Raw genomic sequence first — 220,697 nt, forward strand, 5'->3', positions numbered from 1 at the left:
AGGGATGGACGGAGACGGGCAATGTTTTTGAGGTGGAAGAAGGCTGTCTTTGTGATGTGTTTGATGTGTTTGTCGAAGGAGAGGGTTTGATCAAGGATGATTCCAAGATTCCGGATGTGAGGTGAGGTGGATACTGGGAGACCATCAATGTTGAGGATGAAGTTTTGGGTGGATTTGGTGAGCGTTTTTGGACCAATGATGATGATTTCAGATTTGTTGCAATTGAGTTTGAGGAAGTTTGATTGAAGCCAAGATTTTATTTCAGTAATGCAGTTTGTCAGTGTAGAGTGTGTGGTGGGGGAGATTGACTTGGTGGAGATGAGGAGCTGGATATCATCGGCGAAGCAGTGGAAGTTGAGACCATGATGGCGGATTAATTGACCGAGGGGGAACAGGTAGAGGATGAAGAGGAGGGGGCCAAGGACTGAGCCTTGGGGGACACCTTGGGGGAGGGGAGCGGTGGGGGATTTACAGTTGTTAATGGAGATGAACTGGTGTCTGTCAGAGCGGTAAGATTTGAACCAGGATAGGGCTGTGCCGGTGATGTTAAGGGAGGTTTCAAGTCGGGTGAGGAGAATGGAGTGATTTATGGTGTCAAAGGCGGCGCTGAGGTCAAGTAGGATGAGGATGTTGAGGTTGCCAGCGTCGGAGGAGAGGAGAATGTCATTTGTGATTTTGAGGAGCGCAGTTTCAGTACAGTGGTTTGAGCGGAATCCGGATTGGAAAGTTTCATACAGGTTATTGGTAGAGAGGTGGTATTTGAGTTGGGAAGCTACAGCACGTTCCAAAACTTTGGACAGAAAGGGTAGGTTGGAGATTGGTCTGAAGTTGTGCGGGGATGTGCGGAGATCGCTGGGCGGCGCGGACTCGGTGGGCCGAAGGGCCTGTTTCCGCGCTGTATCTCTAAATCTAAAATCTAAAATCAGAACACTTTTGGGTTTGCCCTGATTATTGCAATACCATTGACAAAAACTGAAAACGGACATTCTGTTGGAATTGATCATTGTCACAGAGTCATAGAGAATCATAAGAGCATTACAGCATGGAAACAGGCCCTTCAGCCCAACTTGCCCACCGGCCAACATGCCCCATCTACACTAAATCCACCTGCCTGCGTTTGGCCCATATCCCTCTAAACCTGTCATATCCATGTACCTGTCTAAATGTTTCTTAAATATTGCGATGGTACCTGTCTCAACTACCGCCTCCGACAGGCAGCTTGTTCCATAAACTCACCACCATTTCTGTGAAAAAGTTACTCCTCAGTTTCCTATCACTGTAAATCTTTCTCCCCGCAGAATTACACACTGCTTTTCGGGAACAGGTGAGGTGCCTTTCCATTTATTATGGTGAAATAAAAGAGAGAAAAAAAACTGGAAGTCATGAAGAGAAATAACATGCTGCAAACACTCTCTTGGTCAGGTTAAATTTGTCAAAGACATGCATTTACGCTTTAGGTAAAGATACTGTAAAATTAAATCAGGACAGGTTCTGCAAAGTACATCTGATTGGTGTACAATTCTATCTTCCATGTGATTAGGGTGAAATAATCTGTTCCATTGAATAGTACAGAACACAAAATCTGATCTAATTTTGAATAAGCACATCAAACTAAGCTTCTTGTAAATGAGTTTCCTACTGATGTTGTTTCAGATAGAATGAACATGTCCTTTGGGAAAGACATTTTTTTAAATTTCTCCTGCAGCTCACCATATGTTAACATAGACTGAGAAAGCCAGGAGAATCTCCACACAGGAGGCTCAAGAGAGAATCAAGAGAAAGAGCCATATGCTGCAAATACACAGCTCCTTCCATTAACTCTATTATAAATATATTTATTTGGATAAGGCAGACATTATAATCAATTTGCTAATAGATGAGACACAACACTATTTTACACAGCTGAATGTAATGATTTGGAAATTCACACTCCCATGAACGCACTGTACTGGTGACATATGGTAAGTCTCTTCTCAGTTTGATATGGTTTCACCAAGGAATGACCCTTTATGCATGCACAGTACAAGGTATCATGCACATAAGTACACAAATCTTAGTCCTTTGCATGACTGCACACATTAGCAAAGCAGAGTTTCAGGAATCAAGTGTAAACCAGAAGTCAATTTGCATTTTGCTCCATTAGGATTGGAGCTCTTAAAGTGACTGCACCTCATTGAAAGTGTTGTTGGAATTGTCAGATGATTTGAGGTGAATTAGTGCTTCCCTGTTGCCGTTTGCAAATCAGAATGGAGAGGTGGTAACCAAAAGGAAATTTAACTGCACTCTCCCTTAATTTAGACAGTCTCATCCAAATAGGGATCAGTCCTGTGGGTTCGTTCTTTCATCAGAAGTTCTTAAGTCTATAACAATGTTCTGAACAGAAATAAAGGTAAGTCTATACTATTAAGTAACATAACTGCAGATTCTCATTTGCATGTTTGTGACCTACATTATTCTTGTTCACTGAACACCTTCGCTCAATCCGCCTAAACCTACCTGTGCCGGTTGCTAAACAATTGAACTCCCCCTCCCATTCTCACACCAGTCTTTCAGTCCTGGGCCTCCTTCATTGTCAGAGTGAGGCCCACCGCAAATTGGAGGAACAGCACCTCATATTTCGCTTGGGCAGCTTACACCCCAATGGTATGACTATTGACTTCTCTAACTTCAAGTAACCCTTGCTTTCCCTCTCTCTCCATCCCTCCCCCTTCCCAGTTCTCCGACCAGTCTGACTGTCCCAGATTACATTTTATCACTGTTTGCTTTGTTATCACTTTTTCCTAACTAACAACAATCTATTCTACATTTTCCTTGAACCTCATCTTTTTTGATGTCTTGTTTTCACACACTTTACATTTCCTTATCTCTGTATCTCCCTGACTCTCAGTCTGAAGAAGGGTCTCGACCCGAAACATCACCCATTCCTTCTATCCAGAGATGCTGCCTGTCCCGCTGAGTTACTCCAGCATTGTGTGTCTATCTACATTATTTCTTTGCCATGTTCTCCATGTGGGACATGTAACATGAACGGACGCATGCAAACCAATATTCAACCTGCATCATGTATGTTAAAGGTACTGATCAGATTCAGCAGCTTATTTTACTCTACAAGCAACCATACAGGACCAAACATGGAACTGAATTCTTATTTGGCTTCTTCAATATCTAACAATTCCTTAAGACCTTATTTTTCATATTTTGGAAAACAAGGGAATAAATTTGCTTTCCTAAACCAAGGTGAAAATTGTATTATTAAAAGCAATTGGCATTTGACAGCATTAATTCCACAGCATCATAGCAGTCTTGTTGTTATTTAACTTAAAATCATATTAAACCAATTATTTGAAATAATCTTTCAAATTCGGTAACCTTTAAGCTTCCTATTTTGCTCCACATTTGTTTGTTCATATGTAATTAACATTTAATAAATGTCTTGATATTTATATTATAAGCTGCAATTTGTTTTTATAAAACATGACAGATTTACTGATGTACTTGCTGGTGTATTTACTGGTGTACTTAAGATACAAGAAACGCCAGGCCTAGGAAAATGACATTTAACAATTGAAATGCAACCCTCTAGCATTTTAATTCACTCATTCAGCCATATGCAGATTTATATAATTTTTGAGCTCTTATTGAAAACTTGAAAAAAAAGAATAAATAGGAAATTCCGGGCATGTCTCCATGTATGTTAAAGGTACTGATCAGAAATATTCAAGAAACTTGACACTTCATGTAAATCATATCTGTAAATTATCTGGTAGACACAAAATGTTGGAGTAACTCAGCGGGACAGGCAGCATCTCTGGAGAGAAATATAAGAAAATAACTGCAGATGCTGGTACAAATCGATTTATTCACAAAATGCTGGAGTAACTCAGCAGGTCAGGCAGCATCTCTGGAGAGAAGGAATGGGTGACGTTTCGGGTCGAGACCCTTCTTCATTCTGTAAATAATCTGTTTATTCTGTTCTTGGAATAAGCAGAACGTTTAAAAATTACATTAAAAATTAATATTTCAACTCACCAGTCAAAAGTTAGATGATTTAATTATTTCAGATTGCTATTTGGCGATATCTGTTAAAAGACAGAGGATGATGGAAATGAACAATTGGATTAAACTGTGTTGCTCACTGTGTTAAATTACTCGCACAAACTATCTGTCAGGTGTAAAACAAGAACAGAATTTTCCAAGCAAGAAGAGGGTTTATGGTACCTGAGGAACTGTGACCTAATAAACGATCAACAAGAAAGAGGAAAAAACGGAAGAAATAAATAAATATTTTCAAACAAATCAAGAACATTTTTCAGAAATCTCTCCCAATTTAAATCTTAACAGAGCTATTTTTATGTATGCTTGTGGGCAGTGATACATTCCTTTTCATTAAAATTCATATGTGCACAAGGAGGTTTAGTTTGTGATGCCAACAATCAAACAATTATTGAACTGATGTACTTATATTGTTTTTCATCTGGGTGCTCTGGTTTCCTCCCACATTCCCAAAACACGCAGATTTGTAAGTTGTAGGACTGTAGATGCTGGTTAATACGCAAAAGGACACAAAGTGCTGGAGTAACTCAGCAGGTCAGCCAGCATCTCTGGAGAATATGGATAGGTGACTTTTCAGGTTGAGACCCTTCTTCAGACTGATTGTAGATGGGTGGAGGGGGGGGAGAAGAAAGCTGGAAGGGGGGACTCAGCATGGCAGGTGAAGGTGTGAAGGTGTTTTTTTTGACAGGCGGATGGTTGGAACAAAGGCCAGAGGTAAGAACGGTAGGTGTGGCAAAGGTTTGAAGAGTTGTGGATTGTGAAGCCAGGGGGAGCAAAGTAGCATGGTGGGTGGGGAGTGTGGGGGCGGGAGGGTTGACGTAGAAATAGGTGGGCCACAGAGGAGGGAAGTGGGAGAGTGTGTGCTTATATGGAAGGAAGGGGGTTAGCTACAGGTTACAAATTGGAAAATTCAAACCTTAATAACCTCTTGGTTGCAAGTTATCCAAGCGGAGTATGAGGTGATGTTCCTCTAGTTTGCTTATGGCCTCACTCTGGCAATGGAGAAGGCCCAGGCCAGAAAGGTCAGCGTGGGAATGTGAAGGGGAATTAAAATGGTTAGCAACCGAGATATCCAGTGAGAATCCAGTAGGCCTAGGCAGGCCAAACACAAGTGTGCAGTGAAAGTCGGTTAATTGGCTTCGGTACAATTGCCCCTATTGTGCAGAATGCAAAACTGGGGTAACATAGAACCAGTGTATGGGTGATCGATGGTCAATGTGGACTCAGTGGGCCAAAGGGCTGTTTCCACACTGTATCTCTAATCTCTAAACACATCCAGCAAGGTCACATCCAAAACTTTGCACCAGGCCACAGCTATAACTTATAGAAGACAAAACTGAAAATAAAGGGAAGACTGAGAATCTTTAAATTAGAGCATTTGAGAATAAAAAAAGGTGTCTAATATGTTAGGGCTGCAATAAGATTAGCTTGTTTCAAGACTAGTTTTTTTCAAGTCTTTATAAATCTACATTGCTGTCCATCTTTTACACATGCTAATTTGCCAGCTGTCCACCCACAAGCCTTAATATGTTAGTATGTTCAGTACAATGATGACACCAAACGATGTAATTAGTAGATTAATTCAGATTCTCATTGGAGCTGTACTTACATTTACTCAACAATATTTGAATATCTCCTCTGGGACAAAGTCGTTCCTTCAGCATGCAAAGGCTTGAAATGGAATATAATTGTTGGCAAAAGGAATTAAAACAGTTTTTGCTTAATTTCAATTCCTTAAAACATAACTCAAAACTTCCATTATACATATGCTCAGCATATGAACAGACATTCTTTAAATCAAGTATTTTGATTTATGACAATATTATGAGGAGCTTTTCCCTTTCACAAAGTTCAGCATTTAAAGTCTTGTGACAGTTTAAGTGTCAGATTATGCAATAGCAGGCCTGTTGGTCTTCTGAAAGCCTTTCTCATCTCTAATTCATTAACTGGTCATGTCACCAGTTATTCCAATTATACTTACTATTTTAGGAATTATTAGACAATCATCTGTATTTCTAGAGATGGAGCGGATGTGATCATCACCGCACATCAAGCCCCAGAGATATCAAGGTGCATCAACAGCCATTGCAGGTAATCTTTTTTGAACTCACAAAAACCTAGGACACTGTCAACTGTGAGGGACCCAGAAACATCATTTGGTGTGATTATGAGAGATCAAAGGGGACAAAGATCAAGGAAAATGTGGAATAAACTTCCCAAGCTAACAATGATCTATTCTACATTTTCATTGAACTTCGTCCCCTTTGATCTCTCTTTTTTTCACACCTTACCCTTCCATATCTCACATTTCCCTCTTCCCTGACTCGCAGTTTGAAGAAGGGTCTCGACCCAAAACGTCACCCATTCCTTCTATTCGGAGATGGTGCCTGTCCCACTGAGTTACTCCCGCATTTTGAGTCTTTCTTGAGGATATTCAATGATAATTGCAAAATGATCTATATCATTCACAACTGTTTAGCAAATGGAACATTCTAGCCTTAGAGGGAGTACAGAAAAGGTTCACCAGATTGATCCCTGGGATGGCAGGACTTTCATATGAAGAAAGACTGGATAGACTAGGCTTATACTCGCTGGAATTTAGAAGATTGAGGGGGGATCTTATTGAAACATATAAAATTCTTAAGGGGTTGGAGAGGCTAGATGCGGGAAGATTGTTCCCGATGTTGGGGAAGTCCAGAACCAGGGGTCACAGCTTAAGGATAAGGGGGAAGTCTTTTAGGACCGAGATGAGAAAACATTTCTTCACACAGAGAGTGGTGAGTCTGTGGAATTCTCTGCCACAGAAGGTAGTTGAGGCCAGTTCATTGGCTATATTTAAGAGGGAGTTAGATGTGGCCCTTGTGGCTAAAGGGATCAGGGGGTATGGAGAGAAGGCAGGTACAGGTTACTGAGCTGGATGATCAGCCATGATCATATTGAATGGCGGTGCAGGCTCGAAGGGCCGAATGGCCTACTCCTGCACCTATTTTCTATGTTTCTATGTTTCTATGGAACAGTCACTACCTTCAGGCAGCAGGATCCAGGCAATATTCCAACATAGGCTGATAAGTAGCAAGTATCGCTCGCACCAGAGAATTACAATATAGTGGCCATTATGAAAATAGGGTCTAGTCACATAGAACTGGAGTAATTCAGCGGGACAGGCAGCATCTCTGGAGAGAAGGAATGGGTGATGTTTCGGGTTGAGACCCTTCTTCGGTCTGAAGAAGGGTCTCAATCCGAAAGGTCATCCATTCCTTCTCTCCAGAGATGCTGCCTGTCCCGCTGAGTTACTCCAGCATTTTGTGTCAATCTTTGTTGCCATTGATACAGGCTGATTTGTCCTGGATAATATTGAGCTCCCCAGGAGTTGTTGTTGCTGCATTCATCAAGTGGAGAGTAGTCCATCGGGTTCTTGATGTGCACTTTCATGATAGAAAGGGTTTGGAGTGTCTGGAAGTGAATCATTCACTGCAGATTACCTAACCCCTGACCTGCTGATGTAAGCATGGTCCAAATGATATTCTGGTCAATGGTGAAATCTAGGATGCTGATAATGGGGCTTTGATGATTGTGGTGCCACAGTACATCCAGGATATGTGACTAGACGTGTAGAAAGGAACTGCAGCTGCTGGTTTAAACCAAAGATAGACACAAAAAGCTGGAGTAACTCAACGGGACAGACAGCATATCTGGAGACCCTTCTTCAGACCTTCTCTCCAGAAATGCTGCCTGTCCTGCTGAGTTACCTCAGCATTTTGTGTCTATCTTCAGTGTAAACCAGCATCTGCAGTTCCTTCCTACATACTGTATCATTGGCAACCCTGCATATTCATTCCCTCCAACATCGATGCACTGACTTCAGTGAGTACCATCCACTACAACCATATCATCGTCTGAAGAAGGGTCTCGACCCGAAATGTTACCCATTCCTCTCCAGAAATGTTGCCTGAGTTACTCCAGCATTCCTGAGTTACTCCAGTATTTTGTGTCATCACTTGCACCAAATCTAAATCCCTTCCCAACTGTTTTTTGTGGGAATGTTCACCAGAGGACTGCCGCAAATCAAGAAGGTAATGATTCATCACCACTTTTTCTATTTAGTCCTTAGGGATTGGGAAGAAACATTGGTTTTGCTAGTGACACTCGCATCCTGAAAAATGAAGTAAAAATATTAAGTCAATGTTCAGAATGAATAAACCGTGTTATATTTTTGGGATGAATACAAAATGCCGGAGTAACTCAGTGGGTCAGTCAGCATCTCTGGATAAAATGGATAGGTGATGCTTCTGGTTGGGACCATTCTTCTGGTCTGAAGAAGGCTCCCGATCTGAAATGTTACCTATCCATTTTCTCCAGAGATGCTACCTGACCCGTTGAGTTACTCGAGCATTTGGTGTCTATCTTTCATATGTACCAGCATTCGAGGTTCCTTTTTATGATATTATATTTTGGGTTTTTTTTTGCCTATGTTAAAATTCATATTCTTATGACCTAAGCATCTGAGTAACTTGGAAAACAAATTCTGAACATTTCCAGGGTTATATTTCATCAACATTAATCACAAGCTATGTTTGATCTTATTCCATATGCTTTAGTGCACTAAGGGTGTCATTTTATCCACGTGTGCACTAAGACGTGTATCAATGCACAGCAGATACAGGTTTACCTTGACTTGAACCAACCATGGTTCTGTACTGTACTAAGTAAGTAAATGTTGTATCACCTTGGATGGCTTAGCAAAGCAACTGCTCTATGCACCGTTGTGTTTACAAGTCATCAGTGTTATAGGTTTATTGATATGCGATCTACATTGTTACTTCATTGAAAATATCCATGTTGAAGGATTTTATAATTTCCGTTTCTAAAATTGCTCTCTTCTGGTGTAATTTTTGTTGTAATTTTGACAAGACAATAGGATAAATCTGAATCAATAGGTTGGCCAGTCTTTAAATACATGCTCACCATCTTTGTTGCCATGGAAGCAATACAAATCTGTCAGCAACTTGCAGTGATTCATATTCACGGACTATTGATCCTCACCATATGCTGCTGAATGTTAGACATCTCGGCAATAACAAGCACTATTAAACTTGCCATTTGTTGATGGTGATGTTCCACAATTTAGAATTCTTTTTGAGATTCACTGGTCCAATTTTTGTATATTTTCTCAAAATAATAATCATATAAAAATGAGAAAGGCTAATTTGTCCTGGAATAATGGCTGCAGAAGATCTGCCATTCATTTAATGCTCATACATGAGATGGATATCCTTATCAATGCAGTCACCAACAAATAACAAGTGACTACCTAATATGTCCTCCAATGCAATCATCAAAATGGAGACATTTCTACCAAGAAAACTAAGCCATGATTATACAGTTTAATAAAGAGCTGCTGGGAAAATGTTCGCTCAAGCTGTGAAACACTGACACCTGGTGGTAAACGCATATTGTTCCATCATTTTATTTGACAGCTTCTTTAGAGTGAATGCCAAATGGAAAATCTATGGTTCATGTGACAGATCCCAAACTGGAGCTGTCCACGTCCTAAATATGGATTTGGGACTCTTTTATCCTGGCAACTATTGGAAAATATGATCATAAACCTGGATCAAGAAGTGCCAAAATCCATGCGCAAACAGGATTTAAGCTTTTGGAGATGTATCATTCTAATGATTTATTCACAAAATGCTGGAGTAACTCAGCAGGTCAGGCAGCATCTCGGAAGGGAAGGAATGGGTGACGTTTCGGGTCGAGACCAGGTACCTTTAAATATTTGATGCTTGTTTTTGAAAATGTACTAGAAAGCTGTGAAGAAAGATTTGATTCTAGATTAACATTACATTCCTTGTCTATTTCCAAGACATTTCTCTTTATTTAACCTTTAAACATGAAATAGTTTGTTAATAGTCAACATTTCACAGCCATGCCATCAAATCAGTTATGATTTCCCATTGGACTCTGCAGCGTTACTTGCTGCAAGTGTGCCTCAACTCCAGTGTCATCTAGCTATTAAAGCATTTGCAGCTAGCATTCCGTTCACAGTCAAATAAAAAATATTTAAAACTTTGTTGCGACAACTTCTGAAAGTTACATTAGCAAAAGGGAGATCAGATAGTGAATTCACAAAGATAAGGACAGAAGAGACACACTTTTCCACCCAATTCATCATAAAGTTCCTGAATCATGCTTCACGCTGCAAACAAAAATGATAGATATTACCAAGAAAATACTTTCCATAGGTCAATCTTGCCTAATGTAATGGAATGATTTTGGGCATTGACTGAATTTCGAGGACAATAATTGAATGGGAATTTTTTTTTAAATTTCCTGCTCTCACCAAGAACATAGTATATAGAACTGTACAGCTCACAATGTGCTAAACATGATGTCAAGCTAATCTCCTGTGCACACATGTGATCCATATCCCTCCATTCTCTGCATCAATGTGCTGGGCTCAGGAAAGAACTTCAGAGGTAAGTATGCCCAGGAACTTGAAGCTGTTGACTCTCATCACTGCCATCCCTTCGATGAAGACATGATCATGGATTTCCGGCTCTTCCTTTCTGAGGTTAACAATTGGCAGCTTGGTCTTGCCAATGTTGAGAACAAGATTGTTGTTCTGGCACCATGCAAGCAGACTATCAATCAAGCTCCTGAACTCTGACTTATTGTTACCCGTTATTCATCCAACAATGGTTGTATCATTGGTGAATTTAAAGATGGCATTGGTGCTGTGCCCTGCTTCATAGTCATGGGTATAAAGGCAATAGTGCATGGGACTCAACACACAGCCTTGAGGTGCCCCTGTGCTGATGTCATTGAGGAAGAAGTATTATTGCTAATTTGTTCTGATTGAGGTCTGTTGATGAGTAAGTCGAGGATCTAACTACATTGAGACGAGCAGAAACCTAGTCCTCTGATTATGACAGTAAGTTTAGAGTAGATGATTGTGTTCAATCACAAGCTGCAGTCGATGAACAGCCTGACCTATGTGTTCTTTTTGTCCAAGTGTTCCAGTACAGAATGGAGAACCAGAGAGATTGTCTACGCTGTTGAACTGTTGTGGCAAATTGTAGTGAGTCCAAGTCCTTACTAAGGCAGGAGTTGATATGCGTTATAACCAAACTCTCAAAGCACTCCATCACAATGGACTACCACTGATCGATAGTAATTGAGGCATGTTATCTTGTTCTTCTTAGGCACCAATAACATGGATGTTATATTAAAGCAGGTGTGGACCTCAGACTCTAGATGGGGATTAAAGATGTCCACAAATACACCAGCCAGTTGTCCATGCGGATTTTAAGAACGCAGCCAGATACACCATCAGGCCCGGACACCTTTTGAGAATTCTAGATTGTGAAGGATCTTCTGACATCGGCCTTGATGACTAAGATCACAATGTCAGGAAGATTTTGTTAAACTTTGCAGCTGTAAATGGAATCATTTCTGTACTCTTAGCAGATATCGGAGTCCCTATCGTGTCTTTATCCAAGCTTATTAACTGTGGATTCAGAAAATCTTATAAGTAGGTACAAATCTCTTCTGTTACAGGTTAAACTCTAACATATACCTAACCGAGTCTCATTTTCCCAAGTCATAGTTTGGAGATATAGACCTGTGATAAATGTCAAGAGGCTTGCAATGTCGGCTCTTACAGGGCTAATTAAATTACATTTTATTTGAATTACTCGACAAAGTATGGTATATCATATATCTACAGCCGGAAACAGGCCTTTTCGGCCCTCCAAGTCCGTGCCGCCCAGTGATCCCCGTACATTAACACTATCCTACACCCACTAGGGACAATTTTTACATTTACCCAGCCAATTAACCTACATGACTATGTCAATGAAAATATCTTAATCAAATATGCTGGAAAAGGATAGACATAAAGTGCTGGAGTAAGAGTCTGAAGAAGGGCCCTGACCCGAAACATCACCCACTCTTTTCCTCCAGAGATGCTGCCTGGCATCAGTTACTCCAGCATTTTATGTCTATCTTCTGCACATACCAGCATCTGCAGTTCCGATCTATACATGCTAGAAAAGGAGGCAACTGACTGTGTTTACTTTTTACACACTCACACCTTATCACTGGTTAAGCACAAATACTTTTCCTTGGCCTTCCTCTGCTTATTATTATGTTCTGTGTCTCATTCATGCCACCTGAACACATAACCTCAAATTCCTTACGCACAGTATCAAAGTCCGGTCTCGTACAGCGCCTCCTCAGAATGTCTGAGTTGGATGATAAAGAGGAGGTGGACATGGACGGATCCTTGGGGATACAAAAAGTAAATTGTGCAGAAACTGGAATATAACCATTGAAGTATTTTTTTTGGCTATGACTGGATAGATAAGAATGCAATTGCAGTCCCATCAACCAGACAATGGTGGAGTGGAACTGTGCTGAAGCCTGCAGTCAGGTTGCAAAGGGCACGGGTAAACAACATTTGTCATAATCACAGAGGATGTCATTAATAGCTTGGATAAGATATCTCTTATTAACACATTGTGAGACAGTTGATTACATCAGCAGTCTACCACTGTGGGACTACATGGACTTCAGTTTAGTTCTGTGGGTGAATTGAAATGTGTGGAGGTCATAGCAGATATTAGGTAGTTCCACATTTAGTGAATTTATTATTTTGGTGAATATATCCCCCTTAAACAATCATGCTTAATGCGTCTGTAATTTTATTCATGGTAATACTGTATAATTACGTATTATTCCACCTTCAAATTATTTCAAATTATATTCCACCAAAGCAATCAATTTGATCTACAATTTAAAAAAAATACATACAGTCTTGGAGATAGTTGAATCTCAGTCCGCACCTTCTCTTTTTTTGGGAGGGGATGAGACTTTGTGAGCCTTGAAATTGCAGTCTCACACAAGGGTCACAGCAGGACCACTGACAGAAGCCCAGCTGAATAAATCTGTGATTAATGTCTTGGGACATTGAAAACAATATTGTAAATCCATTTTTAAATGACTTCTCAATGTATGGGTTCAAGCGCACTTGTCCCAATACAAGTTTATTACATAAGTTTTCATTGGTTTTTCACTATGGCAATCCTAGATTGATTTTATATAATCTGGCTTCCCCCACTGCGGCCACTTCAAAGGTGGACAATCACTGAGGAAGGCTCAGTGTGCAGTCTTTCACAATGCAAGGCCAGGGCTCACCAGTTCCTCTTTAGCAACAGGCTTGGTCAAATGGTGATCCATCCCCTCGCTCTCAGGCTCATACTACAGTGGAGGCAGATTCACACCCTCACGTTACCTCAATACATAGAACACAGAATAGTTCATCATAGGAACAGGCCCTTTGGCCCACAATTCTACTCGTTCTACTCAAAAATCAAAGTCTGTGGTTTCTTTTATGCTCTGGTTTATTTTCACCCACATGTTTAGACCGTAATGTTGTATCCTTATTGTTTTGATGTGGTTATGCATCTCTGAGGATATAGATCATTTCTGTTTACTGGAAGAGTAAACATAGAAGTGTGTTTCATCAGTAATCTTCTTTACTGCTGTAAAATCTGGGCCATGTAAACCAAGCAGGAGGAGAAGATAAGCAGCTTTCATCTTCAGTGTCTGAGATGGATCACTAGTGGGTCAAGAGGTCATCTGTAATGAGAATCATGAGCAGGCTGAGCTACAATCTGTGCGGACGTTGCTGTACACACTGTCTCGTGATCTTCTTCTAAAGGTCTGATCAATGGCTAAATCATGAAGTGCCCACCGTGCTGAGAAAGCCAAGACTCCATCAAAATGCATTAGCTACTGTAAAACTAAAAGGCAATCATATAAAGACTTAATGAAACTTCCAGTTTGAATAGTGCGTGCAGTGTTTGTGATGTGTGGCCATATGCATATATTCCTTACTTCAAACGTGAACAGACTAAAATATATAAAACCACACAAAGAGTGTGTAGGAAGAATCAGAGGGCCTTGAGACCTTCCTGGTGGGGATGGAGGTGTAAAGGGACTGGACGTCCATGCTAAAGATGAGGCAATGGGAGCCTAGAAATTGAAAGTGATTGAAGAGCTGAAGGGCATGCGATGTGTCTCGGATGTAGAAATTTACAAATTGGCAGGTTTAATCAGTAAACTACGTTTCAAAACTTCTTTGATCTTCTGAATATATTGTGGTTCTACATCAGCAGAGTTGATGTAGGATTTATCTTTGGCCTCATTGAAGAAATGATTTCATGTTTTTTAATTAACTCATCTTCAACAAAACCAGGACTCACTTCAGTTACATAACCAAACTCACAACCTCCTCAGGATGGTGTTGGGCACATTGTGTTCAGAATTTCAAGACCTTACAATTCATTAATCCCTCCAAAGGTCAATCTTCTCAACATGAATCTCCTTGATAGTTGTCAATACCTGAACCTAGTCATGTAACCTAAACATTCTCCATTCGCAGGATATGTTGTGATCATTTTGGTTCAACTACTTTGCTGGAACCAACATTTGCAGCTCAAGATGTAACATTTCTGCAACTCAGAAATCCAGACATTTCTGTGATGCAGAATTCTGCATATTCTGCAGAAATATTGCATTGTTTTGCACCAAATCTCAAAGCATTTTTGCAGGACTATATCCCATCATGGAATTCAGCGTCAATCTGTAGCTCAGATGAAAATTAGCAGGTCAATACTTCACAGTGAAACAGGATCAGCCCTGCATGATTTTGTTCCATGTACCAATTTGTCAGCTTCTCCATTTGAGACTGGATTATAAAGTGATATGAAGTGATGCTTGATCACAGTTCATTTCACAAACTGTTCAAATTGAAATGATCATAATTACGAACCATTATCAAATGCAATTCCCTCAGGAAAACAACAGCTCACAAAACTCATTCCTTGCTAATTGGGTCTGGGCATGTCTCCCCCCTATTCTCCTGTTCTACCTCAAACAATATTGAATAACTGTAAACACCACCAGGAGGTTGTCCACACCTTTCCCGGTTCATGTGGTATCTCTGGAATAATTCAATTGGTGACCTCCACATTGTCTTTGCAATCAAACTAATGAACAGGAAACCTTTGTTTTAATAGACCATTGTGGGGGGATAGTGTCTGCTATTTCCAATTGTCTGCTATAACCTAGTGAGGGGGGGGGGGGTAAATATTAACTAGTTTGACCCAAGGCCAGGAGAGAAGCAAGCAGTGTCGGGGAGGAGCTGGGGGTTAAACCAGTGGGAATTCACAAGCCGGTGATCCACAGTGACCCCTCATTCGGTGCACTGGGGACGGGCCCGGTACTCATGCCACCTTCATGCTGCTCGCTCTCTCTGCTCCCACAACCATGCCACATGACAACAGCCCATTGGGTTACCGGGCAGAAATGGGGGACTGTGCAATTGGAGCCTCAGTCCACTATTACAGAAATCTGTTATACAGAGGTCCGTTATCATAAGGATTTACTGCACTAGTAGACACAAATACTAATGAAGAAAATTGACCAATGTTAGGAGTAGTGTTCATGTGGCTACACAAGCACAGTAGAAGAAAGTACACAAAGAAGTCAAATAAGTAGAAACAACCAGTCAAACAAAAGCTAAAGCATTGTGAAAAAAAGCCCACACTGGAAACTTTGCAGAGCGAAGGATATTCCCGGGCACAATTCAACACAATGTTGGGTTTTACCAGATCATGCAACAATAACAATGCAACTTCATCAATTATGGAAAAAAGAAGAAAAATAGAATTGGACAAGAACAACAAAATCTGTAAGACCCACGTGAGAAAAGTCAGGCAAAGAATTCTTCATTGGTTCATGTTGAAATTTAGCTGTGAAGTTCTGTTTTATGGTTTAAAAACTGTAGACAGTCACGTAATGGTACTTGGATAATAAAAATACAACAATTACATTGGCATTATGAAGACTGATGAAAAGTGAGGCATTCTGGTCAAATCGAGAAGGAGGCATTGGGGGTTGTTTATTGAGTTAAACAGTTTAGTCAATACCAATTGAGCAGACTTCTTGGGCATTTATTGGTCATTGTCTATAATCTTTTGTTAGTAATTCTCAGTCCTAAGGTGACAATATGACTGTATTGAGAATGCAAAGGGAGATCATTTATTTGTCTCAACACGATGAGACGATCAAATGTAGAAGTTCAAAATAATGTGCTATTATAGTAACTCTGATGAAGTTACCATCTGAGAATTCATATATGGGGAATAAACACTTAATCTTCATATTGAAAGAAGTGTTAGGGTTTTTTTTATTGCACCAATGAGGATAATTCAGCAGGCAAAAAAGGATATCTTTCTAAAAAAACAATAAGCAACTGGCATTGGATTGAGGTTTGCCTATTGGACAGGATTAGAAAAAAAATTAACAGAACTAGTCAGTAAGTGTATAATCTGCCAAAATTGCAAAGCCGCACCAGCTGAGAGAGCTTTACAGATCTGGAAAAGCCAACAAAACCTTTCCAAAGAGGAATAAATTAATCACTATGAGGAACTGGTATGCAGAGACAGTGACTTTAAATAGACTGAAGTAAAACATGTTAAGTCCAGTACAACATGAGAGCAGGTCCTCCAGGTCATGTTGAGGCTCGTTTACATTGAGAAGAGTTATATGAATAACTTGTGCTTTCCTCGCGGTCTTGGGCTGAGCTATTGCCAAACCGATAGGATGTTTTCTATGGTGCATATGTAGAAGTTGGTAAGAGTCCTTGGAGACATGACAAACCTCTTTCTGTCTTCTGAGGAAGTAGAAGTATGGGTGTGCTTTGTTGGCCCTAGCTTCAACAGGAATCCAGGACAGATTGTTGGTGATACTTTCGCCGAGAGACTTGAAGCTCTCAACCATTTTCATTTTAGCGCCATTGATGCTGACTGTTTTGTGGACACCACCAAGTATCCTGGTCAATAACTAGCTCCTCCATCTTGCTGACATTGAGTGAGAGATTGGTGCTTTCTCACCATGCTCTCCATCCCCTTGCGGGGACTGTGCGGGTCGGTCGGGGACGAGCTGTCTGTCCGTGGGCGTGGGGAAGAGAGTGGAAGTTTTGTTGCCTCCATCACAGTGAGGGGGTGTTTGGAGTCACTGTGATGGACGTTTGTGTTGGGGTTATGTGTCTTGTGTTCTTTTTTTGTATGACTGCTATGTAGTTTCGTTCGGTACCTCAGTACCGAATGACAAATAAAGCTCTGTTATACTGTTATACTGTTATACTGTTATATATGTGCTCCCTGTACTCCCCTTAATCATTATTCGAGATCTGGACCATTACGCAGGTGTCATCTGCAAACTTGTAAATAGATTTGGTACAGAATTTGACCACAGTCATGAGTGGATAGCCAGTACTGTAAAGGACTGAGATCACACAACATGCAGAGCACTGGTTATGAGAAATATTGTGGAGAATGTTTTGTCGCCTATCACTGATTACGGTCTCTGGGTCAGGAGGTCAAGATCCTGTGACAGAGAGGGTTGCCGACTCCTATTGATTTATTCACAAAATGCTGGAGTAACTCAGCAGGTCAGGCAGCATCTCGGGAGAGAAGGAATGGGTGACGTTTCGGGTCGAGACCCTTCTTCAGACTGATCACTCCTGATCACTTGCTGACTCCTATGTCCAGTAGTTTGGAGATATTATATTACAGTAGAATATTATGAAGTTATGGGAGCGCTGAATCCCAGCATGTAAGGAACGGGCATTCATTAGACAATAATTCTTGTATTGGCTGCAAAAAAAAAAGAAAAAGAAAAACTAAAATAACTGTTTGGAAATACTGGTTGTCAATATGATGTGGATGCAGATAACCGCTGTTCCACTAGGTGGCAAAGCCTTCCTGCATGGTACATTGTAAACCTTCCAGAGCCAACAGGCATTTTAAGCAATTGTCTTCATGATATCATTAATTATAGCATAGGTAATGGGCAATAATTGATACACATACACATACACAGACACATACACACATACATACTCCTTTAGCAGAATGTTTTGAAATCAAATATATGTGAACAATGTATTATTGTTAAAACAATGTGTTATTGTTAAAAATTAACTATGATCCAGTGTTGGAAAAAAATATTTAAAGAGATGCACTATATTGGTTTCAGAATTTAATGTGAACGTTTGAAAGAGAAAACTATATTTCAAAAATCAATCTGGCGAGGAAATAGTGCACTTTCTAACATTATAAATCCCTTATTGCAGGAAACTTATTATGTTTGGAAATTGAGAAGAAGAACACTGGGCCTGTGCTCGCTGGAGTTTAGAAGAATAACAGAGGGGACCTCATTGAAATGTACAGAGTAGTGAAAGGCTTGGATAGAGTGGATGTGAAGAGGATGTTTCAACTAGTGGAAGAGTCTAGGACTGGAGGTCATAGCCTCAGAATTAAAGGACGTTCTTTTAGGAAGATGAGGAGGAATTTCTTTAGTCAGAGGGTGGTGAATCTGTGGAATTATTTGCTAGAGATGGCTGTGGAGGCTGTCAGTGGATATATTTAAGGCAGAGATAGATATATTCCTGATTAGTACAGGTGTCAGAGGTTATGGGGAGAAGGCAGGGGAATGGAGTTAGCAGGGAGAGATAGATCAGGCATGATTGAATGGCGGAGTAGACTTGATGGGCCAAAAGGCCTAATTCGGCTCCTATCACATGATTTTATGATCTTATGAACCCAGAGAAAGGATGTTGAGAATAAGCAATCAGTTGCATTGGGCTTCATTCTCTGGCTCAACAAACAGGTAGCAAGTTTCTCAGATCAGTATTCTTAAGTCCTGAAATCAGACACGAGAACGTACGGGAAAGAAGAATGCAAAAGATGGAATGAGAGGGATGGAGTGCACCCCTTTGGCAACTACAGCAAAACTCCAGTAATCCAGCATGCTGTGGACAAGCCCAATGCAACTGATACCAGATTATTAGATCTTCCATCGGATGTTGTTTCCATTAATACTTCACCACTCTTTTAATTTGCCATTTTAAAGATGTTACACGGTATGAAATAAATTCTCCATGAACATGGTAAATTGAAAAGCTGCATGGGAAATGGGGCCCTGGTGTGTTAGAGGGTGTGCTGGAACCAGAACGCTGGTTAATGGAAAGGGTTTGCAGTAAACTTGACCTGGTGTGCCAGATGCCAATCCATTGCGATTTCCCCATAGTGAGATCGCAGATTATCAAAGCTTTAAGGTAAAAGGAAGTTTTGAGGAGATATTGAGGGTAAGCTTCCTAACTCTCAGAAAACGTCTTCATTCCAAGACAAGATTTATGAGCTCACTCGGTTAAAGCATATATTATCCACTGCCCCAAAAGCACTGGTTGCCTTCCTCTGAGTAATGCAGTTGTTCCAGAATGGCTCAGGTGGAGTGTTCCACTGGAGCCCATCTCCCAGCACTCCAACATAGCTGGTAGCATGATGGTAAATGGTGAAGTCCCAGATCCAGGCTCACTAGGCGTAAAAGCCACCAGCGTTGTAAAGGCTATTGGATGTTTGTGAGCATCTTTGACGTTTGGGACACGCTGAAATGTAAAACTAAAAAACTTTAAACACTTAACACAATAGAACACATTTTAATTTTTTTTTTAACACAATAACAACAAATTCACACACTAAAAAATCAATTTAAAATATTGAGATTAATTTAAAATAAATAACTTCAGAATGCTTCCAACATTTACTCAGCATCTAATGTCTCTCATTCACTTGTATGCAATTCTTGTGCTTGTGCCAAGGTTAGATCAGCGCAGGCTCAGTGTACGCAAGCTTCCCAGCATGAGTGCTTGGAGATCTGTCGAAACTTGTGTTGTTATGTTGGATCCTATTAAGAGTCCACTGCTACAGTTGCTAGTGTTGATACAATGCTGGAACCTGGATATCTCCAAGGAAATGTGGGGAAAATGCTGAGAACTGTATTCTGCACTCTGTATCTTCCCCTTCACTTTATCTATTGTATTTGTTTGAACTGGTTGTATTTATATATTGTATTATCTGATCTGATTGGATAGCATGCATAACAAAGTTTTTCACTATCCCTCAGTACACGTGACAATAATAAACCTAATCCTAGAACTCCCGTCACCAATGCAAGAAGATCTGTGCCAGAGTGTTTTATGGTTAAACATTTCCAATAAAAACAATATTTAGGGAGACCTTAATATCCCAAAATGTATATACATGAGGAATTTAATTTACACAAATCAGTTCATCCATCAGCACATTGTTGAGATGTGGGGAGAAACTGGAGCACCCTGGAAAACCCAAATGGTTACACATATCACACAGACCAGACTTCCCATCATTTACTCCATCTACACTTCATGCTGCCTTGGAAAAGCAGCCAACATAATCAAAGACTTGTCCCACTCCACTCACGCATTCATCTCCCTGCTCCTGGCCTGCAGAACGTACAAAAGATTGAAACCAAACTCAGGAACAACTTCTTCACCTCTGTTAGCAGGCTTCTGAATGATCGGTCCATAAGGTAGGTTTGATTCACCTCAATCCCAATGAGGAAATTGGACTTTGTCTGCGGAACTGATGTGCTACAATGTGCTAATCTCCTGAGAACTAAATGCTGCACTCTTTATCTTCCCTTTTGTTCTGTCCATTGTACTTGAGTTCGAACAGATTGTATCTATGTATTGTATATCTGATCTGTTTGGATAGCATGCAAAACAAAGCTTTTCACTGTACCTCGGTACATGTAACAACAATAAACCTAAACCTAATGATTATATAGGCGGCACGGTAGCGCAGCGGTAGAGTTGCTGCTTTACAGCGAATGCAGCGCCGGAGACTCAGGTTCGATCCTGACTACGGGTGCTGCACTGTAAGGAGTTTGTACGTTCTCCCCGTGACCTGCGTGGGTTTTCTCCGAGATCTTCAGTTTCCTCCCACACTCCAAAGACGTACAGGTATGTAGGTCAATTGGCTGGGTAAATGTAAAAATTGTCCCTAGTGGGTGTAGGATAGTGTTAATGTACGGGGATCGCTGGGCAGCACGGACTTGGTGGGCCGAAAAGGCCTGTTTCCGGCTGTATATATATGATATGATATGATAAGTCAGGATCAAACCCAGGTAGTTGGAACGGTGAGCTAGCAGAGCAAACTGCAACTCCACCATGATGCCTTAAGACTGTGATCTGACATTGCAGGACAACTGTTTGCAATTTTAATGTTAATGGAAATAAGATGAGTTAATGTCTTTGTTAAACGAGATGAAAAAGGCATGAGATGGAAATGTGTTAAACACTTGGACAATGCTACCATCTAATCCTGTATTTTACATTGTAAAGATTTAATTTTGTCGGCATTATTTATAACAAATGATCAGTGTTCCATTTAACATTTATATAAGCACTTTGGGCTTTGTATATTTCCATCCATTTTCCAAGGGAAAAAAGCGAACTACTTACAATTGTAATCACTTTTCCATCAGAGAACAATGAGTCAATCCCCACAGCATACTGCAAGCACTTTCACAGCCCAACGTCTCTGATGCACATCTGCCGTTGGTGTTATCATTCTGACAACCGACTACAATTCATCCTTTCAAGGTCAAAAATATAAAAGGATTCGGCTTTCATCCCCCTGACTGGAGTAATCCGGCAAATGAATCTGTGACCAAAAATGAATTGCGATTAAATGAACCAAGCAGTCCCATTTCTGAAAAGAAAGTTGGTCTAAGTAGATAAAGATGGGAGTATAGTGTTTGGTCATCTTTAAAGTAGAATCTATAATTCTTACATCATGACTTTTAAGTCTGTAAATGATCTGGAGTTCAGAGATCTTTTACTGATAAAGGAATCAGCTTGGATTAACTAAAGCAATGTTACAGCTTCCATTGGTATCTGATTTTCAAAGTTATAATATCATTAAATGCTCAAAATGTTAAAAAAAAACAAAATCATGTCAATGTATTGGAATAATACAGGTCATTCAACAATAGTTCCTCAAATATTTAAGGATTTAACTAGAAATCTAAAGGTGTAGAACTAGTTTTAATCTAATTTGGGCCCCTATTTTTTAAACACCATTGTAACATTCTGCTCACTATAATTTCACTGACCTTGAAAGCACCCATGATTTTTTAAAACATCAAGAAATAAAGATGTTGCTTCTTTTACATGCCTTGGAAAACCCTCCTATGCAATTCAACAGGATCGCCATTTGGAACAGGGGCATTCAGATGGATTGTCGCACTTTACTCTGCTTGCCTCAAAAGTAACAACGGAAAATCTGACACATGCATCATTTCTGTCAGTCAGTCTCCTGCTGCAGCCTCTGGAGTATTTGTACTCTGGCTCACCACTGGAGCTGCTGAGTAGACTGAATACTTGAGCTGAAATCTCACTGGATCTAGTAATACCATCCCAATTGCAACACCAAATTTCCCCCTCAACCACAGATATTGACAAATATGGTGAAAACCTGTGGCCTCTGTACAGGTCCATAATAAATCTTACACATCTCAATAATCAGAATATGTACTTTCCCTCCATTCTCTGTCTCCTGCTTCACAACAAATGGTAAAGTTACCCCCAATTCCATGCACGTTCAGCTCTTTGGTTAATCTCAGGTAGATGCAAGGAAAAAAACAATAATTTTTTTGCAAGGCACCCTTAAGAATAAATACATGGAGCCCTTCAGTGTGGTGAATTTAAGTTAAAGCGTTCAAAATATTAAGCTTTCCCTTTGCTCTTCTGAGGTACTGACAAAACTTTTCATAGGTTTACAACATTTTTTTTCTATTGGGATCAGAATTTGTGGCTTTCTTGCCTGTTACAGGAAAAGTAGGTTTACAGAGGAGGTACAAGGAGTACAGCAAAGGACCAAGCACACAACCCTAAAGGGAACTGGTGTTGAAGTTTAAGAGGGCACCATCGCCCTTGCATTACATTCAGCTGTGGATCACCTTGATAATAAGAACACCAAGTCAGGATGCTTTACAATGACTCCAACTCAGCTTTTAATAGCATGATACTGAATTAGCTCATCCCTAAATTCTTGTACCTTGGCCTTGGGACTTCCAACTGCAATTGACTCCTGGACTTACTGATCAGTAGATCTCAGTCGGTTAGATTTAGTCATAACATTTCCTCAACACCAGTTCCGCTTCTAGTTGTGTGCTTGGTCCCTTGCTGTACTCCTTAGACATCAATGACAGTGCGGCCCAGTACGATGCCTACTTGAACTTTAGGTTTGCCAATGTTGTTCACTGTTGTCAGCTAGATCTGCAACAACAATGGGATGAAGTGTAGGTAAAAAATCAAGAACCCTGCATCACGGTGTTGGGATAACAAGCCAGCCCTTAAAGTTGTCAAGACGAACGAGTTGGTTATTGACCTAAGGAAGTGAAAATGTGAACACAACCTTATTCTATCTCTCTCTATCCGCATTCCCTTTCTCTCTATCCCTATTCAAGTCGCACCAGCTTCTCGTTTTCACCCAACAAACAGCTAACAATCGCCTGTTTCCTTTACCATCGTTACTTTTTTCATTCATTGTTCTTTACCTCTTTACATCATCGTCTATGTCTCTCGTTTTCCTTCCCATGACTTTCAGTCCGAAGAAGGGTCTCGACCCGAAACGTCACCCATTCCTTCTCTCCCAATATGCTGCCTGTCCCGCTGAGTTACTCCAGCTTTTTGTGTCTACCTTATTCTCATCAATGGATCTGCTGTAGGAATGCTCGACAGCTCAGATTCCCAGGAATCCATATCACCAGCAATCCAACTTGATCCCTTCACAAAGATGCGGTGATCAAGAAAGTGCATCAGCGTATTTACTTTCTTAGGCATCCGAAGAGATTCGGCATGTCCATGAGGATTTTCTCGAACTTCTACAAATGCCCCATGGAAAATATTTTGATGAGATGCATCTTAGCCTTGTGTGTCAACTGTTTTGACTGCCTGAACCTGCAGAGAATGGTGAATACAGTCCTGTCCATCCAGGCTTGTCATTGCCCTGCATCCAGTCCATTTTCACAGTGCATTGTTTCAGGAATGCTTGAAGTGTTGTCAAAGATGCCTGCCTTCCTGGCCATTGCCTTCTTATGATTTCCTTTACCTTCATATCAACATTTCGTCTTTTAAATATTGGGCAACATGTAAAACAAAACAGAATATAGTGATTTGACGGGAAATAAGGGGGGGAAAAAAAGAAAAAAAACAATCTACTTTTTTCCTTATAGTATAAGAAAATAACTGCAGATGCTGGTACAAATCGATTTATTCACAAAATGCTGGAGTAACTCAGCAGGTCAGGCAGCATCTCGGGAGAGAAGGAATGGGTGACGTTTCGGGTCGAGACCCTTCTTCAGACTGAAGAAGGGTCTCGACCCGAAATGTCACCCATTCCTTCTCTCCCGAGATGCTGCCTGACCTGCTGAGTTACTCCAGCATTTTGTGAATAAATCTACTTTTTCCTTTGATGTTATAAACCAATCAAAAGAGAACCAACAGGAGCATTTCACAGACTATGACTAATTTAGTCCTTCAAATTTTGCTTCAGAATATGTGTCTCACTAGAAAGAAATAGAGCTATTTCAAAGGGAAATCAATAGCAAGATGTGGAAAACAGTAGGGATCCAGTTCTGCTTGGGTCTCACATCCAGGGGAATACCGAGACTTCTCGTAAAACGGTGCCCATAAAATATACATGTTTGAAAATGCCGAGAGCAGGTACTGGGCACTCACTGAATCTACTAACCTGAGTCAGGACTGCCTTCTGTGTAACAGTATGAATATTTGTTAGGGTGGATCCACTGTCACTTTCCGGAACAACAGATTAGTAATCCTTGCAATCAGTTAAAGATGATGCAACCTCCTTGACACCTCTTCCTACTTATCCTTGGACCATCACCCCACAGATGAGCACCAGGCCTTAATCTCTAACACCGTTACTGATCTCATCACTTCCGGCTCTCTGCCCTCTAAAGCCTCCAACCTTATCGTTCCACAGCCCCGCACGGCCTGATTTTACATTCTCCCCAAAATCCACAAAAAGAACTGTCCTGGCAGACCCATTGGTTAGATTTTTTTTAGATTTAGAGATACAGCGCAGAAACAGGCCCTTCGGCCCACCGGGTCCGCGCCGCCCAGCAATCCACGCACACTAACACTATCCTACACCCACTAGGGACAATTATTTTTTACATTTGCCCAGCCAATTAACCTACATACCTGTACGTCTTTGGAGTGTGGGAGGAAAGCGAAGATCTCGGAGAAAACCCACGCAGGTCACGGGGAGAACGTACAAACTCCGTTCAGACGGCGCCCATAGTCAGGATCGAACCTGAGTCTCCGGCGCTGCATTCGCTGTAGGGCAGCAACTCTACTGCTGCGCCATCGTGCTGCCCGCCCCTTCAACTCCATCCAAGGACCCAAACAGTCTTTCCAGGTGAGGCTGAGGTTCTACCTGTACATGTCCCACCGAATTATTTTCCTTCTACCTCAACTCCATCCTATCCCCCCCTGGTCCAATTCCTCCCTACCTATGTCCAAGACACCTCACATATTCTCCGTCTCCTCAATAACTTCAGTTTTCCAGGCCCCCACTACCTCATCTTTACTATTGATGTCCAGTAACTCTACACCTCCATCCCCCACAAAGATGGTCTTGAAGCCCTCCGTTTCTTCCTCGGCCACAGAACCAGCCAATCTCCATCTACTAACACTCTCCTCCGCCTAGCAGAGCTGGTTCTTACCCTCAACAACTTCTCCTTTGACTCCTCCCACCTCCTCCACATTCAAGGCGTAGCTATGGGCACTCGCATGGGCCCTAGCTATGCCTGCCTCTTTGTAGGGTCCGTCGAACAATCCCTGTTCCAGGCGTACACTGGCCCTATCCCCAAATTCTACCTCTGCTACATTGACGATTGCATTGGTGCTACCTCTTGTACACATGCAGACCTCACTGACTTCATACACTTCACCACTAATTTCCATCCTGCTCTTAAATATACTTGGACCATTTCTGACATCTCCCTGCCATTTCTGGAACTCACCCATCTCCTTCATAGGAGACAGACTAATGACCGACATCTACTACATCTGAAGAAGGGTCTCGACCCGAAACGTCACCCATTCCTTCTCTCCCGAGATGCTGCCTGACCTGCTGAGTTACTCCAGCATTTTGTGAATAAATCGATTTGTACCAGCATCTGCAGTTATTTTCTTATACTACAAACCTACTGACTCTCATAGCTATCTTGACTACACTTCTTCCCACCCTGTTTCCTGTAAAAACTCTATCCCCCACTCCCTCTGTCTACGCCGCATCTGCACCCACGATGAGGTGTTCCATACTAGGGCATCGGAGATATCTTTATTCTTTAGGAAATGGGGGTTTCCCTCTTCTATTAATTAATGAGGTTCTCACTAGGGTCTCCTCAATATCCCGCAGCTCTGCTCTTGCTTCCCCTCCCCCTATTCATGACAAGGATAGAGTCCCCTTTGTCCTCACCTTCCACCCTATCAGCCGTCACATACAATAAATTATCCTCCAACATTTCCACCACCTCCAACGGGATCCCACTACTGGCCATATCTTCCCTTTCTGCTTTCCGCAGAGACCTCCGCAACTCCCTGGTCCACTCGTCCCTTCCCACCCAAACCACCCCCTCCCCAGGTACTTTCCCCAGCAACCGCAGGAGATGCAACACCTGTCCCTTTACCTCCCCCTTCAACTCCATCCAAGGACCCAAACAGTCTTTCCATGTGAGGCAGAGGTTCACCTGCACCTCCTCCAACCTCATCTACTGTATCCGCTGTTCTAGATGTCAACTTCTCTACATCAGCAAGACCAAGCGCAGGCTCGGCGATCGTTTCGCTCAACACCTCCGCTTAGTACGTCTTAACCAACCTGATCTCCCGGTGGCTCAGCACTTCAACTCCCCCTCCCATTCCCAATCTGACCTTTCTGTCCTGGGCCTCTCCATTGTCAGAGTGAGGCCCAGCGCAAATTGGAGGAATGCCACCTCATATTTCGCTTGGGTAGTTTACACCCCAGCAGTATGAACATTAACTTCTCTAACTTCAGATAGTCCCTGCTTTCCCTTTCTATCCCCTCCCCCTTCCCAGTTCTCCCACTAGTTTTCCTGTCTCCGACTACATTCTATCTTTTTTCCCGCCCCCTCCCCTGACATCAGTCTGAAAAGGGTCTCGACCCGAAACGTCACCTATTCCTTCTCTCCAGAGATGCTGCCTGACCAGCTGTGTAACTCCAGCATTTTGTGTCTATCTTCAACCTCTTTGAAAGCTCTCTTGCTGCCCTGGCCTGCACTTGCATGGCAACATGCTAATCATAAATGGCTCTCTGGTAAACATTCACCCTCTCTTTCCTCTAAACTAATGATGTTGTAACATATTCACATTAAACTGTTTCAGAAGTTAGCTTTCACTGAACTTGATGAAACTGAACTTCAGAAGCAGAATTCAATGCAAATCCATCACATCGAGGATTGAGTATTTATATCAAGTGACTCATTTTTACCCATCAGTACCTTATGGTAGAGGCTGCTTGTGCTGCAATGGAACTGGAAAAATGAACAATCAGAAACCTGCATGAATGTCAAGTCCACAACGTGTTAATGGGACATGTCACTGCAGTCAGCCATCTGTTCTCCAAACTTGTCTGAGAAGGTTTACATCATCTGCAGCATAAATCAGAAGAGATTCTGTATTGGGGGAGATGTGAGGAGGAGGAATAGATAAGAAGATAACAGCATCCTCACTACACAGGATATTTATGGCTGAAGTTATTGACTCAGCCTCACTGCTGGTCAGAGGGAGAGCATACAAACTCTGCACAAATATGTCACAATTGAACCTTTAGTTGTGAGGCACTCTCAATATCTGATGCCCCATTGTGATCACTTTGCAATTTAAGAGAGTGTTTATTATTCTTAAATATTCCAGCACTAACAAGGTCAAAGGAACTTAACGATTGAGACCCTTTTTTCATACTGGGAGTCAGGGAAAGGGGAACAAGAGATGGTACTTAGGACAAATGAATGGAGGTTTAGAAAAAAACAGTGATAATCAAGGGGGGGTAGAGCCCACAGTGATCCATTGTTGGCTGTGGGATAGGTGATAACGAGTTATACAGACAGTAAAACTCAACAGGAAGACTGTGAAACCAGTACACCAACTAGGGTGGGGGAGATACGGAGTTACTCCAGCTTTTTGTGCCTGTCTTTGGTTTAAACCAGCATCTGCAGTTCCTCCCTAACATATTTCCAGGTCAGGATGATGTGTGACATGTAGGGGAATCTAAAGGTGGCAGCGTCCCTATGCACTGCCACTTGTTGATAAAGTTGATGGGTTGGAGAAGTGTCATTGGTGTAGCCTGTGAAATAATTGCAGTGCATTTGGCAACTAACACACACTGCAGACACGACAGGCAAGGGCCTGAATTAATTCCTGACATTAGTTGCTGTCCACGTAGAAATTGCATCTTCTCCCTTTGATCAGCAGTGAGGCCGAGTCGATACCATCAGTATTAGATACACTATCTGAATGAAGATGATGACATGCTTTTATCTATCCTGGGTAGTTGATGAGGTGTCAGTGAAATAACTTGTCTCACCAAGATGGTGTTGAGCTTCTTGTGAGTTGTTGTTTCTGCAGCCATCTGGGAAAGAGGTGAATATATCATGCTCCTAAATTGACCCTAGTGAACGATGGACAGACCTTGGCGTGTCAGGATATGAGTTGCTTTTGACAGAATACCCATCCTCTGACCTTTTTTGTAGCCACAGTCTTAATGGGGTTGGTCCAGTTGAGTTTGTGTGTCAATAGCTCCTCCCAAACTGCTGGGGCTTGGTGGTGGTAATGTCAATTGTATACCAAAGGTAGGTGGTTGGACTCTCTCTTGTTGAAGATGTTAATTGCCTTACACTGACTTGACATGAATGTTACTAACCATTTATCAGCTCATGCCTGCCTGTTGTCTGGGTCTTGTTGCACGCAGGCATGGGATGCTTCATTTGTTGAGGTGCTGCAAGTGGAATTGAACATTATGCAATCATGAGTAAATATCTGAACTTCTGACCTTATGATGGGAGGAAGATCTTTGATGAAGCAGCTGAGAATGGTTGGCTCCGGAGAACACTGCCCTGAGAATCTCCTGCAGTGACGTCCGAGGCCTGGGATGATTGACATCTTATAACCAGAACTATCGTCCTTTATACACCTTGTGACTCTGACCGCCAGAATGTTTCTCCTTTGATACGTATTGATCTCTGTCTTACCACAGTGCTTTGATATCACACTGGGTCAAATGCTCCTTTGACGTCAAGGATAGTCACTGTCAGCTCACTTTGAGAACTCAACTCTTTGGTCAAGGCTTGATTAAGTCTAAAAGTCCTGGCATTAGTGAGGTGATTATGAGTAAGGACAATTTGGGAGCATTGTCAACAACACAATCCACCTCGAAAGATCCAGCAACATGCAGCATTGATCTACTGTGATACTGTGAGCACTTTCCAAATGTGCTGTCAGTGTTCTTTGCTGTTTAAACTATGATTGATTATTCTAGATTCAAGCATTCCAGGAATTCAACTAATGCTACATAATCTTATTTTTCATGCTGATAAAGTGAGCAAAGTATTGCTATTATCTGTGCTAAGATTTGAAACAAGAAGTGACCAATGTTTGTAATTCTAGAATACACATGGAAATATGCCATCAGCCATATCTGAAACTTATGGCTCAATGTATTTGTAATTAATTCCTTGCAAGAGCTTGTTATGGCAAAGTTCTCCATACTTCATGACTTTAGACTTTAGAGATAAAGCGTGGAAACAGGCCCTTTGGCCCATCGAGTCTGCTCCGACCAGCGATCACACTGTACACGCTACACTATCCTACACTCTAGGGACAATTTACAATTTTATCGAAGCCAATTAACCTACGTCATTGGAGTGTGGGAGGAAAGCAGAGCACCTAGAGAAAACCCATGTGTGCACAGGGGGAACTTGCAAAGTCCGTACAGACAACAACCCTCGTTAGGATCGAATGTGGGTCTCTGGCACTGCCAGGTTGCAGCTCTACCGCTACACAGCTGGGCAGTCATAATGCATGCAGAATCAAAACAGAGGAAAAGCAGTGAACGCCTAGAATAATGGGGCTTAGACTCGGTATGTGGGATCAGGTTTATCATCTAATATGGGTTGGTCAAAATACCATCTGTTCTTGTTGTGACAGCCATGTGATGCCATGAATATACATTTTGTTTCAGGAACACTTTGAATGCAAGTAGTCAAAGAACCAGATTTGTTTCTGAAGTACTGAAAATAAAAGACAATTTAAAATGATATCTTCATTTCATGCTGCTATCCAACAGATTCCAACGGCAGTCATACGAAGAAAAAGTAGAAGCAAAATGTCAGTTAAATGAAATAAAGCAGTAAAAATGTCAAAAACATGCAACCGAACCAAAAGAGATTAAAATTCCAAGAACATTTAAATAAAAGCTAGGAGTGAATATAAAGAATAAAAGCAAAGATTTTATGAGCACATTAAAACCAAGCAGTCAGTCAAAGGAATAGGAGGCTATATGGATGAAAAAGCAACGTTGTGGAACAGATTAAAGGAACAACAGCAATGCTTCACATTATCTAGAAAGGAAAATGAGTGAAAACATTCAGAAAACAAGCACATAATGTTAAAATATATATGTTAGGATTCATGTTATTTAATGGTGATATATCAATGGGTCTAAACTTCAGGATACAGAAGCACATTTGATGAAAAGATAGTGGTAATCCAAAATCTTTAAAATACATCAGAAACAAGAATTGTGGTATTGCAAATGCCGCATACTTTTTTTAAAGACAGGCGAAAGAATTCTGATTTCTCCACCGCCATCCAAGATGCACCTTAATTAAGGAAGACCGAGTCAAGTGAGCAGCTCATGTACCCACGATATGATTATACTCATATAAACTTCGCATATTGCACAAAAATTGGTGTAACCCACAATAGTATTGGCACCCAGCAGCATCATCCTATTTACTTTTTCAACACTGTTACTGCATAACCATACCTTAACCACATAATATCACGTTATGCTTTTGCTCAAAGAGTGCCTTCAGCTTTTAGCTTTCTTTGTTTGAATCTCCCAGTAGCAGAGGCAGTAGCTTGTCATTCACCACCTACTTTCTAAATGCAAATTCTCTGCTTAACATCACTGACTCCTTACTCTCTTAGTAATTGGTTTATTTTCCCCCGCTGTAGGTAGAATGCACATTATAACGGCAAAAAGCTATCAATTATATTGAACTGATGGGTTATGAGCAAAAGACAACAGGTAGGTTTCCTTTCCAGGTGGAGGGAATGTATGTCTTCTCCTTGATTCATATTTCATAGCATTCACAATTAATAATTAATGCGCTGGAATAACTGGGGGGTGGAATTGGATTGTGCCGGAAAACGAGCAGAGAAAACATAATGCCTACCATATATACTTCCAACTTAAACCATGGAATCCATCCTGACAGGTAATGCATGGAGCACAATTATGCAAACACAATTTAAGATTGAAATTCACAGTAAATCGACACACAGGGCGCTGAAGAAAACATTGCCACTCAATCCAGTTTCTAGATCCTTGGCTTACTTGTTCCAATTATGTCTAATAATGAGAAGACAGATATTTGGAATTAATAGAACATGAAGGCAAAAATGGTTCAACCGGATGCAAAATTTGAAAGATTTCCCATGTAAATGTGAAAACAAGCCACAAAGTGGTATTACGTCTATGCATTCTTTAAAGAGCTTATTGATCTTATTCCACATCCCCATGCTTGTTGCTGTAGGATTAATGACTTCAGTCAATGAATAGTAGAGAGTGCATTCAGAAAGTATTCAGACCCCTTCACTTTTTCCACATTTTGCCACGTTACAGCCTTATTTTAAAATGGATTAAATTCTTTTTTTATCATCAATCCACACACAATAACCCATAATAAAAAAGCAAAAACAGTTGTTTAGAAATTTTTGCAAAGTAATTAAAAAGAAATAACTGAAATCTCACATTTACAAAGTATTCAGATCCTTTGCTTTGACACTCAAAATTGAGCTTATGTTCATCCTGTTTCCTTTGATTATCCTTGAGATGTTTCTACAACTTGATTGGAATCCACCAGTGGTAAATTAGATTGATTGGATATGATTTTAAAAGGCACACACCTGTCTATATAAGATCTCACAGTTGACAGTGCATGTCAAAGCAAAAACCAAGCCATGAAGACGAAGGAATTGTCCATAGACCTCCGAGGCAGGATTGTGTCGAGACACAGATCTGGGGAAGGGTATAAAACAATTTCTGCAGCATTGCAGGTCCCGAAGAGTACAGTGGACTCCGTCATTCTTAAATGGAAGAACTTTGGAACCACCAGGACTCTTCATAGAGCTGGCCGTCCAGCCAACCTGAGCAATCGGGGGAGAAGGGCCTTGGTCAGGGAGGTGACCAAAAACCCGATGGTCACTCTGACAGAGCTCCAGAGTTCCTCTGTGAAGATGGGATAACCTTCCAGAAGGACAACTACATCTGCAGCACTCCACCAATCAGGCTTTTATGGTAGTGTGGCCAGACGAAAGCCACTCCTCAGTAAAAGGCACATGACAGCCCGCTTGGAGTTTGCTAAAAGGCACCTAAAGGACTCTCAGACCATGGGAAACAAGATTCTCTGGTCTGATGAAACCAAGATTGAACTCTTTGGCCTGAATGCCAAGCGACACCGCTCATCACCTGGCCAATATCATACCTACGGTGAAGCATGGTGGTGGCAGCATCATGCTGTGGGGATGTTTTTCAGTGGCAGGAACTGGGAGACTAGTCAGGATCGAGGGAAGATGAACGGAGCAAAATACAGAGGGATCCTTGATGAAAACCTGCTCCAGAGTGTTCTGGACCTCAGACTGGGGCGGAGGTTCACCTTCTAACAGGACAACGACCCTAACCACACAGCCAAGACAATGCAGGAGCGGCTTTGTGACAAGTCTGTGAATGTTCTTGAGTGGCCCAGCCAGAGCCTGGACTTGAACCCGATCGAACATCTCTGGAGGGACCTGAAAATAGCTGTGCATCGATGCTCCCCATCCAACCTGACAGAGCTTGAGTGGATCTGCAGAGAAGAGTGGGAGAAATTACCCAAATACAGGTGTGCCAAGCTTGTAGTGTCATACCCAAGAAGACTTGAGGCTGTAATCGCTGCCAAAGGTGCTTCAACAAATTACTGAGTAAAGGGTCTGAATACTTGTGTAAATGTGATATTTCAGTTATTTCTTTTTAATTACTTTGCAAAAATTTCTAAACACCTGTTTTCGCTTTTTTATTATAGGGTATTGTGTGTAGATTGACGATTAAAAAAAAGAATTTAATCCATTTTTAAATAAGGCTGTAACATAGTAAAATGTGGAAAAAGTGAAGGGGTCTGAATACTTTCTGAATGCACTGTATAATCCTAAATCACTGTATTTTTTGTTCACAAAAACTCTCAGTTTATAGACTCAGAGTCAAGACAACAGACCTTGTTTCGTTTTGTTTAGAGAAACAGCGCGGAAACAGGCCCTTCGGCCCACCAGGTCCGCGCCAACCAGCGATTCCCGGACACTAGCATTATCCCACACATTAGGGACAATTTACAATCTTTACCAAAGCCAATTAACCTACAAAACTGTACATCCTTGGAGTGTGGGAGGAAACCGGAGCACCCGGGGAAAACCCACGCAGTCACGGGGGGACACCGTACAAACTCCATACAGACAGCACCGGTCGTCAGGATCTAACCCGGGTCTCTGGCGCTGTAAGGTGACAACGCTACTGTTGGGCCACCCTTCCTCAACTGGAAATTTAGGTTTGATTTATATCTGGAGGAAAAAACATTTGCTGGTGTCAGTTCACACTATGGAACTAGTTGTAGACTGCTGGATTGACCAACATCAGCAGGATATACATCCAGTGGGGATGCTTCCTAATCCCACCTTCCTTTGTGAACGCTGCCTGCCCCAGCTTTTTGTGTCTATCTTTGGTTTAAACCAGCATCTGCAGTTCCATTCCTACACATTTCCTTTGTGAAATCTACCTTTATATTTTAGGAAATTTAAGTCATTTCCAATTACGTAGTTATGATCTGTAACTGTTGACATTTAATACACATTGGCTCAGTTAATCCTGTCAATGCCAATAACAGCTGCCCTACATTAGACATTTAATGGCTATAATATTTTGTGACACTTTGCAGGAAATTCAACAATTTAATGATATGACATCCACTCCAAGGTATTTAAGATCTGAGAGGACAAGGAGGTTTCTCCTTCCCATCATAAAGTAATCAGTGCATTCTCTGAACAAGGAGAGGATCAATTCAATATCAATTCAATATCAATTCAATATCAATTCAATATTAATTCAATATCAATTCAATATCAATTCAAGTGCAGTAAAAGAAGACACAAGGAAAATCAAGATTTGATCAAGATAGAGAAGAAAAAGAAAAATAAGTTTAAAAAAAGTTATTTAGCAGTCTGTCAGCTGCTCAGAAAAGGACAGGAAGGCCCTTCAGAGGGTCATCACGACGGCCCAGAAGATCGTCTGCTCACTGCCCTCCCTGGAGCACCTGTTCAGCCTACGCTGCCTCAGTAGAGCAGGCAAAATAATAAAAGATCCATCCCATCCCGGCCACCGTCTGTTTGTTCATCTGCCCTCTGGTCGACGTTTCAGGTCGATCAAATCCCGAACAAACAGACTTAAGAACAGTTTTTACCCCAGGGCCATACGAGAACTGAACACTACCTTCTGCACTAGGCAACACTGTTAAAAAATCTTTTGTACTTAATATAATTGTATTTATTTGTTTTTGCATTTATTGCATATATGTTTTTACGCACCGTCAGGATTGGCTATTTTTTAATTTCGTTGTACTCGTTGCAATGACAATAAATGAATATTATTATTATTATTATTATTATTATTAAGAAGGGTCCCGATTGAAAACGTCACCTATCCACTTCCTCTAGAGATGCTGCCTGGTCCATTCAGTTACTCCGGCACTTTGTGTTCTACCCAATATTCCAGCACCTGCAGTTCCTTGTGTCTCTAATTTTTTTAAGTTATTTCTTTGATGTCCAGTGATGAATAATGGAATAAACTTCAGTGTGGGAATGGGTGGTTGGCAGAAATGAACACATTAGATCATTTAAAAGGTCTGTAAACTTAAAATAACAAGAGTGCAACTGGAAGGGAGACACAAAGATCTAATGAGAGATTGACATAGAAGGTCTCTGTTTTTAATTTTCCACATAGTTTATGAGGGCATCTGATTTACATTTGCGCAGACCATACTTTGGAAAATTGGAACATTATAACTCCTCAGTGTGCCACAATGGTGATTCTACTTCCAGCAGCCGGTTTCTGCTAAAATAGACACAAAGCGCTGGAGTAACTCAGTGGGTCAGGCAGCATCTCTGGAGAAAAGAAGTAGGTGAAGTTTCGGGTCGGAACCCACCTTCAGCTGGTTTCTCCTGTTTATTGGAATGGGACTGCAGCACACGTCAGGTTTAAGCAGGCACGGGTTCTACAAACAGAGTATCTGACCTGAGAGCAGAAAAACATGCCTACGTTCACTTGCTGCATTTGAGGAGTTCACCAGTGCAATAGAGTGGGAGCTGGTAGCTTAGACAACAGGTCAGAGGATGCCTCGGCTGTCTTAAACCTATGCCATTGAGAGAAACTGGAACCACTGTGGAGAAATATGGGTACAGTGATAACATTGCTTTTGGATCTGGGACATTACAACTGTTCCTAACAAATTTAATTTCAATGATGCAATGGTTCTTTATTATCACCTGTACAGACATACAATGAAATAATTTTTTGCATACAGTTCAGTAAAGTATTGCCGTACCTAAGCACAATCCCCTATTAGTACAAAGAGCATAGTAATAGTCCACTGAGAGCGCATGCAAGACTCACCGGGTTGTGGCGCCATTTTCAAAGTCCAGTCCGCGGGCTGGATTTTCTGGAGCCACGCCCGATCCAGGCGATCCCCAGGCTGCTGCAGGACCTCCAGCCATCACCTCCATTCGGATCGTCCAGCAAACTGTCGTCCCTCTCCTCTCGCAGCCACCTTCAGCCTTTGTGCCCCGGGTGTGTGTCTCGCAGCTGACCTTGAGGGCGCAGAAGGTCAGACCCCAGTTCACTCTCTTGCCGGCCCTTAATCTTGCGTTCGCCACCACCGATTCCCTCCATCCTCCTCTCTGGGTCTCCAGTGCTCAGGGGACAAGCGGGGCTGGCTCAGCGGCTCCCTATACAGGCCGAGGGCCGCTGGTTGTGACTTCTGGCCACATCAGAATGCCATATGTAAAAGAATTTATGAATCTGCAAAATACCAGAAACCTTTCGGACGGAGTAATAATTTTATACTATTGCATTAGGGGTAGGGTTAGGGTTACATTACAGTCAGTTCTGTGACGAAGCCATAATTAAATTAGACAGAACAAAAAAAACACACAGTTCACAATCACATGAAAATAGATGTAGCTTCTGTGAAACCAGCACTACATGAAGATAAACCTTATCCACAATGGTGATGACAATTCTAGGAACTTGGCACAATTTTAAAGAGTTAACAAGTAGCCAAAGCCTTCATGAAATATTTTCCGAAATGAACTATTTGGGAAGACTGTGAACTAAATAAGTCTGATTGGTTGTAGAAACAAGGAACTGCAGATGCAGGTTTACGCAAAAGAATGCAAAGTGCTGGAGTAACTCAGCAGATTAGGCAACATCTCTGGTGAACATGGATAAGTGGCGTTTCGGGTCGGGACCCTTCCCGGATCGACACGTTACCTATCCATGTTCTCCAGAGATGCTGCCTGACCCGCTGAGTTACTCCAGCACGTTGTGTCCGTAAGTCTAACTGGTTCTACTGCTCTTGGGTAGTGTATCAAGGAAAGCGTATCAAGGGAAAATAGCCTCGAGCATGTTTATTGCAGCCCTGAGTGAAAAAAATATTTTTGATTTCCTGCAAAAGTCAAATACACGGAATTAAAGCTCGCTTCAATGTATCACTTTGCACTTTCATAGAGTGAATATTGTTTTCAATCCAGTTACAAAAATTTGGAAAAGATCAGCGGAAGAAGATTGAAGAAATGCAAACATAATTTTTTTTACCTTACATGAAATCTTCCAAAAGTGGCTGAGACTGATATTGTTCCTGGCAGCTAAATTTTAGACATAAATTGATACGAAACTCCAGGCCGACATGCAAAATCAATTTTTTTCTTCTAAATAATTAAACTCCTCTAATGAACTATATATATATATATAGTATATATATATATATATATATAGTATATATACTATAGTAGTATTTTTTTTCTATTTTTAAACCAAACCCTATTGTATTCTTTAATCTGAAAGGTTTGAAGCATTCTATTCACTGTAACATTTTCGGGGATCTGTTATCATTAAGATTAATCAGATCTTTCAGGGTAATGATGGCAAAAATGTATTGAAATGCTTAAAGTTTTCAATTTTATTATATGTTTTTTAAAGTACTTAAATGTTTCTGATTTGTGTATTGGCACATTTTAATGAGTAGTGAAATCTCAATGGATGTTGAACAATTTTGGCAGCCAAGCCTCATTTTTATGCATCTATTTTTAGAAATAGAAGCAGGGGTAAGCTATTTGGCCGTTTGCATCTATTCCGTGAGTTAATTACTTTTTACTTCAAATACACTTTCCCTGCATAAAATTAAAAAATCAATCAGTCTTTATCCTGAAGAAACTCAGAAACCCAGCCGACACAGCCATCTTGAGTAAAACATTTCAAAAAGTTAAAACTCTCTGCATGATATAATGCCTTTTCATCTCATGCCAGAAAGGCTAATATCTTATTCTGGGATTGGGACTCCTTCTTATGAAATTAGGATTTTGTTGAAGAAACATTAAGGGCAGTTCAAAGAGTACAAATGTGAGAGTCTAAAGCAGAAAATCATTGCTAATGTACACAGGATTGATTATATATTTCTTCGGATGAGGAGAACAAGGCCATAGGATTTGGGGCAGTCATTTAAAACTGAGGTGTGATCATATTAAACTGCATGGCATGCTTTGGGGACTCTAGTGGCTTGCTCGTGCTGCTATATTCGTATGGTTGCCATGGACCCCAAACCTATTGCCAAAGAACAGGGAGAAATCTGTCACCACTCTGCACAGGCTTTGGAGGGAGATGTTGCCCATTGATTCCAGTGATGGCCAACTCCAATTACTGTCCATGATGATGCAGCATTTGAATGCAAAGGTTGCAATTTTCATTGCTGCGTAAGCAGAGACACCATCATCAGGGTTACTGCACGTAAAGGAAAGTAAGCTGCCGTTCGATTAGAGCAGCATGACAATGCAACAGATTATTGGGACCGTGAGTAGGACGTCCAGTATCAGTAAGGGCGTCAAAGGTTACGGGGAGAAGGCAGGAGATTAGGGTTGAGAGGGCAAAATAGACTTGCCAAGATTGAACAGAGGTGTAGATAATGGGCTGAAAGGCCAAATTCTGCTCCTACGTCTAATGGACTTAGTTTAGTTTTTAGTTTGAGATAAAGCGCGCTCCAGCCCACTGAGTCCGCACTGACCAGTGATCCCCGCACATTAACGCTATCCTACACTAGGGACAATTTTTACATTTATACCAAGCCAATTAACCTACAAACCTGTACGTCTTTGGAGTGTGGGAGGAAACCGAAGCTCTCAGAGAAAACCCACGCAGGTCATGGGGAGAATGTGCAAACTCCATATAGACAAGCACCCATAGCCAGGATCAAACCCAGGTCTCTGGCGCTGTAAACAGTGTAAGGCAGCAACTCTACCATTGCTCCACCGTGTTGCCCTCTCCCCTCGTACACCATTTAGCGACACACCTCTCACTGCAGTCAGGATAAACTGTGCTTTGGAGTTAAGTGCCATATTATCAGCACCTGTGTTCATGCCTAAGATCAATACTGTTTCTTTTACATTTGCTCTCCTTGAAACTGCTCCAAAGCCTCTGATTTACTGTCCTTTTCTATGCCATTTTTTAAATGTATATCTCTTTGGACATGCTTTGCTTTTCTGAGTTCTTCGTTTTGCCTCTATGAAGTAAGTGCATGGATAAATTCATTTAAATTTCTCCCAAATAATAGAATCAGGGCAAGCAATCCAGGCATCCCTGGAACGCCTTCATCAAAGGTACAGCCAGAGAAGATCAGGCATTCTACAATGTAATCTCAGGACATTATAGAATAACAATGTTCCACAAAACCTTGAAAACTAAATAAATTTGATGGACATGAAAAACAGTGAAACATGAAAAACATTTGCGATTTAGCAATGAAATTGCATTGTAACATTATCTTCAGTTGTTTTTTCAAATTTGTCAGTACATTAATTTTAGCCGACAACAATCAAAGGAATAATGCTTAGAGATACAAACCTCTTTCAGATCAGAGATAATATTGTGGCATGTAAAGACTGCCATAAACAAAAACTCAATTGTTTCATAATCATCTTTTGTCATTTATGAAAGGCAAAATGCATAGAAAACAAATTCCACCCAGACTTAAAGAGATACTTTAATAGAGGGGTTTTTTTTCTAACCTTTGCATTAAAGATTATTTCAGCTCAAGCATTTTAGATTGCTTTCATATGTGAATCCTAACATTCCACTGCAAAAGTGTCATGTGCATATTTGTCCTGAATTTAATATTTAAGTTGACATTCAGAAACATTCCTGTGTTGATGTGCATGACAATCAGTTTGGTAACTGCTCATTTTATTTAGGATTTTAATCATTTTTTCTACAAAGATCTGGGATTGAATTCTGCTTAAGTGGTGAGTTTTAAAATAAAGTGAACTTGGCACGAACTTTTAAGGAAGATTGAAATCCTTTCAGATATGTAGTAAAGTCAAGCAGCTAATTTGAGAATGAAACAGCTCATAGAGTATTTTAAGCCGTTTCAATGATGATAAGTTGTTTACCAAAACTTTAAGTCAGAACCATCCAATACATTCTGAGAATGCACATCCCACGAGAGGAAGTGAAATACTTGATGTTATTGACGGAATTAATGAGTGGGGAAAAAATTATCATCATATAGAAAGTCAGTCAAATTTGTAAACAAGAATCTGAGCTCCATGCTCACAGTTTATAAAAGAAACACAGCATGATGCTTATTATTTCCATCACAAAATGCTGGAGTAACTCAGCAGGTCAGTAACTCATGCTTATTATTTCCTTAAAAGATGCATGTGAGATTATGGAAATGTATTTACATGGAGGCACAAGGAATCACAGGTGCTGAAATCCTGATCAAAAACAAACTGCTGGAGGAACTCTGCAATCCAGGCAACATTTGTCGAGGGAAACAGATAGTTTACATTTGGGGTCAAGGTGCCGAAGGAATTTGATCTGATTTCAAAGCTTCTGCTCAAACCATTTGCTTTCAGCCAAGGTGTCCGCAATTAGTAGCCACACCATAACATGTTAGTCTGTTTCTGTTTCTATGGCTACAACGGAGCAAATGTCAAAGTGCTCATTCCGATTGAAGTGCTGATGTCTCACATTCTTCCTCGTGGAGTTCAGCCTTTCTCGCTGCTCACCTTGTCGGATGTGGCCTCCTGCTACAGACCCTTCCCACCTCCTCCTTTCTTCGGAGGTTTCTTTTGTTCTCTGTGCCTACTGCTCATTCTTTCAATCACGCTAAAATGCAAGGAGAATGCTTGCTGACGAACTCATGTTTGTTGTGATATAGAACATATAACAGAACAGCTCAGGATCAGGCCCTTTGGCCCACCATGTCTACAGTAACAATGATACCAATCTAAACTAATCCCATTTGTCGGCACATGGTAAATATTCCTTTATTCAATGCCCGTTCGAGTGTATCTGTTTAAATGCCTTTTAAACAAAGCTGCCACTCCTCTGGCGGTACCTCCCAGCTTGTTGAAAAAAACGTGCCCCGCAGATAACATGAGCTATAAGGAGAAGGTAGACACAAATTGCTGGGGTAACTTGGAGGGACAGGCAGCATCTCTGGAGAGAATGAATGGGTGATGTTTTGGGTCGAGACCCTTCTCTCCAGAGATGCTGCCTGTCCCGCTGAGTTACTATAGCAGTTTGCATCTACCTTCGATTTACCTTCTCTCTAGAGATGCTGCAAGTCCCACTGAATTACTCCAGCAGTTTGTGTCTACCTTTGATTTAAACCAGCATCTACAATTTTTTCCTACACAGCTATAGGAGAGGTTGGGCAGGCTAGGACTTTATTCCTTGGAGCGCAGGAAAGATCTTTTAAAGAGATCTTAAAGAGATCCCATGAGGATCTTGGAAGAATAATGGGTAATAATGAGTCAAAGTACAAGAGGGAGATCAATAATATGGTTGAGTGGTGCCAGAAGAACATTTTTACTCTCAATGTCAGCAAGACAAAGGAGTGAATGATGGGAAAAGCTGAGGGTTCCATGAACCTGTCTTCGTTAATAGGTTGGCAGTGGAGAGAATCAACAGCTAGATACAAAGCTGGGTGGTAGTGTGAACTGTGAGGAAGATGCTATGAGGTTGCAGGGTGACTTGGACAGGTTGTGTGAGTGGGCGGATGCATGGCAGATGCAGTTTAATGTGGATAAGTGTGAGGTTATCCACTTTGGTGGTAAGAATAGGAAGGCAGAGTATTATCTGAATGGTGTCAAGTTAGGAAAAGGGGACGTACAACGAGATCTGGGTGTCCTAGTGCATCAGTCACTGAAAGGAAGCATGCAGGTACAGCAGGCAGTGAAGAAAGCCAATGGATTCTTGGCCTTCATAACAAGAGGAGTTGAGTATAGGAGCAAAGAGGTCCTTCTGCAGTTGTACAGGGCCCTAGTGAGACCGCACCTGGAGTACTGTGCAGTTTTGGTCTCCAAATTTGAGGAAGGATATTCTTGCTATTGAGGGCGTGCAGCGTAGGTTTACTAGGTTAATTCCCGGAATGGCGGGACTGTCAAATGTTGAAAGACTGGAGCGACTAGGCTTGTATACACTGGAATTTAGAAGGATGAGAGGAGATCTTATCGAAACGTATAAGATTATTAAGGGGTTGGACATGTTAGAGGCAGGAAACATGTTCCCGATGTTGGGGGAGTCCAGAACAAGGGGCCACAGTTTAAGAATAAGGGGTAGGCCATTTAGAACTGAGATGAGGAAAAACTTTTTCAGTCAGAGAGTTGTAAATCTGTGGAATTCTCTGCCTCAGAAGGCAGTGGAGGCCAATTCTCTGAATGCATTCAAGAGAGAGCTAGATAGAGCTCTTAAGGATAGCGGAGTCAGGGTGTATGGGGAGAAGGCAGGAATAGGGTACTGATTGAGAATGATCAGCCATGATCACATTGAATGGCGGTGCTGGCTCGAAGGGCCGAATGGCCTCCTCCTGCACCTATTGTCTATTGTCTAACAGCTTCAAATTCCTGGGCATTCACATATCTGATGATCTATCCCGACCCCAGCTCATTGATGCAATCTAAAACAAAGCCCATCAATGCCTCAACTTCCTCAGAGGAGATTTGACAGGTTGCCAAATACTCTTACGAACTTCTGCAGGTTGGCACGAAGGAGAGTGTACCAACTGGTTGCATCACCACTTGGTGTGGTTTGCTCAAGGACATAGGAGGCTGCAGAAAGTGGTGGACATTGCTCGGTCCATCATGAATATTAACCTCCCCACCATTGAAGCAAACCACAGGAAGTGCTTCCTGAAGAAGATAGCTAATGTCATCAAAGACCCACACCATACTGTCTTCTCACTGAAACCATCAGGAAGAAGGGAGAGGAGCCTGAGAACCATTTACCATGAAGCTTTGAAATCCAGTCAATCTCAGCATCCTGACATGCCATTCCCTGCAAATCTTAGCAAATTTATCAATCTCCTGAGCTTGCACATTAATGGGTATCATGATATACCTATGTGGCAAACTTTGGAAGAACATAATGACCTCCACTAAAATGCTACCCAATTCACACTTCACATATGCATGGATCCATTACTTGTAATCCAGGGACTAAAATGACACCACTAAGCCAAAAAGGCACACACTGCAGAAGCTGGACTAATTTATTTGAAATAGTGACGATCCATCAAATAACCCAAGGTTATAAATTACTTTGTCCTGCAGCAACATCATTTAAAATTATTCATCAGTCTTTAACTGGAACAAATGTGTAAACTATAGTTCTTTTCCTGAGATGGAGTGGAGCTGGACAAGTAAAAGCGCATGTCCCATTATTGTGTAAAAAGCAGTTCTACATCTGAAGTGTTGCTTCAATGAGGAGTGAAGAGTTAAATGAAAGAAATCCTTCATATTCTGAAACATCAAATCCCGCTTGTCAGTGAACCTAATTACTGTGCTCTGACAGGTGTGTGTGTTTTTTTTAAAGCTTTCAAATTGTCACGATTGGTTTTGTTCTTGTCTTAGTGTCTGGATGTTTTACATTTATTCTCCAGGCAAGCTCTTCATATCAATATGATAGGGAGGACAGTTCACAGGCCCCAGTGTCTTCTTCCTATCATATCCAATCAATTACTTGCAGCCCTACATTGTGAGAGATATTCTGTTATTCACCATAAATGGAGTGATTGTTGATTCAGCAGAGTAACATTACTGGAATGACCCTGACAACTTCACTTCATTAATTTTACTTAGAGCTTGTTCATGCCCAAATATAGCTCCCCCAGCTATTCTTTATTTCATGCTGAAAAATGTGTGCTTCTGCAGATTTTATACCATTGAATTTTCATCTCCTTCTGTAGAATTATGTTTTTGAATGGCAATAATGGAGGACATTTTTAACTACAATGTTTGGATAGGAAACAGAGAGGCACATGATTTGTCCAATAAAGAACTGACATAATTATTATTTCCATGATAATTATTTCCATGATAATATTCACGCAGCAATATACACCAGTAGCTCGGGCACTGAATGTGAAAAAGAAATATCGTCACTAAACAGGGCAAATAATTCACACATGACTTAAGTAGAGCTATTGGAGGCCTGTAAGCTCTGGAGTGTCGCAGGAGTTTGCTGCTGCTTGTTTTGTTGAGAGTCACCACATGGAAACAGGCCCATGCCGACCATCGATCACCATTCACACCAGTTCTATGTTATCCCACTTTATCATGCACACAGTTTACAGTGGCCATTTAGCCTACAAACCAGCATGTCGTTAAGATGTGGGAGAACCCGGAGGAAACACACCCGGTCACAGGGAGAACGTGCAAACTCCACACAGACGGCTCCCAAGGTAAGGGTTGAACCCGGGTCTCTGATGATGTGAGGCAGCAGCTCTACACAGCTGTGCCACAGTAACATTATATGCATTAATAATCTGGATGACAATGTAGATTTTTAAATTTGCAGACAACACTAAAATTGGTGGCATAATGGACAGTGAGAAATTATATCTAAGCTTATGGGATATGCTACAAACTGGAGTATTCTGCACAATTTTACTCTTTATCATATCATATCATATATATACAGCCGGAAACAGGCCTTTTCGGCCCTCCAAGTCCGTGCCGCCCAGCGATCCCCGCACATTAACACTATCCTACACCCACTAGGGACAATTTTTACATTTACATTTACCCAGCCAATTAACCTACATACCTGTACGTCTTTGGAGTGTGGGAGGAAACCGAAGATCTCGGAGAAAACCCACGCAGGTCACGGGGAGAACGTACAAACTCCTTACAGTGCAGCACCCGTAGTCAGGATCGAACCTGAGTCTCCGGCGCTGCATTCGCTGTAAAGCAGCAACTCTACCGCTGCGCTACAGTGAATATATTTGTAATGGAGGTGGTTCCAAGAAGGTGCATGACGTTGATTGCCATGGTGTATGTGTAGCTTTATAAAGGATAATTGAGCAGTTTGGTACAGCTCTCATACTCATCGGAATTCACAAGAACAAAAGGTGATTTGAATGAAATAGGTTAGATTCAGAACGGGATTGTAGTCGTTGTGCGGAAGATCTTTCACAATGTGGAAGAGTCTAGAACTAGGGGATACCAATGTTTCCATGATAAGGAGCTGTTCATTTCAAATGGGAAGATGAGGAAGAATCAAGGATTAACGGGGAATAGGCAAGAAAGTAATTCTGAGGACAGGATAAACTCAGTCATTATTGTATTGAAAGGTGGAACAGGGTCAAGAGGCCATTGTAGTAAGTTATCTTTACCTTTGCACTCCAATCCTCCAGAAAAAAAGACTAATGAATCATTTCTTCTTAACTGCCTGCTTCACCTGTGTGTGAGCTGTCAGTGAGTCATGAGGGGTCTTTATCTTTTTCCCAATTTAATCAGCAAGTAGAGTTCAAAGATAATGAGGGTTCGATACACCATCTCTTCTTTAATGGAATACAGACAAGTTTTACATCTATCACAAATTAAAATCAATGCACCTGGTGTAAATTTCCTGCAACACATTTGAAGTATAAGAATAAACCATCTGTTGCACACTTTGAAGGGAATAAGGATATTATTTACAGTATACAAAAAAAACACTCCGGGAACAGGGAAATAGAGAGGCAGTGTAGTCATTATCAAGCAGCCTGCCCTGACTTTATTGGAGTGGTGCTGTGTTCAAGGAGCACAGAGTGGCAACCAGGGTGCTGGTGGCATTAAAATCAACCAATTCACTTCACTCTTTAAATCTCACTATTAGAAACATAGAAACATAGAAACATAGAAAATAGGTGCAGGAGTATGCCATTCGGCCCTTCGAGCCTGCACCGCCATTCAATATGATCATGGCTGATCATCCAGCTCAGTAGCCTGTACCTGCCTTCTCTCCATACCCCCTGATCCCTTTAGCAAAAAGGGCCACATCTAACTCCCTCTTAAATATAGCCAATGAACTGGCCTCAACTACCTTCTGTGGCAGAGAATTCCACAGACTCACCACTCTCTGTGTGAAGAAATGTTTTCTCATCTTGGTCCTAAAAGACTTCCCCCTTATCCTTAAGCTGTGACCCCTGGTTCTGGACTCCCCCAACATCGGGAACAATCTTCCCGCATCTAGCCTCTCCAACCCCTTAAGAATTTTATATGTTTCTATAAGATCCCCCCTCAGTCTTCTAAATTCCAGCGAGTACAAGCCCAGTCTATCCAGTCTTTCCTCATATGCAAGTCCCGCCATCCCAAGGATTAATCTGGTGAACCTTCTCTGTACTCCCTCTAAGGCAAGAATGTCTTTCCTCAGGTTAGGAGACCAAAACTGCACACAATACTCCAGGTGCGGTCTCACCAAGGCCCTGTACAACTGCAGCAAAACCTCCCTGCTCCTAAACTCAAATCCTCTTGCTATGAATGCCAACATACCATTCGCTTTCTTCACTGCCTGCCTACATGTTCTTCAGGGTGGCACAATGGTGTAGCGGTAAAGTTGCTACCTTCCAGCGTCAGAGACCCAGGTTCGATCCTGACTATGGGTGCTGTCTGGATGGAGTTTGTACTTTCTCCCCGTGACCACGTGGGTTTTCCCTGGGTGCTCAGGTTTCCTCCCACACTCCAAAGACATACAGGTTTGTAGGTTAATTTGGCTTCAGTAAATTGTGTCTAGTGTGTAGGATAGCATTCATGTACGGGAATTACTGGTCTGCATGGACTCAGCGGGCTGAAGAGCCTGTATCCATGTTGTATTTCTAAACTAACCTAAAACTAAATCATTTTGCTGGCAGATTTTACATAAATAGCATATTTAGGATACTGGTGTGGGAATTGTTAAATTTTCAATTCCCTTCTTTAAGATTAAGAATATGCAAACAAATAAGAAAGAGCAACATAAGCATTATACATTGTACAAAAATTGCTATTGTCTAACTAATCTGATATTTTTGTAATTTGGCTTTTGTTTTTAAAAAGAGGGAATATTCAAATTCAAGGAAGAATAAGTTTGCCATTGCATCCCTTAAACAATTATACCCTCCATGATTAAGTGAACTGTTAGCTGCATTTGCAGATGGTAAAAAGATGTTTGTAAGCAATCAATTAAACTTCCTTGCCATTTAATTAAAAAGTAGATCAGTTTTAATTAATTTGCAAATCTGTTGTTTTACTCCTTTTGGATTAATCTGTTCAACTATGCATTTGTTTATTTTTTAGCAGTTGGAAATAGATGCACAAGGTTCAATCTCCTCATTAGCTTAATTATATTAGAAAGGTGAGCTAATAATTGTTCAAAGAAATTATGTTAAACAATGTTATCTCATCAAGCACCAGGTGTAATCTGTCTTCAATGGTAATGGCTAAAGCAAATTAACAGTTTGATTTACCACTGGCCCAATATTTTTCTATTGAAGTTTATTCCCCTGGTGCACAAAGGCTTCTGTGTCAATTTATTTGACGAACCAATGCCTAATATTCAGAAGATTGCAGCTTGATTATTTAAGAAACAGTTGAATTATTCCAGCTGCTGTTATTTTGCAACCTCAATCTCTTACCTTGCCGGAGATGCGATTTTAGGCAAACACACTCGGCCCCGCTCCCCGATCACACTCCGTTAGCCTACACTGTCCGGGCCTACAGCACCCTCCGGGCCTAATATGGGACAAGGGCCTGGGGACACTATAGGCCCCGCTGCTGCAGGCCCTGCCGCTGTAGGCCCTGCCAGTTTAGGTCCCGACAGTTTAGGTTTCCGACCTTTTGCCAGTCTAGGTCCAGAGGCCCGGTCGCCGCCTAATGGAGGTTGCATAGCAACCTGCCTCCCAGCCCGGGCGGCCACCATTGGTGCACATGGCCGCTGGCTGGGTGCACATGGCCGCTGGCTGGGTGAGGTCACGTGGGGCATGGGGCGGTGACATCACCTTTGTCCCTTATTTGGAAGTGAGGAAGTTGGCAACCCTACTAGTATGGGGCAAGGGTGGTCCCATACGGGACAAACTAATTTAGCCCAAAATATGGGATGTCCCGGCTTATACGGGACAGTTGGCAACCCTACAGTCACACAACCTCTGAAGTTCTTATATAGAAAACAGAAGACAGTTAAAAGGCTGGCATTATGATGATATGAGACCATGAGACATAATGAAAAGATCACATCAACCATATAAAAGGGGGTGGGTGGAGATGGTCATGTGAAAGAGATACACTGACACATTGAATTCAATTGGGTTTGATTCAAATTTCACCCCACCCTGACCTTTAAAGGGCCATCTGCCTATCCCCATGATCAGATGGATTATTCTTTTCCTCTACCCTTTCTGAATGTATTTCATTTATAACAACCTTCAGCATTGACAGTGGTTTCAGACTAAACCATTTAAATCAAATTTGTACACTTCAGGAAGGATGCCTGTCCTGAATGACCTAACATGGCAGATGCTTACAGCATTTGCTATCATTGCCTTTATTGTACAGTATTTTTCTTAACATACAATTCAACAAAAGAGTTTTGTTGCTAAAATGACAGCTGCTAAATGAAAATATGTGTTCATAAATCACAATTTAAAAAAACTTTATTAGCCAAGTATGTTTTGCAACATATGAGGAACTTCATTTGTAGATTAATGTAGATTAAAGTAAAACAGTAGTCTTATTATTAGGTTGGAACAACAATATTCATAAATTATTCATAATCAACTAAATAATAAAGAGCAGGGATTCGGTAATATTTACATTTATGATCAAATGTTGGTCAATATTTCTAATCCAACAACCAGTGTTTGGCAGAAAACTAACTGTTTCTTGAACCATGAAATGTTGTAAAATTCATGAGGCCAAGTCAAAAAAGGATTCAGATAAAGCTGTGGTATTTTGGCTCTTCCACTGAAGGCACTGATACCATGCGAGTGCACATCTATTCCGAGGATTTCTAAATGTAAATGGTATCAAGGAGTATAGGAAAAGTGGGGGAATGTAGGATTGAGATAGAAGATCAGCCACAATAGTATCGGATGGTGGAGCAGACTCGAAGGGATGCCTGGCCTATTCCTGCTATTTTGCAGTGATTCTGTGGATCCAGTCCACAGGGGTAAGGACTATATTTGGAACAATGAAACCATCTTACATCACACTATGCATCATACTGAACTATGCATCATACTGAACTATTCCAGAAACTCCCATCCACACAGATGTTTGAGTTCAGACTCATACTGACAATTGTGTTACATTTTAGTTGTTACACACTCAGCGTTGCAATTGTTTTGGCAACAACTCTCCATTCTCTATCCTACCCCTAAAATAATACATTTCCTGGTGTCATGTTATGTTGGTATCTTCAATCTTATTCCAGCAAAGAAAACAACTGATCGCTCCATGTGCATGTCATTTTTATTCTACCTTTGGCAAATGGCATGGGATAAGTTGGTTAGTGTGAGTGAGTTGCAGAATTTTTCTATTGATGAAATGATTATTTGCCAGCTGATAAAGCAGATAGTTCCAAACATCGAGAAGATTTCCTGCATTCTAATAACTAATCCATATTGAAGCTGTGGGACAGACATGTTCCACTGTACTTCAATGCCAGGACTCTAACTTTGACCTACCAGGATTTACCGGAATGGGGAAAACAGTGAACTGTAGCTGCTATGGACACAAAATACTGGAGTAACTTGGCAGATCAAGCAGCATCCCTGGAGAACACAGATAGGTGACATTTCAGGTCAGTACCCTTCTTCAACTCTTTTGACTCTTGCTGGAATAGGATTTGAAACCACCATTTTCTGCTGAAGAATTGAGGAATCCACCTCAATCAAAGACTCGCCCTTTCTGTAGAAACTCAATTTTCCTATCAATGCTACCTGATGTGTGTAAAGGTCAAACATTTGGTTCTGTTATTCTATTCCTAAAGTAAGAAAGTGAAAATGTCCAATAAATAAAGTCTTTGTGCTTTCAATCATAAAAATGCTTCATAATTATCTTTGCTTTCAGTTTCTTATGGAAGATTTTACCGCATTTTATTTACTGGATCATTCCCTTTGCCATCTGATAGAGACAGGAGCTAGCCAAGTCAGTTTGTTGCTAGGTAACCAACTGCATAGTGTATCCTGATTGGATTTGAGTGCCATGCATCCAGTGAAAAGCAGAACAATTGGGGCAGATGCTATTGCTGCAGCAATCAGTCTGACTCATCTAACACCAGCATCCTGACACCCATCACAATGAAATGCAGAGACAACATGAATAATCAGATAATCCAGATTCTACATTACATGCTCTTCACAATTTACACTATGCTATTTTCAAAAGGAATTTTTCTTTCTCTTTGGACTGTATATTAGTACTGAGCATATTATTTGAAATTGGCCCATTTACATCCACGCTACAAACTATGGATGAGGCGTTTAAGAAGAGTTTATGTTATACTGTGAAATTTGTGTGACTCAAATTCCATGGCAACTCAATTTAAAATGTTTCTTTCCTGTCAAATAAACATGTACAAAACTAGGCCGTGCTTTCACTTCAGATGATTCACTGCCAGTACATCAAAGTTATTGTACTAAGTCATTCTGTCTGAGAAATTACTGAAAAATATTTTATGGTTTGAATAATTACATTGCAATTAAATTAAAATATATTCAAGAAATCATTTAGATTTTTTTTTGAATAGACAGAAATCCAAATTCATCATGTTGAAATAGTCTTTAATCCAGGTTCTCAGGAATAACTATCACCAAAATTTGTCCTTGTTCAACCATAGTGGTGCTCTGGCCAAGAAAGCATACCAACCCTTCTACTTCCTCAGAAAAGTGAGGAAATTTGGCATGTCTGCAATGATTCTTACAAATTTCTACAGATGCACCATAAAAATATCCAATGCAGCTGCATCGCAAATTGGTATGGCACTGCTCTGCCCAAGACCGTAAGAAATCAAAGAGAGTTGTGAATGCAACCTGGTCCATCACACAAACTATCTCCCCACCACTCACCATTTGACTGCATCCACACTTCATGCTGCCTCTGGAAAGCAGCTACTGTAATCAAGGACCACTCACACCTTGGTCATTTTCTCTTCTCCCCAGATGCAAAAGCGTGAAAGCACATACCACCAGATTCAAGAACAGCTTCTTCTCTTCTGTAATCAGGTTCTTGAACAGACTTTTCATATGATAAAGGATGAATTTCTTCATCTTCCAATCTACGTTATTGTAGCCCTTGCACTTTTCTTTATCTGCACTTTTGCTGTAGCTGTAGCACTACATTCTGCACTCTGCATATTCTCTCTTTTGCGTGACTTGATGCACTCATGTACGGTATGATTTGCCGGAATAGTATCATGGTGTACATAACAATAATAAACCAATACAAACTCCAAGTTGAAATATCAATAATTAATTATATTAAATGGATTTTTGTATGACAAATATTTATGAAGACACATTAGCATAAAATCATGACTGAACTAATGTTTTTTAAAGTTGTTATTCTTGCGTCTAAATCACCTCCCTGTATTTTGAAAAAAAAGATCCTTAGCACACATAAGCATCATTAACCATTTTCCAAGCCTAGTCAAACGTCAGGAAATGAATATTTCATTCTGTAAATATCATTATCCTCCACCAGTTTTTACAATTTGTAATTGAATGTAGAACATAAACATTTCTAATTCATTCCCTTTGAACACCAGGCTTAATAATATATTGTACTGCAATGCAATTCCACTGTAGAATGCCATATGTAATTTGAAAGCCAGTGCACAAGAAGTATTTTAGTGGGAGCTAAAGCTTCATCAGCTATGTCCAAATATAAACAACTCAACTAAACTGCAGTTTGCTTCAGGCTTGAACAACAGCTTTCTATTTATGTGTCAAAATGGGACCATATTATTTGGCAAATTTTCACATTGCAGCTGAACTGGATGGAGGCATAGACTCATACAGTGCAGAAACAGATCACTGGGCTTAACTCATCCATGCCTGCCAAGGTGCTCATCTAAGCCAGTCCTTGTTAGGCCCAAATGCCTCTCAACCTTTCATGTCCATATACATGTCCAAATGCCTGTCAAATGCTTTCATTGTACCTGGCTCAACCACTTCATCTGGCACCTTGCACCATATACACATCACCCTCTGTGTGAAGAAGTTGTTCCTCAGATCCTTTTGAATCTTTGCCCTATTATCTTAAACCAGTGACCTCTGTTTTTTTATTCTCCTTCTTGAGAAAAAGACTGTGCATTAATATTATCTAAAAAATCTCGAGAATCACATTAAACTTGAACTGTTTTAAGAGTTGCTGAACATTATTTAAAATATATTTTTGCTTTGATTAATAAAAGAATCTTTTGATTCCATATTAAAACATACTGGTATTCTTTCCAGCTCGAGATATCACGTGCATAAATATTTCACACAATGACACAGTACAATAATTTCTTTTCAAGAATAAAAAAGCTGCAAATTTGGTTCCCATTTCTCCTTTCTTTCTCCCGTTATTTCTTTTTATATAAGTGCTTAACTTCTCTATATAAGTTCTCTTTATATAAGTGCCGAGGATAAAGCAAGCCATTTTTGTCAAATTCAAATTATTTACATATTTTGCTGTTGCAAAACAAATCAACACTGACTTAGAGAGTGGTGGGCAATAATGTTGAAAATAACCAAATTGTCCAAAACACAGTTTTGTGCTTCTGATTCCTTGTAGCAAAGGAATTATCTTGCCTTTCATGTAATAAAACAATTCCATAATGTATCTGATTATACTTGCTTATGTTGACGTTGTTACACAACCATTGTGCAGTATAAAAACATTTAATTTTGTATATCGGCTTTGAATCAGTGGATGGTTTTGCTAAATAATTTATATCGCAACCAAAGTCATTTTACTTTCTAATAAGCAAGAGACTATGCTTTTAAAACCAGTTACAAAACCTTTTGTTCATTTACAGGACACGCTTTACCAACAAACAATATAATTATGTTCATATAGTGATCCCTCAACACTATGTAAAGAATTTTAGAAATGAAAATCTAAAAAATGAGGATGTTGCCAGGGCTTGAGACCAAGACCCAGAGGGAGAAGTTGGTCAGACTAGGGCTTTATTCCTTGGAGCGCAGGAGGCTGAGGGGTGATCCAAATCATATGAATGCACAAAGTCCATTACCCAGAATGGGGGAAGCAAGAAATGGGGGACATAGGTTTAAGTTGAGTGGGTAAAGACAATAGGAACCTGAGGGGCAACTCATAAAACGTTATATACAACGAGCTGCCAGAGGAAGTAGTTGAGGCAGGTACTATCGCAACATTTAAAAGACATTTGGAAAAGTACATTGACAGGAAAGGTTTTGAGGGATATGGGCCAAATGCAGTCAAGTGGGACCAGGTTAGATATGGCATCTTGGGTGGCATGGGCAAGTTGGGCTGAAGGTCCTGCTTCCACGCTGTATGACCCAATAACCTAGAACAAGAAGGTCGTAATTGCTTTCCAGAAACATTTATATTACCTGGTATTGGGGGGGGGGGGGGGGGTTTAAGAGTTTGTTGTGTAATCATAGAGTTTGTTGTGTAATCAATGTACTGGTCAAAGACAGAACAAGAGTTTGTGCCATATACTTAGATCTCTTTAACACTGTGTACTTTGTAGGAATTTCCACTTCCATTAAAAGAACTTGCTGCTCTTTGATTCATAGTTCGATAAACTTAAGGCTCCTACTAAAATGCTACAACAAAGCCTTATTTATTTCGTGCGTGAACTAATTTTCTTGTTATTCTGCTGAACATTTTAAATTTTTTGCAATAAAATCTAAACATTTTATGGCTTATATTCTTCTTTGCCATGGCTTTAGAAATGTAGTCCTGTATGGATTTCAGCTGGGTTTAGTTTAGTTTAGTCTTGTTTTGTTTTGTTTAGAGATACAGCATGGAAACAGGCCCTTCAGCCCACCGAGTCCACACCGACCAGTGATCCCCGCACATTAACACTACCCTACACACACTAGGGACAATTTGCACACACCAAGCCAATTAACTACATACCTGTACGTCTTTGGAGTGTGGGAGGAAACAGAAGATCTCACGGTCACGGGGAGAATGTACAAATTCCGTACAGACAGCACCCGTAATCGGGATTGAACCCGGGTCTCCAGCGCTGCAAGTGCTGTAAAGCAGCAACTCTACTGCTGCGCCACCGTGCCACCCAACCGGTGCTACAGTTTCCTTCCACATCCCAAAGATGTGGTTTATTAGGTTAATTGGCCTATGCATATTGACACTAGAGTGTAGGTGAGTGGTGAAATCCGGGAGGAGTTGATGCGAATGTGGGGGAAATAAAATGGCCTGGAAAATAGGTTAGTGTGAATGAGCCCTTGATCGTTGATGCAGTCTCAGTGAGTCAAAGTTCCTGTTTCTGTGCTGTATCTCTCTCTCTATGACTGATTCTTTCTATTAAATGAACCACTGAGCCATTGCTATTTGCCCCAGAAATTTTCAACACATATTTCCACAGTTGGAAACATGGCAGATTTTTTTCATGCACAAGAGGTTGTGAATAACACTGGGAGAAATGCTGTGAAAAAGAAAATCTGGCTCAGACCCTAAAGCCAGACCATATCACTTTAGTCCTAATTGATGTCCTACATGAAGGAGCCTTAGGGATATCAAATGTGGTCTCAACAAAATGCAGCCTTTGTTTTATTTTACATATTTAGCTGTTTTCCATTTACTCAATGTTTTTAGTTTTAGTTCTAGTTTTAGAGATACAGCAGAGTCAAATGTCCAATTTCAAGTATCTCTCTATGACTCTGATTCTTTCTATCAAATGAACCACTGAACCTTCAGCTCACCGAGTCCACACTGACCATTGTTCACCCGTTCACATTAGTTCTATGTTATCCCACTTTCTCATCCACTTCCCACAAGGAATAATTTTTACAGCTGACAATTAACCTACAACCCCACATGATTTTGGGATGTGGGAAGAAAAGGAAGCACCCAGAGGAAACCCATGCATTCACAAGTAGAACGTGCAAACTCCACATAGCCTGCACCCAAGATCAGGATTGAATCCAGGTAGGTCTCTAATGCTGCGAGGCAGCAACTCTACCATGGAATGTGTTCTGTTGTGTGGGATTGAGTTACATTCTTCTTTTCCCTGCTGGTCAGATTCTCAAGAGAATTGACTGTATAATTTGAAAGATAATTCAAGGGTTGCATCCTTCTTAAATTTGTTTTATCCCTATTTTTTGTTTCAATGGTAGTATAGGAATAATCTAAATTATCAGCAAAATACAATTATTATACAATTATTATACATACGTCCATTTGGTCAGTGCATCCTTCCTTCATTTTTTTCATTGACTACAAGTCATTTAGATAGAATACCTCTGTAATTTCCAGGATTACTTTCACTTATGGCCTTGCTTATTGTAACCACAAGCATTGTAATTATGTTCAAGTAATGTGTCAAGAGTCAGTTATTCAGCAAAATGTTCTGACTAGCATAAGGAATTATCCTGTGCTCCATTGTTACCATAGCAATGTTTTTGCTTTATTTTAGAAACAAAATAACGTTCCTAGTTTTCAGTTTATTCAAGGTGTAACATGTATATTGCACTTCAATTCTTTTCATTTTAGCCATTTTTAAAGGTACGACAAGAACCAGTTATAACTTGACTAGACCCAGTCTAATGAATATTTCTTTATCTGCAAAATTGAATAATAGTCTTCTTGAAGATAAATATTAATAATGTTTGGGGGTATTCTGACTTTGCCTCATTCGTTTCCAGTTTTCAGTAAACTATATTAATACCTCTGCAAATATGAGAGTTGGCATTTATAGATTGCTGCTCCATACACTATATTGAGAATTCTCTTGTGAATCTGTAAATGTTCCAAATTAATGATTGTTTCAGTTAATGTTAAACCAGATAGAGAACAGGCTGTAAAAAAAATGCATTTAAGGAAATTATATTTTTGATTCTAAACCTTGCATTGAAATAATATTGAATCCAGTGTAATGTGCAGGTGCAATTATTCCAAACCAACAATATTTATTTGGCAGGCAAATTGATTCCTTGCATGTATTATGTAGAGCTGAAGTGCAAAGCACCTCTATTATTTGGATGGGAAGATTTTTTCAATCTGTGAGTTTTTTTGTATTCTAGTTTTCATATAATCCTGTTACACAGAGAAGAACTCACATGGGCTGTGTCAGGGCTGGATTATTGCAGCATTTTCTTAGATGAGTATGTTTGTATAAAAATTCTGATAAATTACTGAGCATTCATTTGCAATGATGTAACATGTTTCCTGAAAAACTATTTGCAATAGAATTTTTCCGGTAATGCTTGACCTCAATGGGAAAATATGGTGGTTACAAAATATTGAGAGCAACTATTTTATAAATATTGTCATCAGACTAGTGTGGAAAATATCCTTGCTGATTTGATAACACCTTGATCTAACAGATGTTCTCTGCACATGCATAGCTCTACTATATAGTGCCACTTTAATAAACAAAACAAGATTTAGCAAATTTACTGTTTACATATTTAGAGACGTCTATTTGCTAAAAGCCAACCATATAATCTGAAGTAAAAAGATTAATAGTCAACTATAAGAAACAGAGAAAAAAATTGCTAAATATGTACTGTGTATTCATCAGAACTACTTAATATGCAAATAAAGGATGTATTTGTTTTAAGGCTTGAGTGCTTTACAAATAACAGAAAAATTCCTTTCATTTGAAGTGAAATTGAGTTCAGATTCTGAACTGAATTTTCACTCCGTTCTCCAAATGTCAATCAATACAAAAGCCAAATATTATCCTTGGATGTGAAAATGTGATATAGAGTTAAGTGTTCAACAAAATATATTCTTAATTCCAGAATAATTAAAAGGTAAATAAGAAAGTCTTCTAGCAATTATAAATTTTACTTTAATGTTAGTATTTTATTCAAGTTTATGTAATAGTAATGTTCATTACAATCTGAGGCACTGCATCCTCAACACGTACATTGGAAGCAAAAGAAAAGAAATGTTTAGGAAAGAACTGCAGATGCTGGTTTAAGCCAAAGATAGACACAAAATGCTGGAGCAACTCACGGGACAGGCAGCATCTCTGGAGTGACGCTTCAGTCTGAAGAAGGGTCTCAACCAAAAGCGTCACCCATCCCTTCTCTCCAGAGATGCTGCATGTGCCGCTGTTACTCCAGCATTTTGTGTCTTTAAGGAAAAAAAATGTTTATCTTCTGACAAACTTACTCTGAAGCAATATTTCACCACTGGGTCTTATCTATGGGGATGACATTATCTATTCAGATTCATACTGATTGATTTATTGTCATATGCACCTGGGTGCAATGAAATGTCTTGTTTACATGAAACTCACAGAGTTACTAGTACAATATGAGTAATGATTAATACCATAAATACACCAAAAGAGTGCAAAACAGCAGAATGGTGGAAGATTGCAGTGTAAAGCGCAATAACCGAAAAGACTGAATGAGATGGAGTTAAGAGTACGTAGCAGCATCTCCAGGAAGGGGTTGTGAAAGAAGTGTTTAGTTCACGGGTCTAAGAACAGTGGGGGAAAAAAACTGTTTTTAAGTCTGGACATCTGAACATCCGAACTTCCTGTGTCTTCTCCCAGATGTCAGAAAAGAAGCTGGCCAGGGCAATAGACATCCTCAACAATACATCAGCGTTCCTGAAGATGAAATGGATGGAGCGAAGTAATGAGTGTAGAATCAATTGGGCTGTATTCACCACCCTCTACAGGTTCAGATGGTCAAGGGAATAGCAGTTGCCATTCAGCTGGGGATGCAGCCCATCAGAATCCTTTCTATAGCTCATCTGAAGAGGTTCAAGAGAATCTGCATGGACATGCCAACTCTTCTCAGATGCCTAAGAAAGTAACTATTCAGTCCGCTTTATTATCACTACATTAATGTGAAGGGACCAGGTGATATGAAGCCACTGACCATCTCTACTGATGCTGCTTTGTTGATAGCGCCAAAGCAGTGTTCACCCTGTCATTTGGTCAACAACCAACTCTGAAGAAGTCACCTATTCCTTTTCTCCAGAGATGCTGTCTGAGCCGCTGAGTTACTCCAATATATCGTGTCTATCTTTTAAACCAGCTTCTGCCGTTCCTTCCTAAGCAACCAACAATTTCAAATTGCTGCTATTAAGGGATAGGTTGTTGTCCTTGACCATTATGCAAGTTTCTTAATCTGTTTCCTATACTCTGTCTCATCACTGTTGTTAATCCAGCTGACAACAGTGAAACAACACTGGCAAACTCAAAGGTTGAGTTAATGTCGTACTTTGGGTGTACTGGGAGTAGAGTAAGTGACTGAGCACATAACACCGAGGGGCATCAATGTTGCGGGTCAGGATGGAGGAAATGTTATAACCAATTCTAACAGACTGAGGTCTGCCAGTCAGGAAGTCCAGAAACAAGTTGCAGGTTGATGCCCCACGATCCAAAGGTTCAGGGATCAGTTTACTTGGTATTATGGTGTTGAAGGCTGAGCAGATACACCTCCTGCAGTGGGTGCTTTTATTGTCAAGGTAATCCAGAGCTGAATGTAACATAGCAGAGATGATGTCCTCTGTGACCTATGTTTTCCCTTATACAAATTGCAAGGGTTCGCAACCAAACATTTATTTTAGCCTAATCTAAGTAAAGACTCAACCTTTCTTCAAGGATCATTATAAACTTAGGTCATCAATCCAGAGAGAAATGTAATGTTCTGTCCACTGGATTATCCCACTGTATTTTATCAACTTAAAATTTGTTTTCCACCACTGCTCCATTTGAAAATGTATTGATTCCTGCGTAAAGAAAACTTTACTGATACTGGTTATAATTTATTTTACTTTTTTGCTAATTCTCCTGGCTGATATATTCCCAAATTCAATTTTCCACAGTGTGATTTAAAGGAATATAAGACATAGTTTTTTTAAATAATCATTCAACGTCTCAACCCTGGATGCTTCGGTATCATCACCTATTTTCTACCTTGGAAAAGATCCAAATTTCTCCTACTCTTCATAATAGCAGTGTCCAGTGTTCTCTGGACTGCCTTCACAGCTTTCCTGCCTTGATATTAGTTGTAGGATTCAAGATGTGTATTCAACCCATTCACATGCTATCAAATCACTGGAACATTCAAAAGTGGTTTGAATGTTCACTTTTGAATTGAGTTCAGTTTTGAATTATCTCTTTTGAGATAAATTCTCTTTGGTTTAGATTTTAAGGGATACAGTGCGGGAACAGGCCTTTCGGCCTACTGAGTCCGCGCTGCCCAGTGATCATCCCATACACCAGGAACAATTTTACAACTTACCATAACCAATTAACCTACACACCTGTGCGTCTTTAGACCAGAGCACTCGGCAAAAACCCATGCAGTCACAGGAAGAACGTGCAAACTCAGTACAGACACCACCCATAGTCAGGATCAAACTGGGGCCTCTGGCGCTGTAAGGCAGCAACTCTACCGCTCAGCCACTGTGCCTCCCCAAATTGGCCTATTTTGTTCAAGCATCTGTTAACTGTTATTCTACATTGATTGAATATGTTTGGCATCTAATTTACTACTATTTTGAAGTATCGTTTGGTTTATCCTCAGCTATTTCTAAACAGATTATGCAGGGGCAGAAAATTGTCCTCGATGGCTTATGCTTAAAATAATCAATACATGATTTACTCCACTCCATGAAGTCATTAAAACCAAAGATTTCTTAAGTGGAATACAACTACAACATCAAACAGCAAGGACAGGTTCCACATGTTTTGGAACACCCTTCTGAAGGCTTTCATTCATTAAAAAAAGATGCAAACCAAAAGCTATAGCTCAGGGTCTGACCAGCAAGACACATGTTTCCATTGGATATTTTCTCTCTAGCTGATACTCTAGTTATCCTGCCAAGAAGAGAGCTCTGCAAATGAACTCATAGACACGCAGACAAAGCTCTTTTTCAAAAGTTTGAAAATATAAATATTTACAAAGCAGGAACGAAAGACTCCGGCCATTAAAAGTAAAATCACGTGTATGTGTTTTCTGTGGAAAAAAGCTCTGATATTGCAGTTGATTCACCTTCCATCCTCTTCCAACAATCTCACTCTACTTTCTTCTGATCCCAAATTAGACCTTGACATCATAGTTAAGGGCCTGTTCCCACTTAGGTGTTTTTTTTGGCGAATGCCGGCGACTGTCAAAGTCGTAGCAGATCGCCGAAATTTTCTTTTACTCAACGACAATGACCACGACAATGCCGAGTCAAGTCGAGATTACACCGTCTTCGGAAACATCGCAAAATTCCCATGCTGTCAATGCTTCTCTGGCGTCCTAATTTTCATTGAAATCACTGACAAGTCAGTAAGTACTTGAAAGTTTTGAACTATAACATCTTGTATGGGTTACTTAAAAACCAAGCATCACTGTAGCAAGGCATAAACTGGATTTACTTCTAGTTTACTAATAGCTGTATTAAAAAAATAATTTTAAAAGTGGTTAAGTGGATTTTTGTGAAAAGTGTGTGGGCATTCTTTGAAAATGTATGGGATATGCATCTGGTTTCTGGGTTGCAGATCTGGGTTGGGAGCCCACTTTAAATGTAATGGCTGATGGCCATAAACATCGCAAAAATTCCCACGCTTATCTGACCGTCAAACTGCCGCCTCCAATCTACCTGTCAAATGCCCTGACGGTAAATAAATTGGTTAAACACAAGCATTTTATGGTATTTTGAAATTACTTCACTTATTTTAATATTATGTGCTTCTAAATGCATGTAAGAGAACCTATCAAACCTGGGGACAGCATGCGACAGCGCCCGCAATAAGCAACGATACCTGCCGACAAGCCAGCTGTCGCCGAGAAATTTCAAACTGGATGATTTCTCAGTGACGCGCTGAGATCCACTACGATTTTAGGAAGAATCCTCACAATCATGCCCGTGACATCCCGGTGAACTGTCGACGACAGCCTAATCGCCGGCAGTCGCCTTAAAATCGCCTAAGTGGGGCAGGCCCTGAAAACATTACTTTTAGTATTGAGGTAATGTAGAAAATACTTTTCTGCAATCAAGTTAAAATAAAAGATCTATATTTATTTGCAATTCCCTTGGTTAAAAACCTTTTTACCCATCATGTCATTGCACTGATCAGTGTTTAGTAATGAGTTGGCTTGCAAGTCCATATTGACTTTGTTAAATCTTACCTGGTAAGCATATCAATCATGAATGTTTTATTTATCTGCTTCTTAAAACTGGGTAATGGCATCTTATCAGAAAATAAACAGTTCAAAATATTGTATAGGCCAAAGTCACTATGGCTTTGTGATGGGGAGGTCTTGCTTGTCAAATTTGCTGGAATTCTTTGAAATAGAAAATAGCAGGATAGATAAAGGAGAGTTAGTAGATCTAGTTTACTTAGATTTTCAGAAAGCCTTTGATAAGATGCCACACGTGAGGCTACTAAGGAAGATTAGAGCCCACAGTATCAAAGGGGGATACTAGCATGAATAGTAGTTTGGCTGGATGGCAGAAGACAAAAAGTGGCAATAAAGGGGGCTTTTTCTGGTTGGCTGCCAGTGACCAGCGGAGCTCCGCAGGGGTCGGTGCTAGGGCCGCTCTTCACGTTGTATATTAATGATTTCGACGAGGGTGTTCAAGATTTAAATTTAACAATTTACATACACATGAGAAAATGCACCTTTTATGTTCCCCATGGATTTGGGGATTTTTTAAATAAACCTCGCTCCCCCTTCACCACAAGTCTAACTTGAAATGAACATTCGCTATATTTTAAAGTTACATTCTGATCCATAAAAAAATCAAACTTGGAGAAAATTTACATACATCACTGCCACCTACAAACAATTCTAAACAATTCACCCTGTACATAATAACAAACATAAAATGCACAAAATACACAGACTTTCACATCCATTATGAAAGTGTTGTTCACCAGTATTTAGGGTAATCCTTTGGATAAAGCTCATATGCCACAATTGGTTTTGAGAGTATTTTGCAAGAATATGAAAGGTTTAGACGGATATGGGTCAATCATAAGCTGGTTGGGATAGTGTAATAGGACATTTTGGTTGGTAGGGGCAAGTTGGCCGAAGGGCCTGCTTCCATGTTGTACGACTCCTTAACTCTGATTCATTTATCCATGGAAAACTTGACACAATGACACGACTTTTTACTCTTTCTGGAAAATGTAGTTTTCATGACAATTCTCAGCAGTGAAGAACAACTGTAAATTATTTAGTGCTTTTCGTAAACTTCATAAATAGACTTGCTAATAATCAAATATGCCATTAACGTGAAAAAATATTGCCTACTGCGTGGTTTCCTATGGTTTTAAAGGTTTAAGGGACAGACATGGTGGTATTTAAGATTTCACAAGTATAGACATTTCTAAATAGGGTTGAATGGTATTGTTAAAGTTCATTTTCTCTGTTTTGAAAGTTTTGAATCATTCTCCTACAACCAGGCCTAATTCATTAATTAACAATTAGTCTTAAGGCAGATGTTGCCCCTTCAATCTCCCATTGGCTTGTCCCCAGGGCAGAGGCAAACATATGGAGTTGGCAAAGATCAGTCATGATCTAATTGAATAATTGAAGGCTCAAGGGGCTAAATGGTCTACTGTTGCTAAATTCTCTATAAATAGGGCATACCGATCTTTGCCCACACTGGGCCTAAAAATAGCCTGAGCACTTTGTAAAAGCACCCTTTAATCCCTCAGACTTTTCACTACTAAACAGAATTAAACCACCATATTTATTTACAAATTAAACAAATAGACCCAACAAACCACAATCATATTCAAATATATCACTTTGAGAGGCCTGTAAGGGTTAACTTTATTTTTGCCAGCCCTTTGTTTAATCAAAATGGACTTTGGTCTTCCTTCAGCTTTCATACTCTGAAACCTCTTTCTCCCTTTTGTAATGCATTGCTTAATTGATAAACTTTGCCCTGAACAATGTATTTTCTGTCCAAGTTGAAATTGTGGGTATTATTTTTTTTGAGTAGCCAAAATATTCTGCCTTTAGGCTTAGATTTTCTTTGACACTAGAAATGGATACCGAATGAACAATACTACTTTGATACGAAACAATAGTGCAGTCTTTCTTAATAGAATTGTGGGAGCCTTGGGGTGTTTTTACTGTTAAAGGCACTCTATAAATACACATTGTTACTGTAAAATAGACCTGCTATTAACAGGGAGACACAAAATATGGTACAGAATACTTATGTGAAGTTTCAACAGAGACCTTTTGTTGTTGGTTGTCTACTATGATAACCTATAAACTAATATACCAAGAATTTTTTTCTGACCCTTTGTTAACTTTAAACCATCTCATATCCACTTCATTTTCCTAATTAGACATTATGAATGCAAGATATTTTAAAGGCACCAAACAGATTTCAAATCCAGTTATACTAATCTACAAAAGCATATACTTAAAAGATTTTTCTTATACTAAATACAATAAAAGCCTTAAGGCCTTCATGATTCTATTCAATAATCAGGTAATGAATCAAGTCAACATTTTTTTTATAGTAGATTTTATGGCAGTGTGAAACTAATTGAGGATGTGATGAAAAAACTACTTTTCCCCCTTGAGTAGAAGTGTTAATATTATTTTTCTATATTCATATCAAATTATATATGTTCCATTATGACTATTTTAAATAGGCTTGGTTCCAAGTGTTTTAAATCTTGTAGAAGTAATGTACTATAATTGGTAATTTTGTAAAATTTGGCATTATAGATAAGAATATACTACAAGGCCGTACATTGCCAATCGAACATCTTAGCCAATCAAGAACAGCATTTTTGACAATGTTCTTGAAGGTGGACCTTCCTCTGTCAGCAATTGCTACATCTGTTTTTCTCAACTTTTGTTCGCGCAGTCGTATTGTAAACCTGGTGTTCAATGGGAACTGCAGTTTCCCCTCGGAACAGAAAGTGTTTGCTGCCGAGGAGCGAAGTTTACCAGGGTTCCATAGTTATTAGCAGTAGGTTTCCTCATGTGCTTTGTGGTAAGTGATGCACAAACAGGGTTTAGAAATCACAAATGCATTCAAACCTCCTCTTAACACTGTGTCCACATTTGCACAGTGATAAAATATGTTTGTGTTGTTTTCTGAAGTCCACTGAGGACATGCAGCTTGCATAATTCTTTTTTCACAGCCGCAGTAATAGTTAATCCCGTTAATATTCAGTGATTCCTATGCAAATAAGACAAATAAATCATAGGGCTAAAAGCATCCGGGCTTTTTTTTGGTATGTTTATGTAAAAGTCAGACCATATAAACAATTAATGAAATGCAAAATTATGAAAAGTGGACAGACAGTTGCTGAGAACTGCGCTGTGTACTAAAGTCAAATGTGAATTAATTTTCCATAGATGGAAGCAGAATTAATTGCCAGCAAAGGAATAACATTTTTAATGACTGACGTTTAGATTATGGCTTTCCTATTCTGAACAAACCCATATCATTAATAGTTTGCTGTTTAGAGACTGGTGTATGACTGAAATCTTTCGCTCAGAAGCACTTGGAGATGATGAACCAATTTCACTTCCTTTATGTCAGTAGGAAGAAGCATGTGGCCTAATTTCTTTGGACAACTTCTATTTCCAGTTCCTCTTTTTTGGTAGAGATGATATGACGGTCATTTGTGAACTTTATGTAACAGTTTGTGTGGAAGTGATTGCAAATCAACTGATCACAGACCCTGGGAATCTGAAGAAAAAGCATAATGTGCCGTTAGTTGAAAGATGTGAAACGTTGGCGCTGTTTCTCTTTCCACAGATGCTGCCAGACTTATTGAATGTTTCCAGCATCTTCCGTTTCTTTTCGTCTGTAGTCAGAACGTTGAAGGGGGTATTCCTATTTCGTTCAATGATTTCATGGATTCAATTCAGTTATTTTCTAAATTGATGTAGATTAGATCACACTCAACCACTCTAGATTTAACAATTTTCACGCGCGGCTTCCAGGTTCAAAAATGAAAAAAATACAAATAAAGCCGGAGTCAATAACTAATTATTTTGCAAGATGACAACATTACTCCATGACCACGTCTAATCTGGAATTTAAGACGCGACATGAAACCCAGTACAACTCTTCAATTTCAGGGGGTGTAACCAGTTGCCGGGATCCACCCCTGGAAATTAACTACAATTTCAGGGAGTGTAACCAGTTGCCGGGATCCACCCCTGGAAATTAACTACATGGTGGATCTTGCACAGGAAGTGTTGCCGTTCTGGGTTCTCAACTTCATTCTTCCAGTTCTGTAATTCTTCAAAGTCTGTAAAGTTCCAATCTCTAAGAGTGAGCGGGCATTTTTACACCAGATCTGTGTCATGTCTGAAATTATTTCCAAGTGGCACTTCCTAATATCCAGGTAACTTATAACACGAATAAAATATCCCATGTCTTTCGCGAGACCCACCTTCACGGAGGATATCCACCGCAAATCTGTCCAGAAAATGAGGATTTTAAATTAAGATGTGTTGCATACAACGTTACAGGCATCCAATGGGGCCAGGTAGATACCATCTGCGACTTCCTTCCAAATGTTTCTTTGGTTTGATATTCCCATGGGCCACGCTATTCACGGGCGGCTGCTGGACACGGATTCACATTTCCTCTACAATTGCTGTTTACAATTTGGGTTCATGGTTAAAATCAAGCATGCGGCCGTTGTTTAATTTACTGGCTTCGGAGTTGATAATATATTACCACCTACCCACTGATAGTTTCAAATTAATCTCTAAAATGTACGAAGAGTGGGCATTACTGGGCCGCCGTTGAACGAGCAATCAGTTAAAAACGAAGTACTGAAGTAGACCCACAGTTCCAAATAAATATTTGTCGCGTGTCTAAAAACACAAGGAATTAGAGTTGCACATAGCAAGTACTGATTGCCAATGAATGATAGAACTGTTTTCTCTCATAAGCAAAATCCAATTAATTTCGATGATTTTTCATCGTCCCACTTATACAACATCAATGAAATGGATGTCATCTGAAGTAGGCAATGTTTCATTTTACTAATTAACATCATGTGGCTCCGATCAGTCCAACTTCTTTGCAGGCATTGAATTGATCACCGGATTCCAACACTCCGCCCCCACATCCACTCTACATTGACTAGACACCACGCCCAACACAAGTAGAAACTTTTCATCCGTAAGATTTGTTTTTTAATGTTTCAATCAATGTGAACGTACAATAAATAGACCTTGAGTTTACAGGAGAGACAGCTCGCTGTTTAGTTAATCGGCTTCATTTCCTTTGAAGCGTTCCTGTCCCCACATTGTGTGTTGGTTTGAACACGTCGGAAAGTCGGCCCTGCCCCAAGTCATTCACCTCAGACAAAGTAAAATATTGTTAAGGAGGGGGGTGACAGAAGGGTAGTGTCACTGTTCCCACTCGGCGATAGACTCCCATGCACACTTTTGTTAGCACGCATGCTCGTGTCTAGTGTATTGAATGCAACCCCAATCAGCGTTTATTCACATCTGCTCTTGGGTTTCATCTCAAAAGGTGCAACTTCTGAACGCATTTCCCGGGATTGGAACGCAGCCCCGAATGTCGGTGCAATGCTGATAAAAGATCTAGGTGTCAATAGGGAGACACAAAAAACACGGAGGACGTTTCCAGGGAGACTGAAGGGCGCCTCCTCCTCCTACTCCTACTACTCCTCCTTCGATACGACTCCAGTCTTTCTGTAGGGATAGCGGGAAGCCCGGAGAAACCAGAAGCCGGGTGGAAATCCTTTAAGGAAAGTCCCTCTTTGCATTCCTGCAACCGGTCGGCAGCCTTGTGTTGTGCCTCCCTTGTGCATTCCCCAGAAGAGACGAAGACTGTCTTGTGTCCAGCGCAGGAGGGGGTGGGTGGGGGGGAATCGACCAGGAGGGGCCTCCTCCGACTGCGACACGCCAGACCCAGGTGAGGGGGCTGAATTCGTCCATTGGTTCGATCCCGGGTCTCTCCGACCTCGCCATTAATCAAACAAGTGAGGTGGGGGTGGGAGATCTTGCCGGGTAGAAGGTGGGGGGGGGGGGGGGGGGTGGAGAAGGAGGATTGCCGAGAGCCCGGCGTGTGGGAAGGGATCGAGATAGTATTCGGTTCGGACTGTAAAAAAAAATCAACCAGTTGTACTGGATGGGTGGGGGGTGGGGAATGAAAGGGCGCTGCTCGGTCAAGGCGGGACGGGACGGGGCTGTGCCTGGAGAGTTGTCGATTTCAGGGGGAGTTGTTGATTTCAGGGTCAGGAGCTGCGGTCAGACCTGGACCTGGGGAAGGGGAGGAATGCTGCCCTAGAAACTCCCCACATTGCAATCATTCCTCACCCCCGGTGTACTGTAATAGCCCGCTTCAAACAGCGCGATGAGCCATTAGAGTAATTCAACAATTAGTTGGCTCAATTTTAATTTTCGCCCGTAGTAGACACAAATGTTAATCTTCGCTCCTTCGTTAGCTTTAGGCGACCCGGGTCTTTTCAAAGAACGTTTTTTCCTTTTTCGATCTACATTTTCATTTTATGCACGATTTTTTTCCTCTCTCTCTCTTTCTCTTTCAGACTTGAATGCTTCCGTTTTCCGATGGAAATCTCCTGGGGATCTGAGCAAAACACAAACAGCCCATTGTAAGAACAGAGAGAGAGAGAGAGAGAGAGCGCAGCCAGTTCAGCGAAAGCGCCACGTTACTTCTATGAAACAAGATGGGGACCATTAAAGATCTCAACAGTTTGCAGTTTTCAGTATCAGATCCGGTTGAGATGGAGGGGAAGGGCACGCTGGCGGCTGGCATTGTCGCTGCCCTCTGCAATAACCAAGAGGGGGACCCTGTGATTGAGTCCAACAGCCCGACTCTTTGTTCCAACACTTGCCCGAACGATACGAGCACCAGCCACCCGCTGGAGATCAGCGCTGGTGTGGGTGAACTTGCCAGGGCAGAAATACACAATCCCGGCGAAATCTCAGAGCAGGCGATGGATGTAAGCAAGGAACACGGGCAGGAAGAATCTAGCGGCAACTTCGGCAGTAAAGCTGCCGAGATTAACACGGAGATAGACCAAAATAGAAAAGAAACCATAAGGTTAGATATGGACAGCACTGACCCCAGTGCCGATGTTGTGCCCTTTGCGGGATTGGGCCAGGAGACCAGGAGAACAGAGACAGACCACAACATTAATGTCCAGCACCTCGCTAATCTGGCAGAGGTAAAGAAAACTAAGGTTAATTTGTGTGTTCAGCCGGTTAGGAATATCGCAGAAAATGGTCGGCAAAGCGAGAGAGAGAACGAGGACTTGGGGACAGTTGTATGCTGTTCACATACATCTATGTCCACGTCGACAAGCCAAGACGCTGAGGTGCAGGTAGCAATCCAAGTGCAGAGCAGGTCAATTGCTACCAGCCCCATGGCTCCTCTGGATAACTGCCCAGTGTTTAGAATTCCTGAGGTCATCTTAAGAGATCCACCTGTTGAAAAGCCAACTGCTTGTCCACCAGATATACCATCTGTAACTGCGCCACCGAAGAAAGATGTTCAGATGCAAGTGGATATAACTGTGCAATGCAGATCAGTTGCCACCGGCCCAATGACTCCGTTGGAGAAGACTCCGTTGCCTACTCTCCCTGAGGTGTGTGTGGAGGCCATGGAAGAGGATGAGCCAGTGCGCGAAGTCCAGTGGGATGAGAAAGGTATGACATGGGAAGTCTATGGAGCATCCGTGGATGTCGAAGTCCTTGGAATAGCTATCCAGAAACATTTGGAAAAGCAAATAGAGGAACATGGCAAGCAAAATATTGAGGTGTGCCAAAATGATAAACCTAATTCACTGAAAGGATCTTTGAGAAAGGAAGACAATAAGAGAAGACAAAGCAATGTTTTTCAGGCAGTTCTACACAACATTAGAAGTCCACAATGTTGTATTCGTGGGAGCACTGCAGCGGAATGATATGTCTTTGATCAAGATTGTTGACAAATGATTACAAAACCTGGAAAAGTTTGTCTCATTAGTACATTTCCTATTGTTTCTAACCTTTTTCACGTTTTGCCTGGGCAAATTAATAAAGCAGCAAAATTAACCTGCATCGTAGACAAATAAAAGATTATAAATACTTAGGCAAGTGAAACATAAAAGAGGCTAAAAGCTGAACTGTTTTACTTGTTCTTGTATCTTTACCGTAACTAACTTTAAACAACAGTGTTTTGCATTTCATAATATTTAAGTAATATGCATGTAAAGGCAAACATGTACATAGATTTATTGATTTAACAAAAAATCGATATTAAGTGCTATTTTATCCCCACCACTTGGAATTGCCAGTTGCTATCTAGCTAACGGCAAAAGGCTAAGTTGGCAGCTCTGGCATCATCCACCACGTGTCCTGAAAGAGTCCTCTTTGAAGTGCTTGGCAGTGCCCCAGGAACAATGCAGTATTCCTTCTAACCTCTGTCGTACACTTTATCTGCAAGACACCACTTGCCTTGTTTCCCTCTCACTGGTAATAGACAATCAAATCCAGTTTCATATAACTTGTGACATTATTAGTTAATATTTATTGGGCTGCACAACCACATCATCAAAATAAATTTACTTGAAAGTAGGACTGATTACTAAAAGTTTCTCTCTTAATTTTGTTTTTGTATTGCCAGAAAAAAACATAGGACTTTTTAAAAAAAGATATGGGAATGTATAATTTACTAAACCCTCCAGTGAAAAGACAACTTAATTCTAATATATACTAAATGGGGACTTCCCAAAAATGCTTTTAAATACTTTTACGGGAAATAGTTGGTTTGCAGCAATGAAACAATAAGGAAAATGAACATAAAATCATTCAACATTTGAAGTTATTTTGAGATTAGTTACACAGAATCTGAAGAGAATCCTGTTGCCCTTTAATGATTTATGTTTCTATTTTTCTCACTATTTCTAGCTTTCATTTTGGCTGTCAACCTAACTGAATATAACTTGTCAGTTGAACTCGTATAAAAATCACCTAGGAACCCATTTGCCTCCGTTTAATTGATGTATGAAGCCATTTTCTGTATGTAATAATCTGCTAGTTTTTAAGAGTTAAGTAGTATATATGGTGGTATAATTATAGACTCAAGGTTTTGTATTTTGTCACTTCAAATGATATATTGTTGTTATTAATATTTCAGATTCCCAAAAACTGAAAATGGAAGGAAGTAGCTGCTGAATGTTATGATGTGTGTTTGAATTGATCCTTTGGGTACTATTTGTTGAATTGATAGAAATAACAGTCAAGTGTTATGGTTTACTTCATCCTCTTATTGGAGAAATCTAGTATTTCCTCATTAGTTTATTTTCCTTTGTGGAAAATGCTCCCTGGATTCACTTAAAATAATCTTTCTGTAAAATCTTGCTGTTTTGTGACTAATCTCAATGCCAGAAGTTGTTTCTTTAACAAAATCTCACTGTCTAGTTTCTGTTCTATTGTTATCAACATTTTCTGAGTGGGTTGGTAAAGTAATGTCATCTCGATTGTTGTGATACACAATAAAGATGGGATAGATTGAAATATCAGTCGCACTCTCCAATTGGAATATTTTTCTTTCATTTTAATAACAGGAATACTAATACATTTGTTGTTGTAATTTGTTTATATTGCTTCAACAGCAAAAAATTGAAGAATATTAAAATATGAAAACATTTATGATCCTTGCTTGAAATCACATTTAAGAACTGTTTTATATAGCAATTTGTGGCATTGTGATAATGTACGGTATTAATATTTACAGCATATTTTATTTTTACATGAACCATCTTTGAATGTAACACAGACCTTGCCTCTTCCCTTGGTTTATTCTCTCTCTTGGGCCCGATAAAGTATTATCTCAAGCTCATTAGACATTCTGGCTGTTATAAACCCATCACTTGGTACTCTAATAGTCATTTTGCCCTGCTTCTTATTTCTCTCTTCATTACTAAAATGTATTGATTGATTTCTAGTTTTATATTCTTTCACAGCTAAGGATGCTCAGAATATTTTTTGAGACGTCTTTGCAAAACCTTTATTACCATCCTTAATATACTCAGCCATGCAATGGGGATTTATCGTTAAATTATAATATCTACCCTATGTAACTCATTTTCGTAGGTAATTCGTAAATGCTTGTATGGAAATTGTTTCAAATTTAATTTGAAATTTAGAAATGAACACTTTATCACAAAATTACCCACTTTATGTGTTTGCTTAGGTGAGACTTACATACAACATTGAAGGCTCTGAATCCAATGGAAATAGTTTTATTTAGTTTATTGTCATATGTACCGAGGTACAGTGAAAGCTGTTGTGTGCTAACCAGTTAGCGGAAAGACAACACATGATCACAGTCGAGCCATCCATAGTATACAGATACATGATAAATGGAATAACGTTTAGTGCAAGGTAAAGTCCGATTAAAGATAGTCCGAGGGTCTCCAATGAGATAGATAGTAGCTCAGGACTGCTCTCCAGTTGTTGGTATGACTATTCAGTTGCCTGACAGCAGCAAATATAAAGAATTTTCAAATAGTTGCCTTCAAATGTATCATTATAATTATTCTGCTCCAGCAAAATTAAATGAAAATAATTGACACAACTTTTTACTGAAGGGGAAAAAGCCTTGTATTGAATATGTGCAACAATATTAAAGTGTGATACAAATACAATGGACTAACACTAATTACAAGTAATCTACCTGAAGATAAGCTTGATAGAACTGCATGGCTCAATCAACCTTTGAGCTTTTTGTATATGGTTGACGTCATTTGGGTGGCCTGTGTGGGTAAATAGCCATCTCTGTGTGTATCACCTGTGTTACTTCTACACCAATGTGTTTTCAACTAATTTTAATAGCTGATATTTGTACTGCTTGGATGTTAAACAATGACTTATTAACACTAATGTAACTGCGTGACAATGATCCACATACTTAAAACTGGCAAAGAAAAATGAGATCCATTGATATTCATTTAATAAGGCTGTTCGAAGTCACCACAAACAAACTGATTTATTCTGTCTGAACTAAATATGAATATGCTTTTGTTCAAATCTTTCCCACTAGCAAGATCCCTCATTGCAATTTCACTATGTAGACATAAATAATTTATTGAATCTCTCCCGATACCTCTTGTGTCCAGGCTTTTTTGGTTTCGTGTCTTAATGTTAGGTGTTTTACTCAACTGTTTTTCCTATAATTGATTCCTTCTGTTGTTTCTAAGTTGTATTGTCTGAGTCTGTTGTTAAAGTTGAAGAAACGACTATCTCATGTTAGCAAAAAGGAACACCATCGTAGCGTGTTATCTACAGTATATTGTTTAGGAACGAATGCAGATGCTGGTTTACACCGAAGATAGACACAAAATGCTGGAGTAACTCAGCGAGATAGGCAACATCTCTGGAGAGAAGGAATGGGTGATGTTTCGGGTCAAGACCCTTCTTCAGTCTGAAGGGTGTTCCTCCAGCATTTTATGTTATCTATCTATACTGTTCATTCTTCAAATGTGTAACAACGTAGTTTGCTTTAATAGTATTAAGGATGTGTTGGGGAATCGAAGCAACTGGTTGATGTGCTTTTGAACCCTACATAATATACAGTGCCCTCCATAATGTTTGGGACAAAGACCCATCATTTATTTATTTGCCTCTGTACACAATTTGAGATTTGTAATAGCAAAAAATCACATGTGGTTAAAGTACATATTGTCAGATTTTAATAAAGACCATTTTTATACATTTTGGTTTCACCATGTAGAAATTACAGCAGTGTTTATACATAGTCCCCCCCATTTCAGGGCACCATAATGTTTGGGGCACAGCAATGTCTTGTAAATGAAAGTAGTCATGTTTAGTATTTTGTTGCCTATCCTTTGCATGCACTGACTGCTTGAAGTCTGCGATTCATGGACATCACCAGTTGCTGGATGTCTTTGGTGATGCTCTGCCAGGCCTGTATTGCAGCCATCTTTAGCTTCTGCTGGTTTTGGGGGCTAGTCCTCTTCAGCATATAAAAGGCATGCGCAATTGGGTTCAAATTGGGTGATTGACTTGGTCACTCAAGAATTGACCATTTTTTAGTTTTGAAAAACTTATTTGTTGTTTTAGCAGTATGTTTGGGATCATTGTCTTCCTGTAGAATGAACCACTGGCCGATGAGTTTTGAGGCATTTGTTTGAACTTGAGCAGATAGGATGTGTCTATGCACTTCAGAATTCATTATGTTACTACCAGCAGCAGTTGTACATCAATGAAGATAAGTGAGCCAGTACCGTCAGCAGCCATACATGCCCAGGTCATAACACCCCACCACCGTGTTTCATAGATGAGGTGGTATGCTTTGGATCTTGGGCAGTTCCTTCTCTCCTCCATACTTTACTCTTGTCATTCTTCATCCCATCTGTCCACAAGACCTATTTTCCAGAACTGTGGTTGGTCTTTTAAGTACTTCTTGGCAAAATGTAACTTGGCCATCCTATTTTTGCGGCTAACCAGTGGTTTGCATCTTTCAGTGTAGCCTCTGTATTTCTGTTCATGAAGTCATCTGCGGACAGTGGTCATTGACAAATCCACACCTGACTCCTGAAGAGTGTTTCTGATCTGTCAGACAGGTGTTTGGGGATTTTGCTTTATTATAGAGAGAATTCTTCTGTCATTAGCTGTGGAGGTCTTCCTTGGCCGGCCTGCCTTTGTGATTAGTAAGCTCACCAGTGCTCTCTTTCTTCTTAATGATGTTCCAAACAGTTGATTTTGGTAAGCCTAAGGTTTGGCTGTTGTCTCTAACTGTTTTATTCTTGTTTCTCAGTCTCATAATGGCTTCTTTGACTTTCATTGGCACAACTTTGGTCCTCATGTTGATAAACAGCAATAAAAGTTTCCAAAGGTGATGGAAAGACTTGAGGAAAGACTAGGTGCCGAGAGCACTCTTACACCTGCCTTAAGGAGGCAATTAAACACACCTGAGCAATTACAAACACCTGTGAAGCCATGTGTCCCAAACATTATGGTGCCCTGAAATGGGAGGACTATGGTACAAACACAGCTGTAATTTCTACATGGTGAAACCAAAATGTATAAAAATGGCCTTTAATAAAATCTGACAATGTGCACTTTAACCACATGTGATTTTTTTTTTCTATTACAAATCCCATTGTGGAGTACAGAGGCAAATAAATAAATGATGGGTCTTTATCCCAAACATTATGGAGGGCACTGTGGTTGGGTGGGATAATGAAGTTACTCTTTATATATTACTTGTATCTCAGCATGAATATCAAAGACAAAAGTGCAGCTAATGTTGTAGTCTGATTATGTTTGTTTTCTTACTTGGTTTGAGCTGCCATCCATGCTGAGAGGTGAGAAGGCATTTTGGAATTGTATATAAAGCAACTTCTCAAGGTTTTTATTCAAAATGCAGGGATGATTAATAGTTTCAGGGTTTCACTCTTTTGAAAGAGTGTTATTAGATTAAATGAACTGATTTCAATATTGAATCTTTTAAGTTCACATGTGTAGAATGAACAGTTTGATTCAGAATATTCAGTATAAAATTCCTACCATTTGTGTTACCATCAGTCATAACAATCAGAAATATAGTGTCAGTAATTCATTATTTTGAGTGCTTAAATTAACAGTAAAAGGCACAGAATGTGGATTGTGTAAAATGAGGTCTTCTCACATAAGATCCCATTTCTTTCACAATGATTAAGATCGTGGCTTTGGAAATGGACATTATGCGCAAGGAAATAATATCTCATGAAGTGTTACTTTAGTATTGTCGAAGCTTAAATGAGTTTAAATTGGTAACTATTCACACCGTAGCTTACACTGCCTTCAGGGATCACAAGAAAGTTTTCATAATTTGTGTTATGCTTTAAATAAGTCTCATTTTTTTGCCGCTCTGGATGGTGTGTGTTAGAATGGGTTAGATGCATTAGGGTTAGGGTTAACCCTATAGCTATTCTGTCTAACACGATAAATGGAACAGGTGTTCTTTTTAATTTTTATTCTATTTTGATTGTCTTTTTTTTAAAGTACATTCCAATGTTATACTGTTGACTCGGCCACATTCTTTCAACAAATGTTCACTTTCACTTTAACATTTATACACTAATGGAAATTTTCATCAATTCCAGCCAGCTGGAATGAGATAAAAGCTGCTTCTGAAATGCAGCTCTACTGTCCTGGCTGTCAGGACCACAGTCATCTGGTTGTACCTCCGTCTTTCAGGGTACTGAGTGGGAAGCATCAATAACATGATTGTATTGTTGCCTCTGTGTAGGAAGGAACTGCAGATGCTGGTTTAAACTGAAGATAGACACGAAATGGTGGAGTAAATCAGCGTTACAGGCAGCATCTCTGGAGAGAAGGAGCGGGTGACCTTTTGGGTCATTAGTCTGAAGAAGGGTCTCGACCCGAAATGCCACCCATTCCTTCTCCAGAGATGCTGCCTGTCCTGTACTGTTCCCTCTGATGTACGACATAGATCTATACCGGTTTCTTCCGATTCCCCATTGACATGCTAACCGTCAACAACGTCATTCAAAAATAGTGAACTCCATATGAACACAGATAACATCACCTTTCTTGATGACTTCACTGCAGTAATTAACGTTAATGTAATATGATGTACATTCGTTTTACTGATGACTTTTAATAATAATAATAATACATTTATTTTATATAGCGCTTTTCAAGATACTCAAAGACGCTTTACAAAGCGAACAAGACATAAAAACAAACAAACAAACAAACAAAAGATTTGTCCTGACGGAGAAGCGGCGAACAGACAGCGCCAGCGTCCTCTCACGTCAGGGTCCGGCAGTAAACAATAAAGAACACAAGACACACAATTACAATTTTAACACAAACAGCCATCACAGTGATTGTTCCAGGCACACCCTCACTGTGATGGAAGGCAAAGAAAAGTCTTATCTCCTCCTCATTCTTCTCCCGCAGTCAGGCACGCGGTCAAACTGCTGCCTGGAGGCGATCGAGGCTCCCGACCTTAGAAGCCCCCGCCGGGGGATGGAAAGTCCCAGGCCGAGCTGAGCAGGCCGATGAAGGTCCTGAGCCCCCACCGGGTGAAGGAAAGTGCCGCGGCCGAGCCACGCAGGGCGATGAAGGTCCTGCGAGCGGGTCGATCGGACTTCGGGGCGGTCGAAGCTGCTACGGCTGGAGCTCCCAAAAGCCGGTCGCCAGCCAGGGACCTGCGAACTCCCGATGTTGCGGTGTGCAGGGCCCACGGCCGAAGCCTCCGAGATGGTAAGTCCAGGCCCTGCGACCGGAGTCTTCAAGGTCGATCCCAGCTGGAGGCCGCCAACTCCTCAGTGTTAGGCCGTAGCGCGAACGGAGATACGACATGATAAAGGTCGCATCTCCGTTGAGGAGGAGATTAGAAAAAAAGGTCTCCCCCACCACCCCCCACATATACAGAGCTAAAAATAAATCAAAACATACATTTAAACGATAACAATAGACAAAAACAAAAAAGACAGAGAGACTGCCGGTGAGCCGCAGCTGCAGAGTAATGTAAGTAATGTAATTACTTAAGAAAAACACTTATCTATTCAGACTGCTGTATCATTGGAGAGGTGGAGACTTCAGCATACGGCCTGGCATTTCCATGTCGACTGGCCTTTTCTGCTGGACTCTATGTTAAGCCCAGCATCTGAACACGGTGACCAATGCTTTGTAGAAACAAGGAACAGCAGATGCTACTTTACCAAAAGAAAAGACACAAAGTGCTGGTGTAACTCAAGCAGTATCCCTGGAGAACATGGATAGGTGACATTTCGGGTTGCCACCCTTCTTCACGCTGCCTGATGCTAAAATTTCTGTTTCACCAAGACTCGGGAAACACATTTTACAGTACCGGCTGAAAGAGTTCTACAAACACATTTTACATTTATGTGCTTTCAACCAAACAAAAACAAAGATTATCTCTTTTTTTTTTAAGACTGCACTTGCACCTAGTCAAGCGATGTGCACTTGTGCTAACATTCACCAGCTGCAGACCACAAGAAAATAAGCTAATGCCAGCATGGACATCGTACTTGGCGACATGTATAAACGACCACGTATTGATAAAAAGAATAGACGGTTTGTTGTTATTGCAGTCATCAGACAGTTAAAATACAGTTGTAATCCACTGCAAAATGCTGAAGTACACAGCATAATTATCTCAACTGCGGCAAACTGGGAAGAATGGTTTTATTTAAAGTATCGTAACTGAGATGTCCTGTCTATTTCCTGGCTAGTGCCTATAGCAGCAAAGTTGCAAGAAATTATATTGGAATTTACAATTAAATATTATATTAACTGAGAGAAACATAAAAATCTAACGCTTATTTTGTATACTCTGATTATATTGTTGCTGTTCGCCTGACTAAATTACAGAAAAGCAACAATATGAAACCAGAAGATGTTGATCTCAGTCACTTTGTAGTACCCTGTTTCCTCAACCTCCCACTCCAATTTCATAATGATGTAAAACATGTTAAAAATCTTTATTACAAAAAAATGTAGGTGCTGTTTAACAGAAATAAAAGATAATGATGTAATTAAAATATTGCCAATATTTTTAATATGAAACTAGACCAAGTGGACCCATTTGGCCCAAACCACTCCTGCATTGGTGCAGCTCCCTCTCCTCCCCACTCCCTCTCCCACTCCCTCCTCTCCTACTCCCCCTCCCCTCTCCCCCTCCCAGCTGCCCCCTCTCCTCGCTCTATCCTCTCCTCCTCCTCCCACCCCTGCTCCTCCCTCCACCTCCTCCTCACCTCCCTCCCCTATCCCCTCCCTCCCCCACCCTCTACCCCCCTCCCTCCCTCCCTCCCCCATCTCCTCTCCCCCATAGGGTTGCCTCTCCTGCATTGGTGCAGCACCCCCTCCTCCCCCACTCCCTCCTCCCCACTCCCCCTCCCCACTCTCTCCTCCCCCTCTCCCTCCTCCCCTCTCCCCTTCTCCCTCCTACCCTCTCCCCCTCCCCTCCTCACCCTCACTCTCGCTCCCTCCACCCCTTTCCTCCCCCTCCCCGTCCTCCTTACCCCCCTCCCTCCCCCCCTCCCAGGAGCAACCGGCGTTGCTGTAGCAACCCGCCTCCCGGCCCGCGCAGCCGCCATTAGTGGAGTGGGGTTGGGGTTGGGGGAGAGCTGTCCTGTCATGGTGCGGGAATGATCAGTGGTAGACGAGGGTGGCTCTCCCACTGTTGCTGAGCCGCTGGACTCTGGGCGGCGTGGGGAAGGCGCTAAGCCAGCTGGGGAGCGGAGGGGGTATGGGGGAGCCAAGGGCAGGCCCAGGCCTCAGCCTCGGCCTCCACCTCCACCAATGCCCGGCCTCACCACTGCTGCTGCTGCTGGCGCCTTTCCCCTTGGTCCACCTCAGGCTCGTGGTTACCCGGTCACGTCCAGGCTCAGGCTGCTTCCCCTTGCACCAGGCCTGGCTCTCTCACCCCCAAGAGACAGGCAGCCGAGCCCTGCTCAACAGGCCCCAGCTGTGCAGGCACGGACGCGTTTGTTCTGTGCACGTGCGGATGCGACGGCCATCTTACGTAAGTACTAGACCAACGGAGCCCCAACTGCGCATGCGCAGTTTAAAAAACTTTAAAATGTGAATAACTTTAAAAATCTAACACCGATTTAAATGAAACTTCTTCCATCGGATCACAGGACGACGGTGAGTAAGCTGGGCCTAAAATTGTCATGCTCTCGTGTACTATTTTGGCTGTAGTTCAGGAACAAGCGAACAATCGAGTTTTAGTATATAGATATGGTCAAAATTTGATCTCCAGTTTGTTTTGAAATCAGAGTCATGGACCCAGGGATGATGGGCCACAATATTGTATTTAATCACAAGATGCCAACATATGTATGCTAGAATTCCACTGACATGGTCAGCAAAATTCCAGAAAAAGGAAGACTATTGCTGTCTTTGTTCCCTCCTTCCACACAGCTGGCCTCATCATCATTCATCTGCAGGTATTTAAATTCTAAAGGTATTTAACTGCTAATTATTAAAGTAAACTGCAGGTATTTTAATTCTTCTATTAAAACCATTGTGAAATATTTTATATAAAATGCGCATTGTTAATGTAGGTTATTGTCAACAGAACTCTGCACCTTATTGCGGGAACAACTCAGCGGGACAGGCAGCATCTCAGGAGAGAAGGAATGGGTGAGGTTACAGGTCGAGACCCTTCTTCCTGATCAAAGCCGATGTTGATCAAAGAAATGATGAATGCTACATTGTGAGCTGAGGGGTAGGTGACAATGAGGCATACAATCTGTCAAATATTAGTCAAATTAATCAGGAGGAATTAGTCCGAGAACTAGGGTGGGGGAGAGACGGAGAGAGCGGGAAAGCAAGGTTTTACTTGTAGTTAAAGAAATCAATATTCATACCACTGGGGTGTAAGCTGCCCAAGCGAAATATGAGGTGCTGTTCCTTATCTTTGAAGTTTTTTATCAAATGTGTTCTGGAGAGATGCAACCTTAGGATTAAGAGGGGAAGCTAATGACAGCAGGGTGAGAGAATAAGACAGAGGCTCTGGAATGTCAAGGGCTCCAGAACAGAGAATCTCAATGTACTGAACCATGATAAATGCAAAGGAAAGTGCCTGCATAATCAGAGAATAAGCGACTGTCTGGCTGTAAGGAGAACGAGCAACATTAAATGCTACTAATGAGGAAAGATTTCAGTTAGATGATTATAATTACAGGAGGAATGTAAATCTGAGTTATAAGGCAGACTAATTTGGAATAATGTTAAATAAGGTATTTCTGTACGATGTGAGGAATTAATAATGTGGATCTGGAGAAGCAACTTTTTTTTTAAGCATATTATTGTAATAGAGGAATAAAAAAATAGGTTTGTTATTAATTCGAGGCGGGTGTGTAGGACAGGTGAACTAATCCATACCGCTGGACCTTAAAGTGTAGAAAACAAAATGTAAAATATGTGCACCATAAAGAGCACAAATAAACCCATAAAAGAGTGGGCAACCATTTTATTGTTTACATTTACAGTTCTGATCTTCAGTGCAAGAAAAAAGAATTGGCTAAAAATTCTTCAGTGTATGAAAACTTATGCAAAGAGTCAACAGCAGGTTAGGGCAAGGTTCTGAGGATCTGATATTATTCTGTGTACAAGGTCCAAGGCAACATTCAAAGTGGAATAAGTCATACATATGCTCAAAGTGAGTGGAGATCATGGAGGAAGCACTATCCCTACAAGAGCATCTACATATTTTAGCCATGAAAGAACAGCGTGAATAAGGGCCCTAACCCAAAATATTGCCTATCCATGTCCTCCAGAGATGATGCATGACCCGCTGAGTTACTACAGTACTTTGTGTTCTAAACTCAATTTCCTTCTTGCTGTGTGTCCTTTAACAACATTATACAACTGTGAAACGGATTCTAATCTAAATGTCAGCAGTGTGCCTGTTCTTATAGGAGAACTGACCACTGGTTCAAACCATTGCTGGAACTTTGTAATTCCACGACTGTGTCTACATCTATGGAGGGAGCAAGCCCCCAGACACACTGAAAAGGTTTTAAATATTCTTCTGATGAGATGGAGAGCAAAACAGAGATAGCTTACTTACTGCAAAGGTCTTGATGAGAACGAGTGTCAAGGGTTATTGGGAGAAGGCAGGAAAATGGGATTAGATCAGCCGTGATGGTATGGCGGAGTGTACTCGATGGGCCGAATGACCTAATTCTACTCCTCTAACTTGTGAACCTTTATCAAAAGACCAACCCAGATGCTCCTGCACAATTCAAGCAGAATTGGTCAGAGAGATAAACACTAGGAGTGATTCATGAACAGTCTGGTCCCATTTGTGGAAAGCTATGAATGTCCTCATTCACTTGGTCAAGTTCAAGGCTATTACACAAAAGGAAAACACCTGACAAAGCCAACGCTGCAATGTTCACCACTGCTGCACCAAGCATACCCATGCACACGTCCCCTTGTGAGTTGCCTCCTGCAAACACATTGAGCGACAATAATTAACACTCTCCTATCTTGCTGAAGACAGAAAGGAATTGGTGTCTCTTGCAATAAGCTGAGGGAAACTGTAAGGAGCAGGGGCTAGTTCAGCTAGACCATCGCTTCTTGGTAAATTAGGCTTTTACTTCCATTGAGCCTGCTATCAAAGGAGGGTCCTAATTACTTGAGGATGAATATATCTCTAATCTTTCAATCCCTTCGCCCCATTGTGTGTGTTCCCTCACCACGTCAATGTCCTTTGCCTTATTTTGGTGCCATAAATGGATTTTAAGTCACCAAAAGTGGGGTTGCAAATGTTGGAACCCCACACTTTTGGATTGGAGTTCAATCAAAACCCAATCCAACTGGATTGTTTGTAAGAAATGAATTGCACTGCATGCTTGCATTTCACACACGTGACAATGAAAGCACCATTGAACCATTATCTTTACAAAATTGCAGTGGTTCCACTTGCCCAGCTTCATTTTTCCATGTACTCTTTTGCTGCTGAGGAGGTCGACTCCAACAAGGAACAGTGGAAGCGAGTTGGATCATTGTACTTGACATCACAATGCACTAATTCCTCTTGAACACCCTATCAACCTGTGTCACCACTCTCAAGGACCTATGCACCTGCACTCCAAAATCCCCCTGCTCTGCAACACTCCCCAGAGTTCTGCGATTTACTGTGAGGTCCTGGCAGTTCACAACATATAGATTGTATTGCATGGGGCAGGAATTCCATGTGGTATGAAAACTGGCACTATGGATTGTAACCTGTCCAAATAGCTATGGTCCCTGTTGCATCAACTCCCTGGACGGCAATAGTGCTGTTCCAAAGAACTCGGATAGTGATACAATGGGGTAACTGATTGGATGATGCTGATATGGGCACTGTCATCAACTTGCCAAAAGTACCTGTAAGAAATATCATGCAGCTGCGGATTGGGTGTGTGTTTGCACGGAGCTAGGAGTTCATCCTGCGTAGCTGGTTAATAATGGGCATTTCCATGCAGACTCGCCCATTGTGGGTCAGTCGGTGGCAGAAGATTCTGTTTCCATAGCAGCACAGGCGGAGGTCACTCGAAGTAAGTGTGCTGCAGTGAAGCTCAGACTGCAGCCGTCAAAGCACGAGGAGTTGTCACATCATGAGGCTGGATGTGACTGCTGGCACGATCCTTAATATTACGATAGTCGAGTGTGATTTGAACTCCAGCTGATTGCAAAGCCCTCTGATGGCCTGATTCCAGGGAGTGCCAGTGGTTCCATAGAGAAAGAACGTTTCTATTTCAAGATAACATTTGCAACCCTACAGCTGGTAATCTGGCATTTATTTTGCAATTATTCTTTAGCTGGGGAGTCAAGGCTGGTGCTGCTCATACCATGATAGTGCAGTTCCAAAATAGTCTATCGAGGATCAGAGCTGTTCATGTTTGACCTTCCTTGCTAACCCTAGCCAATTCCATTGCAAGGGAGCAGCCATTCACCAGGTCAGTTGTAGCCATTGGGACAGCACTACCTAGATACAGGAGGCCAAAGAAAATAATATAGCCAATGAACTCAGCACAGGGGAAATAGTTTGCAATATCATCGTCAATTGCTTTGTTTATTTTTAAATGTTCTGATTTGAAGATTGTTTTGATTACAATATTGATCCATTCTGCTGTCATGTGGTGTGTTGCAAGGTTTATGGCAACAGCAGGCAAAACATAAACCAGGTCACTGTGTGGATTATTATTTGATGGTATTCAATATCTTCACTGTGCTGAAGAGGCAACCTTGCCAGGGGTACAGTTAATTCATCATGAGTTTAGTGGCCATTTCTTCCTATACTTGCAGCAGTAATTGTGCAGAAGGGAAGGTCACATCAGGTGAGATCAGTCTTACATCGGCACAGGGATGCAGATGCCATACAGAAAGAAACTTATCTGCTGACACAGCAGTGTGACCTGGAGTTCATCTTACAGTTACTGAAGTACCAAAGTTGACATAGCCTGTTACTTTCCCTTGTAAGGGAAAGGATTTTCCTCTATGCTGCGGTATTATTTAGTACGGTGCCACTTCGAGTAAATGATGAATTACAGTGATTGTGCCGGTTGTAGCTGTCACTGTTGTAATTTAGCTGAAGAGGGGAGTCCACTCTTCATCCTGTTTTAAGCAGCGGAATGAAAGGCAAGCGTAGCACTCAATCAGCATCTTTGGACTTTGCCAAGATTTGTTGATCATTGAAAATGTCTACCTCGTTGATAGATAGAGAGATTGGTGGTGTTAATGTGATTCTCTCTGTACTGTATTGAACACCTTCCATTTGCAGCTGTAGAAAAAGAAGTCTGAGGCTGATGGACCATTCCCTGGTTGTAACAGTCCTCCAAAGAGTTAGCAACATGGAGGTTGGACATTGGCCAGGTCATTGAGAGTTACGTTGCATTACTTTCATTTTCACTCAAATGTACCACATGAATTTAACTTTGATTGATTTTGGAGGAGCATATCAGAGATACCACCAGTCACATTTTCTCAACACCACCCCATTCTGCCTACCGTAGAGACAACTCCCTCCGCCACTCCTTGGTCCACTCATCCCTTCCCACCAAAAGCGCACCCTTCCCAGACACATTCCCCTGCGACCGCAGGAGATGTAACACTGTCCTTATATCTCCTCCCTCACATGCATCCAGGCAGTCCTTCTAGGTGAGTTTTCATGTGCACCTCCTCTAATCTCATCTACTGCATTTGATGTAGCCTTCTTTACATTGGCAAGACCAAGCGTAGACTTGACGACTGTTTCGCCAAACATTTGCATTTGGTCTGCCAAAGCCTACCGGATCTCCCAGTTACTAACCATTTTAACTCCTCTTCCCATTCCTATACTGATCTTTCTGGCTTGGAGCCTCCTCCATTGCCAGAGTGAGGCCACAGGCAAACTGGTGGAATAGCACTCAATATTCCGCTTTGATAGCTTACAACCCAATGGTTTGACCATTGAATTCTCCAAGTTTAGTAAACTTACCAATCAATCCCCCTTCTTCTCTTCCCCCCGTACTCTTTTATTCCTTCCTCTCTTCCCTGTGCCCCACCTGGACTTGCACCCACTTCTCTCTCCCTTTGTACCCCCTCCCTTTCCATCTACATTCATTCCTCTGGCTTCACAATTTGCAACTCTTCTATCCTTATCACACATCATTTAATCTCTGGCCTTTGTTCAATTATCTGTCTATCCACCCCTTCACCTGTATCCACCAATTGCTTGCCAAGTTTTATCCCACTCTCCCCCCCCCCCCCATCTCCCACCCCCTATCCCAGTCTAAAGCAGGATCCCAACCCGAAACATCACCGATTCATGTTTTCGAGAGATGCTGCCTGACCCATTGAGTTACTCCAGCAATTTGTGCCTTTGTTAGATGTATATTGCACATGTATGTGCACGAGCATTTAATGCAATTAATGTTTATGGAAGGCGGAGTATGTACACCACTTGCTGCGGATGTTTGCAGATAGATATACGATTGTTGCCAGTGACCTTGTCACTGGAAATTCTAAACCTATTTTTTTTTAAAGTGTGTGCTACTGCATTAAAGATTTTTCATCTGCCAAGCTGAGAATTTGAAATGATCTTTTGCTTTGTTGCTCTCACCTGCTCATTGTATTTTTATGCTTGGTCTGTGTTTCTGGTCAATGGTGATATCCAGGGTGTTGATATTGGAGGATTAAGTCATGGTCATGCTGATAAATGTTGTATTGTACCTGCTGCAATTATTTCCTCTGGCAGTTCATTCCATATACTCATCACTCTCTGCCTGAAAAAAGTGCCCCTTGGTTTACTTTTAAATCTTTCCCCTCTCACCTTAAACCTATCTCCTCGATATTTTGATTCCACTACGCTGGGGAAAAGATGATGGGGCATTTACTCTCTTTATTCCCCTCATGATTTTATAATTGTAAGCTCACTCCTCAGCCTCCTGTGCTGCAAGGAATAAAGAAATAAGGCCCAACTTCTCCCTCAGGCCCTCAAGTCCTGGCAACATCTTCTCTGCACTCTTTTCAGCTTAATGGCATCTTTAATATAGCAGAGTGAGAAAAACTGAACACAATACTCTAAGTGCGGTTTCATCAATGTCTTGTATAACTGTAACATAACACCTCAAATTCTAACCTCAGATCCCTGCGTGCCAAAAGCCTTCTTCACCACCCTATCCACATATAACACCACATTCGGCTTTATAACATTCACCAGGTACCTACCATTTACTGTGAAATTCCTGCCCGTGTTTCACATCCCAAAATACAACAGCTTACACTTTTCTGAATTAAACTCTATTGGTCATTACTCGGCCCAGTTGTCCAGCTGACCAAGATCCCGCTGTAATCCCACTGCCTGCAATACCACCTATTTTAATGTAATCTGCAAATTTACTAATCATGCCTTGTACATTCTTATCCAAATCATTGAGACAGATGATAAACAGCAATGGCCTTAGCACTGGTCCCTGAGGCACACCATTAGTCATAAGCCTCCAGACTGAAAAACAATCTTCCACCATCACCGTTTGTTTCCTCCCATTAAGCTAATTCTGTATCCACTTAGTTAGTTCTCCCTGGATCCCATGCAATCTAACTTTCCATTGCAGCCTACCCTGCAGACCTTGCCAAAGGCCTTGCTGTAGTCCAAATAGATTATGTCCATGGCCCTGCCCTCAACAATCCTCTTGGTTACTTCTTCAAAAACTTGATCAAATTCACAAAATACAATCGCGCACACCCCAAAACTCTCCCTTGTAGGACCATTTTCACATTTTCTGAGGAAACTTTTCTGAACATGACATAAACACTGGAATTTAGAAGGATGAGAGGAGATCTTATCGAAACGTATAAGATTATTAAGGGGTTGGACACGTTAGAGGCAGGAAACATTTTCCCAATGTTGGGGGAGTTCAGAACAAGGGGCCACAGTTTAAGAATAAGGGGTAGGCCATTTAGAACGGAGATGAGGAAAAACATTTTCAGTCAGAGAGTTGTGAACCTGTGGAATTCTCTGCCTCAGAAGGCAGTGGAGGCCAATTCTCTGAATGCATTCAAGAGAGAGCTAGATAGAGCTCTTAAGGATAGCGGAGTCAGGAGGTATGGGGAGAAGGCAGGAACGGGGTACTGATTGAGAATGATCAACCATGATCACATTGAATGGCGGTGCTGGCTCGAAGGGCCAAATGGCCTCCTCCTGCACCTATTGGCCATTGTCTATTGTCTGTTGTCTATTGTCTATCCCGTCCTATAAAGCTGTCTGCAATCTCATGGCATACTTGTCCCTCTAATTCCCATTGACTATTTCTGGGTCTATAGTATAATCATAATAAGGTGACCATCTTATTTTTAATTCTCAGCTTCATTCATATCGCCTCCCTTTATGATCCTTCAGTAATATCATCTCAGGCTTACTGCTGTGATGTTGTCCTTATACAGGCACGTGATGCTTCATTTGCTGAGGAGTTACAAATGGAATTGAATATTGTTCTTCCATCAGACAATATTCCCTCTTCTGAGGAAGGTCATTGATGATGCAGCTAAAGATATTGCCCTGATGAACCCCAGCAGTGACAACCTGAGGCTTGGATTTTACTCCCTGTCTCATCGTCAAGGCTTTCATTGCTGCCAAGATTTTTTCTACCTGATCTTAGTAAGTCCAAACATCCTGTAACATCCTGCAGCAGAGAAGCTTCAGAACTTGAGGAAAAAACAAATTGCTGGAAGAACTCAGCAGGCCAGGCAGCATCTGTGGAGGGAAATGGACAGACAACATTTTGGGTCAGAATATTTCTTCAGACTGACGTAGTAGAGGGAAGAAATCTGTAATGGGGTAAAGACAGGTGAAGGGAAGTGGTGGGACAAAATCTGGCAAGTGATTAAGTGGATACAGGTGAGGGAGGGTAAAAGGAAGATGTGTGGAGATATAAAATTCCATTCACTCAGCAACTCTATGTTCCTTTTCAGATCTCTCATTTCCCTCTCCGACTCTCAGTCTGAAAAAGTGTCTCAACCTGAAACGTCACCTATTCCTCTTTTCCAGAGTTGCTGCCTGGCCCACTAAGTTACTCCTGCTTTATATGTCTAAATTACAAGAGTAAGGTCTTCCCTGGAAATCTCAGTCACATCTTCAATTGTGTTTATTGTGCCGGACTCAATTGTCTGTTAAAATCTCTTGTGAATTTGCTTTCTCATGCTGCACATGCAAATTATGGTTTCATCTTCTGTGAATAGTTCCTTTGTTCTCAAACAGCCAGTCAAGTTAGTCGGCACTGCGAATCCTCAATTTTCAAAGAACACCATCATTATTCTCCAATTATCTGTAAATATACCTTTTTGTTAATATTATCCACTTACTTTGTAAACTCACCTCTGGAAAAATTGTATTCCTATTTACTTCCAAGCTGCTTCATCATTGCCCTTGCCTCCATGTCAAATGGCTGTCCTCCAGTTTACTCAGAAAACAATATCTCCATGCTTTGCCCACACTGTTATTATGCCTCCTCTCAGGGAGGTCTCATTATTAACTCAGATGAACAGTCACCAAATTCTAACTGTACTCGTGACCCAGACCTTGAACACCACACTTTACACTCACAAAGCCAGCTGCCTGTAACCACTACACTATCATCCCCATTTATACTTGCCTTCATTATCCCAGGTAGTTGAATAGGTTTCCACAGCATGTTGATATAGTCTTGATCTGCCAGCATCTGCTAGATGGAGACACCTTGGTACCTCCAAGCTCATTCGACCAGTGGTCTGCACTGGCAAGGCCAGTCACTCCAAAGTGTGACTGACTTTTGCATTTATTTTTTTAGTTTAGAGATACAGTGTGGAAACGGGCTCGTCGGCACACTGAGTCCGTGCCAACGAGCGATTCCCACACACTAACACTGTCCTACACACATACGGGACAATTTACAATTTTACCAAGCCATTTAACCTGCAAATCTGCTCGTCTTTGGAGTGTGGGAGGAATCCTGAGCTCTGTGGGTAAACCAGAAATAGTTCCAGATATGAAAGGAAGTGTGGGGCCCCATGTGCAATGAGGCCAGATGTTAGTGGATATGAAACAGTTTTTGAGTTATATATTTTAAATGCACGGTAAAGTATTGACAAGAACCCACTCCAAAAATAACCAATCTTATTGTCTTCATTCTAAGGTGCTATTTTAATCAAAGTTGAAAAAGAGAACCATTGGTAAAACATGATTTATTACACATTGGGTCAAAAGTAGGTTATCATACACAAAAGATTTTTTAAATTACAATATGTTATAAATATAGTCAACTATGCTGTATTCATCTTTCCTTCTGTGACAAAACTTTACGGACTTTATATTTTAAGACTTTATATTTTGCATTTGTCCGATTTGAAAACATTGCACAACCAAATGCTCTTGCGGCTTAGAATTGTCCCTGTAGTAATATGTTAGAATGCCTAAACTACTTATTCATCTGAATTGATTTACGCACCATGGACAATGGCGAACCTCTTAAATGCTAAGATACTACCTAAGATCACGTCATGTGACCTTCCTCTTTGTTCTTCCAATATGTAAGTTTTGCTGGTTACCAGAATTCCAAAAGCCATCTTGTTCCAATCTGCTCCTAACTTTCCTTAATGTCATGTGATTGAATCCCGTCATGTTCAATATCCAATCCCTCAATTTATTCTCCTCAGCACCGTGCTAAACTTATACATTTTATATAAGTCAGTTCTCCTAGGGGTCATAAAAGCATAGTGCCTTCCACATATACATTCGAGGCTCTTATTAAAACAATTTGTTGTTTAATCATTTAATTGGCTACAACAGAATTGACTTTATGTAGCACTTCTAATGCAGTTAAATATCCCATGGCAATTGACAGAGGTGTTAACAAATAAAGATGTGTACATTTGGACAAAGCCACAGAATAATATAACAAGACAGACTACCGAAGCCTTGGTCAGAGTAATAAGCTTCAAGAAACACTCGAAAAATAAGAGTGAGGTAAAGAGGCAGATTGTTTCAAGAAAAGAATTCCAAAGCCTCTGACCAAAGTTAGCACAAGAAACCAGAAGTAAAGAATTCTTGAAAATCTATTGGGCTGGAAGAGTTTGCCAAGATTGGCAAAGTGGGGTTAAACCATGGAAAGACTAAAGACAAGGATGATTTTTTTAAAGTGAAACATTGAGGATAAAATGACAGTTAACAAGTATTGATGTAATGAGTGAGCAAGACTTGGAGCAAGACTGAATATGGGCGGCAGAGATTTGATCAAGCATGTGTATGTAGATAAACCAGAATGAACACCAGAAAATGAACTACAAGATTTTATCGCCACAAGAAGAACAGATGATGCTTAATGTCCTTCTTAATTATTACAATGGTTGTAACAACATCCTATTATTAGGCCACATTAATGAAATGCTGTTATCTTACAATTTAACCACAATCTCCATTGTTTACTGGGCATTGAGGGAATTAATAACGTTAGATAAACATGCTAATTTATGAATAAAATGATGTCAAGACAAATATAACAAATGCATGTGTGAGAATGATATGTTAATGATTTTCACAAAACCACATTACTTGAGAAAGCACTTTCCACTTGACAAAGGTAACGCTAAAATTTATCAACATATTTCTTTTGATAAAAGATTTAATGTGCAAATTTCAAAATATAACAAATGCTAGAGACAAACATCCCCTGATCTAATGCTCAAATATCAGTGCTCAAGGTGGTGAAATTGTCAACTCCTCCTTCACAGCCATCTCTTTCTTTCTCTATATTTGGTGCAAACTTCAGTCTGGCTTTTTCATTTGAGTCCATTGTCTCAGTCATCTTATACAAAGAAAAACATTTGAATATTTAAACTGAGAACAGACAAACATTCTTCACTTTATGAAAAACAAATCAAGAAAAATATCCACAACACCTAGCCAGCTTCCTAACTTGGTGAAAAAGTTTACTGCAAATTTGTCACATTATTCATGAAAATCGCAGCATCTTGTTTGTTTCATTTGTTTCAACATTTCCTGGGCTTTGAGTTGATGCTATCCAATTTCTTTTAATATCGGAACGGGAAATAAAAATTTGCCGTCTAATAGAACACCTTTCACAACCTCAACCTACATTTCAACCAGTGTAAAGGGATAATGTGCGCCCACTTGAATCCCAGAGGACTGGGTGGCACAGGGTCTTCAAATAGCTTGCTTTACTTAATTGAAAGAGATTGTCAGTGACGTTTAGTTTTGATGGCAGAAATACTAAAATATACACAAATCCAACACCATATCTCCATAAAATTATATCTCAGAATAACATTGGTATTGCTATCAAATTTAAAGAAACAAAACATTTTGATATTAGTCTGGTGTCTCAGACTTACCACACTTGGAAGTTTTAATTACTGTACTATATATGTTTATACAAACGTTTTATGGGTTGTCAATGTGGTTTTAACTTACCATTGATGCATTTGGTTTCACTTTAGGTTTTTCTCTCATCATATCTACCACATTCACATCTAGTGAATTAACGCTGTAAGAAATGTGACATCCATTATTAATAAATATGCAACTTCGAGTTATCCCCTCACAAAGTTCTTTATATGCCTGAATCAATTAGAATGATTAATTATTCCTCAAAATATATGGTTCAAGTCAAATTTATAATTAAAAAAATTCTGTTATGTTCTGGGTGGCAGATGCTTCAGCATTAATAGTCCATTACAGTCAATGAAATTGAAGATCATTAGAAGAAATGAAATAAAATAAAATAGAATTCAGAGATCCATAATGAGAATTCTAATTGCATCAATGAGCAATTTTGTTAGATACCTTGTGCTTGATCAATAGACAATAGACAATAGGTGCAGGAGTAGGCCATTCAGCCCTTCGAGCCAGCACCGCCATTCAATGCGATCATGGCTGATCACTCTCAATCAGTACCCCGTTCCTGCCTTCTCCCCATACCCCCTCACTCCGCTATCCTTAAGAGCTCTATCCAGCTCTCTCTTGAAAGCATCCAACGAACTGGCCTCCACTGCCTTCTGAGGCAGAGAATTCCACACCTTCACCACTCTCTGACTGAAAAAGTTCTTCCTCATCTCCGTTCTAAATGGCCTACCCCTTATTCTTAAACTGTGGCCCCTTGTTCTGGGCTCCCCCAACATTGGGAACATGTTTCCTGCCTCTAATGTGTCCAATCCCCTAATTATCTTATATGTTTCAATAAGATCCCCCCTCATCCTTCTAAATTCCAGTGTATACAAGCCCAATCGCTCCAGCCTTTCAACATACGACAGTCCCGCCATTCCGGGAATTAACCTAGTGAACCTACGCTGCACGCCCTCCATAGCAAGAATATCCTTCCTCAAATTTGGAGACCAAAACTGCACACAGTACTCCAGGTGCGGTCTCACCAGGGCCCGGTACAACATGCTCCTTTACTCAACTCCTCTTGTTACGAAGGCCAACATTCCATTGGCTTTCTTCACTGCCTGCTGTACCTGCATGCTTCCTTTCATTGACTGATGCACTAGGACACCCAGATCTCGTTGAACTCCCCCTCCTCCTAACTTGACACCATTCAGATAATAACCTGCCTTTCTATTCTTACTTCCAAAGTGAATAACCTCACACTTATCTACATTAAACTGCATCTGCCATGTATCCGCCCACTCACACAACCTGTCCAAGTCACCCTGCAGCTTTATTGCATCTTCCTCACAATTCACACTACCCCCCAGCTTAGTATCATCTGCAAATTTGCTAATGGTACTTTTAATCCCTTCGTCTAAGTCATTAATATATATCGTAAATAGCTGGGGTCCCAGCACCGAACCTTGCGGTACCCCACTGGTCACTGCCTCCCATTCCGAAAGGGACCCATTTATCCCCACTCTTTGCTTTCTGTCTGTCAACCAATTTTCTATCCATGTCAGTACCCTACCCCCAATACCATGTGCCCTAATTTTGCCCACTAATCTCCTGTGTGGGACCTTGTCGAAGGCTTTCTGAAAGTCGAGGTACACCACATCCACTGACTCTCCCCTGTCAATTTTCCTAGTTACATCCTCAAAAAATTCCAGTAGATTTGTCAAGCATGATTTCCCCTTCGTAATTCCATGCTGACTCGGAATGATCCCGTTACTGCTATCCAAATGCTCAGCAATTTTGTCTTTTATAATTGACTCCAGCATCTTCCCCACCACTGATGTCAGACTAACTGGTCTATAATTACCTGTTTTCTCTCTCCCTCCTTTCTTAAAAAGTGGGGTAACATTTGCTATCCTCCAATCCACCGGAACTGATCCTGAATCTATAGAACATTGAAAAATGATCTCCAATGCTTCCACTATTTCTAGAGCCACCTCCTTAAGTACCCTGGGATGCAGACCATCAGGCCCTGGGGATTTATCAGCCTTCAGTCCCATCAGTCTACCCAAAACCATTTCCTGCCTAATGTGGATTTCCTTCAGTTCCTCCATCACCCTAGGTTCTCCGGCCCCTAGAACATTTGGGAGATTGTGTGTATCTTCCTCAGTGAAGACAGATCCAAAGTAACGGTTTAACTCGTCTGCCATTTCTTTGTTCCCCATAATAAATTCCCCTGTTTCTGTCTTCAAGGGACCCACATTTGCCTTGACTATTTTTTTCCTCTTCACGTACCTAAAAAAACTTTTGCTATCCTCCTTTATATTATTGGCTAGTTTACCCTCGTACCTCATCTTTTCTCCCCGTATTGCCTTTTTAGTTAACTTTTGTTGCTCTTTAAAAGAGTCCCAATCCTCTGTCTTCCCACTCTTCTTTGCTATGTTATACTTCCTCTCCTTAATTTTTATGCTGTCCCTGACTTCCCTTGTCAGCCACAGGTGTCTCTTACTCCCCTTAGAGTCTTTCCGCCTCTTTGGAATAAATTGATCCTGCAACCTCTGCATTATTCCCAGGAATACCTGCCATTGCTGTTCTACCGTCTTCCCTGCTAGGGCCTCCTTCCAGTCAATTTTGGCCAGCTCCTGCCTCATGCCTCTGTAATCCCCTTTGCTATACTGTAATACCGACACTTCCGATTTTCCCTTCTGCCTTTCCATTTGCAGAGTAAAACTTATCATGTTGTGATCACTGCCTCCTAATGGCTCTTTTACCTCTAGTCCCCTTATCAGATCAGGATCATTACACAACACTAAATCCAGAATTGCCTTCTCCCTGGTAGGCTCCAGTACAAGCTGTTCTAAGAATCCATCTCGAAGGCATTCTACAAACTCTCTTTCCTGGGGTCCATTTCCAACCTGATTTTCCCAGTCTACCTGCATGTTGAAATCTCCCATAACCACCGTAGCATTATATTTTTGACACGCCAATTTTATCTCCTGATTCAACTTGCACCCTATGTCGAGGCTACTGTTTGGGGGCCAATAGATAACTCCCATTAGGGTCTTTTTACCCTTATAATTTCTCATTTCTATCAGTACCTTATGATAAAGAAAATGTGATATGTGTAGCACTTAAGACATTTTCATTTAATTTCACAAGCACTGTATAATATTGTGTTGTACAGAGCAAAGAGTGGTATATTCCTCTGGAAATAATTCATGAGTAGACTTTAATACTGATGGAAACCAGGTCCATATTGTGCTGTGGGCTACACTACCATAAAGCAAGCAAGAATTTGTTAACAAAGTGGTGGCCCAATATAATCCACCAATACCTGGATATTACCAGCAAAACCAATAGATGAGTTGGCTAACATCAAGGCTGGAGGCAATGGGGAAAGTTGTTCATGGAATGAGGTGGGAATTTGGTGGGTTGGCACCCAACATTAAACATGTGAAGAACAGAGAGCATTACTATTCCTCGAGCCCCACAGGAGTATCAAGGTACGTGTTGACAGCTCTTGTTCAACTGGTCTGCCAGAGTCCTATGTATATCATAGAATCATGGATTGCTTTAGAAAGGGGATTACCAATGGAAACACAAAGATACTCTAGCCACACATTAGCAAGTCCTATCAAAGATGACATTTGTCATAATAACATTAGGGTCAGAGCAGTAAACAGTAGTTAGTGGCACCAATACACTGCCTTTGTATGGTCCCCTTGTGCATCAATGTTACATGAGAATTATTCTTATCTTTACATTATAATTCTTATGTAATTATCACACATAATTATTTTTATCTCCTCTCTCCTCGAAATGTCATGCAGTATCCTAAAAAGTACAGAAGATGTGTTATTCAATGTTACCTTGCTTGATCTGAATGAATGTCTTCAAAATTGAGGCCTGTTGAAGTGTCAAAATTGGTGTTCCAAACTGGATTTGCACTAAAGATGCAGGATTATTTAAAAAAAACACAAGCAATTAAAATAATTGGATGGTTTCTTTACTTCACTTTTTTTATATTAACAATAACAATCAACAACTTCTTTGTTAGTTTACTGTTCTAGTCTTGCACAATTTCTTTTGAAATGATTGTTGTCAGGAATTTTGCCTTGACCTCATTTGTTTGAAGTTTCATTTGAAGAATTTACACATTCCAGCTCAGCACAGATACAATGGCCTTGAAGGTAATTAATTTTATTTTTTACAATGGGGTGAAAATAAAAAGTAAAGTCATGCATTCAATTTAATTTGTAGTTTGAGGGGTTATCTGACTGAAATGCTTTACCATTCAAAGTATTCTTAGGTCTGGTGAAACATTTCCTTCTGTAGAGCAATGAAACATGGTGGGACATCATCGTAAAATTAAATCTGGGCCACCTTAGTTTAGTTTAGTTCAGAGATACTGCGCGGAAACAGGCCCTTCGGCCCACCGAGTCCGCGCCGACCAATAATCACCCCGTACAGTAGTTCCATCCTACACACAACGGACAATTTACAGAAGCCAATTAACCTACAAACCTGCACATCTTTGGAGTGTGGGAGGAAACCAGAGAAAATCCACACGGTCTTGGGAGAACGCGCAAATTCCTTACTTCCCAAGGTCAAGATCGAACCTGGGTCTATGGCGCTGTAAGATAGCAACTCTACCGCAGTGCCGCTGTGCTGCCCTGGAAGGGAGAACTGATTCTGTGCACTTACCTTCATTTGCCAGCCCATATTAAACCTGGCTGTTTGCAGTACATGATTGATATATTTAAAGGGATATGGCCACTCACTATTCAATTACAGTGTGGGAGTATAACCATTGATCAAGGACCACATTTGATGGTTCTAATATTCCAAATGATCTAGTCATCTAACAATGGCAGTCACCTACAACAGTTCCAGACAAAGCTTCCCAACATCTACACATTGCTAAAAGAATCACAGATCAGATACATAGGACATGTCAGAAGAATATCTGATGACAGAAGACTAAAGGGATTTTTTTGGCGACTGCCGGCGACTGTCACAGTCGTAGCAGATCGCCAAACTTTTCATTTACCCGACGACAATGACCACGACAATGCCGAGTCAGGTCGAGATTACAGCGTCTTCTGAAACATCGCGAAATTCCCACGCTTTCAATGCTTCTCCGGCGTCCTGGTTTTCGCTGAAATCACTGACAAGTCGGTAAGTACTTGAGAGTTTTGAACTATAACACCTTGTATGGGTTACTTAAAAACCAAGCTTCACTGTAACAAGGAATAAACTGGATTTACTTCCAGTTTACTAATAGCTGTATTTTTTTTTTTTTAATTTTTAAGTGGTTAAGTGGATTTTCGTGAAAAGTGTGTGGGCATTCTTTGAAAATGTAAGGGAGATAGATGTATATTTGGTTTCTGGGTTGCATATCTGGGTTTGGAGCTCACTTTAAATGTAATGGCTGAGGCCAAAATCATCGCGCAAAATTCCCACGCTTACCTGACCGTCAAACTACCTGTCAAATGTCCTGACGGTAAATAAATTCGTTAAACACAAGCATTTTATGGTATTTTGTAATGACTTTACTTATTTTAATATTATGTGCTTCTAAATGCATCTTAAGAGAACCTATCAAACCTGGGGACAGCATGCGACAGCGCCCGCAATAAGCTACGATACCTGGCGACAAGCCAGCTGTCGCCGAGAAATTTCAAACCGTTTGATTTCTCAGCGATGCGCCGAGATCCACTACGATCCACTACGATCTTTGGAAGACTCCTCACAATCATGCCCGCAACACCCCGGCGAACTGTCGGCGACAGCCTAGTCGCCTGCAGTCGCCTTAAAATCACCTAAGTGGGACAGGCCCTTTAAAGCAGCTACTTATTGACAGCTGACTGAGGGAAAACAATTACATTGTGGCAGAAAAATAGATTTAAAGACTTTCTTAGAACATCCCTGAAGAGTTTCAACATTAACAACACCACGAGGAACAGCAAGCATTGGGTCTCCCTGTTTGATGTAGCTGCAGAAAAAAATGGTCTTTATTCATATGAAGAATTTCAATTGGAGAAGGTTTAAGAGGAAAAGAAAATATCAAATATGAAAATCACTGAGACTGCAGTATCCCTATAGCACAGTATCCTTTGTAGAAGGATCTTTCAAACCTACATTGATCTAATCAGCCATATCCCGTACACATCGGAATGCCATACATGATAGTGAATTTTGCAGATAGTGAATTTTGCAGATAGTGAAGATGGTTGTGAAAAATTGAGCAGGATATTGATCGATTCACCAGGTGGGCTCAGGAATGGTTACATAGATATATAGAAAATAGGTGCAGGAGTAGGCCATTCGGCCCTTCGAGCCAGCACCTCCATTCAATGTGATCATGGCTGATCATCCACAATCAGTTCCTGCCTTCTCCCCATATCCCTTGATTCTGTTAGCCCTAAGAGCTCTAGCGAACTCTCTTTTGAATGCATCCAGTTAGTTGGCCTCCACTGCCTTCTGAGGCAGAGAATTCCACAAATTCATAATTCTCTGTGTGAAAACCTTTTTCCTCATCTCAGTTCTAAATGGCATACCCCTTATTCTTAAACTGCGGCCCCTGGTTCTGGATTCCCCCAACATCGGCAACATGTTTCCTGCATCTAGTGTGTCCAAACCCTTAATAATTTTATATGTTTTATAAGATCCCCTCTCATCCTTCTAAATTCCAGTGCATATAAGCCCAGTCATTCCATTCTTTCATCATATGACAGTCCCGCCATCCCGAAAATTAACCTTGTGAACCCACGCTGCACTCTTTCAATAGACAGAATGTCCTTCCTGAAATTAGGAGACCAAAACTGCGCACAATACTTCAGATGTGGTCTCATCAGGGCCCTGTATAATTGCAGAAGGACCTCTTTGCTCCAATGCTCAAATCCTCTCATTATGAAGGCCAACATGCCATTAGCTTTCTTCACTGCCTGCTGTACCTGCATACTTACTTTCAGTGACTGATGTACAAGGACACCCAGGTCTCGTTGCACTTCCCCTTTTCCTAATCTGACACCATTCAGATAATAATCTGCCTTTTTGTTCTTGCCACCAAAGTGGATAACCTCGCATTTATATGTTGATGGAATTTAATACAGAGAAATGTGAGGTTTTGCATTTTGGGAAGGCTAACATGGGCAGGACCTACACAGTGAATGGAGGTGCTCTGGGGAGTGCTGTAGAACAGAGGGATCTATGAGAGCAGGTGCATGGTTCCTTAAAGGTGGAGTCGCAGGTAGATAGGGTGGTCAAAAAGACGTTTGACACATTGGCCTTCATCAGTCGGAGTATTGAGTATAGAGGTTGGGAGGTCATGCTGCAGTTGTACAAGACATTGGTGAGGATGCATTTAGAGTATTGTGTTCAGTTCTGGGCACCATGATGTAGAAAATATGTTGCCAAGCTGGAAAGGGTACAAAGAAGATTTACAAGGATGTTGCCAGGGCTAGAGTGTCTGAGCTCTAGGGAGAGATTTAGTAGTCTGGGACTTTATTCCTTGGAGTGCAGGAGAATGAGGGATGATCATATTGAGGTGTATAAATTCATGAGAGGAATAGATTGGGTAGATGTAGAGTCTCTTGCGCAGAGTAGGTGAATTGAGGACCAGAGGACATAGGTTTAAGGTGAAGGGGAAAATATGTAATAGGAATCTGAGGGGTACCTTTTTCACACAAAGGGTGGTGGGTGTATGGAACAAGCTGCCAGAGGAGGTTGTTGAGGCTGGGACTATCCCAACATTTAAGAAACAGTTAGACAGGTATATGGGTAGGACAGGTTTGGATGGATATGGTCTAAATGCTGGTAGGTGGGACTAGTGCAGCTGGGACATGTTATTGTTGGCTTGTGTGGGCAAGTTGGACCGAAGGGTCTGTTTCCACACTGTATCATTCTATGACTCCATGACTCTATGACCATAGACTAGATGTCATGGTCTACCTCAAGAAATAATAATGAACAACAACAAAAGGGTCATGCATCAATATTTATTGAGGTACCAAAGAGCAAACAGCATCCATGATTTCTATACCCTAGCAGGGTTTCAATGCAGTTTATACAGGTTTGTTTCTGCCACTAACGTTTATAAATTCTACTATCATAACATACTAGAACATGGTGGACCCGTTGGGCCCAAAGCTCTCCTGCATTGGTCTAACACCCTCCCCTCCTCCCCTCCCCCCCCCTCCCCCCCCCCCCCTCCCCTTCTCCTCCCACCCCTCCCACTGGGGCCGGGAACGGGCCATCTTATGTATCAGATCAACGGGCCACAACTGCACAGGCACCGACCCGTTTGTTCTGCGTATGCGCGGATTCGGCGACCATCTTACGTAAGTATCAGATCAACCGGCCCCAATTGTGATGTCGAACACGGATGATATAGATAATGACATGGAATTTTTTTTAAATTTAGGACATTTTAGAAAAATGTAGAAATTTAAATGTTCTTTTTAGTGAAAGCTATTTTTCTGCAACTTTGCTTGACTCACCCTTCCATGGTGTATTTATTTGTGCCAGGAACTACAGGTCCACACTGAAGTGCATCAAACGGAATAGTTTTTGCTGTGTTCATTGCAGTTGCTGATTTTATTTTTCTTTTGTAACTGCAGGAAAGTTTACACAACATAATTAATGTATTATCAGCAGAAAAGTGACAAAATGCATATCATAAACAAGTGAGATATTGATTTTTCCCACAATGTTTCATCCTTTGCCTTATGAGTGTGAAATATGTTATATGGCAATACAATCCTTTCCGAAGAAGGATCATTTTCTTTCCCCAGATGCATCCTGACTGAGACAGGCAGCATCTCTGGAGAGAAGGAATGGATGATGTTTTGGGTCGAGACCTTTCTTCAGACTGAAGACCCCTCTTCGACCCAAAACGACACCCATTCCTTCTTTCGATTGAAGAAGGGTCTCGACCCGAGATGTCACACATTCCTTCTCTAGAAATGCTGCCTGTCCTGCTGAGATACTCCAGGTTTTTTGTGTCCATCTTTGGTTTAAACCAGCATCTGCAGTTCCTTCCTACAAATAATTATTTTCTCTTCTTGTAGTTGTTAGTAAAAAATATCCAGGTAGCCATATTTAAGGAATAAAGGGCTCCAAGGTAATTTCTGGCAGATCCTGGAATCTAAATTGTTTCCTTTCAAACCAAATGCTCAGAAACATGAATTTATTCCAGTCAGGACTCCTTCACATCATCCAACCACATTTCTGACTATTATTTACAGATTCATCTCTTTTGTCGGTGGTAATATGTCAATAATGACTAATTACCACAAATCCTTCAGCCAGAATCTGTGCCAGCCTATGTGGGATCAGGCTGCAGTCTTAAGGTATATTTTCACAGTGAACAGGGGGAAAGCTATTAGTTGCTGCTTCCTCAGTGCTGATTTATTAAGTGGAACATTTACATTGTGCAACATCAGGGCCATTACGGTGACATTATGCCAACATACTCCATGTTGCTATTACATTCCATGCATGTTGTTAAATCTTGATGGAAAACCAAACATCTCAAGAACGGAAACTTAAGGAGAAGGCAACTAACTTCGACAAGGTCCCACATAGGAGATTAGTGGGCAAAATTAGAGCACATGGGTATTGGGGGTAGGGTACTGACATGGATAGAAAATTGGTTGACAGACAGAAAGCAAAGAGTGGGGATAAATGGGTCCCTTTCGGAATGGCAGGCAGTGACCAGTGGGGTACCGCAAGGTTCGGTGCTGGGACCCCAGCTATTTATGATATACATTAATGACTTAGATGAAGGGATTAAAAGTACCATTAGCAAATTTGCAGATGATACTAAGCTGGGGGGTAGTGTGAATTGTGAGGAAGATGCAATAAGGCTGCAGGGTGACTTGGACAGGTTGTGTGAGTGGGCGGATACATGGCAGATGCAGTTTAATGTAGATAAGTGTGAGGTTATTCACTTTGGAAGTAAGAATAGAAAGGCAGATTATTATCTGAATGGTGTCAAGTTAGGAAGAGGGGATGTTCAACGAGATCTGGGTGTCCTAGTGCATCAGTCACTGAAAGGAAGCATGCAGGTACAGCAGGCAGTGAAGAAAGCCAATGGAATGTTGGCCTTCGTAACAAGAGGAGTTGAGTATAGGAGCAAAGAGGTCCTTCTACAGTTGTACCGGGCCCTGGTGAGACCGCACCTGGAGTACTGTGTGCAGTTTTGGTCTCCAAATTTGAGGAAGGATATTCTTGCTATTGAGGGCGTGCAGCGTAGGTTCACTAGGTTGATTCCCGGAATGGCGGGACTGTCGTATGTTGAAAGGCTGGAGCAATTAGGCTTGTATACACTGGAATTTAGAAGGATGAGGGGGATCTTATTGAAACGTATAAGATAATTAGGGGATTGGACACATTAGAGGCAGGAAACATGTTCCCAATGTTGGGGGAGTCCAGAACAAGGGGCCACAGTTTAAGAATAAGGGGTAGGCCATTTAGAACGGAGATGAGGAAGAACTTTTTCAGTCAGAGAGTGGTGAAGGTGTGGAATTCTCTGCCTCAGAAGGCAGTGGAGGCCAGTTCGTTGGATGCTTTCAAGAGAGAGCTGGATAGAGCTCTTAAGGATAGTGGAGTGAGGGGGTATGGGGAGAAGGCATGAACGGGGTACTGATTGAGAGTGATCAGCCATGATCGCATTGAATGGCGGTGCTGGCTCGAAGGGCTGAATGGCCTACTCCTGCACCTATTGTCTATTGTCTATTGTCTATAACTCTGCAATGCACCCATCAATCCAGGATTTAAGGCTTTGATAAGCATTCCAGATTTTTATTGGACTTGTTGAAATTCTAACCATTTCCACAGATGATCAAGCAGAAAATGAAGGTTGGACCTGAGGTGCAAAATTGGCTAAGATTCTGAAGATAGTACTTCCACTATCATCGCAAGTGACAGCACAGTTGCAAAAATCAAGGTTCAAGCCTTGGACATTCCAACCATAAGGCTCAGCTATTCATTGAGCATAATCCATGACCAATGAGAAAGACAAATTTAAAACTTATATATGGAACATTAATCAAGGATTTTTTTTTACTGTTTTTCTACGTGTTGCTGGTGTAGATACCTTTTGCGAACGCAGAACAGGATGGTTATCATGATGGCTAATACAATAACGAAACCTGCTATCAATCCGCCAATAATGACAATGAGTAGACGTTCACCATTAATGGGTTCGGTTGTTTGTTTCTGTAACATACAACATTCAATAATTAGTGCAGTTTATAAGAAATAGAATTGATATTCATAAATGATTTTTTTTAAATCATGTGACACAAGTAAAAGAATTGGAATGTAATGTTAGACAGCTACAAAATAAGCCATAATTATGATTTTCAATCAGCAGATTTCAATAGACAAGTAAATTTGGTCACAATTGACTAATGATCACATTTTCTGCCCTCCCACGCAATAGTATAATCTCCTGAGGATGGGTACTAGTATTTGCCAGTATTTCCCTCGATGAGGGTAGTCAAAATAAAACAACTCACCATTCTTTGTAGTAACCAAAAACATCTAGTGGCACAACCAGTCTGAACTAAAATAATGATCTATAGGATCTTGACCAGGGGATAAATGCAAGGCGAGGGTTTTGTCAAACATAATCCACCCTATTGAGATCATGCTCCACCTTCATCAGTGTTAAAAAAATTCCTCAATCTGGTAAGAGTATGGAAGACATACCTTTTCCCCTCTCTGCCCCCCCCCCCCACCCCTCTCTTCCCCCTCTTTCCGCCCCACTCCGCCCTAACGTTTCTCTCCATCTTTCTCCCCAATCAAATCAAGAGAAACTGTTAGTACAGAAAGAACATGAGAGAAAGATATAAGGAAACAGGGAGAGAGTGAACAGTTCAAAAAAGCAGAAAAAAAAGTCCAGCAGATGTTTGTTTGTCCATTGAAAATATGAGGTGTTTTTTTACACTTTCAGCAGCAACATTAAGATGGCATGAAAGATGAACAGAAAGAAAATTGAACTCTCATTGTGCAACCACATTGATTTTCTGTTCCAGAGAAGGTAATAGAAAGAAAACTTTCTGTGTAATAGGCAGACAACCTGCATCTACCAGTGTTTTTCTTCACTTAAGGTAAACTCAAATTAGGTTGCTGTCTTTCTTCCATTTTATTGGTTCCCTGTGGTTTAATACTCAGACATACATCTCCGCATTTACAATCTGTCCAATTTTGACAGCAGTGCTTCTCGACATATAAAACTTAGCTTTTATCTAGATTCCAAACTTTTTTGTGTACTTACAATATTCAAAAGACCGAGCCCGATCAATTCATTTACAGACTCTGGGTCAAGTTGTAGAAGGCTGTAAAGGAGAAAATCACAATCAGAGCGATCAAATTTGACATTTAACTCAATGGTATGAAACAGTAATCTCAAATATAACTTGAGCTGTGAACGTTATTCTGGCAAAGTTGATATTGAGACATAGATTCACAGAAATCTATTGCACAAAGAAGGCCTTTCAGCTTATCCAATTCATGCTGCCTGAAATGGTGATTTTTAAAAATCTAATGATGGTGTTATAGGGGGAAAAAATGGGTTTGTGGATTTAGATTCCGGATGAACAAGATGGAATAGGCTCAAAGGATTATTCAAAGATTCAATCATACTTTATTGTCACATGTACCCAGGAACAGTGAAATGCTTTGTTTTGCATGCAACCCAGTAAAATCGTATAGTGGACTTCACCCAGGCAGGACACGAGCGCCGCCACATTTGGCACTGACCAAAGTTACAGGCTCAAGGACTAGATAATCTATTCCAGCTTCTATATTCCCAGTTGTTTTCTGCAACCGCTTCATTAATACACTTTAAATAAACAATTTAATAAATCAGTTGTAATGCTAAAGAGACATTTTTCAAAAAAAGCATTAGGGTGACAAAATTAAGCAGCCTACTGAAAATATCACACAGCAGGATATCATTGTCACAGATTACATTAAGTAAATATCTGCTTGCCTGGCAAATTCACGGCTCTCTACAAAGGATCACCATTATTTCTTTGAACAGCCAAGCCAACATTATTTTCTAAAATTACATGACTGAAAACAAATTAACTGTTCATTTATTAATTTGCTGTTTGTACAGTGTGCAAAACAGCTGCTGCACTAACGCATGTCACAGAGACGACATTGGATGCAGAGTGCCTTGGGACATACTTATGTGGGAAGCCAGCCACTGTGTAAATATAAGTGAGTGCCCTCTCTACTCAATGTGTAGAAAAGAATTGCAGATGCTGATTTAAAACGAAGATAGACACAAAATGCTGGAGTAACTCAGCGGGACAGGCAGCATCTCAGGAGAGAAAGAATAGGTGACGTTTCGAGTCAAGACCCTTCGTCCAAATAGATGTTCAATGGGTGCCTTGGTCTTGGTGGACTGAAGGGTCTGTGGTTGTACAGTGGGGATTGACGCTGTGTAAATGTATATGACAAATTAGGAAGTCGTCTGCAGTTCTACAACCACATTTTTCTACCAGAATAGTCCTATATCAGTGTATGAGCTCGTTTACATATTGTGCTTTTACACAGATGTTTTTGAAGGCATGTATAACATAAATGATAGACATAAGACTTACCCGTTAATGTCGGCGGGTGGTATAGCTGATCCGTCTTTAAATATGAAGTAAACCTCCATAATTGATCTGGCTACATTTCTAAGAGAGAAACATTGATAAGTTCATTTTGACAATCTCAAGCCCTCCTTAAAAACACAATGGATCTGCATTTGCTGGTAGAAGCAGTGTTTGGTTGTTTACATGGTAGAAAGCCTGAGATTTGCACTTCCATGCTGTCAAATGTCTTTGATTTACTGACAGGTACAGCAGGCCAAATCTGTCACTTCGCTTCACGGCTGAACTCCCTGCAGAGTCCAGTGATGAAGGCAGAGATTCCTCAGCATTAGTCAATAGTCAATAGTCAATAGTCGTTTATTTGTTACATACACATAAATGTGTAGTAAAATGAAACATTACCCGCAGTTGAACAATAAGACCAATAAGATTAATCAATAAAAATGCAATAACACATACAATCACAACTAACACCAAACAAAAAGAAACATCCATCACAGTGAGTCTCCTCCAGTCCCTTCTCACTGTGATGGAAGGCCAGAATGTCTTTTTCTCTTCCCTGCCGTCTTGTGGATATCACTTTTAAGATCATTTACCAGGTGAAACAGGATGATTTAGGATTAAAGATGGCAGAAGCAAAGGGAAAGGGGAACATTATTTACCTTTACTTTAATATTTTAATTATCTATAAGTGGTTCATATGTTTCTAGTTTAGTTTTTTATTTCAACAATAACAATAATAATGTTTTTTTTAATTTTCTGCTTCATTTTAAATAGCTCTTAAATGTTTCTCAATGTCAGAATTAAGTTGGTCATTTGTACCAAGACCATTTAAGAACAGGTGAGTGGAGACCACAAGCATATTTAATCCATCAATTAATTGGGTATTTTTAAAGCAGAGATTGATAGGTCCTTGAATAGTAAGGGTGTTAAAGATTACGGAAAAAAGGCAGGAGAATGGGATTGAGAGGGGCAAATAGATCAGCAATGATCGAATGGCGGAGCAGACTCAATGGGCTGAATGGCCTAATTCTGCTTCTATGTCTTATGGTCTTGTGATCTAATCCCAATTGGGAACTGGCTTTTGGTCCATTACATGGGGCAGATTCAAACCAATTTCTTACCACATCAGCTTGATGCATTTTACACTGTTTGCAATGTTTATTTTGAAAATGCATTGTAAATTAAACAATACACAATCCAAAATCTCAAATAACTTGCATCACATATCTGCACAGTTTTACAGTTAATTACAGTGGACGAGACTTTTGAGGTTCCACTGAAAAGGTTAAATTGAAATTCAACAGTCTGGTTGTTTTGGTTTTAACCTCTTCACTAAGTTAAGATCTCCATCTTGATACATTAATTGCTATATATCTGTATTGCTTCCATCAAGTGGTATAGGAATATTAATATCTAACCTGGTTAATGATTGAACGCGTCCATTGCCAACACCAGTTATGCTTACCACACGTGGATCTGACAATGTAGCTTTGCGAAGAATACTGTAAAAATGATTTAAAATATACTTAAACAACCATAAGCAAAGAAGTATAATACATTACAGATGCAGTGTAACAAGTTAGTTTGAGAACTTACATGACTATATTATTCATATTTCTCTGAACTTCCTCAGTTGGCACCTCAAATTCTAACCGTGTCTTGAAAGTCTCGTCCACTGTAATTAACTGTAAAAAAAGTGTTAAAACATGCATTAGAAATGTACTGGCAATGATGATAACTTCATCTTCTTTTGTATCATCTTCCATTCTTATGCTGCACTGATGCTGTCTTTTGTAGTCAGTCTACACTCACTATCTTCATATCGAACAAGGAATAAAATGCAAATATCCTTCTCAATTTTCTTCCTTTATCTCACAGAAGAGAGTACGGTCCAAATATTGTGATTGAGTCATCCTCAAGAAGATCAGATGGCGCAGTGGTAGAGTTGCTGCCATACAGCGCTTACAGTGCCAGAGACCCGGGCTCGATGCAGGCTACAGGTTCTGTCTATATGGTGTTTGTATGTTCTTCCAGTGACCTGCTTGGGTTTTCTCCGAGAACTTCAGTTTTCTCCCACGTTCCAAAGACATACAGGTTTGTCGGTTAATTGGCTTGGAATAAATGTAAAAAATGTCCCTACTGTAGAATGAGCGGGGATCGTTGGTCGGTGTGGACTCGGTGGAGGGCCTGTTTCCATGCTGTGTCTCTAAAACTAAAAAGTAAAAGTTCAGAACTGGAAAAAAAAATACTCCTTTGCAAGGGGCAAGATGAAAATGTACATCCTTTCCTCTGGATTAGAGCCAGAACTATAATACTCTCCAGAGCTTGTCAAACATCACCATCAGCACCTAAGCAAACACCAGGCTGACCAAACCTAAAATTTCCTTGAACACATCTTGTGTTGTTTAAAGCAGAACATCAACACTACTTGCATCCTCCACTGGGAAGCTGTCTTTAGTGATGAATAACAGAGTTTAATCTGGGGCATGAGGGAAACATAAGAACTTAGAAATTGTTATAGCATCACAGAGACTTACAGAGCAAGGACAAGAATTTCATCCAGGGATCTTCTTAAAGTTTATAATTAGGTGCACTTCTCATTGTGCATTTATTGAACCTTGTGACGATCTTACTTCTGTAATAGTGACCATGGGAAGAGACACACTCGAGTGTGACGGGACGGATGTCATTGTCCTATTGATCAATGAGGAAGTAATGTTGTACAATGAGTCGATGGGGGTGGGAGGCTGGTTCGCATGACGGACTTAGGTCTTTCCTGGCTCCAAACACAGAAGTAAATCGTCTGGATTTCTCGTAGAAACATTGTTTAGCTGATTTTTCTCAAAGCACTAGGTCTAGAAAACTCAGTTACAATACATTGCAACAAGGCCTAGGGAGACCAGAACAGCCTAAAAAGACCCACTTAGAGATGGCTCAGGTTCCCATGCAGGTGGAAATAAAAAGGCTTTATGCAATAATATAAATTCAGCAGTTTGGCATGCGTATACCTTTTCCTATTGTTTTATTATTGTCACATGTAGTAAGATACAGTGAAGAACTTTGTTTTGCTTGTTATACAGGCAAATCATACCATCCATGAGCACATCGGGTAGTGCAAAAGGGAAAACATACAGAGAGCAGAATATAATGTTAGAACTAAAGAGAAAGTGCAGATTAAAAAGTGCAACGGCCACAAGGAAGTAGATTGGAAGATTGGGAATTCATCCTAAGCATATGAGAGGTCTGTTCACGAGTCTGATAACAGCAGGGAAGCAGCTGCTCTTGAATTTTGTAGTAATTGCTTTTAAGCTTTTGAATATTCTGCTCATCAGGAGAGGAGAATGACCAAGGAGTGAGTGGTCTTTGATTACGTTGGCTGCTTCCCAAGGCAGTGTGATGTGTAGATGGAGTTGATAGGAGTGGGAGACTGGTTTGTGTGATGGACTGGGCTGTGTTCACAACTATTTACAATTTCTTGTGGTCTTGGGCAAAGCAATTACCATACCAAGTTGTGATACATCCGAATATGGCGCATCTGCACAAATTGTTAAGTGTTGTTGGTGACAAGCCAATTTTCCTTTGCCTTGTTTACATAATAAGCCTCTGAAATTTTGCTTGAAGTATCTGCATTGATTTAATTGAATGATATTAGATAAAGGGTGTTTTAATTCTGTACGAAAAGGAACTTGTGTATCCTCCTTGTAACCTTCCTCTGGCAGAGCTAAAAGAGAACGCCCACTGTCCAAGAGACACTACTTTGTTTGTAAAGGTATGCTCCGGCTTTTGAAGAGAAACAAACCAATACATATCAATGAGCTGTATAATAAGAACACATTTTTTGGAAGTTAGGAGGCAGAATATGAGATCATCCAAAAAGTATAAAGAGTGAAGATTCAAACAGAGGCATCAGATTGATGCATAGCTCCCATTATACATTCCTTCATTCCCAGCCTCAACCCCATTACAAAGCAGAAAGAGAAAAGCAAATCAATGCTGGAATATCCATGAAGTGTGAGAATCAGCCCATCATCATCACACTTCATAAACTAGAACTGATAGGAAAGCGACTCTTCAAGTTGCTGCAACATATTACATCTTGTTTTATCTGTCTATACCAAACTGAGCAACACTCTACATTAGTTCATCAGTGAGGGCATATATTGATATAAAGAAACAAATAGCAAAATGAATCATCTTTACAATACTTACATCTAAGTAACTTGTTGCATCTAAGCTGGGATCTCCTTTATCCTTTGCTTTTATGGTTACATTATATTGACCCTTTAATGTTTTGTCCAGTGAGGATTTAATTCTGCAAAACAACAGTAAATTATTCCGAAAGTTTACTTCAGGAAAAAGCATTGAACAGCAACAAAAAAAAGGCTCATGTCCCTGACCGCTGTCTAAAAGGCCTCAATCCTGGACAAAGCAATTTTTCTATTGAATTTGCTCTCAGAAAGAAATTTAGGTTTACTCCAAAGGAAAACAAAAATCAAGGCTCCAGAGACAGAGCAAGGGAGTAGGACTAATTGAATATCTCTCTGGAAGAGGCAACAGAGTGGCAATGGACCGAATGGCCTCTTTTCATACGATACGTTTCCATAGAGACAGCAATGGTGCCAGAGACAAAAGATAAATACATTTCAAGAAATACATTTCAAGGCCCTTGGGAATTTTGAGCCTGCGGGGATAAACAAATCAAACCTAAAGAAGTCATTAAGAAAATATTTGTTTAACTTCCATAACCCTTACTTAACACCTCAAGATCCTGAATTTACAAGTAATATTTGTCACCACACTGGACTCATCCAAATCCATATAAAATTGACCTCTTCTGGCTACAGTTAATACAACCCATCAGTAAAGCATTGTGATCGAAGGTAGGCTGAATGCAAGGAGCAGGGGATGTCCGACCACCTTTATGTGGTTCAGTCAGGATCAAGAGCAGAAAATCTAGAGTGGACTGATTCATATCAGGAGGATGGCCTGTGCTCTCCTGAACATTTCTCAACAATTACATTTGCATTACTGCAGTTCAGCATAGTTTAGCATGTTGGGATGCTTTTTCAGGCATTCAGACACGTCTGAAGAAGGGTCTCGACCCGAAATGTCATCCATTCCTTCTCTCCAGGGATGTTGCCTGTCCTGTTGACTTACTCCAACATTTTGTGTCTATATTTAGCATTAGGTATAGTTGTTGTAAAGTAACTCAGTAAAGAAATTCAAACATTACCTGATAATCACACTAAGTGCTGGGGTAATTTAACGGTTCATGCAGCATCTCTGGAGAACATGGATAGCTGACGTTTCAGGTCGGGACCCTTCTTCAGACTTGGCTGAGTGTCTGAAAAAGCATCCCAACCTGAAACGTCACCTATCCATGATCTCAAGGGATGCTGCCTGACCCGCTGAGTTACTGCAGATATTTTTGTTTAATCTGATATATTTTAAATAAATTCCAAATTATTTTTAAAAGCACAATTTCTTTAGTGTCTTTTTTAATATAAATTAGCCTCAGCAGTTCCTTGTTTCTACATTACCTGATAATTGCTCTGTATTCATCACTGATAAAGGTCGCTCTCGATGCTTCAAATACATCTGGCAATACAATGCTTGGTCGGCCATCCGAGTAAATAAATAGTACGTGGGTTACAACAAAATTAATTTCGCCATTTTTCCCAGTATCATTGTCAGCTGCCTGTCAAGAGAAACTTTACATTAACTAGCAGCTAATTTATAACCCAAATTAATTTTAAAGCCAGCTCCAGTGGCTACATCACTAAGGCCTTTCAATGCTGTACCAGTGTTATGTTCACATTTTGCATCAGCTATAAACATCACAAAATTGGCTCGATGTAGAATATAGAGGGTGGAAGTAAAGGGTTGCCTTTTACATTTTAGAGTGGTGTGCCAAAGTGATTGGTGCTGGGTCATTTATTATTTGTCATATGTATCGATGAAATCAATTTGAGGAAAATCAAAACCTGCTGCAAGTAAGAATTTCTTTGGCCTGTTTGTTGGTACATATGACAATTAAACACTCTTGGCTCTCTTGACCCTTAAATTAGGAATTGGAATGCAATGCATGATTAAAATAATGATCACAGATTCAGAGACCAGTTGGGCCAGGAAGACACCAGAAACAAAGTGCATGAAGACACATTTGTAAATCTGAGGAAAGCCCTTCAGTGCAACTAACGTATTCTTATTTGATTCATATTCTTATTTGATTAAATATTACAAGATTTATCTATACTTATATAGATAGCATATCTATACTTAACGTATTTATACCCTCTCTTTCCAACCTTTCCCCCTTCCCAGTTCTGTGACTAATCTGACTGTCCTCGTTTACATTTTATCTCTGTTTGCTTTGTTGTCACCTTCTCCTAGCTAACAATGATCTATTCTATATTTTCCTTGACATTCATCCCCTTTGTCTCGTTTTCACACCTTACATTTCCTTCCCTCTGTATCTCCCTCTCCCTCGATTCATTCTGAAGAAGGGTCTCGACCCAAAACGTCACCCATTCCTTCTACCCAGAGATGCTGCCTGTCCCGCTGAGTTATTCCAGCATTTTATGTCTATCTCCGGTTAAAACCAGCATCTGCAGTTCTTTCCTACAACAATCACCTTGGACACGGCTACAGTACCAGGTGTTGCTCAAGAGGGAGAATCCTTTCCTCGTGTCAGACTGATTGAGGAACTTCCATCACCTTTGGCCCAGAGTGCCAGTGAAATTGTAAGCGGCAGTCCATGACTAAATTGTTTGTGGATATGGGGCATTTCCTTTCGTAGAAGATTTAACTATGCCTGATCTGCACACCATCAGACAGGCCCTTCCGACTGTTTATTCCAATCCAATTTACATCTGTTTACGTTTAATTTATTAAAAAGGCAAAAAGACCACACTAAAATTCTTTAATATTGATAGCACACTATTTACGTACCTCCATGTGAGCCAATGGATCTTTAGGCCAGAAGGTATTGCCTGTGATTGGGAAGCAGGTGAAGGCATGTCAATGAGTCCGAGGCCTGTACTCAGTGATCTTAAAAGGGTTTGGGTTTAGTTTAGTTTAGAGATACAGCGCGGAAACAACCCCTTCAGCCCACCGAGTCCGCACCAACCAGCGGTCCCCGCACATTAACGCTTTCCTACACACACTAGGGACAATTTTACATACACAAAGCCAATGGACCTACAAATCTGTATGTCTTTGGAGTGTGGGAGTAAACCGAAGACCTCGGAGAAAACCCACGCGGTCATGGGGAGAACGTACAAACTCTGTACAGACAGCACCTGTAAGGCAGAAACTCTACTGCTGCGCCACTGTGCCACCCACGGTTGAGATATCTGAGCCAGGGAATCAGAAGGTGATCATGAGGTGAGGGAGGCTGAGGCTTGGAAGGTCGTAGATGATGGAAGCAGAAGGAGAGCTGGTAATTAAGTTGGAGGACACTTACTCAAATTAGCTTCCAGTGCCAGGTTGTGGCCAGTGCAGGGGTGGATCACTTTATAACACACTGCTGCACAGCAAACAAAATTATTAACATTGAATTGGATTGGGAGTGTGCAACAGCAGGTCAACCTTAGTTTCTGTTTCTGTTTCTGTTTTCTACTGCACAACCGCCAACAGCTGGGCTATCTCGTGCAGGTTTCGCTCGCGTGGGCACTGGTTGCTAAAAGGTTATTTAGATTTTTATGCGGGCAAGTTTGGTGAGATGATCCATGTCCAAGTTGTCGAGCTGTGACTTGAAGAGTGACAAGGTTGGTGGTGTCGGGAAGGATTAGTGTTACGTAAACCAATTTCACCAGTTAATTACCTAAACAAGTATTGTTCAGGGGAACAACATAATTTAGTGTGCATCCAATGTGGAAAGTAACTGATTCCACAAAATACCGTCTGCTAATGGATGTGCCTGATTAATTTCCACGATGGTGTGAAATCAGAAAAATTGCATTGGACTCCAGTAAAGAGCCAATTTCTGAAATCATTGCAAAATTAAACTTGAGCTCACTGAACTTTCGACTTCAGAGATACAGTACGGAAACAGATCCTTCAGCCACTGAGTGAACCCAGATCAGCGTTCGCCCCATACACGAGCACTATCCTACACACGGAGGACAATTTATAACTTTACCGAAGCCAATTAATCTACAAACCTGTACGTCTTTGGAGTGTGGGAGGAAACTGGAGCACCCAGAGAAAACCCACGCCATCACAGGGAGAACGTACAAACTCCGTACAGACAGCACCCGTAGTCAGAATCGAACCCGGGTCTCTGGCGCTGTAAGGCAACGACCCTACCTCTGCACCACTGTGAACTCTGACATTTGGAGTTCATACCATCTGAGCGGTACAAGAATAACATAGTAATGGCTTCAGATTTTCATTTCAGTTTTCCCATTGGAAATAGATGTTTGAAATTGATTAAATTGCTTGTATAAACATGTATGTACGATGTCCAATGTGAAAACAGAACCCTGCAAAAGACACTCCATGTTAAGATCATTATATCACTGAGATTAAATTTCTCGCTGTGCTATCAATATTAAAGATTTTCAGTGTGGTCTTTTTGCCTTTTTAACAAATTAAGCGTAAACAAATGTAGATTTGATTGGAGTAAACATTCGGAAGGGCCTGTCAAGTGGTGTGCAGAACAAGTCTTCTATGAAAGGAAATGGCTTGAGTCAGGATACAAAATAATTCTAAATCAGCATCAGTTTCAGTCTGGATTTTCCATTTCATGTGCTGTATCACCTCCAGATCAGCAAAAATACTAAGAAGAACTCAAAATTTAACAAATGCTCACAGTAGTTTTGACATACCTGAACTGTTGTCACTTGAGCAGAAATTGTTGCTAATTCGGCCACGATAACTGAAATTGAAAAAAAATGGTGCATCTCAAAAATTGGTATCATAGGACTTCAAGTGCAAAGAATTCTCCCTGTAAGCCTCCCAGTTTGTTTATCGTTTCATATCAAATTTATTCCAAGTCATAGGGATCAGATATGAAGTTAAAACCAAATTGCTAGAGGAAATCAGCAAGTCGTGCATCTGTGAAGGCAAAGGGATAGTCGGTATTTTCAGGCTGAGAAATATCGACCATCGGGACTAAGAGTGTAGATGGATAACCAGTATATAGACGCAAGAGGGAGGTGTGAGACAGAGGCCGGTAGTTGATAGTGAAATCAGATAAGGGAGGTATAATGGACAGATGGAATCAGATCAAGGTGGGGATGGTAAAAATGAACTGAGGGAAAATAAATCCAAGTTGATGGCTGTGTGGGTGATGGTTGGATGGAACCAAGTGGGGGAGAGCCATGAGGTGAGGTAATCAGGGTGGGGGAGAGGGGTGGATAAGATTAAAAAGAGGAGAGAGACTCTGGGTGGACTGGCAATGGGAAAGGAACACAGTGGGAGTCAGTTACTGAAATTGGAAAATTGCAATGTTCAAACTAATAAGTTATAGGCTGCCCAAGCAGAAGATAGGGTGTTGTTCTTCAAGTTTGGTCCCACTGTGGCTGTGGAGAAGACCAAGGACAGATAGGTCAGTGTAGGAACGGGAAAAGGAGTTAAAATGACATGCAACAGCAAGCTCAAGATGATCTGTGGAAGGGTCTCCACCCGAAAGGTCATCCATTCCCGCTGAGTGACTCCAGCATTTTGTGTCCATCTTCGGTGTAAACCAGCATCTGCAGTTCCTTCTTACACAGCTCAAGATGGTTGTTGTAGACTGAGTGCATGGTGCTGACAATGTGGTCAGATATGACTTCTGGGTGATCAACAAGCAGAGAGCACTTGTCATCTGCCCATCCATACTGTGTGTGTTTGACTTTTAGTGCATTCAGGGCAATCAAGGATGGAAGGAGAACTTTGCAGCAGAATTGCCCACAACTAAACAACAGATATAACTGATAATATAATAATAGCCAGTCCTCTTGCAGCATGAAAGAGAAAAGATGCAATTTACACTTGGGAAAGGAAAAGCAGTATAAGTAGATGGCCTGCCTGTTATAAACTCAATTTCCCTTTTGATTTACGACAAAGGAAAGGAAAATTAAGCATATTTTTTAATTGGCAATGACTTCTTACTGCAACCTTTTCACCTTCATCTAATGTGATAATTATTCAACAACGTTACCTCACATTTGAAGCCAAAGAAAAGAAATGGCAGAGAAAGAAGGTAAAAAACTATCATCATATATCGTAATATTTTGCCAGCAAAGTTATCCTCCAGAATAAGAACAAGCTGTGCATTATGTTCCTGTCATTGCTATGCTTGTACCAGTGGCATATGGTTGTAATTAACATGTTCTGTAGAATTCAGCAGAGTTAAAGGAAATCATTATGGGGGAAAAGAAACATTATTTTATACAAATCCCCCTGTCTCAGTTTTGATCACAAAATCTTATAATTATTACGATAGCAGTAAAATGAATGAATCAACATCCATGTTATATTTGAAAACAGGGCTTTATATAAATGCTCTACAATTAACTGCATTGTACAATGCCATGTCACAGTTTATAGACCTACCAGACTTGCTTTCAAAAGCAAGAAACACAGGTGGGTTGTCATTCGCATCCACAATTTTGATGGTAAGTGTACCTATCAAGGTTAAAAAATGATGATTACAATTTTGATGGTAAGTGTACCTATCAAGGTTAAAAAATAATGATTACAATTTTGAACCCTATGCTTCAAATTATCTAATCAACTAATCCTCACAGGAAGTTTTTTATGTTTTATATACTGTGCACATAACAGGATGCAAGTTAAATCCCTCCATTGTAAAAGTTCAATTAGGAGGATTGATAGAGGCCAGTGAACTGGCTGGCTGCCTGTCCCTTCAGTCAGGAGATGGTTTATGGAAAATTGGAAAATCAATACCAAATAAACTGTATAAAGATGATATTACACATATCTGCAATAGGATAACAGCAACACTGACAATAATCCTTGCAGACCGCCTTTAATATCAAATAAGATACCATTCCAAACCACTTCTGTGTACTTGCTCAATGTCCCGGACAGCGATTGGGTAATACAAATCTGAATTCTTGTGAAATTATGAATTATGTAACTCTGAATTAGTGAAAATTAATTTGCCCGGATTTTGCCATTGTAATGATGGCAGGATTGGCAGGATTTCCGCTTATCGCATTGTGAAACCGATGACGAGTTTTGGATTGCCTTAACAGTTCAATGTAGAAATCTAGCAGCAGTTGTCAGTGAATCTCTACTCTGCCATGGGGTACATTGATCCATAGGCATCCTATGCAAACTCTTAATAAATCTGGGCTCCTATTGGAATTTAGTTTTCTTAGATAAGGGCCAGAGCAGAGTTTATCTGCTAAGGAGACTCAGGTCCTTTGGAGTGCAGAGGGCACTCCTAAGGACCTTCTACAACACGGTGGTTGCATCGGCCATTTTCTATGGAGTGGTCTGCTGGAGCAGCAGCATCTCACCAGTGGAAGGGAAAAGACTCGTCAAGCTGGTCAGGAAGGCCAGCTCTGTCCTGGGTTGCCCCCTCCACTCAGTGCAGGTGGTGGGAGAGAGGAGAATGATGCCAAAGCTAACATCGCTGCTGGACAACGACTCCCACCCCATGCAGGACACTGTCACTGCACTGAGTAGCTCCTTCAGTGACAGACTCCTTCACCCCAAGTGCGTGAAGGAGAGATATAGGAGGTCCTTCCTTCCCGCTGCTGTGAAACTGCACAACCAGCACTGCTCCCAGCAGACGAGTCAACAATAACAGCTAAGAACACATAGAAAACTGATGACAATTTATGTATCTTTATTTATAATGAATGATCTCTTGCTATCCACTTTGCTGCTGTAACATTGTAAATTTTCCCAGTGTGGGACGAATAAAGGAATATATTATTAAATACAGTAAAACTCACTGTGCAGCTCTGGGGGTGCTAAGTTATCAGAGTTTTACAGTATACATTTTAATATCATAAAGATTTTATTTTAGGTTTTTACATGTTAATTCAATTTCTGCCTTAATCTGATGAGTCCATGTCACTCTTGCGCCATAAAATGTTTAAAATGCGAACTGAAAATTGTTGGTTTTACTTGTTCTGTGAGAATTGTTCAAACCAAACCTTCAGCCAGCAAGAACCAACTATTGATAGACTTCAGAATCTCCAAACAATCAATGACAAAAGAGTGTGAGTCCATGCCCCAAAGCAGATTATTCTGGTCAGGTTTGCACAAATTCAAAAAGGTATTCTTGCATCACTGTTATCTACACAATATAGTCCCTTATGTAATTTGTCAATCCATACATTTTTCTTCCATTCCCCTTCCTTCGTTGTAAATATATATGCCTATTGAACCAGTTCCTTTATTAAATCCTTGGTCTCTAGCACACACAATTGATCTATGCCATATTGATCTGCATATCAATAACCTTCACATTTTATACTCCCTCTGTTACCATTGCACACCCATTCATTCCTATACAAATCTCTTTAAAAAAATACTATAACATAATTGATTAAAGATTGGACACCATGACAAGTTTACTTTCTCATCAAACCTTTAGTCAACTTTAAGAAAGCTATTAAGTTCATGATCCTGTTTTTAAATTAGACTCCCATTTCAAACTATAAATTGTGCTGTTGGAATCGCTAAAGCCCAGCCATTCTCTCAATACTTGGTGATGGATCAGAACTTACATAACGTTAGCTTCCTACCATACAACCCAGTCGGTTGGGCTTTTAATGCAGAATAAAGTCAACACAATCATTCTCAATCTCCACTGAAAATGTCCATTGAAGATCATAGACTCTTACAACACAGAACCAGGCCCTTTGGCCCGCCAAATCTGCATCTGCCAAACATTCATTTGCAGCAATCCTACATTTGTGGCGCGTCGAAAGAGGCCCGAAATAAAGGCGAGGAGCCAGGTATTTCGGTTTGTTCGGTTTTATTACAGTTATCAGACCGGTCAAGTCTGCTGGTATGACTTCGCGCCCAAAACATCGTCCTTATATCCATAGCAAAGGACCGCCCCCCTGGACTGGTCCATTCCCGTGCCGAGGGGTCGGTAGTGGTATGGCCCGACCCTTGGGAGCCGCCACAGGATTAATATTTCTTTTTATCTCTCCAAATTTCCATTGTTTCTCCCAGATGCGCGATTCACCTGCACATTTGAGGCAATTTCCAGTGACCAATCACTTGAACATTTTTGAGATGTGGGAGGAAACCAGTGTACCCAGAGGAAACCCATTCCATCACAGAAGAACAGTCAAAATCAACACACATAACGTCAGAGATCAGGATTGAACCGAGGTCATATGATTTTGAGGGAGCAGTTCTCCTAGTGGTTCCAGTCTGCTGCCTGATACTTTGATCTTAATTCTGCTATTTTTACAATAACCAACACTATAGTAAAATCATAAGATTATCCAACTGGATGGTGAATTTATAGCTTCATCAGTAATACAAGAAAGAGATTTGAGGGTTAATATTGCACTTCATTGTGAGTTCAGTTGCATCGAAGCAGGAACAATGAAGTGGGAGGCAATTAATCATTGTGCATAGCTCTACAGTTTAGTTTAGTTCCGTTTAGTTTAGAGATACAGCGCGGAAACAAGCTCTTCGGCCCACCATCCACGCCCACCGGCGATCCCCATACACTAGCATTATCCTACACACTAGCGACCTTATACAATTTTGCCAAAACCAATATGCATACAAACCTGTACATCTTTGGAGTGTGAGAAGAAACTGGATCACCTGAAGAAAATGCACGTGGATACGGGGAGAACATACAAACTGTGTACAGACAGTACCTGTGGTCAGGATCAAACCTGTAAGGCAACGACTCTACCGCTGCGCCACCATGCTGCCCCGTGTAATTGTTCCTTCTCTTTGAGCACAAATTGACATAAAGAACACCTCCTAAAAACTAAGAAGGGTGTAGTAACCATGTTAATACAGCAAAATAACAATACAGCATAGAAGGTAGGCTTACCATCAGTATATTGATTATTCTTTTCAGTGTAAAGGTCAATAACACGAATTGTAATGATCACTTCATCAAACTCCTCGTAATCAATAACTGAAGATTTGTTCACATAGAGTGAGCCATTGTTATAGAGCCCAAACCAATACTGGCATGGCGGATCGGGTAGCTTATCATCGATATTGCGTTTCTTGCAACCCACCGAAACCATTCGATAAATCAGTGAGTGATTGGTATCAACATCACTGGCAGTAATGTTTCTCACTATTCCAACCACGGTATCATTTTCCATGACATCCAGGTCCCTCATTGAAATTTGATCTAGTACAGGAGGTTCATCATTCATATCCAATACAGTCACATGGACAGTTGCATAGGCTGATTTGGGTGGTATTCCCAAATCCGAGGCAATGATCCCTAAAATGTAAAATTTCGGTCCTTTGTCGTAGTCCAGTGCAGATGTTGGATCAACGGTAATATTTCCTGCGTATTGTTTAGGGTCAGTATTATTGATTAAGCTCGTTCTTATTAAGAAAGTTCCTCTGTTGCCATTTTCAATTTGGTATATCACCCGGTTGTTGATTTCTGTAGCATCATTGTCTCTGGCTCTAACCAGTGCCACAAAGGCTCCTGTGTACATGGCAACAATAAACAAGGAAAGTGAGCATATGTTCTTAGATGAGATGATAACATTTAAACATTCATCAAACAACAAAATAAGTAAGACACAGATATTATTGTCATGAACATATGCAGTTCTATAGGGCCCTGGTGAGACCACATCTGGAGTATTATGTACAGTTTTGGTCTCCTAATTTGAGGAAAGACATCCTTGTAATTGAGGCAGTGCAGCGTAGGTTCACGAGATTGACCCCTGGGATGGCGGGACTGTCATATGAGGAAAGATTGAAAAGACTAGGCTTGTATTCACTCGAGTTTAGAAGGATGAGAGTGGATCTTATAGAGACATATAACATTATAAAAGGACTGGACAAGCTGGATGCAGGATAAAATGGTCCCATTGTTGGGAGAGTTCAGAACCAGGGGCCACAGTCTTAGAATGAAGGGGAGGCCATTTAAAACTGTGAGAAGGAACTTTTTCACCCAGAGAGTTGTGAATTTGTGGCATTTTCTGCCACAGAGGGCAGTGGAAGCCAAATCACTGGATGAATTTAAGAGACAGTTAGATAGCGCTCTGGGGGCTAGTGGAATCAAGGGATATGGGGAGAGGTTGGGCACAAGTTACTGATTGTGGATGATCAGCCATGATCACAATGAATGGCGGTGCTGGCTCAAAGGGCCAAATGGCCTCCTGCTGCACCTTTTTTCTATGTTTCTATGAACTTGTTCAGTTGTACAAAATGTGGAGGGAAACATGAGATAGTTCATTTGGAAACTGTGCAGTTATTAAATCTTCAACAAAGTGAGGGCAGCATAATGTAGAAACAAAGAAATGCAGATGCTGGTTTATACCAAAGATAGACACAAAGTGCTGGAGTAACTTAGTGGGCCAGGCAGCATCTCTGGAGAAAAAGGATAGATGTTTCAAGTCAGGACTCTGCTTCTGAAATGTTACCTATACTTTTTCTCCAGCGATGCCGCCTGACCCGCTGAGTTACTCCAGCCCTTTGTGTCCATCAAGAGCAGCAAAATGTTCTTTGTTAAAATGTTTGTGTTTGGAATTGAGCAAAAGTGGTGTTCTCGTCAGTTTTACTTGGCATTGGCGATCAAGGGTTGACCAATGACATATATCAAATGATAAAATTACAAAACAAAACGAAAATATTATTTTTTAATACATTCTGACAATGTTGATGGAATAGATGGTATATAAAAGGGTGATTTAAACCTTGCTGCCTGTTATAAACTAGATTGCAGGGCAGCTAAAACGAATCATCAGGTGTGGTCACACCATCCCACTGGATCCAATTAATCAGCTTTTAAGAATAAAGTGTTAATTAAAATTAATAGACCTCTGCACTAACTCAGCAAAGCTGATATAATCAGGGCTCTCTTGCTATCTTAATTAGAGGTCTCCCTGAGGAAGCTTCCAGTCTGCACAAAGGATAATAGAGGCATGGAAATCTATGGCACAGGGTGGCACAGAGGTAGAGTTGCTGCCTTACAGCACCAGAAACCTGGTTTCGACCCGGACTACGGGTGCTGTCTGTACGGAGTTTGTACTTTCTCCCTGTGACCACGTGGGTTTTCTCCCGATGCTCTGTGTGATGTGCAGAGATGTACACTTTTGTAGCTTAATTGGCTTCTGTAAATTGTCCTTAGTGTGTAGGATCGAATTGGTGTACGTGATTGCTGGTCGGTGCCAGATCGGGTAGGTCGAAGGGCCTGTTTCCAACACAAAACATCACCCATTCCTTCTCTCCAGTGAAGATGTCTGCCTCAATGAGTGACTTCAGCATTTTGTGTCTATCTTTGGTGTAAACCAGCATCTGCAGCTCCATCCTACTCATCAGTGCAGACTTGGAGGGTGGGCGAGTGACAATGTGGGTAATTCACCACTGCCAGGAAATTCTGGATCAATATGCTACCATTCAAATGGTGGAAGTAGTAATGAGTGTAGGATACATTCAAACCAAAATGTTATTCGATCTATTACATAGATTATCTAACAAAAGAGATGGAACGAGAAAGAGAAAAGAGACTCAAAGGGAACAATGAGAGAGACAAAGGAAATGAGTAATGAGAGGTAGATGCTCTCTCAGTTGAAGCTTACCTAATGTGTTCTCCATTACAGAGGCATTGTAGACAGACTCAACAAATACAGGTGAATGGTCATTTATATCCTGTATTTAATTAAAAAATGTAATTTAAACATATGTAGGCTTTTATAACTGAAGAAACATTCCTTCATCTCATTAAAAAATGATAAACTATTTTGAGTCAACAAAGCCAACCATAACTTAACTCCTTGACCCTTTTCCTAACCTTCATAGACTTTTTCAAATGCAGCTGACAATGTATAATCCAAAATTGTTCTTTTCTTATTGAAAATAAAGATGACTTCCTAGGTATTTCTAGAATAAATTTTGTTTGGCAATCTATGAGATGAAGTTGGAGGAACAAATTTTAGGAAAATGAAGGTAAAATATAGCAGTAACCATGAAGGACTTCTATTGCCCTAGTACAGGGACCTAGTAATATTAGCTGTACACTCTAGGTCTCATGTAGATATATAAACTATGACCTAGAAGTGGTGGAAATAGCATAAAAGGGGCAAGAAGTGTGAAGAAGTCTTAAAATGTATCCGAGGACTTTCTTAATCTGGGTCACTGAGGAAGGAAGCAACATTGAAGTTAGGCACAAAAAGCTGGAGTAACTCAGCGTGTCAGGCAGCATCTCTGGAGAAAAGGAACAGGTGACATTTCAGGTTGATACCCTTCTTCAGACTGAGAGTCAGGGGGAAGGGAAACGAGAGATATAGAAGGTACAAAGGACAAATGAATGAAAGATATGCCTAAAAGCAATGATAATCAAAGAAAGGTGGAGCCCACAATGGTCCGTTGTTGGCTGTGAGCAATGTGATAATGAGATGATGAGTTATACAGACAGTGAAATTCAACAAGATGATAGTCCAACTAGTACGATGACTAGGGTGGGAGTGGGATGGAGAGAGAGGGGATGCAAGAGTTAATTGAAGTTAGAGAAATCAAAGTTCATATTGCTGGGCTGTAAGCTGCCCAAGTGAAATAGGAGGTGCTGTTGCTCCAATGTTGGAGTTAGACAGGAACGGCACCATATGCTTCACTGAGAAACCATCTTTGCAAGTATAATTAAGTTTAAAGTCGTGACGGAAAGATATAAAGAAAAAGATACCCAATTTCAGAGAGTCCATTTCAGCGATTGAAGAAGGGACCATGTATGTTGCAAACAAGTAATTCAGATCAGCCAGGAGAAGGTGAATAGCCAGATGCAACCTTCAAATTGGAAAAGGTGCAGGCACGAAGGAAAAGTGGGGCTTCGAACATTGAAATTCAACGAATAACATAGAAAATAAAGGAAAATACAAAACCAAGAAAGGACACGAGAGAAAATCAAAAGAAAGGACAAAATTGAAAAGGGATATAAGATAGACAAAGAGAGTGTGTGAGGAATGACTAACAGGCAACATAGAAGGGATACCAAGAATCTTCAATACAGAAGGCAATTTATGCGGGGATTACATGCTTGAAAAACAGGGCGTTATTCAAAATGCATATCTTAAACATATACATGACTACGCTGTCAGTAGTAAATTTAAGCTCATTATTCCGAAAACACCAGGGGAAAAATTAAGGTATCACAAAATGCTGGAGTAACTCAGCAGGTCAGGCAGCATCTTGGAGAGAAGGAATGGGTGACGTTTCGGGTCGAGACCCTTCTTCAGACTGAACATTGTTAAACGAATAAGTGCTATATTTTTAAAATGCATAAATTAAGGCGCGCATAAAACGTGAGTTGCCTATATATGAAATGGGCAATTATATGAATGGTAGATGTAATTAGAAGTAGAAAATAAAATATTTTGTGGAGCCAAAAGACATGATTATGGTAGTGAATTAATTATGTTTAAACATCTTGACAAAATGTAAGAGTGAATTGATGGTATGACGATCCAGCAGGCAGAAGAGTTTTATAAGACCTGGGCCCTTTCCAACGCAGCGCCAAGGTGGGAACAGAACAAGAAAGCAGACAAACTAGCAAGAAAACAAGCAGAGCAAAGAATTTCTTGGAAAATTGGCTGCTGCCGCTCCTGGCCCTATCACTACTCAGCTCCTACCCAAATTGAAAAATAAAATTATAGGATGAGATCGTCAACGTCTCCCCTGAAGCAAAGGAAGAACGGTCAAACGGAGCTGATAATGCAAAGGTAAAAGAGAAGCTCTTCTTTTAAGGAACCATCGAACTCCCCACCATTGACTCCATCTACACTTCACGCTATCTTGGGTAAGCAGCCAACATAATCAAGCACCATTTCCACTCTAAAGACATACAGGTTTGTTGGTTAATTGGCTTGGTATAAATGTAAAATTGTCCCCAGTGTGTGTAGGATAGTGTTAATGTGAGAGAATCGTTGGTCGACGTGGACTCGATGGGCCAAAGGGCCTGTTTCCACGCTGTACCTCTAAACTAAATTAAATTAAATCTAGTCATTCCTTCTTATTCCCACACCTGTCAGGCAGAAAATACAAAAGCTTGAAAGCATGTACAACTAGAGTCATAGACAATAGGTGCAGGAGTAGGCCATTCAGCCCTTTGAGCCAGCACCACCATTCAATGTGATCATGGCTGATCATTCTCAATCAGTACCCCGTTCCTGCCTTCTCCCCATACCCCCTGACTCCGCTATCCTTAAGAGCTCTATCTAGCTCTCTCTTGGAGTGCCAGGGCAGTTCTGTTTAGGATTTTGGGGAGCAGACTCTGGTACAATACAGCCAGACTCAGGCTGGTACAACCGGGCTCAGGAACAGCATCTTCCCCTCTGTTATCCATCGGCCACTGGTTCAAATAACTCAATTTTATCCCACTGAATTACACTAAGTGAATAACCTGTGGGTGCAATCCCATGAGAGTGGTTTACATGAGAGTGATTATGTCACATCACTACCATGCACCAAGTCTACCAGTACTTGCAACATGAATATCAGTACTGACAATCTAACCTACCCTACGTAGAAAGAAACTTTTTGTTTTACATCCCCTGCTATTGTACAACGGAGTAGTTCCTGAGGACTGGAGGGTAGCTAATGTAATCCCACTTTTTAAAAAGGGAGGGAGAGAGAAAACGGGGAATTATAGACCAGTTAGCCTAACATCGGTAGTGGGAAAAATGCTAGAGTCAGTTATTAAAGATGTGATAGCATTACATTTGGAAAGTGGAGAAATCATCGGACAAAGTCAGCATGGATTTACCAAAGGCAAATCATGTCTGACGAATCTTATCGAATTTTTCGAGGATGTAACTAGTAGAGTGGATAAGGGAGAACCAGTCGATGTGTTATATCTGGACTTTCAGAAGGCCTTCGACAAGGTCCCACATAGGAGATTGGTGTACAAACTTAAAGCACACGGTATTGAGGGTTCAGTGTTGAGGTGGATAGAAAATTGGTTGGCGGACAGGAAGCAAAGAGTAGGAATAAACGGGTCCTTTTCGGAATGGCAGGCAGTGACTAGTGGGGTACCGCAAGGCTCAGTGCTGGGACCCCAGTTATTTACAGTGTATATTAATGATTTGGACGAGGGAATTGAATGCAACATCTCTAAGTTTGCGGATGACACGAAGCTGGGTGGCAGTGTTAGCTGCGAGGAGGATGCTAGGAGGCTGCAGAGTGACTTGGATAGATTAGGCGAGTGGGCAAATGCATGGCAGATGCAATATAATGTGGATAAATGTGAGGTTATCCACTTTGGCGGCAAGAACAGGAAAGCAGAGTATTACCTGAATGGTGACCGATTGGGAGAAGGGGAGATGCAACGTGACCTGGGTGTCATGGTGCACCAGTCATTGAAAGCAAGCATGCAGGTGCAGCAGGCAGTGAAGAAAGCGAATGGTATGTTGGCATTCATAGCAAGAGGATTTGAGTTTAGGAGCAGGGAGGTTCTGCTGCAGTTGTACAGGGCCTTGGTGAGACCGCACCTGGAGTATTGTGTGCAGTTTTGGTCTCCTAACCTGAGGAAAGACGTTCTTGCCTTAGAGGGAGTACAGAGAAGGTTCACCAGATTGATCCCTGGGATGGCGGGACTTACATATGAGGAAAGACTAGATAGACTGGGCTTGTACTCGCTGGAATTTAGAAGACTGAGAGGGGATCTTTTTGAAACATATAAAATTCTTAAGGGGTTGGAGAGGCTAGATGCGGGAAGATTGTTCCCGATGTTGAGGGAGTCCAGAACCAGGGGTCACAGCTTAAGGATAAGGGGGAAGTCTTTTAGGACCGAGATGAGAAAACATTTCTTCACACAGAGAGTGGTGAGTCTGTGGAATTCTCTGCCACAGAAGGTAGTTGAGGCCAGTTCATTGGCTATATTTAAGAGGGAGTTAGATGTGGCTCTTTTTGCTAAAGGGATCAGGGGGTATGGAGAGAAGGCAGGTACAGGCTACTGAGCTGAATGATCAGCCATGATCATATTGAATGGCGGTGCAGGCTCGAAGGGCTGAATGGCCTACTCCTGCACCTATTTTCTATGTTTCTATGTTTCTATGAAGCATGTTTAGTTTTTTAGTTCAGAGATACAGGCCCTTCGGCCCACCGAGTCTGCACCGACCAGCGATCCCCGCACACTAACACTATCCTACATACACAAGGGTCAATTTATAACTTTACCAAGCCAACTAGCCTACAAACTTGTACGTCTGTGAAGTGTGGAAGGAAACCAGAGCTCCAGGAGAAAACCAACCCTGGTCTCCAGCAGTAACCCTACCTCTGCGCCACCGTGTATATTGTTTGTATAAAAATGATTGTATAACAAATAAGTAGGACCGTGATAGGGTTAATATGAGCACCGAGCCTGGTTTGGTCATGACATGCTGCTCTATACAAGAAGGATTTAAGGAGATGTTTGAGAAGTTCATTCTGTCTCATAAACATTATTATACTTGGGCTCAAAGAAACCAAGAATTGCAGAGTGAAATCGAAAAGATTGGCGATGATTCATCCTGGTGGGATGTTGGTAAGAATGTTAAAGTCCACCCACGTATTAGAATCATCTCCCACACTTGGTTATTGTTCACCGGATAATTGAGCTGTATCTTCTGGTGCAGTTTTGTCATTCTAGTCAAGGGTATTGAAAACTAATTGGGACATTGAACAAAGCCTGATAGGCTGAAGAGAAGCAGGGAAAGTGTCCGTGACTCAGGTGAAAAGAAATTCACGCCTACTTGACGTGATTAGTGAACTGTGAGGCCCCATTCCGCACTGAGACCCCAACTGCACATTACAATCTTTTTCACAGAATGACTGATTCTGTAAGTTATACCAGTTCCAACATAGCTGTTTAAGCAAGGAAGGTGAATCTATGACACTTTACAAAGACTGTCCTTGTCCAGCAATGATTAAGCCCAAGATGTCTTGAAAATAAACCTTCAGCTCAACCCAACTCTAGTACCTTCCCATTAATGATATAAATTTTAGTTGCCCAAGGGCCAATTCTGAATCAGCAATCCCTCGATATGCCTCATAACTTTGCTCATGGGGGCGTCACAGTGGTGCAGGAGGTGTTAGGGTGGTGCAGCGATAGAGTTGCTGCTTAACAGTGCCAGAGACCTGGATTTGATCCTGACTTTGGGTGCTGACTGTACGAATTTCAACATTCTCCCTGTGACCTGCGTGGATTTTCTCTGGGTGATTCGGTTCCTCCCACACTCCAAAGATGGACAGATTTGTAGGCTAATTGGCTTGGTAAAATTGTAAATTGCCCCTAGTGTGTGAAGGAATGGGTGACGTTTCGGGTCGAGACCCTTCTTCAGACTGAGAGTCAGGGGAGGGGGAGATACAGAGATTAGGAAGTGTAAGGTGGTAGAATGAGACATCAAAGTGGTGGTGATCAAGGAAAATGTAGAATAGATCATTGTTAGCTAGAAGATCATTGTTAGCTAGGAAACGCCATCAGGCTACCTTCTCCTTGCTAATTATGATCTATTCTACTTTTTCCTTGATCTCCACCCCTTTTGATGTCTCGTTCTCTCACCTTCCATTTCCTTTTCTCTGTATCTCCCTCTCCCCAACTCAGTCTGAAGAAGGGTCTCGACCTGTAACGTCACCCATTCCTTCTCTCCAGAGATGCTGCCTGTCCTGCTGAGTTACTCCAGCATTTTGTGTCTAACCTCGGCTATTCTCGACCTGTAACGTCACCCATTCCTTCTCTCCAGAGATGCTGCCTGTCCTGCTGAGTTACTCCAGCATTTTGTGTCTAACCTCGCTTGGCTGTTCGGTTTCATATACATAATTGTTTGATGGCCCCAGCACAATTTTGTAAAGTGAATAAGAGCGCATCAGGATTTCTTGGTTGTATAGATAAGAGTACCGATAACAAAAACAAAGATGACTTTCCACACCTTTCCAATGAGTAAGAGCTCAGCTGTGTTTTGGTGGGCAATACTGCGATCACATTTTAACAATGATTGGAGACAATGCAGAGATTTACCACGATACCAAGAATTAGCGACTTCAATCACATGTAGGGATTGAAGACAGTGTAGTTATTCTCCTTCAAAGAAAGTGTCTTCAGCCAATTTAAAAATTTTGAATGCTTTTGTAGAACAATTACGAAAAAAAATAGCTTCGTGTGACAAATGGGTTGGCAGCTTGTGATTCAAAGTAACAAACAATGGAGCTAGAAGGAAATTGCTTTACACAGATGGTTATTAAGATGTGAAACAGATTACCTGAAAAGGTGGTGGAAGAAACTTCTGTTAGAATGTTCAAATTACATTTGTTTTTTAAGTTCATAATAAGTTCATAGGTTTATAAGTTCTTGGAGCAGAATTATGCCATTTGGCCCATCAATCTATTCCGTCATTCAATCATGGCTGATCTACCATTCCCTCCCAACCCAATTCTCTCCTGCCATCTCCCCATAACCCCAGACACCCATACTAATCAAGAATCTGTCAATCGCTGCCTTAAAAATACCCATTGACTTGGCCTCCACAGCCAATTGTGGCAAAGAATTCCACAGATTCACTACCCTCTGACTAATTCCTCCTCCTCTTCTCCTTTCCAAAGGTATGTCCTTTTATTTTGAAGCTATGGCGTCTGGCCCGAGACTCTCCCATTAGTGGAAACATCCTCTCCACATTCACTCTATCCAGGCCTTTCACTATTCGGTAAGTTTCAATGAGGTCCTTCCTCATTTCTCCAGCGAGTACAGGCCCAGTGCCATCAAACGCTCATCATATGTTAACCCAATCATTCCTGGGATCATTCTCGTAAACATCCTCTGGACCTTCTCCAACGCCAGCACATCCTTCCTCTGACATGGGGCCCAAAAACGAGCACAATACTCCAAATGCGGCCTGACCAGTGCCTTATAAAGCCTCAGCATTACATCCCTGTTTTTATATTCTAGTCCTCTCAAAATAAATGCTAGCAAATGAAGATTGCTAATTTAGATTGTTGATAGTGGAAATTGGCTGTGGAGGCCAAGTCAATGGGTATTTTTAAGGCAGAGGTATGGGATTAAATTACACCACTCTTTCAAATTGAAGTTACAGGAAGTTTAGGCAGAATGATTGCCTTTAATGTTACAAGTGGCTGTGATATCTCCAGGAATGTGTGATGTTCCGGGTCAAAACCCTTCTTCAGACTGATGTCACATCAGACCCACATCAGTCTGAAGATGGGTTAGGCCAGAAATCTCTCCAGAGATGCTGCCTGGCCTGCTGAGTTACTCCAGCATTTTGTGATACCTAGGAGGGAAAGATATATCAGTCATGATTGAATGGCAGAGTAGACTTGATGGGCCAAAAGTCCTAATTTTACTCTTATTCCTTATGACTTTATATCCTTATGAGTTCCAGGGAGGGACCGGATGATTGGGAAATGACAGGAAGGGAGGGAGACAAAAAGTAGGAATCACTTAACATCTGTTGTTGAAAAGATGTCACAGTCAATAAAGGAAGAAGCTTATTGTAATCAAACCATATCAAGATAATTTTATGAAAGATAAATGTTGACAAATTTGTCAGCATCTTTCAAAGGTCAAGGGTCTCGACCCGAAACGTCACCCATTCCTTCTCTCCAGAGATGCTGCCTGTCACGCTGAGTTACTCCAGCATTTTGTGTCTACCTTCGATTTAACCCAGCTTCTGCAGTTCTTTCCTACACATCCTTCAATGGACCTAGCCCTCAATTATTTATGATCTATATGAAGAAGGAAGCAGAAATATGTGCTATCTAAGTTTGATGACACAAAAACAAAGGGGGGGAGGCATGATGCAATGAACTCATGTGGAAGCTGAATAGGTTTCAGATAAGTTGAATGAGTATGTAAAATCTTGGCAAATGGAATTCAACATAGGAAAGCGTGAGGTCATGAACTTTGGAAGAAGGAATCAAAAGGCAGGCTATTAACACATAGAAACATAGAAACATAAAAAATAGGTGCAGGAGGAGGTCATTCGGCCCTTTGAGCCAGCACCGCCATTCATTGTGATCGTGGCTGATCATCCACAATCTGTAACCTGTGCCTGCCTTCTCCCCGTATCCCTTGATTCCATTATCCCCTAGAGCTCTATCTAACTCTCTTAAATTCATCCAGTGAATTGGCCTCCACTGCCTTCTGTGGCAGAGAATTCCACAAATTCACAACTGTCTGGGTGAAAAAGTTTCTTCTCACCTCAGTTTTAAATGGCCTCCCCTTTATTCTAAGACTGTGGCCCCCTGGTTCTGGACTCCCCCAACATTGGGAACATTTTTCCTGCATCTCGCTTGTCCAGTCCTTTTATAATTTTATACGTCTCTATAAAATCCCCTCTCATCCTTCTAAACTCCAGTGAATACAAGACCAATCTTTCCAATCTTTCTTCATATGACAGTCCCACCATCCCGGGGATTAACCTCGTGAACCTACGCTGCACTGCCTCAATAGCAAAGACGTCCTTCCTCAAATTAGGAGACCAAAACTGCACACAGTACTCCAGATGCGGTCTCATCGGGGCCCTATACAACAACAGATGGACCTCTTTACTCCTATACTCAAATCCTCTCTTTATGAAGGCCAACATTTCATTGGTTATCTTCAATGCCTGCTGTACCTGCACGCTTACTTTCAGTAACTGGTTTATAAGGACACCAAGGTCTCGTTGCACTTGTCCTTTACCTAATCTGACACCATTGTGATAATAATCTGCCTCCTTGTTTTTGCCACCAAAATGGATAACGTCACATTTATCTACATTATACTGCATCTGCCATGCATCTGCCTATTCACTCAACCAGTCAAGGTCACCCTGCAACCTCCTAACATCCTCTTCACAGTTCACACTGCCACCCAGCTTTGTGTCATCTGCAAACTTGCCAATGTTACTTCTAAGTACTGTCCAATTTGAATTACTGTTAATTCGAATTGGACAGTACTCTGGCTTATGGAAGGACCATTTAGAAGCCTTATAACAGAAAATAAGCTGTTCCTGTTCCTGAGCTTATGAACAACCAAAAAAGTTAAACCTGTATTCTTTAAGGTTTAGAGGATTGAAATGTGCTCATATTGAAACATATATGATCTGAAGAGAGAAGGACAAACTAGATATTGAGATGTTTCATTGGTGTAATAGTCTTGAACGAGGGAACATAATTACAAAGTAAAAAGGTAGTCTTTTAAAACTGAGGTATGTAAAAAATTCTTCGCCCAGAGGATGGTGAATATTTTTGGAATTCCCCACCCAAGTTGTGGAGGCTAGATCACTGAAGATATTTAAGGAGGTAGCTAAATTTTCAAAAGATTGGGGAATTGAGAGCAACATAGAAACATAGAAACATAGAAAATAGGTGCAGGAGTAGGCCATTTGGCCCTTCGAGCCTGCACCGCCATTCAATATGATCATGGCTGATCATCCAACTCAGTATCCCATACCTGCCTTCTCTCCATACCCCCTGATCCCTTTAGCCACAAGGGCCACATCTAACTCCCTCTTAAATATAGCCAATAAACTGGCCTCAACTACCTTCTGTGGCAGAGAATTCCACAGATTCACCACTCTGTGTGAAAAAAAACGTTCTCTTCTCAGTCCTAAAAGACTTCCCCCTTATCCTTAAACTGTGACCCCTTGTTCTGGACTTCCCCAACATCGGGAACAATCTTCCTGCATCTAGCCTGTCCAACCCCTTAAGAATTTTGTAAGTTTCTATAAGATCCCCCCTCAATCTTCTAAATTCCAGCGAGTACAAGCCGAGTCTATCCAGTCTTTCTTCATATGAAAGTCCTGCCATCCCAGGAATCAATCTGGAACAGTATGTGGAAAGAACGTTGAAGAGGATTTGAGACCTGGAACAGATCAGCCTTGATCATGTTGAATGACAAAGTATTATAAGATCATAAGAGATCATAAGAGATAGGAGTAGAATTAGGCCATTCGGCCCATCAAGTCTATGCCATTCTATCATAGCTGATCTACCTCTTCCTCCTAACCCCATTCTCCTACCTTCTCCCCATAACCTCTGACACCCGCACTAATCAAGAATCTATCTATCTCTGTCTTAAATATATCCAGTGACTATGCCTCCACAGCCTACCGTGGCAAAGTATATCTCACAGGCCAGGGGGCCTTCAACTGCTCCTCTTTCCTTGCATGTATTCTTATGTGTACAGTCTGAGCATGGAAGAGATGAGAGAGCCAAGTGGAGGCCAAAGGAGGAAGGTCCATGAGGGGGAGAATTCAGAAAATTCACCATCATGTCTGATTTTAGGATGAGGGGGAACCTCATTGAAACTTATCGAATAGTGAAAGGTTTGGATAGAGGGAATGTGGAGAGGATGTTTCCACTAGTGGGAGAATCTAGGACCAGAAGCCATAGCCTCAGAATAAAAGGTTGCACCTTTAGAAAGGAGATGAGGAGGAATTTCTTTAGTCAGAGGGTGGTGAACTTGTGGACTCATTGGCTGGGGAGGTCAGGTCAATGGATACTTTTAAGACGGAGTTTGACAGATTCTTGATTAGTAGGGGTATCAGAGGTTATGGGGCGATGGCAGCAGAATAGGGTTGAGATGGAAAGATAGATCAGCCATGATAGAGTGACAGATGTTCAGTTTTGCACTTTTATGGTGTGATTACATACTATTACTGACTATTAATTTATTGTAAGATTGATTACTGTAGATGATGATAACAGATAACAGAGATCTAACAGAGTAGATGATCGTCCAAATGGTCTAATTCTGCTCCTGGAACTTATGAACTTATGAACATTATAAAACCTGTGAGAAGTTGGTAAACTAGATCTAGCAATGATCACCTAGGTCCAACAGTCCTCTCTTTACTTATTAAACCCTTAAAATTATGCTTAATTCTGAGGTTTTATATTACTTAAACAGCCAAAATGCCTCCTGCAGAAGGGTAGGTTGCATGCCCCAAACCCACCCCCATTAAAACAAAAAGAGCCATCATCAGTTATTAAAATTTAATCATTTAATATTTAATATCATTTAATTATTGAATGGCAGGACTGCCATATGTTGAAAGACTGGAGCGACTAGGCTTGTATACATTGGAATTTAGAAGGATGAGAGGGGATCTTATCGAAACATATAAGATTATTAAGGGGTTGGACACGTTAGAGACAGGAAACATGTTCCCAATGTTGGGGGAGTCCAGAACCAGGGGCCACAGTTTAAGAATAAGGAGTAGGCCATTTAGAACGGAGATGGGGAAAAACCCTTTCAGTCAGAGAGTTGTAAATCTGTGGAATTCTCTGCCTCAGAAGGCAGTGGAGGCCAGTTCTCTGAATGCATTCAAGAGAGAGCTAGATAGAGCTCTTAAGGATAGCGGAGTCAGGGGGTATGGGGAGAAGGCAGGAACGGGGTACTGATTGAGAATGATCAGCCATGATCACATTGAATGGTGGTGCTGGCTCGAAAGGCTGAATGGCCTACTCCTGCACCTATTGTCTATTGTCTATTGTCTAATTAACATTTAAAATTAACGTAATATTCTCTCTCAGTCTACCAACATTTGAATTTGTGCTCATATTCACTTTAAATAATTGCACCAATTTATCCCTGAACAAATATAATCAATCACAGTCCACTTAGTGTCAACTACCATTCCTTTTTCATTCTGGGCACATTGAATTAAATGTTTCTGCAAGCCAAGTATACTTCTTTAAAACTGGGAGTGCAAGAGCGTGGGAAAATGTTAAAACGAATAAAGAAAAACCTATGTTTAAAGAATGACCTTTCACATCTCAGGATGACTTAAGATACTCTGGAGATGGAAAAGTGCCTTTCAAATGTAGTTTCCAAATCACAGAAAAATTGAGAACAAGCTCCCACAGTCTACAATCTAATGATAACTGTCTCGACTTTGATGGTTAATATTGATTAAGGGGTATATATTTGCCACACTGTTGGAGATAACATCTTCTAAGCAACCCTTTCGCCTTTGCTGTCAAAAACATTCCCAAAAGCTTTATATCAACTTGAATACCTCATATGATCATTATCTAAATAAAAATCTTTTTCAAGAACCCACTGGACATTTTAAAGGTTGCAATAAAAACATTGAAGGAATGAGTATTATATAAAATTGAAACAGAAGAGTAGTATTGAATAATTCAGATATTGAATTGCCTCTGGTCTTATTTCTAATATTACTACATTGTGGAAAGACCCAAGTTTAAAACCTTACCTCTATATTGATAACAACGCTAACATTTGTTGAAAGGGATGGAACACCTAAATCACGAGCTTCCACAATTAGAGTGATTTTTCCATTAAATGAGGGGTTTATGTCTTCTCGATCAATAACTCCAATTGAATGAAGAATGCCAGTGTAAGGATCAATAGTGAAATTTTGTTGGTAGTCACCACCAATGATAGCATAATGCACTTTGCTGTTATTGGTACCTTCCTCATCATTGTCAAAAGCCTAAAAGAAAGTCAAAAAGAAATCAGGCGTGATGATTACTATTCAAATTGTCGTCATTTTAATGATTCATTCTTTAATCATAGTGTATGGCAATCTCATTCAGCAATGTTTTTATCAGACTTTTAATGTTCCCTCTCTCCCTCTCACCGGACAGTAATAAAACAGAATGAATGGAACACATGCACCAAAGCCTAACCAGCACGCGAGCCTTGCAATGTGAAGTTTTCTGACTCTTTTTACATTTACTGGAACAAAGTCACAACTGTACCTTGATTATATTCACACAAGATAAATGTAATTGTGTATATTTCAAAAAGACCCTAAGAAAAATGAACATAAATTCTCAGCAGTATTGGTTAATAATCTCTCCAGCAACCGGTACAGTGTGGGACCCAACTTGTTGAACATTCCCAGCAGTCCCTTTCTTTAAATTTACAGAATCTGCAGCGTAAAACAGAGGGGATTATGACCTACCTCAATTTTAATGTTTAATTCATTTATTTTGTCCTCTGTGATGAAAGCACTGTAGGAATCTCTTGCCATTTCCGGAGAGAAATCATTTATATCTTCCAGAACAATTTCAATCAAAGTAGTATCTCTACGATCCCCACCATCGGTTGCTTGAAGGGTCACATAATAAACGGGACGTCTCTCTCTATCAATTGCTGTGTTGTTCCCAACTGTGATCACACCTGTACTGCTGTTGACTTTAAATTCATATCTTCCATTTTACAAAAAAAAATAAAAAATTATACGTCAGCAATCAATATTCTTTTTGGAAAAGTTCCACAAAGAAGGCATCAGTAATATTTCCAATTCTTCAGTTTTGACTTTTCTAAATTCCATAGCCATAAAGTTCCTGGGGCAAACTGTGCCAGGCCAATCTCCTACCTACTGTTCTTCCCCCACCATTTCCTCACTCTAAATGAAAGGGAAATGTTAAGGAAATCTATATAAATTGGACAGATATCCTTGGTAATATGCCGAAAAGTCATCTTTAGTCATCTGCACCCATTATGGAAATGCCTTCAGCACCGACAGTGTGGAGGTTGATGAGTCTGGCTGAAAATGTTGCTGCATAAATGTGAACACATACCTAAATTGGATTGATTACTGTTTTAATAGTGCAAAGTGAACCTCAAGTGCACATTCCTATAGCCATAGACTTATCGCACATGGAATGTATCATAAGATAGACTGAGGTCAAATATTTGATTGGAAACAGAAGGGAGAGCAAAGGGAGTGCTACCCAGCTTGCTCCAGTGCTCACCACAATATTCAACCTCTCCTTGGCAAAGTCCGTGGTCCCTGCATGCTTCAAAAGATCCATCATTGTACCGGTGCCAAAGAATGCCTCTCCAGCGTGTTTAAATGACTACCGACCGGTGGCCCTCACCTCGGTTGTCATGAAATGCTTTGAGAGGCTAGTCAAGAAGCACATCTGCGCCCTCCTTCCTCGCAACATGGACCCACTACAGTTCGCATACCGTCCGAACAGGTCCACGGATGATGCCGTCTCCCAGGTTCTACACACCGCTCTCTCTCATCTGGACAGCCAGGGGGGCTATGTGAGGATGCTGTTCATTGACTTTAGTTCAGCATTCAACACAATAGTCCCCAGCAGACTGGTTGAGAAGCTGCTGGAACTGGGGCTTAGCACCCCTCTGTGTGCCTGGGTCCTGGACTTTCTCACTGCCAGGCCCCAAGTGGTCAGGATGGGGGAACACACATCTAGCTCCCTCACCCTGAACATAGGATCCCCCCAGGGCTGCGTCCTTAGCCCCCTACTGTACTCCCTGTACACACATGACTGTGGGGCCAGGTTCAGCTCAAACTCCATCATCAAGTTTGCTGATGACGCTGTGGTGGTGGGCCGGATCTCCAACAACGATGAGAAGGCCTACCGGGAGGAGGTGGCTGATCTGGCACTCTGGTGTCAGGACAATAGCCTCCTCTTGAATGTCACTAAAACAAAGGAGCTGATTGTGGACTTCAGAAGGGCTAAACATCCAAGGACGTACATGCCACTGGAGATAAATGGGTCTATTGTGGATAGGGTGAGCAGTTTCAAATACTTGGGAGTCCGCATCGCAGAGGATCTGACATGGGCAACGCACATTGCCGCACTGGTGGGTAAGGCTAAGCAACGCCTTTACCACCTTAGACAACTGAGGAAATTCAGAGTGTCTCAGAGGATCCTTCATTGCTTCTACTCTGGGGCTGTAGAGAGCATCCTGTCCGGCAACATTACAGTCTGGTTTGGGAACAGCTCTGCCCAGGACAGGATAGCCCTGCAGAGAGTAGTGCGTTCGGCAGAACGCACCATGGGAACTACACTCGTCCCCCTGCAGGACCTATACATCAGGAGGTGCAGATCCAGAGCAAGCAAGATCATGAGGGACCCCTGCCACCCCAGTAACGGACTGTTCCAGATGCTACGATCAGGCAAACGCCTCCGCTGTCACGCTGTGAAAACGGAGAGGATGAGACGGAACTTCTTCCCACAGGCCATCAGGACTGTCAACTTTTATAACCCCAGAGACTAAATTTTTGTCGACAATAATAGTAACTTATTAACTTTATTTATATGCTGTAACTGTAATTCTTTTTGTGCACAACCCGCAGGCATTGCCACTTTCATTTCACTGCACATCGTGTATGTGTATGTGACAAATAAATTTGACTTGACTTGACTTGACTTGATATTCTTTGTTTTTTCTTTAACAGTGGTTATGATTTCTTTCAACCTGAGGTAGCAAGCTTTTAACATTTTGCACAATATCTATTGCTTAGTGTAAACCACTATGTATATAGCATCCCAACAAAAATGTGAAATACAACTCTAGTGATCCTCTGTCCAACTCTGCAGAAATCCCAACAGTTTGACATCGGGCTCACCAGAGATGTTCACCAGGCTCACTCAAGATATACCAGGACCCTGATTCCCATTTTCACTTTCAAAGCACCTGTGTCCCAGTTCTCACCCTTCTTTTAAACTCATCAGGCCCCGATTCCCAAGCTCTCTTCAAACTATACTCCATTTCAACTCATTAGCTTCACTTGAAATGTTATTATATACGTTTGTAACATCAAAGAGTTGTGAATTTAAATTGTATTAACGTAATAACTATAATCACAGTCAATGATACAGAACATCTATCAGTCTGTCACATTAAAGTCCCAAGTGTGGCAGTTTATCTGTATACTAAGAAATATGCTATATATCCAGTCTGAAGAAGGGTCTCGACCTGAAACGTCACCCATTCCTTCTCTCCAGAGATGCTGCCTGTCCCACTGAGTTATTCCAGCATTTTGTGTCTATCTTCAGTTTAAACCAGCATCTGCAGTTCCTTCCCACACATGCCACATTATGTTGTGAATATCTGGGAGTTTGTAGGCAGCAAAAGTGCCCTGAGCAAACACTTCTGTGGTAGACATCCTAACACTTGACACTTTACCATCTGGAGCATCAATAACAGAAACTCTGATGTAGAAGAAAGAACAAGAGGAAAAGGATTGCTTGGACAAACATGCTCAAGACCACAGTGATTAACTGGATTCAGTGCATCCACTGTTTACACATTCAGTGGATTCAGAACAAGGTTAGCATTGCCAGTAATGTCTAGGACTCAAAATGAAATGGACAATAAGAAACTTATCTCATTCAACAGGTACAGTCTAAATGCTCAGAGACATTTGAAGGATAATTGAAGGAACAATCAGAATCCTGTCCACAGCACTTTGGAGCAGTGGATTTATTGGGGGTGAGGAGGTGACACTAAGTATAATGCAACAGATGTGAGAAATGCAATAACTAAGTGGAAAGAAAATGTTCTTTTATTTAAAAAAATGATTATTCCAGGGATGCTGCCTGGTCTGATGAGTACTTCCAGCATTTTCTGTTTTTATTATTATGTTTTGACATTTGGTAAGCATGATCAAGTGTCTCATGTGATATATTGTCTAGCAGTTGGAAGGATAAGGGACATCTACTGTATATATTGGTGATAGTGTGATTGTTTCCATTCATAGTGGTCAATATTCACAACCACATAGGAAACAGGGGCAAACGATTATTTCAGTACAGTAGCCAAGGTTAATACCTAAATTAAAAAATAGGGTCTCAAAGATAATATTCATTGAAATGTTAGTTGAGACATATAAATCAGTGTAGGGATAAGCAAATTAGAGAGTTGAACATTTAGTTAGAGGAGCGATGTGCGAAGCAGATGTTTAAATTCCATGGGATTCTGGATTAAGAAAGAAGTGTACCATTTGAATAGGTTTTACTTGAGATTTAAGGCAATCAAGGGAAAAATATATTATTAACAATTAGTTCTAAAATAATTCAGTGGGGCAAACAGCAGGGTAAAATGAAGAAATTTTGCTTTGGACACTACCAGGAAAGAATAAGGTAAAATGGTTAATTAAACCATAGGATAGAAAAAAGAAATGCAATGCTTTTACCTCAAGCCTTTATCCAATTCCCTTTCAAAAGTCACGACGGAGCCCATACTCATCAGGCAGTGCATTCAAAATCTGAACGACTCCCAAACCAGGAAAGATTTTTCTCGCATCATCCCAAATCTTTTATCAGTTGCTGTAAATCTGGTTCACCAGTGATGACCATTTTGCTAATGGGAAGTGTGTCTCTCCATTTACCTTACTCAAATGCATAAAGATTTTGTACACCTCTACCGTGCTCTTCTGGAAATTCTCTGCTCCAAGGAGAACAGCCACAAGACACCAGACTGTTTTCGTAGTTGAAATCTTCTATCCCTGGAAATAGTCTAATAATTATTTTCTGCCCTCTCTCTAGGGTATTCACATCATTCCTAAAGTATAGTGATCAAACGTGCATACCATTGTAGGCTACCAATGTTCAACATATTCCTCCAACAACAAACCCAGATTGATTTGAAAAATCCACAGAAGTTTGTGCCTTTAATCTTAACACAACTATTTCATGTTTTCACTCCCTATCTTGTTTCTTCCTTTCCAGATTATGTTAAATCATGCTGGTGTCACAAGTCAAGTATCCCAAAGATTCTCGTATCTCTCATCAGTGAACATACTTCACACTGCTCTATGGATTACAAAAGATACAACTATTTAAGGATCAATTTAAAAGACTATGTAAGGGTCAATTTTAACCAATCCCATTGAAAAAACATCTGTTCACTTATTTTCCATCCCATTCTGCTTTTCTTTTTAAGGAACTCTTTAATTTACACAAGAAAGCACGGCTACCACTAACTTCCATGCCTCAAAACTATATCACAAATATTAATTGACTATTTTCTATTTAAAATCATTAAAGTCAGTTGCAAAAGTTATTAATTATAAATAATGGAAATTAAGTTATGATAAATGAACACATACATGCTCAATGGTAACAGGCTGTATGTAATTACACCAAAGATGCCCTCATCAGGATCAGTGGCCTGTGGAAAAAAGTTATACAAATGAATATAAAGGTTGTCAGCTACATAATGTTGAAAGTTTTACTTCAAAAGGTGAAGATATGCTTCCAGTTTTCATCGTGAATTGAGACATTTTTAGTTAACTCAATAAATTGAATCGCACATGCATCATAGTTCAATTCTTGTGCAATGTTAATTTGACATCTGCAATGATCCAAGTGCTTAGCTGCAGGAAGAGACAACAACCCACCTCAACATCCACAACCCACTGTACTTGTGCTATGTAGATGAATCCTCTGCGATTTGTAGGTTGCTAATTCATTGGAGTAAAGTCAATTCTGTCACACTGTCACCCATCCTATGGGTGGGGCTGAGCTTGGAATCTCCAATTAATGAAATGTAATTCGTTGGTCACAGATATTTACAGAGACTTTCTCTAATCGGTTCTGATTTATAAACTGAAGATAATTACAAGGTGCTGGAGTAATTCAGTGGGTCAGGCAGTATCTCTGGAGAAAAAGGATGGGTGACATTTCGGGTCGGGCCCCTTCTTCAGAAGAAGGATCCCAACACAAAACTTCACCCATCCTTTTTCTCCAGAGATGCTGCCTGACTCACTGAGTTACTCCAGCACGTTGTGTCTACCTTTAGTATAAACCAGCAACTGCGGTTCCTTGTTTCTTTACTTCATGATTTAATAACATCTGGGTTGTTCAGTCAGTGCTTTGGTGGCCACGTGTTCCTGCCAGAATCCAGCATGACCACTGTTTCCTGTAATCTGACTGCCATCAATCATGGCGATGCCAATATACGTAGAAGCTCTTGAAAACACGGTGTATGTTAACTATCTGAAATAGGTATGTCAAGTCAGGTTTATTGTATGCACCACAACAGTCAGGTACAGGTACAATGAAAATCTTGCTTGCAACAGCATCACAGGCAAATAGACAAACATACAGAAACATAAATTATATATAAATTACACATAAATATCACATAACATTTCTAAAGGGAAAAAACCCCAGTGTAAAACAGTTAGAAAAAACAAGTCTATGTGAATCCTAACAAGGTAGAATATTCTGCCCTCTGTATTTTCCTCTTTGCTCTACCTATTTGTACTTGAGTTTGACTTGATTGTATGTATGTACAGTATTACCGGATCCGATTGGATAGCGTGCAAAACAAAGCTGTTCACTGTTCCGCGTTCCACGTCACGATAACAAACCTGAACCTAAACCTAAACCTGAATCTGAGAATAGCTCAGCACTTTCCAGTTGCAGTGCTCATCAAGTTTTCAGAATAAATGGCCACAGAACATCAACTAAAAAGCATGGCCACTGTGAATCAAAATTCTCATCAAACACAGCAAAGTAAAATCATCTGGCCTCTTAACTAAAGAAGAGAAGACAATTTAATTGTTAATTAGGGGTTTAATTACTTCGGAACTGTTGTTCCTTGCATGCACTTACGCTCCATTACCAAGATGGCATCTTGTGCTCACTGCATGCTAACTGATGTTGTAGCTCACAATCTTATTTCAGAGTCTCTTTAACATCTCAAATACACGCACTGAACTTTTTTCTTGTTTATTATATTGTTTACAGTGTACTATGTTTACATATTTTGTTGTGCTGCTGCAAGTAAAAAAATAATTATTCTATCTGGGACATATGACAATAAAATACTCTTGACTCTTGAAATACACAGGGGAAAAAACTCCCTGTGATAGTAATTGGGGGTTGCATGAAAATACATAGTTTTAGAAACTATGCCCTATGTACACTTTTCAGGATGGAAATCGGGGAATATACTAAATATGCTAGACTCAGAGGGAGGGCCCTATCTTGTTGGGAACCCTGGTGGCGCCAGCAATGGCTGGCTTGCCAACAGTCTGTCTGCTCCTTCTTGCTTCGTTGTTTTTTTAGTATGTGCTAACTATATGTTTTTAGTGTTCTTTAGTTTGTTTTATGTGGGGGAGGGGGTTGGGGAAAACTCTTTCTAATATCTTACCTCGACGGAGATGCAATTTTTTTTCCATATCATATCTCCGTCAGCACTGCAGCCTAATATCGAGGAGTTGGCGGCCTTTGCTGGAGACCGACTTCGGGAGCTCCACCACGGAAGCCTGCGGGACTTTAACCGCAGAGCTCGCGATCCCTTTGCCAGGGGTCGACCTCTGAGCTCCAACCGCGGGAGCCTGCTTGATTTTCACATCGTGGAGCTCGCGGTCTCTGGTTAGAGACCGACTTCGGGAACTCCAAGCCGCAGGAGCTTTGACCGCCCCGACGTGTGAGCTTCGATCGCCCCGAAGCGGGAGCTTCGATCTCCCCAGAAGCGGAAGCTTCGATCGCCCCGATCCGGGGGCTTCGACCGCCAGCTGCGGGAGCTTCGATCGCCCCGATGGATGGTTCGACTGCCCCGACCACGGGAGAAAAATGAGGGAAGAAGCTTAGACTTTATTGCCTTCCATCACAGTGAGGAATGTGGGGAATCCGCTATGGTGGATGTTTATGTTAACTTTTGTTTAGTTGTGTGTCTTGTTGCTTTTTTAGTTTGGCTGTATGGTAATTCGCATATCATTGTACCTTAATTGGTACACGTGACAATAAAAGACCTTTGAAACCTTTGAATCCTGCATCAGATCAGACTGGACCAGGACCAGAGATCCCACTGAAATCAATAGGGAATCCAGGCCTGCGGATTAGAATGTTAAGGAATAGTTCAATGGTTTTAGTTATATATTTTATGTGCTTTTAAAAAACTTCATACTTAAAATATTTTTTTAAACCATTTTCTTTCATTATAATAGTTTTTAAATGTCCTTTGATGTCAGGGCATTCAAAACTAGCAAAATTACTCAAGGTTCCTCAACTGGAAATGTTCTACTCAACTTTATCGGATATGTGGGAAGTTTCTCAGGAATGGCGTTTCCACAACAAGCGGCCTGGCGGGCTTTTGTTTTTCATACCTCAGTGCTGGACTCCAAGGATGCAGAAAGCCTGTTAAGAACAGCTCATGCATGAAGCCCAATTAAGAATGAGGATGTTGAACTGGAAGGGGCAATTCTGGGCAGCACGCTCTGCTTAGCAAGAACAATCCCAACATTTCAGTTCAGGTTGATTAACAGTGTAACAGAACCTACCGTAGCAGTTCCTATAATTGTTCCAATACTTGCATGTTCTTTCACGGTCAACACATATGTCTGGGATGTGAACTTTGGACTATTATCGTTAATGTCCAAAATGTTGATTGTCACATTAGCTCTGGAGCAACAGTTGATACGATTGGTTGTATCATTTGCAACAATCTGGAGAAGAATTTCAAAACATTTTTTTTGTTTGTTCTGCACATAGGATTTGAATCGAAGTACTTCCTTTTATAACTTTTTTAGAAAATGAATCCTGAATAAATAACCATTGCTTCATAATTTTAGATATCTTTTTTTTTCTCTACACTCCACTTTTGTCCCCAGTCCAGCGTAGATAGATTTTGATGTGCTGTTATCAAAGTGCAGTAACTCGCAATTGCACAAGGCATTTGATGAAACATTTCTTTCATAAAATGCAGAACAAGAAAGTAAACAGTTATACCGCCAAAGGGGATATCGGGATGTGCACTCAGAACAGGGTTCGTACACTTGGAACAGCAAAAAATTCAAGGACTTTTCAAGGACTTTCAAGGTCAAAAATCCCATTTTCAAGGACTAAAATCCAGCACACATAGATGTTTTTTTCCAGTTTTTCTCCGTATAGATATGAAAATACTGTTTCCAAAACTGTTAATTTGGTGTATGTATGGTTAATTAGTAAAAACTACGATGATTGTGTAGGTTTTTTTGCTTTATGCGGCGAGTTCCCCTCAACTCTCCCCGACTCTTTAACTTGTCCCGGAGCCATGGAACCGTGGCTGCGGCAGAGGGGACTGGAGGCAGAAGCTGCCGGCGAAGGTTCACCGGAGAGCAGATCGCCACCGACCCAGAGCCGGGGCAAGGCAAAAGACCGCAGCGCCCCCTCGCAAACAACAAACCCAAGGAAACTTCCCTCCTCGCTGCCACCGCTGCCATCGCTGCCACCGCTCACCCCGGGGAAGCGTGGCTTCTGAACAACAACTACAACACTTGTGTTTGTTTTTATTTCGCTGCGCTGGAGGGAGACGGAGCCGGGGAAGAGAGTGGAGGAGCAGCGAAGATCTCGCTGGCACTGGGAGAGAGAGAGGGGAGAAAGAGAGGGGGGGGGAGAAAGAGAGGTGGAGACAGAGAGGGGGGAGAGAGAGAGGTGGGAGGGTCGGGGTAGAGGGACCAGCGGGTGAGAGCGGGAGGGCAGGGAGGGGGAGGGTGTCAGAGGGTCCGGTGAAGGAGTGCCGCCACTTGCAAGGGCTGCTCCCTCCCCCTCTCTCTCCCCTCTCCCTCCCCCCTCTCCCTCTCCCTTCTCTCTCTCCCAGCGCCAGAGAAATCTGTGCCGCTCCTCCACTCTCTTCCCCGGCCCCGTCTCTCTCTAGCGCAGCGAAATAAGAACAAACACAAGTGTTGTACTTGTTGATCAGAAGCCCCGGGGTGAGCGGCGGTGGCGAGGAGGGGAAAATAGGGGACAAAGACAAACATGTCTCACAATGTTTCCCAACTTTTAATAACAATACGCGTAATAAACAATGAAAAAAATGCCACATTACTCTGCATGAATGAATACTTTTATCATAAAATGTGAATTTTCAAGGACTTTCAAGGACCTATGATAAATGCAAGGACTTTCAAGGCCTTTTAAAAAAGAGTTTCAAATTCCAAGACTTTCAAGGACTTTCAAGGACCGTCCGACCCTTGCCAGCAGATTGATTAAAGCAATGAGTTTTAAGGAGTATTTTAAAGTTGGAAAAAATGAAAATCCTTATTGAGGAGACTCCAGGAGGAATTTGGTATTGTAGGTTGGAAAATTCAACTTGACCTTACGTCGGATTGTTTGGATCAGTTTGCAATAATGATGTAAGATAGGTTATAAAGGTTAAGAAGATGTTGATTGTTATCTTATCAAATTTTCATCCAGTGGAGAGAAACAAAACTTACATCAATATTTATAACTTTCAGTAGCTCATAATCAATGACTGATGAATCTCTCACAATTATTTGCACCATTCCTTCATTTTTAATTTCTCTTGGAGAGACAGTAAAGGCGGATGCATATTGTCCTTCCAAGTACAGCATGAAGGTTCCATTCAGACTCTATGATAAACATATAAAGATAAACAATGCTGTTCGTACATTCAGAAATAACAAATATGAAACAAGATCACACCTAAGGATTTCAACTCAGTTTTATAATTCAATCATGCATTTTCCCACTGAAGCCATACAAATATAAATTCCAGTCATGTGGAGAATAATCATTTTCACTGATAATCTAACCAAGGTCCTTTCAGACTGAAGAAGGCTTCCGAAACAAAACGTCACCTACTCCCTTTCTCCAGAGATGCTGTCGGAACTGTTGAGTTACTCGAGCATTTTGTGCCTCTCAAGGTCTCAGTCAGATAGCTTACCGGCCCGCAGCTGTTGTACCTGTTCCATTTGCTGCATCCAAGATTTTTTTTTTGTAATTTTAAGTAATTTATTACATTTAATGCATCCTACATGTCCAAACAAGAGAAAATGTCAGAAATCGGCATCCACCAGTTTTCTGACGAAAGGAAAATCAAATGTATTTTTATTTGTAATAGATTGAAGTATTAACTATTGGCAAACTCCCAACGAGAAGATAGCTCAGCCTAAGCCACTGGGCTAAGGCAGTTTGCTTGTGACAGTTTGCTTGTGATAGCCCATATGTAGATCCAACTGAGTTATTAGCAGCGTGAAGAGAGAGAAAGCTGAGGAGCCAAATAGAGACCTATAAGGCTCTATAAAAGTAAATATTCACCAAATTTCCTTCCTAAAACAAAGCAGACATGTGGATCCATTTAAAATTGCTTTTGGGGATAAACATAGTTTGATTTAATCGGATGAAAATGTAAATCTAATTTCCCTTATTGGATGTTTGAAATAGGAACGTGAGATGAACTCTCCAGTTTTAAAAGATTACTAGACCAAGTGGACCCGTTGGGCCCAAACCTCTCCTGCATTGGTGCAGCACCCTCTCCCTTCCCCCCTCCCCCCTCTCCCCACCTCCCCCCTCCCCTCCCCCCTCCCCTACCCTCCCCCCACTCCATCCCTCTCAACCCCCCTTACCCTCCCCCTCCCTCCACCCCTCTCCCTCCCTCCCTCCCTAAGAGATAGATTTAAACTTTAAAATGTGAATAACTTTAAAAATATAACACCAATTTCAATGAAACTTCTTCCATTAGCACCAAAGGGATGACGGTGAGTAAGGTGGGCCTAAAATTGTTGTGCTATCATGTACCGGTTTGGCCGTAGTTCAGGAACAAACAAACAAACAAACGAGAGTTTTAGTATATAGACGAAATATATATATATATATATGCATTGATTAAAGTGATATTGGAAAAGCTTACCTCATCGGGATCATGGGCCACTATTGTTAAATTTTCTATTGGTGCCCCTTGGGAGCTCTGTTCAGGAAGTGAAGTGGTAAATGAGTTGACTTCTGAACTTGTATTAAAATTGCAGGCATTAATTCTACAGTTATAGAAGGAAGGTGTGTTGTCATTGATATCAGTCACTGTGATGGATACGCTTGTATTCGCAGAGGCCACCATTCCATTGATGTTGAGGTGCATTTCTTCAGCCTATGTAAAAGAACAAATTGAGACAGATTTGTCATTTAGAGGCTAACATTTTGGAGAAAAACCTGAAATATCTTGGAGCACTTATGGGCTAATTATTTTTCCTTTGTGTTCATATTTGACAATTATATATTTGTAACTCAGAATTGACCTTTCATAATAGATAATTAGAGTTCAGATTCCAGTCTTTGTGTTATTTGAAGTCAACTACCCATTACATTATAAAAGACTAACTATTACATTATTATAGTTAAAAGTTTCTTCTTCTGGGCTTGCTAAGAAATGTCAATGTTTCTGCCCGGAAATAAAATCGCAAGGTCAGCGGAGTTAAGGGAACATTTATGTTTCTTCTGACGCGGATATTTGATAGATATACTTTATAATTATTAAACATATTTTGTTCAGCAGCTGCAAGAACCACTGCGACCTCTGCCAACCACTTTTTAACGAGGCAACTAAAATAGGCGTTAGGTCCATCATTTACAAAGGTGTTCTATGTGCATGCCTGGTACTCACTTCTGCCTGTGAAACATTCACTGATGGCACAGATGCAAAAGTAACACATTTGATACTTTTTGGGCGGCACGGTGGCGCAGTGATAGAGTTGCTGCCTTGCAGTGCCAGAGACCCGGGTGCAATCCTGACTATGGGTGCTTGTCTGAACGGAGTTTGTGACCTGCGTGGGTTTCCTCCGGGATCTCCAGCTTCCTCCCACACTGCAAAGACGTCCAGGTTTGTAAGCTAATTGGCTTGGTACATATGTAAATTATCCTTAATGTGCAGGATAGCATTAGTGTGTGGGAATCGCTGGTCAGCGCAGAATCTGTGGGCTGAAGGGCTTGTTTCCGTACTGTATCTGTAAACTAAAATATACTAAACAAAACCAAGAAATGGAGCAATGCACATCCCACAGTTTATCCATTGTAAAATAATGATAACCATACTTCCTTTTAATAACTTGATCTTGGTAAGGGGAACCAGAATCCTGAATTGTTTCTGGCCTCATCAATTCAATGAGGAATTCATGAAGGAAAGGATATATGAAGCCAAAATGCATCCGTGGGTTATAAATTATGCATTTATTTAACCCTGAAAACAGCATAACATTATTTCTGATTTAAAAAAAAAAAATCATCATGCATTCCCTGAATAACGAGTTCATCCAACACACATGAAGGTATCCCAATTATTCAAAATACCATATATTCAATTTTGCAGAACACACACTGCCATATTTCCACTTACAGTAACTTGCAGTTCAACAACTGTATTAAAGTCAAAAAGATTCTCTCTGTCCAGATTGCCCTTTACACGTATCTCACCATTCGAAGAATCAATTTCAAATAACTCTGGAGGTTTTGAACCTGTGTACAAAATGAAAGGCAGACAAAGGCAGTGTTTATTTCACAACAAAACACAGAGTAATTATTGTCCTGTACCTGCTTGGTTATTTTCATTTGCAGGTTTATTAAATTACGAAACATGCATTTCAAGGATAGTGTCCAATATAATGTCAATCTATTAAAAGGTATTGCAATGTCGTCAGAATTCAGAAGGCACCATTCACTTCATCATGCTCTGTTTGGTTTAGTTTACTTTAGTTTACTTTAGTTTGGTTTAGTTTACTTTAATTTACTTTAAAGATACAGCACAGAAACAGGCCCTTCAGCCCACCGAGTCCATGCTGACCAGCGATCCCCGTTCACTATACTATCCTGCATACAAGGGACAATTTACAATTTTACCGAAACCAATGAACCTACATACATGTAAGTCCTTGGAGTGTGGGAGGAAACCGAGGCACCTAGAGAAAACCCACACGGTCACGGAAAGAATGTACAATCTCCATACAGACAGCACCCATAGTCAGGATCGAACCTGGGTGCCTGGTGCTGTAAGGTAGTAACTCTACCACTGCGCCACCGTGCCACACCGCGCCTCCGGTTTACTTTCTCATCTACACCAAAACCTACTTCCTTCTCAATGCACTTTCCCATGTTGTAAGAGATGCATCATCTGCCTTTTACCTATTCACTTCCAACCATCAAAGCACTAAACAGTCGTTCAAGGTGACGCAACAATTCACTTGCACTCCTTACAATTTAGTGTACAGCAATTCATGGTCTCCTGTGCAATGGAGAAATCAAAAGGAGGTTGGGTGGCCACTTTACAGAACAATTCCATTCAGCTTGTAAAGGTGATGCACCATTCAGTTCCCCACACCTTAATTTTCTATCCATTTGTATTTCGATATCTTTGATCATGCATTGTTCCACTGAGGTCCAACACAAGCTCAAGAAACAGCATCCTATCTTCTGCCCAGGCACACCCTCAGAATTTAAGGGTAATCAATCTTTTCAGTCTGTATCAGAACTGGCTGGTCTGATCAAAGGTCCTCCACTAAGATTTTACTCTTCCCACCGATGCTGTATTTTGCCTGCATTTTCTGTTGTTATCTATTGCACTCATTGAAAAGTGTAGGAACAATGTAGAAAATAAAACAACAATGAAATAAAAGAAAGAGATTATAATTTAATCAAAGTGAGTGACTCATTTCTATTTCTTCCCCTGGGAATAATATTTTGATTGTATCAAGTATGCTCTCAATTATTGTACAGTGTGAGAAATTTACAGCAGGCTTTAAATGAAGATGACACCCAGAATCATAAGCAAGCAATAATGACAGGAAATGAAAGAATATGTCTGCCTTACTTTGAATGGTGTATGTAATTTTGTCCTTAATTCCCAGATCACCATCTGTGGCCAAAACTCGAAATACTGACGTTCCCTTCAAAGAAAATGTAATTCAAAACACATTTCCATAGTTAGTTTGGATAGCCACATGCATTACATAGGTATTGATATCATTATGTAATATTAAATAACTCAGTATATCAGTCTTTCCAGTTAAACAACTCTGGGCTGAAGATCATTTATTTAATTGTGTTCCTGAAAATGTTTATTTGTGTTTTATTGCGATAGAGCTTTTCAAAAAGTGTTATTTTTCAATCAAAAAAGAACATATTCAAGGGTATAAAATAGACAGCTGCATTATTTTGCACAGCCTTGAAGTAACCATAATAAGTTTATTATAAAGAGAAGTCTTTTTACTTCATATACTAATCTTTGGACTAATACATATTTATCACTGTAAAGGAACTGGACACAAAAGGCCCAGGAGTATGAGTGAACCGCCAGAATGTAGCACTGGTGGATCAGACAATGTGACCCATGGCACCAGAGGCTTAATATTGCATTATCAATAATTTCTCCAATACGTGAACTGTCCCCAACAACCCTCACCAACTTCTGCAGTTAGGCAGTAGAAAGCATTTTATCAGGATGCATCATGGGATGACTTGGGAACAGCTCCATCCAAGACCGCAAGATATCGCAGACTAATTAGTTTAGTTTAGTTTAGTTTAGATTAAAGATACAGCGTGGAAACAGATCCTTCAGCCCACCGAGTCTGCACTGACCGGCAATCCCCACAAATTAATACTATCCTACATGCACATTAGGGACAATTGTACATCTATACCAAGCCAATTAAGCTACCAACCTGTACGTCATTGGAGTGTGGGAGTAAACGGAAGAGCTCGGAGAAAACCCACGCGGTCACTGGGAGAAAGTAGAAGCTCCGTACAGACAGCACCCGGGGTCAGGATCAAACCCAGGTCTCAGGTGCTGTGAGACAGTAACTCTACTGCTGCGCCACCCTGGTTGTGGACATAGCCCAGACCATCATGCAAGCCAAGCATCCTTCTACTGACTCCATCTACACTTCACGCTGCCTCGGCGAGACCACCAGCATTATCAAGGACCAGTCTCACCCTGGCCACTCCATCTTCCCTCGCCCATCAGACCAGAAGAAAAGAGGTTTGAAAACGCGTACCTCCAGATTCAGGGATAGTTTCTTCCCAGCTGTTATCAGGCAACTGAACCATTCTCTCACCAACTGAAGAGCAGTCCTGACCATCAATTTACCTCAATTGAGACCTTTGAGCTATCTTTAATCAGACTTCACTGGACTTTATCTTGCACTAAGCGTTACCCTGTATCTGTACACTGTGGATGGTTTGATAGTAATCATATATAATTTTTCCATTGATGTATAGCACACAACACAAAGCTTTTCACTGTACCTCAGTACACATGACAATAATAAACTAAACTAAACTAAACTGAACTAGAAGAAGGGGAACCAGCGAATGTGGTGTATTTCCAAGTCTTTCAAAAAGGTTTCATACCAGATGTTACTGAACAAAATTAGAGCACATGAAATTTGTGGTGATATACTAATGTGTATTGAGGGTAGGTTCACAGAAGGAAAACAATGAATAAAGAATGAATGTTTAGGGATACGGCGCGGAAACAGACCTTTCAGTCCACCAAGTCCGTACCGACTAGTGATCCCCGCACATTAACACTATCCTACACACACTGGGGACAATTGACTTTTTTTTTAATATACCAAGCCAATTAGCCTACAAACCTGTACGTCTTTGGAGGAAACTGAAGATCTTGGAGAAAACCCACACAGGTCACAGGGGAGAACATAGAAACACCATACAGACAAGCACCGCTAGTCAGGATCGAACCTGGGTCTCTGGCACTGTAAGGCAGTAACTCTACCGCTACGCCACCATGCCACCAGGAGTCGAGAACTAAAAGCCACAGACTCAGATGTGTGGAGAAATCTCTTTAATCTGAGGATGTATGAAATGTTCTCTTCTCCGACATAAAGCGAAAGCTCTGCTAACTTAACTGACCGGTAGGTTGGTGGCCTCTAAGCCAAGCAAGGAATATGGAAGTAGTTCAGGGTATGGAGTTGGTGAACTTCAGCCTTCATTTTATTGAAAGGTAAGGCAATCTCAAAAGTTGCTTAGCCAGGCGAGATTTTCATTGTGGCTGTACCTCACTGTGCTCGTGCTTATCAAATATACTCAACCGAGAAAAGTATAGCAAAGGAACAGATCTTTCAGACCATCTTTCAAAATGGCTTGACCTGATTTGGAATTTTCCTGCTTTTATCCTTTTGGATTTTACTTATCGCACACTTATTCTGTCTTAGGTTTTTTTCTTCATTTTTATGAGGAACATTGATTTAACTTTTTTTATTGCAGGGTAGAAGTGTTTTTATTGTACTTCTGCTGCATTCCTGCTTCCTGTGGAAGGACAGAATCAACTAAGGTAAATCACATCCCCTAAACCAGATGGTACTTTTAATGGCATGTCATATTCCTCTTCTGAAGTTCAACAAATGAAATCAGTACTAAACTATAGAGCTAACTTCAATTTATACCAAAAAAGTGAAACAACTCCTAGGCAGCTGCAGCTCAGTACTCCCAATTGATCTAGCTGATGTTTCAATGAAAACATTGTTCAGAAAAATAAACAAAGTTACCCTTAGGTGGTCCCTTAATTGTTGTGAGTAAAGAAAGGGGGTTATGAGGCAGGAAGAGGTTGTTAAGGAAGTTTTATGTTAATCGTTAAGAATTTTACTACTTTCAGTGTGGTCAGCTCTTCCTTTTACTAGCAGGTTACAAGCATCGACTTTCTCATTTCTCATGTTCAGGGGCAGCACCAACACCAAATTAGAGACAAATAATGGACTTTGCTCTGTATCCTCTGAATAATCCTTCGAGTTAACCTCTGTATAACTCTGTATCCTATCTATGAATGGGTATGTACAATATGCTCTGCACTTGAAGATTGATTGTCTCAATGTAGGGGTGATGCTCGAGGAGAATCTTTGCCAAAGATCATTGCAAAATGCAATCTGTCTCTCCCTCCAGAAACCAGAAATGAATCTGATTTTTGTTTAGTGGGTAAACTGGCATAAGGAGCTGACAGTTGAATCTTGTATGTGTCCTCCTGACCTATTCGACACTTAAAGCTGAGTTTTCTGTAAATTCGCTTTGTAAATTCGCTCGAAGGCTATGTGGTGCAAGGCAGCACTGTGATGCAGGGTGGCACTGTGGTGCAGGGTGGCACAGTGGTGCAGGGTGACAGAGTGGCACAGGATGGCACAGCAGCAGAGACCCGGGTTCGATCCTGACTATTGGTGCTGACTGTATGGAGTTTGTACGTTCTCCCTGTGACCGCGTGGGTTTTCTCCGGGAGCTCCCGCATTCCAAAGACGTGAAGGTTTGTAGGTTAATTGGCTTCTGTAAATTGTCCCCAGTGTGTACGATAGACTATTGTATGTGTTTATTCACAAAATGCTGGAGTAACTCAGCAGGTCAGGCAGCATCTCAGGAGAGAAGGAATGGGTGACGTTTCGGGTCGAGACCCTTCTTCAGACTATTGTATGTGTGATCGTTCATTGGCACGGACTCAGTGAGCCAAAGGTCTGTTTCCACGCTGTATCTCTAAACTAACGAAGAAATAAACTAGAAACTAGACTACCTCGTGGCTTCCAAAATAAGATGAGCAAAAATTCCCTTCTTATCCAAAACTAGTAACACACTCCATTCCTCTCAATGGCAACTGCCAGAGGTTCATAACAGATTGTTCATAACATTGGTGTTGTGCTATTTCTAATTAGAAATATATGTTACACTATGACTATTATCACCTTTCTAGCACCATCCAATTTCACTCCTGCCTCTTTGTTGAAACTCTCAACTCTTGCCTTCATTACCTCCAGTAACAGCAGTTCCATTGCATTCTTGCCCATACGTGATAGTAAACGTTGTGATAAACCTCTGTCAATAGGCCTTTGACGGACACAGGCTTGATCTGGGAAATGCACCAGTTAAAGGCTTTTCCACCAAAAGATTTCTAGCCTGTATTCTAGGATGAGGAGCAATGACCCATCTAGTTCATCTGCTTAACCACCCCCGTTATCTGATCACCCCCAAAATACCCTGCCCACTCCCACGCACGATCTCCATCCAATCCAAAAATCTGATTCAACTTTTCCAACTCTCATAAGATCATAAGGTCATGTGATAGGAGCAGAATTAGGCCATTCGACCCATCAAGTCTACTCCACCATTCAATCATGGCTGATCTATCCATCTCTCCTAACCCCATTCTCCTTCCTTTTCCCCATAACCCCTGACACCCGTACTCTCGCTCTCCCCACCCTCAAACATTTGATCCTTGCTGTCTCCATGATCCCAATCTGAAGCCTCCAATCTCCCATTGACCCTTTTAATGCCATCTCAGCTCCAGCTTCCAGTCATACATTATGCTCTATTCTCTGGTCCAAAAAGCCAATGCAGCCAAAAGCCAGACAATTCATTCATCTCAAAATTTGGGATAAGGGCTGATAAATGTTTTTCAAAACCTGAGGGAAACAGTTCTTTTACTAATGCTAAACCAAAAACAAATCCCAAGTTCCTGCTTCCTTCCCATATCTCCATAAACATCCAGGCTGAACAATTGTTTGCAGCAAATACATCAAATCTGCTTGCCCAAGGGGCTGATATTATGTTCATGACTGGTTGAGAATGTAAAGGAGTAGATCCTTCCAGCTGCAACAAGCATATTAGTTTGTCCGCCTTCAACCACATTAATTTCCCTCACTCTCACTTTCTATCTATTATCTCATCTTGAGCTCTCACTCCTCATGCTTTCCTTGACTAATCTTTTCCTGTTGATCATCTATCTATGATTCCACTCCGTCCAAATTGTTCCCTATGTTCATCATCTGTAGACCAGTGCACCAGCTTTTCAATCTTGCTAATCGTCAATGTATAAATAAAGGCAATGTATACCATTAACATTAAATTGGACAGAATCTTTGCATAAACCCTAATACTAAACACACTGACTCCAGTTTCCACTATCCTCCCATCTGCTTAAAAATAGTGGAGTTATTGTTTAGTTTAGATTGGTTTGGTTTAGTTTAGTTTAGTTTAGTTTAGTTTAGTTTATTCGGTTTAGTTTAGTTTAGTTTATTGTCAAGTGTACCAAGGTACAGTGAAAAGCTTTGGTTTCGTGCTAACCAGTCAGCTACAACATTGCTACAACATTATTGCTACAACAGGTTCATTTTAAATTTACATCGCCCCTCTACTACCCAGAATTTTTCTGGCAAATATGTCGTTTTACATACATACATACCACTTTGGAATTCTCAGGGATCGTGGCTTGATAAGGGGTGTTCTGAAATTTGGGGTCGGTGTCAGGAACATCTTCAATATTAATAAATGCGAATGCAGAAGAATTGCGGACAACATATGTTCCATTGTCGTTTCCACCACCGTCCTGGAAAACACACAGAATATGTATTCAGAAGTCATAGCATTAGAATAATGAATACTTGGGTTCAATCAGAATAATTTGAAACTTACTGATGCTTTGATCGTTAACTGATAGAACGTGCTTTTCTCAGTGTAACTCAGTGTACCGTTCAAAATAACACTTCCATTCTGCTGAATTTCAAAAAGATAAGGGGCATCTGGCAGAACCTGCAACAGAATAAGAAACAGGAGTTATCCAACCATTTAGAGAACATCAGATGATCTATGACTCATTGGTGTATGGCTCATGAACCATTCACATAACACAAGAGCAGTTGTGAATGATCCATTCATGCAGGAGATTTGGGATGGGTGTTTTAATGTAAGAGAAACAAGCATCAGGCAGGATTTCATATGATAATTACCTAACAGAAAGTTTAGTAAAGATTGGCACAAAATGCTGGAGTAACTGCAAGGATGCTCCCTGTCCTGCTGAGTTACTTCAGTATTTTGTGTCTCTCGTCAGTGGAAACCAGCACCATAGTTCCTTCCTATGCAGAAAGTTTAGTAATATCAGAATTAGGTGAAGGAAGTTCATTTCTGTTCATTGATGACTTCATGATACAGGTTGGCATGTTGCATTCATTTACGACCTTTTATTGCAGATTAGATGTTTCTTGCAGTTTATTACTAACAGACATAATTTGGGCCAAAATATTTTGCTCCATGCTGGTGGTTTATGCTCATCTCCAGGTGAATGAAGTTTGTGCTGAAATTTTTTTTTTCCCAGTGGATCTTCAGAAGCAGGCGTTACCAGGTACAACACAGCCTGGAAATCAGTACAATGATTTGTTTGTTTGAATATTTCACAAATTCATGAAAGATAAATGATCAGGGCAATTGGATAGCCCTGATTAACCTTTCAGCTGTTCCATGCTCCATTTCAAAACAAAAGTTAAACATTTATTTTGATTGTCAATGGTGCAATTGTTCTGAAAAATAACGTGGCGTCAGGTCGACCAGCAATTCCATCAATGCCAACTACTGTTCAAAAGTATGTTGAACAGGAACTGTTATCACTCCACTTATGTAGCCAGAAGCAACAAATAATGGAAATTAAATCAAATTAGTGTAATTTCTAGGATTTCATTTAAAACTACTTACTTCCATAATTTTATAATTTATTTCTCCAGCAGGCCCTTGATCATGATCCTCTGCAAAGACTTTAAATAATATTGCGCCTTCAGTTTCATTCTGTAAAAAAAGAAACAAATCCATTAATTATTCATTCAAGTAACAATTAAGAGATTTTGGCCATATTGTTAACTTAGCACATTAATCACGGATATAATCTGACGTAACGTTAAAAAAGATAACGTAAAATTAATGTTATTGAACAAGGAGTTCAAAGGACTGCACTGGTAAATTCATGTTCATAAGAGATAGGAGCAGAATCAGGCCATTCAGCCCATCAAGTCTACTCCACCATTCAATCATGGCTGATCTGTCTTTCCCTCTCAGTCCCATTCTCCTGCCTTTTTTAAACGAGGGATTTAATGTGACATCTCCAGGTTTGCAGATGACACAAAGCTGGGTGGCAGTGTGAGCTGCGATGAGGATGCTATGAGGCTGCACGGTGATTTCGATAGGTTGGGTGAGTGGGCAGATGCGTGGCAGATGCAGTATAATGCGGATAAATGTGAGGTTATCCACTTTGGTGGCAAGAACAGGAAGGCAGATTATTATCTGAATGGTGTCAGATTAGGAAATGGGGAGGTGCAACGAGACCTGGGTGTTCTTGTATGTCAGTCACTGAAATTAAGCATGCGGGTACAGCAGGCAGTTAAAAAAGCTAATGGCATGTTGGCCTTCATTGCGAGAGGATTTGAGTTTAGAAGCAAGGAGGTTCTACTGCAGATGTACAGGGCCCTGGTGAGACTGCACCTGGAGTATTGTGTACAATTTTGGTCTCCTAATTTGAGGAAGAACATTATTGCAATTGAGGGAGTGTAGCGTAGTTTCACCAGGCTAATTCCCGGGATGGTGGGACTAATATATGATGAAAGAATGGGTCGACTGGGCTTGTATTCACTGGAATTTAGAAGGATGAGAAGGGATCTTATAGAAACGTATAAAATTCTTAAAGGATTCGACAGGCTAGATGCAGGAAAAATGTTCCCGATATTGGGGGAGTCGAGAACCAGGGGTCACAGTTTAAGAATAGAGGGTATTTTGGACTGAGATGAGAAAAAACTTTTTCACCCAGAGAGTTGTGAATCCATGGAATTCTCTGCCACAGAAGGCAGTGGAGGCCTATTCACTGGATGTTTTCAAGAGAGTTAGATTTAGCTATTAGAGCTAAAGGAACCAAGGGATATGGGGAAAAAGCAGGAACAGGGTATTGATTTTAGATGATCAGCCATGATCATATTGAATGTCGGTGCTGGCTCAAAGAGCCGAATGGCCTACTCCTGCACCTATTTTTCTATGTTTTCTATGTTTCTATGACACCTGTACTCATCAAGAACCTATCTATCTCTGCCTTAAAAATACCCATTCACCCATTGATTCCAGTTGTGATTGTAGATGGACTGGAGAAGTGGAGATTATCCTTCTTAGAGCCGAGAAAGATAACAGTAAATTATTTTAAATCACAAAGAATATAACTCTGATTTCCAGTCAAAGGCAGTTCTTGTTGCAGTGTATGTCCACTGATCCTTAAAAGCAGAGGAACAGTCCATAAGGTGGCAAAAAAGTATGAGATACTTTATTTTATTGGCTGAGAAACAGAATATAAAAGCAGGGAAGTGAATATAACACTAGTCTTCTTATCGAGTCCAGGTCACAAGATTAGAAATGATTCAGCCAGAGCTGAACACACTTCTCGGCATCTGCAAACAATGGCATCTTGCACTTCTTGTGCTTCTTGTGCTTCTTGGGTGTCGTGGTGAAAAGATTGGTGGAAACAGTGCCACGGCTTGAACGCTCTTTCCTTGACCCCATAACACTGGTGAGATCACTGTTTGAGTTATGCATGGAGTTCACATTGCATGAAAGAGGGTGCACAGAAGATTTATAAAAATAATGCCAGAGCTGCAAGTTTGGAGCTATGAGGAAAGATTGATCAAGCCTTGATTGCTTCTTCATAAGTTCATAAGTTCTAAGAGCAGAATTAAGCCATTTGGCCCATCAAGCCTACTCTGACATTCAATCGTGCCTGATTTATCTTTCCCTCTCAACCCCATTCTCTTGCCTTCACTTAATAACCCCTGACACCCTTATTAATCACGAATCTATCCATCTCCACCTTAAAAATATCCATTGACTTGACCTTGACATTGACTGAAAGGAAGCATGCAGGTACAGCAGGCAGTGAAGAAAGCCAATGGAATGTTGGCCTTCATAACAAGAGGAGTTGAGTATAGGAGCAAAGAGGTCCTTCTACAGTTGTACCGGGCCCTGGTGAGACCGCACCTGGAGTACTGTGTGCAGTTTTGGTCTCCAAATTTGAGGAAGGATATTCTTGCTATTGAGGGCGTGCAGCGTAGGTTCACTAGGTTAATTCCCGGAATGGCGGGACTGTCGTATGTTGAAAGGCTGGAGCAATTAGACTTGTATACACTGGAATTTAGAAGGATGAGGGGGGATCTTATTGAAACATATAAGATAATTAGGGGATTGGACACATTAGAGGCAGGAAACATGTTCCCAATGTTGGGGGAGTCCAGAACAAGGGGCCACAGTTTAAGAATAAGGGGTAGGCCATTTAGAACGGAGATGAGGAAGAACTTTTTCAGTCAGAGAGTGGTGAAGGTGTGGAATTCTCTGCCTCAGAAGGCAGTGGAGGCCAGTTCGTTGGATGCTTTCAAGAGAGAGCTGGATAGAGCTCTTAAGGATAGCAGAGTGAGGGGGTATGGGGAGAAGGCAGGAACGGGGTACTGATTGAGAGTGATCAGCCATGATCGCATTGAATGGCGGTGCTGGCTCGAAGGGCTGAATGGCCTACTCCTGCACCTATTGTCTATTGTCTATTGTCTATTGACCTTCACAGCCATCTGTGGCAATGAATGCCGCAGATTCACCACCCTCTGGCTAAAGAAATTCCTTCTCCTCGCCTTTCTAAATGTACATCCTTTTATTCTGCGGCTATTGCCTCTGGTCCTAGACTCTCCTGCTAGTGGAAACATCCTCTCCACATCCACTCTATCCAAGCCTTTCACTGTTCAGTAAGTTTCTTTTGGAACAGAGGAAAATGAAGAGAAATTTAATTGAGGTGTGTATATGAGTGGGTCGAATATTTAAAAAGGAAAGATGTGCTTTCCTGAGCTGAGTAGTTATAGAAGGGAAATAGGTATGATATTTCTCATCCCCAGCGTAGTAAGGGACCAAGACTCTCTGCCTGGAAGGATGGTAGAGATGTCACATTTTAAAAAGCCCATGGATATGTACTTAAAATGCCATGACCTGCTGGACCTGACCCTGGAAGGTGGGATTAGAATAAATCGGCCTTTGTTAATTGATGCCAGCATAATGGTCTATTTGCCCTCCACCTGTGTTTGAAATCTTCTACGATTCTATAGCCAGGTTGCAGAGAACCAGAAATCTCATGAGGATAGACTTCCGAGGAAAGGTTTGCTTAGTCTTTGGATGCATCGCCAAGTTGATTGGTGGATACTCATTAAATTGATTGATTGGTTGAAAGATACAGCATAGAAAGAGGCTCTTCACCCCACTGAGTCCACGCCAACCGTCGATCACCGATTCACACTAGTTCTATGATATCCCACTTTCGCATCCACTCGCATGCTCACTAGGGTCAATTAACCTACAAACCTGTATGTCGTGGGAATATGGGAGAAAACCCACGCGATCACAGGGAGAACGTGCAAAGTGCACACAAAGGTACCCGAGGTCAGCATGTAATCTGGGTCTCTGGCTCTGTGAGGCAGGAGTTCTACCAGCTGTGCAACTGTGCTGCAATCCAATGGAAATCTTCAGAATCGAAAGAAAGGAATATCCAAAGGAATATCCAAACAAAATAAATCATGGATATGAGGAAAATACAGGCGATTTAGATGACCAAAATTGCTCTTCAGTAAGTCCCAACATGGATTCAAGGGTCAAGCTACATCTTTGTGCAGAGTCATTCTGCCACCCAATGCTGATTCTGCAGGTCCTTCGGTGGTCAGCCACCTTATAAACCATTGCATAGAAGCAGAATAAAAAATAAACTGCTAATGGACCTCAGGGGGTCAGGCAGCATCTATGGAGGGAAAGGAATGGTCGATGTCTCAGGTCGAGACCCTGCATCAGTTTATTTTTTGCTCCAGACTCCAGCATCTATAGTCTCTTGCCTCTGAAGTGAAGTAGAAGCTGGGCATCCTTAACCCTGATGGACTGTATATGAACAAAGATAACGTCTGCCTGTTAAATCACCATCCCAAAAAACAGTTACATTTAAATGACTGCATTTACCTAAGTAAAGTTTAAAATCTCCCAATGCACAAATATGATTTTATCTCATGTGCAATCATAGGCCCTCCAAAAGAAAATCAGTCTTCTGACATCATTGCTTATTTATGATATTTTTGACAGGCTCAGTGATACTGTCACGGAAAATTGATTGAAAGCATACATCTCTATTTCATTGTAACAACTTGGATTGGATTTGATGCCATGACCAAAGCTAAGGGAACAACATTACTCATTACTACTGCACAAGATGCCTCAAACAATTCAACGATAAGAACTGGAAATGACTCACCTCAAAAATAGTTGTCGTGTATGGAGCTTTGACAAAAATGGGTGTAACATCATTGGCATCCGTAATAACGATACTTTGTTTCTGAAGATGAAAGCAGGAAAGGTTATTCTAACTACAAAATTACAAACTATTATATCGACAGCCATCAAAATTTCCCAGGTGGATTAAGGCGCTGAAGAGTAAAACTAGATAAAACGAGATGTCCATTTTGAACACACCTTCTCATGTCCTGCATATTACATCGAAATGACACTCATATTTTTAGTTTCCAATTGAATGTATATAGGTATTCTAAGAATACAAGAAAATACAATACAGGAAATCAAGGCAACACAAAACATAACACTCTCGAAAATAGTTCATTCTGAGATATGTTTCACAATTTTAGTGAGATTTGATTTAGTTCACACCAGTCGTTTCTGCACAGTGTTTAAAAGTTTCAGGAGATCTTTAATCCTTGAATAACCTTCCATTAGCATCTCCAAAAACTAGGAGTCTCTCTTGGAAACTATGTATTTCACAAACCTGATCATACCTGTATATAAACAGAAGAAAATAGACTCAGGAGTCGACCCTTCAGCCCCTCGGGACTGCACTGCAATTCCAATTCATGGCTCGTTTACTCAAAACCTCATCTCCTCTTCTGTGCCAGTTCCCCGTGGTCCTCATTTCCCTAACCTTTCAAAAATGAAATACTTCCTAGCTTCCACAATCTTCTACGATGCATAATTTCAGAGATTTCCCACCCTCTGCAAGGAGTTCCTGCACACCTCAGTTTTAAATAACTTTCCTCTTACCTTATAACTGACATGGTGGCGCAGTGGTAGAGTAGCTGCCTTACAGCACCAAAGACACGGGTTCAATCCTGACTACGGGTGCTGCTTATACAGAGTTTGTACATCCTTCCTGTGACCTGCATGGGTTTTCTCCGGGATCTCCAGTTTTCTCCCACACTCCAAAGACATACAGATTTGTAGGTTAATTGGCTTGATATAATGTAAATTGTCCCCAGTTTATGTAGGATAATGTAAGTGTGCAGGGAGCATTGGTCAACGCGGGCTCAGTGGGCCGAAGGGCATGTTTCCGTGCTGTATCTCTAAAACTAAAACTAAAAACTAAAACCATGACCCCCTGCTTCAAATTTCTCCCACCAGAAGAAATATCTTCCTGTCACATTACCTTCGGATCTTATATCATTCAATAAGATCACCCCTCATTCTCCCACATTTCACATTTCTCGAGTCAATCTAAGTTGCAAATTTCTCTCCTACAGGGATTTAACCTAGCGGATTTATTTTGGACGACCATATCCTTTCTTATAAAAAGGATCTAAACTGCACAATACTTCAGCTGTGGCTTCACGAATACCCTGTACAATTATAACAAAGCTTTCCCTATTTTTAATCTTCAATTCTTTTGCAATAAAGACCAATATGTCATTTGCCTTCCTAGCCATTTGTTGCATCATCTGTTACCTTTCAGCAATTTTTGCCCAACAACACCTTAATTCCACTGCACTTCGCACAACTGTAATTTTTGATGCCATTCAGATACCGGCCTGCTTTCTACGTTTTTCAACATTTTCTTATCATACAAAACCTTTAAAATTAACCAAGTTTGCGTATATTCAGTACAATCTGATCAAATTCATTCATTGACTCACTATCAAAAACACAACTAAATAATGTAAGTAGTATAATTTTAGATCCCAAGTAAATCTGGTGTGATGAATCTCAAGTTTTAGAAGCACAACATGACTAAATACGTAAGGATGGAGTTTGCAGAAGATCAATAAGTTTAATTAATGCTAATCCAGAGTGAAATGGATTAAACAGTGTAAAAGATTTTTCATCTAGAGGACTTCAAAGTTAAATCAAATACATAAGCTTTTAAACTGGTTTGAAAATCATTTCACCCGTTTCAGTTTTCAGCTGTTATTTTCGCGATTATGTATATTTTGCAATGTGCTTATTTATGACAATATCAATCTTTTTAGTACATTCACTCAAACAGTTTTACATTGTCTATTCAAACTGTTTTGTTTATACTTCAAATAAAGTTAACAGAACTTACCTTCTCAATCATATCATTTTTAGTACCCACAACAATATTCACATTCATAATATCTTTGACCTGGTATTAAAAACAAAAGAAGGGTGTACAATAGCTGAAGCAAACATTAAAAGTTTTAACTTCATTCACAAAATGTAAAATGGCAAACTGCCTCAAGGCTCCTTGGTGATAACATATGATTGAGCTCACAGACACTTACAATCAGGTTGAAGCATTATTTGAAGCAGTTTGCAAGCAACATTTGTGACATTTACTAGGTTGTCAATCTAAATAAACTCCAGACAAATGAAAGAGAGCAAATACTTCAAAGGTCTGGGAAAGTAATATCTGCCTTCATAACCCACCTCCTTTCATCTAGATGGTTGTAGGCTCAAATCCCTGCTTCATAGTTAAATAAAAGATCAGAAGGCTCCATGTGTATTTGGGAAACACATGCATCCAGTGAAAACCAAATGTATAAGCAATGTAGTTGAAAATGGACCTTCTCCTGATGTACCACCTGCTGAATATTTCCAGCATTTTCTGTATTTATAAGAAGGGCGGCATAGTGGCACAAAGGGTGGAACAGTGGCACAGCAGTAGAGTTGCTGCCTTATACCGCCCGAGATCCGGGTTCGATCCTGACTGCGGGTGTTGGCTGTACACAGTTTCTACATTCTCCTGTGACCGTGTAGATTTTCTCCGGGTGCTCTGGTTTCTTCCCACATTCTAAAGATGTGCAGGTTTGTAGGTTAATTGGTTTCTGTAAATTGCCCCTGCCTTGAGATTTGTAGAATATTGGTCACCAGTCTTATGGAATATGACAATTAGGCATAGGTATGGGGTTTCATCATTGATGGACCATGATCTCATTGAATGGTGATCCAGCTCAGGGAGCTGAATGGGATAATTCTGTTCCTTTTGATGCTGCACTGGCAGAGTGATCTCGTGTTATCTCTGCTTTTATAAATGTGGCTGGATCATGTGGCATATGTTGCTGAGGACCTCATTAATGAATCACAGGTCCCTCAGACATCGTTCTGCATTGAAACATACATTTCTACGAGAAGACATCTGATGGACGTGCCTTCCTACAGTAGGTCCTACAGTAGGTCCCTCTTCCTCCTCCCACTCCACCAATTCATCCCTTTCTGGGAACCCACTGATCAATTTCACTGCCATGTCGCACTACAAACGAGGATGGATCTGGCGGAAGCCTTGAAGTCAACGGAAACTACTTGATCTCTTGGCATGGCACTCTTGTGAAGTCTGGACATACCAAATGCTCCTTGAAGCAACACTATGTTTCAAGCAATTAGAAATAGTGAAGGAAGGAACTGCAGATGCTGGTTTACACTGAAGATAAACTCAAAATGCCGGAGCAGGAGCATTGGGACAGGCAGCATCTCTGGGGAGAAGGAATGGGTGATGTTTCGGGTCGAGGCCCTTTTTCCGACTGAGATTCAAAGGAGAGGGAGACTAGCTTTATGGAAGGATAGGGTGTGAAAATGACTAATCAAAGCAAAGTTGCTGATCTCTTTCAATAACATTCTTAGGGATCTTGAAGACAGTGGGTGGAGGAGTTGCTGCTGCTCCAAGGTTTATCCTTCACACAAGCTGAGCACATGGCATCAGCATTAGAAGTTTGCAGACTCTGCATGTATATTGATTTGCTACCAAGGGTGCAAATATGGGCTTTTGCAGAGATTACACATGTTTCGTCTGCATGCTTCCAATGTGCTAAAATGCTGCAACTTTCAACAATGGTGGTTTAACCAAATGGTAGCTCAAATGTGTATGTGGATACATGATTACAAAACAGCACTCAAACAATGGATGTATGTTGCAGCTGCTGTCTTTTACTTTCGAAATGGATGATTCCTGTGAAAATTCTCCCTGTAATTTCTTTATAATCTTTCATTCAATTATGCTTCGAGGGCTCCCTTCAATTTTATATAATATCCTTCACAGTAGTTATGCACCTTGGCATGAGGTGCATTTTTTGAGCAATAAGCAATGAGCTTTGAACGAAATAAAATATTTTGTTCAAGTTAGTTTTTAATGCCCACCCATAATTCTGAATTTCGGACGAGAACTTAAACCTTTTACAATTACAGTCCAATCTTATTTCTAGGTTACCTCGCGATCCAAAGTGACTGCTACTGTGACAATGCCAGTGTCTTTATCTACATGGAAATATCCTGCATCTTCTCCGGAAATATAATAGGTCAGTTTGTCGTTATCTGCATCAGTTGCATATATCTTATATGCTTCTTTACCTGGAAAAATAAAATGAAATTAACTATTGATTGTTATTATATTAAAACAGTGATTTTAAAAATTTATCCAAATATGGTGTTTATTTTTGAGGTTTCAGCACAGATAATGACCATGACACAGCAGTATAGGCATTTCCCTAACACCATCACAGAGCAGTAGGAAGGAACTGCTGACACTGGTTTATACCGTAGACACAAAATGCTGGAGTAACTCAGCGGGACAGGCAGCATCACTGGAGAGAAGGACAAAATGTGTAGGAAGGATGTGTAGGGTCTGAAAAAGGATCTCGACCCGAAACATTACCCATTCCTTCTTTCCGGAGATGCTGCCTGTCCTGCTGAGTTACTCCAGCATTTTACTCTAGCTGGCCATTTCAAAAGGTTGCAATCCACTCTCAGGACTGTGCCATTAATATACGACTATCAACAGAAAGAACTTTTTTTTTTTGTAGTTTCATCACACAATTTATGCACTTTATCTACACAAAACACCAAAGTAAACATCACTGGTAAGGCAATTAGGTCCCTCATGACGACGATATATATTCTGCTTTTTGCACGTTTGAAAATATATCTGAATTCAAGAAGAATTTTTTTTCTTTCTCAACATTAATAGTGAACCAACCTACAAATGTGTCTTCTGGAACAAAGATGACAGACATATTGTGGCCAATTACTGGTCCTGCTGCGGCGGAAGCTGGAATTAAAAAGAAAATTGTTATATTCAAGTGTTGTCAATTCTAGGTAAGTGAGACGTTTAGCAGCATTACAACAGGAAAAAAGTACAAACTATTTTATTACTGCAGTGGTCAGCATTGATCATACGCAGGTGAAATTATTCAGAGATCTACATTATGGAGTTTCAACATAACAAATTGGCCTAAACTTTGTCTGCAGACATTTTCAAGTGCAAATCAATCATTGCATGCTAGAAACATTGGGTGAGAGGAGCATGTAATGTTAGTTCCCTGCATCATTAAAAACAGAACCGTATACTCCCAACACTAATCACACCCGAAATGGCAGCTTAAATATGTTTGAGAAACTCACTAAGTACATTAAGACACTGACCAAGGGTAAGGCAAAACCAGGAGAATGTATGTGGAGGGGGCAAGACCTGATGTGAGCCAACAGTACCCGGTGTAGGAAGAAACTGCAGACACTGTTTTATACTGAAGATAGACCTAATGCTGGATTAACTCAGCAGGACAGGCAGCATCTCTGGAGAAATGGAACAGATGACGTTTCGGGTCAGAACCCTTCTTCAGATTCAGCAATAGCTTGGATGTGTACGTGAAGCCAAGAAGAACCCTTTTGGCCCTCCTGACTCTTTGTTAGGTAGATTTTACAATCTTTTAGTTTAGTTTAGTTTTAGTTTAGAGATACAGCGTAGAATCAGACTCTTCGGCCCAATAAGTCCACTCTGACCAGCGATCCACGCACTCTAACACTATCCTACACACACCTGTGACAATTTATATTTATACCAAGCCAATTATCCTACAAACCTGCACGTCTTTGGAGTGTGGGAGGAAACCAAAGATCTCGGAGAAAATCCATGCAGGTCACTGGGAGAACGTACAAACTCTGTATGGACAAGCGCACGTAATCAGGAGCAAACCTTTGGTCTCTAGCAATAGACAATAGACAATAGACAATAGGTGCAGGAGGAGGCCATTCGGCCCTTCGAGCCAGCACCGCCATTCAATGTGATCATGGCTGATCATTCTCAATCAGTACCCCGTTCCTGCCTTCTCCCCATACTCCCTGACTCTGCTATCCTTAAGAGCTCTATCCAGCTCTCTCTTGAATGCATTCAGAGAATTGGCCTCCACTGCCTTCTGAGGCAGAGAATTCCACAGATTCACAACTCTCTGACTGAATTTTTTTTTCTTCATCTCAGTTCTAAAAGCTCTATCGCTATGCCACCGTGCTGCCTAAATTTTATAATATCATCAAGGAGAATTGATTAAGTTTCTGCACAAAGTGAGAATTGATTAAGTTTCTGCACAAAGTGACATCACAACAGGCTCGATGTGCATCTTTATATGTTTAAAAGGCACCAGTACTGCTTTCAAGTGGCTTCTTGGTAAACACGGAAACAGCATGATATAATGTGATGGTGACCATGTACGATTTTAAATGTGATAAGACCTGAGGATCTCTATAAGACCATAAGACATACAAGCAGAAATAGGCCATTCGGCCCATTGAGTCTGCTGCACCATGCAATCCTGTTTGATCTATTTCATTCTCCTGTCCTCTCCCTATGCAACTTCTGAGTGTTCTAAAGTTCCTTGTGTTTAAAGGAGCTACACAACTCGCAAAGTTCCCATCTTTAACTTAACATTGTACCTTTTACATGTAGAAGAGCAAAAAAGAGAGTCCAAATTACTTTGTCTGATCTCATCATCTACAAAAAAAAATGTTTATGGTTAATAACTTTCCAATAAAAACAATTATTTTAAATACACTTTACAGAAAAATTACAGGTTCGTGTTTTACATTAACACTTATTGATCAAGCTACTTAATTGCTTTGCCTTTAATTAACAAGTAATCCCCTTTAGACAACGGGAAATAATTTGAAAGACATAATCTTGTGTGATATTTGTGCCCTTTTAACAATTCAAATATCCATTAAATACATTATTTTTTTCATCAGTACATCATAAACAACACTGGTATATAAGTTCATAAGTTATAGGAGCAGAATTAGACCATTCAGTCCATCAAGTCCAATCTGCCATTCAACCATGGCTGATCTATCTTTCCCTCTCAACCCCATTCTCCCACCTTCTCCCCATAACCCCTGACATCTTGAATATATATTTTCTGGCCACCTGCATTTGGTCCATATCCTTCTTAAACATATTAAAAGATATTTGGAGAGGTACATGGATAAGAATGTTTAAGGAAAATGATTAGGAAAATGGCAGGGGAAAGGAATATGAGAATGTTTAAGAAAGATATGGGCCAAATGCAGGTGGCTGGTACTAGTGAAGACCGGGCATCTTGGTCAGCATGGGCAAGTTGGGCCGAAGGACCTGTTTCCATTCTGTATGAATCTTTGACTCTCTGTACAATTTCCAAATCAAAAAGAATGATTCAAAATAACCTCTGGCCACAACAATTCATTCCCAGTGCAGACTTGAGCATTTTATTTTGATGGTAGTGTACCTGGATGCCCCTTTGCATACTCTTATTATACCAAACCTTGGAGGTGTAATCGTAACATGCCCTTAAGATCTACTCTGGATTATTTCTGAATCTCATGTTGGCAATTCTCCAATCTCGTCCATTGCAGATCATGTCAAACTTTAGGGGACAGGAGGTCAGATGTAAACTGTAAAGCTGCTTTATTTTTGCAGTAGCTGAATGTGCTCAAATCCAATTAATTCAGTCATTACAACAGTTTCTGGCATAATGAATGAAAATAATAATCTTGCCAAACACTTCCCAAAATTTGCAGTTCAGTTGGCTCCTCTGCAACTTTAAAGAAGGTATCTGTTCCTCTCCCATCTGCTGGACATTTACAAGGTGCTCTTGCAATTTCCTGAACATAGATGTTGAATTCACAAAATGCTGGAGTAACTCCTTGACCCATCCAAGGACCCAAACAGTCTTTCCAAGTGAGACAGAGGTTCACCTGCACCTCCTCCAACCTCATCTATTGCATCCACTGCTCCAGATGTCAACTTATTTACATCGGTGAAACCAAATGCAGGCTCGGCGATCGCTTCGCTCAACACCTGCGCTCGGTCCGCGTTGGCCAAACTGATCTCCCGGTGGCCGAGCATTTCAACTCCCCCTCCCATTCCCAGTCTGACCTTTCTGTCATGGGCCTCCTCCAGTGCCATAGTGAGGCCCACCGGAAATTGGAGGAACAACACCTCATATTTCGCCTGGGCAGCTTGCAGCCCAGTGGTATGAACATCGACTTCTCCAACTTTAGATAGTTCCTCTGTCCCTCTCTTCCCCTCCCCCTTCCCAGATCTCCCTCTATCTTCCTGTCTTCATCTATATCCTTCCTTTGTCCCGCCCCCTGATATCAGTCTGAAGAAGGGTCTCGACCCGAAACGTCACCCATTCCTTCTCTGCTGAGATGCTGCCTGACCTGCTGAGTTACTCCAGCATTTTGTGAATAAATACCTTTGATTTGTACCAGCATCTGCAGTTATTTTCTTATAGATATTGAATTAATTTGCTTAATTTTTCCTGTCTCATTTGAAAATCAATTGAAGACAAATTAAAAAACAGTTGGACAGGTACGTGGATAGGAGTGTTTAAGAAGGATATGGGCCAAATGCAGGTGGCTGGTACTAGTGAAGATGGGGCATCTTGGTCAGCATGGGCAAGTTGGGCCGAAGGGCCCATTTCCATGCTGTATGATCTATGACTCTGTACAATTTCCCTATCAGAAAGAATGATTCAAAATACCTTTGACATTTTAGATGGAACTAAGGGAAATACTATAGATGCCAGAAATTTAAATTAAGAACAGATATTGTTGGAAATATTAAAGAGATTAGCCAACACACGTGAAACAAGAAACAATGTTCCAAATCCTTGGCCTTTCATTTGATGGAAGAACGTCAGCCTGAGATGTTTACACTCCTTGTCCTTCCACTGGTCATGCTTGACTGCTGAGTATGTCTAGCATTTTATAACAAAGATTACAGTCAAGTTATTTTTTCACTCAGCTACTTCCTCATGAGCTTTATTCTGGACACAGCTTGTGATATTGCACATATGACACAAGTGATTGTGGACAACATTTTTATGCCAATGTTACAGAAAACTTCAAAACAAACTTAAAAAATTCATGACCATCTGCCAGGAGTTTATCTCATTCCATGCGAAAAGCCAACCCTAATGGCATGCTTACCCAATTTGTAATTGTATGCATTATTATATTGAGCTATTTATCCCCATTTTTGTTAAAGGTTGCAGGGAAGTTACACTTGCTTAGATACATTTTAATAAATTAATTAACCATTCAAACATGTTGATGTAGGAAATCCAAATGTGATTTCCACCAGCATCAAAACATTTACATCATGCACTTAGAAATGAAACTAAACAATGGTGGCAAATAGGGCATATGAGAAAAGATTAGCTGCCTGCATTAGTGGGAATATAGAAGTGTTCTCAAGCAATATAAATGGTAAAAGGTAAGACATCGAGGAGTGGTGTCTGTTAAGGAAAAAAATGTGAACTTGTACATGGATGCTGAGAGCAACATTACAATACAAAGAGTACTTTGTAGCAATCTTTACTAGGGAATTTGGTAAGATGGTACCAGTGGACTAGTAAATGGGACCAATGGATTTCTGCAGGGATCTGTGCTGGGACCTCTGCTATTCCAGATATAAATAAATGACTTGAACATAAACATTGACAGGTTGGTTAGCAAGTATCTGAGGAAGGCTGTCAAAGTATTCAGCAGGATATAGATCAGCTACAGAAATGGGCGGGGAAATTGCAGATTGAGTTTAATCAGAGCAAGTGTAAGGTGTTGCACTTTGAGAGGTCGAACATAAGGGGAAAGTATGCAATCAATGGCATGACCCTTAGCAGCAGCAATGCAGAGGGAACGTGTGGTCCAAATCCATGAAAGTAGATAAAGTGGTAAAGAAGGCATATGGTATGCTTGCTTTCATTTGTCGAGCACAGTGGTGCGGCTGGCAGAGCTACCACCTCACACCAAGCCAAAAATAAGAAAGACATAATTAAGATAGATACATTAAAAATTGGTTGCGTGGACACAATGGATAAATTGGCTGAACTTAAATTAGATAAGTCACCAGGATTAAATGTGATACATCCGAGGATTCTGATGAAAAACATAGGAGGAAATTATATGAGGATTGGCATCATCTTCCATCCTACCTCACAATGGGTACCAGGAGTTGTATTTGACAATTTATTCCCATTTTTTGTTAAAGGCTGCATGTAAGTTATGCCTACTTAGATGCATTTTAATAAACAAATTGACAATTCAACCAATTTGATGAAGGAAATCCTAATGTAATTTCCACTAACATCACAATATTTTTAGCAAGTGACAACCGCGGTGTGACTCACAGCAGCAAGACTCAAGGCTTTTATTTCTTCCCCCTTTGACTACTTGAATATTAGTGGGGAAAAGCAGCGAGCAATGAACTGAAATAAGATAACTAATGTCACTACTATAAAAAGCAGCAAGACCGATAAAATAAACACTTACACGCATCTACTAACGGCAATGACCCGTCAGGAGTGCTAATTTAAATTGTTAGAAAACGCTTCAAATGGATTCAGTACTTCCCATACTGCATCATCTCAAACAAAGGACAACAAATTTCCATGGCAACTACCAGACCTAAATACTCTGCTTGGATTTGTCAAGCACTTCAACATATCTGAAGATTTTGAATAATTGCTACAAATTATGACTGCACATTTAATATATTTTTAGGAGGCTTTTTCCAGTGGAAAAAAAACATATATTTAATATTCAAATGTCAGAATATGTCATACTAACGGCTGTAAATTGGGACCCATCCATTTTAAAGGAAAAAAAATTTCAAAGATTTTATTCATGGCTTTCTCACAATGATGCCTGGTTTATAACTGTATTGTACGCAACTACAGGTTGAAGTCTGATCCTGAATTCCTGCCTGTAAAGACAAAATATTTTTATTTTGCTTGGTACAGGATATTGCCACTCTGTGAGATGCTATGCCAGTATGTATTTAACAAAATAACAGCTATTCTGTATGAGTAGGAAGATGCAATCAGGTACATGGGTACAAAAGTCAGTGATTAGGAAAATGGCTGGGGAAAGGAATATTAGTCATTCAAATGGTGTGCATGCAATGCAATAAAAACAACCCCTGTTCTGAATGCCATTTAATGTTTTCTTTTTGTTGATGATTATTTCCATGTAATAAAGTAGGCTTGAAGAAAAGTTCCTCACGTTCCTTATTCACTGCTCCACCCAGGGCCTTAAAGCATGGACTCACTGTTGTGTCACCAAAGTACATTATCGCTGGTAGGTGCGGACAGGCCGATATCTAAAACAAAAAAAATGACATGATTATGGGTCCAAGCCGACATATATACAAATAAATTTAATAAAGATGAGACTATTACTGCAAGTGTAATGAGAACCTAATAGATAAAGGCATTTTTTTTAATTTCAGCATTGGCTGTAATATTATGATAAAAAATGATCACTAAATGTGGGGGACATTTTCAGAAACTGTTTACTTGAATTATAATCCTTTCCAAGAAACTATACCAAAGAAAATGTAATAAGAGTAGCAGTGTGTTAAAGGTTTTAAGGACCTTTGAAGTGAAAAGGAAAAGGCAACTGTTACTCATTTCAATTCTTATATATATATATATACATGTGTATGAACGTATACACACATACACACATATATATATATAGAAACATATAAATATACATGTGTGTGTCCGTATACACACACACACATATATATATATGTATATATGTGTGTGTGTGTGTGTGTATATATATATATATATATATATATATATATATATATATACACATATAAATATGCATGTGTATTTATGTATACACAATATATATATGTATACACTATATATTCATATAATGCCGGAGTAATTCAGCAGGTCAGGCAGCATCTCAGGAGAGAAGGAATTGGTGATGTTTCGGGTCGAGACCCTTCTTCAGACTGTATACACTGTATACACTATATATATATATATATATATACACACACACACACACACACACACACACACATATATATATATATATATATATATATATATATATATATATATACACACACACACACACAGTGCCCTCCATAATGTTTGGGACAAAAACCCATCATTTATTTATTTGCCTTGTACTCCACAATTTGAGATTTGTAATAGAAGAAATCATGTGGTTAAAGTGCGCATTGTCAGATTTTATTCAAGGGTATTTTTATACATTTTGGTTTCACCATGTAGAAATTACAGCTGTGTAGTCCCCCCCCCCCCCCCCCCCATTTCAGGGCACCATTATGTTTGAGACACATGGATTCACAGGTGTTTGTAATTGCTCAGACCTCCTTCATGCAGGTATAAGAGAGCTCTCAGTACATAGTCTTTCCTCCAGTCTTTCCATCACCTTTGGAAACTTTAATTGCTGTTTATCAACATGAGGACCAAAGTTGTGCCAATGAAAGTCAAAGAAGCCATTATGAGACTGGGAAACAAGAATAAAACTGTTAGAGACACAGCCAAACCTTAGGCTTACCAAAATCAACTGTTTGGAACATCATTAAGAAGAAAGAGAGTGCTGGTGAGCTTACTAATCGCAAAGGGACTGGCAGGCCAAGGTAGACCTCCGCAGCTGATGACAGAAGAATTCTCTCAAAAATAAAGAAAAATTCCCAAACACCTTTCCAACGGATCAGAAACACTCTTCAGGAGTCAGGTGTGGATTTGTCAATGACCACAGTCCGCAGAAGACTTCATGGACAGAAATACAGAGGCTACACTGCAAGATGCAAACCACTGGTTAGCCGAAAAAATAGGATGGCCAGGTTACAGTTTGCCAAGACGTACTTAAAAGAGCAACCACAGTTCTGGAAAAAGGTCTTTGGACAGATGAGACGAAGATTAACTTGTATGTGATGGCAAGAGCAAAGTATGGAGGGGAGAAGGAACTGCCCAAGATCCAAAGCATAATACCTCATCTGTGCAACACGGTGGTGGGGGTGTTATGGCCTGGGCATGTATGACTGCTGAAGGTACTGGCTCACTTATCTTCATTGATGATACAAAAGCTGATGGTAGTAGCATAATGAATTCTGAAGTGCATAGACACATCCTATCTGCTCAGGTTCAAACAAATGCCTCAAAACTCATTGGCCGGCGGTTCATTCTACAGCTAGACAATGATCCCAAACATACAGCTAAAGCAACAAAAGAGTTTTTCAAAGCTATAAAATGGTCAATTCTTGAATGGCCAAGTCAATCACCCGATCTGAACCCAATTGAGCATGCCTTTTATATGCTGAAGAGAAAACTGAAGGGGACTAGCCCCCAAAACAAGCATAAGCTAAAGATGGCTACAATAGCAGCCTGGCAGAGCATCACCAGAGAAGACACCCAGCAACTGGTGATGTTCATGAATCGCAGACTTCAAGCAGTCATTGCATGCAAAGGATATGCAACAAAATGTTACATATGCAACATTGCATGCAAAGGATATGCAACTAAACGTGACTACTTTCATTTACATGACATTGCTGTGTCCCAAACATAATGGTGCCCTAAAATGGGGGGACTATGTATGAACACTGCCGTAATTTCTACATGGTGAAACCAAAATGTATAAAAATGCCCTTTATTAAAACCTGACGATGTGCACTTTAACCACGTGTGATTTTTTTTCTATTACAAATCTCAAATTGTGGAGTACAGAGGCAAATAAATAAATGATGGGTCTTTGTCCCAAACAAAGTTTCTTGGAAAGGATTATAATTCAAGTAAACAGTTTCTGAAAATGTCCCCCACATTTGGTGGTAATTTTTATCATAATATTACAGCGAATGCTGAAATTCAAAAAAATGCCTTTATCTATTAGGTTCTCATTACAACTTGCAGTAATAGTCTCATCTTTATTACATTTATTTGTATATCATGATATGTTGGCTTGGACCCATAATCATGTAGTTTTTTTTGTTTTAGGTATCGGCCTGTCCGCACCTACCAGCGATCCCTACACATAAACACTATCCGTCACACACTAGGGACAATTTAGATTGTGGTTTGTGCTTTGTACTTCGGGACAATGTACACATACAACAGTGAGTCCATGCTTTAAGGCCCTGGGTGGAGCAGTGAATAAGGAACATGAGGAACATTTCTTCAAGCCTACAATATTACATGGAAATAATCATCAACAAAAAGAAAACATTAAATGGCATTCAGAACAGGGGTTGTTTTTATTGCATTGCATGCACACCATTTGAATGACTCATATTCCTTTCCCCTGCCATTTTCCTAATCACTGACTTTTGTACCCATGTACCTGATTGCATCTTCCTACTCATACAGAATAGCTGTTATTTTGTTAAACACATACTGGCACAGCATCTCACAGAGTGGCGACATCCTGTACCAAGCAAAAGAAAAATATTGTGTCTTTACAGGCAGGAATTCAGGATCAGACTTCAACCTGTAGTTGCGTACAATACAGTTATAAACCAGGCATCATTGTGAGAAAGCCATGAATAAAATCTTTGATTTTTTTAAATATATATATATATATATATATTTGTGTGTGTGTGCGTGCGTGCGTGCGTGCGTGCGTGCGTGCGTGCGTGCGTGTGTGTGTGTGTGTGTATACATATACATATATTACAAGCTGGGTCACGTTTATTGTCACTGTTCTTGTCCTAACAGAATTTATAATAATATTCAGTAAGTTTGTTTTGCACAATTTTTTTAATTGGATTGCTTCATACTTTTAAGTCTGGAACAAAATACTCAACCTTTTGCCCCATGTATAACATATAACAGTATAACAGAACTTTATTGTCATTCGGTATAAATACCGAACGAAATTTCAGCAGTCACAAGACACAGCAAAAAAGAAAAGAACACAGGACACACGACCCCAACACCAACATCCATCACAGTGACTCCAAACACCCCCTCACTGTGATGGAAGGCAACAAAACTTCCACTCTCTTCCCCCCCGCGCCCACGGACAGGCAGCTCGACCCCTACCGAGGCAACCGACACGCACAGCCCCCGCAAGGGGATGGAAGGCCCCGCGGCCGAGCCGCACCGGGCACTGAAACGTCCCGCGGCCGAGCCGCGCCGGCGATGTTAAGTCCAGCGGAGAGTAAATTACTGCAGAGCAGCAGGGAATTGCAGGAATGGATGCACGTTACTGAAAGTAGCAGAGCAGGTTGAGAAAATTGTTAATAAGACATACACAATTCTGGGATTCTTCAATCGTGCCACAGAGTAGAAAAAAGAGAAGTCATGTTGGACCTTTAAAAAACACTGGACTGACTCAGCTGGATTATTGTGTTCGGATCTAGATACCTCACTTTTGGAAAGGTGTCGTGATGTATGGGAGGGCAGAGAGGGAGATATAGGAGTTTTACAGGGATGAAGGACTACAATTACAAGAAATAGATTGGAGAACATGGGATTGTGCTCTTTGCAGCGGAGGAGGCTGAGGGAAGATATTGTACACATAAATAAAATGATATGGGGCTTAAACTGAGTGGATAGTGTGTGACGTGAGGTCACAGATGTAAACTTAAAGGGGAAGAACAGTAATAAGAACAGGGGTAAAAACTTGTTTATATCATGTGCGGTTGGGATATGGGATGCACTGCAGGCAGACGTGGTAGAGACACGTTCAATTGCAGACTTTAAGAGGGAATAGTACATATGGTTAAGAAAAATTTGCAAGGTTACCAAGAAGGACCAAAACATGGAACAAGTGAATTGCTCTGATGGAGACGTGGTGCAAGCTGAATGGCTTCTTTCCATGCTATAACCATTTGATGATTCCATGATTATATGACAGCTGACATGGTATGAAATCACAAACAATGAATTGGGAAACTACTCATATTGACTTACAATGTGAACTAAAATACAAGTTCTTAAAATAATTTTGAGTATATCAATCTCCTCAAACATTTGTTTTAATAAAGTAGGTCTTCAGCTGATCCTAAGGGACAGTTGTTGCTTAACCCACTGGAGAAAGACCAAGAGAATCATGTGAAATGTCAGTTTAAAAAATAATGCCCACTATAACTTTGCATTGGCTTCAAATGAGTATAAAATGGGGGAAGAGTGGTTTGTTGATGGAGGTACAGTGTAGTACTCATTGTAGTACTCATTGTAGTACTCATTGTAGTACTCATTTCTGTCAGATTCTCAAAAGCAAACAGTGAATTAAAATGTCTCTATGTTGCTCCACTCACTGTCCCTTCATTACGTTTATCAAGAACTACTAAATATCAGTGTCTCAGATTTTACGTTCGGAGAAATCAACCGGCTACATCAAGCCAATTATCTATTGTGCTATTAAAAATAATGAGAGCACTGGTTTTAGAATAGTCTGAGCAAACTATCACAATGGGAAATAGGTTCTAATAATCTCACTTTGCAACTTAGGGCTTTGATATTATCCATTTTACAGAATAAAATTACAGGTATGTGAAATTTGATCTATGGTCATTTGAGCATTGTTCCTTGACTGGTAATATAGGATTGCTCAAATTATCCTGTACTTTGTGATTGAAACAATAATTTAAATGGCATGATCAAAGCAGAAGTGAAGATAACAATTCTGGCCGTAAAGTGGCATATAAAATGAAAGCCTAAAGTGCAGCTAAACTGAGATTTCCACCTCCAACAATGCAGCAGCTGTGTTGCAACAATTTAGACAGGCAAATTACATTTGTTGTGAATGTGGCAATTTTATTTTTAAGCTTTTAATGAAATCATTGTAATGAGGTCAGTGCTTGCACATTAAATGATTGAAGATTCCAAGTGTTCCTCTGAGATCCATCTAATTACTCAATTGCACAATTTTTCTCTGTAAGATCATTTTTTAAATGTCTCAGTTTCCTTATTGATTCTGACTAAGTTCAAACTCCCTGCAACGTCTCTCAGCAATTCTGTTTCTAAGTTGTCAGACTGCTTTAAAACCTTACAACATTGAATGGGAATAACTTTCCTCTATTGTTCGGACCAAAAGTTTATAAGTCATAGGATCTGAATTAGGCCATTCGCTCATCAAGTCTACACCACCATTTAATCTTGGTTGATCTATCTTTCCCTCACAACTCCATTCTCCTGCTTTCTCCACGTAACTTTTGATGCCCTTATTAATCATGTCATTGTCAATCCCCACTTTAAAAATACCCTAAAACGGCCTCCACAGCTGTCTGTGGCAATGAATTCCACAGATTCACAACCCTCTGACTAAAACAATTCCTCCTCATCTCCTTTCTAAAGGTACGTCCTTTTATTATGAGGCTGTGACCTTTGGTCCGAGACTCTCCCACTAGTGGAAACATCATCTCCACATCCATTCTATCCAGGCCTTTCATTTGTATGTTAAGTTTCTATGCGATCGCCCTGCATCTTTCTATGTTCCAGCGTGTGCATGCACAGAGCCGTCAAAAGCTCATCATACCTTTAACGCAATCATCCCTGGGATCATTCTCGTAAACCTCCTCTGGACCCTCTCCAACGCCAGCACATCCCTCCTCCGATATGGGGCCCAAAATTGTTCACAATACTCCAAAGTCACTGGGCCAAATCATATTCTCCAAGTGCACTCTCTGACACCAGCTGATCATGCCAACTTTATTGCTTCACCAGATCCTCAGAAGTAGGAGTAGGCTCACAAGCAGAAGTAGGCCACAAGGGGACAGATAGCAAGATCTTGCCCTCAAACCACCATGGCCTTAAGATGGCCTTTGCTGTCAAGTGGCCTTTGTAGTGATTCACAAAGTCTCTAATTAGTCATGGACATTTAAAAACAGAAACCATTGAAAAAATAAATTTAAAAGATATATATATATATATATACATACAATTAAAGCGCATTTGATATAAATTATTTAAACATTAATTTTAATTAAAATATTGATAAAAATAATAATTACTTTCACTTGCCTTTTAAATAAAAAATTGTGACCCCATTCAATGGGGTTTTGGGACATTTTGGAAATGCCAGCTATGATCAGCATAAAGCTAAAGGCCCAGATTGGAAATGTGCCTGGCTTTAGAGTTCAAGCCATTGTGGAAGAATATTGTGCTTAATAGGGAGTCCGAGCCAGTGAGAGATTAGACATGCAAGCCTGTTAAAGCCCCAAGTAATTCTTCCTTTAAGAGGCCTCTTAAAACGAATTTATTTGACCCTGTTTTTGGTCACTGTTTCTTAATACCGCCTTGTGTCTGAACATCAAATTTTATTTGAAATTGTTCTGTGAAGTATGTTGCAGCATTTTACTGCACTAGGGTGCAATAAGCTGGTCTTGTTGTTGCCTGGGATATTTGGAACTGGAGATCAATATCGGAATAATGTATCGGTTATTTAGGACTGACGTAAGGAAAACCTACTTCGTTAAAAAGAATATTACCGTTTGGAATTTTCTATCTTACTGGGTATATCATGAGAGAGGTCAATAAAATTTTGGATTTTGAAAGGGGAATCAAAGAATAAAGGAATATTAAGGGAAGGTTAATTGGAGTTAGCAATCTGGCATGATATGACTGAACGATGGAATAGACTCTGAGATTTAACAAACTTTTCTTGCACCTAATTCCCATGATCTGCTTTGAAATTGACAAGTCATCTATTGGTGCTATTACTCTAAAGGGTGCAGAAATTTCCAAAAAATAATTGGTGATCATATATGTTTCAATTAACTAAAAATTCTAGACGAAGGGGACTATTTGAATGTTTAAGTGCAAAGTGGTTTTACAGTATCAAAGGATAATTAGTGATGGGTAGTGAAAGCAAACTTTGATGCTAGAATTTATCATGTTAGAGAGAGGAGAGGCTGTGGCATGGATTTCTAATTTCAGTCAGGGCCTTGGAACCAAGTGAAGAACATCCACTTTTCCGCACTGAGGGAAAGAGATGTCAGGAAGCTTTGATATCTACAGAGGACCCTTGGGCCTCACAAGCTCTATGTCAGACATATGCAACAACAGCAGTAACAGTGGCAAACATGTTACCCACTACTCATTTAATACGTGGAAGTGTCGAACATGAGCAGTAGGCATAACACTAAGATACAAAGAAATGCAGTAGTCTTCACTTCTGGTAGCAAAACTATCTTTAGATATAACTATTATCCAATGGTGATAAGTTAATAATTTCCTCCAGAACAAAATTTATTCCGAAATAAAGAAAAATACGTTTTAAATAAACGTGATGTCTTCAAAAAGTTTATTTTCAATCATGATAAATAGCCACACCCAAACTTTGAAATTATATTTTGTATCATCAGATTTAATAAACATCACAATGTCAAAATTATCTTGCAATAATTTGTTACTAAAATGCTGTATTTGCTTGCAAAATTCATTAACAGATAATAATTACTTACGATATTTATCGATAGATTTGTAATGAACCTCCCGCCATTAATGTAAGCGCACACTGTTGGGTTTCACTATGAGGAATTTGTATTTGTTTCACTATTGGAACAGTAGGCCTTCCAACATTGTAAATGGTAATCATTAACAAAAACCTACCAACATGAAGAGTTCTCAATGCCTGGAAAGCCTTCTGTTTATAATATGTCAGGAAGGAAGGAAAAATCATTGCTAGGAACATGGCTATTTGTTGTTACATTGGAGAAAAAAAATGATTAAACAATTAACAAATCAATAAACATAGCACAGAAAAAAAGAACATCATCTCTTCCCTCCCATTTTTTCTATGTAGATTAACACCTGTCAGTATTATATCGGCCAGGACTTTACTCTTTAGTTACAAATGCAATTGCTTATGCAACAGATATGATGTAGGTACTTCCTTCTCAAATGCTGATGATTAACTTTGTTGAGTGATATGTTAATTAGTTAGTCTCCAAACTCCACATTTTCTACAGCCATCATAGACAATTATGAACGTCTTATGTGTATAAAATCATGAGAGAAATAGATCGGGTAGATGCACAGAATCTCTTGCCCAAAGTAGGGGAATCGAGGACCAGAAGACATAGGTTCAAGGTGAAGGGGAAAAGATTTAATAGGAATCTGAGGGGTAACATTTTCACACAAAGGGTGGTAGGTGTATGGAACAAGCTGCCAGAGGAGGTAGTTGAGGCTGGGATTATCCCAACGTTTAAGAAACAGTTAGACGGGTACATGGACAGGACCTTCCACCGTCCGGTGCGGCCTGGAACGTGGCAAATTCAACAGCCTGACCGCGGGAGAAGACGGCAGGGGAAGAGGAAAAGACATTTTGGCCTTCCATCACAGTGAGCTGGTGACTGGAGGAGACTTACTGTGATGGATGTTTCTTTTTGTTTCTTTTTGTTTGGTGTTGGTTTATGATTGTGTGTGTTATTGCTTATTTGTATTGCTCTTACTGTTGGAGTGTGGGTAATCTTTCATTTCACTGCACATTTATGTGTATGTGACAAATAAACTTGACTATTGACTATTGATAAACTTGACTATTGAAGTTTGGGAAATGGAGCAAGCGCAGGCAGGTTGGACTAGTGAAGCTGGGACATCATGACCGGTGTGAGCAAATTGGACTGAAGGGCCTGTTTCCACACTGTATCACTCTATGATTATGACTCTGATATAAAAGGTCGTAAAATCACCAGTGAAAGCTATATAAAGTTACAAATTACTGCATAAGGAAAAGCTGATGGTATCAGGGCCATCCAATAAGACTATTTGAAGCATCTCCAGATGGAGGTGAACTCTATATTATGACAATGTTCTTCATCAAACTGAGTCACATTCAATTGCATTGTGTTTTCTTCCATTAAGGTAGCTTTATTAGCACAGCATATCAAAGCTATGGGAAACTCACAATGACCCACTTTAGGCCCCAGATTGACTTCATGCTAAACTGGAATAAAGCTTCCACAATTAACTTCCAAAAGAAAAACTCTGGGAAATACATTGGTGTGAACAAAAATTGTGGCTTGACCTTGCAGCCTTTGAATATTCATTGCCTAGAAGAACCAGCAAGAAAATATATTTGAGAGAAACCCCTACCTAATATTCCAGCAGAATATTAATGCTTAAAGAAGAAGAGAAAAAGTTTGGGAATTGGTGGAAAATATCGAATAGATCTATATGTGGTTGACATTGAGGACCAGTTGACTATAGAAATTATTTTCAATAGAGATTCCCCTTTAGCACTAGTTTTATCTTACTCTATTCAAGCTATTTAGTATCTCGTATCCTGTGGAAAGATTTTCATAAGAAATGAAGCACAAGGTCAACCATTTTCTATATTAGATCAGCAGAATGCTTAAACCACCAAATGCATGGAACAAATCTGGAACTTAAAGTAATATTATGGAAGATTTAGTTTAGGAGTGGTGACCTTCAAAGGTATGTTTACCTACCAGAACATCATGACCCACTTCCTAATTTTCTAAAATAAATGATAGGAGAAAAGGTCCACTGTAATCTGAAAATTGAAGTTTTAGAGTATTTCCTTTTCGTTTAGCTGGTTCATTCCTTAGCTAAAGTTGGTGGTGGTTCAACTTAATTATGAAGACATAGTGACTAATTGGGAAGTCCCTTTTTTTTGCACGGGAGTCCTAATTTTAAAGCTTTGCTACATCAGTTCAGGACACTGGCGAGACCATACAAGTATGGTGTACACATTTGGTCTCAATATGCTAGGAGGAATAATCATGCCTTGGAAGCAGCTCAGACAATTTTCACTGGATTGATTTGTGGAATGAACAGTTATCTTGTAAATAATGTTTGAGCAGTTATGTAGAAACAAGGAACTGCAGACGCTGGCTGACAAGAGCTGGAGTATCTCAGTGGGTCAGGCAGCATCTCTGGAGAACATGGAACATGAAGGGTCCCGACCCGAAACGTTATCCATCCATGTTCTCCAGGGATGCTGCCTGACCCACTGAGTTACCTTAGCACTTGCACTTTGTGTCTTTTTTTGAGCAGTTGCGCCTTCAGGCATTGGAATATTGAAGAATGAATGGTAATCTTATTGAAACATAGAGGATTCTGGGTATGATCGGTAGGATAGGTGCTGAGAGGATGTTTTCCCTCAGAGGGGCATCTAGAACCAGGGGGCATAGTTTTGGAATAGGGGGGTCACTTATTTAAGGACCAAAGGAGGAACTTGTCTTAGAGATTGTGAATCTATAGAATCCACTATCCCTGAGACCTGTGATGACTGAATCATTGAATGTCAACAGGGCTGAGATGGACAGATTGTGGGTTTTAAGCAGAGTCAAATGTTAATCATGAGATCAATCATGAAAGTAGAATTGAGACCATAATCAGATCAGCCACACAGCTATGTATAATAGAACATGACCAAGAGGCTGTACTGCCTTCTATTTCCTACGCTTTTATATTCATAGAAACATAGAAACATAGAAAATAGGTGCAGGAGTAGGCCATTCGGCCCTTCGAGCCTGCACCACCATTCAATATGATCATGGCTGATCATCCAGCTCAGTAGCCTGTACCAGCCTTCTCTCCATACCCCCTGATCCCTTTAGCAAAAAGGGCCACATCTAACTCCCTCTTAAATATAGCCAATGAACTGGCCTCAACTATAATTTTTTTTTTTTTATAAAATTTTTTATTGTCAATCCTCAGCCAGTTCACACAGACAGAAAATCGAAATACCGTTTCCCACAATCCCGAGGAACAAAGTGCATAAAACAAAAGGCACAGCAAACAACAATCAACATAAAACATAAAATATAAAATATAGTCACTTCAAATTTTTTTTAAAAAAGTGTCTGGTGCTGGATGTGCGTGTGTGTGGGGTGTTAAAGTCCAGGTCCCATAGGGGCAGGGGAGAGAGGAGGAAGGGAGGGGAGAGAGTTCAGCATCCTGACAGCCTGGTGGAAAAAACTGTTCTTTAGTCGGGTGGTGCTTGACCTCAGGCTGCGAAACCTTCTCCCTGAAGGCAGGAGGGTGAAGAGGCTGTTGGAGGGGTGGAAGGGGTCACCCACAATGCTCAATGCTTTGCGGGTGAGGCGGGTGGTGTAAAGGACCAGGAGTGTTGGGAGTGAGGCGCCAGTGATCCTCTCAGCAGTGTTCACTATGCGCTGCAGGGTCTTACGGCTGGAGGCTGTGCAGCTTCCGAACCACACAGTGATGCAGCTGCTGAGGATGCTCTCGATGGCGCCTCGGTAAAAAGTGTACATGATGGGTGTGGGGGCTCCCGCTCTCTTCAGTTTGCGGAGGAAGTAGAGGCGCTGCTGGGCTTTCTTGGCGATGGACGTGATGTTGTTGCTCCAGGAGAGATCCTCGGTGATGTTCACCCCCAGAAATTTGGTGCTGCTCACCTGCTCCACAGCAGCACCATTGATGGTCAGTGGGTGGGGGTGTTGGGTGTGCGTTCTCCTGAAGTCGACAACAATCTCCTTTGTTTTCTCCACATTCAGGAAGAGATTGTTGTCTGTGCACCACGCGGCCAGCTGGTCCACCTCCTTCCTGTAGTGGGTCTCGTCGTTGTTGCTGATGAGACCCACCACTGTTGTGTCATCCGCAAACTTGACGAAGTGGTTGGAGCTGTAGGTGGGTGTGCAGTCGTGGGTCAGCAAGGTGGCAATTCTTCTGTGGCAGAGAATTCCACAGACTCACCACTCTCTGTGTGAAGAAATGTTTTCTCATCTCGGTCCTAAAAGACTTCCCCCTTATCCTTAAGCTGTGACCCCTGGTTCTGGACTCCCCCAACATCGGGAACAATCTTCCCGCAACTAGCCTCTCCAACCCCTTAAGAATTTTATATGTTTCTATAAGATCCCCCCTCAGTCTTCTAAATTCCAGCGAGTACAAGCCCAGTCTATCCAGTCTTTCCTCATATGAAAGTCCCGCCATCCCAGGGATCAATCTGGTGAACCTTCTCTGTACTCCCTCTAAGGCAAGAACGTCTTTCCTCAGGTTAGGAGACCAAAACTGCACACAATACTCCAGGTGCGGTCTCACCAAGGCCCAGTACAACTGCAGCAGAACCTCCCTGCTCCTAAACTCAAATCCTCTTGCTATGAATGCCAACATACCATTCGCATTCTTCACTGCCTGCTGCACCTGCATGCTTGCTTTCAATTCGTAAATTATTTTCACTCTAGCTGATGAAAATGCTCCATTTTCTGAAGGTTCGTGGCTCGTTTATTGTTCCAACACGTTCACACCACACTCGATCCCAGTTCATCACTCACCATTCCCGGGAAAGGTGGGCAACGTGAGTGTGGGCAGCACTGTGCAATAGTGATTTGAGAGATTTTACTATAAACCAACATTAATTCACCACAGCAAGGGTCTCGGGTAGAATTTGGTAAACACTAGGTTGCGACGCATTGAATGTATGTACAGCCTCCGAGAATGTCAGTAGAATTTTTGCACAGTTCCTGTTTTCAATACATTCTTTTACTCTGAATAAAGTGTATTTTTTTTAAACCCAGTGCACAAGAAGAGAACTCTGCAGTGACATAGTCAGTAATTTTCTTTCCGTGGGTGGGAAGCAGGTGACCTTTGCTGATTACCTCATTGAAAGTCAAACCAGGGACATGGAAACGCCATTTTGAAAATTACAAAACAAACCATTTTTGCAGTTCAGTGTATTAGAAAACGGTCTTCTGATTCCATCCAATTTTGTTAAAGCAGCTGATGTACATGTTGGAAATTATATGCTGTGATAGGGAATATGTTGGATGGAACATGTTTCATTTACCCATTTCTACATACCTATAGCTCCTATTGATGGAAACAATAACAATGTTTATTTATTTAATGATTGTCACCCATCAGATAATAATGCAGCTTTTATACTATCCAGCTTTAAAATGTTACTTTTCAGTAAAATTCACACCAGCTGATTTCAGAGGAGAGCAGGGTTGAGAGATATACATCACTAATCATGAATTAATCATAATTGAAAATTTATTTCTGTTAATTCTGTCAATTTGCATATTTTTGAGGCAGCCTCAAAAGTTCATTCATCTTTTAGAACAAAGAACATTAATAAGCATAAACTCCAATAAACATCGAACTTTATCTTGCACTAAATGTTGTACCCTTTATCATTCATCTGCACAATGCTGACAGCTTGATTGGAATCATATATAGTCTTCTCTTTAACTGGATAGCATGCAACAACAGCTTTTCACTATTCCTCAATACATGTGACAATAATGAAATAAACTAAACTATATTTTGGAAGATTATGAATGAACCAGTATTGGAACTTATCAAAGTACACAATCTAACCAGTAAATATGGTGGTGAATCTGTGGAAATCATTACCACAAAAGGCAGTGGAGGCCAAGTCAATGGATATTTTAAAGGTGGACATTGATAGATTCTTGATTAGTAAGGGTGAAAGGGTTTTTTGGGAGAAGACAGGAGAATGGGGTTGAGAGGGAAAGACAGATCATCCATCATTGAATGACATAGGGTCGAATGGTCTCATTCTGCTCCTATCACTTATGAAATCATAATGGAGACACAAGAGAATGCAGATGCTGGAATCTGGAGCAACAAACAATCTCCAGGAGGAACTCAATGGATCAAGCAACATTAGCTCGAGTTACTTAGTTCTTCCATCAGATTGTTTTTCTAACCAGAAAATAGTTAGAGGCAAGTCATCTTTGATCTCAAGGATAAGTAGAAAAATGATTAAGTACCATTTGATGTCATTTTAATAATTTAAAGTTAAGTTAGTCAATGGATGGATTAACACTATTTTTTTTGCTTTCAGAAATAAACTATTCAGAAAAAAATGTGAACATGAATATGAAAAACACTGCATGGCCTCCTTTACATTCATAATGTCATTCGCTTTACACACAAACAGTATAATCAAGTCTATTCTTTTGTAGTGTTGGCACATTCTATATACAGTGCACCTTTAACATTCATGTGGCCTCTTAGAGAGGCTATTACACAGCACAGTCCCAAGAGCACCTCACACCTGATGACCATTCTTATGCATCGGTTGACTCTGGCCCCCAGGACCAGCTCAGATCAGTCACAGATGCTGATCAATCTGTGAACAGACCTTGGAGCCAAGCAGAAGACAGTGGCATTGTCGATGTAAAGGGAGGCTTTGATGTGAGTGCTTCCACTGCCTGGCATCGTCACCACTCTTGCCTGCGTCTTACCTGTTGGATTCAGCAAAGGGTTCCATGCAGCACACAAACAAGGCTGGGGAAAGAGGGTAACACTGCCTTACCTGACAGAGAAGCTACCTCTTTCCCACCCACAGATTGGACTGCACTACTAATGTCTGTTGAACGCTTGGAACCAATTTCTGATTCAATCTCCAACGCCCATTTTGAAGAGCATGTCCGTTGTGTATGTGCGCGATATCCCATGAAGGGCCTTTCCCTGGTCCAAATTGACCATGCAAGTGCCCACTTCCTGTCCCACACTTATCGCTGAGTAGCATAAGGCTGATTATTTTGAGTGATAATGTAAGAAATAGGAGCAGGAGTATGTTCTTTGCTCCAACACCCACAGCCTTCTCCACCACTTCTTAAGATCATGGCAAACCTGAACTTGGCATCAGCTCTACCAACAGCTTATCCCTATATCCCTCGAGTCTCCAAACTCAGCTTTAAATACATTTTTTAATCAATTTTATTTCAGAAAAAAATATAGCTCGATTGTTCTGATTCATGGCAGATTTGCATTTCACAATGTGCAAATATAATTAAGCAGAGACCTTGGAGGAGTTGATGAAGTCACCTGATTAACGGATTATCACCATGGCAACCTGGCCTCACTTTATCATAGATTTTTCCCTTGTCCATCTCTCTCTCTCTCCCGCACTCTCTTTGCAACTTAAAACTAACATGTTTGCTCTTGTTCACAAAGACTGACGAAGGGTCTTTGCCACTGACCCTGCCTGATTGTTGAGTCCATCAATCTGTTTTAATTTTCTATTAGTTACATCAGAAACATTACTGCAAGATACTGTTTTACAATAAAAAAACACAAAGTGCTGGAGTAACTCAGCAGCACAGGCAACATCCCGATCTGAAATACGAGACTGAAGAAGGGTCCTGACCTGAAGCATCACCAATCCATGTTTGCCAGAGATGCTGACTGACCCATTGAGTTACTCCAGCACTTTGTGTCTTTTTTTCACAAAGTGTCCTTGTTGTCTATAATATACTGAAGTCCACCATAAGCAGAACTTACTAAGAGTTTCTTGTCTTACAGCATTTACTAGAAAAGTGCCGGGATCAGTTTGCTGTAAGACAAGAAACTCTTTGTAAGTTCTGCTTATGGTGGACTTCAGTATATTATAGACAACAAGGACACTTTGTAAAACAAAGACACAAAGTGCTGGAGTAACTCAATGGGTCAGTCAGCATCTCTGGCAAACATGGATTGGTGATGCTTCAGGTCAGGACCCTTCTTCAGTCTCGTATTTCAGATCGGGATGTTGCCTGTGCTGCTGAGTTACTCCAGCACCTTGTGTTTTTTTATTGTGAAATAAAACCTTGGTCCATAGGGGAAAAAAATGCTTCATTGGCAATTGAATGCTTGGATCAACAGAAAATCTATGACCTAAAGTACAACTGGTGCGTGGAGGAAGCGCAAGTGGATCAGCAACTTGCTGATAATCATGGGATATTCAGATTCTTACAGTGGTCAAGGTCAGGAAAGGCCATAACAGCATAGGGCTCACCCTGCCCAGAGCCAAGAACTACGGTGATCTCAGCAAGGAAAGAGTTGAAGCCAGCAAAGATTTTTTTAAAGTGGCAGACAGAATGGAAGTGAAAAAGACCAATGCCAGCTGATAAGCCACAAGGCTTTGAGACAGATGGTATTCCTGAAGAAGTTCTTAAACTTGATAGAGAGGGACTTCAGTCACAACTTTATCTTTCATGTTGGAGAAAAAATGAATGTGCCAGGGCACATCAGAGTCTGCATAATTGTTAATACACTCAAGAAAGGAGATAAATCCAAATGCGGTAGTTATATAGACCATAAAACAGTACAGCACAGGAACAGGCCCTTCAGCCCACCATCTCTATGCCAACCATGATGCCAATCTAAACTAATCCCATCTGCCTCAACATGGTCTGTATCACTTTCAAGCAAAAACACAAAGTACTGGAGGAACTCCATGGGTCGGGAGGCATCTGTGACGGGAATGGGCAGACATTTCGGGTAGGGACCCTTCTTCAGACTGATTGGAGTAGGGGGGATGAAAGCAGGAAAAGAGAGGTGACGAGGAGACAGAGGTTGTTAAGTGATAGGTGGATACAGGTGAGGGGGGAGATGATAGGCAGATGGGTGGAATAAGTGACTCAGGCTGGAAGTGAAAAGGAGACAAAAGGGAAGTTGGATAATGAGGGAAGAGGAGTCAAATATAAAGCTAGAAGATGGCATACAGGTGGAAGCAGATTGGGGGGGAGGCGGGGAAAGACAGAGGATGAAAGTGAAATGGGTTAGGTGCACTCTGTACACCAAGGCCTGATGGATTTCCCAGTCTCTGACCATTTTAACTCCCCTTCCCCATTACCATTATCTAACGTTGGCCACCTCCATTTCCAGAGTGAGGCCACACACAAACTGGTGGGACAACCAGTTCCAACCATATTCCACTTGGCTAGCTTACAACCCAACACCATGAACATTGAGATCTCCAATATCCCCCCCACCTACCCTTCCTCGTTTTACTTTAGACTTTACTTTAGACGTTGGAGATGCAGATTGGAAACAGTCATAAAAATAAACTCTTTTGTAGTATTTATTAACAACTAGACACAGTATACATAATGTACATAGTTTTGTATGGTTTAGTTTAGAGTTACAGCGCAGAAACAGGCCCTTTGGCCACTGGTGCCGGCAAGTGGGAGCGCATTTATTAAAGTTTATAAAGTTAATTATTTCTAAACTATAACAAAACTTGATAGAACACACCGCAGGTGAATGGTGAGTAAGGTTCCCCTAAAATTGTTGCGCTATCGTGTACCGTTTTGGTTGTAATTCGGGAACATACATGCATATATACATATGCAAGATGAGAGTTTTAATAATATTTAGATACACAGAGAGATATAGCATGGGTAGCTATAAAAAATGTACATTTCTGACTATGGGAAAATATCTTCCTGACTGTTGTCAGTCATGGTACCCTCACAGAACCTGGGTTTTGTCTGCATTACGTACAACAGAGATCCCAACACTGGTTTTTGCAGAATGCAACTTGTCACAGACCTCCGATCAGAAAACACTTCCGTACCACTAACCTCTGTCTTCTGACTAAACCAATTTTGGATCCAATGAAGCAAATCATTGTGGATCCCATGTGACTTAATCTTCTGGACCAGCCTGCAATGGGGGATCGTTCAAATATTTAATAAAGACAATGTGGACGGCATCCATTGAATGGAGCTAATGTACAGGACAAGATGATTGTTGTTCAAACTGAATTTACCTGCACTCTGGGGCAAGGTCACCTTAACTTCAATCATGGAGTGCTGTGCACAGACAGTGCTGCCTCAGTGCACATTTGGGGACCTCAGAATGTACTGAAGCAAATTGCATTCACACAAAGTGATAGGGAGTGTGCTACAAAAAAAATATTTTCCCCTAGTACCCACCTAACTTACTCACCTGAGAGAGCTGAGATGATGGCAGGCATAAGTTATTGCCATATCCAAAAGATAGCAGCTCTGTGTAGGAAGGAACTGCAGATGCTGGTTTAAACTGAAGATGGACACAAAGTGCTGGAGTAACTGAGCAGGACAGGCAGCATCTCTGGAGAGAAGGAATGGGTGATGTTTTGGGTCGAGACCCTTTTTCAGACTCTAACAGTGCAGTACTTCCTGAAACATCAGCCTAGATTTTTACGCTTACATCTCTGGAATGTATTGTGAACCCAGATGTTTATAGCACATTAATACCGATATACTAAACAAGCCACAACTATATGTAAACATGTCATCCGATTTTATGCATACCATGTTCATCGTATCAGTTAGTCCCCACAACATTTCTTTTAGGTGATGCCATATCTTGATATCATCAAGTCTGACAATGACTGAAACGTATCCACTTAAGGAGACTCTGCCAACAGTTACTGTTTAGATGTAACTGCTTGACATTTGGCTTAATCTTTTAGTTTCCAGTAATCAATCAGAAATCAATGAGCATTTTTGTCACACCCAACTATTGATATGAACCCAATAAAAAGAGAAGATGCTGGAAGCATTCTGCAAGTCAGGCAGTAACCATTCAAAGAGAAACAAATGTAATGATTCGGGTTAAACACACTTCATCTGAACTGGGAAAGGGAGATAATAAGTTAGTTTTATGGTGCAAAAGGGATGGGGTGGGGAAGAAAGAACAAATCAATGCATGGGGATAAACGTATCTGATAGAGTGTGGCTAGGATTGCCATAGAGTTAAAAGATGTGCCTGATATAATTTGATTACTGGGTTAATGAGGGAAGTTAGTGAGAGAGAATACAAACAAAGAAATGTAAAAGTTGCAAAGAGCTGTCGGAAATGCCCAGCCAGTCAGGCCATGATGGCATCAACAGCAAAACTAGCCAACAGCAGAACTGACCAGCTCTGCAGCAGGGTAACCCAAAGTTGTAGAATTTGACATTCAGTCTAGAAAGCTGCAACATAGTAGTGAGATGGTGTTCCTCATGCTCGCATTGGGTTTTGTTATAGCAGTGCAGGAAGCAACAGAAAGATAGGTTAGAATGGATGTAGTTTTGGGGAATTTAAGTGACAAACTCAGGATCGGCTCTGCAGACTGGAACAGGTGCTCTGCAAAGCAGTCACACAGTCTGCATTTTCTTACTCCATTGTAGAGGGGACCACATTGTTAGCATTGTATGTAGCACATTGGACTGGAAGAATATCAGATTGGAAACGTGTAAATGAATTATTGTTTCATCTGGAAGGACTGTTTGGGTCCCTGGTTGGTAGCAGTGAAAGCTAAAAGGGATAGGTGATGCCAGAGGGTGGTACAGTAGCCACTTTATGCAAAAGCAGTTTGCCTGCTACACATTTTGAACATTAGATATGGATCTATATTGTTTCGATGTAACCCCATATGATTTCAAATATCAATAAGATAGACACAAAGTGCTGGAACACTTGACACTTGGCATGCATACGGGGTGCTTGTTGGTCAGCGTGGACTCGGTAGGCCGAAGGGTGTGTCTCCAAGCTGCTTCTCTAAAACTCTGGAACCAGCTCTTTCTCAATGAAATGGTTTCAATTTTCAGCCATTTCTCACAAATCTCCATCTTAATGAAATGTTTTGCTTGCAAAGCCTATTTTCACCTTCCCTGCTTCTTTTAAAATAATATATGAACTTTGACATAGGAGTGACATTTTAACATGGTTGTAATCTAAGTAAAAGCAGAACATTACCATTTCACCTTACATAAATGAGGAAAACAAGATCATATAACTCCAATAAAAATAAAACGTCATGAAATGATTCACATGATAATTCCTGTGTTTGAGTCGAAGGTTCAAATCTCTGGTGGTAGCTAATCTTAAGGCAGCAATGCAACAACTGAGGATAGAGTCAACTAGGAGTACTATTTCAAAGCACACTTGTGAAGAAATTCAAGTTGAATTATACCCTCCTCCATGGTAAAATAGCCTGCTGCATCTTGCTCTTTAGCTTATGCATGACAAATAGTCAAAATATCAATGCTTATTTTATTTTGTTTAGAGATACGGTGCAGAAACAGGCCCACCGAGTCTGCACCAACCAGCGATCCCCATACACTAGCACTATCCAACACACTGGGGAAAATATACAAATTTTACCGAAGCCAATTAACCTACAAAGCTACACATCTTTGGAAAATGGGAGGGAACCAGAGCACCCAGAGAAAACCCACACGGTACAGGTCGAAAGTACAAACTCCATACATTCAGCATCTGTTGTCAGGATCGAACTCGAGTCCCTGGCGCTGTAAGGCATCAACTCTACCGCTGCACCATGGTTGACAGATCATTATTCGCAGTATCATAGGATCAAACTCCCCGGAACTACTTCATGCCATCACAGCTTATCCACCCATGAACATTGTCATCAAGACCACACGACCGTCATGCATCAACAAACCACCCGTGACAGAAACAACTATTCAGAAGTATTTATTCACAAAATGCTGGAGTAACTCAGCAGGTCAGGCAGCATCTCAGGAGAGAAGGAATGGGTGACGTTTCGGGTCAAGACTCTTCCTCAGACTGATGTCAGGGGGGCGGGTCAAAGGAAGGATATAGGTGGAGACAGGAAGATAGAGGGAGAACTGGGAAGGGGAGTGGGGGGAAGAGAGGGACAGAGGAACTATCTAAAGTTGGAGAAGTCGATGTTCATACCACTGGGCTGCAAGCTGCCCAAGCGAAATATGAGGTGCTGTTTCTCCAATTTCCGGTGGGCCTCACTATGGCACTGGAGGAAGCCCATGACAGAAAGGTCAGACTGGGAGTGGGAGGGGGAGTTGAAGTGCTCAGCCACCTCAATCTATTGTATAACCTCATCTATTGCATCCGCTGCTCTAGATGTCAACTTCTTTACATTGGCGAAACCAAACGCAGGCTCGGCGATCGTTTCGATCAACACCTTCGCTCAGTCCGTCTTAACCAACCTGATCTCTGGTGGCTGAGCACTTCAACTCCCCCTCCCACTCCCAGTCTGACCTTTCTGTCATGGGCCTCCTCCAGTGCCATAGTGAGGCCCACCGGAAATTGGAGGAACAGCACCTCATATTTCGCTTGGGCAGCTTGCAGCCCAGCGGTATGAACATTGACTTCTCCAACTTTACATAGTTCCTCTGTCCCTCTCTCCCCCCCCCTCCCCTTCCCAGTTCTCCCTCTAACTTCCTGTCTCCACCTATATCCTTCCTTTGTCCCGCCCCCTCCCCTGACATCAGTCTGAAGAAGGGTCTCGACCCGAAACGTCACCCATTCCTTCTCTCCTGAGATGCTGCCTGACCCGCTGAATTACTCCAGCATTTTGTGAATAAATACCTTCGATTTGTACCAGCATCTGCAGTTATTTTCTTACATTATTCAGAAGTAGGTCATTCACCAACTGTTGTGACATTCAGAAGAGAATGACTCAGCTCAACTTGATGATTTGGTTGAATTAACTTGTACAAAACAAGAGGAAGCTAATACATATTTCAATCTGAAGCATGCAAATATTCATCTTCCTTGAAAGGTGCACATCTAAAATATCTTCTCTCTTTTCAGATGACAAACCGTTAACACATATTTCCACCAACCTCTGTTTCATAATTGTAAGAATTAAGTCAAATGTACAGAACAGGCAGACAGATATCCTGATCCCTAAAGTATTGGATGTGTAAGTTGAAAATGTATACAATCCACTTAGCATTCCTAAAATATAATCTTGTAGTTTGCACAATACACATATGCAATGTGCATGGCTCATTACATATACAATGATATGTAATGTAATTAGGAGGCATGATCAGCACACAATCAACACAGGAATTATTAAGGAGACTGCCATTTTTAATAAAGATACACAGCAGCAAATCTTCACATTGGATTATTTCCAATGATTTGGCGTTGTTGGACAGAAAAAATACTGACGTTTTTTTCATCCCTCCTCATGTTACATAAAGACTAGTCGGCATTATTATTTTGGACAACCATAGTTGATGCATCTAAGTTACAATATTATCTGTACTTATGCGTCGACATATGTTTGTGGACTGAAGAGTGATAAATGTACAAGAAAGAAACCATCTCCAAAAGCATGGAGGGTTTTGTGACCATCAGCAGAATCTTTGGCAAAGCAAAATGATATCATGTGGAGAAGGTAGTACAGGACCTGCCCATAAAACTGGAGGAATTTTTTTAATAGTCAACTAAGCCATGCCCTAGCATAGCTATCAAAGTTTTCACGCACAGAAACATTCAAATATTATTAAAATGTATCTAAACTATTAAAAATTGAAATGTATGAAATACACAAATAAAATGCTTAAAACATTTAAATAATCTAATCTATAAATCCTAACACTAGCACCTTGTATGCTTCCTCCTATGAAATAAATGGAGAATCGCTTCCCGAGGGAAAGAGAACTTGGTGCGAGTTGTTCATGCAGATTTCTCTCCATCAATAATAAATCAGCACCACTGAGTGTTCCCAGATGGCACTCCATGAGAAGGGCATTCTTGAAAACCTGATAGCAACTTTGGAAATTCGTATTTGTAGGAATCCCAATGTTCTGTCGATTACACAAGACATTCTTGACACTTTGGAAATTAGACAAATTCTTAATGGTATTTGCAGTAGTTAAGCTCTTTTAATTTCAACTGCATGATGAAATCTGCCAGTGTTGTCAATGCTTCAGAGAAGAAGCTGCCAATGTCCCCTTTTCTTTCCAATAGTAGTTCCAGCAGAGGGAAATCTCTTTCAATATCAGTCAAGACCAAAACGAGGGCAAATCCCGGTCACTTCTAATCTTCAGCCTGTAAGCAGGCTACTAGAATATTCGCTTATCAATGTAGAAATGCATCCCTGGTTGCCTGGTTGGTATACATGCAGTACAGTATGGCCACAAGGTCTGCTATGTTCCTGAAATTCATTAAACTCAAGGATATGCGCCTCTCCCCTTTTTCCAGCTTTAATCTCACCATATCCCCCCCCCCCCCCCCCCCCCCACACACATCATTCTAAAGAAAGGTCACAACCCAAAACATCACGTATTCATGTTCTCCAAAGTTGTTTGGCATGGAGGAGTGTGGGGCATGGAGGAGTGGGGGGGGGGGGGGAGGGAGATGGTGAGAATAAAGCTGGAAAAAGGGGAGAGGCTGGGTAAAGCGTGGCAAAGCAATTGGTCGATATAGGCGAGGGGGGGGGGGTTTGATAAGCAGATGGTTGGAACCACGACCAGAGAGAAGAACAGAAGATGTGATTTAAGTTTAGGTTGCCTGACCTGCTGAGTTACCCCAGCACAATGTGTCCATTTTGGAGGGCACTGGGGCTAACAGTACAGTGCAGCCTCATAGAAGTATTCACCCACTCATTACCAGTTCTTAACCAGACTGCCCTCTGCTGGCAGAATATGAGATACATTAATTTTGCCCATAGCTCCTTAGGTTTCTCAGGGTTCCGAGCTGCTATTAATGTCCTGAGGAAAGATACAGAAATTATGATTAGTTTGCAAATGCAACACACTAGCTAATAATATTCTTGTCTCTGGGTACCTTCCAGTAAGTGCTCAGAGCTACACTTCATGCATCCTCTGTGAACAAGATCTCCGATTATTATGGTGTAGACACAAGGAAGTGCAGGTGCTGGTTTACAAAAAAAGACATAAAGTATTGGAGTAATTCAGAGGGTCAGGCAGCAACTCTGGTGGACATGGGTAGGTGTCATTTTAGGTTGGGTGCCTTCTTCAGTCTGAAGAAGGTGGCCTGACCCGAAAGGTTGCTTTTCCATGTCCTCCAGAGATGAAGATATGTCCAATGGTTCAATGGTTATCATGGTGGATGGAAGTTCAGAGAAGATTTAAGGCAGAGGATACCATTCAGCCTATGGTGTCTGTGTCGGTCAAAAATAACTATCCAACCTAATCTCACCTTTCACCACTTAGTCCTTAACCCTGCAGGCTCTTAATGTACTGTTTAGCATACTGTTTAACATACTGTTTAATGCACTGTTTAACGTACTGTTTAACATACTGTTTAACGCACTGTTTAACGTATTGTTTAACGCACTGTTTAATCTGATGAGGTTTTCTGCCTCCAACACTTTCAGGCACTGTCAAGGTAATCCAGCATTGTCAAGGCAATCAGTGAAAAAGATTACAGTTCAGTCAATGCCAGTCCATTGGTAACTGCTCATTTTTACTGTGCTGCCATTTCTAGGACCTGAAACCTATTTAGATTTGTGTGGCTTCTTGTCATGTCCTTGACATTAAAATGAAAGAATTTAGCAGAAAATAAATTACTATTGAAGCGTAGCCATGATTTTTATAAAGGCTAAATGTACACAGCAAGACAACATAAACAACAAAATTTGGTGAATGGACAGTTAATCTTTACTGTTTGTTAGTTTTGAGTGAGGAAATATTGGCCAGAGTATTAACAGAACTGGTGCTCTTCCTCAAATGTTGTCAAGTATGTGTGTTGTCTGCGTTCATCTGAACAGGTAGGTTTTCACTTTCATTTGAAAAATAACCCATCCACCAATGTACAAATATATATTTCTAAAATTGGAATTGTCGCCCCCAACGCGTAAGTTCATGTTAAAATTGTGATTTAATCATCAGCCTTGCCCCTTCGAGGAAAGAATACCACCAACAGGACCAGACTTTTGGAGAAATAAGGAAAATAAACGTTGAAGGTAATTCATAGAAACATAAAAACATAGAAAATAGGTGCCATTCAGCCTTTCGAGCCAGCATCGCCATTCAATATGATCATGGCTGATCATCCAAAATCAGTACCCCGTTCCTGCTTTCTCCCCATATCCCTTGATTTCATTAGTCCTAAGAGCTATATCTAACTCTCTCTTAAATTCATAGGAAGGAAGTGCAGATGCTGGTTTACACCGAAGATAGACACAAAATGCTGGAGTAACTTAGCAGGATAGGAAACATCTCTGGGGAGAAGGAATGGGTGACCTTTCGGGTCGAGACCTTTCTTCAGACTGAGGTAATTCAGCAAGCCAGGCAGCATCTGTGGAAAAATAATGGAGTTAACTGTTCAGGTTGCTGATATTTCCTCAGACTTTTAGCCCAGCCTGGTCCAATGATGTCATTTGTCACCTTACAGACATAGAGTCATAGAGCATGGAAACAGGCACTTTCACCAACTCTGCCTTTGCTGATTAAGTTGGGCAACTTGAGGCAACTGGGCAGATTCCATTTGCCAGCATTTGACCCATATCCCTCTAAACTCTTTTTATCCATATATCTGTCCAAATCCCTTTTAATAGTCGTAATTGTATCCATTTCTACAGTTTCCTCTGGCATCTCATTCCAGATGGGGACTACCCTTTGAGTGAAAACGTTGCCCCTGAGGTCCCTCATATATCTCTCCCCTCCCATATTAAGCCTGCCCACTCTAGTTTTAGAATCCTCTGCCCTCGGAAAAAAGACCTTATCCATGCCCTTCATGATTTTGCATATTTCAATAAGGTCACCACTCAACCCTCCAAAGTAAAAAGTTCCCGCTTATCGAGACTCGACCTATAACTCTAGCCTGCAAGTCCTGGCAATATCCAGGTGATGGACACAAAACGCTGGAGTAACTCAGCAGGACGGGCTACATCCCTGGAGAGAAGGAATGGGTGACATTTCGGGTCGAGACCCTTTTTCAGATTTGGGTGACGTTTCGGGTCGAGACCCTTCTTCAGACCAGGTGAATCCAGGTGAATCTCTTTCACACTCTTTACAATTTAATGACATCCTTCTTATAGGGGGGGCAACCGGTATACTGGGTGCACAAAACTCCATAGGTGGTTTCACCAGCAACTTGTACAGTTGTAGCATGACTTCCTCAACTGTTGTACTCAATACCCTTCCCAATGAACTAAATTGTCACCCAAATCATTCATTCCAATCACTGGCAACAATTGACCCAGCACTGATCTCAGGCACTCCCCTGGTCACAGGCTTCCAATCAGGCACACGTGAAAGAATACAGGCTGTCTTTTCATTCCCTTAACCTAAAACAATAGACAATAGACAATAGGTGCAGGAGTAGGCCATTCGGCCCTTCGAGCCAGCACCACCATTCAATATGATCATGGCTGATCATTCTCAATCAGTACCCCGTTCCTGACTTCTCCCCATACCCCCTGACTCCGCTATCCTTAAGAGCTCTATCTAGCTCAAGATAATCATAAAAGTATCACCAAGAACCATGAAAGGAAATATATGGAAGTCGCTAACAGCTCAAGTTAAAAAATTGTCTGATTAAAGTTCTCAAAATCACTAATCTTCTGACTATCTTTAAGCTTCAGTGCTTTGAATTGACACATTCTATTTTGGAGTTTTTAATTGCCACCTATGGCGATGGCAAATAGTTAGCCCATGTGTCCAAACAAGACTCTAATTCTGGGATAAATACATTCATTTTAAGTACATTGTTTCTAGGTTCTGCACCGGAAACAAAATCTTGCACAATTATCCTCCCAGGTTTTTTCATGATAGATTAGTTCAACAGTTTTGCTCTGAAATAACCTTTTGCAGTTAATAATGGATATGTCAGTGAACTGTATGATCCTAGTTATGTATCAAGCTGTGACAACGTAACAAGCACAAAAGAATTGCTCCAGGCTAAAGCTCCTATCAGTTACTACTATTTACTTCCAGCTTTCAGGATCAGCACACTTTTCCGGTTTATTTTCCATTCAAATACAATTTTGCACATCTTCTGAAAATAGGCATCCTCCTTTGTGTGATCATTCCTCGAGCTGGATACTCCATCTGGTGGCTAAGTTGGAAATGGGTACTGTTATAATTGCATGAGTCCCTGGAGCTGGAGTTGAAATTACAACTTTATTACTCAGAAATAATGTGACCCACGTTCCAAGCCTGGAGAAGGATGGGAGGGAGAGTTAAGTAAAGGCTAACAAAGGGCTAATGTCAACATAGGCCATTACACATTCCGCAGAGCTGTCCTAATGCTGGAGGCAACTGGGACTCTCGACTGGCTCGGACAGACCAGTGCCTCATCCATGATATTTCAAGAGAGAGTTAGATTTAGCTCTTAGGGTTAAGGGAATCAGGTGATATGGGGAAAAAGCCAGAAAAGGGTACTGATTTTGGATGATCAGCCATAATCATATTGAATGGTGTTGCTGGCTCGAAGGGCCGAATGGCCTACTCCTGCACCTATTTTCTATGTTTCTCTGTTTCTATGTCCAATTACATTAACATGGTTCCAAACACTGCTGACAAGTGAAAAATAACAGAACCTGTGAAGAAACTCCTGGTTTATCTACCAGTGTACACCAGGTCCAATTGTACATAAGACAAAGGAGCAGAATTAGGCCCTTTTGGCCCATGAAGCCAACTCTGCCATTCAATCATGGCTGATCTATCTCTCCCTTTCAACCGCATTCTCCTGCGTTCTCCCCGTAACCTTTGACTCCATTACTCAAGAACCCATCAATCTCTGCATTTGAAATACCCAATGACGGCCTTCACAGCTGTCTGTGTTAATGAAATCCACGGATTCACCACCCTCTGGCGAAAGAAACTCCTCCTTATCTCCTTTCTAAAGGAACGTCCTGGCTTCTCCAAATAACTTTTGATGCCCTTCCTAATCAACAACCTATTAATCTCCGCTTTAAAAAAATACCTAATGTCCATTGTATGAGAATGACTAAGGGATGCAACAACAAATTGACTGGGTTTCAAGTTCCCAACGCTGCTCTTGCATGTGCATGGTGGATGAAGATGATAGTTTCACTCCCTTTAGTGCTCATTCAATTAGGTGCCATTCACCCATGGCTGGACAATGGTGGACCTCAAACTGAGGCAGAGCCAACATCTGTCAGTGGGCTAAGCTTCAGTGAATAATGTCACCTTGCTGATGAAGAATACAGTAGATAGATGTCCGGACGATTCCAGAGGTACACGTGCTGTGGTAACACAAGTTATACACTTGCATGAAGTTATCACCTGGGTGGACGAGAAAACAATTATATTTGCATAATTCCTCCCTGGAGTAAGGGCAAGTTAAAATTCAATAAAGTAGAAACGAAGAAGTGATTAGCTTTCTGGCAACTACAACCAGTTTCTGTTATAACAGATCTTTTAACTCATAGCTCTGTAAACGCTCCTGTAATTTGATCTTTGGGAACTAGTTCCACGTCAGGAAAAAGAACGAGTGCAGGAAAATATTCGATTTCTTAAAAGGTATTGTTTTGCTGCTAATTAATTCCACCGCCCTAGAAACTCAGTCGCCATCTTCCCAGATTAGAACTTAACATCAGCCCTCATCTCCCAGCTATTTTCATGTTTGAACTAACAAAATTAGCAGTTGGTAATGCAGCATAATGATATTAATGGATGTCAACGCTTCACCTTGCCAGCTTCCAAGCCTCCCCAGCTGTGTGCCTCTTCATATGAAGCATTCTTTGGAAAGAGTACAAAAATATTAAGTAGAGAGAGTTTGCATAGATTTTTTAGGGAGCTACACAAAATCAAATTTAGGTTACATTTGTGATCAGTGCGCATCACTGATTGCATTGATGATCAACCATCACTATATTCTCTCAGTCTGTGGAAGGGTCTCAACCCGAAACGTCACCTATTCCTTTCCTCCAGAGATGATGCCTGCCCTACTGAGTTACTCCAGCATTTTGTGTCTATCTTCGGTGTAAATCAGCACCTGCAGTTCCTCAGCCTTCTTCTGAGGCTTATCCTCGTGGTTAAGGATGACTTGCTTTCACTTCAGTGCTATTGGTTCTGCTGAATGAGATTAAGGCAGGAGAATGGGGTTAGGAGGAGAGAGATAGATCAGCCATGATTAAATGATGGAGTAGACTTGTTGGGCCCAATGGCCTAATTCTGCTCCTATCACATTTGAACTCTGCTACAAGTGAGGCAGGAGATACTTAACAAGCAAGACAGGGGGGGTAGTTAGGTGGTGTGTTCTTTCTGCTGATTATGCTTGGATTCACTGTGCTTCCAACAAAGGGACTTGATGTTCTCATTGCCATCCCAAATGCCATTTTGAATGGTCATGGCTTTGAACCAGTATCCTGACTGGTGCAGCAATTCCAATGCACAGGAATGTAAGATGCTGCAGAGAGTCCAGGTTCAGGAGCAGCAGCTTCCCTACACTCATCAGGCGATTAAACACTGCAACCTCCAAATAGGCTCAGAACTGGAGACTTGGGACATTATTTTTGACTTTGCACTATTATTGTTGGTGTATTTGTGTGTGCGTGTGTGTGTGTGTGTGTGTGTGTGTGTGTGTGTGTGTGTGTGTGTGTGTGTACTGAACTTTTTTTGTTGTTAATTATGGATCTTGCAGAGTACTATTTACATATCTGTTGTGCTGCTGCAAATAAGAATTGCATTGTTCCATTTCATGGGCATATAACAATAAGACACTCTTGACTCCTGAGGGTAGTGGGCTCAGTCCAGTCTATCACAGGAACAGCTCTCCCCACCAGCAAAAGCATCTACACGAACTGCTGACTTAAGATGGTGGCATCTGTAATTAAGGATTCCCACCATCCAGACAGTGCCCTCTTCTTGCAACCTCTGGACAGGTAACACAGAAACCTGAAGTCACATGCCACCAGGTTCAGGGATGGCTTTCCTACAACCATCAGGTTCTTTGCATAACCCTAATCCTACCTCGGCAACATAACACTACGGACCACCTTTTGCATTACCAAGGACTTGTTTTTTAATTGTATTTTGCATCAATGCTTTGGGGGGGGGGTATTTTTGGCAATATTTTTTTTCTTTTCATTGTCTTGTAAAATGTAATTGCGAGTTATGTATAATTTATATTTTTGTGCATTTTTTGAACATTTTCAGGTCTGCAGATTTGAAGATATGTTGTAGCAGTAACTGGTTGTGGGTGGCAGTAAGTTAATCACTTCTTAATTTCTTCTTCATTGAATTCTAACTTGTTCTTACTCTGAGGAGGAATTATGCAAAGACAATTGTTTCCGCATCCACCCAGGTGCTCAACAGGTGAAAACTTCATGTGCTACTGCTTGAAGCAAGATTTTCAATGAACCTGTACCTCTCCGTATATGTGCATATGACAAGAGTCTCGGCGCAACGTGACTGATGGTCCAGAGATTTGTTCAAGTCACTAGGGATGTTGCACTTTTCCAAGTTTTATGCAGAGTGTTGAATTATTTCCTCCGTCCATCTAATAATCTCTCGGCACGAAGGACCTCAGAATAGAGTGCATGTTTGATGTCAGGTTTATAAACGACAAACAAAGTCTACCACGAAGAACCAAGTTTGTGTAATTCTGCCTTCCACAGAAACCTCTCCCTCCGCAACCCCTTGGTTCACTCGTCCCTTCCCACCCCAACCACCCCCTCCCCAGATATTTTCCCTGCAACCGCAGGAGGTGTAACACCTGTCCCTATACCTCTTCCCTTGCCTCCATCCAGGGACCCCAGCAGTCCTTCCAGGTGCTTCAGAGGTTCATGTGTGCCTCCTCTAACCTCAACTATGGCATCCGATGTTCCCGATGTGGCCTCCTGCACATCGACGAGACCAAACACAGACTCGGCGACTGTTTCATTGAACACGTACATGTGCTCGGTCCATCAAGGCCTACTGGATCTCTGGGTTGCTCACCATTGCAACTTCCCTTCCCTTTCCCACAATGACCTTTCCGTCCTGGGCCTCCTTCATTGCTAGAGTGTGGCCACTATATAATCCACTTGAGTAGCTTACAATCCAGCAGTATGAACATAGAATTCTCCAATTTTAGGCAACCTCTCACAACCTCCCTCCCCACCCCCCCCACCTCCCCCCACCCCCCACCCCCCCCCCCCCCCATTTGTCCCCCAAAACCCCTCCCCCTCTCTTCCCTCCCCTGTACTTCCCCAGGACTCCCACCTATTTCTCCCCTCACCAATTTGCTCCCTCTTGCTCTACTATCCACAACTCTTCAAACTTGTCTCACACCTCCTTTCCTTTCTTATCGCTGGCCTTTTTGCAACCAGCTGCCTCAACAGCCACAGACCTGAACATAAATTTATGTTCATAGCTCAGGAACCCCGACACTTTGGCTTAGATATCATCACTTTGAATGAGATACAAAGGGAGGAAGGCTTCCAATTCAGAGTAAAGCAGTAGATACACCTTCTTTTGGAAAGGCAAACCTGAAGAGGAACACTGTTTTCGGGGGTTGAGCAATGGCATGAAGATTGAGCTGGTCTGGTGTGTCAATGGCCATCCTGTGAGATACGTGGATGGCTCATGACCTCTTATTTACTCTTACATGCAACCAGCATGAAACAGGCACAAATAACCGAATACTGGAAGTCTGGAGGAGGCTACAAAGGATGTTGATCTTGAAATAAAACAGGCCTGTATGCTAGAGGGGGGGGGGGGGGGAAAGCCCCTTATGCAGCTCTAATTTTGGGGCCAGAAAGGACCATATCATTATCAAGTGGTAAATTACACCAGCCAGATCTCTTTGCCTCGATGATAAATATCTTGTTGAAAACAGATTTTTTTAAATCAAACGTGGTATAAAAATGAAATCAGCTTTGCAGCTGAGTGCTGGAAAAAGTATTCAGATATATTCCAGTTACTTTTAGGAATTTGATGTGGAATTCTTGAATGGTATGCAGCAAGTTAGGCACAAATTTCAAAGATCATTTGTCACTGCTGTTGCTTATAATGTTGTGTTTTTTTAAAATATAGTGGTATTTAGCCTTTCAGTTCATTTCTATGTCTTCTTTGGTGAGAGCTCATTCATTCATGTCAGCGTCTCCTGCCTGAAAATGATACCAAACTCAGATTGGAACTTGAGCAAAGTACAAGGTTCTGGATGAATTCAATGGGTTTGTGCAGGCACCATTTGTGGAGGGAAATTTGTGCAGGCACCATTTGGAGAGGGGATGTTTTGGGTCGGGACCCTTCTTCAGACAGGAGGAGTCCGAGTTTGAAGAAGGGTTCTCGACCCAAAGCACCATGTCCATGCTCTCCACATATGCTGCCTGACCACTGGGTTCATCACGCACTTTGTGTTTTGCTTAAGTTCCAGCATCTGCAGTTCCTTTTGTCTTCAGAGTGGAACTTCTTTAAATCACATCTATCCTTTGCTTTCAATATAATTAAAATATATTTTTTATTTATATTTATATTTATATGGGCTTATATTCACTGGAATTTAGAAGGATGAGAGGGGATCTTATAGATACATGCAAATTTCTTAAGGGATTGACAGGCCAGATGCAGGTAAAATGTTCCCGATGTTAGGGGAGTCCAGAATCAGGGATCACAGTTTAAGAATAAGAGGTGGGTCATTTAGGACTGAGATGAGGAAAAACTTTTTAACCCAGAGAGCTGTGAATCTGTGGAATCATCTGCCACAGAAGGCAGTGGAAGCCAAATCACTGGATGGTCTCATGAGAGAGTTGGATTTAGCTCTGAGGGCTAAATCTGCAGCTCTCTCGTAACACAACATAAGCATCGAATGTGCATTTATGTGGCTTTGTTCCATTCTTAACATTTTTTAGTCACTCGAGCCAAGGAAGGTTCATCCATGCAAATCAAAAAAAGAGATGATTATAATTATAAGATTTCCATCAGTTTTGCTTTAATCATATGCAGCTTGTAGATTGACTTTGAATACTAAGATCCTCATGGAAAAATTTGAAACAATTTCAGCATAAATTTTTGAAACTTCATAAGATAATTAACAAAATTACAGCAGCCAATCAAGGGGAAACTAATCAGACTATTTAATCTGTAAGTCAGCATGTTCCAAATATAATTTTTGCACTGAAAAATCAGAATTAATGTGCCATAATATTTGTTTGGGTCTTTTCACACAGCTTAGGTCATGGTTCATCCAGTCCAGAGTCTTGAACTACTATAATTTCACACATTTACAGTAAATATTTTGCACTGCAGTATATTTTGTACAAAGTGATATTTTTGATTGTTACGAAATAAAATATTAGTCCTCACATGGCCTTTCATAACAACACAAACAAATCCAATTAATTAATTACATGTTCTTTATTTAATATGATTCAGAGCTCACTTGATAAAAGGCGGGAATATTTCAAGGAATTGTGCAATTGCTATGATCACCAACATGATCAATTTTCTCACGTTGTCTCCTTGTATGCTTTGGTGTCATTTCTGTAAAGAATGAAAACTATAATATACTGTAAAAAATAATAACTTCTACATGTCATAAAGTAGGTCTATTGAGCTGTGGGAAAGGCAAAGCAACCAGGGGTCACAACAAGTGAGAGAAATAAAGTTTGAGAAGGGAAACAACAAAGATGTGTCTGCCACCCTCCACCCCTCCCCCACCTCAAGATATTCCTGATTCATTTTTATATGAAGGATTACAACTTACTTGGGAAGTTTGTCTGTTAATAAAAGTAATTATTAACACTAGTGAGAAAGTGTGAATATTTAAATAAATGGAAACGTAAGTCTTTTGTTTTTTATAAACTTAATTTTTTTTTAATCAACTGAGATTTGAGAACCATCAAACTTTGAGGGGAGCAAATAGGAAAAGGTGGTGGAAGAAGAAACATGGGAACAACTGAGGGTGAAAGACCTCTTGGTGAAAGTAGAGGGTGGTGACTTAGGAAGTGAATAAACATGACTCATGGTGGAAAGACCCAAGTTCAGAAAGTGGTTTGCAAATCAAAAGGTACAATTGTTGGCGAGGAGTAGTAAGTGGAGCAGGAAATGAGAAGGTGAAGGAACAGAGGAGAAACTAGGAGTAGGTCTGATTGTGGGAGGGACTAATGAGTAAGTAAAAAACATAATTTCTCATGCATATGCATTAATTAAATAACATGTATAAAAGTGTGTTTAGATATTCTTTCTCCCACTACGACATGCAGCACACTAATAGACAATAGACAATAGACAATAGACAATAGGTGCAGGAGTAGGCCATTCAGCCCTTCGAGCCAGCACCGCCATTCAATGCGATCATGGCTGATCACTCTCAATCAGTACACCGTTCCTGCCTTCTCCCCATACCCCCTCACTCCGCTATCCTTAAGAGCTCTATCCAGCTCTCTCTTGAAAGCATCCAACGAACAGGCCTCCACTGCCTTCTGAGGCAGAGAATTCCACACCTTCACCACTCTCTGACTGAAAAAGTTCTTCCTCATATCATATATATATCATATCATATATATACAGCGCGGAAACAGGCCTTTTCGGCCCACCAAGTCCGCGCCGCCCAGCGATCCCCGCACATTAACACCATCCTACACCCACTAGGGACAATTTTTTACATTTACCCAGCCAATTAACCTACATACCTGTACGTCTTTGGAGTGTGGGAGGAAACCGAAGATCTCGGAGAAAACCCACGCAGGTCACGGGGAGGACGTACAAACTCCTTACAGTGCAGCACCCGTAGTCAGGATCGAACCTGAGTCTCCGGCGCTGCATTCGCTGTAAAGCAGCAACTCTACCGCTGCGCTACCGTGCCGCCCGTTCTAAATGGCCTACCCCTTATTCTTAAACTGTGGCCCCTTGTTCTGGACTCCCCCAACATTGGGAACATGTTTCCTGCCTCTAATGTGTCCAATCCCCTAATTATCTTATATGTTTCAATATGATCCCCCCTCATCCTTCTAAATTCCAGTGTATACAAGCCTAATTGCTCCAGCCTTTCAACATACGACAGTCCCGCCATTCCGGGAATTAACCTAGTGAACCTACGCTGCACGCCCTCAATAGCAAGAATATCCTTCCCCAAATTTGGAGACCAAAACTGCACACAGTACTCCAGGTGCGGTCTCACCAGTGCCCGGTACAACTGTAGAAGGACCTCTTTGCTCCTATACTCAACTCCTCTTGTTATGAAGGCCAACATTCCATTGGCTTTCTTCACTGCCTGCTGTACCTGCATGCTTCCTTTCAGTGACTGATGCACTAGGACACCCAGATCTCGTTGTACGTCCCCTAACTCACCACCCGTAATGAATTAAGGAAAAGGTTAAACAAAATCAGACAGGGAATAGAGAAATACAAATACTGTAGGTAAGTTGATGAAGAGAAGTGTAAAGAAAGGAAGGACAAGGAGAAACAGCCATGTAAATACAACAGAGACAGCCAAATGAATGATCTACGATGCTAATGTAACATTTGCCATTCCAAAATAAAGGACAAGTATATAACAAGTCTATATTGAAATTAGGAAACTGGTACATCCAGTACGTAATTCTTTCTCAAAGGAGAATAAGGAATAGAGGATAGACACAAAAACTTGGAGTAACTTAGCGGGACAGGCAGCATCTCTGGAGAGAAGGAATGGGTGACTTTTCGGGTCAAGATCCTTCTTCAGACTGAGAGTCAGGGGAGAGGGAACCGAGAGATATGTTAAAGGTACATAGAGCAAATAAATGAAAGATAACATCTTTAGCTGTTTCATCAATAACCTTTCTTGCCTCATACAGGTCAGAGAAGATGATGTTCACTGATGAGTGCATGTAGGTCAATTTCATTTGCATCTTCTACATTGCCGGGGGTTCCCCCCACTTTCAACATCACTGATCAGAAACTTAACAGGTCCAGTTACATAAATAATGTAAAATGAAAGTATTAAATGCTGGAGAAGCAGCAACTGTGGACAGAGTTTAACATTTCAGATTAATCTTTCTGTTGGCTTACTCACTATCCAGTGGCAAGTGACCCACCTCCTTCCTCCCCAAAGTCCTTACCCTGTCTGCAGGTTACAAATTAGAAATGTGAAAGGATAATTTCCATTTGCCATTTATATTCCACTTGTAATTCCAAAGACAATCAAAACCTCTTCACATACAGAGCAAAACAATCTGTGTAGGAAGGAACTGCAGATGCTGCTTTCAACCGAAGATAGGCACAAAATGCTGGAGTAACTCAGCGGGACAGGCAACATCTCTGGAGAGAAGGAATGGGTGATGTTTCGGGTCGAGACCCGTCTTCAAACAATCAATCTAAAACAATCAGTCTGATTGACTCCCTGTACACTAACACAAGTACTTAATCCTTCCACTGGCTTCACATTGCAATATGTCCCTTCCGCAAAATGTACTGCATATCCGTACTTTGGGCTCTGTCACCACCTCCGAATCCTGCAACCTCTTCACCAAGACGATCAAGAACAGAAGGTACAGAGAGAGGAACAACTCATTCAGACTCCACTCCAAGTCGCACATAAGCTGTAGTTGAAAATATATGGTCATTCCTATGCCGAAAATCCTGGAACTTACAGTCCCACTGCACTGCAGAATCTACATCAAAGAACTGCAGAATTTCAGGACAGTAAGTGGCTCACTGTCACAATTTTAAGGGCAATCTGGAATTGCCAATAGATATTGGCCTTGACTCTGTAAATGAAATGCATTAAAGAAATGTTATCCAGTAGGAGTTACTCCATTCAGACAAAAGCCCAGCCAATATTACCTCCCCATAGGTAAGGGGGAGGTGCAGCGAGACCTGGGTGTCCTTGTACACCAGTCACTGAAAGTTGGCGTGCAGGTACAGCAGGCAGTGAAGAAAGCTAATGGCATGTTGGCCTTCATAACGAGAGGATTTCAGTACAGGAGTAAAGAGGTTCTTCTGCAGTTGTATAGGGCCCTGGTAAGACCACATCTGGAGTATTGTGTACAGTGTTCGTCTCCTAATTTGAGAAAGGACATCCTTGTAATTGAGGCAGTCCAGCGTAGGTTCACGAGATTGATCCCTGGGATGGTGGGACTGTCATATGAGGAAAGATTGAAAAGACTAAGCTTGTATTCACTGGAGTTTAGAAGGATGAGAGGGGATCTTATAGAAACATATAAAATTATAAAAGGACTGGACAAGTTAGATGCAGGAAAAATGTTCCCAATGTTGGGCGAGTCCAGAACCAGAGGCCACGGTCATAGAATAAAGGGGAGGCCATTTAAAACTGAGGTGAGAAGGAACTTTTTCACCCAGAAAGTTGTGAATTTGTGGAATTCTCTGCCACAGAGGGCAGTGGAAGCCAAATCACTGGATGGATTTAAGAGAGAGTTAGATAGAGCTCCAGGGGCTAGTGGAATCAAGCGATATGGGGAGAAGGCAGGCACGGGTTATTGATTGTGGACGATCGACCATGATCACAATGAATGGTGGCGCTGGCTCGAGGGCCGAATGGCCTCCTCCTGCACCTATTTTCTATGTTTCTATACACCAGGTACATTGACAGAAAAAAGAGCACCCTCTGCTGAAAGGGATAACAGCAACCCAAGTAATAAACCCAGGAGATTTCAAAGGTTTTAAAGGTCTTTTATTGTCAAGTGTTCAATTAATGTAAAGTGATATTCAAATTACTATACAGCCATACTAAAAAAGCAACAAGACACACAACTACATAAAAGTTAACATAAACATTCACCGCAGTGGATTCCCCACATTCCTCACTGTGATGGAAGGTAATAATGCCTAATCTGTCTGTTTCAATACCACAGCATTTAAGTAATTCTTCAGTTCAGCCATCCCCTATTTTAAGATGGTATTTCTGAACTGGTAGAATCAAATTCACATGAGAACAAATGATAAGTGTATAACGTTATCCCCTTATCATGTATCTGTACACTGCAAATGGCTCAATTATAATCATGTCTTTCCTCTTGCTGGTTAACCCGCAACGAAAGCTTTTCACTGTACCTTGGCACATGTGACAATAAACTAAACAGAACTGACTGAAGGTTTGGCTTTCTTTTGTTGGTGCTGCACTGGGTCAGAACAAGATTGACAAGTAAAGGTGACGGATTAATTTGGATACTTATACAGATCTTCAGCGAGCTGACAAATATTAAGATACTAGAATATAATGATCTTCTCGTTGCTCCAGAACTTTACTTCTGCCAAGAAGGAGACCTTCACCTACACATATGAAATGAAGCATGATTAAAACGGAATTCTGTCAAATCTTCACTCTGCTACCTATTTCAAACAGAATTGAATTGAAACAGAGACAACTGAGTAGATTAGCTTTCTTTTTCTTGTTGCAACATTTAGTAAGATTTAGCCTACATTAACATTAGTTTTTTTTGCTTTCAAATTTGCTCTATAATTGGCAATACATTTCTATTGTTCTACCGTAGAAAAAAAGTATTCAAATATCTTAGTGCGCCCTTGTAAAACAAGCTTTTGATGGAAGTATGCTAGGAAGTACTGACTGACACATTATGAAGGTCACTCGTGTTACATGAACATCCACTATGCCAAGAAAAGAGTTGTGATTAACAGTAAGACTAACCTGAAAGTAGAGTCATAGAGTCATAGCATCATAGATTGATACAGTGTGGAAACAGGCCCTTTGGCCCAACTCGCCCACACCAGCCAACAATGTCCCAGCTAAATTTAAATTGATTAAAGCTGGTTTAAAATAGAATGCAAGTCATTTGCATGCTCAGACAAATCATTTATATCTATCTATATCTATATATATATATATATATATATATATAAAGTATGATTATGATTATTATATATATATATAAATATATAAATATATATATGATAATGACATCCAAGGAATCGTGTGTGAATATATATATAGATTCACATAGATTCACAACGGTCTGGCTGAAAACATTTTTCCTCAATTTTCTCAAAGGTATTGCCAACAATATCTTTTTATCTCTTTACATGATAATGACATCCAAGGAATCTTGTATATATATATATATATATATATAAAGTATGATTATCATAATCATACTTTATATATATATATAAAGATTCCTTGTATATATATATATATATATATATATAAAGTATGATTATGATAATCATACTTTATATATATATATATATACAAGATTCCTTGGATGTCATTTTCATGTAAAGAGATAAACAGATATTATTGGCAATACCTTTGAGAAAATTGAGGAAAAATGTTTTCAGCCAGACCGTTGTGAATCTATGTAATTCTCTGCCACAAAAGGCAGTAGAGGCCAATTCACTGGATGTTTTCAATAGAGAGTTAGATTTAGCTCTTAGGGCTAGTGGAATCAAGGGATACGGGGAAAAAACAGGAATGGGGTACTGATTTTGGATGATCAGCCATGATCATATTGAATGGCGGTGCTGGTTCAAAGGGCCGAATGGCCTACTCCTGCACCTATTTTTTATGTTTCTATGTTTCTACATCAGGCTTATATTCATTAATATTGGATCACAAAAGACAAAAACATATTCAGGCTGCATATACAATAATGTTAACTTCCAACATTTTAGCTGTATCTTCCCTCAGTGCAGGAGTAATTTCATACTTTGTTATTACCCGTGCATGCAAATAAGCCCTAAAATGTCAGTTATTTTTCTAAAGAGGTTGAAATGTAATAATTAAAGTATATTTCTTTAGTATCATCAGTTTCTTTAACTCTATCACAGTATATAAGAAATCAAAAACCTTTCATGCAGAGAAGTATGTTCCAGCTAATCTGACCACAGATTGCAACATATTTACCAGGCAAACTAATATTTGGTGAGGCAATGGCAAATTAATTAACTCAAATACAAACAAAACTGATTATGGATGATCAGCCATGATCACGGTGAATGGCGGTGCTGGCTCGAAGGGCCGAATGGCCTACTCCTGCACCTATTGTTAATTGTAAAATATAACATAAATTGGTGAATCCAATCACTTTGCTACAGGATGGAAATTAACTGGATAAGGGCAGTATTGGTTTTGTCAATGGGCTAGAATTTCCATTCCATCGGGATGAGTACACTAATTGGACATGCCATGCAGGAGAGTCACAAACATGGAGACAAGAAATTGCAGACACTGGAATCTTGAGCAAAACACAAAGTGCTGGAAGAACTCGGTGGTTCAGGCCGCATCTGTGGAGGGAATGGACAGACAATGTTTCGGGTCACAAACAGGGTCACAAACATATAAGGAAGCAAGGCAAGAGCGACTTCTGGGCTAGTTTTTGATTGATCATCAGTTTCTCCTCTGTTGACATCCTTGATTTCATAAACATGATGCAAAACATAGTAGACATGATTATTCCAAGTTGATTTTGCACTGGGAAATTTCATGCAGTCAAATTAACCTGTGGGTTTCAATGACACATCCACCCCTTTAGTACCAGCTCACTTGTGTGGTAGCAAAAGATGATTATGTAATTGCATCCGCTGCTCTAGATGTCAACTTATTTACATCGGCTAAACCAAACGCAGGCTCGGCGATCGCTTCGCTCAACACCTGCGCTTGGTCCGCATTGACCAAGCTGATCACCCGGTGGCCGAGCACTTCAACTCCCCCTCCCATTCCCAATCTGACCTTTTTGTCATGGGCCTCCTCCAATGCCATAGTGAGGCCCACCGGAAATTGGAGGAACAGCACCTCATATTTCGCCTGGGCAGCTTGCAGCCCAGTGGTATGAACATCGACTTCCCCAACTTTAGATAGTTCCTCTGTCCCTCTCTTCCCCTCCTCCTTCCTAGATCTCCCTCTATCTTCCTGTCTCCACCTATATCCTTCTTTTGTCCCGACCCCCTGACATCAGTCTGAAGAAGGGTCTCGACCCGAAACGTCACCCATTCCTTCTCTCCCGAGATGCTGCCTGACCTGCTGAGTTACTCCAGCATTTTGTGAATAAATACCTTCGATTCGTACCAGCATCTGCAGTTATTTTCTTATACATTATGTAATCTGTCCTCAATCACACCTGCCACAACCTCCTCAGTCAGGAAGCATTTCCTTGTGTCTTCTCTCTAGCATTTAATCACTGTTCCTCGCAAAATTTAACTCAACACATTAAATTAAAATGCAACTATTTCTTCCAGCATATTTCTATCTGTTGATGGAATGACAAATCTTTGGTATATATGCTTGGGTTTCTGCCAAAAACAGAAACCAATCGTTTATTATTTTGTGTAGACCGAATTTCCACTTTCTCTGTGGAATGATCAGACACTATAAACATTATACAATCAAATAAATAAAGGAATATAGATAATATGAATCAATTTATTTTTTATTGTAAAATAAAGAGGAGTAAAGAGGAGTCTAACACAATCCAAAAATGTCAGCTGCTTCAAAGTTGGCACGAGAGATTGAAATTCATGACTTACTTCATGCTGGCAAAATCTGTGCTGAAAATTGTAAGTTTCGCCACCTTTTCACTTATCATTAATGAGGAAATTGAGATTTCAGTAGTTTGATTCCGTTTCAAAGATTTAAGTTGAACTGAAATACTGTATGTACAAAAAGCTCTTTTCACAAGTTCTAAGTGCATGCACATTGGCACACCCTCGTGCTTCTCATCTCAAGCTCTCACAGATAAACTGAATAAATTAAAGTTCTGCCTGAGCAAACATTGGTGTGAACTTAAAGTTGACAGTGGAACTTCTATTGTAAATTGCAAGTCAAACATCTTTTAACTAATATAGAAACAAGCAACTGCAGATATTGGTTTACCAAGGAAAGGCACAAAATGCTGGAGTAGCTCAATAAGTCAGACAGCATCCCTGGAGAACATGGATGTTCGGCTCGGAGGCCTTCTTCAGACTGAATGTAGGGGTGGGCAGAAAGAAAGTTAGAAGGGTGGAAGGTCAGGTCATATATGAACACAAGCGAGGGGGGGTTGATAAGAAGATGGTTGGACAAAGGCCAAAGATGAAACACACATGGTGTAAGATAAAAGTATTATAGATTTGCGTATTGTTACAATGAAATTCTGGAGATAATTAAGCTTTATGCATGATTCTGGAATGCTTTACTTTTACATTGTTGTTTACAAGAGACTGCAAAAGCTGGAATCTTGCACAGACAACAAACCGTTGGAGGAACTGTGAAGGAAGGAACTGCAGATGCTGGTTTAAACCAAAGATAGACATAAAATACTGGAGTAACTCAATGGGACAGGCAGCATCTCTGGCGAGAAAGAATGGGTGACGGTTCAGGTTGAGCTCCTTCTTCAGATTGATGTCAGGGGAGAGAGATACATAGATAAGGAACTCTACGGGTCAGGCAGCATAGGTAGAGGGAAAATGTCGACTGTGTTTCAGGTTGTGACCCTTCAAGACTGGAGAGAGGGGAGATGGACGGTAGAAAGAGGTGAGGGGAAGGGGTGGGATCGGGCAAGAGGTAGCAAATGGTAGATCAGGTAAGGTGGGGGGGTTGGCAGATTAGTCTGCGGAATAAGAGAAGGGTGGAGATAGTCACAAAGGCTGGAGATTATAAGTGGAGAAGGCTAGAGATGGAGGAATCCGATGAGAAGAGGCTGAAAAAAATGATGGATAGATGGGTACAATGTTGAAATAGGGGACGCAGAGGGGCATGGGGCGAGGTGGGTGATGAGCAGATGGAGGTCGATAAGGAGAGGGAAAGAACTGGGTATTGTGGTGGGGAAGTGGGAAGAGATTTGTTTACTTAATGTTATTATCCTTTTTGTGTTTCCAACGATTTGACAGTAATTATACAATACCTTACAGCATTGAGCATCTGCAATTTTCTCGACATCATCAGAGTCTAATTTTAATCAGATGTCCGTTTTACATTATTTTACCCGGTCTCCACTACTCTTGGGCTCGAAAGATGGGCAACTGTGATCATAATTTTATTCTTGGCACTACAGAGCAGGACAACAGAAGTGGTACTCTATTAACATATACAGAGAACCGATATAGACAATAAAAACCCATTGGTTCATCTTCAAAAACTGTAGGTTTTGAAGTGAGTATTTATTTTCATCTTTAATAAAGAAGGCAGGAGAATGGGGTTGAGAGGGAAAAAATAGATCAGCAATGGTTGAATGACCGAGTGGATTCGATGCTCCAGGACGGTCGACTCATAAAAATGAATCAATTGCGACGGATTTAACATAACATTAGACCTTGCTGCGGTAATGAATTTCCATTTCTGAGATGCATGAAACATCAGTGAGAAGGTAGAAAGGCCACAAAAACGAGACCTAAGAGAAATCAAAGGATTAGACTGGTTTAACTTTTGAAGGACAGCGAAGATTTGGAATGAACAGTTTGCCTCGAAGAATTTGTCCCTATTTCTGGCGATGTATTATAGGCACATCCATCTCTTTTCCCCCCCATGAGTGTTTGTAAAACACTTTCCGCTCTGCCTAGGAAGCCAGCTCGAGTTTCTCAAGAGACTGCATCGTTAAACTGAATAAATAAACACAGGCAGACCAGCAAACAATATCGTGTGGGGTGCAGCTGTCACGCCTGTTCGCACCCGATTGAATTGGTGAGATAAGAACGTCCCACAAATTGTGCTGAGGCTGTAATCAGCTGCCCTGCTCAGAAGATAGATGAACGGGGAGGGAGGGACAGAGAGAGAGAGAGAGAGAGAGAGAGACAGAGAGAGAGAGAGAGAGAAACAGAGAGAGAGACAGAGAGAGAACCTCGCAGACGGGAACTGAATGAGCAGCCTCGAGCAATCCACCATCAGAGGATCGATCACGGGCTAGGCTAGGCTAGGGCATAGAGACATGGGGCAAAAGATGGTGAATGGAGGAGACTCACTGTGATGGATGTTTCTTTTTGTTTGGTGTTAGTTTGTGATTGTATGTGTTATTGCATTTTTATTGATTATTCTTATTGGTCTTATTGTTCAACTGCGGGTAATGTTTCATTTCACTACACATTTATGTGTATGTGACAAATAAACGACTATTGATTGATTGGAGGTAACCAGGTGGGAAGTTGCAATCAATAAGGGAAGAAAAGAGACAGAGCAGAAAAATGGATCAGAATAAAATGAACACCATATCCCCAACGCGCGCTACAGGATTTGCAAATCTTTCAACCTGAAACCTAAAGAGTTCTAGGTTAAACGGAGATCCGCTTCAATTTGTTTCCAATCTGGTGTACTACATTCATGCTGACAGCATGATTTGCTGTACCAAACACAGATTGGGTGATCACTTTGCTGGACCATTCAGTGTGCAAGGGTGACCTCGGACTTCCAGTTTTTTTTCACTTTACTTTCTCCACCCAACTCTGATCTCTCTGCCTCTTACACTGTTCTTTTCAAAGCCAATCTGCCATGTGGAAACAAACTGCAGGTGGTGATTTATTTTTTTAAAAACACAAAGCGCTGGTGTAATTCAGCAGTTCAGGCAGCATCCCTGGAGAACATGGATGGGTGACGTGTCGGGTCGGGACCCTTTTTCAGAGTACATTTCTGATTTAAGACTATCAACCTTTAAGATTTAAAGCCAGATTTATTTATTTATTTGCAAAAATGCTATCTGACCTCTGAGCATTTCTTGCATTCTCTTTTATTTGATTTGTTTAGTAATCTGTATTTCGTAGTTCCATATTTGAGGGCAGAAGAGAGTGGGGGAAAAACCATAATCTCTCCCTATTCTTAGGCAGCTCTAACATCTCTAAGGCAGATCAGCTATGATTAATGAGCCTTCACAATAGGCCTTTACAATCCTCAGATGAGTAGCATTAGTTTGTACAGTCATGGTTTCCAACATGCCATTTATCTCTTTGGATAAGAGCGAAAAAGGGTATTTGAAGTGATTCAAACACTGGGTAAATATGAATGTAGATTTGGGAAAGGACAGTATATTCTATGTACAGGTACACCACCAATTTCCCAGCAACTGATGGTCCGTCACATCCTTCAATCCGGACGTATTTAAGAGAGCGCACTTGTATTTATTTGAAAAGTAACTACAGGGTTTACTTAGATGAGTATTGTGAAGGATAGACACAAAATGCTGGAGTAACTCCGCGGGACGAACAGCATCTCTGGAGAAAAGGAATAGGTAACGTAACGGTAACCCTTCTTCAGACTTCAGTCTGAAGGACTATGTTCCCGATTGCTAAAATTGATCAATACCTTTACAATACTTTGCCAATACAAAATGCCTTTACTTAAATGATTCCAATAAGGGCTTTACAGGCAGATATCACAGCAAATTGTCTGTTTTAGTGACTGCAGGCAATTATCAAAGAGTAAGTAAATCCTAATTGCCCCATATACTTTTTCTGGTACTAAAATCAGAAATAAAAACAATATTTCCAAATCGGCAACACAACAATTTTCAATACCTCAAAGGTTTAATACATAAGCATGAATCGAATACTAGATTACAACCCGCAACCTCGTGTATGTACCCAAATATGGAAGTGAAAACAGACAGTTTGTTACACTTGAGTTTGAGCTCTCTGTGTACATCCCCCTTGTCTCTCCACAACTACTCTCATCTCCGTGTTGAACCTTTTCGCTTCTACCTTACTAAACATGGAGAATATGCAAGGAGCTTTTAAACTGGAGGCTGCAGGAAAAACAATTAAACTTAAATCTGGCAGAAACTAGAAGGGCTGAGGCTGATTACTTTCAAAATCTGGAGCTGGAGATCTCCAAACTATCTCCTTTGTTTTCTCCTGACACAATAAAGGATTACAAGTCTATCCTGTGACAACCCTCTTCACTCTTGCTCCTTTCAACATGCAGATACTTGGTTGTTGATCCCATACCGCTGTCTCTTTCTCGGCCTTTAGCTTTGTGGTAAGTTTTTGACGTCGGGGAGGCAGCCGAGAGCATGGAAAGGAAGGAGAGAGAAGTTTATGTTACCTCTATTGGTCCAACAAAATGAAATATCCAGCAAGGCTCTGGAACCAAGGGTACCGGAAATTCGGTGGTGGACCTGTACTACTTGGGTAATAGTTGGCAAGGATAGAGGTCACAAGAGGTTTTGGTTTATTTTGAGAAAGAGGATAGCAATGAGAAAGTTGAAGAGGGCATGGTCAGTGGCTAAGAACTAACAAAGGAACCAGGAAGAGAAGATGGAAGGTTATCACGAGAAAATAGGTCCGAGGGAGCAGTTGGTGCTCTGCTCTGAGAGCATAAGCTCTGAGATGACATAAAGAAGGGAAGGCGTGGAACTAAGCAGAAGTATAATGGCTGAGACATATATATGGGTTGGAGTGTGAAGGAAAGGTAAAGCTTTAGAAAGCCAGTATCAATAAAGCTTTTCAGGAAACTGTCAGATTTTTGCAAAAAATGTTCATTAATGTCTAGATGGGAAGAAAGTCCAATATTCTCACCCTGTCTGGTCTACAGTAAAGTGGTTGAGTTATGTGATAAGGCCAGGTAAGTCTTTTGATATATCAATCTACTATCATCTTCACCACTCAGACTGCAATGGCTCAAAAAAGTGACCTCCTTTGGGATATTTAGAGATTAGAGGATTGTCTGCATTGGAGATTATTGGCGATGAGGTTGAACAAACCTGGATTGTTTTATGTGGAGCATCGGAGGTTGAGGGGAGACCTGATAGAAGTCTATATTTTTCCAGTGTACAAATTCATGAGAGATGTAGGTAAGGATAGACATTCAGAATCTTTTTCCCACTGTGGAAATGCCAAATACCAGATGGCATAGCTTTAAGGTGAGAGAGAAAATTTAAAAGAGATGTGCAGGCAAGTTTTCTATTTATAGTGGTGGGTTCCTAGAATGTGCTGCCAAATGTGGTAGTTGAAGCAGATAAGATAGTGGTATCTAAGCGGCTTTTAGACAGGCACATGGATATAGATCAAGTGCAGGTAGAGGAGATTAGTTCAATTTGACATCATATTTGGCACAGACTTTGTAGGCTGTAGGGCATATTCTTTAGTGTACATTATTATGTTCTATGTTCCATAGACATTTAAACATAGACCTTGCCAGCAATTCTCACATTCCATGAGAAGCAAAGAAAAATTTTAATCAAATTTTCCAGTTGGGTGTGTATTAAAATATTTGCTGTAGATTGCAAAATGGGGTACATCATCTTTAGTTTAGAAATACAGCATAGAAACAGGCCCTTTGGCCCACCGAGTTTTCACGACCAGTGATCCACACACTAACACTATCCTACGGACACGAGGGATAATTTCCAATTTTACCAAGCCATTTGCCTACAAACCTGTATGTCTTTGGAGAAAACCGGAGCGTCCGGAGAAAACTCACACAGGTCATAGGGAGAACGTACAAACTCCATGCAGACAGCACCCTGATCAGGATCAAACCCAGGTCTGTGGCTCTGTAAGGCAGCAACTCTACTGCTGCGCCACCGTGCCACCCTTTTTAATAAAGTCTCTTATATATGAAGAATGTTTACTATACCTTTGTTTTAAATTAACCTAAAGCTTCACAGGAGGAGTCTTATAAATGTTGTCATTATTGAATTTTGAGTCAGCTACATGATTCATAAACATGTTCTGTCTATATTTTACCCATCCCACGCAGCAGAAGAACCAAATATAATCAGATAAAATTTAACATCAATTTTTGTTAAAATTTTATTCAATGGCTATTATCAGAGTAGGGAAGGTTACCAGATATGCAATTCATGACATTATTTTTCAGTATGTTCTTTTAAAACAAAAATGTTTCGAAAGTGATGAGAGGAAACTATTTGTAAGGTCAGGTACAAATATAGGAAAGTGTTACATCTGGTCTACAGTAGGCAAACAAACCATTCATCCCTTCAATCTAATCCTAGTGTATACTTTCATTCTTTTTCTCTAATGTGTTTGTATTGTCATTCAACAAACTGTCCGCTTCCAAGAGCTAATGCATTGTCTGTTAGAGAGAAAAGAAAAAGCTTAGTTCAAATCCAGTGAATTATGTGTAGGCTATTGGAAAGCAGGAGTGCTCATGGTTCTGATGGATGAGAAAACAACCTGATCTAGGAAATTACTTTCCATGCCATTCCAGGATGTAAGGAGAATTAATAACTGATAAACATATTGAGACAGACAAAAAAGTTGGGAATGTCGGAATGCTCTTATTTTCTGTTAGGTTGACTAGATTATTGTTGGACTGTGGGTAACGGAATTTTGTCCAAAAGACATGTTTTTTTGGATGACAATAAAGGTTATTCTGATTCTGATTCTGATAATGGAACATTCCTGACTATTGACTTACATGCATCTGACACAAGCCCAGTTGACTGTGAGGTGTTTCCTTAACAACATTTTCACCAAAATACTACATTAGATGGCATGATTTTAGTTATAAATATATCTTCTATTGACATAAGAAAATTAGGACTTATTTCTCTACACCCAGGTACTTGAAGTGTAATGAATCAAATTGATTTGCAAAGTTGTGGGTGACAGGGACTGCTAGTGGTGGCAGCAGGTGGAAAGGGTTGTTGATACTCATGGTCCCCTTGCTCCTCAGGAGGTTAATTTTAAAGCTTGCATATATTTTAATAGTTCATTAGTGGTTGCTGAAGAATGGAGGCTAGATGTGTCTTTTTTTTGTGTAAACCAGCATCTGCATTTTCTTCTATCAACATCCTGGTGAAACTCTTCTGCAGTCTCTACATCTTGTAATGCAGTGACCAGAAAAACACAATATACTCAAAACTTGCCTAATCAATATTTTATACAGTTACAATATGACTTGTCAACATTTATATTTAATACCTGACCGATGAAAGCAAATATGCCGAATGCTGTCTTTCCCACTCATCTACTTGTGTTGCCATTTACAGGGAGCTTTGGACTTGCACCCCAAAATCCCTCTGTACATCAATGCAAAGAAGGCAGGGGAGGCCAATTCACTGGATGTTTTCAAGAGAGAGTTAGATTTAGCTCTTAGGGCTCACAGAATCAAGGGATATGGGAAAAAGCAGGAATGGGGTACTGATTTTGGATGATCAGCCATGATCATATTAAATGCGGTGCTGTCTCAAAGGGCCGAATGGCCTACAACTGCACCTATTTTTCTATGTTTCTAATAAGGATCCTGCCATTTACTGCATAACTTCCACTTACATTTGACCTCTCAGAATGCTGAAGGAACTCAGCACATTGTATTTTTGCTCAAGGTTATGCAGGCTAGGACTTTATTCCTTAGAGCACAGGAGGCTGAGGAGTGATCTTACAGAGGTGTATAAAATCATAAGGGAAATAAATGGAGTGAATGCACAGAATCTTTTACCTAGAGTAGGGGAATCAAGAACTAGAGGATGTAGGTTTAAGGTAGGAGGGGAAAGATAGAATAGGAACCAGAGGCTGTGGGAGGCGCACACAGTGGAACAAGGGCTGAAGAGGGCCAGGCGTGGAGAGGGACATTGGATCGTGGGATGACTGGAATGGAGGCATCTCAGTGAAGGGGTCTGTCACCAGCTGCAGCTGGGACTGTAAAATGGCATCAATATTGTGTCTCTTGCATTTGGACTCGTTGGGCTGTTCTGTGCATACTGTACTGACCAGGACAATTGTGCTCATGTAT

At 40.8% G+C, this 220,697-nt stretch overlaps 2 protein-coding genes across 5 annotated transcripts; one reads left to right on the top strand and one right to left on the bottom strand.

Annotated features, from left to right (window-relative positions):
• The first annotated feature begins 66,500 nt into the window (after window positions 1-66,500).
• Window positions 66,501-70,735, top strand: gprin1 (G protein regulated inducer of neurite outgrowth 1). 4 transcript variants are annotated; one of them, XM_078411529.1, is made up of 3 exons: window positions 66,501-66,994; window positions 67,629-68,751; window positions 70,223-70,735. In XM_078411529.1, the coding sequence occupies exons 2-3, from the start codon at window positions 67,770-67,772 to the stop codon at window positions 70,258-70,260; spliced, it is 1,020 nt and encodes a 339-aa protein (XP_078267655.1). In that variant the 5' UTR covers window positions 66,501-66,994; window positions 67,629-67,769; the 3' UTR covers window positions 70,261-70,735. The 4 variants fall into 4 exon arrangements, with proteins under 4 accessions (XP_078267655.1, XP_078267652.1, XP_078267653.1 ...); XM_078411526.1 differs by having other exon boundaries at window positions 66,504-66,994; window positions 67,629-70,735; XM_078411527.1 differs by lacking the exon at window positions 66,501-66,994 and adding an exon at window positions 67,038-67,061 and having other exon boundaries at window positions 67,629-70,735.
• Window positions 70,736-89,675: 18,940 nt separating this feature from the next.
• cdhr2 (cadherin related family member 2) lies at window positions 89,676-186,148 on the bottom strand. Its single transcript, XM_078411344.1, has 32 exons — window positions 186,007-186,148; window positions 164,690-164,761; window positions 163,925-164,064; window positions 161,807-161,866; window positions 160,269-160,328; window positions 159,734-159,814; window positions 155,134-155,223; window positions 154,081-154,197; window positions 153,851-153,994; window positions 148,487-148,562; window positions 147,020-147,138; window positions 145,544-145,777; window positions 144,108-144,263; window positions 142,194-142,358; window positions 139,011-139,072; window positions 134,103-134,349; window positions 133,389-133,628; window positions 120,783-120,852; window positions 118,058-118,678; window positions 114,604-114,675; window positions 112,893-112,942; window positions 109,602-109,759; window positions 108,271-108,373; window positions 105,658-105,746; window positions 105,480-105,563; window positions 104,065-104,142; window positions 102,729-102,789; window positions 101,544-101,665; window positions 98,944-99,057; window positions 94,312-94,389; window positions 90,533-90,605; window positions 89,676-89,906 (listed from the first exon to the last, which is right to left on the bottom strand). The coding sequence occupies exons 1-32, from the start codon at window positions 186,146-186,148 to the stop codon at window positions 89,784-89,786; spliced, it is 4,101 nt and encodes a 1,366-aa protein (XP_078267470.1). The 3' UTR covers window positions 89,676-89,783.
• Between the last annotated feature and the right edge of the window lie 34,549 nt (window positions 186,149-220,697).

Source organism: Rhinoraja longicauda, chromosome 14 (assembly GCF_053455715.1).
Source record: "Rhinoraja longicauda isolate Sanriku21f chromosome 14, sRhiLon1.1, whole genome shotgun sequence".
Classification (NCBI taxonomy): domain Eukaryota; kingdom Metazoa; phylum Chordata; class Chondrichthyes; order Rajiformes; family Arhynchobatidae; genus Rhinoraja; species Rhinoraja longicauda.

Excerpts from the sequence above, each read along its gene's own strand:
- gprin1 (XM_078411526.1), top strand. The coding sequence starts at position 67,770 with ATGGGGACCATTAAAGATCTCAACAGTTTGCAGTTTTCAGTATCAGAT.
- cdhr2 (XM_078411344.1), bottom strand. The coding sequence starts at position 186,148 with ATGGGATATCGCGCACATACACAACGGACATGCTCTTCAAAATGGGCG. Across the intron at positions 160,329-161,806 it reads AAAATGATATGATTGAGAAG|TGCAGTCCCGAGGGGCTGAA; the intron begins GTAAGTTCTGTT and ends TTGGAATTGCAG. Across the intron at positions 120,853-133,388 it reads GCGTTGTTATCAATATAGAG|GATATAAATGACCATTCACC; the intron begins GTAAGGTTTTAA and ends AATTAAATACAG.